This window comes from Blennius ocellaris (assembly GCF_963422515.1).
Source record: "Blennius ocellaris genome assembly, chromosome: 1".
Classification (NCBI taxonomy): domain Eukaryota; kingdom Metazoa; phylum Chordata; class Actinopteri; order Blenniiformes; family Blenniidae; genus Blennius; species Blennius ocellaris.
The window spans coordinates 17,467,449-17,755,806 of record NC_137650.1 but is presented as its reverse complement, the minus strand read 5'-3'; the positions used below and the strand labels follow the sequence as shown (position 1 = coordinate 17,755,806).

At 40.9% G+C, this 288,358-nt stretch overlaps 7 protein-coding genes across 14 annotated transcripts in view; 6 read left to right on the top strand and 1 right to left on the bottom strand.

The window, feature by feature from the left end:
- The window catches only part of nfatc3a (nuclear factor of activated T cells 3a), a gene marked incomplete at its 3' end in the record, with an annotated part of 45,576 nt that extends 6,941 nt beyond the window's left edge, over positions 1–38,635 (bottom strand). The window contains exons 1-6 of the mRNA XM_080520647.1: positions 38,102–38,635; positions 19,353–20,535; positions 15,271–15,433; positions 1,614–1,813; positions 890–1,062; positions 380–520 (exon numbers count right to left, since the gene is read on the bottom strand). Of these exons, the coding sequence (XP_080376773.1) occupies positions 380–520; positions 890–1,062; positions 1,614–1,813; positions 15,271–15,433; positions 19,353–20,535; positions 38,102–38,192 (1,951 nt within the window). The 5' untranslated portion in view covers positions 38,193–38,635. The remainder of the gene's footprint in view (positions 1–379; positions 521–889; positions 1,063–1,613; positions 1,814–15,270; positions 15,434–19,352; positions 20,536–38,101) is intronic.
- A 6,022-nt stretch (positions 38,636–44,657) lies between these two features.
- Positions 44,658–46,604, top strand: ddx28 (DEAD (Asp-Glu-Ala-Asp) box polypeptide 28). The gene has a single exon (XM_080501909.1). It carries the CDS (start codon positions 44,754–44,756, stop codon positions 46,455–46,457), a length of 1,704 nt encoding a protein of 567 aa, XP_080358035.1. The 5' UTR covers positions 44,658–44,753; the 3' UTR covers positions 46,458–46,604.
- A 3,227-nt stretch (positions 46,605–49,831) lies between these two features.
- Positions 49,832–146,376, top strand: tln2a (talin 2a). Of its 4 annotated transcripts, XM_080495223.1 has the most exons (59): positions 49,832–49,959; positions 76,106–76,153; positions 80,580–80,630; positions 95,750–95,921; positions 96,927–97,024; positions 97,899–98,028; positions 98,218–98,370; positions 99,872–100,014; positions 100,456–100,583; positions 100,848–100,911; positions 101,005–101,109; positions 104,880–105,035; positions 105,861–105,962; positions 106,902–106,978; positions 108,056–108,236; positions 108,400–108,513; positions 108,607–108,715; positions 109,307–109,515; positions 110,496–110,594; positions 111,306–111,473; positions 112,321–112,455; positions 112,634–112,793; positions 115,124–115,290; positions 117,413–117,541; positions 118,658–118,771; positions 118,967–119,080; positions 119,663–119,797; positions 120,226–120,354; positions 120,467–120,569; positions 121,214–121,422; positions 122,750–122,869; positions 123,364–123,561; positions 123,712–123,851; positions 124,443–124,536; positions 124,704–124,793; positions 124,897–125,019; positions 125,140–125,283; positions 125,678–125,839; positions 126,084–126,224; positions 126,374–126,555; positions 128,045–128,177; positions 128,662–128,763; positions 129,076–129,246; positions 129,401–129,547; positions 131,434–131,535; positions 131,737–131,856; positions 132,047–132,193; positions 134,040–134,206; positions 135,534–135,717; positions 136,303–136,428; positions 137,628–137,744; positions 137,984–138,169; positions 138,349–138,456; positions 138,989–139,094; positions 139,755–139,879; positions 142,284–142,472; positions 142,568–142,750; positions 142,943–143,068; positions 143,426–146,376. In XM_080495223.1, exons 4-59 carry the CDS (start codon positions 95,786–95,788, stop codon positions 143,552–143,554), a joined length of 7,629 nt encoding a protein of 2,542 aa, XP_080351349.1. In that variant the 5' UTR covers positions 49,832–49,959; positions 76,106–76,153; positions 80,580–80,630; positions 95,750–95,785; the 3' UTR covers positions 143,555–146,376. The 4 variants fall into 4 exon arrangements, with proteins under 4 accessions (XP_080351349.1, XP_080351348.1, XP_080351351.1 ...); XM_080495222.1 differs by lacking the exon at positions 80,580–80,630; XM_080495224.1 differs by lacking the exons at positions 49,832–49,959; positions 80,580–80,630 and adding an exon at positions 50,350–50,410.
- A 6,295-nt stretch (positions 146,377–152,671) lies between these two features.
- LOC308130943 (tropomyosin alpha-1 chain-like) lies at positions 152,672–162,298 on the top strand (the record flags this gene model as incomplete). Of its 4 annotated transcripts, XM_080497475.1 has the most annotated exons (10): positions 152,672–152,788; positions 153,184–153,309; positions 155,865–155,998; positions 157,176–157,293; positions 157,510–157,580; positions 157,777–157,852; positions 157,945–158,007; positions 158,207–158,276; positions 158,883–158,961; positions 159,330–159,369. In XM_080497475.1, exons 1-10 carry the CDS (start codon positions 152,675–152,677, stop codon positions 159,331–159,333), a joined length of 855 nt encoding a protein of 284 aa, XP_080353601.1. In that variant the 5' UTR covers positions 152,672–152,674. The 4 variants fall into 4 exon arrangements, with proteins under 4 accessions (XP_080353601.1, XP_080353602.1, XP_080353603.1 ...); XM_080497476.1 differs by lacking the exons at positions 158,883–158,961; positions 159,330–159,369 and adding an exon at positions 161,692–162,298; XM_080497477.1 differs by lacking the exons at positions 152,672–152,788; positions 153,184–153,309; positions 158,883–158,961; positions 159,330–159,369 and adding exons at positions 155,053–155,186; positions 161,692–162,298.
- A 2,691-nt stretch (positions 162,299–164,989) lies between these two features.
- Positions 164,990–172,583, top strand: fbxo22 (F-box protein 22). The gene is made up of 7 exons (XM_080494279.1): positions 164,990–165,161; positions 165,448–165,580; positions 166,309–166,396; positions 167,781–167,879; positions 169,467–169,619; positions 169,718–169,883; positions 170,849–172,583. The coding sequence occupies exons 1-7, from the start codon at positions 165,031–165,033 to the stop codon at positions 171,240–171,242; spliced, it is 1,164 nt and encodes a 387-aa protein (XP_080350405.1). The 5' UTR covers positions 164,990–165,030; the 3' UTR covers positions 171,243–172,583.
- Positions 172,584–174,214: 1,631 nt separating this feature from the next.
- On the top strand, positions 174,215–221,637 carry LOC308149014 (transmembrane protein 266-like; the record flags this gene model as incomplete). Its single annotated transcript, XM_080520637.1, has 10 exons — positions 174,215–174,420; positions 186,919–187,110; positions 209,926–210,080; positions 211,583–211,656; positions 212,927–212,983; positions 213,354–213,492; positions 216,449–216,564; positions 218,297–218,492; positions 220,729–220,791; positions 220,997–221,637. 10 exons carry the CDS (start codon positions 174,215–174,217, stop codon positions 221,635–221,637), a joined length of 1,839 nt encoding a protein of 612 aa, XP_080376763.1.
- Positions 221,638–235,027: 13,390 nt separating this feature from the next.
- Positions 235,028–239,006, top strand: LOC308129798 (insulin gene enhancer protein ISL-3; the record flags this gene model as incomplete). Of its 2 annotated transcripts, none has more annotated exons than XM_080495883.1 (6): positions 235,028–235,085; positions 235,443–235,632; positions 236,019–236,281; positions 237,199–237,482; positions 238,174–238,341; positions 238,890–239,006. In XM_080495883.1, the coding sequence occupies 6 exons, from the start codon at positions 235,028–235,030 to the stop codon at positions 239,004–239,006; spliced, it is 1,080 nt and encodes a 359-aa protein (XP_080352009.1). The 2 variants fall into 2 exon arrangements, with proteins under 2 accessions (XP_080352009.1, XP_080352008.1); XM_080495882.1 differs by having other exon boundaries at positions 237,196–237,482.
- Between the last annotated feature and the right edge of the window lie 49,352 nt (positions 239,007–288,358).

Sequence of the window (288,358 nt, the reverse complement as noted above, 5' to 3'; positions counted from 1 at the left end):
TTCAGTATCTCACTATATGCCCCGCAGGAAACAAAATACTTTTAATGGCTGGGAACGCTCAAGCACGCACACACGCGTGCATGCAAGTTTTGACAAGATTTTATTCTTGATATTTGTCTCTTCGACAGACAACAACGGTTACATTACACAATTGTGTACTACAATCTTTACGCAAGTAGCTTCACAGGTTGGTGCTTTTACACACGGATCATTTGCCGGAAGGGTTATTCCACAGTCGACAACTCGGAAAGTGCAGATGCAGCGGCATATTTACACTCGTTGGAATGTGATCAAATCTGTCACCCAAGCATTTTCCTGCCTGCGTAAGTGGCGGCGGCTGTGGCTCACGGCGAAGCCGCTGTGCGAACACGAGGCTTACCAGGGCCTTTCTCCAGGAAGATGACCTTGGACTCGGGAAAGAAGTTGGAGCCGGTGATGACCATCTCCTCTCCCCCACTGACCAAACAGCTGGTCAGGCCGGATTTCTCAACCTGAGGCAGCTCTTGAGCTGATCGTTGGGCTGGTGACGGGACACGGAGAGGGTTTGACGGGAAAAGAAGGTGATCAGTACGGTTGTTTGTAAACGCTTGTAAATCCAATGTCTTCTGAATTAGGTACAACATATTGTACTTGTCGGGGCATGTGTATGGGTAGGAGTGCAGCCTGTCAGGGCACCGACAGAACAGAGCACATTTCCATACCCCACCCCACCCCCCCCCCTCCACTATTTTATCAAATGCATTTATCAACAGTGACTTTCAGTGGGTACAAACAGATTAGATCCACATCCTAAATTGCAAGCTTGCTAATGAAGAAGTTTGTGTGTACTTGTATGCGTGTCTCTTGAATGAATACTTCGATGTGTCTGAGATAAGAAGTTGACACTCACAGCACTCCACAGGAATGGAGGCAGCCTGCAGCGACAGCACCTTCCCGTTGGGTTGAGGGATGTGCACTCTGAAGACCACGCGGACCCGTGTGTTCTTTCGACCTATATCCGTCTCCCCCTTGCGCAGCTCGATGTCTGAATTTCGTAGCTTAAGTATGCCGGCGCAGTCGATACTGCAAAGTAAAGGAAAAATAATTGGCCCCATGCAGCACTAATGGAATAGCAAGCATCTCAGACTAAGTAGTTAAGACTAGGGAGTGATAAAAAAAAAAAAAAAAAAAAAATCAACCACAAACCCAGCAGGACATTAGTACTGAGGGCAAGAGCTCTGGTGTCGACATTAAAATAAGAATCGCCTGGAAATGCGATGCATCAAAACTGCAAATGGGAAAATCCTAACCAAATCCTTTCACATGTCATCCAGGGTAAATGAAACCAGATCCTACATAAATATAATCGTTTATGTGTTACAGGACCATAAATATATTAACAGGGTTTGTTTCTATGCTCCATGGGAAACGCTCAGATTTTCCTAGTGGGTCTGACTCTCCTGTTGGTTCAAATTAAGAACATCTATTAAAAAAAAAAAAAAAGAAAATCCATTCGGAAGATATTACAACCATGCATAATCATAAATGAGCTGCTTTTTCATTGGACTGGGCTTTCTTCATGGTGGTCAGCTCATAACTGAGTAATTTAACCCTGAAGTGCTGCTGACACTTACCTGGCCGACATGTTGTTTTCAGGAAGGAGAGGAATTTCGAGAACTTTGGTGCTGGAAACCAGGATTTCTTGACTGGCGGTGGCCACGGTTTTCCCGGTGATCCGGTGCACCTGGTAGAAGGCGTGAGGCCTCAAGTAACGGTCATCTGCTGTTCCAATGAACATCTGCAGGTTGACAGGCTTCTCACTGTAGCCAATGAGCTGAAACACGACAGACAGAGATAGAAAAACAGAACAAAAACAGATGTGAGTCCTTGGGCTCCAGATGAGAGGTGTGAACAAAGGAATAGTCTTTTCATTTCCACTGCCTGGAGAGGGCCACCTTTTTTGGAGGGAATCTAAATGGCAGTTCGAGAGTGTTGTGATATTTCTGGAAGGGCCACTGGAGATTCATCTGGCGCTTTGGCTTCCTACCAGTCTGACACTGATGTTTTTCAACTGCTCTTCTAATTTTTTCCCTGCACCATTTTTTTTTTTCCAGGGAATCCTTTTTGAAAGAAAGCTTCGCCTATGAAATCATTTTAAGAAAAACTAAAGAGTATTAACAATCATGTGTAATTGTGTACATTTCAGAAGAAAATGAAGGAATATAAACAACTAAGTAGGATTGACCTCAATAATCAAAATGTTAGCATAGTCATCAATGGAAGTGTGACACCCATTCAAAAAAGAAAAAAAGATCCTCCACCAAGCATTATCTACATCCATAATCCTCAACTTTGTCAGATCTCATCGTGAAAACACGGCTGTTCAGCTTTTAGTTGACATGGCTGTGATTGGTTTTATCTTTATTCCGCCTGTACTATTTTATTGTTGTCCGTACTATTTTATAGTTTTTAAGCCTCTGTGAAGCACCTTGTGATTTTATCTTTGAAAGGTGCTATATAAATAAAGTTTCTTCTTCTTCTTCTTCTTCATTCATATACAACTTAATGATATTGAAATTTAACTGATGATGCTGTGGTTAAAAAAGAAAACACACACACACACACACACACACACACACACACACACACACACACACACACACACACACACACACACACACACACACACACACACACACACACACACACACACACACAATAATGTCACTATGTTTTCATGTCTGCTTGTTCCGGGATGTGACCGGCTTGGCACTGAGCTCCCTGCCTTGCCACTGTGGTGTCCGGTTGTCCCCGAGAGCCAGCAATCTATTTTCTACATCCAGGTTAGATGCCGAAAGAAAGAAAAATGCTCGCAAGTTAGGTAGCGACAAGGGGAAGACGGAAAAGAGAGCAGGACCTTTTCCTCCACTGAGTGACAGAACTAACACAGCCTAACACAATCCCACTACTGTTGTAATGTTTTACTTGGCAGACTCTGTGACGGCGGGATGGCACTCCCGCCCCTTCTCCAACACACATGCATGCACACTCCCGCCACGCCGCTCTTAAAAGGCCTGCACCTCTGGCTTCGACGGAGGGCGGCTTGTTGAGGGTTACAGAAAAGAACAAGGCCTTTCATTGCCATTTCACCCCAGGATCTGCCAAGCCTCAACCCCGCCACAGCTGGCTGCTGACCCTTTACTCCCTGCAGGTTTGCGTCACACGCCGCTGTGTCAATGTTTGGCGCATTGAAGGGCAGCGAGTGGGTGTGGGCTTTGGGAAATGTTGTGTGTTATTCCAAAAGCTGCAAAAATAAAATGAGTAAAATTGGTCACAATCAAGCCCTGAAAACACCACGGACCCAAGAAAAACCGGTGAGCATAGCCCAAGAAATGTGCGCTGCGTCAAAATACTGAGTTTTTCTTCCAAGTCTTTAAACTCGCCACGACTCACCAGCTTGTAGCATTTGGTAAAGGGTGGATTGGCGTCAGTGGTGGAATTTATGTTTGATAGAATCATCATCAGTGGAATTAGCCCGGGGTCTCGCTTTCTTTAATTTTCACTTGGTACTTCAGAGACAGTCCCCGTCATTCTTGGTATCGGAGTACCTTGGTTGAACCAAGCGATGGAAAAACTGAAAAGGTCTGTGTTTACAGCGGACTTTGTGAGGGGACGAGCCTCCAGAGGCAGATGCACGCAGGCAGGGCGAAGGAGCGTAAATCTTAATAATGGTTCACTGTTGTGAGGAGTTTGCATTGGGAGACGGTTGTGTGAACTCCAAAAAGAGCCGCGGCTTCCCAAAGGACAGACGGAATGAATTAGAACCAGTGGCAGTCTTTCTGGCGAGTAAACAAAAAATGGTTTTGTTTTCAAGTGAAACAGGTCGCCGGTCAGTCAAGGGGCAAAGAGAGAGATAGACGACCGCATACCAACACATACACACACGTACATACATCTCCTAGACAGCCGGTGTTTCACATTAATACGCATAAACGGCGAAGGTTAGGGTTAGGGTTAGAGGGTGCAGATGACTGTGAGAAAAGAGATACAGCTTGGAGGTGGTGTAGTGGTTCGCACTCTTGGCTCATATTGAAAAGTCATGGGTTCAAATCTATGCCGGGGCTTTTCTCTTTGGAGTCCAAATCAACCCAAGTTTTTTTTCCAGGTTAACTGAGGACATATTTTGGAATGTATGTGGAATTGTCTGATTCTCTGTGTTTGCACTGTGGTGGACTGAGTTCATCCGTAGTTAGCTGGGTTTGGCTCCAGCGACCCAGAACAGGATGAAGCTGTTCAGTCCGAAGATGGATGGATGGAACAGTGTTTTTCAAAACGCTCTTAGTACCACTTTGTGTGGTACGGGAGACCACACATTAGTATTTGTACACAGGGCAATAGAGAAAACTCAATGGAATATTTAAATATATAACAGGAAAGAAAAAAAGTTCTAAATATCTGAAACGTTATGCCCACAGCCTACTGCATGACACGCTATATGGACAAATGTTAAGTGTTATCATAAATGTTAAAGAGATGTACCTTCTCACAGGAGTTTATTGATACAGTTGTGTAAGAAAAGGCTTGTCGACTGATAACGAGTAGACGATTACATCGTAAATGGCTTTTAAAAGCAAGACTTTTTAAAGCAAAAACTCCCCGCCCCAAGGTATGTTGACACTCCTCCACCACATCCTCCAAATGTTTTTTTATAGCCTCTCGGTGCTGGATTAATTAGGGTGACTGACTAAACAGATCAGTAATTCACATTGCTTTTTGGGTAGGTGTCTGTTGGTTCTTGTAGTGCGGTGGCCTACAGATGGAATCAAATCCCACTAGCGCCATCCACAGGGGCGGCAACCCCTGAATGCCGCTTCTTCCTCAATCAAAAGTGTACGCAAACTCTGAGAGACAGAAATACATTTCCAAACATCTGACTTCTAAACCTGAAATGAAAGAGACAGAGTTGTGTGATTCACTGCTCACGTTCCCAGGGAGGCGTAGAGCCGAACACGGTGACGGTTCAATTCTACTGGATGCGGCACATGAAATGCACTCGGAAGGAAGTCACACCATGGAACACCATGAGGCCCCTATAATAACCAGTAATGGGCTCATCTTTAAAAACCACATTAGATCTTAAGGGCCACATGAAAGTGTAAATGTTGCGACTAACAAGCCAGCAGGTAATTATGCATCCCGGCCCCGATGGATCCATGGCCATAAATGACACAATTCTTCTGGATTCAAAGAAAAGCGGAGTCACAGGAATCAACAATCCTGTGGGCTGTGCTGCTTTGTTTTATGATCATGTCTGCACACTGTGGGAGCGAGTGCAGACATTGCTCACACATGTCTCAGGGTCTGCATATAAGCGTGCCTGCACTCCACATTGTGTGTGTCCGTACTTGTACAATTAACCCAATGAGAGCCAGTCCCAGTGCCCAACCATTAAAAGTGAGGACATTTCAAGAAAGTATAAGACATTTTAGCCATCTCTTACTCTCTCACAACCCTTCGAAGGGCCGAGGATTAACACCTGATTTCAGAATGAAGGTTAGAATGTTTAGGTAAATATTAGGGTAAAGGTCAGAATTAAGCACTCCGTTATGATGGTTAGGGTTAAGGTGAGAGGATAGACAGGCAATGTGTGTGTGTGTGTGTGTGTGTGTGTGTGTGTGTGTGTGTGTGTGTGTGTGTGTGTGTGTGTGTGTGTGTGTGTGTGTGTGTGTGTGTGTGTGTGTGTGTGTGTGTGTGTGTGTGTGTGTGTGTGTGTGTATAAATCAGGCCGTGTTTATTCGCAGCACCATGTGTGTTCCAGACAGGATAAAAAAGAGTTAACAGTGTCTGGAGGAATGTATCCCTGATCTCTGAAAGAGGACAGACATGCACAAAAAAAAAAAACATGAAATGCTTCACGGATGTAAATGAATACACCAAACCAGAAAACAGACCGTTCCTTCTTTTACAGCTGTGGTCATTAATACCAATGCCATTGTATCAGCATATTTAACATTGTGCCAAATTTATTTCCAGTTTGTCATTTTTACTCAACATTTCCACCTGCCACTATGAAATAAGAAGTTTCATTATTTCCCCCCTTACTTTTCCATTTAACTCCTTCATTTCCATTTCTCTCTCTCTCTCCCTCATTCTCCTTTTCTGTCCGATACAGATGATTGACTTGGTGTGAAGTGTTGACAAACATACACTTAGCAGGCGAGGACTTTCCAAATCAAATAATCGAGAAGGGAAATGTGATTAGAGAGCCAGAAAGAAAGAGCTCACATCAGCAGTTGTAGTGAATCAACACTCCAGACCAAACAGAAACATGCCACATCGCCAGGCGAATTCAGTCTCTCCGCAGAGTCACAACTCTTACTCGAAACATTATTGTTTCCCGTTTGGTGTTTGCATAGATCTGGCTCAGTTTGGATCCTTCAAATAATCAGAAAGATATTGAGTGGCTTCACTAAAGCAGATGGTAAATGGTGCTGAGACTCATGCACATGTTCAAGTCTTTCCACTGCGGCAATAAAGGCTCAGCACATGGGTCGGGTGTGAGAGCGGTGGAAGCTATGTAATGAATGAGTGCCACAACTTGGTAGTGTGCCTTTTCCTGATACTGCAGTAAAATCAGTTGTTTATTTTTATAGAGCTCCACTTATTCAATCAATACAGTTAGCCTCCAATACAAACATAATTGTGTACTTTATAAAAACTGATCGTAACCATATTGTAGCCTTTCATGTAGCTGTCAAACCACAGGGGGCCTATTTGCACCTTCGGTGCAGAAAATGGGCAGAGCACCACCTGCAAACAGCGGGACATGTAAACAAGTGCACATGGATTGTACCACGGTCCTGGCAGCGGAGACTTCTCCATAGTGAGTGCACACAGCACACACCCTTGACTTGGTTCACATTCCAGAGTCACCCCCTCCATCTCCCTCTCTATGGTGAAGTGTGAAATACCACAGGAGGGTGGTCTCTGCACTCTTAACGCCCCACCTTTTACCTATCCAGAGTGTGCACTGGGCCCAGCGGGTCAGTCAGCAAGCAACTCAGTCCTGATAGAAATCGTCTCTTATATTAAACCACAGTGACATTAAAACTCGTCACATGAACTAAGGCCTGTGTTCGCTGAAGCATCTAACTAACTTCTGACTTCTAGCTTCTGCCTGTGGATCGAGTTTAGAGTGAACGCTCTCCCCTAAAATAAAACCGCTGGATACAGTTACATACCCAGCTCCCACTAAATAAAGTCCCCACTTATTTTTGGCCATCATCTGTTCCACTGATTCAGTAATATGGCTTGCGAGCAGAGGGGAAAAACACCTCCCATCCCTGCATGCATACGTAAAATAACATACACAACCACATCAAGGACTTCATATTTCGCCATTTCAAAACACACAGAAAGCTCTTGTATGCTATTTAGACTTTTTCTGGCACCCAAGGCTATTTACAGGGACGTGGCAGAGGGGGATGCCTTGCTTTTCTTGGAGCAAAGTGCAGACGGTTTTATTTACAGAGCTTCGTCATGAACCTGCTTTTCTCACTCTGTGTTTTTGTTTGTATGCACACTTGTACCGATCCGTCTGCTTCACCGTTTCTCTTTCCAGCTCTGGCTTCCCTTCCTCTTCCTATTCGTTTCCCCCCTTGTCACTCTCCCCTCTTGTGTCCCTGTCCTCTCCTCTCATCTACCTCAGCTGCAGCCCTCTGCCGTAATTCGACACTTTCTCACAGCGAGCGCCTGACTCCGCTAAGTTGTTTCTCCGTGTTGCTCCACTGTTGCCATGGCGAGACTCGCTGTGTGTATGCAGGAGCGCGTGGAGCACCTACGCAGACTCGCACTGGTGTAAACTACAACCCTTAAGGTCATTTGGGGGGGGGGGGGGGGGGGGGATTAAGGCACACTAACCGTGGTCTTCACAAAGGCTTGTGGAGTTGGTTTGAAAAATACAAAGAGACCGTGTGTGCGTGTGTGTGTGTGTGTGTGTGTTTGCGTGCGCAACAGATGTAAAAGCAGGAGAAATGGTGGTCAAGGTCACGAGAGGGCCCATTTTATCTGACAGAGGTTTTCCTGATGTGGCACCACCACGACCAGGGATCTATGGACACACACAGACACAGGCTTGATGTTTGCCCAGCACACTAGGGAGGGCAGTGAGAGCCAGGGGGCCAGTTGACTGTTTGTTTAAACAAGGTCAATACGTGCACACGCGTGCGAGCAGACACACGCACACAATTATTCTACACTGTATGAGGGCTGTATATGGCCTTGCTGGACCGGCCCATGCTCAATTCTTCTTATTCCTCACTCTATCCTTCCCCACTTTCACTCTACTTCACACATACTCACCTCCCTGTCTTGCCCCCCCCCCCCCCCTCCCAGCGAGTGTTTTCTGGCTGTGCACTAAGCATGATTACAACAAATGAGAACCAAGCTTCCAACATGTTTACATCAAATAGAGCCCTGCGGCGAAGCAACCCTGTTCCAGCCAGTTCACACAATGCAAAGCGCACAGCTTTGCATTGTTGGTCTGTGTCTCCTCATTGCGGCAGCCAGTCCAGTGAGAAAGTCATGCAAGACCAAGTTAATGTGGGGTTGAGGCCTCACTTTTTTTTTTTTAGGAAGGTGAAAGGAACATAAGAGCAACAGGAGTGAGAAGGCCGAATGAAAAGTACAGAATAAGAGCAGGGAGGAGAGACACCGAAAATGTGACTGTGAATGACAGAGACAGAAACAGACAGTAATGGGGTCATGGCCGTGCATTTAAGCACTGGGATCAAAATCATTTAATGCATCCAAGCTGGTGGAAATTCAAGGCCGTCTTGGACAGCTTCTGTAGTATTCTCTTTCAAACCCCAGTCACCAGACACCACGGCTTCATTTAGATTTATTAAATGTGGCAACAGGTCTAAAGATGTAAAATGTTTTGGGGTTTTTTGTTTGGTTTTTTTTGCATACTTCTGTGGAAACACAGCAGAACCCGATGATGAGTTGTGTGCTGTGCAGCTGGACTGCTTCTTCAATCTATTTGACAACTGTTTTTATTTTCTTTGTTCATGTTGTGTTTTTATCTGTAGCACAGTTAATGATGCCAGAGGGGCTCCTTATATTTGTGTGGGTGCAGCAGCACTCAAATAAGCTGGATAAATACGCACAAGGATATCTCAGCCTGTAGCAGGCCAGAGAGGCTTTGGACTTAGATGTCTCCTAGCAACAGGTGCACTGATTAAGGTCTGTGGCTAGTCCCAGAGGAAGGGCTAAAAAAGCTAGTCACAGATGTAGCCATCCTTCAGTCTACCATTATAAATACAAGGTCTGATGGTCAACGTTCATGACAATAAAATATTTTGTAACAACAATGTCTGTATTGATGGTTGCAAAATGTATCATGCAAATACGGTAAATTTAAAGTTGGAATGCTTGCCAACCACAGGATAACAAAGATAAGCCCTCATATTACAGTTTGTCTATTGTGTTGCACTTTACACAAGGGAATCTGGTCGTTGTCTTAATGTATTAAAGCCCTACAGTGACAGCCGACAGCTCGCAAAGCTACAGTGTGGCCGCTATATCATTAGCCCCAGCTTTAGACTTTGCATAGAAATGCACAACATTCCTCGCAAAACCCAACACCGTGAATCATGTCTGTCAAAACATTTCAAAGTAAACACTGTCAGGCTTTGTAGTCTTTGTTGGTCTGGCTACCAGATATATAGACGGAGAAGGCGCTAACTGTACAGGCCACTGCCAGCAGAGGCTCAGTGACACTCTTGTCTCGCTTTAGATCAACAGCTGGTCAGCACTCCTGGGTTTTCCTTACTAGAATGCACAGGCCACATCAGAGTCATATGCTTCATTTGCCAGGCAAGACTGAAATGTATTTGTGAAGCCGGAGTACAAGTTACGGCGATACAGAACTGAAACGCAAGTCTTATAATTAATTATATCGTTATATCACACTGCATTGCTATCAAAGACACAGAATGATACGAGTGAACTCAGACAATAAAAGCTCACACAATACTGTTAAAAAAAAACCAGTGAAGACAAACCAAATCTGAATTCTCCTGACATAAATGAAACCATAGCATCCGCTCTTTCACTCCTCGTTTTTTTTTTCTGTTGCCACACTTTTAACTGTAGCTACATCCTGCATGTTAGAAATCACTGACCTGAAACCACCTCTGAGCCATTTATTCCTACCCAGATTAACCTACAACCTTAGATGCTTGAAAGAAGTAGGATACCGACTGAACAGAAAGAAGAGACGCTGAAATTCACCTCGCTTGGCCAAAGGGACACTGGCGAGTTCTCCATAGCTTGAAAAATACGTTATATATAATATATTAACACAGAAAACCCTTCGCAAGGGTCGTCAAACCTGTCGAAGACGTCACCTCTTGCCATAAATTTCAGAAATTCTATTGTGAATGTTTTACTGTTTTAGACAATGGATCGGTTAGTACAGGAAAGAATGTCACTATTTTGAGCCCAGGTTGAGCTGGGGAGGCCTTTTGTGCGTGTATGCCCTGTGACAGACTGGCAATCTGTCTAGACCCTCTTAAACCCTAAGATGGATAGAAGATAAATCGATTTTCGATTTAAAAAAGAAAAAAACCCAAATCTCGTTATGCTATGCGGCTGATAAGGAACTGAAAATGTAAGTCCAAGTTTGCATATTCATTGCAAACGTTAATATGTTTATTGTCTTTTATAGACAAATAAATCAATTAATAATTATTATTATCCAACTTTAGTTTGTAAGTTAGACATTTTTTTTTCAAGTCAAAATAAATAAAATGAAGAAAAATAATAAAGCAGTCCTCAGGATCACAGTTCGTGTTACAGCTGTTGGGACTCCCACCTGAAAGAGTCAATAACTGGGTGGACGCGCACAGAATGCGCACGCACGGACACACACGCACACACACACACACACACACACACACACACACACACACACACACACACACACACACACACACACACACACACACACACACACACACACACACACACACAAATCAAGCAGATCCATCAAATGTACAATCTCTGTCCAATCACAATTTCTTGCACTATTTCATAGCCAATGAAATATTTCCAAGCTGAAGTGAATGCGATATAGAGACGTTTTAACGACACCTTAACGGCACAAAGAGGGAGCTCCAGAAGAGCTCAACAAATGAGATCTTCTGAAATGGTGTAATTTCAAAAGGTGAAAGTTCCCACAAGTAATTAAACTGGTGAAAAGAGCCAGATGTTTTGTCTGTCAGAGCTATTTTAATAAATGTAAATAGCATTTACACCGCCCTAAAAACACAAGTATTCATCAAATGAATTAAAAACCTGTGATAAATTTACTTTTTTTCAGATGACCAATGGTAAATATTTTGCTCTCTTCCTTACAGATAAGATTATCATTATCATTATTTGTATTTTTGAGAGTGGAGACATACGTATTTCAAACATTTACATTCTTTAACCATTGCTATTGACAGGAACTTACATACTTTTTCAATGGTTTCAATACATGTAGGGAGACATATCCAGAGGATGATTGATTTTCCCTTTGATATGAGTTTTCCGAAGTTGACAATGCCTTCCTGTTTCTGAGACTTTTCATTGTTTTTATTAGATTGTCCCAAAATACACATTTCTAACACAACCAATCCTGCTGTGCTTACTTTGAAAAGGCAAAAGGAAGAAACTTGCAATACAGAGTCGAGTATCGGACCCTCTTCTTGACAAAACTATTGTTCAGCCCAGAAGAAAATATGGGAAATAAAAGTGTAGAATAACAAATATTTAGCTCAGATAATAAAAACAGGAGAAAGCCAATGGAAACCTTTTATTATGGTCGGTATACCAAGTCCACAGCTCAAACCGTCTCTTGTTTTGTTCGATTCTTTTTTTATGCTGACGCAGCAGCTGACCGATCTGGCCAGCAGTGCGATGGCAAAAAGGAAGTTATCACCATGTCCAGATGGCAGCTATGGCGTCATTTACTGATGTCACACCACCAGTCAAGGCTCGTGGTGAGCATGACATCCTGCAGAGAAACCGTAGCCGTGCAACATTATAGATTGGGCTACTGCATGGCTCTTCTGCTTCAAAAATGTTAAACCTTGGAAGTATAACTGACAATAGAGTCGGCGTAGAGAAGCGCAGAGCAAAAAAAAAACAGGACACAGACAACAACAGCTATGAAGTCACTGAGACAACTGATATTCTTACAATCATAACAAATCTGTTTTGAGGCCACCTTGTGTTTGTAAACCAAATGTTTCCATCAAGGGATGTGAGTTTCCCAATGTTCATTGCTTGCATTATGAATTTCAACGTGCAAAATGTCTGATCTGTGTGTTCAAGTTCTGTGACGGGAGTCGCTGCAATCACACATGCTGGCACCGGTGACACCGTCTACAGGGAATAGCTTTCTTCACACCAACAGTGCACCTGTGAAATATGATATATGCCAGCGAGTTAACGGTTTCAAGTAATCTGACCCTCTAATGTCCAATACTGGGTCAAAACAGTGGCTGAATGACTTTGACATTTCCTCCAGTAGGATTGAGAGTCTCCCGTTATTGCCGTTTATGCTCTTCAAACATTGTGATTAATATCGTTCGAACATTATATTCAGCTACAAATCACCTCTCTCACTAAGTTCTCCTCATAATCACAAACAATATTATGAAGAACAATGTGTGGATATGTTGGTGGCTTTGAGGCTAAATGGGTTTCATTAAAAACAAATGATTTTTATGGAGTGATTTCTAGCTCAGTGAATGAAAGAAAAGTTAATAAAGAGCGAGGAGTGCATGTTTAGTAAACAAAGCCCGTAAGACCTGCTGGACAGGTACGAGCTTTGCTCACGTAAGCCACCAACTATATATTGGTGGAGTTTTGCTGCACCTAGGAAGGTGTCAGCGTATCCTAAAATAACAATACTATCATTATTAATATTATTATTATTATTATTGGGGTGTATTATATTGAAAGGTGGCAGTAACATTCCGCTCCAGTCATGTGAAAGTGGAACCACACTTTTAAGTGTAAGACTTTTTAAAACTCTTAAAAAAAAAAAAAACACCAGTAAAGCAAACCTATTTCAGTTCCAGGCTAAACATTTTTGAAGTGAGAATATATGGTAGAGCCTGTATAGATGAGATTGTAGCATGAAGTACACAGTGAGTTCACAATTAAACCTGTAATTGAAAGTGATGACTTGCTTGCACTTGCCCACCCCGCTCACTCAACCCACACATTTTCGTCACGTGCACAAACCTCTGCAAAGCACTGTTGATGACAAACACGTTTTGATGCACTCGTCTTACACGCTCTTCATTCTGCGTGCAAGAAGACATTTGTGTTTGTGCATTGGATGACTGAAATATATTTCAGCTAAAATACTGTTCATTGCAACCAGCTGTGGCAGCATATTGCCGCTGACAGTACGCAGACAGGTCTTTCTGGAGGTTTTCTCTATCGTCAATTTTGAACCATGTGAACCTGTTTTTCCTGTTCACAGATTCCTTCTCTTTGGTTATTCCTGGAGCTGCATCTCGAACAGGTGGAAACTAACACGACATATCATATACTGCAATACACAGCAAAATCTCTGGAACTCCCTCGACTCGGAATGTTGCCTTCACATTAATGCACACAGGTAGTGCAAAACTCTTTCCAGCTGGGTTTCAAATCAACTTTGAAACTGCCGTGTGTGACCTATGATATGCATTTTCTACTCTCTTGCATGGGAACTGCTTTACCCAAACAAGTCCCTCTGGGGGTGAGAAATGAGGGCAAATGTGGCTGAAGACTTGGCTGAAGAAATTTGGTAGCTAAATTATGCATCGTCACATATGGTGAGAATGAATCTTGGTCTCACAGAGGTGGAAATGGTTAATGATTGGCCTGAAAGGAGCCTGCATGGCTGAATGTATGAGGACATAGGCTGTTTCTAAAGCAACAAATGGCAGTCGTCTGGACACCTGTAGTTTATTCAAGGAAATTTTGTGTCTACAGCTGTTGAAAGTATTGCCATTTATTTTAATTGTTATATCTTACCTGAAGTGTTAAAGCAGAGAGTTAATTGAGAGTCCGTACTAATCTAATTCCACTCACAAGGACACTTCAGGTGAGACGAGGAAGTAAACCCGAATCATGAAAAACAACTACTAAACGCTACCGCAAAATATGAGCACATATTTTGGTTTCAGGTGAAATAACTATTCAATTTTCCAAATGAAATAATAAAAGTGCAATCGCATAGCTGGTAGAAAAGATGCTGTGCTTTTACCGAGGTTAGTGGACTGTCGAGGACGAGAGATCATATTGGACAAATTGGACAGCTGACCAAGCCATTAGTTGGGAGTTCTCTCTTTGTTTGGACGCACACTAATGGTTATGGTCTGGCATCGGGTCCTGTCTTAATCACAAACACAAAGGCAGGTTGTCACTGGAGTAATGAAACATTAATGAAACTGAAATCTGCTGTGGCTCTCTCTCTCTTTCTCTCTTGCTCTCTGAGCGAGAGAAGCAACCATCGCCGTACGTAAGCTCACCTGGTCTCTCACAGGTGCTATCAAGTGACAGAGCAGCTGAATCGGCTCTCCTGCCTTCCTGCTTCAACAGGTCGACTGACAGTCTTGCAGCGGGGAGAGGATCAAAGTGACGATCCACACATGCAAATGTGTAAAGTGAGACCCTAAATTGAATGCTAATCTCCCAACAACCAGCGGGTGTTTTAACAACAAAGCAAAAAAAAACAACAACAAGTATTTATAGTCCAATAATGCACAGATTGTCTCCGAGGATTATGCGTGGATGCTGAGCTGATTAAAAAAAGATGAGTCAGACCATTCTAAGCATCAATGTGCAAAAGACACTGAGGATGTTTTTGTCACTTGCGTTAAAAAGCTTCAAAATGCTTCTTCTGACCATTCGGATTTGTTTAAGCTTGTTTCCCGACATCAAATATCTTATTTTACCATTGAAGGTCTTCAAAAGCTGCCATATTAGCTTTGCTGTTGGCTGAGAATTTGAGTTGCGCTTGGTTAGCATGGAGTCCAGACCTCAGAGGAAAATTGAATCCTCAGCAGATTAAAGACATATGGAATTCACTTCTTTTAATTTGTGTTCTGTGAAGGAAAGTTCGGTCGCGATTTATGCATAAGATGTAGTTTGCGCCACACGACTGAGGAGAGTTGTAACTCATGATGGCAACGAAGCCGAAGATGGCTCAACTCTGTTGGTGAAAACAAATAAATATATTACCTTGACGACTGGATGGCCACCCGACGCTGCTTTGACGGCTCCTCGGCTGCCCTCGGTTTCATAGTGTGCTCGGTGATGGGCCTTGGGTTGCACTTCTATCTTCAGTTCGTACTGGCCAAACTGGCTCGGCAGTGGCCAATCTAGAGGAGGCAGTGAGGAAGTCCTGCGGAAGGAAAACCACAAGCATATACGTACACACCCACCCACACACACACACACACACACACACACACACACACACAAAGAGAACATTAGAGATGCAGTTGGAGACTTCTTTCACATTGTAAAGGTTTCTAGTTGGATTAAAAAGTAAGTTTGAACAAACTGATTAGAAGCTTAGGATTAAGAGAGAGTGAAACCAAAATAGAGCTGCTGAAAGAGCTCGGTGATAGCCTTGACAGATGGGCTCTCCAATAAAATACGCTGGAGCAACACAATTGTTCATTTCACAGTTCGAAGTTAAAGTTTTCTTAATCACGAGCTTAAGCAGTAAACTCCACTAAGGCATTGCTTGTGAGGCAGAAGGTTCAAATTGTGGTATTTTCCCCCCAGTATGGTCCGACAACCTACAGCATGTTTTGCCCCATCAGACAGTGAATCATTAAAATAACCAAATGATTAAATGCGGCTCATTAACATAAGAGCTGCAATAGGTTATGTTAAGGCTCAGAGGGTGAATCACTCCATAAAAGGGACTTTTCTTTCAGACTCTTTCCCAGTATCGGCGTGTCTGAACGAATGAATGGCTACATGAGTGTGTGTGTCACACAATGGCTGAAATACTGAGTGTGTCCATTTGTGATCATATTGTACAGGTGGAGTTTTTGTTGGGGTTTTTTTAATAGTGCATCAACGAGACTTGGATTGTGTGTTTTTCCTCGCTGCCTCTTTTTTTGTTATCTGTGTAGGCCACAATCATATTTGAACAGCTGCACTCAAAAACAAAACACACAATGACCGTCTCCAAAGAGAAACTAGGTCTCTCCATTGGAGTGTGCTGGATCCCTTTATTCCAAAACATTTTGTAAACAGTTGCCTCAAACAAGAATGGTAAAAATTGTATCCACTTTTTAGTCAGTTATTATTCTGTCGGCTAGTTATTATTTATTTATTGTTAATGAATAAAAAGTGCAAAGTTGCAGCACCAACCAATATGTCTTTCCATACAACCACAGTAAATAAGGTTCAGTATGTTTTACATGGGCTAAAAGTTTACCATGAGAATGGCTTGCATTGTGTAGTTGATAGTACTTCATAATGGTCAAAAAATTATTCACAACCTATGAGGCTCTCACATGGGACAGTAAATACTATACAGCATTCCTTCACTGAGATCAGTGTTTTGATATAGCACTGCAATCATACGTTGAACTGTGAACTGTGTTTATGCTCACATGAAGACTCCTGCAAGCCTCGCATGTATCTAAATGTCGACGGTTGTGTATCTTGGGCCTGACTCAGTGTGCACTGTGGGCAGCTGCGGGCTGCGTTTGCCACTGTAGGCTCTTTGTGAACCCTGTCACTGTGGCATATGCTGCAATTTGGCTCGACCCAAGACGCTAGAGGCTTCTAAGCATGCAAACGTACTCTAATCTGCATGACTGCTCTTTGACTGTACAAATCATTTTTAAGAGAAGGCCTGTAAAGATTTAGCCAACATGGCTGACTTTCTCAAGTCTTCCTTTTCCAAAAGCCTGTCAAGTGCTAGCCACATGCAATGCAACCTAATCAGACAGAATTCAAGACATCAAGCCCACAACAAAGACAGTATTGCAAGTGTTCAATTCTCATGAAGCTAAATGAAGCTTTGTGGTTATAAATCTAAATGAGAAATGTGCTCAGGATTTAAGTTTAACTTGTTACACTGTAAAGCAGTCAGACTGTAGAAATCACATGCGATAACAGACCGAAAAATGTCTGGTCACTTCTCGTGATCAAAACAATGTTATTTTTGTTTTGGGCGCTGCAATGAATAGATAATCTGAAATAATCTGTGTGAAAATTCCAAATTAAGTGTTGAAATGAACACAGAGGGATTTCAGTTAGAGCAGGTGATTCCATCAAGAAAAAAAAAAAAATCTAAGTCGGTGTGGAAGGCATCGTGACTCCTACGATTCGACCCTGGGAGCCATGATGTAATCACCAAGGAAGTGTGGTTTGCATGGCTGCTACAGTAACAGGAGCAGAGCAGGACAGAGGAAAGATGAGCTTGTGACGATGCAGGGCAGCAGGAGTAGACTATGTCTTGACATAGCATAACCTTTCTCAGATGTCTGAGCCATAGTGTAGGTGCTCTCAGACCAATTACATTCCCACAATCTAATATTCTCTATAGTCTCCACTGTCTCAATGGCATGATTTCCAACCAGAGTTAGGTCATTTTATATACATTGCTTGAATGAGAGGGCCTGCCATGATGAAAGTCACAAAGCAATGACATCTTGTTAAGTAAACGTCTTAGCAGAAACTTTAGCCTTAACCTAATACATCTTCACTGGTTGATTTGTGGAAATGACAGGATACTAGCAAGACATTCAATTACAAAACAATACCACAATCAGTTCAAGACAGTGCATTAATGATACCCTCAAATGGAAATGAACTTTCATCCTAAAAGATCATACATATTATCCGTATTTATTTTTTTTGCTCTAAATACCAGATTTGATATAAAAGACAGTGATTTGTATTAAATAAAAGGTGACTGTCTCTAATATGTCACTGTGAACAGTCCAGTGAGAAAGCCACGGCCTTTGCCGTTTGTCAAAGCAAGCATTTGGCCACCCGACTCGATTTGCATTTTCACCTAACCAATCCCACCCATTCCACCTGAACCATCTGTTCAAAACACCTGCAACACTCATATGCATGCAGACGCGGGCCCCTCTGTACCATGTTGTTTCATAACAACATGGTACTCAAACAAGAGCTTACGCAACCGCTCTCCTCTTACTGCTGTAAAAACCAATTTAAAAACCAACTCACATGAGCATCTATTAGAATAAGTAGCAAAATAAGTCAGGGAAAATATGGATGAATACTTGTGAGGCACAATCAGCAGTAAGAGCAGATTTAAGAAATTGTCTGGAACAAAGCAGATACTGGAGTGACAGCGGTGGGGACAGTATTGTGTGACTTCATTCACGTTGGAAAACAGAAATCATCAAACGGGATCGAGGATTCAGAGATCCAATTGTGACTCATCATGGAGCTAACTGTTATTGTCTGGACAGTGTTAGGTCTATGTGAGCAAGCGCTAGTGTTATGTCTGTGACGGTGTCTGTGTGTGGCTGTGTGGTGGCCCCTTTGCCATATGTGCTCTGTTGCTGGATTACAGTGCTAGGGTGCTAGGGGCCAGTGCACACAAACAAGGTCATGTCTTCATCTGTTGAACACATTGGAGGAGAGACAGAAGGATCCTCCTCTATTCGTGTGTGTGTGTGTGTGTGTGTGTGTGCGTGTGTGTGTGTGTGTGTGTGTGTGTGTGTGTGTGTGTGTGTGTCTCCAGACATTAATAGATTGTATTCATCTATATTATGCGTAAGTGCAACAGATTTAAAACTGCTGATACAAAGATCAAAGTTCCCCTGATGTCCCCAGCTGCACCCAAAGTCCTCAGATGCTCGCATATACTAATTAACAGCTCTGCAACATTTATATCTCTGGTTAAATCTTAAATCTTTATGGCAGCTCGCTACTCCCGTAAAAAAACAAAACAAACATACAACTAAAGTTTGGCCCTGACCTACTATTTGCTTTTCAGATTGATGGCATGTTCTGACAAGCCCAGTGGTGATCAAGTTAATAATTCACAAGATTACTGACTCTTAGATTTTAAAATTCAGGCTGTCATCCACTGAATATGTATTGCTCTAATGATGCAGCGATGTCGGTTTCCTCGTCTTGCAAATTTGACAATCCAACAACAGTTGGAGACAGTTCAGAGCTGACATGTGAAAATATAAAGTTGTTAAATATCCCGAAAATCTAACTCCAACACTGAGATTTAACACTGAATCTCAGACACGGGGTGAAATTCACGCCGTTTTAGGTTATTCTCGTACGTCTTCCAAAGCATTTACCTGAATATAGGTGTATGGCCAGGTTTTGGCTTATTCCATGAGAAGTGGGAGGGCACAGAGAGGAACTGCTCCATTGGGCCATCCTTCTTCAGGCTGTGCAAGATGTCATCTGAAGGAGAATCTAAATTGGGAGACAAATTTCCTTGGTCGTCAAGCCCCAGGTCCCCTTTCCCAGTCTGCAGAGCTGTTCTGTCCTGTGAGGTCTTCCTGGTCTTGGATGGGATGTCTGCTTCAGATGGGCAACACTGAAAGGGCGACAGGCCTACGGAGGGACTGCCAATCCATGTGTCCTCTGTTACGCTGCCCCGAGGTGAAGGTCCCGGTGTGGCTGTGGGGGAGTGATGAGGAGACAATGAGCTGGGATAACAGATGTCGGCGCTCGAGTGGCGCCTCTTTCCACAGGGCGAGGTGGGACGGGAGGAAGGTCTGGAAGGTGGACGTGGGCTCAGCCAATTTTCATCTGTGACACTGGTGCGTGGCGAGTGGCAGGGGGACTGTCTCGGAGACAAACTGATGGAGTGGGAGTGCTGTGCAAATGCTGGGTGCTGGTGCTGCCAGTGCGGCTGCTCCTCCAGGACTGCGCCACCGGTTTGAGGGGACGTGCACCCTGGCGACGTAAGAGGGGAGCCCAGAGTAAACCGGGCAGCCGCTTCATTCAGCTCTGAGTCAACATCATCATACACGTGCGAGAATGATTCACAAGAAGAGGCATCAGAGAACCAGCTCCTAGACGAGAGGCTGCTGCACGGGCTGGGGCTGAGTGACGAGTCCCGGTATGAGTGGTCGAGCGGCAAATACAGGTGGTCTCTGGACAAAGGTCTGTCACCATGATAGTCCCCATCTGGGCCATTGGCCCTCAGATCTTCCTCATTGGCATCCATCTCCTGCTGGCAGCTCGGAGAGATGGAGGTGATCTGGATACTGGGGCACTCAAAGGCCTTTGGCGCCTCCAGGGGAACAGAGGGCAACAGAGGGGAGGTGCCATATTTGGAGTCTTGTATCTCGTAGCTTGTGAGCTCAGATCCTGGTTTGTGAGGCTGAAGGCGTGGCGAGGTGCTGATGACTTGAGAGTGAGACTGCATGCCATGACGTTGCAGGCCAATAGACTGGTGGTTACCGACCATGGACTGGGGCGGGCCCACATTCAGGATATAAAATGATGTGTTGTCATCAGGCTCCAGATCTGAGGACAGAACAAAGAATATGCTTCAGTAACAGGTTATTATTAGTACCGATTAGTCGTCTTCATATTCATTTTAACACCGAGTTGATGTGTCAGTAAAGTTCCTACAGTCAGTTATCCACTGATCAGCCTGTGAAGACAATACCTTCGTTGGATCAAAGCTTATAAGGCTGCATTTATAGGATCAGCAACTGTACCTATGAGCAGAGTTGTACATTTCATGTCTGTGATCATGCAGATCAGGCAAAAAGACCAGGGATTATAACACCAGTTATATCACAATTTTATATATCCCAATACTGTTCAAAAAGCTCAGTCACCAATACAGAAGACAACAAGATATTGCTTCTGATGCCCATATATTCAGCATAACAGATACAATAAATTACATTGATCACAAAGTTATAGTGATTTTATCAAATTCTTTCATGCTGAGGAACACTGTATCCGTGGCCGTTGTTAGACAAAGAAAGAAGGTAAAGGAAATCCTCCATTTCTCATCCTGCTTATAATACAATCTGTATTATTCATGTTCTTGTTTTGGGTTTTTTTCACACAACACTGCACTGTACCAGAAATGCACTTATGGCTGTTAAAGTGAGATAAAATTATTCCTGTGGTTGTGCACAGAGTTTGCACTTGAGCCCTGTTTCAGGAAATTAGAGGCCAGAGTGTTGCTGGGTAGCAGGCAGCCATACAGGCATTGTTCCAAAAGGGATAACCGATGAACAGCACTACTCAGGAAACAAATTCACACAACGACGCGTGCTGTCGGCTGTCATCACAGCGAGCGCCGGCAGGCTATTTTTACCAAAGGTCATCCGGCACTGGCAGCATGTACACAAACAAACACACCCACACACAAACAAACGGACATGAGTCCATTGTGTGTTCGGTGGCACTATTTGGTTAGAGTTTATTGATAAACTTTCATTGGTTATGCTCTGCTGCTCCTGATGGGATACGTCCACCCTTCACTTCTATCAGTGAATCACATATAAAATGTTGGACGGGCAATGAGACTGTTGCATGTCCTATAAAACATCTTTATTCACGCCACATGCAGTTTTTGACTTATTTTATGCATTATTCAGGCTGAGATATTAATGGGGCCATTTTAAAGCTCAATGTAAACTTTGTGAATTTACTTTGAGGATAAATAATGTCTAACTATCTATTGCAATCTAATATAATCTTTAGAAGAGCACCATATTATTTATATCATGAATTGTAAATGCTAACTTTGTATAGCTCGCTGTAAGAGAACGAGAAGAGAGAGAAACATAAAAATAAAAACTGCAAACATCATGAAACTATGATGAGTAAGCTACAAAGCTTACTCACGTCAAGATTTTGCTTAGTTTTGAAAGAAAACAAACTGAAAATGTAACTATAAGATGACTGGAGAATGACTTGGATAACACCATGATTGATTCATTGGGGACACATAAAACATCGTAGGTTAACGTCGCAAGGTCTTAATGGTAGGGATGCACCGATCCAGGATTTTTCACTTCCGATCCGATCCCAATAGCTGAATTTTGATATCTGCAGATACCAATATTATATGAGGCTGTAATAAACTCCCCTCAACAGTAAAGTATGAAATGTAGGAATGTATGCATGTATTCTCTCAAAACTTTGGACAATGTGGGGCTCTGCGTGACGTCACCATCTCATAATAAACGTGTTATATCTTTAAAACCTCAGAATCACTTTATTAATTCCTGGAGAATTTATTTATCAACGCAACACAAACTGCAATTTTTCCAGCTCTAACGCAGCACAAATGATTGGGACTATTTTCAAGGAGTTTAGCGTGGAGTAGGAGGTGTGAATCGCCTGCGGCCGTGGAGGAGCTGCTGTTCATTGTTTTGACGACTTTTAAAACGGTGACGTCTGGCTGCAGAGCGGTGCCTCGCTGTACAACGGTTTTGTACAAACATCCATGTCGATGCTTTGTGGTGTTTCGAGCATAAAATCCGTCCAAACAGCGACATGTTGTCATGAAAAGTCACATAGCACAATGCTACTTCCTCAGCACGCTCGCTATTGCAAACTGTGGAATGGATTTCCTGACTCATTACTCCGCGTCTCATTGAAATCCGCCTCAGTTCAGGAAATCTATTCCACATTTTGCAGCCAGCGAGCAGAGCAGCTGGCAGGGTAACACATGTGGACTCATTTCAGCAGAAGCACAGACGAGGCTTCATGGATCGGAAATCTCAGCAGGTTGGATCGGAAATTTCCGATCTGTGAACTACGTTCATATCGGAACCCGATACTGAAACTGGATTCGATCTGCCCCATCCCTACTTAATGGTATAAGGTTATCCAAGCTTCACACAATTCTTCACAGTTTTCTTGAATTTGATTAAATATGGCCAAAAACTCCAATATTTGTCAGGCACACATGAAATAGCTATAATGTCATAGTCTGGGCATTCATTCTCTCTTACTCTTAATGATAAACGGCTTTAGTGTGAAAATCAAACATAGCCTCAAAAAAGTTGATCAAACTCAAGTAAACTTTGGAGGGGAGCGTGTAAAAGCGGTGTTTGCTATCCTTGTCCAGCAGCCACAACAGTGGCAGCAGCAGCAGAAAGCTTTTTATTTATAGCTGCTCGCCTTCTCGCTGGCCCTGCTTGCCAGTCACAAGACCCAGCAGTGGATGCTCTGACGACAGCAACTTGCTGACTGACAGTGAGCGAGGGAAGGACAACAGAGAGAGAAAGAAGAAGGAAGCTGAAAAGTTTCACAAAAAAGAAGCGTTTGTCCTTTGATTCAATGAGTCTGAATGAGGAAATACCGTGAGGACACTATACAGAGGAGGAGAGAAAACATGACAAACAGATGGCTCAAGTAATGGAGTCAATACCAAAAGCATCACCCTTTTTCCATGAACTACAAATGCTCAACAAAAGCAGAAGCTCCGATTTGAGGAAAAAATAGTTTGAATGAGTGATATCTTCACAGAGTGAAATGGGAACGAGAAACATAATTAGCAGTGCATTATAACGGAGTCTGATGGCTGAAAACACTTCCTCTGTTGTTGTCACATCTCCCGCCTCCTTATCGAGACAATTTTCTAAATGGGTGAGATGAGGAAAGCATTAATCCACAGCAGGATTGGAGTTCATTAGCAAGAGATTTAACAAAAAAAAAAAAAAAAAAGAAGGAAGAAATGAGGAAGGAAGAGAGAGAGAGAACGGAGGACAAGAAGAGCCGAGACACAGTTCCTTCCTCTGCCCTTCTCCGAGGAGCTGCTGTTGCCTAACACCACACAACCCTGGGGAGGAGACATACACTATTTTGAAAGAGGAATATTCAGGTGACGTACATACAGCAGGCTTTAAAAATAAAAACATTAACTTAATAAAAGGTTTATCCATGTGTTTGTATTGTATCAGCAAAACAGAACAATAGTGCTGCACGGAACCAGGGCAAGGTACAAAACGAACTCAAGCGATATCTTCAGAGAAGCAGTCGTTACAACTTTAGTTTTTAGTTGTGATGTAATGCATGCACAATAAGTTGCAAGACCATAATCAATGTAAGAAGTGAGTCAGTTGCAGGGACTAAGGATAGTTTTCTCTTTCCAAGAAAAAAAAACCTCATCACCGCAAACATCAAATTTCCTACTTAGAGTGAGGCAAACAGTGTGTGTGAGAGTTTAGAAGTGATCATGTGAGTTTTACTCATTGGTGAATAGGGGTGTAACGGTACACAAAAATCACGGTTCGGTATGTACCTCGGTACCGAAGTCACAGTTCGGTACGGTTCGGTACTCAGTTAAGGGGAAAATGAAAAAAAAACAGATAACTTTTGACTTGCCCAGACAAATTTTGATTTGCCCGAAGTTTAATGGAAATTTATAAGCTTGGGTATGAATTTGACCAACATAACTTTTTACTTAAAAACACTTCTTTTATAATCAAGATATCTGAATGAAACTTTCAGGGAAGGTGTATCTCTTTATACTCTTCAATGTGAAGGAATAATAATCTATATTTTAAGTTTGTTCCTCACAGCAAAAAGCCCAGAGTTGGATTAACTCCGACAGTGCTTATTTGAGGCCGACCTCTGGGCTTTTCGCTGTGTTGTTCTTAAATAAATTTGATAGTATTAAGATTGGAGCTGTCACACCCTACTACTATACTACTACATACGGCCACGCCTTATTTATTGTATTAGTCACCTTTTATTCATATAATTTATTTAATAACATGGTAAATGTGTGTCATGCATTTTTATTATATTTAATTAAATCCTGTCCTTTTTCCTCCTCCTCTTCCTGCTCAGTCAACTTTTTTTTCCTGAACCATAAAAAGTTAAGAAACTTTGGGATTAGAGGGTCAACATAATCCAAAATACGTTGTTAAGTTATATATTGTATAGTTATGAGGATTTGCTTGTTCTATAATCAATGTTTAAGCAAATCTTATTTGGATCCATATGAAAAGGTTCATTGTTATATCTAGAGGAACGTTTTTCAATAAATATCAATGTTGGCTGGTGACTTTGTCCAACTTTTACATTTTGGCCAACTGTGTATTTAAGCTTGACATCCTTGACCTGGAAGATGTGGTTTTCTGAAGAAGCCCAACCAAAGCCATGTCATCTGCTGAATTGAACAACTTATATTGTGTGTTGCAATTCTTGTCAATTCTTCTGTAAAACAGGAGAATAGCACTAGATAGAGAACACCCTGATCTGGGTAGCAAGAGAGACGTTTCAGCTAACGAGAAGGACAGAGATGAGGGTCAGACCGAGGCTGACCATGTTACCTGGCGCTCAGCCCTCTCCTTGCTCTGAGATAAGATTAGCCTGCTACCTAAAACCCTCCAGTGTAAGAAAAGAGGTGGGAGGTGGGAAACCCCCTTGTTGAAGCCAAACAGCTCAGTCACCTTATGAGAGGAGGTCAAAATCGGGCGAGGGGAGGAGAGGAGAGGACAGGAGAGGTAGCTGTAGTAGTAGCAGCATTGTTTTATCAATGGCCTTGGCTGCAAAGCCCCTGCACTGTTCCTGAAAGCCCTGTGCGTCACATACTCTTCAAGTGTCCATACATCAGACAGCCAATCTGGTTAAATAAAGATCTCTAAGAGGCTTTGCTGTACCTAAGCTAATAATAGCTCTGTTTCACTGGGAGAGGTTTCAGTGATGCGTGGATTGGGAGATCTTTGTGAAATGCCACCGAGACCATTGTGTTTTTACCGTAACCACATAGAAAAGCCAGATTCACCACCGATGGTGACATTCACGTTGGCTCCTTGACACGAAGCTCAACAGGCCTCTGGCTGACCGTCGCGCTGCCTGGGGATTCTCACTCGAGGGATAATCCCCTAAGACTTTGTTCTTCCCTCCGCTCACTCTCGCTGCGCTCGAAATGTGTCAGGGTCCTGTGACCAGCAGTGACACACAGGCCCACATTAAGAGAAGGCCCAGTTTGCTCCACAACCAAGCAAGGACTTGTCTCTCCCAGAGAAGAGAAAGCTCACTGCTGTTCTACGTTGCTGCTGGTGTCACTGAGATGCTTCTCTTGTGTCTATGGGTGGAGAATTGTGGGTGGTGTATGAATGTGTGCTTGTTCCTGTGTGCCTGTGGTTGTGCCTCTCTGTTTTCCTGTGTCTCTTTGCACATACAGTATAGGGGTGTACCTTTGCCTGCGTTTGTGTGTATGCATGTGCATATGCCTCAACACACTTGACGGTCTTCGGTTACCAACTAGGCCCAACAGCATGTGGCGCTGGAGCGGGAGGGTAATCTAAGCCAGGGTTCCCTTTGTGGTGGGCAGGCAGGTTGATTAGAACCGTCTCTGCTTACATCCCCTGTACAAGAGGCTTTGTATTCAGCCTGGTCTCCCATTTCAGCTCTCCTCAGGAGCTGCTGATCAACAGACTACAGTGCAAAGTGTGCCAACGCACCATGTGCTGTTGGCATCATAGGATAAACAAAATACATCTCGCATAAATAATGAATCAAAACTGTACATTTTCAACTTTTCCATGAACACTCACCAAGGACAAAATGTAAACATTCAATCTGATAAAGACTTTCTTGGGTAGTTTGAGCTTCTTTCTGTGATTCTCACTGGAGAGAGGATCACGGCTAAAGCCTCTGCTGAGAATATCTGCCAGTTACTAATCTGATGGAAATCTCATTTTCCCCCAATACTGAAGCCTGTATATGTTACTGTGTGAAACTCATTAGGATGTATTTTTAATGCAAGCTGATAACATGGCAGGATTGGTGCCACACTAAAAGAAGAGACAGGGAACAATTGTTGCCCAATTTGTGAAAACAGATGCAAGAAAGCATACATTGGTCACGTATAGGCTTTGAAAAAAATATATGAAGAAGTGATTGATACATTTTCTGAAGGTAATATATATTTTTGCAAAGCTTTAAAAACGTTCTTTATCCCTGCTAAAATTAAATAAATCCCGCTGTGTTTGGTTTTTCCATACTCCTTCGTCAAACCACTTTGTAACCATTGCTTATCAAAGCCCAATAAAGCGACTGTTCATATTACAAGTATCAAACCAACAGCATAAATTGAAACTTGATTTCAAATATTTTTAACTTGCAATTTTCACATACTGGTGCGTGCCCGTATTTACTGTGATTACCTGCAGAAATCACCAGAGCAAACTAATTAATTCCCTCCCTCTGAGGTTTCTTAGAACTCCGCGGGTTGGCTGGTTTCTAAACACAGGCTGTGACGCACTTGAACGCACGTATTGTAAGGATTGGCCTATAACTGAGGCTCCAAAACCTCTTTTGACTGGCTCTGTGCCAAATCTACTGGTGAGCCCTGTATAGAGGTGCCTGACTGTGTATGCATAAAATTAATACGAGAAAAAAGTAAAAGACGATAACTGTGGACTGGAGTAACTGTCGGTTACTATAGGTGCCAAGCTACACCTCAGAATCTTGATATACGCGTGTTAGTTTAACCTGGCATCAGCAGATCCTTGTTATTGTCTTACCCTGTAACGTTACGTTAAGGTTCCATCAAAAAGCCTTCCTGTGCCGTCACAGAAGACTCTCCAGCCAGCAGAGGCTTAACAATGGCAGCCTAAGCCAATGTTAACATATGCCGGCTGCTAAATTAAGCTCCTAATTAACAATCTCATGCCGAGATAACATTATGGGATAAACACAGAGTGCCAAGTAACCACCTGAACTAAATACTCGCCAACACATAGTGATGCCTCTCAAACGCATCACCAACTCGTTATGGGGTGCATTGATTCAGTACTAAAATTAACTTGCATTAAAGTCTATACCTTATTACAACAATTCCAGAGTTTTAATATATGCAACGTTTAATTTGAAATACTTTCAATAAAGGGCTTTGCACACTTCTAATAGAAGAAGTGGTCGTAATAAAATGCATTTTGTCGTCTTATCAGGCTGTAAAACTGCAACAGCAGCTTCAGTTCTCAGTCATCAGATACACAAGATGTGTTGAGGCACAGCACAGCTGACCTGGTCACCTACACCTGCACAAATAGAGGTCTGAACAATGAGGTGGTAACACGTTCCTTACCGAAACCTTGCCTGAGTTTAGAAAATAATATGGGTTGGTTTGCTTTTTATATTTGGACAGCAGGGTGTGTTATGTGTGTGTGTGTTTCGGATACAAACACATTAAGAAATTAAATGATGTAGGTTTTCATCTGCTGCAAGTGCAAAATATATTTTAACAATGCTTCTGTGTTATACGATGCATATCGCACGCATGCTGCGAGTTCAGAAACCCGCCATTATGATGCTGCTTTCCAGTTGCCTCAGCGTTGTGAAATCCTAACTTACAATGATGTCACTTTCTCTGAAATACTGGGTTGTGGCTTTTCACTTTATCCCAAAGTTGCAAGATAGAAAACAGTATATAGACAAATCCAGTAAAGCCATTATTGCACCCTTTCTAAGTAAAAAAAAAGAAAAATAAAGCCAAGAGGTTACATTTCATTCTCAAGAACAGCTTAACTTTAAATGCACAAACAACACTGTAAGAGGGTTGCATTTACGAGGTACTGAAGTCCATTGTGTTACCTCAAGTTAGAAACACTTCCTTTGTGACATTTCAGCTTGGGTTTTAAAGAAAGGTTGAAAATCAAAAGAAATAAAAAAGACCAAAGGTGAAAATAACCTTGATTGTAATGCAGGCCACCATCTACAGCTCCAGCTACTCAACACTAGCTCAGCCTTTAGGTCAACAGCCGACCCGACCAATCACAATCAAATATTGATTGGTGATACAAGTAACTTCAAACGGAATGAAAAAATACGTTAAGAGGCGCAGTCATGGATAAAAGGTCAATCTCAAATATAGAAAGTTGTGATGCAAGACAGAAAATAGAAAGACCTGTGTTGACTGTTTCTGAAGTTCATCAAGAAAGAAATTGCTTACTGCACTGCAGCAACTTTCCAAGCAAAGATGTTGGCTCTATGACGGGTATAGTTGGACTTCTGAGTCGTCAATCGACCCCCAGTGCATCAAGTCATACTCACACTTTCCTCTTAATTTGGCATAAAAAGATTTTTTTTAATTTTGGCATGCGTGTAAACATAAAACATGTCAAAGAATACATGTTCATACTGGTGTTCAATGGAGCAGGAAATGCTCCAGTGCATTCGGAGACTGGGCTCCAGGGAGAACACAAGCAGCCTGATGGCCTGCAATAACCCAGGGCGAGATAACATCAGAGGCTACAGCAAGCAGAGGTGACATTTAAACAATCTGTCAGAGCTGACTGTGCATGTGCCTGAAACAGTTGGCCAGAGAACGAGAGAGAAAAAAAAAAAAAAGACAGCCAGAACAAGGCAATCTTATCACATTTACCACACCAATTTCACAACCGAACATGGTGGCTATCACAGATAATGTTTCTTGATAATCCAAACACATTCCTTAAGACAGTAATGGCCAATCGAACTCGTTTGCTTTGACCTGCTTTCACACAGGTTAATTAATAACTTCAGCATCGGCTGAAACCCCCCCCCCCCCCCCCCCCCCATTCTCTTGGTTTCCTTTGCACAGTAGACAATGAGGAGAATATGAGATGTTAATATGAAATGCCGCAACCGCAAACTGTCCAACTGTTCTGCTTTGAAGAGAGCCATGGTGCTCTCAAGAAAAGCGAGGGAGTTAAAAAAAAACAAAAAAAAACTTGCCGGAAATGATCAAGGGGAACACAGGAAGAAGGCAATTTCCCTTCCAAAAAAAAAAAAAAAATGGAAACAGTAAATCCACTATTTCAAGAGAACATGCAAGACGTTATCCTTCGGGTTGTTTTTACAGCTCAACAACATCAAACCTGTGTAAAATACACATCCCAAAAACCAAACGTAAGCGTTTCAGTCCTATCATCACAACCATCAGTAAATAAGTCAAACGTAGAAAATATCTGCAACAAAAAGTGAAATATTTCTTAATCGTGCGGCAAATCGTTGCCGAGGGTGCTATCTTTTGAGATCAAACACAACGTTGTAAAACTCGAATCTCTCCCCACAATTGGCGTGTTTTGGCCCGGCTGTCAAAGTCCACATGGAGACTGCATTCCACTTTTGACCCGTGTAGTAGGGTCCGCTCAGCCACATGGGGCCCGACTGGAATGTTTGCAATCACCCCCTTGAAAACGTCAGAGGTGCATTGCGAAGTTTAAAATGACTCCTGAAGTATTCCGAGCTTGTGAGCTCCAAAATCAATTTACCAATCTCATCAGCAACTTATTTAACGTTGTTTATTTTCAGTAAGTGAGCCCCTGAACCATCACAGTGTTATTTTCAAGGCATTTTTTTGGGGTCAATAAATGTGTCATCTGATCATTAGACACCGAACGGCAGAAGACAAGAAAAACTGTGTGAAGTCCACGTGTCAATACCAAGTGTGAGCCCGGACTAAAATATAGCTTAAAAGGACGGCCTAAAATAACGTAGGATTCAAACCTCGCTCATCCCCGTGTTACAGGCTGCCACTCACAGCAGAAGGGGACAAGAGAAAGAATGCAACAAAAAAAAAAAAGAAGAAGAAGAAGATAGATGCAGGAGTTCAACAGCTTTCTCTCTGGTGTAATGCAGCCTCTGACATGTTGATACAGCGCAGCCAGCGGTAGCTTCAGTTACACTAAATTTAAACTAGACAGATGCCACACATAGTTACTCATGCCTCGCCCCGGGGAAACAAGCGTCTCATTCATCACACTGGGTGCTGGGACCCCCTCTGTTGACCAGGGTTAGGGGGCATCCACACCGTGATCCAACTCCACATGGAGACCTCATGCATGACTGTCCGACCTTTGACCCGTCCGACTTTTATGTTTTTGCTGAAAGGCAGTACCTTGGATGTCAAAACGTTTAGTTTTTCACACACATAGCATTTCACTGTAAATTGGATCAACAAAGTTAATGTGTATTTGATTATCAGAGCATTACATATTTTATTGTATTCGCTCTCTCTCTCTTTTTTTTTTAATAACTTGTGCTTTGTTTGGGTCATTTCTAACATACCTGAGACTCACGACACTTTTTAAGAATAAAACATTGAAATTAATATTAATATCCAGACAAGGCAAAATGAAGGCATTTCACACCAACAGAAATATTTGTAAGAAAAGGCTGGAAATATGCTTAAGCCAATAACCTCAGTCTTAATTTAGCTGTAAAAAAAATATATATATATTTTGAGTGTGCCTTTGGGTATTATTGAAAGAAAGTGAAGTACGAGTCTGCCACACTTCACAATGCTTTGTATTGTAATAACAGCTGTTTGGCTGAGTGATGGCGCCCACCCCTCAGCCGAAAAGTCTAGACGGACACGTGCGCACACACCTGGCTCGGGCCCGGGAGGGGCCCGACAACACTCACCTGGTGAAGTGGCACACAGCATTCTTCCACTCCTCTCCTCGTTAAGATCGCAAAGAGCTCGGGCAGTAAAAAGCTGAGGGCTGCAGACGTGCTGGGACGAAAGGGATTCTCCTCCTCTAAGTACGGGCGAGTCACTAGAACCTGCCGCCTGCCCTCTGCCACTCTCTTTGGGAGCTGAAAATAGTCCACCATGAGAGCGATGTAATTTCAGTCTTTCAGTCTTTCCCACGACAAGGGCCGAGAGGATCGCGCTCTTGGTTCACGGAGGCAGAGCAATGACAACAACATGGACAAGGGCAAAGAGAGAGCCTCCTCCGCGAGGTTCCCTCAGTTTGACCTATTGGTTAGGGGTAGAATACGCTTTGACAAATCCTCATATCTGAGCACGACAAAGACAATCGTACAGGTAGAAGAAAGGTCACAGCCCCATTACCAGAGCAAACTCTTATATTGACTCGTCACTAAGTGGCTGTGGTGACTGCCGGCATCTGGAGATTTCATTAGCCCAGATCCGTCTCTCTGATGTCACTGGTGGTCTCTTTCATATCCTGAGACAGCAGGGAGAGGAAAGAAGCCCCCGGTCGTCCCGGTGGCGGATCTGAAGCTCACTGTGCCAGTACGGCAATAACTAACAAACCACCAAAAAAAAAAAAAAAAAAAACTCTTTTAATAGAGAAGGTAAAATAATCTCACAGAAAAAGGTTTACGCAAGGTGAGCTAAAATGCCGTTTGTGTTCCGCTCTCCAGCAGATAGAGAGTAATGGACCTCGTCTCCTTCTATTCCACCCTGCCATATGAACCCCACATGGCATGTCTGGGCTGAGAGCCAGACCCCTCCATACTGGATCCACTACTCCACCACCCATCGTGGGCACTTCTACCCCCCCCCCCCCCCCCCCCGCCTCATATCACCTCTCACACCCAATGAGGCCACTGTAAAATTGTGACCTGCATAACCCAGTGCTCACCAAGACCTATTCTGAAAACACTCAATCACTTCACAATAGACACTCTCCAATGGACAGGGCAAGTGGTGCTTTGAGAGGTAAGCCCAAATACATGTTGCAATGCAGTCAGAGAATAATTGTGTCATCACGATAAGTGAAAACATAAGAATCAAAAACAGACTGTTCAATAGCAAGTATGTAGATCCTGGGTTAGAGCGTGTAATACTGTACATAAAAGTTGTCTTGTAGACTGTTTGCCACAAGCAAAACCATCATAATTTCTACACATAGCATTCTTTATTGAATAATTACACTTAATTCAAATAACTGCTCGGTGGTCCAGCTAACTGCTTTCAGCTGATTGCTTTGAAACCTAGAATCTAAAAAGAATATATACATTAAATAACGCCAAAGGAAAAAGTGCTCTCGAAAGGGAGACCAACAGGAAATAGGGACCTCATTTTAATCAAAACATGCAACTGGTTTTCATCGAGAAACTGTGTTTGCAAACAGTGTGGTTCAGAAGTCTCAAGAGATTTGAACAAGCAAAGCCACTTCTTCAGTGTAACATAAAGGTACACATGGTTATTTACCTAAAAACTAAATTATACACACACAAAAAACTCTCAAATGAGATTTCATACGACGTAAATGTAATATTGCTTGATAAAAGTAGGTCATCTGGAGCCATTCTGCCATTAAAGAAGTTTTGTTTTTTTGTTTTTTTCATTTCATATTTCAAGGGAGGTTTCCCATTGCCCTGCCCGGGTCTGTTGTTTTCGTCTGCTGCTATTTTTAGTCTTTTGGTGGAAAAGAAGCTTCTTCTACGTCATGATTTATAAGCTATGTCTGTTTCCATTGGGCTGTTATTGATGTGCCAGCTTCTTTACTTAGGATGGATATAAAAACATTCTTTGAGTTTTGTTTTTCTAGTTTTTCAGTCCAGCCACATGAGGGTTTTAGGTTATAATTTTAAGATCTACGTACTAACTTCTTATCGGCAAAATTGACTGTTATATGAAACTCGGCCATTTTAGGATTTATTTTCTACTAGCTGATGTACATTTGTCTCAAAATTGCGGAAGGGAATTTGTGTTTTAATTCATCACAAATGTAATTTCATTAAATGCACACAAGTAAGATACTGAATCCAAATTTGCTCCTGGTATTGTCTGTTGCTTAACGGAGTCACATATGCAATATATTAAGGAGATTTTAGATGGAAGTCAATTTATGCAGACAAGGTTGTGGGTTGTGTATGACTATGTGGGTCGGTGGCAAATGTGGGCCACCGTATTGGCCCAATGAGTGACAGGAAGTTCTGCCACCTAGAGTTTGCATAGATCAATATATCACTGATACACAACTGAAAAAGACATGATTTTATTAAAAAAAAAAAAAAAATCTGCTTGTGCAAGCTGTTACACACTTGTCACGACCATAAACACAAGAAGAATCACCATTTCATTGGTTGTTTGCGCCAAGAAACAGGTGTGAAGATACACCAAATCAACACAAGATAAGACAGCAAATCTATCTGACTTGGTGTTCAGGTACACTGATAAAGGATTGGAAGGACAGAATCACCAAATGTTTCATCTTGCAAAATGTGTGCTATCTGCTTGATCCGTGAAATGAGTGATGCCTCTGGCAACAAGCTACATTTTTAACATTCCAAAAACAAAGGTAGGTATCAATCCAGGAAATGTTTATTGTTGCGAAACATATTAATAGTGTTGAGGATGAAGAATAAGTATACTGTGCAGAGCATTGTATGGATAGAAAACAGATTATAAACATAGGTCATAGGTTCCCTTTGTACATTGCTGTTATTCGTTTGTTTGTTTGATTCATGAGAATTTTATTGGATCATTTTTTGAGTTATACATTTGACTGTGATCAAAGAATAAAGAACGTCGAATGTCATAATCGGTTTATAAAACCAAAACCAAAACATTAGCCTACTTTGTAAAATGAAAACCAATAAGTAAACATAATGAGTGTGAGCACCCATTACCTGTCTGCTGTAAATGTTAGAGCCCTCATATATTCAATACATTTAGATAGAAAACCAGTTTTGATCTTTTTTTGCAACATAAAAAAAAAAGTGAAATTAAAAGATTTTAATGTGGAATTCACTAATTACAGATGAGCATCAGTTGTCTGATCATCAAATCAGCCAACCACAGCAAGGAAAACAATTCAATGAGTTAAATGTATCAGCAACTTTCCATCCCTAAGAAAACATTGATTTTTTTCTTCTTTTTTCATCCCTTCATTTTGACAGCACAGTGGAGACAGAGGAGGAAAAAAAAGTCCCTTTATTTGTTTCATGGACCAATAAAGTTGTTCAACAGTTTTGTCATGAATTCCGAATGACTTTGTCTCAATTTCTAAGCAATCTAATTCACGGAGGGACGTCTTCTCTTCTTCATAATCAGGGGAAAACCCTGAAGAGTGAGTTTGGCCAGTGCGTCTGAATAAAACAGTGGAATATTTCACGTGGAAGAGTGGACTGTTTCCCGAGCAACAAGAAAACAGAATGGGAGACAGAAAAGACAAGACATGCATACAAGTAGACAAATAGGAGTAGAACAAAAAAAAAGGTGTGTTATGGTGCACTTAGACACGATTTCTAATCACCTTCACAAGTTGAAAGACGGCCAAGTCACCCTCAGTTGAGCTGAGGGTGTAGGAGAAGACGGTATTCATTAGTCGCGGTTTCATTGTGAAGCATGTAGATTTGATCGGTCATTGACACGAGTTTCAACAGGGCCGAATGAAACGAAATCCAAAGTACTTTAAAAGATATTGCCTGAGCTGCAAGTGAGGGTACTGAAATGACAATGCAACATGTCGCAAGCGGACGTTCAGTGAAGTAGGAAGCTCGTTCACACTCGAGGTTCTCCAGGTTGCTACAAAAACAAGCCCCGACTTGAGCCTCGCCTTCAGAAAAGGGAGACCAACCTAGGAGAGTGCAGCTCCCTGTTACTCTGGCTAAGTCAACCTGTAGCACACGCCAGTTATTAAGCTGGACGCCCCCCCGCCCCCCCCTCCCCCCTTTTGGGCCAACTCATACACACCGGACCAGCTTAAAACCACTTGCACAGTGGTGCTTTTATTCCTACGTTTATTCCAAAATGCTGCTTTCCCACTTCATTCCATCTCCAAATCAAACTCCCTTTTTTTTTTTTTTTTAAGGCAAGGGAAAAATTGATTTAGGATTGCACAAGCCAAACCTTCACAGAGCCCTTACTTTGCCCATGAGTGGGACACAGCGGGAGAAATCGCTGGTTCCCGTGGTTCAGACCCAAACAACAGAAACAAATGAAGAGGCTGAAACTCGGCAGTGACGGACAGACCAAAGGAAACGCCATAAATTCTTCGACTTCTGGGGTTTGAACGTAATTCACCACTATAATCATGTTGCCAAACATGTCTACAATATGGCGTTCAAAATCGCTTGACACAAGCCGTTCCCGTTAATTTTTCATGGAATAAATCCTAACCCAAACCATAAAAACCCATTGCTTCTGTCACCACTCAAGTGCGCATTCATTTTGCAGATTTCTTTCCAAAGCCACTACAGCTATTCAAATAATCGTTTCAGTCCAATATCACGCAAATCCTGCAAACACACCAGGAAAATTCTACTTGTTTTTTGAGCGTTAATGCAGATGTGTGCCTGTCGTATGAGTATCTGTCCTTATTGATGAGTTAACGTTTGAACTTTTAGAAGTCTCTTCAATCATCCAGAAATCGATGAATTAGAAATTAGTTGTGAAAGACAATGACAAACAACCTTTTCTCCACCTTTGCTTTTCTGCTTAAAGCAAGTGAATCCTTTGTGCCATTCTGTGACCATTTCTATAAGTGCCAAAAAGTAAAAATGGTCATTTATGCTTCGACCAATAACATACTTCTCTCATTTGCAGCAGGGTGTCACTTGTGCTGGAAGAAAAATTACAACAAGGTATTAATCTATTAACTATAATCAATAGCTCGGCCATGTTTCAATTTTAAATCAAGGCTTGACTCATCTGATACAGTATTGAGCAGTTTTTACAAGACAACTATCTGTTTTTATCACACAAAAAAAGTGAAAGCAGTGTAGTTATGCAGGTACTAATTCCATTGTGTGGGTTATTTAACTCACATCCCCCCACTTTGAGTTTGGTCTTCCAAATTGCCTCATAAACATGCCACCCTTTAGGTCTTGAGAGCCCAGAATCATGACATATTAACATTTATTTATTTATTTACATTCGCACCCTGAAAGGTTTACCAAGTATAGTATCTAATAATACAAAAATCATTTCAACAGATTCTATTGATACTGTATAGTGCTATTTCAGTTCAGTTATTTTTAAACTATTGCTTAATTCTAAAATAAATCTGAAAATTAAATTAATATCGCATATCTTGATGTACCAAATAACTGTTTATCTAATCCTAAAAGTATACATGATAATTAAAAACAAAGTATGGCGGTCAAAGGCTATTTAAATATGTTTAAAGTATCTGTATATCTATTTATTCATGACATTAAATCTCTAAACATATTTTACAAAGCAGCCAAAGAACATAATCAATTGTCGTCTGTCACATAATTTCTCTGCTGCGAACACTGTTGTTTTAACATTGATAGATAATAATCTAATAATCATGTTACTTCTGCTGCTCTACTAGTAACAAAGTGGGCAAATTGGATGGACTCAAGTGTGCTTTTAGTTTAGGCAGTTAGAGTGCAATTCTAAATTCGAGATTTACAGAGAAAAACATAATTTTATATATATATATATATATATATATATATATATATATATATATATATACATATATATATATTTGACAATTGTCTGGTTCACTGTGGGGACACTGAGGCAAGTTTTCTTTTCATGTTATTATGGTGGAAACGCATTTTCTAAATTATAATACCACATCCAGCTTGAAATATTTAGTTCTGGTCTTTGTAAGCCAACTCTGGATAAGCTAAAGCAAAACATATGTAACAAACTGTGTATAAACACAAATAGGGTTTCCTGAAACCAAAATAAATGTTCAACCCAAGTTCAAAAATATATTTCTACGACAGTGAAACTTTCATGTATTTCCATATTTTTCCCCAAACGTGATTTTAAACATAAGTGGGATGGGGGGGGAATCTACAATGAAGACTGTGATAGACTCATCGTTGTATTTGAGCCATTACAGCAGCGTGTTTGTTATGAATTCATCTAGTAAACAAACAGTGTGTGACTAACTTTTGACAGCTTTGTGACAGCAGGTGCTGGTTCACTACAAAGCCTCACTTAACATGCACGCTGTCATCCACACTCTCATAACCGGTGCAAGCAGATCGGTTTAAATTAACCGCTGTCACGGTGGTCTCTTGTAAAAAAAATAATAACAATAATAATGAGTGGAGAAGTTTGTGAGCTGAGAGTGCTTGCTGTTCAACATAATGCTAAAGCTGCTCGGCTAGCATGTGGAGCTAATGACAGACGCTGATGTGTGCGGGGAGTCTGTTTTGTTTTGTTTTTTCCAACAATAAGTTAAATATGACTTCACATGGGTTTGCTATTTCTCTCCGATCGTGTGAATTTGCAGCGCCGTGTTGACGCCGCAGTGGCAGATGAGTTAACTCGACTTGAGCGCACAGCTTTTTTTTTTTCTTTTTTTTTCAGTTTTACTACCAGACACACGGAGCGGTGGCACCGGGCGGGCACCGGGAAACACACACCGACCTGAGGGGCCTAACGGCTGCTGCTGCCCGTCCTCCCCGAAGATCAGTCTGAAGTCCAGCTCCTCATTCCCGGGGCAGTTTGCAGTAGTCATCGGGTTTGACAGCTCGGGTTTTCTGTACCCCGCCACTCGACCGTTCGACCAGCTGGGGCAATTTTCACGCCGTCCTTACAATGTCACACCATTTACCAGAACTGCCCGCGACGACGGTGAACTTTTAACTTCGGCTGAATTCGTGCGAGCTTCCGGCCATATGCATACAAGGACCCGTGTTTTCCGCTCGTTTGTCAAATCCAAAAAAAGCACGCAGGTCTCAGCGGCTCCTCTTTTTCACTCCGAGCGAGTGCGCGCGGCTTCAACTTCACAGAGAGTCGCACGCTAAAAACTCCTGTGTCCTCTGCCGCTACCTGAGCCGCGGTTTATCCGCTGTCTCTGGAGAGGAAGGCGGCGGAGTGTCCGCGTAGCTGTCCCGTCCCCCTGAAGCTGTCTGTCTCTCTGCTCCCGTCTGTTGCTGCGTGTCTCTCTCTCTCGCTCTCTCTCGCTCGCTCTCTCTCTCTCTGCCCCGAGCTCCTATCCCAACTTTTACTAACCCCGCGTGACAGGGCAGTTCCATCAGTGACGTCAGCAGACACAACAGAACACAACACACTGCACGGCGCGTGCCCGTGCACACACACACGCACGCGCCATGTAGTTCATAAACAGGCTGTCAGCAGGGGCAGCGCCAAAAGAAACGCGCACATTTTTTTTATCGGTTTGTGTCATGTTTCGCAACAAGAGAAACGATTTAACTTTGGAAAATTTGTGCGGATCCAATAGACATTCTTTTTTTTTTTTTTTTTTTTTGCCTCATCTACGCTTACCTTCTGTTTTGCTCTTGGTGTGAAGATTATTTCAATAATTATCGAGAACTCATCCGTTTATCTACTATAACCTATGTGTGCAGTGATACAGTGTATCATAAGAATATATTTTGGGAAGAAACTTTTGAATTACTTACCAATTTATACACTGATAATGTATTTCTGTACTGTTTGCTACATGCATGCAGTATATAAACTATCTTATCTACTAACAGATTCTCTCATTCAAAAGCAACTCATTAAAATGTATACTTCAAGTCTCTGTAATTATAACCAGGTTATCAATTTTTATGCTTGAAAATTTAAATTTCCTCTATGAATGCCAACAGTCACTTGACAGTTACTTCCAACACTGACATTACATTTTTTTATATAAAAGTAACAAGTAATATATAATTGGATTGATTTATAACTTTTTTATGATCTTTTTCCACGAAACACCCATTATAAAAATGTCAACACTGTATTTGACATTGCACCAAGTAGATAGAGCCACTTTGCTCTATTTAATTGGTCGTTCCTTTCCCTTCCAACAACCCACCATTAGATTACATCCAATTACACGTGGCCCTCATTGCTGCCTTTTTGTGTGGTTTAATCCAAGCCAGGATTGGTAAGTATAATGACATGCTGCACTTTTTACCTTTAGATCCCTGGAGCCTGTTAGCACTGAGGCCCATTAATTTCTAATCAGGCAATTTAGCGTGGTGAATGGGCGATGCTGCCGGTTGGGAATAGAGCAAATGTCTTTATCATAGTCTTTGTGGTCATTTATGTAGTAGATGGTACACTAAATAGCATCTCTTGCTTGGAATCAGTGAAAAGGGGCTGTTTATGTTTTCAAGGCACAAGGTTTAGATCTGTTTTTATTTGCCTGTTTTATTCCTCCACCTACAGCATTTGGAAGAGTATTTCTCACTCAGATTGTGGTTTTACGCTATTCTTTTCACTTGATGGTGCTGGGTGGATTTCTTCTTACCAAAATGTAGCAATCAAGTTCTTACCAGTAGTTCAATAAGGATTAAAAGGAGAAGTTCAGTTCAAGGGCGGTGGAAGACAAATGAAGAGTTCTTACGCAAACGTTCCAAATATTGAATAGTTTTGAAAAATGCTTATTTAATTTGGAGATGGCATATCCAACTTTTAATTATTCTTGTTCGTCACTATGCCACTTAAATTCTGTGCATTTCTACCACAAATATAGTGAAAATAAAGCAATAGTAAATCCGTCTCTGCATGAGCTGGTACACTCCCTTTAACCTCTGTCTCTCAATCCACTTCGTCAATCTCCTCAGGTTAATCTTTATTGGGTAAGAAACAAGCACAGAGGTTGGTGTACTCTGAAGCTACAATGGTTGCAACTTTGGCTTCGATTTATATCAGCATTCCATTTTTTGTTTTTGTATATCTTTAGATAGCTCAGTTTAAACTGATAAACTTGCACAAAGGTTAACATATCACTATTAACATGCATTATTGGCAGCATGTACATCATATGTAAATTCTGATCAGGTGCCTCAACCTTGCAAACACTTAAATCCATATAAACTGAATGAGACAATGTGCTAAAGCAAGGTTTTAATGTTTCACCAAAGCCTTTTCCAGTACTGATAAGCATGGCTATAAAGCACTTTTATTAAGTGCATTACCACTCCTATTGTCCTTACCCACCACAGTGTGATGCAATCTCATGGTTTTATTACCAATTTGCAATAAGAGATGACAAATCTACACACACACACACACACACACACACACACACACACACACACACACACACACACACACACACACACACACACACACACACACACACACACACACACACACACACACACACACACACACACACACACATTTAGCTGACACAAACTCTTTATTTTCCTGACACGCCACATATACCTATTGTATGCTCGAAGTATGTGGGCGTACAGACAACCGCTCAGCTCACGAACACATCTGAAAACATCAATATCACATTTCCTGTGGTCTTTATCTCCAAACAAAACCGTAAAGGTGAATCTTTTTATTTATTTTTTTAAATACTTGACATTTTATGATGCAGCTCTTTTTTAACAAGGCATAGTTTTGTTGGGTTGGTTTGATTGCCTTCATAATCCTCTCAAGTTCTCAATACACGTTGATGAAAGTTTATTTTACAATCCTTTTGAATGTAGACACTTTATTATTTCTTTTATCTACATGTTTTACAGTTTAAAATGAAGGAGCATGCTTCTCCAAACACAACTTACATACTTTTTTCTGAAATGTGCAAACTTGTTAAAAGTAGTTCTAATTTTAAAACCATGCTATTTAATAAAAGAGTTATGCAGAATGTAATTTTAGTTACTGTCTGTCACGTTCATATAAATCCCAGTATATCTTGAAACTTGAATACAGTCACCCTGAATAGCAGTTGTTCTAGGATTTTCTTCATTAAATAAAATATAGGATTACTAATTGTTAATTTTTGTTATTTCAAATATGAAAAGATGAAAAAAACCCAAACCACTGAACGTATTATTAGTACAATCAAACTAATTAAGGATTGAACGAAATAAGACATGATAAATTGCAAAACAAAAACAAAAACAAACAAAAAAAAAAAATATATATATATATATATGGAAAAGGCTTTATAAAAAGTATTATGACACTTTACATCCTAAAATCTGATGAAAAAATAAAGTAACCACTCTAACTATAACATACTTGTCAGATACTGTAATATTTCCATATTAATGCTTTGTTTCTGAATACATTCAAATATGAAGTGATGAGATTCTAACATGACCTGAATGAACTTTCTCCACATGAGTCTAATTCAGCTTACCTGCATCTCTTATCTTCGCAGATGACCTTTGAAGAGAGACGATAAAGAAAACAAATCGTGTGGGTGGCTGTAGATGTGGTTTGTGATATTATGTTCTTGTTAAGACAGTTAAGAGAGAAAAAAGCATCTGCCCCCACACTGGTCCTGTTTCAGAGGTGTCATTCTTTCAAGGATCTGAGTTTTGCATACATTTGCAGAAATGCACCGCAGCACAATGTTGATGAAATGTCAAAGGATAACAAACAGCACGCTGTGTCTGCATCAGAAAGCCAAAAAAAATTGATGGGGAATTTAAAAATACTTCGCTTTTGAAAAATGAAGAAATAAAGATAAAAGAGGAAGTTTCACAATTCACGTCAAATGAACACTTGTAATCGTAAAAGTTTATATTTGTGTGATTCACTTCTTGATTAAAGATGACAGTGGATATGCAAAAGACGTTTAATTAACTATGATGGGTGTTGTTTTTCAAAGGACAATTAATGGAATAGAAAATGCTTAATTTACTTCACAGTGTTATTGTGATATTGTATTATTGTCTAAACACTGCTCTGGTTAAAATGACAAGTGACTTAAAATATTCTGTAATGTTTTAGGCTGCCCTCTTTTGGTCGTTCAGTGAAACTGAATATTGACTTTTTCAGATGACAGAGTTGAACTGTTCTCTTATCAAGGCTTCGAGCAGTCATGAAAAGAGCAGCTGATGTAAAAATATATCTATTTGAAATACTTACATTTTACTTATGATGTTTATCAAATAAAGTACAGTTCAATATGTATATTCGAACATATCCAGCTCAGTTTATAGGGATAATGGCTACCAGTGCAGTGGCACGGCCAACATGTGACAGTCTATTGCTGAAAGTGTGTGTGATGTTCTGAAGCTACAGAAAATCAATCAGTGAGCCGATTCATTCAGCACATGTAAAGGCTAACTGATGTGCAATCAATGCTAGATGTGACAGTAGCACTGATGCAGGCAGCTGGTTGTAGGGTTTTTATTTATCTATTTCTATTTCTCAGTATGCTGCACTCAATGTTGCTGTCATTTGCAAAGAATGTGCTAGGAAAGCATAAATGTAGGAATTAAAACTCGGGAATGAAACCACCTCAATCAGACAACTGGAGAGAGGCAGAGAAAGACTGCAGAGGCCTGAGTTCCCCTTTGGACCCTCCCTGAGTGCATGCCTGGAGAGATTAACCCCCCTTTTTATAAGCTTTACACCAGCAGCAACGCAACTTCACTGCAATAGCCTGCTATGAACTCCAGGAGAGACAGAGTAGGAACAGGACAGAGTTTGCATCTATTTTACCAACAGTAAAAAAAAAAAAAAGGGAAAAAAAGTGTTTGGTAGATTATTTCATTGTTGTAACACAATATCTTCATGGGAACAATACAGTTAGATAGCCTAATTGTCTTCCTTTTACATGGTGCCACATTTGTAAAGAGCATGCATTTGTGAGACAGGCAGAGAAAAGTGGTTTGGCATTGGAAGAGAAGAAAGTCTCCAAGCTCTGTTGCTCATCCGACAAGCGCATATTTCATACAAGAAAAATAATCAGGTTTAAATGTATGCTCTTTATTGCCAAGAAGTATTTTTTAGATATAAACCAAACAATAATTCTTTATTTTTTTGTATGTAATGTACATAAAATAACAAATAATCCACAAAATTCTGCAAATATATTCAAAAGGATGATGTGTTAGTTTGTAAAAAAAAAAAAAAAAAACAACAACAACACAACAATGACAACAAAAAACCTTTAGAGTGCACTGGGTTTAGTTTTTGCTGAAGAGGATTGACCAGCGTTGGTCACGTTGATGGTTATTGACAGTCAACACTGTTTCAATGACAGTGCTCTTGTCACCTTCGTCTGATCTATTACAGTAGCTCACATTACTGTACTGCTGTGCCTGTGCTGAATGACTATGTCAGGGATGAGCTGGTTGATTGACCAGTGAACCCATCACACAGTGTCATCAGCCTCAAAATCTCAACACAAAGGCCTTTTGAACATATAATCCTTTTTTTTCTTTACAAAAACTATGATAACAATTAAATTATTTACATGTTGAAGTGAGTTAACTCATCACAGCAACATCATAGCACCTTGCCACATTTTATAGGAATGTCAGGAATTGGCAAGATGAGGAAGAATTTATAACTGACCCATGACTGCCTCTTTATCTATTCTTTATGGTTGTTTTACCTTATCTGTGGGTAGATATGCATTAGCCTGGATATATATAACTCTGCCAGTTCCTGGATATAGCTGTCCAAAAATACTTTGCCAACAATTAGGACTGCTCTTCTGTCATTGAGAAGTACCCTGCCTTCATTTAACCAGTCAGTTGAGATTGGCTCCAGCGCCCTCAAGAGGAACAGAAGATAAATGAATGGATGGAAGGCGCTCAGGGTGCACTGTTGTTTTGTTGTTGTCAATCCGGTCACAATAAAAACGGCACTAAAAGGAGAGACAACAAATAAACAACTACCAATAGCATTGGTCAATGTTATTTCATTTGACCAGCAAATATAAAGATATTGAATTTAAACTAAATATAAACCAAGTGGCAGCATACATGTATTTATTTATGCACAGACTAGACCCCTTGTGGTTCAGTGTATCTCCCCTATCTCCTCTGCTTAGTTATTCTTGTTTTAATAGTTTTTATGTGTTGTACAAATGTTTGGTAGTCGTACTGTACACGCTCATGTAGATGCGTCGTTCCGCTTTATAGCCCCACCTACTCGTGACGTCATCAACACGCGCCGAGGGACGCATGGTAATATGACTGTGAAGTGCGAAGAGATGCTCAGAAATTCGTATATTTTGGATATTTGAAGACACCATTATCGATTCCGGGTGCATTTATCTGGGGCGATTATATCGCTCGATTATTTAATTAAATTTTCGGAACTGGCTTTTTTGCTCGCAAAGAGATCAAGCATCAGAATGTACTCGGTGAAGGTTGGATATTTGTCGTTGGTTGCGTCCAGAGCGCTCCAATCAAGCACACTTTCTCGCCCAGACCTCGTCAAAGTGTCGTCAGGCTGTGGAGTTCGTTTTTCCGTCTGTCAGACTCGCTTTTGTCGAACAGGATCGACGGAAGGAGAAACTGTGGTGATCCGTGTCCCTCGGTATTTGCAGCAGCGAGTTGAAAGCCTAAAGGAGATTCGAGGCGAAAGCAATATCAGAACGATCAAACCCGGCAAACTCCTCATCCAAAGCAAAAACCCTGTGCTGAATCAGTCTGTGGGTTACATCCTAGGGAAGTTCGAGCGACCAGCTCTCAGCTCGAAAGGATGGAAACACTACAAATCATTCGGGGACTACTTTACAATCAACAACGTCAAAGCTGTTGCACCTTACATTGCTGAAAACCGGAAGGAGCACGCTGATCAGAAACCTTCAGCAACATTTGACAAGTTTCACATTTCCAAAGAACTTGTAGAAACATTGGGCAGCATTGGCATCACACATCCCACCACTGTACAACTGCAGGCCATCCCGAAGGTCATGAAAGGTCATAATATTCTCTGTGCCGCAGAGACGGGCAGTGGGAAGACACTATGTTACCTCCTGCCTATTGTTCAGAGACTGCAGACTGACAAGCAATCGCAGATGAACGATGAGAGCTCAGAGAAGATCAGCTCTTTGATTCTCGTGCCTTCCAGAGAGCTTGCTGAACAAGTAGCAAGTGTGTCCAGAACTCTGTGTGCTCCGTTTGGCCTTGTTACACAGACGTTAGGCGGTGGGCGAGGTGTAGGACACATCAAGATGACTTTCCAAAGGGACCCTGCAGATATTTTGGTGTCTACACCGGGTGCTCTGATAAAGGCCTTACGCAGAAATTATCTGGATTTGAATGAGTTGAACTTCTTTGTGGTGGATGAGGCTGACACCATGTTCGACCCCAGCTTCTCCGACATGCTGGAGAAGATCCTGCAGCACACCAAGATCGCTTCTGGCCCTAAAGATACATGTGGCCTTGATTATAAAGCTCAGTTGCTAGTGGTGGGGGCAACCTTCCCAGGCGGGGTCGGGGAGTTGCTCAGCCAGGTGACCGATCTTGGCACGATTGCGGTAATTAAGAGTAAGATGCTGCACTATCTGATGCCTCATGTCAAACAGACTTTCTTGAAGGTGAAGGGGGTTGATAAAGTCCTGGAGCTCAACCAAGCCTTGAAGACGCTCCAACAAGAAAAACCTGGGGCCGCTGCTCTGGTGTTCTGCAACAAGTCTGCCACGGTCAACTGGCTGGGCTACTCGCTTGACGAGATGGGAGTTCAGCATGCTCGCCTGCAAGGGGAGATGCCCGCTGCTCAGCGCACAGGGATCTTTCAAAACTTCCAGAAAGGCACGGTGGACGTGCTGGTATGCACAGACATTGCCTCACGTGGTTTAGACACATCGAGAGTGCACTTGGTTGTGAATTATGATTTCCCAGAATCCCACACAGACTACATTCACCGGGCGGGGAGAGTCGGGAGAGCAGGAGGGGCCGAGGATGGGCTGGTGCTCAGTTTTGTCACTCATCCCTGGGATGTAGAGCTGGTGCAAACCATTGAGACCTCTGCAAGAAGGAGAAGTACTTTGCCTGGGATGGAATCAAAAATACATGAGCCAAAGCCCAAGATAGATGTTGCAGAAAAGTAGATGTTTTGTTTATCTGAAGGTGAATGTCATTTAAGTAATCATGTAAATCAGCAATAAAAGTAAGTCGATTTTTAGGATCACGAAATGTGCACGTTTGGTTAAACTTTGTGAGAATGGAATGTTGATTTTCGTTGTAAAATTGTGCAGATGGACATTCTCATTTTGGGTTATTTAACAGAATAAGAAATATTTTCATATTTACATAATTCAAATATTTAATACAGCATTCTTTTCAGCACTGTTAAAGGACAAATAAATAGGTTTAATATGTGAATATTTAACACCACGTTTTCGCTTCATTGTTAACCAGTGTTTTGCTGTAACTAAAAAGGAATTATGTTTTTTGTGTCCAAAATAATAAATGTTGTTCAGTTACAGCTGCTTATTAAATTCTGATTTGAAACCTCGACTGACTTTGTGTTGAAATGAGCTCCCTGCAAAGTGAAACATTTGTCTCTTTTAAACTACCTTATTCAAGTAGTAGGGATAAAATCATTCAAGATGTGTGTGATCTGAACAATTAAATGGCTTTTACTTGGAATATTTAAACAAAACACTATTTAAATTGCTTGTGTCTGTTGGGAAAACATTTTCAGGACCCAGAAGTGACTGTTCCAAGATGACAGGTTAATATATTCAGTGTTTAACTGAACAAAACATTAATAATGTGGTGGGTGTACAATAATTTTAGCTGATAAAATAATGGCACGTTTTGAGTGTCAGGACAGCAAAAGCTTTTGCCTTGATTACTGAATATATACCAACCGGGATATCAGGTGTGAATGTGGTTAACTGATTTCCATTCTCCTGTGAAACTAAGGTATGAATTTAGGGTAACTCACTACAGAGAATGGGAATGGAGACGGAATGTTTTAAGCGCTTATTGAAAGGATGTATATTGTTGTTGCGTCACTGCATGTGTTTTGACACAAGGTGGCAGCATAGGTCAGATTTTTGTTTCCCAACATGGTCAGAGGAATGGATCAGCGTAAACCGTAAATGTAGCCTATCAAGTGTTTAGCTCGCTGCTCAGAATAGTTTATATGGCATGCAGGCAAAGAGATAGTGGTCAAGATTTTTTAAATTCTGGATTACTGAATTTCATTTAAAAAAAAAAATAAATAAATAAATAAATATATATATATATATATATATATACTTCATCAAACCACCCCTGTGATCAAACTCCTCAAGTTGAATGGGCCAAGTTATGACAGCTCCTAAAGTGGTAGATCAGCAGTAATGATAATTTTCTTCATAACTTAAGTACCTTTGTGTGTTTGATAAAAGTAGCCCTTTATAATGAATATAGAAGATAATTAAAAATTTAAACTTTTTGAGATCTTGTGACAAAGGTAAATAATTTTTTCTGGTGTTATAAAGACGTTCAGCCAGTGACATTTCAAGCAACTGGCCAAAGTTGTTATGAATCATAAATGATGACAACAAATGGAGGAGCAAAACAGTGTGTGCTCTCATCAAGAGATGGTTGCTACATGCCCAGTGATTTATGCGGAACCATTTGTGGAAACACAGAGATTATAGGGCCAGACAGACCTCAGTGTGAGGCAGGCAGACCACCGGTGTTAATGGCTCTGACAGTAACAAGGGGCTTCCAACAGAATGTCTGGAATTTAGCTGTGGTTATCATGCCCCAGCTGGGGTCAACATCTTTAGGCTTCTTTGCCCCATGCCTCCTCCCCTTTAGATTCACATTACACCCAACTGTACCCTGACAACAAGAAACCAAGCTCCACTTATAGCATATGGAGCAACTGCCTCCAATCCCACAACTTATATTTCGGTCCTCATTCAACCCAACTGACCCCTGTTAAGTAAATATGTTTAATCAGATGCTCCAAAGTGGTCCCTCTTCCAAGTAGCTGCTGGGCCCCATTTCCCAAATACGTTGGGTTACTTTCAACCAACAAATCTGTTTAGAGATCAAGTCATTATGTTGATACCACAGCAGACAGGCTTCATCATATTGAAGTAGTTATGAAATGATCTATCTTGGTCTCAAATTGGTTATAGAAAAATTATTTAAAATGGGTTTGTGAAAAGTTCAGGAGTTATGTATATAGATATCTGAGATTTCCACATTTCTTTTAATTTATTTGAAATTAGGGAATGCATTATGATTAATTTGATACAAAAAATGTTTTCATTGAGTTCATTAAATGGTTCAATCAAGATGAACCATTTAAAGACATTCTCTACAACATTTTAACAATTTTCCATTTTCATTGAAGCCTTGTGGTCTAAATAAACAAATACCATGTCTACCATTAGTTCTGCATGTTTCTACATTCACCCCCACAATATGGCTGTGATGATTATTATAATCCAATACGATCAAATCTCAGTATTGTCTTATGTGTTTGTAAGCTATTCCACTATTCCCAGTTATATTCTTTTACTCTTGGTCCCGGGACCTTGTGTTTGACACCCACATCCTTTATGACTTTTCTCTACCCAGTCTACAGGAAAACAAACAGTCCCAAAACCGAGGGGTTTTTAAAGTGTGGGGAAATGATTCTCCCACTCACAGAGCTTGCACCAATTTACAATCTCCCAAATATATAGACATTTTGTTTCACATGTTTGGTTGATCATTAGAATTCCTTAAGTTAACATGGTACCAATAATTGTTGGAATGGCAATAACAAGTAAAATGCTTTCTGTATTCATTAGATACTTTTTTTTTTTTAGGAATACCTTATGGGTTTCATAGTCTGCGACTGTCAGAACTATTACACTTGTGCTATGCACTAAAACTCATGCTTTCATCTCATTTAAATTCATCTCAGTTACAATGACACTCTCGCACGTTATTGAAATAAATAATAGGTGTAGCTTCCACTTACTGTATTTCTTTGGATCACGTTTTTTTTTTTCTCAACAATTGAATTAAGAAATAAGAGAAAAGACCCTGAATGCAGAATGTTCCCTCTCTGGGGCTTTGCTCCATACATTGAGAGCCACTGGTCTGTTTTCTGAACGTGTTCTTTAAGCAATTACACATGTCCTCATAGGGTTGTTTTTGTTTTTATTTATTTATTGTATCCTTACATGCTTGTTCACTTGTGGTTGAAAATGACCGATGAACAAATCCTTCATAATTTAATGACACGCATAACATGGAATCAATTCGTAAAAAGCACACAAAATAAACGGAAAACAAGTCAAGGAGGACGCGTATTGATCCGATTTGTAGTCTCATGGGATTTTGTAGATAAGCAATTGGACTACAAAACCTTTCGGCCATTGATAATGACGCATTTCCTCTTTGCCACACTGGATAATCTCCCACCCTCCCCTTTTAGATCCACACACACTCATCCACAGAAATACGCACAGTGCCGCTGCGCGCACACTGTCCGGCCACTTGGAAATTTCGTCCGACGCGCAGGATATTTGGGTGCCGGGGAGCGGAACTGTCGGCTAATGTGCATCTTCTCTGCGCAGACCTGCCTGAAATGCCCCAGTAGAGGATCTGAAGGTAGGTTTACAACCCCCACATAATCGGCTTATTCCGGTGCCCATCTCCCCCGCAGCAGACGTTCTGATCCGTCTGACCTTCTCCCCGGACCAAGAGCTTTACAATCAAACCGCACGCTGCTCTCTCTCTCTCTCTCCTTCTCTCCCTCTCTCCCTCTCTCCCCCCCTCTCTCTCGCGCTCTCTCTCTCTCTGAGAGAGAGTGTGTCTGTGTGTGAAGGATAGAGGGAGCACAGCATGAGTCCCAGCCCTCTCTCCCTCTATGTGTAACTGCATTTCAGTGTGTCTTCGTTTTTTTTGTTTTTTTTATATATCCTCAATGGATCTCCGTTAAGTTGAGACGCTGCGATGCTCGTTTGAAAGCAGGAAACTTGCGGAGCCTTTATTATTATTATTTTTTAATATTCTCCTGGTTTATTTGATGTTTCCCAGAGCTTCTGCAGGGGGTCGCTTGGTGAGTTTGGGTCTTCCTTTTCTCTTGAGGAGGTTGAATGTTTCGTGCAGCATTCTGTGTGTGTGTGTGTGTGTGTGTGCGTGTGTGTGTGGGTGTGGGTGTGTTTGTTTGTGCGTGCGCGCGTTGTGTGTGGCTCCAAAAAGGCACAGAGAGTTCACCGAGCCGGCTGGAAGTTGCAGGGAAGAAAAACGGCCTCCGCCATGTTTCCATGTCAGTCAGGCTGCCACTAATGCCTCAGGCTATTGTTCCCCAAGTTTCTTTCCTCTTCTTCATCTATTTTATTTTTATTTTGACGTGATCCGTGCAGCATGAAGCATTGGAGGCGCCTGCAACCTGTGTGTGCAGCGCGTTGCCTTCACGGAACCGTAAAGCCTCGGACATCACAGAGCTGCCCGGGTTGAACCACCCCGTGGGCGTCCTTTCCAGCGTGCTTCCCACGCTTCACATGCATGCGTTTGCTTTTTCCTATACCTTCAGCATTTCACGTCACGATCGGGGGAATGAGGACGGTGTGAAATGCGACATGCGGAGTAACGTATGAGTCCGCCGCAGCAGCGGCAGCGTGCTTGTGGAGGATAAATAGTGAGGATGGCAGCCAGTGCCACACCCCTTCATAGAAAGACAAGGTTCAGATAATCATCCTTAAAAAGGAAACACGGATCACATGGTGTTATTGCTGCGGGGAATCTCGTGATGTCTTCACCCCCCCCCCCCCCCCCCCCCACACACACACACACACACAAAAAGTCCTCAAGGAGAGGCCGTATGATCACTTGTAAGTGCCAAGGTTTGTGCGCAGAGATCCATACACTCCCATGCAGACCGTGACAGTGAGTGTATCTATCAGCAGCCAATGGATTTGAGTGAGTCAGTGTCCTGGTGTGGAGAAGGTGAGCTGGTTAGGAGTCAGACGTGACAGGTCATATGAGATGGAGGAGAGGGCGGTGGAGCAAGAGATGCCAGCAATGTTTGATGTGCAAGTGAGTTTCCCTGGCAGCTTAATGGGCAAAAGTAAATCCTTCCCTGAAGCACCCTTATATACACACACACACACACACACACACACACACACACACACACACACACACACACACACACACACACACACACACACACACACACACACACACACACACACACACACCCACACCCACACACCAGCCTGACTCCTCTGGCTGCCTAGACCTTGGCTTGTCAGAAAAAGACACATGACCTTATAGGCAGTGGGCTCCTGTGTATAATGCCTTAGGAATGAACGCTCCCCTTTGCCTCTCTCTCTCTCGGTCTCTCTCTCTCTCTTTTGTTTCACATCGTCAAGGTATGTCTCGCATCAGTCTGTATCCAGTCTCCGTTTAGCAGAGTCAGGATGGCGCTCCCCGCGGAATCGCTCAAATATGTCTCCCACCTCAAAAAAAATCCATAGTTAATAAAGGTAGGAAGAAAATTGCAGCGGGAAAGAGAATGTCATCACACCTTCTCAAGTTGCACCCCCTGATATCTGTCCTTTCAAAATGGCAGCAGGCATCTAATGAGGCTCTGTTCCTCCCGCTCTGATCACTTATGCTTCTGCTACATCTCTGTGAAAATGTCATTTTCCTGGGCCTCATAGTTAACCGTCACTATCAGCAGCCGCCGCCGCCGCCGCCGCTGCTGCTTGGTATGCAGCTCCGCCACCAGCGACTGTGCCCGATCATTTATTAAACTGACCAAGCACTATCTGGCTTTCCTGACATAAAAGCCGCAATCAACAGTGTTTTCATCACACGAGCAACTGCACTGACCTTTTGGAGAATGTGTTGATGCATTCATTATTCGATAAGCATTTCTCAAAGCGACGACAAATACATTATTCACTGTGTAAGTGTTCGCTCATTTAGTGCTGAAATCAGGTGTGTTAAAGTTAAAGCAGCAGGTGAATCACTGAATATATTGACTGAAATGGCTGAATGGACATGCGACACAACATTAAGGCAAAGCATCCCACTCAAATGATTCTTCAACTTTCAGCAGAAACATTAACCTGCGTCTCTAATTTCAAACAACAAATGAAGTTATTGTCTTATTAACGGTGGCAGTCATTTGGCTGTTGAGCAGTCTTGGTTGACTGACTTCCGATGGCCATGTGCTCCCAGTTTCAAGGCGCTGTATTGGCTACTCATCAGGCACACATGGCCAACTAATTGATCTGTCTGTCTGATCTGCATGAAAACCAATTTCTGTTGCCATCAGTTACCACAGAGGAAGTACTGTACGAACCATAATTACACTTCAATCATAATGACAATGAAGTGGACCAGAGAAGGGGAGTATTTGCCATGTTTGGTCTGGGAGAACCATATTTAGGAAGTGTTGGTGTAATGGTGGTCATTCAGCTTTGCAATTTTGCAATCAGTTTGTTTAATTTACTTATCCTGTTACAGATGACAAGAGCAAATGGGAAATGCTGAGCCGATGATCCATGTGCTCCTTGTCTGCAAAAGCTGCTCTGTTAACGTTTTTTTTTGTCTTTGCAATTGGAGGGAGTAGAATAGAAGCTGCACAGTTAAAAAGTCATACAAATTACATTTGTCAAACCCGCTACAGTTTATTAGTTACATTTCTAACAAGCAAAATCCCTTGACATTTGTTCCACAGTGGTTCAGAAACATAATTTCCGTGCTTTTAATGTTGTAATGACCTTGCCAAAACCCTTTGTCTAAGCTGCTCTTTGCCGAGTGCAGCTCCCAGCTGGTCACCTGGAAATAATTGTGTGTTTTCATAGATCTGAGCTCCTGCAACAAATGTTTGGCAGAGGTGGCCAAGTCGGTAACTAAGCATCAGTGTTTGGCTTGTAAAATTGGCATTGCGAATTGTGCGTGTGTAATTGTTGGTCCTGATTGGATTTGTATTTATTGGCAAGTTCATAAAAAAAGTCAAATGTTAAACTTAAACAAGCAGCATCACATTTCGGTCACGTCACATTGGACTTAAAAATGGAAATCTTTTGTAGTGAGAACACATTCAGCATGGATAGGTTCATTTCCAGCAATTCTAATTGGACGCCTGATGTCCACCAGCCTTTCTTGGAGTATCGAAGGTTTTCCATCATGAATCATCAAACTATTAAACAATAGTATAGATTACCTTTATAACAAATGATCAATCATCATTTGGCCACTCTTTTCTAAATTCAAGCAAAGTCTAAAAATATGGGTTCCTTTCCAGCCATAACAACTGAGGTTGGATTGAGGTAGGTTTACTATACTCTGAAGAGATGGCTAATATGTAATTCACACAGAGGAAGTCGGCCATTTCTGGTCACTTATTCATTAATTCCTGTCCTGGCTGAAACAAAACGTACGGTGACATTCATGCTGAACTCGAGCCTTTTCTGAACTGCCTTGATGGGTGGGTTGTGAAATTAGAACTGACAGTACCAGTTGTGAGCCTTTCAAAAACAAATCGGCGTCGGCCTCGCCCTGATGGAACCTCAGTTTAAAAGGTGCTGCGGCCTGCAGGGTTGGTGTGTAAGATTTTTGTACGTCTCGTCAAATACGCACACAGAGTGCAGGAGTTTCTCTTGTTTTTTTCCCCTGTACATTGCTGACCCTGCTTGATTTCGGATAAAGTTACATTCAACCATTTCATAAAGGTACCATTTGATGAAATGGAACAATATTTTTTTGACAATATTTTAATTTAATTTAACGTTTTTAATGCATTTGTGTTGAAAGTCTGTTATTGCCTATTATTCCTCCCCTGAATTGAATCTGTCTACGCTTGCATACCTGCAGTGCGAGTCCCTCCGGCTGCTCTGTAAACAGATACATCTGATCTTGTGGGGCAGGCCCTCCCTGGGGGTGTGTGTGTGTGTGTGGAGGAGGAGGAGGAGGAGGAGGAGGAGTTCTTCTGGTCCGCAGCAGCAGGAAAACTTGGGGTCAGGGGAAAGCCTTTAAGGCTTTTCCCTTCAGGATTGTCTTTTTTTTGCCTTTGGGAGTATATCTAGTAAAAACACAAATGATGGAACTGTTCATCACTTAATCAAAACACACATTTTTATACCTGTGAATGAAGAGCTTAAAAATGATAGCACAGCATTTATTGTCAAATTATAAGTGCAGATAATATGTAAATATTTGTCAAGTACTTGACTGAAAAGCATCTAACATGTGGTACAAGCTCTGTGCCCCCCACAGATTCATCCCCTCACACTTTGAAAGCCCCTTTTTTAGTGCAATACTTGCAGAAAGTGTTGTATACATTATACCCTGGTGCTGTCCACTCAACTGGGATTGACAAGGTCAGGAGTCACACCATTGATGTTTCATACCACGGCTTTACATTTTTTTAACGAACTGCAGTTTATGTTGTCGGATCCCTTTCACATTGCCACTGTACATTTTACAAATGGTGTGTTGATGCCAGGCTCTGGATGGAGGCTGTGCAATGTCTAGCCCAGTTCAAGTTAACAATATCACAGAATTTCACAGGTCGTTGTGACCGAACCAGGAATGCGTAACCTTAAACACAAAAGTCAAATCACGGGATTCCAAGTATGTCGTCCTTTCACAAAGAGGTCCTCTGTGCTTACCTTTTCCTCATGTACAGTACTTGGGGTATTATTATCAGTGGGGAGAATCCATTGATTCCATTTCTGTGATCTCGCATATCAGAAGGTCAGAACCGGCATCAAACGACTGTCTCATGAAACATTAAAGTGTTCCAGGCTTTAGACAGAAATTCAGCTTTTTGAATGTCAAAGGTAACAAAAAAAAGCATACAATCCATCAAGTTGTGTTTCGAACATGTATTAATGCACACATTTGAAAATATGGCAGCCAATCAAACAGACAAAGTTGAAGCTGTGACATTTTGATGTGTTAGTTTTTGGATGCTGGTTCTGATTGGATTGATGCAGGGATGCTGCTTTGTTGGCACTGATCTCCGTTCTGTTTTTTTTTTGTTTTTTTTTCCCACCTCCCACTGAGCTCTCGTTTGCCTGCCTCCCACTCAGTCCACCATCCCATGTAGATTGCATCGCAAATAGAAACCAGTACAGTGGCGAGCTGCTGGTAACACTGGATGCTATTTCTACTCAAGTGGCCTTTTTCTAATTGATTGGCTGTACGCGGGGTGACTCAGGGATAATACAGGCTCACTGTGCGTGTGTGTGTTTTTTTCCCTGCCCATTGTTAAACATGTCTGTTTTTCGGCAGAGCAGTCTCTCTGACCTGCTGATATCCTGCAGCAGTCCATATGAAGCCATGTGTGTTGTGATGTTTGTCTGAGAACCCTCGTTCCCCTACGAAAATACTAAAATCTGGTCACGCTGAGCAGTTTGAACCAGCAATAGCCGGTATCGTTGTCATAGAGACGGAGGATGGAAACTCCAGCTGCTCGCTACTGACATTGGCATTTTGTATATAGCTGTTCATCTGCACATGCAATTATACAAAATGATTCATTAACTTTGATGTTTATGAATCACAATTATCAGAGAACGTCAGGCTGATTTGTCCGTATATATATTTTCGCATATTATGGGAACCTAATGTGCGTCATCACAAATATATGATTGTACCATTTGGTCTCATGGGAAATGAGTGCCGTTGTGTAGAGAAATAAATGTATGTATTTTTGCATTATTCATATTTCCATGTGCTAAGTAGCTCACATGGGCTTTTGAGAGTAAATGGTGCTGTTACTTGCTGACGGAGAGGCTGAGAATTTACTCTCTTGCCAAGCTGACTTGTCAGCTGTTCCACACTTGGACAAAAATGGAGATCCATCCTTGGAACGCAGATTTCCAGGGTTCTCCGTGTGGAATAGTTGTGAATTTCGTTATTTCTCTCGTTTTGTTGAAGGATTGAATAAAGAAAAGAGAAGACATGTGTGCATGTGTTTCAAATATGATTTTTTTTTTCCTGTTGCTTAATCTTGAAATATCGCACACATTAAAATGGCTGTTTTTAATGGTTTTTGAATACAATAGCCACCAACGGGGAGCGCACGATATTGTTAAACAGCACTAAGAGCACCTGAAGCCACACTGACTACCAAATCAGGAGCTCTATTTATAAACGCATCCTTATATATCCCATCCGATGGTATGTGTATATGCATACCGTGATTAAAGACGGCACATTAAAGTTGCCTAAACATCGTCCAGGCATGCAGAGAGGAACACACATTAATAGCTGTGTTTTTTGTGTATGTATGTGGAAACGATGGACAAAGAAGGGTGAGCAGATGCTTTATGAACTAAATCCGTTGACTATTTTAATTGCAGTTTGGGGCAGCAAAGTGCTGCAGTGGGTGGCATTGTGACCTCACGGCAGTAAGCTCCACCTTCAAGTCTGGCTGGAATATGATCTTTCTATTCCTCTGCTCCCTTGGGAAGGGCTGGCAACAGCAAGTCATTGACGGAGATAGTTCTTCACTGGATCGCCTTTGTGCTACTGAATATATTACACTCAATCATTTGCTTGTTCTCTTCGATTAAATGACCTACGTTTGCTTATTTTCCTCAGACTTTATCTTACGAATTGAGTGATGACCTTTTCAGGTTGTAGGAGCCAATATATATTTAATTATACTATATTCTAACTGTGTCTGATCTCACAAAGTTTCCTGATTTGATGGAGTAATTCAAAAGGCGTTTCGTAATGCACTTGTTCAAGTATTTGGCTGATTCCACAATGTCTTCATCTGGTCTTCTTTTGAATTTTGGCAAAAACTGTGAAAAGTGTTGTATTAATACAATTTCTTCTCTTTTGTTGTGCTCTCTCTCTCTCTCACCAGTCCTACTTCTTGCCCTATGTTGGCTTTAATAGGCTCCTGCTCCCCAAAATGCTGCTTTGATAAATTGGCTTTAGAATATCAATAAACAAAGAATCTGGAAAATGTCCAACTTTGAAATGAAAACACCAGTTTTTAGTGTATGCGTGAAAATACAACCAACCGTACTGGTGCAAAGATTTCCAGGGATGGTTCATCTTTTACTTTCTGTCTCATGGTGCAACAGACACAAAGAGACTGTTTTTTTTAAATCACATTCTCCACTTTAAAAAAAAATAAAAGCTTTGAAAAACTGTTGTGGTGAAATGTTTCGGTTTGGCAGTTTGAAATGAATACTGTCTATTTCTGATCTCCTTTATTAGCTGCTCTGAGATTCTTGTTCAGGGATCCGTTACAGCTTTTTGGCTTTAAATGTGTAAACCCATACTAAAATTAAACTACTTGTGATTTAAAAACAGCCCGTATTAATGCGCTTCTCCACTGTTATGTTAATTTTGCTCTGGTGAAGAAAAATCGTCTTTTCATATTTAATGATAGGTTGGTAAATGCTTAACTTGATATTAATAAAACAGTTGTTTTGTCTTTGACTGTTAAATTGCTGTAATATGTAGTTTTGCTTAGTTGCAGTTCAGGCTTATTATCAGCATACTGGTAATTAAACAGCAAAATCCTCCAGGAACTTAATCATCTTCTTTTAAGCAGCACCAAACATCTGTATGACAAATCCAACCTGCTTTTTTTTATTTTTCAAAATTCAGATTGACTTTAATGCCCCGGCTTGAAATTTCAGGGATTTTTGACCCAAGCCAGCCGTCATCTCAACCCTTGGCTGAAAGACTATCTGCCCTGAAATGTGTTTCAGGTTGCAGCTGAGCTCTTCAGCTATTACTGGACTGCATCTCTGGCAGAAATCCATGCTGCCATGGTTGCCACCTCGAAGCTCATGCCTCTTAGTCACCAGGGCAGAAATGTAACCTAATCAGGTGTCTGCTGCTCCCAGTACATAAGGCCAGTGCACTGCGAACACAGTGTAGATTGGTTGTTTGGTCGGAAACCGCATGTGTGCAGACAGCCTTGTCAACCATGTTACTATGCAGCGCTGTCATTCTAACATTTCTCCTGGATTCTTTATTAAATCTTAAATTGCTTTTGGCCGTAAAATCCATTCTCCCCCTATTAACTTCTTTCTGCTTGCTGCTTTTTGATCTCACCAAAAAGGAAATAAATTAGTTAGCTAAAGGTTAAAGGAGTCTGTCTGCTCCATGGAGATTGCTGGTTTTCAGTGATGCACTGAATCTCCGACTTGCCAATAGGAAGAGAACTCTGTGCTGTTTTCACGTGATGTCATGAATTATATTTTACTCTCTATATACCTCTTTACGTCTTGGGCATATGGTGAGAATGGCTAAAAGAGTGTCACTTCTATAGAACTGAATTAGACGATATAACCCTATTTACACAACGTTCATATGTCAATGCTGCTTGGAGTAACTGAAAATGGAACCTTTTGTCAATGTCTTCCCGGGTGCAACGTTTTCAAAATGCTCCAACCTTTCTGAACTGCTCAGTCCTCCACATTTAGCGAGACTACTGTCTCACTAAATAGTTTTTCTGAACATGCGTGATTACATGCACAATAACTGGAGGAAAACAGAGTGTTTGTGCTGCTCATTCTTTTCACTTCAACAGCACCTCTCCAATAAAGTACAGTTTTACTGCACTATGGTCTGGATCACACATTTTACACATACAACAGATACTGAGTTTTGCCAGTACGACAAAGAAGGACAGTTTAAAGGAGCTTAAATGTCTGCAACTTGCAGTCCTGTGTGCATGAGTGAGCGGTTGTACTACAGAAAGCCCAGCACCAACTAGTGGTCTGACACAGAAACTACAGTGTAATCTGTGTTACTGGAATGTTTGTGCAAGAAAATCATATTCAATATGTGGCTGTGTGAATTGGGAAACTTTTCCAAAACAAAAATGCAAAAATGATCCAATTTTCAGTTGATTTAGATGTTAAAAGAGTAGTAATATTCCTGTATCTCTTCATTGAAACATCCAGAGAAGATTGGCAATAAAATTTTTATGTGGAGAGTATCACATGTAGTAATCACAACCAATCTCACCCTGTCCGTGTGTTGAAGTGTCCTCAGGCAAGACAGTGAACCCCAAGTTTCTCCCAATCGTGTGCGAGCACTTTTCATGGCGGCAGTCACCATTTCAGGTGTCGACCAGTCATATACAGTACATTGACACTGTTCAAGTGTTGAAGATCTTTGCTATCCCCCCCCCCCCCCCCAAGTGTGCGTATCAGTGCAGTAAACACCGATACCAGTGTAAGAGGAGAAGACATTAAAAATATAGGCATTGACTAAGTCTCTGGCCAAAAAAACAAAAATGGCACATGAGCGCATTCAGATTTGATAATGCTACCGATGGAAGCCTCAGGCCGACTCTTCTATTTTAAAGACCAGGACGTCTAAGTTCCCTCTGTCGCTTTGAAGGTCCTTCAACAGTTGGTTGTAACCGTATCTATTCCCCCTGGCCACGAACAAATGTTCTCATTACTCAACATGTTTGTTGTTTGTTGACAAATTTCAGCATTTGTATCACCCGTCAAATTATTTCAGTCGCTGTGACGTTGTGGCTGGTGAAAGTAATCCCGCACTGGAATTCCCCAGGAAGTGAGTGTGGAGCAGCTTGAGGATCTCTGTTGAGCAGGGCAGGGTGAACATTCTGGGAGGACTGAAAATGTATCCCACCCCTTTGCTCCTCCTCGGCCCTCCTGCAGCCCCGGGCAGCTATTCTTGGTTTTCCCATAAGGATTCTTGATACAAATGTTTGGCTGCTAACTTGCATGGGGAGTAGTCGCTCTGTATAAGGCTGGGGCTGAAATTGCACCAGGTGTAAGAGCACTTTCATCATTTGGTTTTAAAGAGCCAGCGAGCACTCCAAGTCAGTTACTTCTTTTGCCATCTTAAAATTCATATCTGCACGCCCTGCACTTTGCCCTATATATGCCGGTTAAATCTTGAGAGGTTTTCCATGGAATGGTTCATAATTTGATCTGAAACGGCTTGAATGCGATGATATCATGTTTGTTGGCCGGTGGCCATGACAGTTGAAGTATGACCAAAGATCCACTATGCCTGTCGGGGTGCATTACCTGCTGAATGTTGTACTTCAAGCCTGCAGCATCTGTGTGTTCATCAGGTTTCCATTAAGGTATTCAAGCCAAGTATGACATCATTTTGATGACATCACTTTGGGTAGCTTGTCAAACTTTTTGCAAGACTGCACTAGATATTGTTGCGTAACAGCGAAACACCTTTCAGGAAATAGTATGTTTATCTGCACTGGCTTGGTTTTTGAGACCAAAATAACCTAAAACCATCCAAAAAGTCTGTACAAAGTGCATTGCTCTCTGAGGTCTTTTGAGCGAGATGGTTGAGTTTTTCTTAAAGTTAGGAATGATTTTGTCCCTTGTGTTGCCGTTGTTTTGCTCTCAGCGATGACCGCTGCCTTTTCTCTTTTGTCAGACAGAGAATCATGGTGCAAAGTGCATGTTGACAAATATGGCACCAGTGAACATATTGAATTTTGACCACAAGCAGGTGACGGTGTTTTAACGCACAATTGGCAGGTCAAAGCTCGCCTACTGAGGTGTTTTTTTTAATCAGAACAATTTTCCTCCTTTGACCCACTTAAGAAACCTTTTCACCATTTCCTTTGCCTTTTTTTTTTTTTTTTTTGAGGATGGCATTGTGTTGAATGTGCCTCGCTTTGCTGCTCTTTCAGCCTCATCAAACCTGACGCTGCAAAATTGTACAGATGGATGGCACCAGGAATAGCACTTTAAGTGGCTGTTTAATGTATGACTGTTACACAATCTTACTGTCGGTGCTCCTTGCCCTTGGCCGAAGCCTTTTTCCTTGGAACAGACTTGCTTGTGCTCTCCACCTCCCTGCGAGCCTGTGATGTTGCTGGTGGAGAGTTTGAATAGAGCTATATAAGGGAAACCATTCTTTGTTTATTAGTTAAGGGAGAGTACTTGGGAGTGCTGCCAGGCCCGTCAGAGGAGAAAATGGGGACAAAAAGAAGACGAAACACCACTCAAACAGAGTGTACTCTGTTAGGCAGAGCTGTAAACATTGCTCTCTCTTTGTTTTTTTCGTCTTTAAAGCAGTGATATGATTGTGGCAGCTGGCTTACATTACGTGTGGAAAGCTCAGTGTTAATCAAGTGGCTGAAAATAGCCTTTTATTTGCGCACTGAGCAATGGGTAGCTCGCTGTAACGTTGCCAGTGACGAGGCTATCGCCATTACATTACCTGCGACTCGATGACTTCTTGGTGTGGTGGTCGCTGGATAGAAGCCACCGGCCAGCAGAATGTGGCTCTTCTGTGACTGAAAGCTTTGGTGCATTTTTATCATTGAAGCTGCCAAGAGAGACATCTTACATCTTAGACTGTTTTTCCTGTTGGCTAATATTGATGCCATAAGCCAATTGATGGCAGCGGGGGGGGGGGGGGGGCGGGGGGGGGGGGGGCGTGGCTTCATGACAATGTAGCCGGCCTGGCCACGATTTATTAGGCGAGTCACCAGGAGATCAAGTTTTTACACTTTATTGTCATCCATGTGAAAACAAAGTCCAGTTTATCAGTATTTGTATTGCCTTGTGTCCGATATAGTTTTTGCCTCTGTTGCTGGTGTAGATGTTTTCAGTATATATCGAACAGATATATCAATTGATGCAGATCCCAGCCAGCTCCCCTCTCCTCCGGTGTCCCCCGGGGCTCTATCCCAGGCCCCATCCTCTTCACTACCTCCTTCCCCTTGGCCATATTTTTCATGAATATAATATTGAATTTCACTGTTATGTGGATGATACTCAGCTCTACCTTTCCACCAACAGTCAGTCTACTGAAATTGCCTGAATGTGTTTTATTGCAATTAATGTTTTTACTTTGTTTTTAAACTGTACTTCTTGTATATTTAAAGTGACATTGGGTGCCCTGACAGGCATTTATAAATAAAGAAAATATGATAAAAATGTCTATATTTTTAAATTGATCTTTTAATGTGTGATTAAGTCTGTATGATGTCTCCACATATAAATGTCTGTGGGAATTACAGTATATTATTGTAATTAATAAACAAAGCTCAAAGTGTACATTTACGATCAGTAGCCAAGGTGTTGCATGAAAGCCTGGTATAATCATTGCACCACAGTCTGGATGTGAAATAGACAGTTCATTGAGTGCACTCTACATGAACTGCATGCAGTTTCACAGGCCTTACCTTCAACTTGTTGGCGCTTTTCTTTGTGTGGGATTAATGGAAATCATGGGATTTGATGCTTCATAAGCACCCTGCGCTTTATTTTCCTGGCCGCTGTTTGCAAACAGGCTTAATCATTTCTACTCTTAGTTTGAATTTAATTGAAGTAATGCATTGGCAGTATTTTCTGCTTTGCCAATTTAAAATAAGATTGGTTTGTAGTAATCTTCTGAGCATAAAGTTGGAGTGCGACTTGTTTCATATCGACATGCTTGTGGGCAGCTTGTTCTACAGCTGGCAAACAGACACATGCTGCATTGTCAGAATTCTTTATGTGGATGGACTCAGGCATTTTGTCGTTTGGATTCGGGGTAGAATGCCAGCCTTGTTACTTATCTTCCCACGACAGAGTATGCCTCTAGGGAAATTGCTTTTGGTGGAGGGGTGGTTGTGGGGTTTCTAACTTTCTTGACAAGATTGAATGAAGACCTTCATTCTGAATGACTGACAGCCATGCTTAATTCAGGCATCCTTTCAATTACCTGCATTTGTGTTTGCAAGGCTGGTATGCAAACACCAGGAGGAGAGAGCAACAAATATCCCACCAGTTTAAATTTCTGGTCCTTGAACAGACAGTAAGTACTATGAGAATGGTGCTTTTAAACCACAGTTACAAGGTGCAGAGGGGAAATGGGATTTTTGTTTTCTATCTGTCGTCCCTGATGTCAAGTGCAGCCTGGTCCCTGATTGGAGTTTGCTTAAGTGTGTTGCTGAGCACTTCCTTGCCTTGCAGCTGTGGGGGCAGGTGAATAGTCCTATAACAACCTGGCACCCCTGTGTGTTTTGGACTGCCATGTATTCCACGGCTCTCTCTCACACTGCAGGGCTTTAATAAAGCAGGCTGTGTTTACCTGCAGCAGAGATGCATACACCAATTTTTATGAGAGGTTCTTGACTTGCAATGCTTGTGATGCTTTGGCAATAATATGTATTAAAAAAAAATGGAGTGGAATGACTTGACATAAACATACTCGTATGTCCAATAAAGTGTATGCAATGGATTAGAATAGATTATTGACTTTGTGCTGATATACAAGCCTGAGAATGTAACTGATTTTTAGTGTAATCCATGTTGTCTTCGCAGTGATGAGTGCTGATCTGTGCTTTCAGCTTTTTAGCACTGGAATATTTCAGGTGGACCCATCACGTCATTGAATACAACAATGATGTATTCAGCAACCCAGAAGCTCTACAAAGTTTGTAGTTAGAAATCGGTTAACTTGGCTGTTGGAGCCCCTGTTCATCTTTTTTACGTGCTGTTCGAACTCCTGCTCAGGATTTGGTGTGCAATTCTCGTGCATTGAAAGCAAAGCAAAGCAAGCAAAGTTGGAGAGACAGCCTTGTTCCTTCTCTGTCAGATCGTTCTGTTTCCATGCAGGACTAGTCGTCAGGCTAATGCAATAATTCAGTATTTCAGGTGTCATGGAACCTTAGTGACTTTGCATGTAGATTAGAACTGTAAAACTAATTCCAGCAGAATGTCCTGATTGCATCTTTAATATTTTGCTTCGGCTGCAATGACAAGCTGTTTTTGTTGCCACGGTCTCTTAATGAATTAAAAGTGTTTTTGCGCTTTTCATATTTACAATGACATGATGACCTGTTTTACTTCAGTGCCAAGGAATTGCACCTTCTTCTTTATCCTATTGTATATCCAGATGAATGAGTGAACTCGCTTCGATTATGTGTGACTGTGAAGTCACAGGCCTCTGCTCACAGCATTTTGAGGACACTCCACTGTTTGGGGAAAGCATAGTGAACTCTACAGAGATCTAATGCTGTCATTGACTAGCGATAACAAGATATTGTTTGCAATACAAGGCCCGGTTTACGCAAGAACGGTTGACTGAAAATGGCATTGTTTTTCTGTTTTCGTTTCAGAGAAGTTTTACAGTCGAATAATAACGATCGCCAAACACACTGCACGCAGAGCAGAGAACAGTATAGCGTAGGCATTTAAGTGCCTTTAAGCTGTCTCTCTTTGAGGTATAGACTCACTCAATATCTAGCGTATGTAAGAAATATCTACACTGATCCATATGATGGTCTCGTAAATCCGTCTTCAGTTGGAGAGAGGGCGCTAAATTGAAAAGAGTTAGCAGAACAAACAACACTCTGGGGTGATTATTGTTGTAGATGTGCTCGACAACAAAAATACCACTATTGACTATTGACTGTGTCCATGGTGTGCATGTATACTGTGCATTTTAGAAAAGTTTCCCCCTCTGAGATAGAGACGGAGTTTAAAAAGTGCAGTTTCCAAACTTGCAACCAAAAACATCTATCCATCCATCATTCCATCTTTTATCTGGTCTGAAGTGTCTAACCTGTTTGTTTGGTAAAGTAAATGTGTTGCTTGTTGACGTTAGAATAAAAAGAACCAACAGTGATTTGAAAAGTTGTCTTTGAAACATCATGAAATTGAAGCATTGTACTGACATGCTTATAATATACTTTTTGTATTGTTCAGTACAGAGACCCTTTTTTTTTTTTTTTAAACAATTACTTGTTATTGATGCTTTATCAATAGAATTATATTTGATAGTATTATTCTAGTGTCGTACCAGAAGTAGTATGTATTCACTTTATAATGCTCCCTCCCTCCTGCCTCTGTGTGGCATGGTTGTGGTATTCCTGCTGGAAGATAAGCTGTCCTGGAATCAGCCCCGGTCTGCTGAGGCAGCAGAAAACAGTGGCAGTACCCTCCTGTCCTCTCCCTCATCTCTGCACCCCCCTTCCTCCTCAAGCCCCTGCACTCACTCGCCCTCTTTTATCTCTCATTTTTGTTCCAGCCGCTCCGGATTCTACCCTTCTCTTCATTTCTCTCACCGCAATCTCTGTTTCGCCACTCCACCTATTCTGTCTTCAACGTCATGGCCCGCAGGCATGTCAACATCTCGGCTGCAACCCAGTCACAGATGAATGACACAGGTCGAGCCCTGACGGCTGTAAATCAGCACACACATCTGGTAGAAGGATGATTTGTGGTGGATAGACGAAGGGGAAATTCACACTGGCTGTGGAAAATTGAGGTTTTGCCATTGTATTTGTCTAAAGTCTAAAGAATCGATGCCTCTTTTATGATTTGTGTTGAGTGTAAACGGATCTGCAGTCCTACATTTAGTTGGATTACCTGGGTTTCCGACTCTACCGTGGAGGAGCACATTGCAATAAATCACTGCCTCCAAATCATCATTATTACACTGTTAGATTTATAGGCTTGGATGTAGGTCTTCACTTGATTTATACTTGCATGATTTCACTCAAGAAATACTGAAAATCTAACCCTAATTATACTATTCTAATGTCTGTATTTGCTTGGTTTACATATACCGTATTTTCCGCCCTATAAGGCGCACCTAAATACCTCAAATTTTCTTAAAAGCTGCCAGTGCGCCTTATAGCCCGGTGCGCCTTATATATGGACGATTGTTCTACTCCAGGCTGCTATTTGACAGCTGAACAACTAGAAGCTTTTATTTTGACAACTCTTACTTTGCAACCGGATCTTCAGTGCGGACCAGACTCCGCACAACACCTTAGTCACTCATGGTTGCACACCAACGTTCTAACAAACCAAAATAAACTAGATGAAATAATTACTCCCTAAACTGGGGAACAAAAACACAGCATAAACACAATCAACACCAAGCCCAACAACGAGCCACAATAACCTCCAACAACACAAAACATGAATTTGTCGCTGCAAGGCATGATGGGACATCATGCCTTGCAGCGACAAATTCAACCTGAGCTCCTCAGTGCAGCCGATAGAAACTCCCACAATTCATTGCAGCTGTTTGTGGTGTTTTAAATGCAATTATTGGGGGTTATATTTGGTTTGTGGTGTCGGTAATAATTGTGTTGTGTTGTGTTTTTGTTGCTTAGTTCATGTAGTTTAGTTTATTATTATTATTATTATTACCGGTAGTTGTAAGTTGTCAACCAGTAGTGAAGAAGGTTTTGTGTGTAGTGTGCTACTGGCATAGGCTGCAGGTAGGACTGTCAAAATAAAGCATGTGCACCTCTCTGGGTGTTAGAAGCAATGGAAAATGTAACTTAATGGCTTTGAGCTATAAATGTTGCTGACCACTGGTCTGTTCTATGCGCCTTATAGGGCGGTGCGCCTTATATATGAATGAAGTTGTAAATTATGTCAATCAATGTAGGTGCGCCTTATAACCCGGTGCGCCTTATAGGGCAGAAAATACGGTACATGTTTCTTGTCTTGATGTATTCTTTAAATTATAAAAATCTGATTTCAAGAAAGATTTTTCACACATGGAAAGTATATAGAGTTACAAGAAATAAAGAAATCTGTGAGAGCACATCTTTAGTTTAAATAGGAGTGGTTGCATTCATGCTTTTAGACCAAAGTTGAGTATAAACTAGATACATTGCATAGATGGGTATGAATGACAATTACATAGGTGCGTTTTGTAAACATAAGCATTACAGCTGCAGATATTTCAGTTTTATAAAAGCGGCAACAGACGGTGGTCTGTATTTTGTTGCTTTTTGAAATGATCAATTAAATCACTTTTATTGAATTTGGAAAAAGAAATGTGTGGAATGGTATCTGTTTCAGCTTCATTCAGAAGGGGAAAACTACAGCTCACCCAGGCATTTAAAGTGGAGTTTGACCAGTACTTTGCCATCTTAGATGAATAGTTCTGCGTCATCTGCAACGTCATGGAAGTGGACAGGCTCAATGATTACCTTAGCTATAGAGTCGTTGTTACGGCAAACAAAGAGGAATCTATCAATGAATAAGATTTCAAGTGCTTTTTTCCAGTGACACGTTTTAATCTCTGGAGTGAAGATGTCATTATCAATTGTATCAAATGGAACAACCGGCTCTTTGTTTGAGGACACGAGGAGTTTATTGTTATCTTTAACCATCTCTGTAAATGGTGGGTCGGAGATTTGCAGGTTCAAATCCCACTGTCGACAGGTTACCGCTGTGGGTCAGTGAGCAAGGCACTTTACCTCCAGCACCTCCTTGCCCACTGGTTTAATGAATGACTTACTTGCAACTATGGAAACATCTATTCTCTCGGCTTTTGCGAGACAGGATCTTAAATGAGGAGCGTGTGTGTGTGTGTGTGTGTGTGTGTGTGTGTGTGTGTGTGTGTGTGTGTGTGTGTGTGTGTGTGTGTGTGTGTGTGTGTGTGTGTGTGTGTGTGTGTGTGTGTGTGTGTGTGTGTGTGTGTGTGTGTGTGTGTGTGTGTGTGTGCGTGCGTGCGTGCGTGCGTGCGTGCGTGCGTGCGTGCGTGCGTGCGTGCGTGCGTGCGTGCGCGCGCGCGCGCCAAGCATCTTATGTGCCTTCGATTGCCATTTGACTCCCGAAACAATGCAGAGTATTTAATGTGTATGAAGAGAATTGGGAGTGGCCCGCGCCTTCTTCTAACAATAGAACTGACAATCAAAGGGGGTCATGCTTTCACTTTGCAGACCGCATGGAAAAACTGGGCTTGGAGTCGCGGGATTGTTCCACCACAATAGGCAGCTGCAGCCCTGCAAGGCAGTTTACCTCCCATGTCATGTTTCTCTTCTCCTTTAATGTCCCCGGGCCTCTCAACAGCCACTGGCTGCTTTTTAATTGGTTTTCCTGCCTGCTGGTAGATTTACCTGGCATGGATTGTTATCACATCAACTCGCCCTGGAATTGCAGTGGACATTAAAAAGAAAAAAAGAAAAAATACGAGGAGGGCTTTCAGAAAGTGTCACACCTAGAAACGCGCTCATCCATTTAGAAAGACCTGGGCTGCTATACACAGCTAATGGAAAAGATAAGGGGTGGCGGAGAAGTGCTCATACTAATTAAAATGTGTGGCAATCCATATTACTCTTGATTATGTTGGATTTTGAAGTCTAAAGCAGCAGGAGTTACAGTAGCAGTCCGTTTGCAGCTGTCCACCCAGTGAGTGGATTAAAGGGTTCCGTATCTGTTCATATCTGTTCAGCCGAGTTGCAAAAACAGATTAGATCAGCAGCTCATGAAGAGGGTTGGTCTATCCTAATCAGCTGGGCTGTCAGACTTAGACATGGCATTTCTAACTTGGTTTTGATGATTTATTGTGTCCTAAATAATGTATTTACCTCTGCAGGTTGGCTGTGTTTGTGGTTCTGTTTATTGATCATTTGTCAGATAAGGTTTATGAACAGGATGACTGGCTGCATGTGTCAACTTAATGGGATGTCAAAGCAATGCCGTCTTTAACGTTTTGGTTTTTCTTCCAAAGTGCGGCTGTGTTCCGCTACATTGAACACACTATTGCAACAACACTAGGACCGATGTATAGTAGATTTATAATGAGTTCCAGTTTTCCTCAAGACTTGGCCATCAAACTCTGAGGACTCTGGGTTGAGATTTTAATGTTTTTGAGCTTTTTCTTGAATGCAGTTTTCTCCGTTTAAAAAGAAATGGCTTTCACACACAGCGTAGCCATATTGGTGCTTGTATATTCTATCTATCTTCTGATTTACATTTGTATATATTGTGTGTCTTGTTATTTCAAATTTTTTGGGAACTGGTGCAAATCATGATTTATTGAATACATATAAATAGAATAATACAAATAAAATTGTTCAGACTGAATAATGTACAACAGCAGGTATAATGTTTTCTCCTATGACATTTTGCACCTGCAAAGCTGCATGTGGTGCTAAATGGTGTGGGATTTTGTGTAAGCGCATCAAAAGACTACAAAATGTGCAAAATGACAGGAATTCCTCAACTATACACCAACAAACATATGCTGCAATCAGTGTTTATGCTATTACACATTGTTTTCACTTGTTCATACTTGAATGAGGTCGCAGTTTGAATGGCAGAACACACAGAGCAATTGTATGTCACTTCCACTCTAACATGAAAATAGGTTTGCCCTTGGATCACCCCAGTAGTTATTAATTCCTCACCCTTCTCCCCAAAATACAGCAAATGCTGGTTATAATCTGGTCTTTTCTACACTACAGGTGTTTCCAGGGGCTCGCGTAAACATGGGTGGAACCAGAGCACGGTATCTATTTTACGCAGTTGAGTTGGAAAGTGGGATTTGGTTCAAGCTGCTCTGCTATGTCATGACTGCTTGGCAGCTGTTCTCCTCATGACCCGCACAATCCATTTGAAACATCGGATGTGGGCCTGAACTCAAACTGTGACCTCAGAAGGGTTTTTAGAAACTTGATCAAGAGTCATGTGTGAGCAGTATGGATTGAAACTTTACTTTTTTTTTTTTTTTTTTTTTACACATTTCATTACATTTAGATGTATTTCCTCAAACCTGTTTGACATCAACAAGTGTGCAGTTGAGTGTGATTTAAACCCTTTTCTGCCCAGACCGGCTTGTTGGATGGCGGGGGAGAAGGAGGGTCTTGTTGACCTGTCCTTCAGGGTCAAACAGTTTAAAGGAATTCACCGGGGTGGCCAGTTTTTTTTTTTTTCCAGGGATGGCTGGTGGTTGATGATTAACTGAAAGGAATCTAGCAAGTGAAAGCAACTGAAAGATTTGCTTGAAGAAAAAAAAGGCCAGCAAGGATGTCATGTTAAGTGCTGACTTGTTGGTTCTTTAATTAGTACTTTAGTTTGATTTTAGTTTATGATTGCTTAGAAATGAGGAAAAGTGGAAGGTTTTCCCTCGAGAGAACGGTGTGAACTGTGCAACACATTTTTGTAGCAATTATTTGTATTTTTTTTTAACTCAATTTGAATTCTATGGCTGTCTTGAATAAACTTAAGGAATGAACATAGATTGCCCAGAAAATGTTTTTCCTTCTGAATCGTTTCACTCATATTGTTTTTGGTCCTAACTGTGAACTTTTCTAGTAAAATAAAAAACAAAACAAAAAAACACCCCAATATAAACTTTTTTTTTTTTTACCCTTTTTACGTGCTTGGCGGAAAGCTTGTGCAAGTCCGACGTAATTTATCAGAGTTCAGCCAATGAGCGACAGGACACATGTACACTTCACCAGGGGCCTCTCACTAGCATTTGAAGAAAAAAAAAAAAAAAAAAAGAAGCAATGAGTGTAAACCACATGTAAATCACAAATGTAAACACTTTGTTGCGTCTCTGCTCTCAGGTCTGGCTGGAGGGGTTTGAGTCCATTCATGGAACTGGGAGTCGGCCTCGGCAGAGACGAGGGTCTGTGTAATTGAATTAGTGGCCGTGCCCCTCTCCTCCTCCACCTCCCTCTGGAACGGCAGGACTAATCATTGAGAATCTCTGCCCTCCCAGGAGAGAGTTGAATGGTTGCCTTGTATAGAAGAAATTTGAGAGGGGCTCTGTCTCTGTTGTGTGTGTCTGCGGGTGTGTGCACGCCTGTGTGCATGTCTGTGTGCATGTCTGTGCCTATTTTTGTATGTATATTTTGCCATGTGGGGTTTGATTTCCAGAGATTGTTCTATACGTAGAGCAGATTAGTGTGTGTGTGTGTGTGTGTGTGTGTGTGTGTGTGTGTGTGTGTGTGTGTGTGTGTGTGTGTGTGTGTGTGTGTGTGTGTGTGTGTGTGTGTGTGTGTGTGTGTGTGTGTGTGTGTGTGTGTGTGTGTGTGTGTGTGTGTGTGTGTGTGTGTGCTATAGAGCAGCAACAGCTGTTCTCCAGATGTCCTCAGTTCCCCGCTGACAAAGAAATGATAAAACAAAATCCATGCAAAGATATAAGTTAGGCTGAATGTTTATTTTGTTGCATTGTTTGATGAAATTGAATGTATGTTTAATTAAAAGTGTCATGCTCTGTATATGATTTTTACTCCGTTGAAAATGTATCTGATTTACTGCTTTCACAAAAGGCTTTATGAAGTGTTTGGACACCTGCATCATCAAAATGCAGCATTAATTGTGAAACAGGATGTATAGAAGATGTAATATATACATATTGCAATTTTTTCTAAACCAGTGGTTTTCAAACTGTGGGAAAGTGAGAACCACATTGTGATCTCCAGGCTCCCATCGACTCTCCCCCAACAAGGAACATGTTCAAACTCAATTCTTGTGAATGTTTAACGCATTATGACATATCATTGTTAATTTGTTAAGAACCCTCAGCAATACAAAACACAAGTTTTCCTGCTGACTTACCGGTACTACTTTTATTATTGATATCTGGTAAGTCTTTATACATTTTCGAACGCAGCTATTGGAGTTATGGTTTAGCATGAATAATAATTTGATAAAAACTGTGTTTTAATATGCGGTAATTGATCAGTTTACCATACTCTTTTAAACATAATTTATTCTGAAAAATTTAAAAAGAAAGAAAACATGCTGAAGAAACTCCAAACACAGAACAAAAATGGAATGAAAACGATCTTGAGAGATAAATTACAACAATTCTCTCTTCAGATTTGATTGTGAGAAACAAATGACAGGTTTCTTTTCCACATCATTGTTTGGCTCTCCAATCTAGAAGGGAGATTATTTGCTTAGTTTCCACCTGTGCTTTGCTTTAAAAAAAAATACTATTGATCCTGCAGGCACAGTCACAGCAAGTGCACACAATTTATGCTTATAAAGATGGAGATGTTATTGTTGTTTGTAACAGCATGCCGCCGTGTTCTGGTAAAAACCGATGTCATTAGCGTTGAAATCATTCAGTCTCTTCTTCCGTCTGTGACATTAGTGGAAATCTAGCTGGCATCTGTGCTGAAAGGTTACCTTATTTGTTTGACACAAGCAGCTGAAAAAATGAATATGTACTTATGTTGTTGGTTTGCTTGTTTTGTGATTATATTTAGCCGTTTTCCACGGTGTTATGCACAGTAATTGCGAGGGCTGCTGGGTTTTAACCAGCTCCTCTCTTGTTGGCGAATAAACTACATGGTGAGTGCCGTTCTAAACAGGTGGCTCTAAATGACAGGGTAGCGGGTAATAAGTCTCCCTTCCACTACATTCATCAAGCAAAGATCCTACTGACCCATTTAGCTAATTGCATATCAGGATCTACGACTCATCCCCAACAGCGCGGGAGTAAACCAGACAAATTCACTTGTGGGCGTCAGTCATTCTGCAATGCAGAACTGCGCTATGATGTTTATGATGAGTTTAGACTTTTAATCGCCATCAACACACAACTTGAGTCCAGAAACAACATACTCTGTTTGTGTCTCACACATCATTTTGTGCTCAAAGTGTATGAAGGCAGGAAATGAGGAGCTTAATTACTCATCCTTTCTTTTGATTTTTTTTTTTTTTTTTTTTAACGCCGCTCTGCCATTGCATTTCAGGATTTTTAGTTCATAGTGTTGGATCGTATTGGTGTCGTGTCATGAAGCTGATGGACAGGAATTTTGCAATTTTGCTACAGGAAATGATCGGATTGTCCTTGATGCTACTGTTTACAGCCCTAAAAGATGTGCTTGACACTGGCAGTTGTATCCGAGCTGAGCGAAGACATCGAGCCAGTTATCACTTATCAGACTAATACGTTATGGGGATGTTTGACTTTTTGGATGGATTTCAGTTGATAATAATAAGATTTAGCGTACTTGAAAGAGGAAAAAAAAAATGATTTTAATGATCTCTGTCCTGAGATCATGACATGAAGGAGTACTTTAGTTGTCGTGCTCCAGTCTGAACTTTACAAGACGGCTACAACTCAAAATTACCTTTGTTGTAATAATCGGGAGTGGTTAAGTTATAGAGTTAACTCGTGGACTCCAGCTGCATACTTAATGGGAAGATAAGACGGTGCTATTGCTCCTTTCATCTGTGGGCAAGACTGAGTACAAAGCATTTCCTAAATGTTGGAAGTACTTCCTTATGAGGAGAAAGTCAGTAGAAATGTTGTTTGTGCAGACCATTAAAGAGTTTGGAGGGAAAAATGTGGATGGCAGTGAGCTATGTTTCCCCTCAGTGAACAGCTGTCATTGATCTTTGTGGTGGCCTACAGCGAGGAACTTGGCACCCAACCCCCATTAGCTGGAGTGGAGCTTCTCAGCGGCGGCAACTGTGTGCAATAAATCAGGTTCATAGAATGAATTAAAATTTCTCCTGATGGCTGAAATGCGATGTTAATGTTTCACAGAGGCGCATTTCATTTTGCCGCTGCATGGCGTGAAGCGGCCACATCAGCCGTTGTGTTGGAGACTTCATAGTGAGCCGCTTTATTAAAGCTCCATTTTTGGGACCGGAGCAAGGTGTTTCCCAGGCACGTTATTGTCTGACCTGTCTCCACTCTGTCCTCCTCTGCTCCGTGTGAGTAATGAAACCTGCAGGACGAACCAAACAATGAAGTCCCAAGTGGCGTATTGTGCTTATGAAGATTACCAGCCGAGAATTGCCCCACCTCGGGGGGGGTGCCTGGTAGTTGTTCACGAGCCTTACTTCCTGTCCTTTTTTTTTTGCAATAAAGCACAAACATCCCCAGAGTTAAGTTTGTTATCTTTTAAAGCACAGTTACTCCTGGTATCTGCGGTGACCCCCGGGTTGCATTTCCCTAACTAAGCGTGGAGGATTTTGCTCAAAGCAATCCCCCCTCAGGCTCAGCGAGGAGAATCACAGGAATGCAAATGTATCCGAAGTTGTGCGAGATAAGGTTTATGTCTGCTTTTTTTTTTGTCTATAATTTGTAAGCTCACATTTATTTTCCTCAAAGCACTGCCATCTCTCTCACCAATTTTTTTTTTCTTCATGTTTAATGATGTTTGATCAGAAAGAAAGTCTCTCCAACATGGCTTACTATGAAGCTTGGGTAATTGGCACCTTAATAACCATGTATTACCCCAGTATATAAACATTGTAGACCTCAGTTTATGCATCGCACTATAATTTAAGGGCTAACACGCATCTTGTCAGTTTTAGCAATTTCATTTGCTAAAAACATCGGTTCCTGTTTTTGTTATGATTAAGTGGTATTTGTGCATCCTAGATTGTTTTCAAGTGTTAAGTGATATGGTTTGCGGTCAAGTTGCAGACTGGCTTCACTACATTTATGCCAGGGGGAATAATATTTTACAAAAAGCTGGCTAATATCCTAAAAACTAAATGAGGAAGAAGAGCTCCTTGAAACTGTTTATTATCTCTTTGTACATAATTAATTATTCTTTCAATGGTGTTTGTAACATTTTTTAGGGCCATGGTGGAGTTTCAGGACTGAATTAATTGTGTGAATCGCTTGCCAGTGAGCAAGAAACCCCTTTTCAACTGAATGCCAACGTCAGCAAGTCAATGGCACTCGAGGGAGGGTTGTTGCCGCTGGTCGCCTCAGCAGAGCTGGGGTTCACAGAGTCTGAAGGTTGAGCAGCGAATCAGAGTCATCAATAGTTGTGCTGGCAGCTGTTACCTTTCAGCAAAGTCGAGTTATTTGGACTCCATAACATTCCTGGTGTGATTCCTGATCAGGAGGTCTTTCTGTGAGGAATTGCATGTTCTCCCTGATGAATGGTGACTCTGGAATCCACCAATTGTTAGCCGAGAATCATCGTCGTAATGATATCCCGAGTCCCATCTCGCATGTGCTGCATGTAAAATCAGATCATTTCAGCGGTACATAAGTTTGCATGGCTGCTAAATCACCGTCTGCTCTTCTGGACTGTTTGCGAATGTGAGTGTTGGTGAAACTGCAGTGTGTGCAACGCCTCCCGAGAGAGAAGTGACGAGCTCGACAGCGAGAGCCTGCAGTGTGCCGCTTCTTTCTCCAATGAGCCTCCTTTGGAGTGTCTCTCACTTGTCCCTCATCAGTCCTCCATCCCGCCGGTGTCGCGGCTGCAGCTCATGTCATTAACCGTGGTTATGGGCATTATACTGTAGTGCCTGGACAGGTGTAATAATCTATGCTGCCTAATGTGAAATGTTCTGCTTGGCCTCACTAATGATGATGCCAGTCCCGGGTATTGGAAAATTATAGCCGCAGCAAACTGATGAATAAACTAAAATTGAGTGACATGCAGTTTCTCCTGTTGTAGAATGTGTGTCGTTATTTCTAATCCCTCGAGCTCTACCTTTGCTAGTAATGACAAGACTTTAAAGAATGTAATGCATCCAGAACGCATCAGGAGACATCAGTACCAAGTTATTTGTAAACTTGCATGCGTAAGTGTTTTTTAGCCGAAGAGAGTATTGATAGCTGAAATTACTAACCATAACAGAGGTCATGGTTTCAATAATAATAATGTGGAGGCTTTTACGCCCCAGTGACCTTGTCTTTTTACTCAAACACGTGAAAGGAGATTGAATTTAATAGATTTGCTGGAGATTCTGGTTCACCATCTTTTAACCCCCATAATGAACAAATCCTTACCTCCTAAATCAGATTGTCTCTTTCACGTGTTTCTTGACATTTAATTGGCTCGACTACTTTTGCTCCCTGAAGCTTGCTCCTTGGATATCATTCAAAAGAAGTGTTCCTGCTGTTTACTTGCCATCCTTCCCTCTACTTGTCATGACTCTGTGCGATTATGGACTAAGTGAAGTACCTCAATTTGTAAATTTGTCGTTGAAATGAAAATGTTTGAGCGTGAGCATTGTCCATGTTTTGTTCCTTTGATGTAGAGAAAAATGTTTTAATTATCTTTGCATGTAATGGCACACACATGCATTTGTTTGATTGATGCCCACCATTTGTTTTTCAGCTGTGAAGATCAGCGGTCAACCTCAGCTGTGTTTCCTTCAGCAATAAGGTAAGAGGCTTTTAACGGAGAGGCGAAGGCACACAGTGACAATCAGACCGTTGAGTCCTCTGTTTGGACTCTAGATGGAAATGTAATTACAGATGGTGTGTAAGTGCCACTTGCACATTATAGACTTGAAGCTGCAATGATCCGACTTCATAAAGTGGAATTAAAGTGAGAAGTTGCACATTTGATTAATAGTATGAGAAGCAGTCCTTTGTGCGGAGGGAGGGAGAAATTCACTCAATGTAAATACACTTGTTCACCTAATGTGTATGGTTTTTTTGTATTGAGCAGAATGTACTCTGAGAAAATAACCCATCATAACGAATAACCCATCTTAGCCGCTACCCCTGAGAGCAGCAGTAAAAAAAAAAAAAAAAAAAGATTACTAGTACAAGTGAAATACAAAGATCTAAATTTAGGGTGCAAATTAAAAATTTGTACCAAAACATTCTACTTCTGAGTGCACGGTTTAATTTCTTCCATTTCCATGGTAAATCATGTGCCAGTGTTATTGGCCGCTCAGTGGCTCACATCTTCATTAGATTGTGTGTAGTGTTCTGTCCTGTGCTCCATGTTTTTCCTGGCTCCATTGGTCAGGATCACAATTAATTTGTAGCTTCCAGGAAGCCGTACGGAAACGTACCGGAGGAGATTTCGAGTCTTCGTCCGGCAGGCTCTTCACTTCCCTCTGATGCTGCTAATTGCAGCAGCAGCTCATCTGTTTTCACACACTCGTGTATTTTTTTTTTCACTCCCTTCATGAGTCATTCTCCTCGCTTTACACAATCACAGGAATCCAGTGAAAACTGGGTGTTGGATATACGGCATATGCAGTTCATCTGTATACCTCCTCTAAAAGCATTACACATCATTAGTGCTGTTGGAGCCAATCGAGTTACTTGGGCTTCATTTGTGCTTAACTGTCCTGTGTGTGTGTGTGTGTGTGTGCTGGCATGTCAAACAAATCAGATTCAAAGCTGCAAAATACTCTAGGGAGACTGTGGCCTGGTTGTTAGACCAGGTTGTCTTTCACACCCTCTGGTTGGTGGTCCGGTACCTCATCTCATCCTGTCCGTGAGTCTGAAGTTCTTTGTGCGACACGCAGAACCCCAAAATCACATCCTGCATGACTGCTGTCACCATTGGTGTGTGTGTGCGTGCGTGTAGAAGGAGTGAACATGACTTAACAATGGAAAAGTAGTACAATGTTGTATAAACTGTGAATGAAGTCCCTTTATTTATCATTTGTTAGTAATTACTAGACCCAATAGATGGCATAACTGTTTCTGCGTGTGTGTGTACATGTGTTCGCTAATGCTTCTGACGGCACCTAATAATGTTCATTTTCAGGCTGACTCAATGCACCACATTGAGAGGGCAATTAACTTGCAGCATCTGGTGCCCAGCTTCTCTGTAGCCGTGTTGCACTCCACAAATGAGTTTACAGTCACTGTGTGTTTTACTTTTCCTGCAATTAATGAGCTCTGATGTTGATTTGTCTCGTGCCATGCTTCAATAAACAGCCAGATCACAACATAACAGCCTAATGTGCTTAGAGTGGAACACTGGAGCATAATAAGGCAACAGGTTACAAAGTGGCTTTTGAAACTAGTGAAATGCAAATTATTCACTGGTTTGTTTCTGCATTTGCTGGAAAATTAAAAATTTGCTGTTTTTTCCTCCCATTTGGTTTTGAGTTATTAGCATTGCAGTGACCTGCAGAGTTTATGAACCGAATGCTTAAAAAAATTTTTTTTATTTAATATTCGAGTATGGTGAGTCGGACACTCAATGCCACGCACTACTAACCAGGGCTATGTTACAACATCTGTCCCAACTCGGCCTTAAAATACAAAAGCTCAACACATAATACAGTCTACAAACTGTATTTGGCACCATAGAATATGAAGCATCCAATTTATTTATGATGAGACGACTGATTCCTCTTCAAAAATTTTAAACTTAAAGACATTATCCATTGAGATTTTGGGGGCCATCTACAGAAAATGAGAAGAAATGTGATTGCTTGAATGAGGATTTGCAGAGGAGCACTTTATTGCCACTAGATGCTCTACGGGTTATCGAGTCTAAAGCTCTAAGTGGAACCACAAGGTCACTGAATACTTGAGCAGTTCGATTATGTAGGCAATGATGGATGAATTCGAGGTTGTTAAGATCAATAAATATATCAAGACTTTTGCATTTTTGTGATTTTCTGCAACAAAATCTCAATTTTCCATGTTTGATGTTTGGGTTTGCAATATAATATTCTATGAAATATTCATTTGGCGTCTAGTTTTCTAAATGTTGCTGTTACTCTGCAAACAGGCAAGGATATGGAGCACAAATAAACACTATCTGTTTTCAACATTGCAAGCAAAGTGCAACATTGCCACTTGCTAAAGATTTTTCTATGAATTCATGAAGAAAAGATGAACATCCATAGCTTTGTGCAACCAGAAAAGCGAGATTTTATTTTACTTGCTATTGGAATACATGTTTAAGTATTGTATTGATGCATTATTCACATCACTGATTGGAATATTGCAAATTAATTACATTGTGCTCACATGATTAGCTGCTATTATTTCTGGAAGTCATCCTGAATAATTGTGAAATGCTCGTGTGGTCAGAATTTCAGCTGAAGAAGCATGATGGGGTGTCCTCGGAGCCACTTGCATGGAGTGTGATACTATTGCCAGTTCACTGCTTTTTGTTCCCCTTGCCCACCTCCGATACATACTGACCAAACACTTGTTAAGTTTGACAGTTTGAGATGCTCTAAGCCTTCACAATTAGGCCACTGCCAAACCCGATAAAAAATTCATGCTTGCCAATTTTTTATGCTTTTAACACAAATAACACAAAAACTGCCCACTTAATTTTTCTTGCCCCTAATACCCATTCAGGTGAATAACACTCAATCCAACTGCCTTGATATTATGACTGATTGGTGCACTTTCTTGGCCTTTATTTGTTGGCAACTGTGGGAGATCACTATAAGCTTGGAAATATCTGGATGTAAAGATAATTGCATTCCAGGTATGTTATATAATTGTCGTGCTGCGTTTGAGGTGTTATATAAATACCTTGCTGCAGTAGTTGACGCAGACATTATTCACCATGATGATGGTAAAGCAATGGTCACGTCTGACTATGACCAGATGTTGTGGAATTTCTTGAGTCAGAGCAGCAGCATGTTATTTGAGCGAGGGAGCATCGTCACACTCCGCAGAGTAACAGTCCGACCGATCCCCCGTTTGTCATCATGTTTTACTCAATGTATAGTTTCCTGATGACATTGTCTCAGAAGGCGTATTATATTTATGAGCATCATTGAATGTGATGTTTTTCACTGCAGCCCTTAATTAAAAGTGGATTATTATGAGAAGAAAGCCTCTGAGGCAATGTAACTACTTGTTCCATTTGTCAACAGGCAGATTGTGTTTTTTATGTTTTTTTTGGAGAAGTGGTCCCAGTGGTTCTGACTGGCCTGGGTGTTGGGAAATGGAGTGTCTTCTGACCACATCTTACCTCACCTCCTGTACGCTTTCTCACGGCATTCCTTCCACTGCCAGACATGTTGTCGGTAAAGCGGTGGGTCACGGCCCCTGCTGTTGAGTGACATCGAAATAGCAGCTGACCGGAACCGTTGCAGTGAATCACCTGTGGCGGCCGCCATGGGTTTTGTAATCACATCTGCATCACTGCTGTATAGAGCAGCTGAAAATGGGTGACATTGTTCGGCAAATTTAACCACTTTCACCCCCAAGAAATAAAATGGCTTCTGTATTGTTTATCTTAACCTTGAACCTGATTTTTGCTTGACCTGGAACGAGTCACGCATAATAGAGAACATTTCATTATACACAAATAGCTCTTCCATTTAGTGATATCGTCTTCGTAGAGAAAATTGCAGAAAAATGATGTCTCAATAGATGATTCACACAGACATTATTTCAATCAACAGTCTCAGTCTGCTCAAGGCTGTGGAATTATTAACGAGAATGAGGGGCTCAGACAGAATCTGGATATGACAGCCATAATTATGCCGTTTTTTTTTTTTTTTTTAACTAAAGCCAAAAGTCCCACAAGGACCACAATCAGCCCACACCAAAGTGCAGAGATTATGTGGACATTTAGTGCATGGCAGCAATTATTGATTCACAGTCTCCTCATTATTTTCCTGCAGAGTTTTTTGGGCTGGGGGGAGGGGGGGGGGGGGGGTTTGTGTGTCAGGATGAGTACTAATGACCCGAAGTGCCATCAGTCCTGAGCAGAGGGAAGCTCACTGAAGTCACTTTTCTCTTTGCATTTAAATAAAATATCAGCCTCAGTCTTGGAAATGTATAACATTTTGTTGTGAGTTCAAAGTGTACCTGTTGACTTAATCCATCCGTCTCCTTGACTTGCTTTCCATCAACGTGAGGTCGCACCTGGCTCCAGCCTGTCCCAGCTGATGACGGGGCTTCAAGGCCAGGTACGACCTGGACATGTTCCGAGTCCATTACAGGGATAATGCATAAGACTGCACACACAAGTGTGTTTCTATGTGTACTGTTCTTAATTCTAATCATATGTCCTGTTTGATTCACAATGACTGAAATTTACTGTCGTTGACTAACCTAACCCATTATTTTTTGCACTGAAAGTAGCAAGGTTAGCGAATCCCCATGCCCACACAGAACAAGCAAATTAAACACAAAAATGACTTGCATCAAAATGGGAAAGTCCTATTCATTGGATTTTGCTTTCATTTATTTTTGCCATATACAGATTAAAATACTTTGACAGCAAGTCTTTTTTTTTTAACTACCGGTAATCAAAAACTGTATGTAAAATCATGAAGTCCTCCAAATAGTATTTTTCTCTAACATAGTAGGAAGCAGAAAATGAAATCCTGCAAGCACAAGTACAGATGGATGGGATGAATCATAGGCCAAGCGAGCATTTACCACATCTCCCCTCAGTAATCGAGTGTTCACAACAAGCGCTAAAATCTTTTCAGTGCAGCTTCTTGGTTTCAAGTCGAGCCCAATGGAAGAGAAGAAGAAATTTTACGTAGGTTGTGCAAGTGATCAACTCTCTTTTTGCCCATCCGCGCAACCCACAATGCTGAAAGCACTGACACAAATGTGAAGTGACTCATGTTGACGGTGACGATCTGACTGGCAGGGTGGTCTGCGTCTGGTTTGGCGACTCTTGGCTTTCTGCGTTGCTGACTGACGGTGCTCAGCTTTCATACAGAGCGTTTTGAGAGCGCACCGGAATCAGACGTAGTGGTGATGTCTCCTGAGCGCTGTAGTAAACCATCTCTGAGAGAGGAGCTTTTAGGATGACTGATGCTCCTTTCATTTATATTTTCCTCTGTGTGATTTGTATTTTAAAGCTGACCTGCAGGAAAAACATCGATGGTCCTTGATTTACTTTGCTTACATATCTTTTTACAACACTTTTGCTGTGGCACAGTGGAGGAGGATCCAGAGGATTCATTTATTCAGGGTTTATTATGGTACAAGTGGAGATTTTAAATACTTTACACATAACACAATATCAGCAGGTCAGTAAATCATGTGCCTCTTCTGCGGAAACGGAACCACAGTGTGCTGCTTTCGCATGATGCCGCATTTTGAGGTTGTCGTTTCACTCGAGAAGCAACATCAGCATCGGAGGTGAAAGCCACGGCTCCGAGCGCTCGTTGACCGTGTCTTTTCAAGTTATCCTCGCTGCTGTAACAGGAAACAATAGCATGCGGGTGATTAAGCTCCAGGGGCTGATTGCAGGTTTGTACTTGGAAAGTGCATGAGCGTATTTCTGGTGCTCCACGCTTCACATTGCGTGGTGGCTGCAGTGTCTTCCCACACGGAGCAGGATGTTTTGAATCTCCATCGTGACCAGAGGCAGAACGGAACAGCCAGTTTAAAACCAAAGGAGGATGAGGTGATGCTTTCATTTGCCACATGTTGGGAAGAATCCACGTAAGAGATTTCAAGGACATTACCAGTATGTTTAGATTTTCTGCTCAATTGCTTTTGCTACAGGTTTGAATTAAATACTCATCAGTCAGTGCTTGGTATTCTGTCAGTTTCATTATTGTACAAGAGCTCGTCAGCCTCTTTTTGATGCCAACAAAGAAATTGAATCATTTAATCATATACGGATCATTTAATTGTACCATTCATTCAGATGGGTTAGCAGATGAGAGGAATCATTTTATGCACTGTTAGTATTTCATTGCTTCCTCACAATGGGCAATGAAACTTCTGGCTGCTTTGAAGAGATGCATATCCAAAGTCATTGTGGACGTTTTAGTGTCCCATCATGGGCTGAGACGGCCTCGGCTGCTTTCCTAAGGACGATCATCTCTGGCCAGCTTTCAGTAGTAGTTGCTGTTTGTATGGTCTTGTCACTAGATTTGTAAAAAATTTAAATATTGTCCCTTAATCGATGATGTATCAAGCAGCAAATGTCAGCCGAGTTCCAGTGTTTTTTCATTTCCCAGCCTTAAAAAAGAGATCTGATATTAGTCAGGATGCAACCGGCCTGTGTCACCATGGCAACGGTATTTCAACACATCCTCTGTTAACAATAGTGGAGTTTTAGGGTGAATCCATACTTCAGGTCGAAAATAAAAGCTGTTGCCTTTAAGCAAGGGTTGTAAAGCATGATTAACCAAGTGGAGGCTCATAATTGCTCCGTCTAACATATCTGCTCTTGTTTTCAAGCAGCCTTCAGAATTGATATCTGTATGACGGATTGTGGCGGTGACGGTGGTTTGGCTTCATATTTCAGATTGATTCCCTCCATCTGATTAAAAAGCAAAAATGATTCAGGCCTACTCCTCTCTGGACTTTCTCACTTTGGAAAATTGATCTTCGCTCTAACAGTTTTTTTTCCAACCATTTTTGTTCACTTTATAGGAATATAAAAACAACAAACAAGGTAATGACAATGAATTAGCGTGCTGTCCGACTGTCGATACTATAATAGGTCGAATAAGGCATTATTGGCTTACTTTCAATGAGATTTATTGTGTTGTGCTTTTCTTATCTTGTCTGCATGAAACCTGACACTTGCACTGGAGCTGCCATTGACTGACATGCTTCACCTGGTCATCTGCCAGTCGGTTTGTCTCCCTTTTGCTCTCTGTCATACATACAAACGTGCATACAAAGATGGACATGCAAAAACACGACTGGCAGCCTGTGTCAGTCGGGATGTTCTGCCACCAAACCCCTGCTTCAGATTGTTGTGTAGTTTTCAACAGACTTCTCACATGTAGCTTTTGTATTTCATATGTATATTTTTGTAATAAAGAGCAAAGTAAACTGTTATTTTTTGTAGTTTTTTTTTTTGTAGTTGCCCCCTGGCCTGTAAAAATAAGTACAAAGTCGGTCTGTTCCAACATTTGCTTTGCAGCCGAACAAATGACCATTAAAATGAGTTGCTTCTGGTTTTCATCATGCACATGAAATTTTTATCTGACCATTCACATTAACCACATGCTATTTCCAGAAGGAGAGAGATGAAGATAAAAAAAAACCAGCACGCATTTCACTTCATCCTCATCCCACTTCATCTGTCATACTCACTACCAACAATTATCAGTGAGAACTTTCCCCGAGATCAAAAATGTTTGAAACCGGAACTTCTCTTTAAAGTTGCAGCATGTTTTCTTTGATACAGACAGAAGGAAAACAACACAGGCCTTGTGGAGCTCAAGCATTAATATTCAATAACAAGTTTACCTTGAAACCTGATACGTTTGTGCCTGCACTTCCACATGGACTCCTTTTGGCTCTCTTCATAGTATGAAGAGGCAGATCTGAACCTCTGTTACTGTTATTAGTGGAGTCGAACTATTACTTGTCTTGGAGAAATTAAAAGTCTACGTCCAAGTCTTTGTTTTGTAGATTTTACTGAGTACACTACACTTTGCTCAGTGCCAGCTCAGATAGGCTCCAACTATAAGGGAGTGCAACTGGATAATAAGGCACTTATAAAAGATTTATACATTATAGGGTGAGGGGAAAAAAAACCCAACGACATTAAAAAAAACACTGTTAAAGGACAAAGGCTTAGACCAGGGGTCGGCAGACTTTAACCCCCCGTTATTGTTGGCATGACACTGTACCGCGGTCTTCCTGTGTCAAAGATAGAGGAAGCTCCCGGCTTCAGACGGTCATTGAGCTGTGGCTCTGGCTGCCGTGACCTGCAGCTTTCATGTTCTTCACGCCATTATTGTTGCATAATGACGTTACATTGCTGTTTCGTCCACAACCCAGCTACATTTTACCGCACTCTTTGTAGTGGCACCGCGCAACACAATTGGTCTGGGTGCTTTGCTTTAACGTACCGCAGTTAACTGCAGTAGGACCGAGGCTCAAGGAGCCGCAGCAGAGGGAACAAAGAGCCACATGTAGCTTCAGAGTTGTAGGTTGGAGACCCCCGGCTGAGACTCCTCTAAAAGTTTAAGGGCTTAAGCCGTTTCTTTGAATATTACTTGTGCCCCACCATTGTTACAAAACTTGGTAGTACACAACGGATTCTAACTACGCTGACTCTTCAAACTTTACTTCAACAATCTTAACCTATTGGCTCCTTTAACAACTACCTTGCCCTCTCCAAACTCCAATAATTGATTCCTGCAAAGCAGAGGCAGGCTGTAAGAAGATGACCAAGTGTTCCCTGGGAGCCATTTCCTCAGGTTTTAATGTGCTTAAGAATTGCCAGGCAGGAGGAACAGTTAAGGTCACGTTGAGGTCTGGAAGATCCACCAAACTTTGCAAGGAGCAGCGCTCAAAGGATTGCTGCAGGAGCAGATTCTCACCTCCCTTTGGCTGCAGGATGCGTTCAGGAAGACGGAGCAGACTGGAGAGTGGAGGAGGACTGTTCTCCTGGGCTGCTACACCTGCACACCTATGACCTTCATTTAAGAGTCATCCCAAGAAAAACATTTCTGAAAATGAACGAAGAAAATTTCAAATGTATTGTGGTAAATCAATTGTCTGTTAAATCACAAAGAGGATTGTAAACACAGCGAATAAAAGCATGTTTGAGGAAAGAAGGATTATTGATGTTCAGAACAGTACACATCTCTATCTGTTAGGAACTAAGGTGGAGGGATTATGTTTTTGGCCGTGAGCAGCATGGGGAACGGTTACAGTGAAAAGGAAGGAATAGATTCAAAGATTGAATACCAGAAAATTCTGGAATAAAGCAACAAAAAAAAATACAAATAGTGGTAGCAATAGCCACTGCATATAGCTATAAATTTCAACAATCTTTTGGCTTGCCTCAGAAGAGACCTTGTAGAACTCTCAAAGAGCTCAAAACCTTTTGTAAGAAGAAAAAGAGAAAAAAACAATCAAACTAGAATTTAAAAAAAAACTTTTAGTTGTTGTGAAAACATTTACAAGCTGCAATACTTGCCAAAGGGATCGTTATGAAGTACTGACCCTGCACGTTACCCAACATTTCGCTATGGGATCTTCCACTCTTAAGCTATTCTTAAACTGTGAAAAATAAAAATGAAAAGATTCTGTTGTTTCAGAGATGAAGAAAATACTTAATTTTTCCGCTTCATCGCTTTCAGCAGTGGCATTATCTATAACCCATAAACACAAACAACAACTTTGACCCACACTGCCTACCTCAGACTGTGGCCTCATTTCCAAGACTTCATTGATCAGTCTCACTTTGTCTGAATTGAAACTGTAAAAAAAAAAAAAAGAAGTTAATTATGTGTTTTTGTGTGAACTCTGAGCCGCTGAGCTGAGAACTGTTGTTTCAACTTTAATATGCTTTCAGAGAGCAGAATGGTATTTACTCGCCCTGCTTTTTCCACCGACCGTGAAGTTACAAGGGCGCTCTTTCGACCTCCTGTCCACCGCCGCCCCGTTCAGACTGCTGCGCGATGACGACGGCCTCATTCTGAACTGTGCCAGCTGGGCGTTGTATATGACTCAGACCTGTGTGTTTTAGATCCATTTCTTTTTTGCATGATGAGCAGTTGTATTGTTTATGTTGTGCTTTCATTGATATGAAACGCCGGCGTCTCATTGGCACCTGAGGATATTTAGAGGAAACGGTTGGCTTGTTCTAGACGCAGTGAACAAATTCATCATGGTAAATTATTCACAACTGTTTAATTCAACCTGTACGGGGGTGGATGTTTGATCATATCAGAAAACACTGAGTATATATGTTTAGAACATTTGACTGGGCGAAAGCAGGGAACATCCTGGACTGGCAAACACAGAAAACTGGGGAAATTCTTAAGTGAGAAGTGTGTTTGCAGACTGTCTGTGTTTTTATCTCTTAAAACATTAACGAAGCATAAAAGTGTCAGGCATGAATGGTGTTCTTTTGTGATGATGTATAACCTGCATGCATCGCTGGTTTACATTCAGCGTTAACCTGTGAAACTGTCACAGCGTCATGTGAGAAGACGAGGAAAGTTAAAGGAAACCCACTATGTCTCTGTCATTGAATTGAACTAGGTGCCAGAGGTAAAATGCTCAAACCCAGTGTTCAGCTCAGAAAAGCACAAAAGCCTTTTTGTCATGCAGAAATGTATCTCATTGCATACAAATATGCAAATAATGCATGAATTTAACCTCTCTGTCAAACGTCCAATGCCACACTCGTTACATTTTTCACCCTTAATACTTTTCTATACTGGCTCTCAGCAATCCAAGATTTGGCGTAAAGGTTGCTGATTTTTGTCTGACATGCAGCTTTACAGCCTGAGTGTTTAACAAATTGCTATGGACTCTCTTTCAATAACTGGAAAGCCACTCAGGATGTTAGCAGAAGCCTCACTAAAGGGTGCCGTACACAGTCCGATTAATATTCAGCAGCAGTGCATATAAAGTAGAAGGATCGTAATCTGCAACACGCTCCAGGAGCACTTTAGTCCTCCCGCAGAGACTCCAGACTTACATTGTTTTTTTTATTTTTTTTAAAGGTTTTTCTAACGGGCATGTCTAATTAAAGCTTTTCATCTCAGTGTCTGTTTTATCATGTTTTACAGTGTGTGAAATGCTGTTTCTCTGCAGTCGTATTCATTTAAAAGCGTCACAGCTTCGCAGATCTCGCTCTCACTCTCAACCGCCGCTGCATATGAAGTGAATGTCACTGTCACATGATGGTGTGACATTGTGCTGTATCTGCTGCTGTTTCACTTGATAAGGCCAATTTGCAATGATTTATGTGCTTACATGAAAATACTGCCCTTTGTATGAAAAAGAATGGCAATCAATTAAATGCAGATGGATGGACTAATTACAATGTTTGCCCAGTTTGGCTTCTATTTCAGAACTAGGTTAGCAACATGCTACAGCCAAATATTGAACAGACTCTCAGGTCCAGAACTCCTTTAGGATTGGCCTGTTTGACTTGTGGGCTGTTCTATTATTGGATTAGAGGCCATGTTACTGTAATAGGGCTCGGGCATTCCCAGCAGGCGCAGCAATGCCTCATTGATCTATTGAACAATAGCTACATGTTCCACTGCTCGGTCTCATTTTCCTTTTTATCTCACGAGCCTTTTGTCTGACTCTTAAGCTGCAAGTTTTCTCTAAATGAAATCGAATTCAGTGTGTGTGTGTGCACAGTGACAAAGTGGAACCTGCTTCTCTCTCGCCGGGCTGCGCGCTCCGAGCTGCTTCTCTTTCCTCCAGTGTGTCTGTGTCAAAGCCAACGTCTCTGAGTTACCGACTCAAACGGCACGGCGCTGAACACAAACTGTGCCGACAGCTCGAATTCTTCAGCTTCTGTCAACATTTGCTCTCTTGGATGTGCATTGCAGCCAGAGCACAAAGGGGCTGCAGCCTAATCATTGGTACTTAAAAAGGGAAGAGTCTTTGTGTGCAAGTCATCATATCTTTAGAGGCTATTTACTGTGTCCACACGGAGTCTTGAAAACCGACTAATTTATGGGCGGTCACTGTGTAAAGTTTGGTCGCTGCCCTCCTTTCAACAACCCTACCATCATTAGTTGACTTTCACTGGTGGTAAATGAAGTCTTGTTCAAATGTATGCTGGGACAAGTGGTTATGATACTGTGGCATCAGAGGAGCAATGTTTTATCAGCGTTTTATACAAAACAAAATGCACACATTTTTCTCCCATCGATTGGAGATGCAGTGGTGCACGTGTATCTTTACATCTTACGCTCGCCACTGGGCGTTAAGGATTACTATACTTAACTAAAAATAGACACAGATGCATATCTCTGCTCATGTCACAGATCAAGACTGCAATCATATTACAGCCTATCGTGTGATCTGCGGTGTGGACTGGAGACATTTGTTGCCTGACAACCCTTCGGTTTCATGTTTCACACAAATACAAACACCAAGCAAACACATCAGTGTGTCACATCAGCCCCTTTTAAACTTTGTCAACAATAAATAAAGCATACATGAATAATTTCTATGAGCTGTAAGGCAGCGATTCTCCGGTGTGTGTGTGTGTGTGTGTGTGTGTGTGTGTGTGTGTGTGTGTGTGTGTGTGTGTGTGTGTGTGTGTGTGTGTGTGTGTGTGTGTGTGTGTGTGTGTGTGTGTGTGTGTGTGTGTGTGTGTGTGTGTGTGTGGGGGGTTACAAGGCATTAAACGTTGCCATGAAACTGGCTCGGGGGACAGGTACCAAAACAAGTGGTGAGATACTGAAAGCAGCAACTCTGCAGTGTGAATACTTCCATCAGAGGTAAAAGATGTCTAATGAAATGTCAGCGAGACGTATTAACTGTATATTATAACTACCGTAGAATAATTCTCCTGTGAGTGCTGAAATAATGTAATCAATGAAATAAGTCTGCATTAAGCTACAGTGCTGTACAAAAGAAAGTTAAAATTGGGTTTGAATGGACCATCGGAGGGCTGATTATGACGCTTCCACGAGGATATGTTTAACGTCTTCCATTTTGAATCGCTTACAAGCACAGTATTACCTTCCTCAGTGGCCTCTCCAGCACAATGTCCCTGTCAGCTGGTGCTCATTTACATTAGTGTATGGTATATGATACAGGGCTGAAATACACCCTTGGGGCTAAGCTGCTTGAGTGCCTCTGACACCATTGTTATTAGCTGTGCTTTTCCCCCCTTTATTTATGGCCTCCTAACCTGGTGTCAGTCCGTGTGATATACGTGTTCAGTCACTTCCCATTCGATGTGACTTATCAGGTTTTTTTTTTTTTTTATATGCACAATACATTAAGGTTGGTCACCATGTGATTCCAAGAAATGCCGCATTTAATACTTACTCAATGACCAAGAGGGATGCATGGTTAAATTAACCCTGAGAGGGTCTGTGCTGTACATCACATGAAAACTGTTACTTGCAGTGGATTGCTATTTTTGAATATTCTTTGTGGGCCTGCAGTTGATCAAAGGAGTGTAGGTGTAACTACTGCAGTTGGGTTTAAAGTCAGGAGGGGGGATGGAAGCTCAGCGCTCGGTGTGGGAGTGTACAGTGTAGCAATTATTATGCATTTATATGCGACTTGTTTGCCTTGTGCTTTTTTTCTGTGGATTTGAGTTTCAAACGGTCTTCTGATGAGAGCAGTGGTTCATTATTCACTGCTCAAGGAGAGTGGTCCGCTTTGTTTTTAACAGTTTTGTACTACTTATTGCCCCCCCCCCCCCCCCCCCACACACACACACACACACACACACACACACACACAAAACCCCACCTACCTGATATCATAGCAGTTTAAAGAGCCAGGTATCATTATGCAGAAATTGGCATCGATTTTGATGGGAGAAGAGCAGAGACGAATAGACGGATCGAGCTGCAGACTAACAGACACGAGTGCAGCAGGTGGATGAGTTGTACAGGCACATAAAGCAGCCAGGCAAGTAAATAAAACATGCAGGGAAACAGACGGGCTGGCACACAGATGGATCCACTGGCGTGGAGAGACATGATGACAGGAATGATATAGCAGGCTGCTGGAGTCGTCACTGAAGATGCAGCACCTCCATCTTATCATGGGGAACTGGACATACAAATAAAGCAAGCCTGACACACCAGTCAGTGCACCGTCATAAAACCAAGCCGGCAAGTGACTTTGTGCGCCACTAATTTTATTAACTTACTCATGATAACACTTCACTTGGTTCACTGGCCCAAAATAATCTACTCGATATTAGATTAGTAGGTCAACTGCATTTTTCTGACATTTTCTATTATCTATCATGTTCTATTATTTTGTTAAGCGTTCTCATGGCACTGGGTAAAGATGCCTGCTCTATGTCTTGGTTTAACTTGAGACCCTCTGTGTCTGTGAGTCTGCATGTGTGTCTGTGTGGGTTCAGGGGATTAAATCTCATACCTGACAGGTTGTGGCGTCCCTGATAAAGACCCTTGACCCCCCCCCCCCCCCCCCCCCCCCCCCCCCCCCCGCCAGCTCCTCGGACACTGGGAACCCAGTGTTCAACACGTAGTTGAGGTTAATCATTAATTAGATGTTTTAAATGCAGACATTCCTCGCGAGAGAAGCAATAACATTTACTTTCTTCTTCTTTGCCTTTGCATTGGACACATGGCATTATTGAGGCAGTGAGATTTACACAGTTTAACATGCATATATCTGTTTTCTTGCACATGCAGAGCATAAATAAGCCCTAAGTTGTGGGTCTGTATTGTAAGGGGGTTGTCTACCTCTGTGTGTTAGAAATTTTATTCAGTTATTCAGAAGAATCCTGGTTGACTGAAACATCACGAAACATGGTCATGTCTGAATACTGTAACGAAGAGGATAAAAAGGAATTTTCTAAATATAATCTTGAAGAATCTAGTCATCGTCGAGATGAATTGTTATAGTGATTAGATGAACAAAATTGCAAGATTTGTAGTACATATCGGTGCGCATAGTGATAATCGACCCGAAATTAGTTTCCACAAACGTGTTATTTGTTAAAAAAAAATTATTGTAGGTTACAATGCGTTCACAAGGTAACAACAAGGTGGGGAATATTTCTCTTCCGAGTGGGAATATTGCATCTGAATGAGGCCAGAATGGGAGATTCCCATTGGGAATGTGTGGGTAGCTCCCAGAAGTCGATCCGACATGGATTTGCTTACAACCAAGATTCTAAATTACCAGACTATCTCGCACCATTTCTGTGAAGCAGACCTCGAACTATAACTTATCAAAGTATAGTTGTTGGATGTATTGATGGCAGAAAATGGCATTTCATTCCCCTCTTGGTTGTTGTATAATGAACATGTTTGTGAAGCAGCATTGGGAATGCTGTGAACCTCGAAGTGGGAGCCTACCAGCCGATAACAATCCCAGTTCCCAGCTGCTTCCAGTCCTCGTCAGTAGCAAGTGTTGCTAACTCGCTGCACTTGACGAAAGAACACAATGTATTATTATACATTATCACAGATGTTGTCACGGCTGCAGATATTTTCAGCTTATCTTATGCCTAATGCAGAGGGAGGACGTTCTGTGCAGTTCGAGGTTGTTTGCTTGTTTCAGAATGATACACTTTCTATTTTTTTTCCATTTTCATTTCCATGCCCACATTGCTTAGCAATGTTCTTGTTTTCATTTGTGTATCCATGAATGTGCTGCTCTTGAGATGAGATTAGTGTTACTATCACCATTGTCACAAAGTACTTGTTCTGCTGTCCAAAAGAAAAAAGCAGCTTATAAATTCAATAGCAGAGTGTTTTTGATAATTAAAGGGTGCATTGTAACCTGACCCTGTGTATTAACAATTGGCCCACAACACACTTCCTGCTTGTCAGACACAAGGCTCTTTGTAGGAATATTTCTTTCTTTCTTTTTTTTTTTTTATTGCTTGTATTTACATTGCTAACTTTATTGTTTGACTTTGACACACCCTCGTGCATCAGTGCACCTGGCGTTAGCTGGTGCTGTTTAGACAATTTATATTAAGCCCCTTGTTTTGGGAACAGATTTGGTTTTGGCTTTTTAGAGCTTGTTGGTATAGATCCACACATGAAATGCCTGGCTTCAGCAAGCTTCTTGTATTTCATTTGTTTTATCAGTCAAAGAATCCTGCGTTATGTTTGCTATTCTGCCACTGATGCTCGATAAGGAGCCAGCAATACCTCTGATAACATTATCTCTACAGATTTTCTTCAGCTGTGCTATATGAACAGTTATTTGTTGCAGTTTTCTTGCAGTTTTTGCACTTTTATCCACATTTAAATATCAAAGGGTCTTTTTGTTTTAAACAGAGATATTTAGCTTCAAATTAAGTTTCACATGACTACTGAGATTTATTAGTGCTGTCCGCTCACTGCAATTGTATTTGCCTAATGACAAAATTGTTTTGTGGGCAGTTACAATCACATCTGATCTCAGCAAATCTTTTCTCATTGCACTGGAAAAAAAACCCAAACTATGATGCTTGGGAGGTAATCCAGCTTTCATGGAGTCTCTGCTTTGTCTCGATGGAGGATGGAAGAGAGATTTAACTTTTTCTTTTTAAATGTGTTATTATTATCTTATTAGAGTGTCATGGCCACACCCGGGCTCATAATTCTGTTTTGTTCTATGTGATTTACATTTAATGAGGTAAAAAATATTGGTGTTTAATAAACAGAAGATGTTTTTTTTTTGGCATTATTTATTTTCAAAACAAATCTGTCTTTCTTGCAAATGTGTTTGTGTTTATTTGGCTGAAATGAATTCTAATTCACAGGGGGATTCACATCTTTCGGAGGCGCCAAAGGGTTTTAGGAAGGATAAATAAAGCACAGCATGTGACCAATTTCCATATTATTACCGAGTTTAAAAAGGATTTTTTGCGAGCTGATTTCCTTTGTGTGTTTGTCAGGACTGGCCTTCAGTTCACGCTCTTGAAATTTGATCTTGAACTCAAATAATTTACAGTGTTGAATGCTGTGTGTTATGCATCAGCAGTTTAACCACCTGTAGTGACAGTAGTGGTGTGTAGATAAAGCTGCTTGAGTAGCTTTATGCAACACATCAATAGGGCATTAACATTTTGACCATGCACCTAATATCTAATATTGTATGGATACTGCTTCTGCAGCACAAATGGATCAGAGTTGTTGAGGCAACGCCTCCGCTGATGGCTGTGATATTAAGAACATACATATTAAATAGTTATCCAACCCATGATGAGGCCATATTGTTGTGCTGTGTAAAGAATCATCCTCTTAATGTACTCGATGAGCAGGCTCATATTTGGTCCTATTTACATCTTTCAGTGCCTTGTCAGCCAACCACAGATGATTGAGTTTATTCAGCAAATCAATTCATATCTGCACAACAATATTTTTTCGTGTTCCCTAAAAAGAAAACCCCACAGCATAATGTTGTAGGCTGAAGCTAATCTGTGTTTCCATTGAATGGCGGTAAATAAGCTGTCTTTGTTCACTGCTAGCCCTGCTGGTTCTTGCACTGTTAACAATTGTGTTGCATTATTACTTTATCATACTCCGTCCTTATTGCTTTCCCGTATCTGTGCACGTCTTTTTACTGTCTACTCTGCATTGGACAATCAATTTCTCAGCCACATACAAGCTGATGCAGCACCTACTACAGTGTACACCAGAAATATTAGTTTTACTGCAATATTGCACACTTTGTTTACTTTTCAGACGGTAACAAGTATAAAGGCAAGGAAGAACGACGGATGGGAAGCAAATAGGTTCCTACAGGTACTTCATGATTTGGTTCTTACGAGCTGAACGAGCTGAACTGGCAGCATTTCAAAACCATCTCTGTATGTGCTTGTGAATCACCCTCAGTCACCCCTGACAGTGTTTCTACAAAATCACTTGTGTTGACTCAGTAAACTGAATTAGCTCGGAGAAAGAGGCTTTCTTTTGATTGGTGAGGACTCCTAAGAATAAGAAGGGTTATCTGTTTTTAGGATAGAGTTCACAGTCACTGGGAAGTGTTTGGCCCTGATCCAGACGCTATCAACTGGAGGTTTGAAGAGAAGTGCTTGACTGATTAAGACGAAGCACAATGCAATAAGTGAGAAATTTCCCTTCTTAAATAGGAGTCTGCCTTAAGTGCTTGTTTGCTTTGTGCCTATCGCAGTTTTTAAAGTGCTAAATGGGCAAGATGATGCTTCTTCCAATGTCTTTGAATGAAACAACGTTGTAACATCGCCTGGGTTAGATTTAAGATGTGTCCGCTGAGTGTCAACACGAATTGCCAGACAAACATCTTCTCTCCTGTATGTGAACAAATCTCACGTCGGGACCAGATTCTGAGGGTCTGAGTCAGGGTCAGAAGGCAGTGGAGAGGAGGAGAGGCTGCCTCTGTACTTCAGCCATGGCCCAGGATGACCCCTGACCTGTAACCCCTCTGCCGCCAAACAGCGGCTCTGTGTTCTCATTGGTCTCAAACAGGACGTGCTCTGTGTAGGAGTTCACAGGACTCTCCTTCTTTTTCTTCCTCCATGTAGGTGTGAAACGCGGCAGCATCATATCTGAAGCTGTTCAAACGTTCTTTTCTCGTTGTGTGTTCGAAATGAGATATTGAGAGCATTTTTCCGACCTTCTGTTGACATCACCACTGTCAGGATGCACATCGTCATCTTGTTGGTTTATTTTTTTTAACTTTCAATATCTGGCAAGTATTATATTATTGCTGTGTGTCCTTTAGTGCCAGGAAGCTCATGTTAGAACTTTGTGATACGCCAATGAATCTTCTCCTGGATTTGATGCTGTAATGACAATTATGTAGATATAATAGAAAGGGAATAAAAGAGCAACCAGTGCTGCAAGATTTAATCATCATTTAATCATTTAATCATCTATTTAAAACACCAGTGCATAGCTGAGTGAAGTTTATATCAAATACACTGAAATATCCAACATAATGATACACAATGACAGGAAACAGAAGACAAATTAGCAGAGAAATTCTCCCTTGGGTGTGTGAAAATATGAAGAGCAGTATTATTGTCACAATGTGGAACCCTGTGTGGACTTTCTCTCGGATAACAGGAGGGAAGCTGCTTCTTCTGTGTGTGTGTGTGAGGACTGTGATGGCTATTCAGTCATTTTCTGATGTTTTTGGCAACACAACAAAGATTCAAGCAGTGGTTTGTTTTCACACATCCGACACTGAAACTGATTGTTGAGAAGTGCCCGTCTACTCCCAGTTGCTGCGGACCACTTTACCTTTCAAGTCTTTAGCAACAGAGTGTCTGGAGACTTTCTTCTTTGTCACCAGCAGGGACCAGATGGGCTGTTTTGGAAAAGTGATCGATTTGCTGACAGCTTTTTGTTTTATGAAGCAAAGCAATATCCTCACTGTACACAAATTAACACTTTCTTCATGCTGATAGCCATGAGATGAAACAATTCTCAGGCGTTGATCAAACCAGGATGGCAATCGAAACAAAAGCACAAATGTGTGGAAATGAAATAAGTTTTAGGTTGGGTTTTTCTCCCAGTGAGAAAATAAGAGACATGTTTATTGTTTTTGTTTGTTTTTTTACAGTGAAGCCTTGCCTCTGGTTTACCTTTTTTTTTTTTTTAATTCACAAAGTGTTTTTGCCTTCTCTCAGCTTTTAAATCTCCTGGACTTGTGTCATGTGATAACCTGGGGCCCTCCTGTCTTGCAGGTGTAGCTGCAGCCCCTTTCCACACCGCCTGCCAAGATGGTGGTGCTGTCACTGAAAATCTGCGTGCGCCAATGCAATGTCGTGAAGACGATGCAGTTTGAGCCCTCCACAGCCGTCTATGATGCCTGCAGGATCATCAGAGAACGGGTCCCCGAGGCTCAAACTGGACAGGGTGAGGTTCAGAGCTGATGTCGGCACTTTACAGATTTATTTAAATTTGACTGTGTGTTCACCAATGACTGACAAGAAACCGAAGCAACAAAATGTCTGGAAAGAGTTTCTAGTGTCTTTTTAGAGAATAATGCTGTATGTCATTGCAAGTGTGTGTTTCTATTTTTAGTTGCAGCCGTTAAAAATTGCCCATTAATCAAGCTTTAATGCTGTAATGTGATTCACGACCCCATGTGACATCATTGGTTTTCATTGACGTTATTCATCCTGTGATGTAGCCACTGATCATTATATGTTAAAAAGGAAATAAAACTCAAAAGTTAAGATCTGTTTGAAAAGGAGGAGTAGAAACAGTTATTTTATTTAAAACATTTTTTTTCTAGCTTAAAAGACATATGTATTTGTTTTCAGAACATAAAAACCCAACAAAAAAATGTCACACTGTGTAAATTAACGGCACACCACTTAAGACATATCAGCATTTGGGATTCTGTTGAAAGTCTTACTGAAGATGCAACAGACAACAACGTAACCAAAGGGACATCAACATGCAACATGATATTAATGTTAACGGTGGAAAATGAAGCGGTCAGATGGACATTCTCTAAAACAATTTAATAAGAAAAAATAACTCCAGCCATCAAAACCTGCATGAAACAGTACAAATGTTTATCTCCTCTTAGTAGTCTAAATGTTAACGGGAGTGAAAGCTTTACTTTTAAAGCTTCATGTGCTGCTTCCCTCTGTGTTCCCCACAAAGTCCTCTGGATCCACTCCCGCAGAAGTAAAAGTATCTGATATTACAGGATTCAAGAAATGGTTGCTGTATTCCTGCTGCTCGGATCCTCCTCCGTCTCCCTAAAACCTCCATCACAGATCATAATGTACACACAGCACGACACTAAATGAGTGACTGCTGTGCTCGATGTTTAGTTTTGCTCCCACTTAGGAATTGTTTCCATCTTCGCCATGACTAAAGAGCTGATGTTTGTCTTCACGTCTCCAGCGTCGGACTACGGTCTGTTTCTGTCGGACGAAGACCCCAGAAAAGGCATCTGGTTGGAGTCTGGAAGGACGCTGGACTATTACATGCTCCGCAATGGGGTAAATACATCAAGCTGTCTAACCCACAAACACTCACTAAAACCAGGGACAGCTGTTTCTATGGCATGAGTGTTTACTCTGAGCTATGTGGCAGTGGAGAATAATATAAGACTACACACACGCACATTCACACACTGTTATCTTGGGAGCTGAGCGACTGTGTGAGACACAGAAGCCCCAGAGAGCGATGTGTGAAATAACATTTGACTGGGACAAATGCATCAACATTCCCTCATATCTTGCATGACATTGATAGTCGTTGTCATTGTGTTAACGTCCAAGTTTGATCAAAATTTTCAATTTGCAGATCTCGCTAGGATATCAGTGGACATTTAAACAAGGTTCTGAAATATAAACCAAGCACAACCGATATGAAAGAGTGCAAAAACTGCGGAGTCCAAGATGAAGCTTTGTGTGAAAGAAACAGCTTTTAAAAAGGAGCTTTTGAAGCGTCCAGCTGTACATGACTTGCCAGCTTGTTTTTGATCCCTGCTGCTAAAGCCGGACGGACTCTGGTTTCCTCAGGCGCTGCGGAGCGTTGCCTCTCACTTCACCGGCGGTTGTGGTTTTGTGGTTTTGTGGCTTTAAATGGCGTCTCCCTCAAATCCACCAAAGGCAACCCAGGTAGAAGGCTTGACTGTGACTGATTATTGTGAACCAAATCTCTCTTCATTGTTGCAATTGGAAGGGTGCAGCAGCCTGTGATAGGCAGCCGTTAAATGAGGTTTTCTGGCTTGTATTCTCTCGCCCTCTCCTGAATGCATTTGATCGTTTTTCTAAGCGGTTACATTCAGTCAGTTCATCCCCCCCCCCTCTCCTTTCCCCTCTTTTAATTTCTTTCTTCTCTTTTCCTTCACATTTTGTCTTTGAGCAGGATATCCTTGAATACAAGAAGAAGCAAAGACCCCAAAAAATCAAAATGTTGGATGGAGCCATTAAAACCATCATGGTGGACGACTCCAAAACAGTGGGAGAGCTGCTCGTGACTATATGCAGTAGAATAGGTACAATTGATATTTTGCAAAGGTCAATTATTCTTAAATTGAACCTAATGTGTGTATTTTTTGTTGTTGTGGAAATTCAAATATAACGCAAAAGCTTAATGCAAACGCCTGTGGAATCAATTCAAATGCACGCATCAAATAAAACATGTTGCTCCTCGATGCTGACGGGAATTCCCCTTTTCATCCCAGGCATCACAAACTATGAGGAATACTCTTTGATCCAAGAGACCGTAGAGGAGAAGAAAGAGGACGGGATGGGCACACTGAAGAAAGAAAGGACGCTGCTGCGAGACGAGCGCAAGATGGAGAAGCTGAAAGCCAAACTCCACACAGACGATGACTGTGAGTTGAGATGAGCGACATAAAATGATCTTGAAATGCAGCACAATTACTGACCAGAGCGTTTAAGGCGCTGTGGTCTTTTGTGAACTCGTAAAATTATGATCTACTGTTTGTATCCCCAGATGCAGTTGTTATTTTTCGATATGAGAATGTTTTATAAGAATGTTACATATACAGAGTGGTCATTTATGAGCACATTTTCACAGCTCTCTGTGATATCTGCCACCGTTCATTGGAATGTGGGCGGGATATACTGTATATGTTGGGCTCTGACCTTGGGTCAGATCAGTACTTTTCCTTCCCATTTTGCATTTGTTTCCAATATGGGTGTGGCAGAAATCATTTTTAAATGTGTGCAAATCAAACAGTGACGACAGAACAATTCTGGCTGCAGTTCAAATAACTATTTCTCTCTTGCTAATAAATTGTATACCTTTATAAAGTGTGTTTATTTATCTTCTCAATGATGCCAAATTTGTAAGGAACATGTATTTTTGGGATCAGCAGCAGGGCTGATTTTGCGGGTTACCGTCCCGGTTCTTCAACCAGCACTTGTCATAACTCGACAAACCTTTTTTTATTGGTCGCTTTGGCACAAACGGCAAGATCAAGCGGATCCCTACAATGTCCAACAGTTGTACATCTCCTCCCCCACAAACTCTGCAGTCTTTGAAAACTCCTGCTCAGTGTTATCTCTTAGAGGATAGAGTTTGGTCCAAGACTGTGGAGATGTGAAATTGTCACTTGGTGCGGAATTTCTTCTCAGTCTCTCTGCATTAAGATTAACTCTAACGATGACGAGCCTCATTTTGCCCGTGAGGAAAATCCGATCCGAGTTAGCCTCACGAGCATGATAGCCATTATCCAACCATTATAGATGCTAACTAGATAGGTGAGTAGCTACATCGCTGTGTGAAACACTGAGCAGGTAGCATCTCCATGACAACAGACGTTGATCCCCTTTGATCTCCTCCACGAGGTGCCTCTCCCATCCGCTTTGTATTGGAATTTTTTTCTCAGTTCTTTGGGAATTATTCGGAAACTGTAAGCCGTTAATGTTCCAAAATTGAATAGCTTGGTCATTGGATGCTGAAAAATAATCCCTGAATATTTCATACAATTTGGGTGTTGTAGTTTTTGCAAAAAAGTTGGTAAAATGCATGCATGCATTTTACTGCTGTTCTGATATTCAGTGCAACTCGCCCTCAGGTGTCGTGTAGGTGTACTTTTGTTACGTTTACCATTTACTGGTTAATGATCTTGATTTTTTTTGTGAATTTATGTTGGCAGCGACAAAATGACTCAGTCAGTGAAGTGGGTCATCACTGAATCTGGATGTTGCAGCTTCAATCTCTCATCTGTCCATATGATGAAGTGTCCCAGTCTTGTTATATTGAATGGGAAACGTTCTGATTGCTGACAATCAGATTCTACTTTTGAAACTACTGAGTAAATTAAAATGGGGTGCATGTGTGAAGATACATGTGTTGTGTGTTTGCAGTGAATTGGCTGGACCACAGCAGGACATTCAGAGAGCAGGGCGTGGACGAGAACGAGACCCTTCTGCTCAGACGCAAGTTCTTCTACTCGGACCAGAATGTGGACTCCAGAGACCCGGTTCAGCTCAACTTGCTTTATGTTCAGGTATGAATCTCACCTAAATATGTATTTTAACTCGGTATGGATGCTTATCCCTGTGGAAACTCTGTATTCTCTTCGTTGAAAAAGCCGCCACTGCATGTTGAAGCAGAAATTTGACAGTTAAAAAACAGAGACAACCAGCTGCAGTTTTTAATGCCTGATGTCAAATCAGATATATTTTAATGGAGTTGGCACCATGTCAGTACTCCAAACAGTTCAATCTCACATGGCCCACCCTCTTTCAGGAGAGGATGGAACTGGACAGCAAAAAAAAATAGACTCTACCATCAGTTTTTCCATTATCACCCGATAGTGACCGTTGATTTCTTAATTAGGAAATGTGAGCTACTGGTAAATAACTAGATTGCATTATGCAACAAAGCTCAACTATTTTTTGATCTCTGTTTCATATCTCTTGTGTTTTTATTAAAATATGTCTTTCAGGCTCGAGATGACATCCTAAACGGCTCCCACCCTGTGTCATTTGACAAGGCCTGTGAGTTCGGAGGCATTCAGGCTCAGATCCAGTTTGGTCCTCATGTAGAGCATAAACACAAGCCTGGATTCTTAGAGTAAGCATCTATTCTGCATGCTTTTTCAGTATGATGAAGGCTGGGGATTCAATCAGAATCATTCACCTTTAAAATAAGAACAAACTCCCGTTTTGCGTCCAGACTTTTTGTTCATATCAGATGTTTTCAATGTCAAATGAATTTTTTACTCAAGTGAATTTCAGTTTGTCATTAAAATAGTCATTATTTTATTCTTTTAGCAGAAAAAAAAAATTGAAAGTTTGCTTTAATTTGAGTTTCAATTCTGTTTGATTTCTTTCAAAGCTTGAAGGAGTTTCTACCCAAAGAATATATAAAGCAAAGAGGAGCAGAGAAGAAAGTCTTTCAGGTGTGGTGTGTCTGCCTGTCTTTGTGTTTTTGTTAACCTTAACAATTGCACTTCAATGCTCAGATGATCATCCTTGAAAAATCTCATCTGCAGGAACACAATAGCTGTGGAGAAATGACAGAGATTGAAGCAAAAGTGAAATATGTGAAATTGGCCCGATCTCTGCGGACATACGGTGTCTCCTTCTTCCTGGTCAAGGCAAGTAATAAAATCTTGAAATGATCTTTTTTTTTGCTTTTATCAAAAACGTTAATATTATGCCATTTTGTTCAAAGAAGAGATCTTCCTCACAAAAAGTGAAAAGTCTCGCCTCAAGCTCTTTCTGTCCTCTTTTAATTTTTTTTTAAATGGAGAAGCGGATTTTAGAATTAGTTGAACTTGAGTTGGAGCCTTTTATATCCACAGTGTGAAATCTGTCTTCTGGGCTTGGTGTTAAATGGAGAAAGTGGTTGATGGTGCTACACAGCAGGTGGTGAAAGTAAAGTGTCTGGGCACATTTGAACTTTTAAAGCTTCTTATATATCACCCAAAGCAAGAGGACCTGTAGGTGGAAATCTTTGTACATTTATATTCATGTATATTTTTTAGGCCTGTAACACTAAAGAACAAAGTCACTCAATGAGTCAAGACGCAACATGTATAGGTTTAGTATGAAGAGTTTCATCCGTCCATCTTTTGCAAGGTTTTGCCCAAATTAGGGTGTAGTGTGCTGGAATTGATCTCTGCTGATGATGGGAGACACCAAGGTACACTCTGGAAAAGTCACCAGTGCTTCATGGGATAAATGCAGGGAGACAGAAAATAACACACATTCGCACCTCGAGCAAATGTGGTGAGAAAAGTAATTTTACACCTATGCATATTTTTCTTCCTCTCCAGGGTCTTTCAATTGCAATCCATTCTCTCAAAAATTGTGATATAATTTGTGGGATTTGTATGTGTCTCTTTGCCAAACATTGAAGGAATTGACAGAAATTGCAAGATGGAGGAATTTATGTATTTATTTGTTTGTTTATTTAGTCATTGAAATGTAAACCTTGTTAAAAAACAAACAACTTTTTAACTGTTCACAAAGACTGAAAGTGCGTATTACTTTAACTACAAAGGTTTGTACAAAATTGATACCGGAGTTTATTTGAAAAACAAAAAGGCCCCTGAACCGGCTGAAACTGGGGGTAACAACAATCTCTATAAATAGTTGTTTAATATAAAGTTTCATTCATTTTGTTCTTGTCTGTCTGGCCTGTTCACCATCGCACACATAGAAACCAGCGTGCTCCAGGGTACCAAATGCATCTGTTCAGCCAAGTGTGGCACCATGATGATTTCAGAGCAGGAAGGAATGAGGTGGAGTTAATGGAAGATACAAGGAGACACTTACGCAAACCCAGGATGCTACGAGTCCACTGGTTGGTGCAACAGGGTGATTCTCAGCTGCATCATCAATCTATCTGCTGTGACAGGAGTGATGGATAGCTACTTTCTTCTAACCCCATATCATTTCTAGCCAAGAGTACATGGCATTAGATCAAACAAAATCTTGTCTCCGGTTTTCACTTCTGTGATCTGATTTAAGTGAAAGGTGACGTTTTGATGAAATTACTGGAAATGCTAAAGTGATTTTGGTATTTTCCAGGTTTTTTTTTAATTATTTTTTTTATTCTTCCCAAGTTGCTTTCATCACTCAACGGATACAGACAAAGATGAAGTGCATGTACGACCTGTTTGAATGTTAACTCCCACATAATACAGTTCACGCTGTCATTTATTGCTTCTCGAAGTCTTGAGCCGTGTTCCACCTCCTGATCTCACATCCTTGTTCCCCTTGATCAGTCTGACATTGTGCCTTCAAACCCCTGCCGTGTCTGTCATCCACGGGCGTAATCCAGTGGTGCAGAAACATCTTAAAAATAACCCTCGAAAAAACGCGTCCTATAGACTCCAACCTATAACCTCTAGAGGCTCCAGAGGGTTTACAGTCCCGCCAGGACTTTTTGCACAACTCATCTCTTTGCCCTCGCGTCACAGCCCATCAAGTTCTGTCCATCTGCTCCCCGACTGCAGCTCCTCTGCAAATGTTTGCTCTTTCCATGTGCGGGAGAAGGAAGAGAAGCTCAGGCAGCAGCTGGACTATGACGAGGTTTAAGTGAACAAACTGGGAGGTTGAGGGTCGCTGACAGACCAATAAAGGCGTGATTAAGACATAACATTTTAATTACTAAGTGGGAAAAGTTAGCTCTCTTTCTGCTCGGTAGACAGATGAATGCCCGTCTTGTCAGATCAGTGTGACAATAAAATTACTTTCTCGGCTGTGAGGATGAGGAATCAAATTGTTTTGTTGTTGCTGATCTGTTCTCTTCTCTAAATGCTGTTTGATGCCAGAAGAGTGAGAATCACTGGGGGGGAAAAATGCAGACCTTGTTTGTCTTCGACTTGAACAAAACTGACATTTATATAAGCTGGTTTAAATCATGAGGTTGGTGTAGCGCTGTTGATTGGATATTTCCATTTGTGTCCTTTGCTTTAATTTTGTACTCGGCCCAAATTGAAGTTAGTATTTTGCACAAGGAAAACAGCTGTTCAGTTGATGTTGAAATTGCATCCAGAGCCTTATCGAATAATTATATGGCTTATTAATGAGGATAATTTTATATTTGTATGATTAATGCATTGTTTCATCCTGTTTGTGGGAGTGCTTTCTGTCTGCTTGCACATCACATGAAATGTCAAATAATAATGATATTAATAATACATTTTTATTTCTCGTCACTCAAGGACATCAAAATAATGTCATTAAATTAATCAAACACAAAGTAATTAAAAAATGGATCTACTGTACATTTTCAGAACCTATGTTATTGATATCAGCCGTTTCCATTGACGTTTACACAATTTAAAGGAATGCAAAGCTCCAGTGTGTTTAAATTTCGAGTTTCACCATTTCAGGGCCTTGACTGTTTAAGGTCGGTCATCTTCAGCCCACTGGTGTAACCTCGGGGTCGTTTACCCCGATACTCATGGCCTCGGAGGCCACATGCCGCTAATACTGCCATTTATTTTTGACCAGGACCATTTGAGGCCTTAAGTGTGATCTATAAAATGTTGCAATTGACTCGATATTTCACAGGGAGCCTCTGTAAACAAAGAGGTAACATGATCGTGTCTTGTCGTTCCAATAATAAATCGGGCAGCTGCAGCTGCTCCGAGTGAAGTGGATGCAGTAACCTCAACAAGAATAATTAAGAGTGCATAACAACTTTCTTTGGAGCAGCAGATGATTGAAACAAGCTAATCTTAGCCTCTTATTAGAGATATATAAACAACAGGGTGGCTATTGAAACATGCTCAGCCTGAATATGAAGCTTAAAAGCTGCAATAAATATCAAATGATATGTTATTAGCCATTGTGGGTTTAATTTGCTTATAAGACTTAATGGTTGAACCAGCTACAGACACTTCAAACGCCTTGATTGTTGTAAAGAGGAGGGAATGCAGGCAGGCCGGACATGAACCCAGGTGAACTTTGCTGTCTTTTCACAGTCTCCCCACTCGTCCCCTGCAGTGTGGTTGGGTCATTAAACTCTTTCATTACCAACTCCCAGAATACAATGATGAAATGTTCTGCCGAAAAACGTAGCTGTTGCTCTGACATTGAAATAAGAGATTTTATTTGTCTCCATTATGCTTTATATATATATATATATATATATATATATATATATATATATATATATATATGATCTAGTTGCAATCGCATTGTTTTTCTACTGCAGACTGAAGCTTGTAGTTGGTATTTATTCAGGGAAAACCACAGAATTAATGTCAACTCAACACACAGACTATATTATATATTAGATTTGCACATTTTCCGCTGTGCTTCAGTTGTTGTCAGTGTTTGCTCGCATACCATACTCAGTATTTAGGTTCAGCTATGTTAAAAGTATATTTGGATCTGGGTTACCTTGCAGGAAAAGATGAAGAGCAAGAACAAGCTGGTGCCGAGACTCTTGGGAATCACCAAAGAGTCTGTGATGAGAGTGGAAGAGAGGACCAAAGATGTGGTTCAGGAGTGGCCACTTACCACCGTGAAGAGGTGGGCAGCGTCACCCAAGAGTTTCACCCTGGTAAGTTTCGCACACACAAAATACGCTGCAACATTTTGACCGTGGCTGAGTATTTCTGTCCTCAGTGTTTCGATGCCTCTTGCTTTGTCCCGGTGCCCCATTTCCTTAAATAATTTATTCTTTGTTTGCATCATATTCCTAATGCCGAACAAGAAGGACAGGATTGTGGCAAAGCCAGCAGTTACTGCAGTGGTTATAAAACAATCAGTTTAGTGCTCAGTCTGCCGGTTCTTTCATTCCCTCGTGCAATTCACTTATTGAACAGGCCCTTTTGTCATCCCTGTCGATATTCCTCCTTTGTGTCAGCGCCTGGAATCCATCAGCAACATGGGTTTAATTTTGCCTGCTTGTAAGGCACAGACTGTCTATTGAATTAACACAACTTCTATGCTGCTTTGAATGTGGCAGAGAACATTACAGGTCAGTTTTTATGATTTTGGAGGTAAAGCAGTAATATTTCCTTAGAGGATGGTGTGGTTGATTGATTTAGCCTTTTTAACTGTGTCAGAAACCTTTATATTTCACTCTTTCAGTATATATGTGTCCATTTCACTAGAAAATGTTGCAATGCATCCCGTTTTCCAGTATAGAATTGTCCCCGAGAGGGCTTCTGGGTTAATCTGACTCTATCTTTCACTTTTTTTGGTATCACCCTGCACAATGTGCAATACCCATGTGAGACCAGCTGTCTCCATGGATTCCCTCTAATCCTCCCAGTAAATCCTTGGCCTGTATACTGTAGATGCACTGCATTGGTTACTTTTCGTCCCAATCCAGCATGAAATGCCTGTATTGAAGGAACTTGCCGTGTCTGTCTGTGTGCAGGACTTCGGAGAGTACCAGGAGAGCTACTACTCAGTCCAGACCACTGAAGGCGAACAAATCTCCCAGCTCATTGCCGGTTACATTGACATCATCCTCAAAAAGGTGAGACTTTTATCTCCAGGGACACTGATGAATCCTAATGAATCAATATCCTCCGGTGGCAGATACATTCTCAGATCTGTTGACGCTTGATAGCCCCCGGCTGCACTGTCATTCCACTGCAGTTAAATGAAACCGAGGCAGAGGGAAGGAAGCAGGGTTTGTGTGGCACAGGTAAACCGCAAGCACTCGAGCGGTTCAGAACAGATGACCTTTTTACAATGAACCTAATTAAAGATCCTCTTCACAAGCAAAACAGCATGTTTAATCAAGAGTTAAATGCGACTGACGACTTCACTGAATGCAAGCCTCTTAGTGTGCAGTTTCTCTTTGTATGACTCATATTTTATTGTTCCTTTTCCCTGTTATGGATTAAAATATTGCTTAATAAAGTTTGATAATCATGACTTTGTTTAACTTTAGAGCTCCTGCCATAAAACACAAAGCTCATCATCACAACAATGGATCATCAAGCAAATATAGTACCATTGAGAAACAGTCTCAATACAACATTTAATCAAGACAAAATATTTTCGGTCTTAAAAAGCTTGTTTAAAAAGAGAATTGGGATGAAGAGAGTAATGTTCCCAAGGGCATGTCAGTCCAGGGCAATGAGAACAGGAAAATGCCCCGTCAGACTTTGGTTTTGAATTCCTGCCGCGGCGACGATTAACAGAAACCAACCAGAGGACCTTCAGCTGTTTGAGCTCATATGGAATCAAATACTAAGTAATTTACTAACTTTTAAATGTTTGCATACTCAGCTATTTACATATTTGTGAGGTGTCTTCCAACACACCTGAAACTTTTTTTGTTGTTGTTTTTCAATCCCTCTTGGTATGTCACTAACCTTTGAAGATTCAGGGCCAACTCTGCGGCGATCTGGGATAAATTTCCTGCTCCAAGTAACGAGAACAAACATTTTGTCTTTCCCTCCTGCAGAAACAAAGCAAGGACCGCTTTGGATTAGAAGGTGATGAAGAGTCAACTATGCTTGAGGAGTCTGTGTCCCCGAAAAAGTATGTAAATTAGCCTGACTAATGAAATGCGACTTCCTTCTTCGTGCCAGCAGCAAGGCTCAAAAGTTGGCAGCGCCTGCAGCTTAATTCAATGTTGTTGAAACAAGAGCTTATGAGTTATATGGTTAACAGGTTTTGTCTTTGTTATAGAAATACATGGAAACTAGTGTGAGCCATGTATTGAACCGTAAAACCACAAGAAAATATCTTATCATAACCTCTCTAAATCTGTCAACCAAATAGCAACAGATACAAAGTCATCTGATGTTATTGGAAGAGAGCACACATTTTATTTTTTATTTCCTACCTTGCACATCCATCTTCATCATTTCAGCACAGGAACACTTCCTCACCTGCATTTTCCTGAGAGATGATTGTTATGTCAGGTTTTTTTTTCTTCCCTGCAGTGGACACACAAGGGCTCTGTCTGAACATCCCCCTGATTCGATGTACTTGTATATTCGATCATTTACCTTTCCTGTCGGCCCTCAGACATTACTTTGCTGCTTTCATTAGGGAGAGCATTCACTCTACTTTCTCTTTTTTGTCAGGGCTTTCTCTTGAATATCTCCTAAATGCAAAAAAACAAACGAAAAACCTTGTATGTTGTTTTCAAAATGTCTTTTTTTTTTTTTTTGCCTTACAGAAACACAAATCCACTTGGCATGAAATTTGTCTCAAAAAAAAAACTCAGGCAGTTTTCTCATTTTCCCTTTTTTTCTTTGTATATATGTAAATGTGAATAGCATTACAGTCTTTCGTGTTTATTGTGAAATTTAAAGCTCTGACTAACACTCATTCTGGGCAAACTGATATCCTTGATATATATTGTTGGTAATGTTATATAAGCTTTAAGTATGCTGAGCAATCAAAGAATAGACGACAAAAAACAGAAGGTGATCTGAGTGGCACAAAGCAGCCTTCTCTCACAAACTGAAGCATTTGGTTTTGATTCCTTAAAACTAATTTTTAAGAGCTGCATTTTGCAATTTTGCACAATGTTTTAGAGGTGTGTCGCTAACAAATGCCAGTAGGTTCTGGATTATGCTACAAATTATTGTTTCCACACCCTTGCAGGTCGACCATCCTGCAGCAGCAGTTTAACCGCGTGGGCCGGGTGGAGCACGGCTCTGTGGCGCTGCCTGGGGTAATCCGCTCCGGCTCTATTGGCACCGAGTCGCTTAGCATGGGTACCATGCCATCTGCTCAGCAGCAGATCACGATGGGTCAAATGCACCGTGGACACATGCCACCGCTGGTAGGAACCGCATGAGCCAATAGAGTGATGAAATCCTGTTAAAGCCACTCACATAGCACATAGGTGTTGCGATCGTCTGCCGTGTCGCCCCGGAGAGCCAGTCTTCCTCCTCCAGGCTTCATTGTGCGAGACTGTCATTCTGTGTATTTTCCTTTATATTCAGAGCTCAGCACAGCAGGCTCTGATGGGAACCATCAACACCAGCATGCAAGCTGTACAGAAGGCCCAGATAGACCTGGGTGAGGTGGACGACCTGCCACCGCTGGGACAGGACATGGTACTGTACACAAGGATCATCACATACTCTGACATGTACCACAATGATCCCTTTCTACATAATGGCTGAAATTGTGTTGTGGTCTGTGTTTAGGCCTCGAAGGTGTGGATTCAAAACAAGATGGATGAATCGAAACATGAGATCCACTCTCAGGTCGATGCCATCACTGCAGGAACCGCCTCTGTCGTTAACCTCACAGCTGGTCAGTGGATTGGGCATGACTCGGCAAATTCACATCCGACCCCTCTCTGTTCTTTGTTAGGATATGAATCTGTTTCTTTATGAGCTGGGTGTGGATTTGTTCTGAATAGTATCTACTCTGGTGTAATCTATTCAGTGTTAGTAGCTATGTAAGATTAAATGTGGATGAAATGTAATGTATTTCATAGAAGTACAAAAAAAAAACACTGAAAGCATAAGAATGTGTTCAATCACTTTCATGTTTCAGCGGTTATATATATTTTTGGAGGCTACTGAAAGTATTTGGCCAATTAGAGAGTTTATAGTAAAACACCAATCTGGTGTTCATTACCACTCTTATGGAACATTTAGTTTTTTAAATCTCATCATTCCCCGGGTCCTGCTGTGGTTTGCAGAATGTGCAGGCTGGTGAAAGTGTCAATTGGCATTGCGCCACATTGCAATTTATACATCCACAGTTTATGCAGTTTTAGATTGAGCATACTTCCATTCTTTTCGTTCCCCCACAATTTCTCTTGGTTTATGTCACAAGTTTGTTGTTTCTGCTTTATGTCGAGAGCTTCCTCGTACTGACCTTTCCCCCTGCATGCAGGTGATCCCACTGACACTGACTACACGGCAGTGGGCTGCGCCATCACCACCATTTCCTCCAACCTGACCGAAATGTCAAAGGGCGTGAAGCTGTTGGCTGCGCTGATGGAGGATGATGTCGGTGGAGGTAATGACCTGATGAAGGCTGCCAGAACTCTGGCAGGGGCCGTGTCCGACCTGCTGAAGGCCGTGGAGCCGGCGTCTGGAGAGGTGAGTGAAGACCATACTAACATCCAAGCCAAACTCATTTGTGTCATCTGCATTTCACCCTATGTGTCTGTTTTGGGAGAATGCTAAGATCCAGCTTTGTATGGATTAGTGACTTGTACTGTATACAGTGGTTAAAGGGAAGAAGTGCCTTTGGCTTGTGTTGGTAAAAGTGGGTTGTGTAATTTTAAGTTTGAAACACGTAAACACAAAGGGAACATAAAGCCTGCGGAGGGAAGACCATATCTCCAAATTATCCAAACAAAACCCAGCAGGAGAGCAGAGTGCTGTGGTTTTAGAGGAAAGTTTGCAGGAGTCGAGAAAATGGAGTGATGTGTGAAAGTATTGCCTCACTCGTGAATTTCATTCCAAGCAAACTCTGCACCATTTGCGTGTGTTAAAACGCCAGGCCTTCTGTGTATTTGATTGTGCATACAATGTTTCGTTGTGTCGAAACTAACAACTTAAGAAGTTAATTAAGTTTTCTCACTGAGCAGATCTTTGGTGAGACAGTGCATCTTCTGTTGATAATGTCCCAAAGTTCACAAAATTACATTACAGTCGATCTAATCGTGCTTCATCTGAGCAAAGAACTCAGATTAAAGGTCAGTTTCTTACTCTGTGTGTTCAGTCATCGAAAAATATCTGGTGACTAATGCACTCATCCACTTATAATGGATTCTGCAACTTCTCAGACTTTATTACTACAACAAAGATTTGTGCCGTTATTTCACTTTGAAAGATTAATTCAGCAATGCAGTGAGGAGTGCTTTCTTCATGTCTTTGGGAAGTGCTGTAGGTTTGCAGTGTTTTATCCACAAGTATATGGTGAGTGCAGTGCAAGAGAACAATTAATGCTTGGCTGTAAATGATCCAACAGATTGGAGCAAAGAAAACTTATGTACAAGTTTAGTATGTCTCCAAAACACACCATGCTGTTCATCACGCTCATGGTTTTCCTGTGTGTACATGTGTGTCTACAGCCCAGACAGACTGTGCTGACAGCAGCAGGCAGCATCGGCCAAGCCAGCGGAGACCTCCTGCGCCAGATTGGAGAGAACGAGACGGACGAGAGGTTCCAGGTAACACAGCTTATCACCATGGCTCCATTCAGAGGAAACTGCAGCTGCTCAATCATTTAATCAGAAACATCGTGCAGAGGAAAATCAGTAGAGCACATTGCGAATTGAAGCCTTTTCTGTAATTATTGCGTCTGTTCATTTTGGTTATAATGATAAAAGATTGGTCAAGGTTACACAGCTATACTGAAATCAACAACACTGCAGCACGCACAGGAATGTATTCCGCTATTTTACTGCCATCCAGCACGGGTGAGTTGAGCAGATGTGCAGTGGCTTTATGGCTTTTTTAATTAGATTAGGCTGTTGATTTTGCAGCTTTGATAATAAACCAATTGGTAAATACTGTTGTGACACCTTATTGAAATACAATGGAGTTGAGTTACATTCCACAAAAACTATCTCTCATGATTATATTTCAAAAGATCACAAGCTTTTGCTTTCTTTTTTTTATCTTAACTGCTTAAAACATTTAGTTTATGTATCAGCATGCATCAGTGAGATTTAAAGTACTTTGTAATTTGTAGTGAGTGAAAACAAATTTACAATTCCATATTTCTTTCTGGTCATTTAGTGCAATGGCATGAACTGCAGAATATAGTTGTTTAACATTCATGCGTTCATATATTATACAAATCAATGGCGTGAGACACTGTTCCTGAGATGGCCTGTCTTTTATTTCCCTCTGCTTTTCATGTGTTCTTGTTGTTGTAGGACGTCCTGATGAATCTGGCCAAGGCGGTTGCCAACGCAGCGGCCATGTTGGTGCTGAAGGCCAAGAACGTGGCTCAGGTCGCAGAGGACACCGTCCTCCAGAACCGGGTCATTGCGGCCGCTACACAGTGCGCTCTGTCCACCTCCCAGCTGGTGGCATGTGCCAAGGTACAGTGACATCAATAAATCCAACGGCACGAGATGTGACTCGCCTCCATGGCATCTTATCAGATTTTCCAACAAGCTGCATTAGATTCAGTGGAAAATAAATTCCGTAGATAATATTGCGTTGAATACTTGGAAACGATGAGCTGTAGATGAAATATTTTGAGCTCTGATTTTGTGTTAGAATAAAACACTTTCAGGATATTAAAGTAGATTTTGTGGTGAATCCAATATTTAACAATTTATTTCTTCACATTGAAGTTGTTTTTTTTCCGACTGCAGTGAAAATGTGTGTGTGTTTGTTTTTTTTTGTAGAGTAAATAAATCAGGAGGCGCTGAGGTATTATTAAGTACCCTCTGTGCTCATCATATTTGTGAATCCTTAGCTGTACAACCCACATGCCTCTAATTAGTTTAAATGCCCTCCTGGCTCCCAGTCTGAATAGTCGCATTTGCAAAACAAATCCTCACCTTTCTACAAAGTGAAGAGAACATCTGCTGAAGCCTGCACACGTCTGATTTTCTCTCTTCCTGTTCCCTCCTTTCTCTGTGTACACATCTTGTGATTTAATGACGAAATACTGTTATAGAACTGTTTCTGCAATAAAGGGGAATAACTGGCCTGTCTCGATCTGCTTCACATTACACAAACAATATTTCCATTTATAATTAAAATAGAAATTAGAAGTCTTCATATATTACATATATGCCGTCTTATTAGATTAGATTTCTTTTCTACTGCAATGTTGGATTGGATTTTTTATTTATTTTTATTCCCATCTCCTTTATTCCCTTTGTTCCTCACTCACTGATGATTTATTTACACTTTCTCCTCCTGCCTTTGTTGTAGGTTGTGAGTCCGACCATCAGTTCCCCAGTTTGCCAGGAGCAGCTAATTGAAGCTGGGAAGCTGGTGGACCGCTCCGTGGAGAGCTGCGTGCAGGCCTGTCTCTCAGCCACAGAAGATGGCGAGCTCCTCAAACAGGTCTGTTTCACATATAGATCCAGATTTCCTGGCTTGATGACAAGAGACGGCTCTCTAACACAAGTCTAAATCAGACTTGTTGAACAAAGCAAAACTTTAGCCTGTGTGCACAAAGTATTTGTGAGTAATGTTGCTCATGAAATGTCAGTGACGATGACATGCAGCTCGTGTATTTAAGGTGAGTGCGGCTGCCAGCGTGGTCAGTCAGGCTCTGGGAGATCTCCTGCAGCACGTACGTCAGTACACATCCAGAGGGGAGCCGATCGGACGCTATGACCAGGCCACAGACACCATCATGACGGTCACTGAGAGCATCTTCAGCTCAATGGGAGACGCAGGTGAGTCCATATAGTGACAATATTACAGTTTCTAAATTATTTAGAAAATACCCTTAATTTGTTGCTGTAATTAAGTCGATTTTTCATGCTTGTTTTCTTTAGCTTGACTATTAAAAAAAAAAAAAAAAAAAAGTGTTTTGCATAAAGGAAATACTCCTTTCAACCAGGCTGAAACCTCTGCAGAACCAGGTTCAGTTACTGCTGCATGAGTTGGGGTTGGTAGTATAGACTGAATAGACCGAGAGCAACAAACAATTTAACATCCAACTGCAAACTAATCCAGACTTGGGCACTAGGCCCAGATCACAAGCTTCCAGACGCAGGGCAGGATTACTATTACACATCATCAGTAGAGTAAAACTAACCTGTCTCACGACGGTCTAAACCCAGCTCACGTTCCCTATTATTGTTTAAATAAGCATCATTGGTGCAAGGCTGAAATATCTAACAAACTGTATGGATTTAAATGTAATCTTTTTGCAAGCTTCTCTTTTCCTTTGGCGTTCAAGTCGATGTGTTCTGTTGATTCTCACAGTGGATGATTGGAATACCTAAAGGATGGCTTGTCATGAAGTTTGGCTTCCATTTTTCGCCGTTATTTCTCTATCACTAATTGCAATATCTCTTTAAGCGTACTTTGCAGAGTCTTGTTAAAAATAAACAGCGCACTCTTGTTCAGTGTAGGTTTCGTGCCCATCAGAACAAAGTGGTCATTCTTACATGCTGAATTGAGTTGAATATTTATTTATTTATTTTTTATTTATTTATGGACTGAGACCCAAAAGGCCTAACCTGAATTTATTGCCTCCCCCTTTGAGAACGTGAAACCCAACCTCAGGACAGACTGACCCAAGCGTATTTGCAGTTATTGTGAAACCGGCTGTATATTTAACCAATAAAAACTGTTACATTTCTGTGTAAATGACTTGACTGTCTGTGAACGTCTCGTGCCTCCTCCTCCTCCTCCTCCTTTTCCTCCTCTGAGACTCTGACGTGGGTTTGAATAAACTGCTGTCAGGACGGCTGAGACCTCAGAGAAAAGCTGACAGTGATGTTAACAAGTCTGACAGTCGGGAGGGGAGAGGAGGGGAGGGGGGGTGGGGGTGGGAAGGCAGAAAGAAATGGAGAGAACTGCGGGGACCAAAGGTCAACTCAGACGAATTGATTGACCTGATAGACCAGTCGACTCGCTGTTTGTTCAGCTGAGGCCTAAATAAATGCAGCCGGTTGGAAGATACTGCTTTTGAACTCTTGTCAGACATGTCAGGTTATTTCACACCTGGCACACAAAAAAAAGAGAATAAAAAAAAAAAAAAGCTTATCCTTCAGTAATGGACTGTTGGCACGTCAGCTGATACACTCACATGAATTATAGACGTTTACTGCCAGGGTAGCTGCCAAGTCTGCTTTGACACACAGACTATAGATGCTGTTTCTCCCTTATCCTTGTTGTCATTCTTCATTTGTCTGATCTACGAAAATATCAGAGGAAAACCAGGGCTTGTTGGACAATTACAACAAATAGTTTTGGTTTTTTTTTGCCTATTGATGGATGGATGAACTGAAATTTGTCGAGGAGGAATGAAGCTTGCGTCTCAATTTGACAATTTCTCATTGGTAAGGAATGACCAATACCAGAAACAATAGTACAACCACGAGCACAACATTACACATGTCTAGAAAAATGTCCAACTTTCTCTCACTATTACAACAAATGTTACCTAATAGAAATATGTTTCATTGCTGTTTTACTTCATTAAAGTCTACTAGCATCATTCCACCAACAGTCATTAGGCGCAGGGTTTTTTTTCAGTTTGTGCAGAAAATGCGGATTACATCTGTAGTATTCTCCAGGTTTCCATTAAATTCATCACAAGATGCATTTCTCGTCACACAAAACAGAAGCTGGTTTATATGTGTTTTAAAGTTATACAATATCTTGTGGCGATAGGTGGAGCAGGTTCAATATCAAAGGTGGAGGTTAAGTCCCCCACCTCACCATGTCTATGTATATAAACTGTCCTTGGCAATATTGCATCCAATGTCGGTCAAGAATGTTGCACTGCAGCCATTCAGGTGTTATAAGAATGGGTAAATGTGGTTAACAGTTTAAAACACTTTGAGACTACTAGAAACGTGAATATTTTATCACAAAGTGAAGTTATTTCAATACACGTTTGCACAATTTAATTTGGTTTTGCTCGTACAAAAACAGTCCTATGGGGAAGGTTGAAGGAATATATTTTTAACCTGACTCTGCTCCTTTCGCTATCCTTCCACTTATGTGTCCACCTGATCTGTCCCCTCCAACCCTCTGTGTCGCCCCTCAGGTGAGATGGTCCGCCAGGCTCGAGTCTTGGCTCAGGCCACCTCAGACCTGGTGAATGCCATGAGGTCTGATGCCGAGATCGAGGTGGACGTGGACAACTCCAAGAAGCTCCTCGCGGCGGCTAAACTGCTGGCTGACGCCACTGCGAGGATGGTGGAGGCGGCAAAGGTGAGCAGCGCAAAGTACAGAATAATTAATCAGCCCGTTGTTCTCATTTTCTTCAACTGAACTGGAGAGTGAGGTTTGTCTTGAGTCACAGTGGTGGGACTTTTTAAGAGCAGATAAACCTCTCTGAGGTTGAGCTTTACTTTGGTACATGCAGGGTGACCTTTTCAGTGACAGCAGAAGCGAAAGAAGGCAGACATCCGAAGAGTGGTGGGTGTGTGTGTCAAATAGGGAAAAGACCGAGAATGGCACTTCTGGAGGAGATTCTGCTTGATGGAGTGGGTAGGGTGTTAATTCCTTAATAAAAGATGACCTTTAAAACTTTTTCTTTTTCATAAAAAGTCACATAGAAATCCAAATCCTCAGGTGGATTCATCTAAAAGGGTAGTCAGCTAAATATGCTTCTGATAGTGATATCAAGTTTATGCAGTTATTTCATGTGTGTGTACTTGAAACCTTGCTTCCAAGCGGATCTAAATGCTTCTCTGACAGTCTTTACTTTCAGCTCTGTGTTTGTATTGCTGCACATCGCTTCCATGGTTGATATTATGGTCTCCTTGGAGTCCTCTCAAATGATTTACTATCTGCTTAATTTAAAATATACATAAACATGGATAACTTTTCAACCAGACAAATATACATAAAGGAAAAGCTCCACTCACACTTTGCTTCATGATGAAAATCCATTGTAAACAATGTGTACAAGATTAACTTAAAGTTGTGTTTTCTGTTTTGATAACTTATTAAATAATTTATACGGCATCGTTTGTACATTTTTAACTGTGACATGCTGGGGAATCTTGTCTTTTATTGGATTGGTGTTTGTCCTGGTGGATCACATTGTATACGGTTTCAGAGCTCTATTCATCTTCTTTCTCATAGTTGGGATGTAGGAGTTATGGTTATGAGAAGTAAACCTACCAAGAGCTTTGAGTGGTTACAAGACAGAATTATTATGGTTAATAGAAAGTGCATTTGCACAGATTGTCTCTATGTAAGGGCAATATGCAGAACTAATGAGCTCTTAGAGAACTATTCTAATGATTCACTGTTATCATATTTACATTGAATCTCAACCTTTCCACCCAGCATGCCTTGAAAGTGAATGGAGATCAAACCGCATCCCTGCAGACAGCCGGGGGGCAGGTCTAACCTTAATGTTCATCTCTCCTCCCTCCACCAAACTATTTATCTGCTATCTTGCTCCATCGGTCTCATTATCTGTCTCCAGAATCATTCACTGATATTAATAACTCTCTTCACTTCCACCATGAAAATGAAACGATACCCTCCAGCTGTTTGGTCGAGTTTTTATGCCAAACTTATCACCGTCACAGCTGGGTATTTGTTGGTGTCAATGGAGGCCAAGACCTTAGCCAGCTGTTGCCTCGGTAACGAATTCATTGATTTTGTGTGATATTTTTTTTTCTGTATTTAACAAATCCGCTACGATGGACCTAATTTTTCAAAGCTCCTGTGGTGATACATGTACTGTGTTTTTGTTAAACAGACTTTATATTCGAAGGCTGCTTCTCATTGATTATTTCATGCATGTAATACAAGTCTTGCCCTTTTTGGAAAGCTGGAGTTTTTTTTTTTTTTTATAATTATACAAATTGTCTGTTCTATTTAAATAATTCACAGCAGTTGCCAAAGAGTAGATGACGGCTGCATAATCTACTGACATGAAACCGTTTACTAATTTCACTGTGATTAATGGTTCGGTTAGTCACACATACAATGTTTCAAAAGACACATTGTTCTTTTTTCCGGTTGTACCCTGTGGTATCTCCGTTAGTAGAAGCCTCTCCCTGCAGCAGCTCTGAGGTTTAAATATTATTTGTCTGTCATGGGTTGCTGTGCATGCTTTCCTCTCCATGTAGCTGCCGGTGACGCTCCCAATTAATTAGCTAAATGGCGGCTGGCTTTGCTATCTCTCTGGTTGCAGGAGCTGGGAAGGAGTGACTTAATGGCCTCCATCAAAATCTAGTGAAAGGAACCACAACAAGCTTCCTGTTGATATAAACTAAACAGTGTCTCTTGATGTGATATTCCACGATGTTTATGGCGTTTCGATCTCTCATCTTTCGTGTGTGTGTCTGTGTGTGTGTGTGTGTGTTCTCAGGGTGCAGCAGCTTATCCGGAGAACGAAGACCAGCAGCAGAGACTGCGGGAGGCAGCCGAGGGGCTGCGCGTGGCCACAAACGCTGCTGCTCAGAATGCCATCAAGAAGAAACTCATCAACAGGCTGGAGGTCAGCAGAGATACAAAGACTGTAACAATCTCAGCCATAGAATGGAGTTACATCAGAGAAATACCACTTCCTCCAGAAGTCTGGTTGGAGAGCATTAAGCACGGCAAAGATCTAAACGCAAGAAAACACGACATCCGACAGTGCGCACAAATTCTAAATGTCACCATCTCCAAATATTTTGAGACGCTCTATCGGCATTTACAAAGTAGCAGTGATGGCACCAAACCTCGGTAAATATGAGCTGTTGATTTGAGATGTTTTGAGTTTTTTTTTTACCATTTAAATGTCAGGCTTTTTAGGCTGTCAACTTTGGGCTTTTACTGCTTCATGACTCCCATTTGGACTCAGTTTGATACCATTTTGAACCAAAATATCAAACTTACTTGAAGGATTGTGCAATTTCTACATGTTTGAAAAACACTTTCACTGTTGAACCGACTGTTTTCTTACCTGGTGCCTTTCATGTTTTTACTCGATATAAAAAGATATTTTTATATTCTTATGTTTTCACTTGCAGCCTACAACACAATGGGTGTTCACATAAATAGGGACAAAAAAAAATGTGATTCATAGTTTTGGACTTGGATTCGCTGGAGTGATTTTACCTCTGGCTTGGTCTGGGAGTGGCTCGGGGTCCCCCCCAGAAGAGCTGGAGAAAGTTGCAGGGTACAGAGATTCCTGGGGTTCTTTGTGCTCTGTGCTGCCACCGCTAAACCATACGCATTAAGCAGTTAAGAAATGGATGGGTGGATAGTTTGGGGCAAATAGAGTAAATAGGGAAAATGTTTCCCCTTGTTACCCAAATAATAAAGGACCAGTAAAAGAATATGTGAATCATAAAATTCTACCTGCATACAACAAGTCCATTTTAACAGCTAAACTGTATTTGGTGACATTTATTCATCCAATTTGTATTACCAGAAGGTGTCATCTTTTTCATTAATGTTAAGGAGATGTTAAGAAGCCCAGACCCAGGTAAAAAGCCATTAGTCATGTCCTTTAATTACTTCATTAGCATGCTCTTCACTCCAGAATCCAAATGCTGAAAGGGAATCACAGTGATTCAAAGAACTGATGTATTCTGCATGGATGTTTATGTCTTTTTTCATGCCTCAGAATGCTGCCAAGCAAGCTGCGGCTGCAGCCACACAGACCATCGCCGCTGCTCAAAACGCTGCCGCCTCCAACAAGAACACAGCTGCTCACCAACAGCTGGTGCAGAGCTGCAAGGTGAGGATCAGTGCTGACGGCGGGGAGGGGGGCTGGGATCCAATTTGCTCTCTGATGTTCTTCATTTTTACTTGGACCGCTTTACTTTTGACCCTTAAACGTGCCATTGTAGCGACATATATCCTCATGAAGCCTCTTTCATGTCGGCTGTTAATAACATTGTGTTTTTTTTAATGTGTGTGTTTGTGTGTATAGGCAGTGGCAGACCACATCCCACAGCTGGTTCAGGGAGTACGCGGCAGCCAGGCCAAACCAGAGGACCTCAGTGCGCAGCTCGCCCTCATCATCGCCAGTCAGAACTTCCTACAGGTGCTGCACGTCCTGGCCTTACCGGTTTTTCCCTCTTGCCACAAAAGGATTATTAAATGGGCCTATATTCACACTGAGCTACTTTATGTCTACACTGGGAACTGGGATGGAAGTATAAATAGTGTTGCGGCCATGTGGGGACCCATTAAAAATAGGCTTGTAACCTCTTTTTGGTGTTAAAAGGCAGTTTGTGTGTGTGTGTGTGTGTGTGTGTGTGTGTGTGTGTGTGTGTGTGTGTGTGTGTGTGTGTGTGTGTGTGTGTGTGTGTGTGTGTGTGTGTGTGTGTGTGTGTGTGTGCGTGTGCGTGTGCGTGCGCGTGCGCGTGCGCGTGCGCGTGCGTGTGCGTGTGTGTGTGTGTGTGTGCGTGCGCGTGTGCGTGTGTGTCATATGTCAGTGTTACCTTTAGAGCTCCACAGTGACATAAAAATAAAAGCCTATTCAACAGAGAAACACTTGCTCGTTATTAAAAAAAAAAAAGTTATGCTATATATATATATATATATATATATATATATATATAAAGCATAACTGGCTATTTTTCTTCATGGTGAACGTTTTTCCTCTGCTTGGTTTTCACTGCAGCCCGGCAGTAAGATGGTGACCTCGGCCAAGTCGTCTGTTCCCACAGTGACGGATCAGGCTGCAGCCATGCAACTGGGTCAGTGTGCCAAGAACTTGGCCACCTGCCTGGCTGAGCTGAGGACGTCTGCACAGAAGGTAGAACACGGACACACGGGAGAAGCCGCGCATGTTGTGTCTTCATGAATCCACTGCATTGACGATCTGAATTACATGCAGTCCAGTAACCAAGATGAGGTTAATTCACTTTGCTCATTCCACTTGCACTTTAGCGTACGTGCGAAATGTCAACATTGACAAAAAGAAATCCACCCAGATGTGGCAGTTTTAGTGTTTTTGTTGCCACTCAATCATATCAAATGCATCGCTCTTTACTAATTTTTTTTTTCTCACTGCAATTACACTACAATTTTAACACTGGACTTATGACATTCGTTTGATGCAGTTCCCAGATACATGTTTTAGAATTGGCAACAAAATGTATTTTTTAAAGGGTCGCTACCCACAGATAAAAAACATACATCAAATCATTCAAATGCAAAGAGAATATTTCCTGTGCTTTCCAGGCTCATGAAGCTTGCGGTCCCATGGAGATCGACTCTGCATTGACTGCTATCCAGACTCTGAGAAGCGAACTGCAGGACGCCAAGCTGGCGGCTGCAAATGCTCAGCTGAAACCATTACCTGGCGAATCGGTGAGAAGCACCGTGACCCCGTGAGACTGTTGCACCACCACGTGAGCCCAGGATACACCGTTACTATTAAATTGCTTTGAATGTGAGAGGTTTTTGCTCTCATCTCCTTTAGTTGGAGAAATGCGCTCAGGACCTCGGCAGCACGTCAAAGTCTGTGGGCTCGTCGATGGCCCAGCTGCTCACATGTGCTGCGCAAGGAAACGAACACTACACAGGTTAGTGCTGCTCACTCTCCGAAAGAATTAAGATGATTAAATCACCGTCGTTCATCTGTGACAGATGCTGGAAACTGTCAATACTGAAGTTTGCAGGCATTTAAAAATGGGACAACCATTCTGCAATGACACTTTCTTTGAAATATGTTTGGACCCTTTTATCAAACATCAACCTGACAGCCGCCTTGAGCGCTGGTTTCATTTCCTTTTCTTTTCTTCCATCTCCCTTCGGCGTTAATCTTAAAGAAAAAAAATGGAGCTCATCTTTTGTCCCAAAGTACTCGAGGAGAAATGCTCCCGCCGTCTGGAGCCTATTTTCTGTGAAGTAATCTAGTTAAATGTAGAATGATATGGCGTCTTCCGATTTGCTTTCCCCCCATCCAGCTGATGTATTGTAGAGGAGGTGTCACATTTCTTATAAGTCTCTTGGCTCTGAGACAAACGCTGTCCTTGCCTGTGTCTCTGTTTTGCTTCTTGCAGCACATTTGTCACAACAAATAAATCACATTGTTCACATTAAGCAAACCTGCTGTCAGTTTTTATGATTTCAAAATGAACACAAATGCCTCCGCAGTTGTCCATTTTTAAATGTTGATCTGTCTGCCTCTAATTGTTCTCTACTTAAATCTTATCCTTGTGTGCAGGGATAGCGGCCAGAGAGACGGCTCAGGCCCTGAAAACTCTCGCCCAGGCAGCTCGCGGCGTCGCTGCATCCACCAGCGACCCCAAGGCTGCAGCTGCCATGCTGGATTCGGCCCGAGACGTTATGGAGGGCTCGGCGCTGCTCATTCACGAGGCCAAAGAGGCGCTGATTTCTCCTGGAGACGCCGAGAGCCAGCAGAGGCTGGCGCAGGTGAGATGTTTCATGAGTGCTTGAGGATGTGGAGTCTAATTATTTTCAGTATCACTGGTGACTCCCTGAAGCAGGAAGGTTCAATCCAACTGTCATCGTTCTGTCAGACTGCAGCACCTGTGCTACAGTAATTCCGTCAAACGTTAATGCAAAAGCAATTTTGGATTATGACAAAGATAATACACTTTCAAATTCTGCTCAAGGGGATTTGCAAGTTCTGAATAACTTACAGCGATTGTAGCCACATAATCTCCGACCTTCAGTAACTCCTTGTGACCTTGGTTCATTCAGTTTTCAGTCATATATTCCTTCCCTAGTTTGATTTGAGTCCGTACTCATTTCTCTTAGTGTTGAAACTGATTTAATCATCTATCCATCTTCTATACTGCTTCATTGAGGGTAATGGACCCAACCCCAGTTCTCTGCGAGTGAAGGCAGGTTTCACCCTGGACAGGTCACCACTTCATCAGCACTTCATCAACACTCACATTCACGTCTACAGAGAATTTAGAGTCACCAATTAGCTTTATGTGCATGTTTTTGGACTGTGGGAACAAACAGGAATACTTGGAGAAACTCCATGCATGCACATGTGGATTTTAGTTTAATATTATTAAACACATATTTTCATTTGAAATTAAAAGTTAAGTCTGACTTACAGAATGGTGAATTTATTAATATTTCTATCTCAGACTTTGATTCTGCTGGAGTTTATACAAAGGTGATGTGACTAAGCTGTAAGTCTTAATATGCAAGGAGATACATTAACAGCCAAATAATGTTCCAGTTTTGAACAACAGCCTTTTTTCGCTTTGCTCGCTATACTTCATTCTGTATTCAGCTTAATGTTTTCTGAAGTATACACAGCTGGTTAGAAATAAAAGTACAGAAAAAACACAACCAAATTATTAAGGAGCGTCACATTAAACATAATCGCACATTTATAAGAGAAATACCTTAACAACTTGTGCCTTCTGGTCTTGAATAAGTTTGACATTAACAATGCTTAGAAATTAATAAAAGAACTCCAAAACACCAGTAAGACCGCTACTATTTCTCTTTTCAAAGTGATTCATGATGAGAAATGTGCTTAATAAGCTTCACTGTGTTGTATCCCAATTGGTTTTGATAAGGTCTCGATTGACACATACAACCTCGACCAGTGTGAGTGAGGGTTAAACATGTTGGTTGATATTTGTCAACAATGTATATTTCACTTCAGCTTGTCAGGTTTTCTTCATGAGCATTTGTAGTTGGTTCTTTCCACTCATCCTGGCTGTCTGCACTCATACATGTGCACCGACTGACCTGTTCTGCTCTGTTCCAGGTGGCCAAGGCCGTCTCTCATTCCCTCAATAACTGCGTCAACTGTCTGCCCGGCCAGAAGGACGTTGACATGGCTCTCAAAAGCATCGGGGAAGCCAGCAAAAAGCTGCTCATAGAAACTGTGAGTTTGACAAGTGACTCATCAAAGCATTTTCTTTAACTTCCACAGCTAAAATACAAAAGAATTAACCAATAAACAACACATTTTTAGCAAAATGTTACTGATAGCGCATTTGTATTACCTTTTTTATGCAAGTTTCAATAAGTTTTAGTTTCATATTTGTGCTAAAATGAATACATTATATGTTTCCATAAATCACACATTATTATGATATTCCTTCAACACATTATCTGTTTGAAGGCACATTATCTCCTCCTGTCCCAGGACAAAAATGCTGTGATATACTGTTATACGACTACTATAAGTGACTAATTGAACCACAAGTGGGGCAACTTGGAATTAAACATCATCCAGAAGAATTCTCACCTTGCGAACAACCATAACGGAGTTATGATTGAATTTGATCAGTTAAATTATTATTACATCACCAGCTTCGTATAGTCACTGTTTAAGGTACCTACATTTTAAACCTCTCTCCTTTGTGTGCTGTTCAGATCCCTCCAGCCTACAAGTCTTTCCAGGAGGCCCAGAGTGGGCTGAACCAAACAGCGGCAGACTTGAACCAGTCAGCGGGTGAGGTGGTGCACGCATCCAGAGGCTCCAGCGGCCAGCTGGCCGTGGCCTCTGGAAAGTTCAGCCAAGACTTTGATGAGTTCCTGGATGCCGGTATTGAAATGGCCGGGCACACTCAGGTTGGTCTGTCAGTTTATTGTCAATGGCAGTAGTTGTAATGAGACCTTTTTTGCTCATTTGAAACATTATTTGCTGTAATTACCATGTGAACAGATTAAGATTTCACACATGCTGATATGTGTTTCATGTGTCCTTCTGTGCCATTTCAGAAAAAGGATGACCAGGTCCAGGTAATTGGGAACTTGAAGAACATCTCCATGGCCTCCAGCAAGCTGCTGCTGGCTGCTAAGAGTCTGTCTGTGGACCCAGCAGCCGCAAATGCCAAGAACCTGCTCGCTGCTGCTGCAAGGTACCACAGCCAGCACAGCGTACACACCGACTCATAGCTTTATTTATATAGCTTATGAAGCACAATTGATTAGAAGTCCTTATTACTCTCAATAAAGTTCTTAAGAGATGGTTTTCCAATAAGGTTGACACCATATAATTAATGGCAAACGACAGTCAAAACCTCGACTACTTTGATCCACATAATATAAAATCACAAGCTATAAATGTGCTTTGCTGACACAGAGCATCAATATGTTGTGATGCTTTGGGGCTAATATGGCTCCAGTTGTTTGAAATTACAGCTTGAGTTTGAACAACTACGACATTGAACATTGCAAATAATTATAATCAAAGTGAGGTTTGTTGTGATATTGACATTGTCAGCCAAACACATTTAGACATCTGCTCACAATGAAAACATTTTTTTTTTTATTGAAGGCTTTAATGCGACTGATTACAGCTGCCAGCCACAGCGATATTTTGAAAAAGTACAAATAAAGAAGCATAAATGTTAGGGTCCTCCCACAACCAAATGTACTCGCTCAACACTGGCTTTCCAACTTTAAGGATCGTGTGATATGAAAATTAATTGATAATTGCTTTGTTTCAGAGCGGTGACTGACAGCATCAACCAGCTGATCACACTGTGCACACAACAGGCTCCCGGCCAGAAGGAATGTGACAACGCCCTGCGAGAGCTGGAGGTAAACACACACAGCTTCAGCAGTGTGTGATTGAACAGGAACAGTTGCATTTAGATTTGTGCCACAAGACTTAAAGTTGCGAATCAAGAACCGTCACTCCTGGTCTCACCTCCGAGAAAGTTTTGTCAAACAAACTTCAAAGCTCTCGCTGCTTCTTCGTCTCACAGGCAGTCAGGGGAATGCTGGACAATCCCAACGAACCAGTCAGTGACCTCTCCTACTTTGACTGCATCGAGAGTGTGATGGAGAACTCCAAAGTAAGAGTTACAGATGAAGACACACACACACACACACAAACGCTCTTTATCATCCTAAGCATTCCCTCTTTGCCTCTCTTGGTTCTGCTGATGCCCCGTTCAGGTCCTTGGAGAGTCCATGGCTGGTATTTCTCAGAACTGTAAGACTGGAGATGTGCCTGCCTTTGGGGACTGTGTGGGGTCGGCCTCTAAAGCACTGTGTGGCCTCACTGAGGCTGCAGGACAGGTGGGGCACGCAGAGACTTTATCATGGCTGTATAGTACTTTTTCTAGCTCTTTCTTTTTTAATGAATTTTTTGTTGGTCGGTCTCACCCAGATGAATTTAGTTTGCTTGTTTGTCCACAGGCTTCCTATTTGGTGGGTGTGTCTGATCCCAACAGTCAGGCAGGACACCAGGGGTTGGTCGATCCAATCCAATTCGCAAAAGCTAATCAGGCCATCCAGATGGCCTGTCAAAATCTTGTAGACCCGGAAAGCAGCCCCTCCCAGGTGCATGCACACACTATTCTGACATTTTACATTTGTGGTCCCCATAAAAAACTGTTTAAAAAAAGGCAATTTAGTTAATGACTTCTCACTTCCACAGTCATAGAGCTGCATGAAATCTATTGATTTGTATATTACTTCTATGAATGTATAACATTATGAAGGTTAATCCCATTAATACAATTTTAATAGAAACCTTTGATATAGTAGATGAGTTTCCTTTTACTTGTACAGTATGTGTAAATGCTGTTAAAAAAAAAATCACAGTTCACTATTTTATGCAAGCTTAAGGCACATGTGAGGGGTATTTCCTCACTGCAGCGTATCCTGTGAAAACAACATTTTCAGACAGAATATCCCTCGCTCATTTCCCATTTGGTTGCGTGTCATTGGACAGGTGCTCTCAGCAGCCACCATTGTTGCTAAGCACACCTCAGCATTGTGCAACGCCTGCCGTCTGGCTTCCTCCAAGACGACCAACCCGGTTGCCAAGAGGCACTTTGTCCAGTCTGCCAAGGAGGTGGCCAACAGCACAGCCAACTTGGTCAAAACCATCAAGGTTAGGATTTCAGGCCTGGCCAATGACTCAGTCCTTTGTTTTGACACATCATAATGTCATATTAAATTTAACATCAAGACTGAAGGCCTCAGCTATTCAAACTGCATAATATAAGATTATGTACATGTTCTCCTCAGCATGCTATGTCTGCCAGTGTATTTTTAGTCTTGATTCTTGGGTTTGACAAACTGAATAAGCCCTTTCTAATTATTTTTGGGATGCATGTTGATATCCTGACTTGCAGGCTTTGGACGGAGATTTCTCAGAGGAGAACAGGAACAGGTGTCGAGTCGCCACGGCTCCACTAATAGAGGCAGTTGAGAACTTGACAATATTTGCTTCGAACCCAGAGTTTGCCAGCGTCCCAGCTCAAATCAGCAATGAGGTATGACTCCATCACCATCACTTTGGTATTGTTTACTAAGAATCTAATCCTGAATTGTTATATCATCTGCAAAAAAAAAAAAAAAAAGTTGTTGAAAGCAAATCTGTGTACAGCTTGTTTGAACTTGAGCTTGGTTTTTTTTTCCGCAGGGCTCTGCGGCGCAGGAGCCCATCCTCCAATCGGCTCGCTCCATGCTGGACAGCTCGACACATCTTCTCAAAACTGCTCGCTCATTGGTGATTAACCCCAAGGACCCGCCCACATGGTCCGGTCTGGCTGGTCACTCTCGCACCGTCTCGGACTCCATCAAGAGTCTCATCACAGCCATTCGGTTAGTGAACTAAGTCTTCAAGGATTTTTACAAATGGGTTTTAAACGAGAATAAATATATATATCCATTAGAAATGCATGGAGATTTTGTTGGATATGTGCAGATTACTGCCATTCAATCTAGTGTTGCATTAAGAAAGGATGACAAAGGTGTATTGAAGTTGCAGTGACTACATACAGTCTGTTGTGTCTCTTACAGCTTTGTCTTGGCCTTCAACGGTTTCTGCTGCCAAATACTCTAAAATGTTTCTTTCACAATTACCACACCTCGCATAACACTTTCAGTGTAAATATTCGGAGTAACCTTGTTTGTGAAAAGAGCCATTTTAATCATTTGTCACATTAATTTGTACTTTGTGTCCACAAACCTAGATTATTTCTTCCTATTCCTTCAGCGATTTCAATAATATCCAAATATGGTGTTTATTTACCGTAGTTTGGCTTTGTAATAGTAATACTCCAGTCTAAAAGTTAAATATGAAGTTACCAGCAACTGGCTCACTCCATTTAGGTACTAAACACAGAAACACTATGCCTTTCTCTTTTATATAGTATAATCCATGACATCACTTTTTATACAGTTTTCTTATGCCACTGGCTACTTTTGCTATGTATTGATGCAGTTGTCAAGATTAAGGAAGGGGAACTTTCAGAGCTGAGGTTGCAAAGTTGACAACTAGTACTGCGATACAGCTCTTACTCTCTTTTATCTGTTTACATTTCAAAGGGTGCTCAAATCTGCACCCTGGGGTGACCTGCACTTGTCTGTAGACATCAACGGTTTACAGGTTTAATCTCCTTCACTTTACTTGTTACCCGACCTTGCTTGGAACACAATTGATGCCTATGAGGGACTAATACCAGAGTCAAATACACTGAATGCAACTTTTCCCCAGTGTTTCAGAACATTTGCATTCACTGCCTGTCAGCTGAGCATCTATTTCACATCTGATGTCCATTTTAGACTGCAAATATAGTGCTGGGAGTGTGGCTTGGACCATGAATAGAATTCAGTGATATACCACAGTGCCAAAGAATACAAATGGTCGTGATCTCCATCTTGCAGAACCTCGTAGCTTTGTTAGTCTCATTACACACACAGATGAGGTTTACATTGAGTGTGCCAATTTGCATGGAAATGGGTGTTTTAACTAGTTTACACTGCCCTCGAGGCAGGATTCGCAGATGAGTCAGAGGGATCAAGTTAATTTGGTTGCCCAGCTTGATGTCCCTGTGCAGTGACCAGAGCCTACAGGCCACATTGCAGCAGATGTAACCTCAGCAGCAATAAACTGAGCAATTCACCAGCAGAGATGTTAAAACGACATCCTGAAATCTGTCTGTGTTTTAATAACGCTCCCACATGTTAGTATTTGCTCCTCTTTGCTCTCTTCCTGTATGTAGTGTTTCCTCTGGTCATCACTCATTTTTATATCCAACTTTTATAGCTTTCTGTTTCCTATGTTTTCCTGCTCTCGTTTTATTCTCAGGGACAAGGCCCCCGGCCAGCGGGAGTGTGACTCGTCAATTGATAACATCAACAAATGTATCCGGGACATTGAGCAGGCCTCTCTGGCAGCCGTCAGCCAGAACTTAGCCAGCAGGGATGATATCTCACTGGAGGTAAGCAACCATTGAAGATGGCTCAATGTTTTCCTCATATAATGCAGCCATCTCTGGGTTGTTGTTTTTTTGCCCTTACAAGGTTGTCCTTGTCAGCCTTAGTTCTCCTTGTCTTCATATATTTGTTAGGTTAAGTGTTGTTTCTAGTAGTGTTTTAGTTCTACATGTATTGTTTATTGTGGCTCAATTGTTAGCAATTTCAAATAGTTTCAGGTCCTGTGAGGCTGCACACATTAAACTGACACAATGAATTACATTTATAAACAAAAACCTCTTGCAATGCAACCATTGTTTTAAATGAATGTCTCTTTTAGAAGTAACCCTACGGTACAGTTTGGATCCTTATGTTATCCGTATGTGTCTATATTTGATCAATTTTGACCCTTGTGAATTGCTTTTTAACACATCTCGAGTGATTTGTAATTATGCACCGCTGTCTTCAGCGTAATCGAAAGATGAATTTGATTTTATTTGTTTTCTTCAGGCTCTGCAGGAGCAACTCACATCCACCGTGCAGGAAATTGGCCACTTAATTGACCCGGTTTCCACTGCTGCCAGGGGCGAAGCTTCCCAACTAGGACACAAGGTATATAGGACATGGAGTTCATTACAGTTATAGCGTAGCTGCAGCGTAGCACCTTTTATAGCATTATTACTCAGTGACGGCTGTAATGAATGGTGGCTTTTTATTGAATTCAGTACTGTAACATTCATCAATAATTACATAAATGCTGAGTAAAAGATGTGTTGTTCAATCAGCTTCCTCTGTTCAGTTTTCTCACATTAGTATCAGTCTTAACAGCTGAAATGAAATAAGCATTAAATCATTAAAAAAATCTTTTGCTTTCTATTTTTTTTTTTTTATAATTGTCATTAAAACTTTGACATTTTGCCTCAGGTGACTCAATTGGCTGGTTACTTTGAACCACTCATCATGGCCTCAGTGGGGGTGGCCTCAAAGCTGAAGGACCACCAGCAGCAGATGACTTTCCTGGACCAAACCAAGACCCTGGCTGAGTCCGCCCTGCAGATGCTCTATGCTGCCAAAGAAGGGGGAGGAAACCCGAAGGCAAGACCATTTTTCTGCTGCACTGTCATTCTTCGTGGGCTTCGTTTGAACTGGTCCAAATGCTCCCACACTCGCATAGATTATGTCTCGGTGAATCATCTGTGTGCATATTCATTATTCGTAATGTGGGCATCTGCTGTGTCACACTCCACAGGCGTCCCATACCCATGATGCCATTGCAGAGGCAGCTCAGCTGATGAAGGAGGCCGTCGACGACATCATGGTGACTCTGAATGAGGCGGCCAGTGAGGTGGGGATGGTGGGAGGAATGGTGGAGTCCATCGCAGACGCCATGGCCAAGGTGGGTGTAAACAACGAGGGCGACAACCCACCGCAGAGAATCGGCATATTTTGATAATGGTTAAAAACATTTTTAATATTTGGCTCGTGCATAGGGAGTAACCAAAGTGTCTGCCTCTCAGACATTTAGATACATTTTCACTGCATTAGCAGTAGCTGAGTGCAGTCCTGTAGACATCCTTTCCCCGGTGAAGTACTTAATTTTGTCTGGGGATTCTTCAGTTCCCAGGACAGCGACTCTCCTCTGAGGTGAGCAGCCAGAAAGACTTTCAAAGGGAAACTGTCCAGGAGGTATTTTGACCCCGTGACCACTTCCAGCTGTTGTACTCTCAGGTGACTGTGAGTTCGACCAGCTTCCTATCCAGATGTGCCCATTTTACTCTTGGTTAATATTAAGACACATTTGGTTTTTCACCACCATCTGCCCCGGCTCAACAGCAGCTGGTTACTGTTTGGTAGAACTAATCCATTTGTGTTTAGAGACAATATGGCTGCTCGTCTGATAATAGGATCATGGGAGTTTATCCTCAGATGATCAGGACCCCCTATTGAGTGAAGGGGTCATTGCGTCTATCCCCATTTCTGCAATGCATACTGCCAAAGTCCACTTAATTGAAAGAGTAACTGGTATAATTGTAGTGTGCAACATGCTTTGCGAGGACATGAGAAAATGTACTTTCTTTCAAGTTCCAGAGACAAAGAAACAACAGATTCAAATCTGTCTTTTAGTTATTTTCACACAAGGTTTTGTCGTTTAACTTTGAATTTAGTTTTTACTTTCTTTTTCTCAATGTAGCCTGCTGCCATGAATATAACATCTTGATTACCTGCAGTGTATGCTGAGTGTCACAAAAAGTCAAAGATTAACACATTAATCCAAATAAAAAGCCACTGACGAGGAAGGAACTCGACTGTAGATGCAATTAAACTTTCCTGGCACCGAGTCAGAATGGTTGTCTTTTCAATTAACAGTCAGAATATTGGGGAACAAAAGTGAAACCAAGCAAGAATTTTTTTTTTTTTTGGGGGGGGTTTGTTTTTTTATCTCAAGCACACACAGACACTAGCGTTGGTTAATTATTTTGCACCTCACCTGCCGGCTTGAGAAAAACAGCGAAGGTGAAAAGTACCTGACACAAGTTGGTTTATCAGAGGAGAGCAGCGTCTCTGCGTCAACTTTGCGCAGCACGTCATGAATACTTCATGAAAGTGGTCACATGTTGACCGTGCAGGTGTGCGCCTTGGGTGCGCGTCACTCAGTGCACTTGATTAAATGGGGATAATCCTCTCCCGTAATCCGTCGGCATAATGCTGGCTCTCGACTGTGGTTTGATTGGAGGTGATTTCAAAGGCTCCTCTGAGGAACTTGGTGAGGGTTGCAGATTCAGACGTGTTCCGTCTCTCGGCGGGAGGACTGAACATCATGTACTTGTGATATTGGGGATTCATTTCAGGAGCGGCATGCTTTTCCCACATGGTGTCATCGCTGCCGTCTCTGCCTTCCCTTCCACATGTGTTGAACACTAATTCAGGAGAAATTCTGAAAATATGTTTCACAGCAAGCTGCTGTTTTTTTTTTTTTCCCTTTCTCATTGATGATATTTAAAAGCTGTAATTACAGAGTAGATCTGGTGGATAATTTATAATTAGGGTTTATCATTCGTACGGCTTTTATTGAATATCAAATTGCTTCAGTACTAATGTACAGATGCCTGCACACCTACTGGAATTGGTATAATTGAAAGATGCATTAGATTTCACATGTCATTGTCGCTAAATGATCAATTCTTTTCACATCTGAAGATGTACCTGCTGTGAAGGACAGACCAATCTCACCTAAACTGAAGATTGCAGGGACATTTACATGGTTTGCGTGTGTTTCTGTAGCTGGATGAAGGAACGCCGCCGGCACCCGAAGGCTCTTTTGTGGATTACCAGACCAATATGGTGAAGCACTCCAAGGCTATTGCTGTCACTGCTCAGGAAATGGTAAGTCTTTGAATGAATTTGGAATTGGACTGCAACTATTTGTACTCATTTGTGGCTGTGGATTCTACTTTGGTAATCCAAACTAATTCATTTCAAAAATGATCTTGATCTACAAGGGCAGCTCATGGGAGGACAAATCTGAATATTTTGCCCTTTGAGAACAATTACCGGACTGACATCGGGTATGTGTTTATCCCTCAGATGACCAAATCGGTGACGTGTCCGGATGACTTGGGATGCCTGGCCTCTCAGGTCACTGTAGACTACAGCCAGCTGGCCGTTCAGGGCCGACTGGCTGCCCACACAGCAGAGCCAGAAGAGGTGAGGAAGCCACCCAGAGACAGGCAGACATTACTCATTTAACTGTACTGCTACATCAAGTCTGGCTCATTATTTTATTCCCGATATTGCTCGGGAGTAGCACTGCCGACCTCGCTTCAATTTCTAAGCTGAACTTGAGTTTCTTTTCACTCTAACTTTTTATTGTGTTTGGCATGTTTATTTTCTCCAGATTGGTTTTCAGATTAAGACCCGTGTACAGGAGCTGGGTCATGGCTGTATCTTCCTGGTCCAGAAGGCTGGAGCCCTGCAGATCACCCCGTCCGACAGTTTCACCAAGCGTGAGCTCATTGACTGCGCACGTGCAGTCACAGAGAAGGTAACATCCTCTAATCAAAACATTCTGATTATCATGGCGTTCCAAGTAATATTTGGCATCATTTGGGAAATTGTGGGTTGTAGCAAGTGATTTTGTTTTAATGACTAAGGCTATATTCACACAACAAGTATATATGCTCAATTTATATTTTGAGATCCAAGTTTTTGTTGTTTACATTGTAATTTAAATGCAACTGTCATCAGACTTCACATGCGGTCTACTGAAGTACCATAAATATGGATGTGACACATGTCACTGTGTTTGTATCAATTTTGAAATTACTGTGCCATCAAAGCTGACACAATGATGATCGGATGATAAAGGAAAGGTGAAAATGTAGAGCAAAAATTCTAATGATGGTTTTAATGGGAACAATGGCTGCTACACTGTGTACTGGATATATACATGAATGCAGAGCATGTCCATTGTTTGAATTTGGTCCTGCCTCCTCTGGAGCAGAATTGTGACGCCGATCTCAATTCAACAACAAGAAAGTTAGATGAAATGTACTGCATCCGGTTTAGGACTGTAGTATACGTATATGAAAATGACCTGGATCTAATTTGTGTTGGCTGTCATAAAAGAATTGGATATGAGTCGCATATTGTCAAAAAGAAGTCTGGTTTGGGAAACTTTTGCCTGGAATGCAAACATTGCCTCAGTGTCATAATGTTGACTCTGCTGCAGGTGGATATATGAATTGCCCTCTTATCACTGTTTCAATCTCCTCCTCCTCATATTCACATATCAGTCTTCTCTCTGGGCAAGACACTGAAGCACAAGTGGCTGCTGGCATGCCCCTTGTAGGAAAGATTCATCTCATTTATGTTTGTAAGAAAGGCTACAGGCGCATCTCAAAGACATTAAAAAGCATAGTGAAATATTCCCATGATTACCAAACGTCATGTATGGTGTTGAATCAGATGAATTACACATAAATTGAAATATTTCAAACCTCATGAGTCTTATTTGTTATCATTTTAGTTTCTAAGTCATGAAATCAAAATGATAGAATCTCAAATTATTTGAGATGCTGTGATTTTTGTAACCCGAGGCTATGCAATTAAACTTAAAAAAAAACACTTGAATGTTTTCAGCTGACTAACGATTAATGTCTAATTATGCAATTTATTTTAAATGTTCTGTTAATGTGTGATGATATTTCAGAACATAAAGAGGGATCTTCACTGTATAAGTGAACATGATTTATAATTTGTATATATTTGAATATATCAGTTCCTATACTCGTCCATGCAATATATCATGTTTGATAGCATCAGTTTTCACGGATATTCAAAGTTTTCACTGTATTAATTTCCAACAAGTCAAGTGTTTGTACCTGATTTGTTTTCACAAGAGCAGGTAAATATCACTGCAACATGTTTAGCTGCTGCTCAAGAATTTGGGAAGAAAGATATTAGTCCTAAGCAGTTTGGCATGTGCTCATTTCACCAAGTCAGTGTTGTAATGTTTGTTGTTTTATTTCGACTTGATATTTGATGTCAAACCTAATTTTTAAATAGGCTATTAGTTTGGGGTTTTTTTGCTTCTGTGGAAAGACAAATATCATGCACGGACAATATTCTAATCAAACTCGCTCTGAGTCGGTTGCTTTCATCTCCTTTTTACACTATTCATGCACCTCTACTTAAAGGCACCGCAATTAAATAAAACTACTATGACCTGTCAGACGTGGACGTGGTTGTTAAGTCACAAACCAGAGTTGAGGATTATTTAAGTGTCGCCACTTTGAGGCTCACAAATGGTGTGTAAAAACCCCTGCTGGGTGTTTCTGCACAGCCTGACCTGTGTGATTATGGGGTGTGGTGTTTGTCTCTGCCCGCAGGTGTCTTTGGTGCTCTCAGCCCTGCAGGCAGGAAACAAAGGCACTCAGGCATGCATCACTGCAGCCAGCGCCGTGTCTGGCATTATCGCCGATCTGGACACCACCATCATGTTTGCCTCTGCCGGCACGCTCAACGCGGAGAATGACGAGTCCTTCGCTGACCACAGGTTAGGAGCTGGAAATGTAAAGATGTGGGTTTACATGCGAGTCTGAAGTCTGAAAACTGCCCTCTGACAGTCTTTCATCCTAACTGACAGAATGACCTTTTAGTGGAACGGAGAGGAAATGTCTGAAGTCAGCAACTACAAATTAGTGTCTCAAGCATACAGGAAGTGTAATTTTCTTTTAGTGTTACAGCAAGATCAGTAAAATAATTAAACTTGCATGCTCAGAAAGTATAAATAATATTTTACTTGTCTGACCTGTTTATTTCTCAATGACAGTTTGATGCATGTCAACTAATCCAATTTGTCAAATTACATTCCATGATACTGAAACATGTTTTTACATTGTACCTACTGATGAATCATTGTCCTTCTGATGATTGAGGAATCTGAATTTGATTTTTAGAATCCTCGAAAATATGCCGTGACTGAAAGCTTTCATTGAAAAAGACGAACATAAATATCTGTGAGCCTCATAGGGTGTGTACATGTACAAAGGGTTAGATACTCCGTTGTCGTAACTTTCTTATGACTACAGTGCCTTTATTTATTTAGATTATATGACAATGTCAAAACTTTGCAAAATTAGTTCTTCAGCCTCTTTTTTTTTTCAAAATAACATCAACTTTTAGTTTGTGGCAGTTGTTTAATATGCTTATATGTTATTTTATATGTGTTTTTGACTGTGCTGAAAAGCTCATGTGTGACGTGTTGCTGAATCCTACTGTGAAAGTCCTGGGCTCACTGTTATTGCCAGTATATTCACACAAAACTATATTGGTCTCCTTTTTGGTAGTTTTTGAATCTCTCAAATGTCATAAATGGTCTATGAAGATCACATGCCAGCCGCCGCAGGACAGTAATTTGAAGGTTGAAGCACAAACGTAGAGCGGTGGTATGAAACAGAACAGAATCACGTCGTCTCAAATGATGTCAAATGGCTTCTCAAAAATGAACCTTTACAGCAGCTACTGATAATCTCTTTCATCAGCTTGGAAAATATAACTGAGTTGACTTGTTACATAACCTTACCTGTCTTCCCTTGTGTTTGGACTTTGATGAAGAAATGGATTTGGTAAGAATAAAGATGTGCAACGGTGTGCATTATATTTAATGGCTGTCATTCCCATATATTCTAATTTGAACTGTAGTAAGACAAAAGTTTGTCGAAGACAAAGTGCATTACTTTTGTCTTCAGACAGTTCAATGGCATTTAAAGCCCAGGTGATGGATTTGTAATTGATTTTTTCTTTCTTTTTTTTTTCTTTCACCAACTGTCTAACTTCTTTTTTTTCTTTTTCTTTTCCATCTCTCCATTTCTCACTGTTAGGGAAAACATTTTGAAGACGGCCAAAGCTCTGGTTGAAGACACGAAGATGCTGGTGTCCGGTGCAGCTTCCGGTCAGGACCGGTTGGCTCAGGCCGCCCAGTCTTCGGCCAAAACCATCACCCAGCTCACAGACGTGGTCAAACTGGGAGCCGCCAGCATCGGGTCCGACGATCCGGAGACACAGGTCAGTTGGTGTCAGTTTATGTAGCCTCAGAGTTGTTTTTGTGAGGCTACCTGTGCCTCTCACCAAGAGAAGTGGTGTGGCGGCAGTCCTGTTGATGAAACACTCTGCCCGATGCAGGAGAAAATACTGTTTTTGAACAAATAAGAGACACACAAAAGTCAAGATATGCAATCCATCTTCTATACTGCTTTGTATAACCCAGGACAGCGGCGTGCTGGAGCTGATCCCAGCTGATTATCAGTGAAGGCAGGTTGCCATTTAAACGTACATACACACACAGCTTTGTTCTGTGGATTAAAACCAAAGGAACCAGGGAGAAAATTAACATGCACAAGGAGAACCTACAAACTCCACTCATACATGTGCCGCATACTCTTTGCAAGGCAAGACGATAGGATTATTAAGACATAATGGAACAATGCCTTAATGCCAGTAATACATTACTGTAACACACCAGAGACAGGCCATACGTAGGTGCAGTTAAACAGACCCCAATAGCTCTTACAAATGCATTTTGATTACATAACTTCTTCTTTTATCTTGATTTTGGACTAATTATTGGGTGTTTTCATGTCCGCTCACTAGGTGGTTCTGATAAATGCTGTCAAAGATGTGGCCAAAGCGCTGGCTGAGCTCATCAGTGCCACCAAGTGTGCTGCTGGCAAGGCAGCAGATGATCCATCCATGTATCAGCTGAAGAGTGCAGCCAAGGTAAGAGGTTTCAACCAGCAAAAACTGACTGCATATTTGCATGCAAGAATCCTTTTGGATTTTTTTGCCCAAATATGGAAATGTATTTTCTTCGGATATTTTTTTTCCTGGATACATGTGCAAATTGTTAAACATTATTTCCATATTCAGCACGTTGTATGCAGGTATAGCAAACATCCTCTGCTCCTGAGGCCAGACCAGTAAATTGTTGCAGCACGCCTCCTGCCATCATGCAAATTAGTGCACTGACGACAACTGGGCCTCACTCATGTAAATGTACAGGATGTTCAGGATAGCAGGAAGCTGCGATATTTCTAAGCTGAGATAAATCAGCTGAATCCTCTGCTCCAACACATAAGGAGTGTAAACTTTCAAGTGCACAGTTCACATTTCAGCGACGACACTGCTGACTGCTCATTATCACTTGGAGGTGTTCAGCTGAAAGAAAAGTTTCTTGACAGTCAGCCGCAGGACATTCATAGTCATTTGGTCTCTTAGATGAAAACCACATGCCGGTTTTGGACTGGAGGTGGAAATAAAATCTTGTGAACCTTTTTAGGAAGCTTCAAGTCTTTAAGACAGCAGGTTTCATTGCCTGTGGGTGCAGGGCGCCTCCTGTTGTTCAGTGTTGTGTATTACACCCTCCAATGCATGTGACATACTTGGTTTTAAAGTTTAACGTTGCCTCAATGTTGCAAAATATCTATAGTACAATATTTTTTTAAAGTAACGTTTCAAAGGGAAAGCATAGATGAATATATTTAGATTTCTTTTTTAAATTGTGATTATGTACTTTGATATGAATGCTTGGACACACCTCATTGTATGTTTTAGTTTTGTACGTTATAGGTTCTCACTGAAGGCATCAAAACTATAATTGAACACTTCTGGAATTATATAGTAAGCTTAAATTATATAGTTGTGAAACCTTCAGTGAGAATCTACAATGTAAATAGTCAAGAAAATTGCGGAAAAAACAATGAAAGTAAAGGTGTGTCTAAACTTTTGAATGGTAGTGTATAGCAATTTATTTAATATCGTGATATTGAGAATTTTTGAAATATTAATAAATCCTATTGATGCCCCTGCAAAGTCAGTCGATGAGGGTCTATTTGTCTAGTTAATCATTGTGATTTTAACAACCCAGCTTGTGGCTGTTTTTCACAAGACTTATAGCAGGAGCACTTTCCTCTGCATAGGTGATGGTGACTAACGTGACGTCGCTGCTGAAGACAGTCAAGGCCGTGGAGGATGAAGCTACCCGGGGCACCAGAGCCCTGGAGGCCACGATCGAGTGTATAAAACAGGAAATGGCGGTGAGGATGCGCGGACAGGAGAGTGCATGCAGTTGTACAGCTGCTATTTGTCACCATGAGTATCGCAAGACTTACACATGCCTCGTTACTGGATAATGATGAGTAATATTTTGCAAATGAATAAAAATGTTCCTGAGCTCGCACGGTAATCACTTGCGAATACATTTGTCACTGGGGAGACCGTTTTTAATCAGTGCCTGAATCAAATTTGTGCTCTGCTGCTCCTTTGTCATCCATAGCTGTTTCAGTCCAAGGATGCTCCCAACAAGGCAACCACACCTGAGGAGTTCATTCGTATGACTAAGGGCATCACCATAGCAACTGCTAAAGCAGTGGCTGCTGGGAACTCGGCCCGCCAGGAGGACATCATCCATACAGCCAACCTTAGCCGCAAAGCCATTTCAGACATGCTCACCACGTGCAAGGTGACAACTTGTGCACGTTTGCTCTATTTGTTTTCTTGCATTCCGTGGAAGCACGATTGGATATTGCTTTTAAAATGGTGAAACCAGGAGTCGATTGGTTTCAAACATACAGACTTTCCTCCTGCCCTCATACCCACATTGATTTATTTACACCCTTGTTCTGTGTTTGTGTCTTTCAGCAAGCTGCCTACCATCCGGACGTGAGTCACGAGGTGAAGAACAGAGCTCTGATGTTTGGATCAGAGTGTACAACCGGATACATCGAGCTACTAGAACAAGTGTTACTGGTAGGTTGGGCATTCTGTCATTATGTGTAGAAAGGTTTTACAAATGTTAGCACTTGGTTGAATGTTGACTTTTTTTTTTTTTTACGTATTAAATAGAGGGAAAGTTGTTTATAGCTTTGGAAGCGGATGTTTTTTGTTTTTTGTTGGATTCCCGATATTTCTATTTCTCAAAGCAAGGGAAGATTAGACTAATGGTTAAAAAATAAATATATATTTTTTTATTATTCTGATGCATTCCAATTACAGTTGCAACAAATTGGGTTTAAAAAAAAAAGTTCTATTTCTTCCTCATTATTAAATACAAAATAAAATATCTGACGATGATGATGATAACAGTAGAAATAAATACATTACTAAATATATGATATAATGTTATAATAATATGTATAATTATCTATGTCTAGTTTGCCTTGTTGCTTATGATCGCTCTCTCTTGAGATATGCTGTCCAAGCATGGAAAATGATTGTGTGTATGTGTGTGTCCGTGTGTGTGTGTGTGCGTGTGTGTGTGTGTGTGTGTGCGCGCGTGTAGGTCTTGCAGAAACCCACTGCAGAGCAGAAGCAGTATCTCGCAGCTTGTTCCAAACGAGTGGCAGGAGCCGTCACAGAGCTCATCCAGACTGCTGAAGCCATGAAAGGTAATGACTCACTCATACACTTTTACCGTGTTCTATAATGACCAATTCACACAAGTGCCGTACGTTATGTTGAAGCGTCCAACTAAACCCAATCATTCCCTCCAGGGGGAAATTGCCTTCATAAGAGAACACTGTTATCATGCTTCATGTAACAAAGAATTAGAGACCTTCATTTAATCAATCTTTTGGTAATGATCCCTGTCCTCCTTCTTTTGCCACAGACGGAGGTAAGTTAACGTTGTTTTCTGTACTGCCACTTCATTTCACCAGTTTGGAGCTGTTCGACACCTTCTCTCCTCACAGCGAATGTCGATGTTTTTAATCTCACCACATCCAGCTGCTCTTTGACTTCTCCAGTACACAGCCAATCCATCATGCTTTATTTTTTGTTCCATCTCATTTCAAGTAATTCACTCCATCTTCATTGCAGTGAATGGCAGTTTGTGGCCTCCATCCGCTATGCATGGGATGTGAAGACTTGACACTTTATTTGTTTTTACTTCTTTTTTGTGTTGATGCACTGCTGCTGATTTCTTTGTATTCACAGTGTGAAGCATGTTTTTTGTTTTTTTTTCTGTTGGCACAGTGCTTTTTGAAGTGAAACTAAAATAAGTTTTTCCATTCGGAAATTTTAATTATGTGTTTGTACACGTGCCACAGGTTCAGAGTGGGTGGACCCTGAGGATCCGACTGTGATCGCAGAGACTGAGCTGCTTGGAGCGGCGGCATCCATCGAAGCAGCGGCGAAGAAGCTGGAGCAGCTCAAACCCCGAGCCAAGCCGAAGGTGGGTGACTGCATGATGGATAATTCAGCAAAGAGGTGAAAGACACAATGATGTATCAGCAGTATTGTTGCCAATGGGGCAGTGGAGTTGAATGATATGGCTTTCATAGATCAAATGTTTCAAAGGGAGAATTGTTGATTAATTAATACAGTGTTTAAGAAAGTTGAGATTAAAAAGAAAGACTTTCTTTCAAGTAGTTAAAGTGATTGTAAAGGAGCAAAATCTCAATTTTAATGTTGTTCTCCAATAATGACATGCTTTAACTACAAGCCGTGTGAGTGCAGAGCAGTGCTTTGGCATTGGACATATGTTCGTTCATGCATTGGGCTGATTTGTTATTGTTTGTTGGTTTGTTGGACTGTTTCTAGTGATGAACTCTGACTCTTTACCAAAGTAATGATACACATGTTAGAATAGAATTACAACGCGAGTCTTGCTGTTAACACGATTTAAAATGTGTGTTATTGTTGCATCAGTCAGTGAGAAAAAAAACTAAATGGGTTAGTTTGATTTTTTTTTTACATGTCCAGTTTTGCTGTAAAGATCTACACCACTTATTTGGATAAACAACAATTGATTTAGTGAATGCCACCATTTGAAGCTCAAGCAGGATTCTGCTTTTTATTTCTTTTTGAAGTTACCTTTTTATTAATCTAACCACACCTGCAATTAGATCTGATGTAGTTTCCCTTGACTAGTATACATGAAAAACCCACAAATACAGTATCTCAACCAATAAATAGTGTCTAATCTTCCCAGTATTATATTTCATTATATCAAATGGCTTTTCTTATTTGTTTATACTGAGGCAATTATCTTTTTTTTTTTTTATTCCTTGAAACCTTTTTTATTTCAGAAATAGATAACAAAACCACGAACACGTCAATTATATTCCAGTTTTTTAAGCTGTATCTGCAGATATAAAGTAAATTAACAATTATACAATTATTTCTCGTGAAATGAAAATGTTCTACCTCCAGAGTTTTGTTGCCCTTGATCAGAAATATATATATATATAGTGAGTTTTTTCCCCCAATTATTGTGGTTGATGAATTGATGATTTAGTAACCTTTCACATTAACAAAATGACACATCTTGTTTTATGACTTTCCCAGAAAAGGTGCTCCGCCTCTTTTAAAAATGACTCCCAAACTCCCTTCATATGAACTCCTTTAATAACCTAAGTTGTTTATTTTTTGTCACATTTGTGTACAACTCCTGTCCATTGAAGTTATGTCGTTGAGTTTCATCTCTTGTCACTGTCTTTGTGGCTCCCATGAAAAACTCACCGCAAGTCAACTGCCATGACTTAGAATCCTCGGGTCATATATCACTGTTCCAAACACTTTCATGTTCACCATTAATTCTCCTCCTCCTTATTTTTTTTCCTCCAACAACCATCTGTTCATGTGTGCTTCTTGTAGCTTATGCCTGTCCCAGTCTATGTCCTCTAGCTCCCAGTTAAACCGCCCGCCCTCCCTTCTCCTCCCCTGCCTGCCCCCACCATCGGAGGCCTTCTCTGCAGGGCTCTGTCTGATATGTTTGATATATTAGGTTGTTATACAGTCCCAACTATATATCAAACATATTCCTACAGTGTCCCGCTCTGTCTACAGACATGTGGTGTGAATGCCTTTATGTGTGAAGAGTGTTTGTGTGAACAGGCGGAGAGCAGTGTGGCTGGATGTCTCAATACAGTCGTGTTTCTTCTGTGATTGTGTGCAACTCCTGATCGACCGTTGTGGTTTAAAAAAAAAAAAAAAAAGATGCTTTGTGAAGCGTGTGGAAGTCACACTTTGCTCTTAGGGTTTGTGTTTGTTTCTCACAAAGTGTGTCTGTATCGGCTGGATGATGATTTCTGCTTTTCAGTCACATTAGAAGTAAAATATGTAGATTTACAATGTTGGGTCAAGTTTTGTTGTACAAAGGTGATTATTACATTTCTCACTCCCTCCTGGTGAATGCAGTCTTGGAATCAATATAATTGTTGCCAAGAAAACTGCAGTATCTGTGGAAGCTTGTGCTTCTCTTATAAACAACAAGATACAGTTGATGCATGAGTTCTATTATTAAGAACTGAGTACATCAATATTACAACACTTCATCCCATTTTAGTCATAGTTTAGTATGCATAGGAGAAATACAAATTAACTGTCTTGGAGCAAAAACAGCTGCTGTTCAGAAAGCTTTTTTTTTTTTTACTTTAACATGAAGCTTTCCATAAAATATCCAAACTGACGTCTCTTCAAAAAGCACTAGATCTCGGACGGACTGATCTATAGTTTCACTCACTAAATTGATCAGAATAATTTTTGACTTTGCTTCTTCCCTTAAGTCATATTGATATATTATCTGAGTGGAAGGCTTTATCTTGAGTTAATCGACTGCTCTTTTCACCCCTCAGCAAGCAGACGAGACGCTGAACTTCGAGGAGCAGATCCTCGAGGCAGCCAAGTCCATCGCAGCGGCCACCAGCGCTTTGGTCAAATCGGCCTCGGCCGCCCAGAGAGAGCTGGTGGCTCAGGGGAAAGTGGGCTTGATTCCAGCCAATGCTGTAGATGATGGACAGTGGTCCCAGGGACTCATCTCCGCTGTGAGTTTTGCGGTGCAGCCGTATGTCACTCTTCACAGTCTCTGAGGCGCTGCATTCATTTATTAATCCACAAATCCTGTCTTTGTTGGTCTCAGGCACGTATGGTAGCAGCAGCGACCAGCAACCTGTGTGAGGCGGCCAACGCCTCAGTGCAAGGCCACGCCAGTGAGGAGAAACTCATCTCTTCAGCCAAACAAGTGGCGGCCTCCACCGCCCAGCTGCTGGTGGCCTGTAAAGTGAAGGCTGATCAGGACTCGGAGGCCATGAGGAGACTACAGGTACACACACCAGTTTCTTCAACAAGAGCAGTGCTAATACTGCTTGGTCATTAGTCCTATGTATTGGCAACATAGTACTGAAATCCAGGACTGGAATCCAACCGCCAAACTTTGGGTTTTGAGCTGGAAACCCATCTGCTCTTCCAACTGAGCCCCAGCTGCCTGAGTTAAATGCATCTTTTCATTCTGTAGATTGCTGGCAATGCTGTGAAGAAGGCGTCGGACAATCTGGTGCGGGCAGCACAGAAGGCAGCGTTTGACAAAGCAGATGAAGACAACGTGGTGGTCAAGACTAAGTTTGTGGGAGGAATAGCCCAGGTAATCCTTTAAAGCAACATTTAATATTACACAAATATTAATATTAATATTAATATTAACGGTTTCTTTAGGTTAAATGTGGAACCTTTTGGTTCTTATATAAAGCCACAAGTTCAGTGGGACAAGAATCGGTTGCCTATTTATTTTGCACAACCTCAAAGTAGTCATGACTTTCAAAACGTTTTTAAATAGTCAGAAACACAAAAACAAGTAAACAGCATATTTGATGTGGCAAGTAGGACATGTTTTTTTTGGGGGTTTTTTTTATAATACATTTTAAAGAGTGTTAATTTGCTTTGTGTGGCCTCAAATGTTGTTTCGAATATCAAGTCACAGATTCCCTTTCCGTCTGTCAAGATCATTGCAGCCCAGGAAGAGATGCTGAGGAAGGAGCGGGAGCTGGAAGAAGCCAGAAAGAAGCTGGCCCAGATCAGGCAGCAGCAGTACAAGTTCCTACCCAGTGAACTACGAGAGGACGACAACTAATGAGTCAGTTTCGCCATCACTGCTGCATATGCCTAAGGTGATGTGATGAGCACATCTGTGTTTGTGTCCATACGTGTGCCGTCCTCATGGCGCGCCTGGACAGGCATGTGCCCCACAGTGGCTTGACAAATGTATGTGACTGATTGAAAAGAGCAGGTCTGCAGTGAACGAACAACGTGCATCTGATATTGGGAAGATCGGCGACGAGCAAGTTTGAGATACTACTGTGTGGAACTGACTACTTCCTGTGGTGATTGGACTGAAGAACGTTCTCGCGTCGTCATAAAACGACTTCGATTCAAAACCAGAATGTGACGAGCTTGGGACAAATAGCACACCTCTTATGCTCTCGCATTTGTCCATAAGCAGTGCTTCTTTCTTTTGTTTACCAATTTGCAGCTCCAGTGCATAAAAATGAAGAATTGATTGTATTGCTGTTCATGTCACAAAGCCATTTAACTGCAGTGTCACTCTATTGGCAAAAAAAAGTTCAGCTCGGTACGATGACATTTTATGAATGTTGGCCTTTATTCTTTAATTCGGCACCTTAATGTCTGTCTGACTCATGTAAATCACCGTGACATGTCTTGATTTTAATTCAAAGTCCATTAACACGAAACCAGATTTTGCATATTGGTGTTTCTTGGACCATAATGTAAATTTCGTTAAAAGAAATGTGTTTTGGGGGAATCTTCATTGAATGTAGAGAGCTAACAAAGCATCTTATTTTTGACATATATTTCAGTGCTGATATCTGGTGGCTCTACAAATATAATGTCTCTGTTACATGCAGCAAGCTTTATTTAAAGCCCTTCATGACTGGTGTCATTGTGTACGGTCGCTGCCACTCAAACACAATATTTTACATTTCATTACCATGTGAATGTTTACTGATTTGCAACTGCATATAAACATAGAAGGAATATTTATTAGTTCTGGGTATTTTTTATAGCAAGGGGTCAGAAATAGTCTCACTTTAATCGTTACCACTAAGAAAAATGTGAGTTGTGTATTTTTTTGCTTCATTTCATTTGTATAGACTTGACACAATTTCATCATGATGCAATAAGCTGGATGGTGCTTAAGGGGGCAGTGTTGGTTGTCTTTACACTATTCAATTAAAACCGTAATAGTCCAGGAGAGGATACAATTGAGTACTTGTTTTACTCTGTGAGTCTATAATCTCCAACAAAACACGAGTTAAAATTAACTGGAAAAAAAACAACTAATTCTTTGGACTGCTCCAGTTTACCACAGTGCTGTGACACCTCTTATGCACGTACATTGTCTGATGTTACTGCATTGCATATTCTTTAAAAAAAATTTAAATCAAAAAATATATTCACTCAGCCCACTTATGGGATTTTTGCAGCAACACTTAATCACTGCCTGGAACTGATTTGTGTCTGTTTACCTCCAATTATGTAACATCAAGAAGCATCAAAATTCACAATCTGAGACCACGATGGCAATAAGCTAATTTCAACAAATAGTAACAGTATGAGTAAACTGAAGGTGAAGTGACAGCAGCACTAATCGCTGCGGTTGACCTTTTCCTTTTCTGGGTGCTCGGTGCAACTTTATTACATACACTACTCCCTGCAATAGGAAGAACCTTTTGTTTACCGAGTTGGATTGTAATGTGTTCCCTTCCCTTGTCTTACTCTGCAGGCTGTGTTTCAATATTAATCTACAGTATATTGTAAGGTTATAGGTCCTGCTGTGAAAATGCATGGCTTTGTGCTTTCAGACCTCCAGTTATGAACAGTATACCACAGCAAATAGACAGTCGTTCACTATTGAGTTTATGATCGACAGTTGGGTGTGAATTCAGAAGTATTTTACTGGTGTTGTATTTTTTGGTGTAAACACGGGGAAGAGGGTACAGAGATGGGGGTGGGGGGAGGATCCAATGCTTATCAGTCAAGTCTGTAGTGTTTATATTAGTGCCTTAGTCCGTAGCCCATACAATGTCCTGTCTGCTTGAGTGACAGCTCCACCTCATCGGCCCGTCAAAGAAGAAGAAGGAGGTACTGGACAAGCTGTTTTTAGAAAATAGGTTCATGTCTGTGGCTTATTTAAGCGTTTGTCATCTTACTTGCTACAGTACTGTTTCTCTACGCGAGTGTACTCCAGTCTCTGTGCTGAAGGGCCATTTCCCCGCTCGTTTTTGAAGTTTCCCTACTGCAGCACACCTGATTGTAACACTTGGCTTGACGTCTGGCTTTTTGTTGAGCTCTGTGATTCATTTCAGGTGTTTAGCTCCAAGGAGGCATCTAAAACACGGGGGGGGGGGGGGGGTCCGTGACCCTCCAGGACCAGGATCGGATGGCACTGCTTTAAGTGCTGGAACAAACCGCTCCCCCTTTACCTTTCTCTCTGCCACATGCAAGGCCTTTCGGGGATGACAGAGAAACAGTCCGCCAGTCAAAAAGATGTGTTGCTTTTTAAAATGTACTATCAGTATATATACTGTATATGTATATTACATATATGAACACATTTTTGTACTGCATTCCACGGGCATGTACCACAGTGCTTCTAAACTTCAACAGAATGGAGATTTGTGTTACAAATTCATTGAAATGTTACATATGGGCTTTTTTTTCCTCCCCGCCTTGTGCTTTTAGAGTATTGAAGATAACTTGATAACATTTAGAAAATATCTGTCACCAAAAAAATGTTGTGGCACATTTCAATGCTGTGGAGTAATTGAAGTGTTCTGTATGTTTTTTTTTTTTCTTTGCCTCCACTGAAATGGAATGGAAAAAGTCACAACAGTAAAGATAAGTGATACCTTACATTTAAAAGATATTTATCTGGCCTCGATAAAACTATTTTTTGTATTCACTGAAAATAAAGCATTTCAATGTAATGGCATTTCTTTCTTGTGATTATTACTGATCGTGTCTGATTTCTTCTTAATTTGGCCAAACATGTTTTTTTTTAGCCCTCACAGGCATCATACATACAGGTTTTGTCACCAGTTTTCCCTCATTCAAGATTGATTTGAATATTTTTTGCAATCAAAGGTCAAGGTCTCTGTGAACTAATTTTGCCCATTTTTTTTTTTATGCAATCCCATCAAAAAGCCATCAAAATGCTTCCCCTCTTCTGTACTCAGATATTATTTGTTACCAATCAGCCCTTTTTGCAGGCAAGTGAGAGAAAATAATAGAGAGAACACAACACAAAGCCTTCCCAGATAACAAAAATTAAAGTCCCTTCTGGCTTTGCTGGTTTGCAGAAACATGGAATGATAGTTGTAGTTTTTAACCCTTTCATCAGTCCAAGTCTTTCTAAATCTGAATGTGTGAATTGATTTTTAACTTTTTCCATTAATAAGCAAACTTTGTTAATATATTGGACTGTAAAAGCATGCATAAAGATAAACCATTTTAAGTCATTACAGAATAAATTATAATTTTGGATGGAACTGGTATTTTGTAAGATCTTATTTGTTTCAAGTTGAAAAAGCTCATTGCGCATTTGTGTGCAGCATACAGTACAAATGCTTTTACTGAAATGCAAGTTCTTCGAAATTCCACTGAATTGCAAGGGTTAAGTAATAATTACTCTCAACCACTTGCTCCATCTATCCATCCATTCAGCTTCTATCCATCTCCAACCAAGTATTGTGGAGTGAGCAGGGAGTACCCCCGACATGGTCACCAATCATGCAGGGCAAACACAGAGAGACAGACTATTTCACACCTATGGGCAATTTAGGGTATACTATTACCTCCAACATATGTCTTTGAACTGTGGGAAGAAACCGGAGAGCACAGGATGAATGTGCAAACTCTAGGTAGAAATGTCCCAATGCCAGGACTCGAACCCTCTCACTGTCTGTCAAGGAAGCTAACCAGCAACAAGATACCACCACCACCACGTCAATTAAACTGAAAGTTTTAGATCCTCAAGAGCATTTAGTGTACATTTGGAATTACATTGTTCATGAAAAATATTAAAGTTAAACAAGCTAAACTGACCGCATGAATGATGAACAAAATCCTTCATCAACTCAAAAAGCTATTTAGAACCACATGTTGAGCTAAACTGCCACAGAGGAAATCAGGTCTTATCCTTTACATCAGTGTTTTTCAACCACTGTACCGTGGCACACTGGTGTTCCGCGAGAAATTATCAGGTGTGCCGTGGGAAATTATCCAATTTCACATTTTTTCTATAAAAAAAACATTTACTCTCACAGCCGCTGTCAGCTGTGAGAGCAGTGTGCAGAGTAATCGTGTATGAATACTGTGGTGAGCATCGCGGAAGAATTGCTCTGAGTCGAAATTGTTGACAGTTGAACTACAGAGCTTCGAAACATTCAGAGCCACGTGCGAGAATCGAACAGACGTACTATGTTGCGCTAGCAATGGAAGGTTTAATCAAAAACCCGACTTCTTCTGGACTAGTTTGAGTAAAAATTGTGTTTTACACCTTCGTCATTACGCAAGAACGTGATGCGAAAGCAGGTTAAAGCGTTAAAAAAAAAAGTGAATTTCTCTATTTTGGGCAAAAAACTGTGTGGCCCGTAACGGGGATCAAACCCACGACCTTGGCCTTATTAGCACAACGCTCTAACCAACTGAGCTAAAGATTCATTTTTCAGGTGTGGAAAAAAAAAAAAAAGTTTTTATTTTCTTTTGTCTTCGGTTAAAATTTTCGGTTGGTGGTGTGCCTTGAGATTTTTCCAAAGAAAAAAGTGTGCCTTGGCTCAAAAAAGGTTGAAAAACACTGCTTTACATTGTGTGTGACATACACCAAGCCGGTATGAAATCAATTTATTTGCTAAACTTCCCAATGTCACTGATGTTTATTTCAACAGATATGTTGACTTCTAATTGTTCATGTTGTTGCTAAAGACATCTACTGTGTTTACGCAATGATAGAAGAAAGAGCAACTTGTGATAACTCGAGATAACGTCTGAACAGTTTGCTAAATAAATAAATAAATGTTAAAACACTTCATTGTCTATGTGAGTCAGTCACATCCCTGATGTCTGCGGAGCAGCACTGACAGGGTGGAGTATCACGGCCTGCTCTCTGCTCCCACTGAACAATAAGAGAGATGGGTTCTGGCTGCTAAATGTCTGTCAGTTTACTGTTTGGACAAGATGGTATTTCTGAGTCAGCACTAAACCTGACGCTATATTGAGTCGAAGCTATGAACTGAGGTCTGTGCTAAATCTGTTTGACACTAAAATTTGAGGAGGCAATGTCAATTACTGTGGCACAGCTGCTCGCGGCGCTGCTTTTTAAGCCCGAAATCCTTTTTCTCATATTTCCTCATCAATTTGGCTTTTATTGATTCAACTGCACTCTCTTATCCAAGCAACAAAAATGTGAATCTCAGAAAGTGTTTTTTTTTTTTTTTTTTGTCTATAGTGGACTTGACGTGTAATGAGAAACTTGTTTCGACAGATTTGGCTGAGGAGAAGACTGCATCAACCCTGGCTAAAAGGACGGGGGCATTGAATTTAATGTGAACAAACAGCTGATAGAAGACAGCTCATCCATTATTTTTATGTCCTCTATCTAATTATAATAAAAGTCAGAAAGCAGCTTAAGTTACTGGTGAGGGCAACATGATAAATAACAAGGCTACAGGTTTCATTCATTAAAGACAGTCATAATCAATATAGAGTTACCCCTACTGACTTTGTGGCGCCACAGCCACAAACAGTGTCCTGATTCTTTGGGGGGTTTTTTTTGCATCATTTACATTTCCACTTTTCACTTTCTTTTTAACAACAATGCCATCGGTTCTTACGTAACTCCAAAGATGGAAAATGACACACCAATGTCGTACCCACCTCTGCACAGCAGCTCTATGCACTCATCAAATTCATATATTTGCATGACCTCACATACAAACCATGAGTTTGAGAGTGAGAGATATAAGATTGCAAGGAAGGAATCACATAATTATTCCTCCTAAATACTTTCATTCGCTAAGTAGGAAGTGGAAAAATTCCAGCCAAGACATTAACAATGAAATCATCACTGTGCTCCCATTTTTGTCTGCGATCTCCGCACTCAGCTGTCCCAACACATCGAGGATGAACTGTTGAAACAGTGGCACCTGGCATTAATGTTCTGAACTGACTGCACTGTAGAAACAAACTTGATCAAAGAGGACGTCACAAACTATGATGAACTGCATCGTGCCAGAATAACCAAGACTGTGGTAATTTATGAGATCCGCCAAAACAGTAAATCACTGATATATACACAGTCATCAACAAAGAATGAAACTGACTTTCGGAGGTCTTTCTCCTTCACATGTGTCCATGATATAATTGTTACTTGGGCACATTCTTCCCTTGATGATGGCAACAGAATATTCAGAGGGTTAATTGGATATTTTCTTGTTTGTCTTCAGTTTATCACTCCTGATGGAACGTAATATGCAGTGTCAAGTACATTGTTTTCTTCTCCAAACATAAAGACATACTTTCCACAATTACACATTATAGATTATAAAAGAAATTGTCAATTCATTGTGGTTAATGATCAAGAACGATGTTATGCACTAAGAGGGAAGACAGAATTACAAATATTTGATTCAGCCACATGAATACATAAATATTATCAAAAGGGTTTTACCTGTGACATTTAAATCAAGAATATAAAAATAATTAACACCATTGTGTGACATTGATTTCTAAATATACAAGCTATATAGACAAAAGTTGCAAACTGACAAAAAAGTTTTTGAATTTTAATTTTTTTTGTCTAAATGTGATATATTTCTCACTGGATTTTGATCAAATATTCTTGACACATTTAACATACTATTTAGAACTACTCCTTCAATATGTTTGTCATTTGCAATTTAGGTTGCTAAACATGTTCTTATTTTGTCTAATGTCACTTGGTCTGTGGGCGTTCTGATTAAATATGGTGCCATACTTCTTCATACATGGTGACTGGGAGCAAGAGGGGTTTTTTTCTCCAAGGCAATGGGGCAAAATAGAACCGTGTGACAATTTATGAGAAGTTTAAAGCAGAGGCGTCATGATTTATTAAGACACAGATCCAAATAATCCTACACAAGCAGCACATGTGGCCGTCTGCCCTATTTATAATTAAAAAATGTATGTCGTTTTATTTTGCATTATTACCGGTACATTAAAATGGACACAAATTATGAATCTAATGTTATTACCTGGATATAGAAAAAAAAATCATAATCCAGAATCAAATGTATACTCTCAATCAAGAAAGCCATTCATTGTTAAACAGGTACAAAGTGGTGATGTATGCCACGCTGTCTGCACGGGGTGCGAGGGTGACATGGATTGCGCCACGAGCCTTCTGATCCCTGTATATGACAGGCATGCCTGGCTGGCTGCTGAACCATCCACACAACACATGGCAGGATGACAACACAGTGACAGCTGACTGCACTTAAAAAAAAAAAGTTCACAGGAAGGATGTCAGGCTCGACCACCAAAAAATAACACACAGGGGAGAGAAATAACTACACGTTTATTGCGAGGAGCCACTTTATGAAACCTAATCCTGGCAAAGTCTTACCACCAGCACTTTGAATATTTTGTAGGGCACGAAATCATCAAGCTTTACATTTATCAAGCACAACTGTTCATCCAGGCTTATTTTAATGCTTACTCATTTTGGTTATTCAGTCTAAGAATTCATCTTACAATGGAAGGAATGGCAGGTCACCTTAATGGAAACAAGGCACGTGGCCAAGTCAGAAGCCGGGGCCATTGATCAAATCCAGCAGGTGCTGTTTTATTGCAGTGAGATCCTGAAACATGCGCAGAAGAAACCTCAAGGAAAGCTTGGTGGACTACGAAAAAGAATGAACCTTTCTTCAGAGAGGAAGACAAAAAAAATATGTGCATTGTCAGACAGTGTGTTGTAACAGCCCACTTATAGAGTTTGAGTCGAAAGCTGCACAGTATGTTTACTTACTATACTGTATACTTTACTTCAACCAATAGCCTTCACTTAATTGAGTGATTTGTGGTTGATTCTGATATATTACACAAGAATGGATTACTGTGGTCAACAGTAAGGTATTATTACCCAACCAGGACCCATTCTTGACTACATGTTGTGTGTGACAGCTGCAACTGAGCCAGCGGCCTTGTGAACTGCCACAGAGGAGCCGTGAGGGGGCTGTTGAAATGCCAAAGCTTCTGTATCTTGCAAAGCTCACACCACTGAGCCCACTGTCGCCCATTTGAGATACAACACTCTGGCATGTATTAGCTGAGAGAAGAGTTGGACAAGCTTGATGATATAACTCTACAGAGAGCAAAGCCTATCTGATTGCTGCTCGGATGTAAAACTATGCCGTGAGCGGGCTGCTGAAATGATCCCTGGAAGGCAAACAAGCCATGGTGGCTAATGTGACACCCCTCACAGGGAAAAAAAAACTTTCACACTGGCTCATCCTCTCACATATATATATTATGTGTGAATAGCTTTAGTGCATAAAATGGCGTCATGATTATTAATTGCCAAGTGTGTCAATAAAGGTCTTAATTAAGATGAGAAGAACAATTGTATAAACTGAAATTCTTTTTTATGGAATTGAAAAATGTGAACAAAACAGTCCTGCTATTGTTTTGAGTTCAGCTGATGCCTTACAGCCATTGAGAGACTTTTAGCCTTATTGTATGGATTATCTTATAAGTGATAATTGGGCCATTACTACCAATATGTTTGTCCCAAATACCCCCCTCAAAGAGCTACTACCACTGAGTCTTGACACTTTACGTCCTCTTGGAGGGTGTTAGAAATAGGAGTGGACCACATTATGTGAGGAGGGAGTGTCCTCATGACGCCCATATCCCATGTAGAGTCATAGAAATAGTCAAATGTCCTGGAGCAACGAATCAGTGACGAGACTCATAAAAAAGTGAGGTCCCACGTTGGCAAGCAGCTGCATTTGTTTCCAAAAAAAGTATCTGGTATCCAGTAACTGCTAAGCCAAAATACATATTTGACTCACAACACACTGAGTGAGCTCGCACTCCAGCTTGGCGTCCCGTGTGGTTCAGACGCTCCGGTCCTTTCATTCAGTTTCTTTTGTTTTTGCTTTGTGTGGAGAGCCCCACCACCCATCACTAAGCAGACATGGATGCCATCAAGAAGAAGATGCAGATGCTTAAGCTCGACAAGGAGAACGCCTTGGACAGAGCTGAGCAAGCCGAGTCCGACAAGAAAGCAGCAGAGGACAGAAGCAAACAGGTCGGCTTTTACCGGGAGACCGGCTCGGGCACTGTTACGCACAGGTGCCGCTGAGCACAATGCGCACGGAGTGCGTGACTCCTCAATTATCCTTCCACTGAGGATCAATATACGGGATATAATACGGTTAAAATAAACGTCGATGTGCATATTTTATTCATACATAGACTGCATGGAGTGGTTTTGATTGATTTGATGTTTACATTAAAATAACGCACTGTGCCAACCAGCCAAATCATTACTTAAGAATAATATTGCATTGGGAGAAAAGTGGCACTACAAAGTGTGAATTCCCCTACTTTTGACCTGATATAACGAGATTTCAATTGATGCTTATGAGTCACTGATAATTATCTGCATGCCAATGACTTTCTTCTTATTGGTCTGTGCGCCAGCTTGAGGATGACCTGGTAGCACTGCAGAAGAAGCTGAAGTCAACTGAGGATGAGTTGGACAAGTACTCTGAAGCCCTGAAGGATGCCCAGGAGAAACTGGAGCTCGCCGAGAAGAAAGCCACAGATGTGAGTTGGAGGCGGAGCTCGCTGAAGTCAAGCGCTCACTGTCCTTATGATTTGACCTTGAAATACACCTTTGCCCTCCAGGAAACTGAGACCTTGGCAGGCCTCATGGGTTTACTTTTATGCTCAAGTTATGGAACAAAACAAAATAGGCTGCAAAAAATAAATATATCGATAAGTTAATAATAGCGCATGTGCTGTTCATGGTTCTGTCACTGCTAACTGGCTTACCAGTACATTCCAATGTCATTTGGACAAATCTTCAGGACAAGTGTCTGATTTCACTGGGACATTTTACAAGCATATCTTGGCCTGTACAATCATTGACAGATTTGCAGTCAGGCTGGTTTCAGTTGGCACTTTGTGGTTGTGCCCAACTCGGATGAAATAACCAGTTTATTGATATAGTTTCAAGTTACAGCAATTAGGAGTAAATGATTGCGTCACGATGAGGAACAACGACTTAAGCAGTGTCAACAAGTACCTGATTAACAGCAACAAAAAATTTTGTTTGTGATAAAGAACGGTTTTTTTCCCCCTCTATTTTTTAAAGGTACAGCTGCAGGCGTAAAATTCAATAAAAACACATTAAAAACCTAACTTCACGGTACCAATTCAGCTATTGTGTATTGATAAGTAATACTCAATTTGTGTTTAAATGTAAGCTTTTAGACACACAATAATATGTTTATGCTCCTTTGTGAACATCCTTGTTTCTATTACTGGACTTGACTATTATTGAAAATGTTTGATTGTCTGAATTGATTGTACATTGGAGAATTGTTTGAGGCAATAGTTGTATAGAATACTAAGACATCTATTGTCTATCATAACTGCTCTCAATTACAAATAAACAAGCATCTTTGTTAAAAAACAAAACAAAATACTGAAATAACAGCACAATATACACTTCCCCAAGATTACTCATTTATTTGTATTCTTAAGAGCAGATATTATATCCAATGCACAATGTATAAAATGCACATATCTTACAGCAATATTACAGTAAATACCTGAGGCAAACAATAAAGCAACTAGAAATAAAAAATTATTTGACGTTATGAACAATAAAGCTGCTCGTCACAAAAACGTAGTTTGAATACGATTTTATGTGTCTTCTCTAGTAATTTATGTTTTCTATAATTAAGATTATCTGGTGGTGGTGGTGGTGGTGGTGTGGGTGGGTTCTGAAAAAAAATCCCACAAGTACCCAAAATATACTACTTAATTACAGTAATGTGGATATTTGCAATTATTTTCCTCAAAGTGAAAACAAATGCATTTGCATCAATCACGTGTGTAGGCTGCTTTCGTAACACACATCCACGATAATGTGTAAATAAAGTATGTTGACATAGATGCTATTGTGGATGAATGAATAATGTTTGGAGAGGTGATTTTGACAGGGTTGGCTCAAATTAACTGAAGGGGATGCGCCTCAAATATCTCAAACGTGATTTAGCGATACGGTGGCCAGAAAGTCCAAACAGTGGACGTGAACACATTTTCAAATAGCGTTATCAATTATCTTGATTCATATAATTTATTTAGTGGATACATTTGAGGCTAATCGCGCGAAATGAGCTACTTCCGGGGTTGGTGGCACATCCCAATCCTCATCAGGCTTGATTAAAGGCGGAGGGGGGCAGGGATCAAACGAGCCGCATCCTCCAGAGTGTGAGTCCGCGCGGAGGTGTACTGCACGGGACCGGGACGAAACTCGCTCAGCTCAGGCAAACGGGACAACAATGGCCGGTGGGAGCTCTTTAGAAGCCGTCAAAAAGAAAATCAGGTCCCTGCAGGAGCAGGCCGACGCGGCGGAGGACCGGGCAGCGTTACTACAGCGGGAACTGAACCAGGAGAGGAGCGCGAGGGAAACAGTAAGCCGCTAATGACTTAAGGCAATTAGTGCCAAGGCTGCCGACGGCATTAGGCGTAAATCTGGTCAAAAAGCGTGGCCGCTAGGCCCAGACAGCGCCGCTTCATGCTCATGTACAGTCGCCCACCGGGCTGGAATGAGCCCGCTGTGGGGCATGAGGGGGGGGGGGAAGATGGGTCGATAAACAAGCACCACCCGGCGCGTCCTGGATAAAGTGCAGGCTCAAATATTACAGCAAACACCACAGGTCCTCTCTGAGGAAACCCGCACCTCCAAAAAAAAGAAGCTAAAACTGTAGTGTAGCACATTTCAGGGCTAATTCAGTGTGTGTGGGGGGGCAGAACTTCTTCACATTGAGGTAGAAATGTCCAGTTTTAAGTTTGGAAACGAAGGCTGTCCACGCTGCTTGCAAAATGCATTAACATGTTTTCAAGTATAACAAAGGTGTCAAACGAAGAGAAAACGACACACACACACACACACACACACACACACACACACACTGCATTATGCACTTCCCCTCCCAGACTGGCTCCTGACCCAGCCCAAGCTCTCCCCTGAGAGCACGAGCTGGCCGGAGAGCTGCATGCAGCAGCAGCAGCACACCTTCTTTTTTGTCCTCTTGAGGACCTCGATTTGACTCCATGTTGTGTTGTTCCCCCCCCCCCCCCCCCCCCAGGCTGAGGGTGATGTCGCCTCCCTGAACAGACGCATCCAGCTGGTTGAGGAGGAGTTGGACCGAGCTCAGGAGCGTCTGGCCACAGCTCTGACCAAGCTGGAGGAGGCCGAGAAGGCTGCTGATGAGAGTGAGAGGTGGGCAAAGTTCAAAAAAAGTGCTCGGATCGGATCCTTTGGTTTCCCACATGTCGGATCCAATAACATCACATTGTTCAGGCGAATGGATTTAATGACTTTTAGGGGTTCCATCTCCCTCTTGCTAAAGTGTTAATTGCCCAGATTTGTTGATTAGATTTACATGATACAAGCAGGCGGTCAACGACTGTCATCTTTTTGCTCAGTGCTGCCCACAGTGGTTGGAGGTTTTATTTTTTTCCACGTTACAGTAGAGCACTGCATTTGTTGTCAAAAAGCAGAGGAGACTGATATGTGTTCCATGGAACTGTTAATTCTGGCATTTCTTATGTTTAGGAGGTGACGTGTGACGACTTGTATGGACCACACATTTGTAGCTTTTTGCAAAATGGCTTAATAAAACCCTCCAGGGGAAAATCACACAAAAAACAACAACCCCACAATGAAATCACATGCATAATCACAATGTAAAAACCAAACCTGATCTGAGCAGTTCAAAAAAAAAAAAAGATTATATGGAACACCTTTAACCTCACTATTTCTCTTTGGATATTTTCCCATGTCATCAAGGTTATTTCTGAGAATTTCTACCTGAAGGTCTGCAAAACAATGATTGAGACAGACAATTTCTGCATATGTGACAAGCTCAAGTAACCGTAACACTTTCAATGTTGTGATGCATTAAGCACACGATCACTCTGGTAGCTGAATATGTCTCGATACTTCCTAGCAGCAGGATCAGATGGAATTGGGGCCATTTGCTTTTTTTCCAGGCTGCTAAGGCAAGCGTGTGAAGTTACAACAAAGCCTCTCTATGATCTTATTTAATGGTGAAAACGTTCCAAGTGTCTTATTTTGATCAATTATGAGTTTTGGGGCGCGTTATTGATGCCGGAAGAGAAATTGTGCCAGTATAACTTCATCTTGATTGGAACAGCTCATTCCTAATTGACATCACAACATGGCGGACCTGCGTTTGAAATTGAAGGACAGCAATGACTGGTTAGTTTACAAAACATCGCAATCGGCATGAAGCATCTGTAGGAAGTGCGAACGTTGTCAGGTGATCTTTTAATACGGGTGAAATTTCCTGAGTGACACGCTGCGGAGGTCTTTGTCAGTCATTCCGGCGGGAATCTCTCAAACTTGCCTGTTGCACCGTTTTTTCCTTCCCCAGAGGCATGAAGGTCATCGAGAACAGGGCGATGAAGGATGAGGAGAAGATGGAGCTGCAGGAGATCCAGTTGAAGGAGGCCAAACACATTGCAGAGGAGGCTGACCGCAAATACGAGGAGGTGAGTTTCTCAGCTGTTCTCTGAACTTTGAGCTGAGCATTTTTCACATTCTTTCACTTGAACGCGACAGCTGGCATCTCCGGCTCTTTCCCGGGTGACGTATATTCTCGTACCGAGTCGTAAATTGTCACTTCAATTGCTGTAGGTGCGTGAACGAGCGTCGATGCGGAGTCTGAACGGTTATGGCCCTACTAAACTTCTGCCTTGTGACTCCAGGTGGCCCGTAAGCTGGTGATCATTGAGAGTGACTTGGAACGTACAGAGGAGCGTGCCGAGCTGTCTGAGAGGTGAGAACTCTTACTGTTTATTGTAAGTTGTACATTGTTTAATAAAAAGACCCTTGAAAGAAAGAGGTGAGACCTCTTTTGCTTGCAGATTTTTCACCTTGATGGCACTTTATTTCCTTCCAATTAACTCTTGTTTTCTTAATTTTGTTTACACGTTTCTTCCATGTGCGGTCCAACCTTTAAAATAACCCCACAGCAAATGCTCTGAGCTTGAGGAGGAGCTGAAGACTGTCCAGAACAACCTGAAGTCTCTGGAGGCTCAGGCAGAGAAGGTAGGATGGCTGGCTGCACCGGCTACAAGCTCTCACATGCTAGCCTCTGTCCTGCCTTGAGTCTAACTGTGGCCCCTTGAATGTGACCACAGTACTCGCAGAAGGAGGACAAGTACGAGGAGGAGATCAAGGTCCTGACAGACAAGCTGAAGGAGGTGAGTCGGCTCGACCGGGGAGCCTGTATTGAATTTTTATTACGCGTTTTTGTAAAGCGTCTCTTAAAGCTCAACTCATTAGTCGTCGATGCGCTGACTTTGTTTTCACGGCGTAGTCTTTAGTTTCCTGCTGTGCTGCAGTTGGCATCTAAACCTCTTAATGGCATTTGCTAATGTGTGATCATGTCTGCCCTCCCAGGCTGAGACCCGTGCCGAGTTCGCCGAGAGATCAGTCGCCAAGCTTGAGAAGACAATTGACGATCTTGAGGGTATGAATCTTGTTGATTTTCCGCAAAATAGAAGGGTTTTTTTGTCATTCATCAATTCAATCTGAAGTGTCTTATCAGAATATCCCAAGTCGTCTTCGAAATGCCAAATTTTCCAACTGGTGCGATCAGAAAGGAGGAAGGAATTACTGCAGTGTAACCATGAGTGCAGCCATTTAAATGGTCAGCAGGTTGTTAAAAGTGCTCAGGCCAAATATTTGGCCTGTCGTTCGTCTACCAGGGAGATAAAAAAACAAAGCAGCAAAGTACAAGTGGGCTGGTGGGATATTATTCATGTTGGCAGTAACGTTTCTCGCCACGGTGCAAGTCTGGCATTCTGCTGCGCTGACTGTTCAAGGCCAGCGAGTCGCGAGCAGCGCCCTCACAATGTCACGCCACGTGTGAAGCAGTTTCTCTGTGACTCCTCAGGAATCTGACACAATATCAGCAGCTGTTGGCGCACCTCCCTCCCTATTTCTGTCCTGCCTTTTATACTTCATCTCTTTGTGTTTATTCATCGTGACTTTTCTTCCCCTGACGTTTCCCCCCACCCCCCCCTTTTTTTCTCGTTTTTAAATCCTTCACTTGGTGATAATTCACACGCAATAGATGAGCTGTATGCCCAGAAACTGAAGTACAAGGCCATCAGCGAGGAGCTGGACCACGCCCTCAACGACATGACTTCCATGTAATTGACCACAGGCTTGTCTTTGCTGTGTGCATTTAGAGCTCAGACCTCCTTTCACAAGACATGGCTCCCTCTGGTGGCATGTTTGAGTGCTGTGACTAACTTTTCTAGATTTCTAGAGTTCAAACGTTAACCGCTTGACTAATCTAGATTTAGCTGTAGTTGTTTTGTTTTTTGTTTTTTTGACTCGCTGAAAGCTAAATTCAAATCTTCCCGGATTGATAACAAAAGTGGTAGTTTTAGTTTCTCCCTTTCCCCCTCTCACCGTTTCCGCCTCCGCATCCCTCTGCTTCTGCACGTCGCTCATCTTTCATTCCTTCATTTGTTTCTTCCTTCCGACACCCTTCTTCTTCTTCTTTCGTTCACAGCTAAATCTGTACACCTTTCACTCCAGAAGCCGGTTGAGCGCCATCATTTCTCTCCTGTGCAGCACGGCCCAACTTTGTTTCCTTCCGTTTCTGCGTTTTCTTTACCGCCCCGCCTCCACTGCACCCCGGGCCACTGCTGCCGGCACCCACATGTTCATCTCTCACACAGATCTGAGCCATATTGCTTTGTGTAAAATAAACATTCTTCCATCTGTGTCAGCCCCTTCCCTCCTTTCTGTTGCAATGTTCCTTTATGTCCATTGTCCTCATCTTTTTTCTTTTTTCTTTTCTTGGTATTTTTGTCTTTGTTTTAATTTATTGTTGAGTAGCTTTTGAATAAACGCTAAAGCTCCTCTAACATTTACTGTTCTTTTTCTGTTTGAGAGGACTTGTATTTATAAGTTATAATTCATAGGTAGTCCTCTCGGGTTTCTTCTTGATTGTGACTTAAGGCAGGTGATTACATCTTGATTATGTTCTAGTTAAAACGCTGTCGCCATATCTAGTTTATAAAGTGTCACCGAACTAACGAGTGAATTAATTTAAGGTGCAAACAAACTTGATATGGAGATGCACATAGCACAGTAATTTAATCCACAACTCCTCCACTAGTGGCTTGTTTAAAAAGTTAGGTTGTTACAGAAGTGCAGTGAAAAGTTTGACTGATTTGAGAACATGAATTTCACGTTTTTATGTCTTTTAAGGGACATATTGGTAAGAGGTTTCTTTGTTTTAGTTATTTGTGTCAACAGGTTTTGGACTTTTAATAAGTAAATCTTAGATTATCAAATACAGGCACAACTTTTATAATCTAAAGGCTTTGAATAATTTGTCGGCGACAAAAAGGTAAAGACGGTTTGACATTTTGGAAATGTGACGTCAATGGTTTTTCCCCTCTACAACGCATACCAACTCCTGTTGAATTCAAAGTGTCACTAACTCTTATCTTCTGTACTAACCTGCCTTCTGTCTCTTTTCTCTCTCCTTTTGTGCCTGACCTGCTTTCTGATTGTCAAGATCATCTATACAAGCAGCTTGAGAAAAACAGGCTTCTGACCAATGAGCTGAGAGTAGCCTTAAACGAGGCCTAAACTGCAATGACTTCTTGTACGCTTTAATTTCCCTGAAAGTCAAATGTAAAGAAATATTGTTTGGCAAAGGGTGACTGTCTGCAATAGCTGCGCAGGACGGCAGTGCTTTTAACAGAAAGGCAAAACAAATATTAATGTTATGCATGCTTTGACAAAGTGTTAAAGATGGGCGCTCAGACAAACTCAGGTTAGTTGAAGGATGGATTTTGGTATTTTCCGTTATTTTCAGGGCTGTAGCACATGAATCCAGCTGCAGTCGTCATTGTGCTGCTGCTCGTGAAGTGGGTGTGATTCTTGAAGCCCTCGGTTTAAGAGAAGAGGCCATGTCTACATTTAGTTTGCAATCCCTGAGCTTTCATTTAAAAGTACTTTTTCAAAAATGGAGGAGAACTCTTACAAATGTGTGGTGTTGAGCTGAGCTGGACCGGGAACCAAACAAGCAGCAGTGCAGATTGGAAACCTGGTTAGTTTCCACCTGTAGCGTTTTGTAGCATGTCGTCAGCGTTGTGCAGCACTGAAGTTTGATTTGTTTAATCCGTGTTACAATCTCCACCTCTTTAACCCCCACTGATCCAGAAAGCCTTGGATGCAGAACACTGTAATCACTTGAGTCGTACCAGTAGCACAGGAGGAAAATCTTATCGTTTGCGGCCTTGCAGCAGGGACGTGGTGCCGAGCATTGGAGCTAAAGTAACGTGTGTCTATTGACGGACACGTTGGCTGAAACCTGTCTGTTTTGCATGTGTCAAAATGGAATGATAACAGAAGGTTTTAGCATTTTGTAGGCCAAATAATATAGGGTGTAATTGTGGAGGGAGGTGATTGCAGTGAAATCACTCATTCTTATGCATATATACATGCCAACCTCTACTTTTTTGCTTTTATCAGACGGTGCTGGAATTTGATACTGGAAGCTGTGTGCTTCATTCAAATTGATGGCAAATACTTTGAGCCTATTTTTTTGCTCCTCGACTCATGCGGTGCAGACTACAGCCCTGTTTATAGCTTGAGTGTAACATTGACAATGTACTCTCACAAATGTGGATCCTAATGGCTTTGGGTTAAGGGGAATTGGGTCGATATGAAATGCTATAATTTGGGGATGTTTAAGCCTGTTTACTAATGGAACGTCTTTAACTTGTGTTTTGTTTTTTTTAACATTCAGCACTTGTTTCACTGTTCTTTACTAAAGCTTTGTTTATTTATATTCTGTACACTTCAGCACTGTTTGTTTGTTTTGGCTTCTAACCGATGCAATGCTGTGTTAACAGATAAACTCACGCGTGCTAAAGAGGAGAACCTGAGCATAAAGCAGGTGTTGGATCAAACTCTAATGGAGATGGTTAACATTTGATCCACTTCTGCTCCCATTCCTCAACCCACTCTCCTACACGGCTGCACCAGATAACACGGTGGCGTCCGCTTGCCTCCTTGTTATCTTGAAGATGTGGGCGCCACTTAAGACGGCCTTGGTGAGCCACAGTTCAACTGCACTGTTCATGTCCAATGGTTACTGTACGTCTTCAATAGTTCACGTTTTGGGAATTTGCACATTATGGGGTAAAATTACTGCACATGTTCATCATGAAGCCATAATTTAAGCCAAGGTTATATATATATATAAGGGACTTTTATCATGTGTACTTTTGTAAAGTTGCTTGTGTCAATTTTCTCTGTATTGTAAGCCTTTATCCAGTGTCGGTGTTCATTCTCTTCCAGTTGAGCAAGGAAGGGATTCTTAGCACTGCTGCGAATGTACTTTGAACCGAGAAATGCTTCCGTGCTTGTACTCGTGTTTCCGACCTCCGTGTAAACGTTTCTTTCCTAAAACTTTTTTTTTTTTTTTTTCTCGTCTCCCATTTTATCTTGGAACTGTTAAAAATGGAAAATAAATAGTTGAATCAAACTGATTGTTGTTAAATGTTTTTCAAGTGTTGTGTGCAGTGAGGGAGGAATGCGGGGAGGTATTTAGTAAAGACTGAAGAATCTGTACCATCATGCCAAAGTAACGACTTTGCTGCTTGTTACAGATTCTTTGGAACAAGTGGAGATATAAATGCCATTCTTCCAAACAGTGGACTCTTTAGAGATTTAACACTTTGACAGAACTTCACATTCTTTCTCTGCTTTGGAGCTATTAAAGTGTAGAAAATGCTGAAGTTACATTGAGTATAAAAGTGATCACCATAGCATTGAGCTATTTATATGCGATGACTTCTGTTTAACTCGTCATATGGATCCATGCCAAGAGTTCCTTCAATTTCTGTTTTTTGCATGCTAAACATTCAGCATTATTGATTGACTGACTGCAGTTTCATTCCTCACATCTTGGCCCTAAACATGTATCATCTTGGCAAGTGCCACTTTTTAAGGCGGTGACATTGAATTGTCCATAACTTCTGGTCTTAATAAGCTGCAGCTGAAGTCGGAGCATAGCTTTTTGAAGTTCCAACAATGGTGAGCTGGAAATGTTGCAGTGAAAAGTAAAGGTGGTCTTTCTTTTGCAATTTGCTGTCATCCAACTTTTGGAGCAACCTTTGCAAAATGACAAATATATTATTGATTATCAGTGTTGAGACTAACGCCGTTAGAATAAACGCGATTACGTAACGCCGTTACATTCCTCTGTAATTTGTAATCTAATTAATTACTTTATCCAGCGTTACTAACGCCGTTTCCGTTACTAACATGACTTGTGTTGCCGTTACTAAAATCGGGGCCCCAGCGCGATCATGGTAAAAAAAAAAAAAAAGCCTGCAGCCAGCATGAGTTCTAGGCTATTGTTTTTTCTTTTCTTCCTTTCCTCCTCACTTCATAAGCGGGCTGCAGAGTAGAGAGCACACTAGTACAACACGGTTTCGATAAATACCAAGGATAAGACAGGTCATGTTTTGCGGAGATGGAACAAGGAAGTAACTGACTTGACGAAGTATAGCTGCGTGACATCATTGACGAATCCTTGTAGGAGTTTATTTTACACACAAACCGACGTAGCTTCTGTGCGGCGCACACACACAACTTTCGACCGGTAAAACCAAAGTGATAGAGAAGAAATGGCGAGTACAGAAGAGGAGGATAAAGTGGGAAAGTCGGCGTTTAGCAAGTGGAAATATAAACACTACTTCACCATCGTTGAGAGAAAGGGGAAGAACTTGTATTTGAAGTGCACGTTATGCCCGGGAGGAAAGCGTTTGTCCACATCGGCCGCGAGCAACTCAAATCTAATGAAGCATCTGACCACAACACATGCAGCAACAAAACTAGTGGCAAAAAACACAGACGACAGCAATAATACATCAGTAGCTAGCTCCAGCAAAGAAGGGCATGACGGGGCCACGGCGGCTAAGCAGCAAAGTATATTTGTTTAAGGTTAATTATCTCTCTATGCTGTTCTACTCTATGAAACTGGCGTGTGAAACATGCTTCTAAAAAGCCAAATTCTTTGACATATTACTTTGTTTTAGTAACGCAAAAATTACTTTTCCTAGTAATTAGTTACTTTTATAATAGAGTAATTGAGTTACTAACTCAATTACTTTTTAAAGAAGTAATTTGTAATTGTAGTTAGTTACTTTTTCAAAGTAATTTGCCCATCACTGTTGATTATACATCTCTTTCTTGGCTGCAACAATCAGGGCTCACTACATCAAACAATTGGTCTCCATCTCACCCTGCCTCCTCCACTGTTATACCAAACCGTCCCCAAGAGTCATATCTGACCACATTTATTTTAATTGAAAATGTGTCATCACTAATTAAAATAAGGTGTTTGTCCATCTAAATAAAAGTATAGCTGCTACTACTCTATATTTAAGAGGCAGTTCTGATGGTTTCGACATCCGTTTGAGACATCTCCAGAGGTCTGCCCCTCTCTTCCAACCAGGAGATATCTTGCATCTCTCTTTGGATTTGTTTATTGTTACTAGAACCATGACCCTATGTGGACTTGGTGGTAGTAATGTGCACATCAACAGCAAAGTATCAATACTTCTCATACGATGTACATCTGGTTTTGAATGAATTCTTAATATATTGCTAATTTTAAATAAACCAGTCAATACATTAAGGTTATAAGCCACAATGCAATGTTGATTCCACTACCTACTTGTTGGTATAGTTACACGTGTGATTATTGGCGTTAATATGGCGGTAACCATGCACACACATTGGCACTTCTGAGTCATCAGAGTTTGAGATGTGCTCAGATGATGGCTGCTCAGTCATTGGAGATGAGATAAAGAATAAGGACATTCTTTGCACTTGTCTTTTTAATGGCTGTAAATTGGAGAGAATAATGCCAACTTTTTTTTCTCTCACTCCAAAAGCACAAGGTTATTGTCGCACAAGGTTATTGTCACACATTTACACTTTGTACAAAGCAATCGTATGTCACTTGTCAGCGTAAAAAATATATCTGTTCCATAGCTGCAGACACTTGAGATTATATTTGTGTGACTGCCTGTGTGTGTCAAAGGATCGACTTCAAAATTCTACTTCTTTGCGGTTCCCCTCCTCGCCGCAGGGGGGCAGTGTCGGGCCACGCCTCCACTGACAGAGGTGAAGGTTCGTGAGTGCAGCGGTGTTGGAGTCCCGCATACGGAGAGAGAAACATGAGTGAAAATCAAGATATTCTAGATTTTGTTCAGGACAGCAAAGCGGCATACGTCCTTAGCAATGTCGCGGAAGTGGTTGAGAGGATTTTGACCTTCATACCGACCAAGTCACTTCTCCGGATCGCGAGGTAAGCAAAAGTCTGTGTGTGTATGTGTGAAGTTGGCTAACATTCATGGCCGCTGTCCAGTGGAAGTGAAACTCTTTAAGATATATTTCTTTCTGGTTACAGAACGGCTAGGGAGCTGCAAAAATATGAAAAAAAACACCCATTTAACCAAATGCCCACTTTCCTACAGATCCAGGATGTGTTGCTTTCTGGTGTTCGGATTTCAGATAGACGTCAACCCGGAGAAGCTAATTGGTGGTCAGATTTTACCGTGTGTGTGTGTGTGTGTGTGTGTGTGTGTCTGCAGTGTGTGCAGACTGTGGAGGAACTGCGCGCGCAGGGTGCTCCGGACCCAGCAGCAGTTGACCTGGGTCTCAGCCACGGGCCCGTCCGGGACAAATGCCCATGTCCTCTGCGATGTCCTGGTGGAGGAGGTGGAGGTAAAACTAGCAACCATCGTCATCATCTTCCATACATTAATAGGAAACACAGACTCATCTGGGAATATTTTGTCTTATAAGTGCAGTCTTGGGCAAAACACCTCCACATCTTTACACATGTCAGCCTCATTCTTAATTCTTCATGGTCAATTTGGTCCAGAGATGCACAGAATAAATAAATCTAAAGTTTAAATGTAGTTAATATTTCCTTCGATCATTATTTTTGTAAATTATCTTGCCTGAACAAAATGCCTGGCACTAACATGTCCTTAGTCCCCTTAATAACCTGTTGTTGTATTTGAATTGTTGCACTGATCATCACTATAAGGTTTCGTTCCTGCTATAAACTGTGCAATACTGTATATAGCGCAGTATTTAATCCATTCCATTCAATTCAATTTGTCTTTTCATTCATTTTATTTTGCTATATACTGTGACCTGGGAAACTGTGCTTCCTTCTTATCACTTCACGTGGTTTCATTGACAATAAAATGAGTCTGAGTCTGGCTCATGTGCTCCACTGGGCTCTCTTTGCCCGTGATTGACCTCGATTAACCAACAAAACACAACTCACCTGCCGCCTGGGGAATAATTCCAAAGTTTAAGAAAATATCCAAGGACGACACTGTATTGTTGAGAATGTCTTGTTTTTACTCCCTGATTGCAACTCTGCACTATGCTTGTGTTACTGTTTTAACATGTTCACTCTGTCTCTTGATTCATTACAGAAAGTGTTTCTCCTGCCGAAAACAGTTTTGGCAATGGTAGACAGTGAGTCCTTTAATGGACAAACTTTTCGCTACTTACAGAACAAAGGTTGGTATTACTCAGAACTGCACTTCCACACTTGATCCTGTTGGGATTTTTTTTAAATTTATTTTTTTACTGTGCATATGAAAATGTACAGCCGAGAACTGGTCTGTCTTGGAGCCAAATATACAAGTTATTGTGATTTCATGACCAGTATGAGGAAAATAGTTAAAGGAACCAAACAATAAGAATTATTGAACTACATTTATTTATTGGGGGATTAGTTGAGCCCGTGGAATCACTGCTGTACAGGCAAATCTGGTGGTTACTCTGCTTGCATATCTTGTCATCTAAAATGATGTAAACAAACACCCACAAATGAAATATTTATATATTGTTTGGATTGGTCCAATGCCTTTTTTAATTGCTGCTTAAATATTGTTGTTTTAACTTTTATATTACTGAAAGTAAATCAACTCAATGGTTTCATGATTTTAAGTCTTTTCTAGCGTCACAAGCAGCAAAATGGTTTCACACTCTAATTTATATTTTATTGAAATGTGTATTTTGGTGTTTTTTCTTTTAAGTGGAAGCCATTACTTGTGTTACCTGCATGTCAGTAGCATTAAAGCAGAAGCCTTGTGTTGCAGTATGCAGTAATGGAATCAATGTTTTATTGGCATGAGAATATCTGGGATAGGGTTAGCAAATAATTATTTGATTGAAATTGCGGTTTAAAGTCTGATTGAAAAGTTTCTTTTAGTTGGGGTTAATGGGTAACGCTGTATGACCTCCATGTTGCCATGGTTACTTAAATCTGATGTGGAGCAGATGTTAATCGTTTCACTACAATGGCCTGTTGATCTCAAATAACCAAAAAAAAAAAAAAAAAAAGATAAATAATTTGACTTTTATACAGGAAGACCACGGGGACTAAAGTAAATACTTCACATATTAGAACGATAGACTTGGATTGAACTTTGGTAGAGTATTGGATCCTTCTTATTTTTATTAATAGCTGTCCTATAACTGGCTATTTCCAGTCTGTTAATTAAAGAATAAAATGTACAGTATTGACTGACTGTCAAGTTGATATCCATCCATTATATTTGTGCCCAGATGGTTTAGCTATGTAACCTGGAGGCGGTTCCTGGTTTTACTGCAGGTTCGAGTCAGTGTCGCCGTTTTCTGCTGCGTCATGATGCGCCAGATTGAATCCAAGATCACGAGTCTGTCATTCATATATAGTGTTTTGTTATTTCTTCTTTTTGCTGCCAAAAAATACTCGTCTCACAACTGTCCTTTTAATTTCTCAAAATCGTTTTGACAGTGGGTCTGTGAATGATCTTTGTTTGGAAAAGGTGAAAGCTATACACCGTCATAGACTTAAGTGACCTTTTCCAATGACGTGTTCTTTCTTTTTCTTTTTTTTCTCCGAACCACACTGAAGCAAAAAGGAACCGTCACAGTTTGGACTCGGCTGAAAGTCTGAACCACCTTTTCCCCAAAGGCTGTGACCTCATGGGCATTGCTACCCCCGGCATAGTCTGTGAGTGCTTCTTTTTGTGTTCATAGTTATTATTTCATATTGACGACAAACATGTTTTCTCATCAACCCAAATGAAGCTTAAAAAAAAAAAAAAAAAAGACGCTATGCAAATCTGTGTAAGATAGAGGTTTTTCTCAAATATTCTGTCAAGACACATTGGCACCAAAGTTGTCATGTTGACGTGCTGCAGTGTTTTTGAAAGTTGAAACTGCGAGAGAAAAAGCTCACCTTTCAGCAGACGGAGTCATGCGTTAGTCCTTGCTGCCGATTCCTAGTTGGAAAGCACCGCTGGTGGCGGGCATCTCTCTGCCTCTCCTCTGATAGATTGCCTCGTCAGCCTGCTGCTGTGCTCCCAATTTCTCCATATAATCACAGCCCACAGGAGCAGTGACTCTCCATCAGCCATGTTCTCTTTTCTCAAGATGATGACTTATCAGGCCCCCATCGTCTGTCAGGTTTAATGGCAGCCTCGGCTGTTTGTGATAACACTCACAATTTGTGATATTGCAGATGAAGGTCACCGCGAGGTCATCATACACATCTAATCCAGCTAAATTAAATCTTTAATAGGATGGGGTAGAGGCGATGGTTATAGATTGTAATAGATTTTCTAAATAGCCTGGAGGGCCACTAATCATTTAGGTACGTTGACAGGGGGGGGGGCTGTAATTACATCATAAAGTTATTTTTTTCTCGATGCTCTTTTATGAATATCATCTATAACGCGCTGATGGATAGCAATGAACGACGTCATATTTTTCATGTTTCATGTACAATAAACAGCTTTTCCCTGGTGTGCAACGTTCTTTATAGCTTCTAATGTTTCATGCATATTAAACATTGGTGTGTTTTATACCTTTTATTTAAGCATATTCTTGTTTAACGGCTGTGCAGCTCGATTTACCCAGTGTCATGTCCACCAGGGTAAAACACCTCTGATGTTGATTCATTGTCCCTTTTTTTGTGTTGAGTATTCTTTAATTGCATCTCATTGTTCATTTACTAATAAATGTATTGCATAGTTAAAAAAAAACCCCAAAAAACCATTTTCAGTGCAGCATAATTTTTGTGGTGAGCCGTAGAGCAAACATCTTCACTCGCCACTAGAGGGCGACTCCTCCAAAGTCTGTCTTGTCATCCATCTTCCGTTCTCACTTGATTAGACTCGCGGTTGTAGTTTTGCTGGGGTGCATAACGGCTGACTCTGGGTGAAAGGCAAGATGCACCCTGGGCAGGTTTCCTCCACAAACATTGAGGAACAGATAATTTGCACCCTCATGGACAATTTGAAGTTGACCTAACAGATGTGCACCCTCCATAGAAAGACCTCCAAACTGGCTAATTCTTATTTAAAGTGCTACATTAAAACGTAATTGCTCGGATATGGTCTTCCTTGTTTCTTGAAGAAATGAAGACGCTTGAAGCGCTGCCCTGTGTTGCGTTTGTTTCGGTGACAGCTTGACTTTAATGTATAGTCTAGGGTTGTTTTCATATAAAAAAAAACCTGCTGTATTATTTCTGTTTTCCATTATAACGTGTAGTTTTTAAACAGGGTGACATGATTGTTGTTGGGTTTTTTTTACACAGTGACTCCCAGCGGCTCCTGTTCCAACCTTCCTCAGGAGATCCAGGAGGGTGAAGCTGGCTTTGCAGTCATGTTCCCGAACACGGAGGGCATCCACATCAAGCCCTTTCACTTCTGTAAGAAGACCATCTCTCCCTCGGCACTGAAAGAAGCAGGTCAGCAAGGCTCTCTGGATGTTCTCGAAACTCATTCTTCAAGTGTTTTTAGGTTGTTGTTTTTTTTTTTTCTTCTATTTGATGTACTTCCATGACAGGACTGGTGGACAACCCAGAGCTGCGTGTGGTACTTCTGTTTTTCTACGAGGCTTATAAATCTGGAGGAGCAAGCTTCCTCACGCAGGTACTCGAACCGCTGGCCAAGAGCAAAGCGCTGATCGCCGGAGGGTTGGTGGAAAGCGTCTTCCCTCCTCTCAGACACTGGTAAGAGTTCCCATCCTGCAGGAGAACAAAGATTGATTGTTGGCAAACTTTGGATGAAATGAAGTCCCCATGCAACAAATATTTATCAGTCTCTGAGAAATAAACAAACCAAACAAAAAAACTCACTTCAAAATGAAATAGCAAAGCAGGTTTGTTTCAGATACAAACTATAATTTTATTATTCAACCACACTATGCTTCACACACTCCTACAAGTTGGGAAAGGCACTTGAAAAGTCAACCGCACATCTTTATTTGATTACAAAAGTGTTCAATGATTTTCCTTGAATACATAGTGGGTCTTTGGATATTTTGACATAATTTTACACAAGGTAGTCTGATATAAATCAGATTAGCGCGCCGATGAAGATCTCCTTGAGCAATGAAGCCATTATCACGAGATCAAAAATTGGGAAATATGTTTCACTGTCATTCCCACCAAGTTAACCCTGACATGTTTGGCTTGCACGCTCATAACGACAACTGTTTATATTTCCAAATGTCAGTGGGCTCAGTTCTTACAGCATATAATTCTCCAATCACAGACCAGATTCACCAGTTTGTCACACAAATATTACATGACCGTCTCAGTATTGTCAAAACACTTAATATTGAACTAACAGATATTTCAGTTTTCTTGGATAAAGAGTGAAAAACAAACTCAATCACTGCATGTTTTCTGACAATTATAAAGTTGAAGGAAATCGAGGCGTTCGAGTCTCGACGGGTTGAGATGCAGCAAAAAAAAAAAAAGTGTTTTCAAAGTGATTGCTTCCAATATTCCCACCATGACCACATGTGAACGAAGAAGGGGGAAATAGATGGCTGCATCTCCAGACGATATACTCTGTTATTTCTCAGCCAACTTTGTTTCCCTGCTTTGAGCCTCAGTTTCAGAGCTAAATTGTCACTACAAACCAACAGTTTGAAATGCTCTCACCTTCTCCATCGTGTCACACTGTCCAGCTGTAGCCCCGGTGCGTATGGTGTGTGTGGCCTTGCCCTGAGCGGTCCTAAAGTGCAGGGGGCATCCGTGCTCTTGGACCAAGACGTCAGCAATGCAAAGGCAGCCGAAGGCGCCATCAGACGGCTGAAGGCCGCCAAGATCCCTGAGAGAAACACCCTGGGCTTCATGTTCGCCTGCGTGGGGAGAGGCCTGAACTACTACAACAACCAGCCCAACGTGGAGGCCGACGCCTTCCACAAGGTGTTCCCCAACACGCCGCTGTTTGGCCTGTTCGGCAACGGCGAGATCGGCTGCGACCGGATCATCAAGGACGACTACACGCTGTGCGACACTGACACAGACAGCCTGCAGCACGAGTATACTACCGTCATGACCCTGGTCCATTTCGGCTGACTCTCCTGCAGCGACCAACAAACGGGAGAACGGGCGCTCCACCGCGCCCTGCTTTACAGCCGCAGTCGGGACCAACAAACGCCGTGAGACTTACTCACATTACAGCTCAGAATATTGCGACTTAGCAGCCTCTCTGCCTTCGACGCGGGAAACGGGTCCATTCAGCCATCAGTGGAATGGCATATATTTTGTGAAGTGATATCGTTTGGAGGCCACGCGTGACCACAGCTCCATACTAAACACAATGAGGTTTGATGAACTTCCCTTGTAACATAAGTCTGTATATATCTTTACCAACTGTGACAAACGTTTGCGACATATCTTTCCCTGTGACGCCAACCTCATGGGTGAGTAAATGTTGGCTATTGTTACAGTTGATCCAGTAAAGGCACTTTGTTCCATTTAAGTCAAAGGAGGGTTTTTCTTCCACAGAATCATCCTGATTTTGAATGCTCTTCCTTCTTTTGCAGATTTTACTCTTGTACATATTTGTCTTGTAATCGGAAAAAAATTGAACAATGTTTATTTCTGCAAATTAAGGCCTATGAGAAGTGTTCAGTGTGAGCATCATATTACGTATATTTCTTTGTATTCTTGGCTCTGTAACACTGTCATATTGACTACCTATTTCCAACTCTTGATGGTTCATCTCCTCTTACAACGAAACGGACCGGGTGGCTGCCTTGTCGCTTGCTGGTGATCGGAGAATTTCCTTTTCTTTAATTAGTGCCTCCTGCTTTTCCAACTTTAGGAGGCAAATTTGGTTCGAAATATTTGAAAAGGCATCTAAGATATAAAAAAAAATGTCATTCAACTTTGAAGTTTGTACTATTATTTGTTATAGAAGCTATAGAATATTTGAAAATGTTGTACCTAGTTGCCCATTTGAAAGACCTTTTAGAAGTTTAGCTTCTGAAATGTCAATTAATGCAACACATTTCCCATTGAGACATTTTATCTCAAGCTCCCTGGCCTTTGCTATCCTGCTATCTGGATATCCTGATGACACAATGGTGCAATTTCTGCTAAATGATATATGTTTATGTTCAGGTAGTTGCAATTATATGTTGAAGAATGCTGACATTCTCTTCAGCTTTTCTGTAACAAGATTTGTAGCAAGAATGGATGTTTTTACGAATGCTTAAACAAATCGAGATCTCCTGCCAATAGTATTTCCTTCTTTGTATTGTAATACAAATATTTGCTCTGAATGGGTTTCAGAAGAAAAAAATCCACTATTTTAAATTAGTTGAGGTTTCTTTCTGAACAAATTTATTTTGGTGTTGATGCACTTTTCTACATGTGCCAAATCATATCTGTTCTGCTCATCATCTAAATAAATTACAAGCATTCAATATTCATGTCTGGAGTTTTAATTTGACATTGATATCCTTTCCTTATCCTCCCTGGATCATGGCCTTGTTGTGGTGGAAGGGCTTGCATGGTGGTGTGATTTCCAGAGCTATTCGCTCCTGGCACAAGTGTGTACAGTGAAAGTTGGACCACGATGGAAATGTCAAAAATGTGTTATGGGAAGAGATTTCAAAGTGAATTTGGGAAGTAATTAGAATATTATTCTATAATATGTTAGCCTAATATATGTATGAATATTGTTCAAATGTACTGTGAAGGGTACTGGGAAATTGTAACTGACTACATTGCTTCAGTTGTACTCGATTACAAATAAAAGGACTGTTGGGAGAAAATGCTCAAGTAAAAGAACAATCTACTCTTCTAAAACTCTGCTCAAAGCATTAACGTGTACTTTTCCACTGGTTGATATTTCACTGTTCATCAGTGGTCCATATTCGTCCCGATTTATCAACATAATTTCTACATTTGAAGCAAATTTCTTACAGAAACAATGGTGTATCTAAATTTAGGCTTTGGCAAGTGTTTTTGGAAGTATTTTTGATAAAATAATACAATTATTCTACCTGGTTTAAATGTGCTCACAATGACCACCGTCTTATACTGTACTGTTGCTTATAAAGCCAAAAGTTGAATTATTGGAAAGCTGTTGGTCGGCGACAATGTATGGGGATGGGGGAGGCCATTGTGGGTCACCATATCTGATCTATTTATCATAACACTACATAGTACCTTCATATATGATATATCATATACAGTATATCAGAATTACTACACTAAAGTGTACATCAAGAAAAACATCAGGCCCTGTGAAATTAACTGGAACTCGTCCCATACATTCTTGTGATAGGATAGATGCACTCATCACAATAGGGCCCTCAGAGAGTGAAGGAGAAATGCTCAAAGTTGTTTAAATGTGATTATCATTAATGGCACTGACCCCATATTGTCTGAACACGTCATTTCACGCAGCTTCTGTTTGGAAATGGACTGTGACACACCGTAGTGCTCAGCATAAACGCGCGCCATGAAACACTGACGGTGTTATTTTTCCAGGTGGGAGCAATGTCCCGACCACAGTACTTGTAGTTATTAGCGCACACCCTAAAATCCGCGCTTCAGCCTATAACATCCCCAGCAGCCCACGTACAGGCGTGTTTGAATAAAGGAAGACGCGTATCACATTGATTGATGTGCGCTTTCACCATCGACGGGCGAAATCCTGATGAATGACAATCGGTTAAGCCAATTGCTGTGGAGGCGATTTATATTCCCTTAGAATCTTTATTTTGGGGAACCATAAAGAACGCTCGTAATACAGAGAGGGACGACCAACCAGGCGTCAAGCCCATGAAATAATCTGTGGCGATAATCCACTCTCAAATTGGCCTCAATCTGGAGCTGGGGAATTTTACGCACGGGCTGTCTCTCCCTCTTTCTTCGGTTCTCACGCACTCGCGCACACTCACACGCACACACGCCCGCGCGCACGCGCGCGCATCCCACTGAGCCAACATTTTTAGACTGCTATGTCGTGACCGGAGCGATGCAAATGTCACACGATCCATTGGCTCCTGTCAGTCTCCGGTGCAGAGACGTCAATGTTTTGGTTGCCTTTGGATGAAATTGGCGTTGTGTTGTCCAGCTGCCGCTTCGCACGCGGGCCGGTCGGGACCCTCGCGGCCGGAGGCTTCGTGTCGGTCGCGTTCAGCACCTGGACAGCTCCGCTCGCAGGGTTCCCCGCTGCGCTCGCCGGGGGAAACCCTCAGCCGGAAAGCGCGACCTGGATCCGGATCGGCCCTGCACGGTCTGATCCAGGAGGGAAGAGAGAGAGAGAGCGCGAGAGAGAGAGAGAGAGAGAGAGAGAGAGAGAGAGAGAGAGAGAGAGAGAGCGAGAGAGAGAGAGAGAGAGAGAGAGGAACAACGCACTCGAAGGGCCGTTATTTCATCGTTCCGACAAGACTTGAAAGCTAACATGATCTTGCCGGCTGACGATGCTTCTTGCATTTGAGCTCCAGCCCCTCATTTGGTTTTGTACTGAAATCCAAAGAGCGCAAGTGGGAGCAGCAGCAGCAGCAGCGGCGGCAGCAGCAGCGGCAGCAGCAGCGGCAGCAGCGGCAGCAGCGGTAGTAGTGGTGGTGGTGGTGGTGGTGGTGGTGGTGCTTATCCAATGTAAAAGTGCTAAGGATAGCTGCAGCCTACACACACGCACTGCGAGCCCGCTGCTGCTTCACTCACTCTGATCACCACCAAGGGAGACATCACTATCAGCGCAGGGGCAGCGGGACGCACAATTACCCGTCAACAATGTAAATCTCGCACAGGTAGGTCCTCCGCTGCAGATAAATAATTCATTAATGCACAGGGGCTCTCTGTATCGTTGTGCACTCAACTCGGATTCACTTCCAACTAAATCAGTGCGGTTTTTTTTTTTTTTTTCATCATCGCAGGTGCTATTATTACTCTCGCGGCAGCAGCGTGGGAAGTCTGACATGCACTCAGCTCGGCGGAGTCTCAAACGAAGGCAGATACATCCTTTAAGACTAAATGAGAAGTTCTAGATATGACAAAGTTGTTCCATTTGATCGTTGCAACAGTCTTTTGGAGCATATATTTTCGAATTTTCAGCAATCTGTGAAGTTTTAAGGATGTCCGTAAGGTTGATAGGTTGTCCAGCAGTAAAATTGTATTCACACTTAAATCAAATTGTCAAAGGCTCGATCAATTCTAATGCCGTTTATAAGGAATTGCAATTCTTTCTTCACTTGTGGTGGGAAGTAGATTGAACAGAGCATTGTCAGAAGCTTGAATTAACACATTTCTTAAACAATATTTATATGCAGTTAATAATTTATGCGAATGTAACATTGGGGCTACTTTCTAAGTAATGCACTGTGTTGTTGACAGGTTAGGCATGAACGTAGTTTCTCTCAGGTGGGAAGGTGAACTGCAGCACGAAAACAGGCAGAAGTGAGTGGAAACCTTGTGACTACCACGTCTCTTCCCTCTCCATCACCCAGAACCATGGCTAATGCTGAGTAAGTACAGAGTACACACTATCTTTAACACGGATACCATTTTATTCCTCAACTCTACTTGTACCACACATTAAAAAAAAACCTGAATATGTGTTTGTTTTTAAAAAAAAAAGTGCAAAAGCTATATATATCTCTGGAATTTCCTCATCTTCTTTTAGGAGTCAACACATTTTTCCTGCTCTTTTTCCTCATCTGATCTTTTTCATCTATTAACCCAGTCCATCCTCTTTTGCTGCTTGCCAGATTTCCATGTTGCCATTTCCACAATAATGAGCTTTATTCCCTGAGACACTGCTCCCGTTGAGGTGTCTCTGACCCTCCTTGCTCAGAATGCACAGGCACATGCAGAGATGCGGATTTGTGGAAACACACCTGCACAATGCTGACTATAGAGGGTTTGTTGTACTGTGCAAACACACAGATCACTATGTTCATCACCCCCCCACCCAACAAATTAAATTTATTGATTATTGTTTCCAATGAACATTCATATTCAGAGCTTTTTTTTTTTTTTTAAACAAAACCATCTCCACCTCCAGTTTTCTCCCAGCTTTCCTTTTTAATCATCACTCTCCAATCTGTGTTCTCAGTGTGTTCTGTGGGAGCATGCTGCAGCCTGGGTGTGTATGTTTGTGAGCGTGTGCGATAACAACTTACGAGGTAAAGAGGAACATTGAAAATCTGTCAGCTCAGGATTATGCTTGTGTCGAATGACTCTGTGATTTGTTTCGGCTAAGGTAGCTGCTTATATTTTGTTGCCTCGGTGAATTGCTCAAAGTCAATGCTCCATTTGTGCTTTCATGGTCTCATTAAACCAAGCTTTCTATAAGGTGAAAAAAGTTGTGAATGCTGATATATATATATAGTTAGTTTTTGTCATTCACAACTGTTATGTTGTGTGATTAAATTTGTCACATCAGTGTGCCAACTGCATGCCACTGTTTAAGGTGCAGCTAACTTAACAACATTTTGGTAGTTTAAGTCAGTTGTTATTCATGATTATTATTGACAGACGATGAAACAAGCAATGGCTTTTATTTAGAACGTTTGGTCGTCTTTGCTTGACATTCTATCTGAATGTTATTCTTTCATTAAAGGGTCCAAAATGATTGAAATTGATTCTGTCATAATAAGTATTGCATCAATTCTGAAAAGCAGCTGGGGAAAAAAAAAAAAAAAAAAAAAAAAAAATATATATATATATATATATATATATGTGTGTGTGTGTGTGTGTGTGTGTGTGTGTGTGTGTGTGTGTGTGTGTGTGTAACTGCCAAACAGATGCAATTAAAACAGCATCAAAAATACAAATATTAAAGAGTTGTCATCAAATAAATGGTATGTTATGAAAAGCTATACTGTCCTAAAAAATGTATTCATTCAGTGTGAATCTTTCTTCATAGTAAAGGGCGACTGTCAGACTGACATACTACAACACACTCGGATCGATTTCACTCATGTATTGGACCCCACTGTGTTATTTAACATTTTTACAACATGTCAAGTTTTATCCCCTGATATTTTTTGGCTTATAAAATGTGCTCATGTTAAAAAATGAAAGCTATAAAGTTTAACTTCTTAAAAAAAAGTATTGAAATTCAAAATGTTTTGGGTTGTTGAGTCTCACATTATATTACATATAAAGTATCTTGCCAATGAACAATATTCATTGCTACTAAGCTACTAATTATCAAACCTTTTATCATAATTGGCCTACGAGTTACTTCTACGACTGACTTATTACTGAAAATAAAATGTTTTATAACATGGAAAAATAACTTGCAACCTACATTAAATTAGTTGTCATAAATTACCTATACTAACGTGTCTCAATAATTTGCATGTAGCTGTGTTATCTGAATGATACTGAGCTTCCAGCACTGTGTGGGTCAGTCCGGTGACTGATTCACTCATTAGGTTCACCTGAAGGTTATTTGAAGTTGAATTCTTATGTTGGTCTGTTTCAGTTGATCAGTCAGTATTAAAGTCTGGGAATACACTCTTCAGCAGTCAAGCCAAAAACTTAGCATGGAACCTATTATTGAAAAAACAACTGTGCACTAATGACGACAAGAATAAATAAATGGCCAATCAGCTGAGATGAACTACAAACATGTAGGCACTTTTTAATGAGCAAAGCTAATGCTAATAAGGAGAAAGACAATGGAAGATTGTAGCTCCACGTCAGCGTCATAATAATAATCAGTTAGTGCTGTGTCAGTTTATAAAATAGTGGTGTTACTATAAAGCACCACTTTTAGGATTCGTTATTCCCAACACAATAAACAAGTATGACTTATAATCTCTGTTGGGATAAATGAGATTTCTAAGGCATTTGCCTGAGTATTCAGTTACATCATTCTGTCAGGATGTCAAATAAACAATTCATTACCTGAGGCAATGCTAAGAATGAGTTAGAAGGTTCTAACAAGTCTGTATCCTTTGTTATCTGATGCCAACCAAAAACTACATAAATTTGATCGTTCTCGCTGAAATAAAATTTTTATATTCCTAAGAAACACTGCTACATGCAAAAGAACTAAAAAAACAACCCCTCACGAGTTGTTTTTCATCGATTCAGAGGAAACTAGATAAAACTGTTAAAAGTCAACTTACCGAGACTTCAGAAATCTTTATGTTATGTTAATTATGTCTCCCAGCACCCATTCTCCCTTAAGTGTCTGCACAAATTAAAATAATCTATTATTGGACTACTGACACCATGTGGAAATGTCCATGCACCTCTCCATTATGGAGACGACGTCAGCTGTCTTCATCCCGCCCCGCAAGAGTTTCTGTGTCTCCTGTGTCGTTTGCTCCTTGTATCTGTAAAGGTCAGATAAAAGACTGGTCACACCAGGGCCGGAACAGTCCATTGTGCAGACTGCCAATTCATCATAGGTTAATCTGCATTTCTATTAATGAGCTAATATGTCTGGCAGACTTAATTAATATCCACCGGCTTGAAAATATGCAAGTTGCTCCAAAAGTTGAACTGAGTTTTCCAGAAAATTGCACGAGACAGCTTCTGGGTTGAGTCAGAGATGACACATCATCATCTTTGCTTTGCTAACAATGCTTCTTTCCCACAATCCAACCAGTTAATTGTGTAGCTGTTTCAACCTGGTTACTGATAACCCCCCCCCCCCCCCCCCCCCTATGGTGAACTGACAGGTTTCACATTATTTCATGAAAGAGTCATCAACTGGAACAGGCATCTGTTCGGACAGTCTCACTTCTCAAGGGTCAAGTCAGACATCAAATGACCTCATGTGAATTGTGTGTTGTCCTCTTGGCCCATTTCTTACACGTAGTTATCACACTCTGAATCGAGCGTTACATAATACTAGAAGGGAAGAGAAGTTTTGAACTAGTTTACTGTTCCTCACTCCGATAGGAGGATGGATCTTAAACACTAACGCACAGTGATGTCCAGCTTGTCCAAAGTTCCCTGCGTCAGCTGGAGGGAGCAGCAAACATCTGCTTTGTCTTCAGTTTTCTGGCCAAGTTCGGGTGTGGTTTTGATCCTCAGGCTCAGACAACTCTCTCTCCATGCGTTGATCTCATTGTCTCAAAGAGAGTGAGGTACAGTCCTGGATAAGATGTGGATGGATGCAAATAATTGTTTAGAAAGTGCCTTTACAAAGCTGCTAGTCAGCTTCTATCGCTGTGATCCAGTGTAACGCCTATGTACGACGTGATGTTTGTGTTTACTGCTGTTTTATTTTCTAAACATTATTTATTTTCTATGATCAACACTGATTTCTGCAGATTTCTTGGGGGGAGCACTTATATTGAATATAGTCTCCTTTAATTTTCTAGCTGTAATACATTATTGCTGAATTCCAGTTGTTCTTGAAATCAGAATTCTGAGTTGTTATTTGAGGGAAAATTGTAAAATATCCTTTAAAGGTCAGAATGAACTTTGTGTGAACTGCAGGCGGGGCGGCATGCCGATGTAAACAGTGTTTTATTGTCGTTTTAAGGCACCTCTGTTTTTTGCAACATTACAATGACTCATACATTTAGCCCTACTATGTTATTGCTTGTGATTTTGTGAATAACATACAAAGCAAGCAGCTTAGGAAGAGATAACTCAAAGTCCTTTCAACTGGAATACAACAACTGTTTTGTACCAAGTGTGTGCATTTATAACTAATTTCTCAAACCAAAAAATAACTTCTATTGAAATAAATGTAGAGTAAACAAATGAAGATATAAATCAGGGACAAATAAATTCATTGGTTAGAAGCATGCAGATCAAAGGATTTCATTATTGGTTGAAGTTGTGTGCTTCTCTAGCCATACTTAGATCGTTTACATTCTTCCTGAGTTGAAGTAACCCCAAAATACTATATATAGAGCAATCACTGAATTACAGTGATCTGAGTAACTGAAACATCCATATCTGCAAACATTATATATCAACTCTAAAACCTAATTGAGCAAAACACTGGATCAGAGCTGTCATAATAGGTTCAATCATATCAAACACTGAGTACATCAATGAAAGCAGAATATAGTGGCAATTTATCATTTGTGAACCGTGTGGGATAAAACTTTAAAACAGGTGTTTTCAAAGTGATTCAAAAAGAAATGAGAAGGTCATGGAGGGGGGGCTTGGAGGGCGGGAGGAAGTGTGTGTATGTGTGTGTGTGAAGGAGGTGGGGGGATGGAGGTTACTGGGCTTCTTTACTTAACATACTGTTCCTGCTACCCCGCATAGATTGAGAGGGAAAGAAGATGGATGGATGGATGGATGGATGGATGGATGCATGGATGGATGGATGGATCCTTTGAGCTAAACTGTGACACCTGCATTCATGCTCACAGTGATACCAATATGGCACTAACATGTGCATTAACATACCAACCGTGTAACAAACAAGCACAAATGACTTAAAGTTTCTCTCTGTACCAGGTCAGGAGGGTCTTATGTGAAACAATCTTGTCAGGAAAAAAAAAAACCACTCCTCAGCGCCACTGGCCTGCAGTTACTTAACATGACCTTCCGTTTTGGTCAGAAAACATCCCTTGAGCAACTTTTGTCACATAATGACCTTTCCTACCATGCCCCGCAACACTACAGTCCACTATTTAATTTTATCTGCCACCCTCGGGGAAACCTGCTCTGCTGAATATCACTTCTTTTCTGCCGGTGCTCTTCTGCAGTCATAGTCTAGTTAGTATTTCCACAAAATAAGGTTTTCAGAGTTGTGCAAGTGCCACTTTTTGTCAGGTAGGAATATCATAGTTGTTCGGAAAAGGCTGTTCACGTAATGTCTTGTACGTACTTGGGTAAAAACAGAATTATCTTTTGAATTGTATCTCTAAATAAACAATGCCAGGATGTTGAATCACAAAGATATGTAGTATTAAACTGTTATAGTAAAGCTTATGAAATGAATTAATACAAGGAAAACATAATTTTTAAGTACTTAAAAAAAAAAAAAAGTCTTTTACAAGTTTTTGGAGGTTGTACTGACTGCTTTCTACACTTCAATGCACAATTAGGCAATTAATGTGTGCATGCATATACACTCATACACATTGATTGATTGATTAATTGATTGATCGATCGATTGATCGATTGATTGAACTGAATATTTCAACATGCACAAAGAACCCCTTGAGAAAACTGGTGCGCAGCGTGTAATTCCGCAGTCTGGGTCAGCACCTTTTCCCTGATATCTTGACGGCCGGCCAGCCAGAGCACCAGGCACATCATGGCACGCTGTGGGCCAGTGGGCCCTGGACAGCTTGAGCCTGTCATGAGTGGTTATGTGTTTGGTCCTGATTGTTTGGGAACAGAGCCAAACCCACTGCTGTGCTGTGGATGAGAGGTGGTATGGATGAGATGGTGGTTTGTAGGAGAAGTGTGAAGAAAACAGCGTCTATCAGGCCTACACATTCTGGCATAATGCTGCATTTCCTCGGAGTGGGGAACAATTTTTTTTTTCCCCCCAAGTGGAATAAGTCTGCATGCACTTGTTATAGCCACACGCTGACGAGCTACAGCACAACAGCGTGCCCCCCTCCATCCTGAGACACTTTCATTGTAGTGGGAGATGTTGTAACACACAGCATATTCAGTGTACTGGTTGCTGTAATAAATCAGTAACAGTAATCCCTGTCTTTTTTTTATTCAACATTATGTCATCAGGAAAGAAATCCCCTTGGCCTCACCTTTGATTGTTCTGAGGTTTTCCAGATGAGATTGACACTTTTTGAAGGAAAGCAGAGGAAGATTCCTTGTAGGATCCAGAGCAAACTTTGGATTTTTTAAGAAAGGGTGTTTCACTGAAATGTTTTGTTAAATTGAACATTGGAAAGGGGCTCTCCAGGCTTTCTGATAGGAAAATCTAACTGACTGTTAACTTTTTTCAGTTCACAGACTACCATCGCACCATCGGACCATGTCAATCTTTTATTCTGTCCTATGTTATATTTGTACAAATGGTTGTATTATACATCGTTTCTTATTGAACTCATAACATTTTCCAATTGACAAGAGGAGAGTTTTTATAAATCTAATCCCCACGTTCTTCAGTCAATATACAGCATATTGCATTATTGTATGTGAGTCAACAGCTTCTCTGCCTTTGTTGACTTCCCTTTTGACTCTGTAGAATATATCAAGGGAAATAATACCATCATATTTGAATGAAGGCAGCAGCCCTTGAGGGCACTGCAATAAAAATAGAAAGCAAAAGGTTTGGTTTTTTTAAATTAATGAAAAAAATTTTATGTTTTACCTTCCGACAGAGGAGATCACTGCTATAAATGGAGCGTGGGCTTATTCATCATGTCTGTTTACGAATAAAAGAACAAGTCTGTGATATGTATTGTCACCTAATTTTGTAAATGATTGTTGCTTATAATTTACATCTCATTTAAGTAACTTTCCAGCCACTGTAACTGTACTTTTTCATTTGATTCCCCCTTGGCCTGGAAATAACACACACACTTGTATTAATATGTGGTTTATGGTTTGAAGTGACTGTGTGAAGAAAATTTACATTTTGTGGTCTTAAACAACTTGTCCCGGTGCTCCATCGCATATCTTACTTGTCGAGAAAGATACGAAGTGCTTTCTTAAAAATGTCAGGTATTTTGTGTTTGATATGTTTGTCTATGATGGTAATTTTCGGAATCGTTGTATAATATTTTTATTTTTATTTTTTATTTTTTTTAAGGAATTTACCAGTGGTTATGATAATACAGTGAAACGGTTTGATCTATATTGTCCTAGGCTGATTTCTATTAAATATTTGTACAAATCTGAAACAACTCTGCAATCCCAGAATATGGAAGATGTGCTTCTAGTTCCAGCTTGACAGATTCCAACAGATGTCAATACAAACAACCAGACAAACAAAATTCTCAGGGAGCTCACTACTTTTTAACTTAATGTCAGTGTTATCAAATCAGTCAGATTTATTGGAGCTTTACATTAGCTTTTTGACAGCTTATTTAAGACAGAGAATCCTTTAAGTGATGCACGTTTTAAATTTTGTTCAACTAATTTCAGATACACTCATGCCAACAACTTATAACCATTCATATAATTGAAAAAAACTATGTTACAAATATGCATCAAGTCATGAACTGATCTGCTCTTGTTCACAGTCATTCTTATTCTTATTCGTATTCGTATTCTTATTCTTATTCTTATTCTTATTATTATAGACTTGTGGATTATGCACAACTTTTCATGCATGAAATCAGTGAAACTTCAGTAACCACTGTACCTGTAATGTATTAGCCAACTAAATCAATCTTACCGTCCTGGGATACTAGCTTTAGTCTGAATGTTGGTAGCTTATCTCAGCTGTTTTATAGTTGCATCCTTCTTGTATATATCATATATCATTTTTAGTATACAGCATCATCCTTTATGTAATCTATCTTCGCTGATATGAACAGCTGAACTGCTTGGACATTCAACTGGATGTGCCTAATGAAATCAAATGACTAAAATTGTCACGTTTTTGTAACAGTAACTAACTTACTATTCAATCCTATAGGAGCACTTGTATTGAACTACTAATGCAAACTTCTTCAAATTGAAAAGAGTGAAAATCCCTGTTTGTTTTGTAATGTTTTATATATGCTTTCACTGCGAATTCCTGTTTAATACCCCTCCAACACACGCACGCACACACGCACGCACACACGCACGCACATCCCGTGTGATGAGGATGACCTCCAACAACTCAGGTCGGGTCACAAGATTGCATCAAAGGTTTTTCAGCATCGCCATTATCACGATATATTTTAGTAAACCAAGGTTGTGCGCTGCGAGGTCATAGCGTGTGTGTGTGGCGTTATCTGTAATCTCCCTGCATGACTGTGTGTGTCCTGTTTACCTGCCTGTCCTTTCCTTAAGGTAGACTTGTGCCTGTCTGTCAGATTGTGTGTCTGTCCTTGTTTTTGTTTCACTCTGTGCCGTCTGTCATGACGGTTTGAAGATGACTGTAGTGAAAAAAGGATCTCTATATAGCAAATGGCTGCTGGGAATACCCTTGGTTTTCTCCCTCCCACCCGTCATTACGATAATCACTTTGGTTTCTTTGGTACCTCAACCACTGATAGTGAACAGACAAACTCTTAAAATATTAGTTAGGGTTCCATCAACATGTTCTGTTTTATTATTTGGCCAAAAAGTAAACAAAGGATCTCTCTACTTTTTTTTTTTATGATTAACTCTTTATTAAATTTTTCTTTTAATCCTGTCAATTATTACTCCCCGTTTTTCCTTTATTCCCCACTCTTTTTTTCCTTGTACTTTTCTTCATATACAATTTTCTGCTTTTTGTTTACACATCAGCTCTGCTTTCCATTTTTAGTTCTTTTGTGTCTTTGTGCAGTTCATATCCTCATCCTTTTTTCCCCTCCTTGGACTTCTTTTCTCATGTAAGCCCTCCCTCTCTGTCCATCTTGTATAACCCCTGACATCTGTGTCCCCCCCCCCCCCCCCCCCCCACACACACACACACACACACACACTTCCTCCCACCCTCCAAGTCCACCGTCCCCCAGCTTCCCTTGACGTTTTGAGGGAGAGTGGGGATCCACTCAGCTGACAAAGGGAAAGGCAATGACGTCACAGCAGACGTGATACACCAGCATCTGCTCTGGTCTAAAAATACACACCACAGGGCACACACAGTCAGTCTGCAACTGCACTCAGCATTTGTTTCCACCTCCGTGCTCGACTGAGATGGCCCTGCTTTTACACAACTGGGGCTTGTGGGCACGCTGGGCTCCATGCTGCTGGAATACAACTGAGTGTACATGATGTGTTTGGATGATGCAGATTAAGACTCTCAGGGGTGAGGAAGAGGGCTTTCCGAAGCAAACACAATCTGAATTAAAGCTTTTTTAAATAGTAAGACATATATTTTCTCTCTTCATATGGCTACTATTGTGCGTAATCTCCTATTGAGATTATTTATGTATTTATTTCCTTGAGATATTTTGTAAATTTTTCTATAAATGGGTCAAATTCAAATTCATATTTACATTGCTCTAATACCTGTCTCACAGAACATGTACACCTCTTTTAGAGGTTTCTGAGGCTATTTACAATAAATATATTATACTTTGAAACAACAGCAATGATCACAGTCCATCACAGGGCCAAAAGAGAAACAGACACATTTGCAACTAACAAAAATGTACAGTCACAAAATAAAAATGAATGGCATGTTTTTAGGAGAAACCTGTCACAATTGAGTCACAGGTAAAACATGCAAATTCAAATGTGAGCTGGGGAGTTTCTTTGCTATGAGACAAGAGGGATGACGCCACTCTGGTCCAAGAACAAATATACAGAATAATAATAGTATATGCATTGCCTTCCAAAGGGGCACTATTAAAGTAATAAAAGTAATAAAGTAATGCATTACTGAGCAATAAATTGCCAACAACAGTAGTTTAATAGCCTTTTAGGCTTATATCCAAAGCCTGATCAATTGGAGTAATGCTTTATTGTTAGATAATGGCAGGTTTAAACAGGTGATAGCATTTTTTTTTTTTTAAATCAACAATGCATGATGATTATGTTTATTGTGTGTCAGTGAAAAATATGTCATGCCATTGAGCTATCCTCAGTAATGAACTGAGATTCATATAGGAATAATACGTGTTTGTGGGCCTTGTTCATCAAAACCTTGTGCATCAAGACACAGGACGTTAACAATTATAAGCTTGAATTTGAAAAACACCAATATATACAATTAATTCACATATCTTTTATGAGTGAGGTATAATTGCATTCATTGCTAAATGTTTCACGCTGTAATGAAAAGTAAAACTTCCTTTTATTTTACTAGTGTCACTTGCTGTGTGGCAGTTTGGAGGTTTAGTTCTTAGCAGACCCCGATTTTGTTTATTTTTACACCAGGGCATTTTCTGTGTTGGCATGTTATCCCTGTGGGGTAATTATCAATAATCCAAAGACATTCTTGATAAGTCTGGTGGCTGTGATTTGCACATAGAGGTGTTTATGAATGGCTGACTGTGTCTGTCTTGTGATGGAGCCGTTTTCCGACTCTCAGAAAATATGTGAACCATTCACACCACTGACAAAGTGCTTTTGAGCAAGGCACCGTGTCTGCAAACTCTTCTGGTCCTCAGCAGCAGATGATTGTGTGAGTGCTCGGTCGCTCCCTAGTGCTGAGTAGGCGTTTGTGTGGAAGCCTCTCTGACCCCGTGTTTACTCCCTGAGGCCTTCACTGTAAATAAGAATGTGTCCTTAGTGAAGTTGCTGGGCTGAATAATTAAAGTGCTTTTTTGTTGTTGTCTTTTTTTTTTTTAATCTGTACTGCCTTTGTGCTACATGCTGTTTAACCAAACCTCTGTTCTTCTCTTCTGCATAGTCCTGACACTACCCACTGCTTTTATGTGATTGATTTTTGTCTAATTGTCTCATTAAAGGGTGTAGTCTATTGCCAAACTATCGTAAAAAAATTTGGACGGCTTCCTGTATAACAGCGGACTTAGATATTACAAGCTAAACACAAACCAGCACATTTTTTGTGGAGTAATATAATTGTAATTACTTTTATGCCAGATGATTTGTGACAACATCATTGATGGGGTGAGGGTTGGGAGCCCCACTTAACATTTCATTCTTTTCCCCCTTTAAATATACATTTTATTTGTACCACATATTACTGACATTTTACACATTAATAAACGTCTCCTCTGCGTGCTTGTTTATGTGTTTTGTCTCTCTGTTGCTGGTGTTGGCGTTTCACCAGGGAAGTGGAGCCGGCGGGTCTGTCAGACTTGGAGATCATCTCCCAGCCGGTGGACGATGAGAACCAGTGCTTGGCTCCTCCGGTCCAACTGGTGAGTTTTGGCTACAGGGATCTGCCCCTCGCAGCTCTGGACCTCTCGCTGGCCGGATCACAGCTGCTCTCCAACGCCGATGAAGATGAAAACAGAGAAGGGTGAGCAGAACTGTGGAGCAGTTACTTCTGAGTGACGTGTCGTATTTGTTTTCTCTTTCTGGTATGTGTGTCTGTGGCGAAGTGTGAGCGACACGTCACACATGTCATTTATGCATCGCTTTGGAACAGATTTGGCTTTCGATGAGTTCAGGAGGAGGTTTGTTGCTCTAATTAGTTTGGCAACAAGATGCTTGGGTGACATGATGGTGATGTTCTTTTTTCTTGACAACTATTTTGAAATGACAATCCTCCCCCCAAAAAAGTGGCACAAACACACAGTGACAGAGTGGTGCTAGCACAGACACCAAAACAACAAAACATGGCACTTTACTGAAATCTTGGATTGAGACTGAATTTTTGTTCTTGTGCTGATAAATGCAGAAACATTCTTATATCCAAAATAGAAGAGAATAAAATATATGCATGGAAAGAATTTGTCTTCTCAGCTCATCATTCTTCTTGGACCAAAATATTAGACTTAACTTAATTTGCCTTTCTGTGGAGATACCCATAATATCCAAATTTTAAACTCTGATAATCTCTACCAAGACAGGAAGCATCAAATGACAAATACTTCATTACTATACTTAAGTGCATTTTTTTTTAACATATCTGTACTTTAAAACACTATCGAATTTCCTTTTACATTTACTGCCTACATTTGAATGCCAATATCTGTACTTTATATTGTCAAATGTAATAAACTAGCTTGTTACTTGTTGTATGCTCTCCAGATGATGATTTCAAACAAGAGAAGTGACAGAACAGAGAGAGGGATTCCACAGTAGAGAGAATGAATTCAGTTAAAAGAGCATATACAGTTTGTTACATAGATAAAAACCTAAGTAGTGGCATGGATGAACTTCCTGTGTTTAAACTCGGTTTAAATCTTGAAGCGTTCATGTCAGCTTCATCATCATGGAGCTATGTCTTTGTGCAGCACATATTTACTGTAAATGAATATGTTTCTCTTGTGCATATTAAAATGGATGTTTATTTGTTCTTGGCATGAATGATATCTTAAATATTGAGAGGTGCTTAAATGACACTGTAGAGCCTGAAACTGCCGTCGGCTTTTACAGCAGCTGTCGACATGTATTTTCACAGTATATATGAAACAGTTTGATGAGTACCAACATGTATACATATACACGGCTCATCAGGTTTGTAGAAATGGCCCATAGTACGCAAGATTATCATCCATCACGCATTAAGTCTACCTCCCAAAGTCCTTGATGTGCCGTCCCTGTTGCTCAGTATTACATCCATTTATCATTAACTGACAACCTCTGTGCTGTCCGGCGTCCATAAGTTAACTGAGATCAATTCATCATTTCAAACTAAATATCCACCCTTATTCTCTCAGCCCACTGACAATGGGAAACCTTACTGTAAGTGACACAGTTCACTGCAGGAGCCAAAATGAAAACCAATTATATTACACCCTTAATAATATTTTGTCTTTGTGGCTTCTATACATGCTGTTATAATAAAGTATGGCTACATTTCCATTTCCATGCACGTTGTTTTGTTTAGGTTTTTGTAAAACCACCAAACTGTGCCATTCACTGGATTGCTTCTTTTCAATCTTGTGATTGTATAATAATTGTATAATAATTTACGCACATTTAAAAAAAAAAAAAAAAAAGTTAAAAAGAAGACTATTACAGTGACAGTTTCCGCACCATCGTTTAATTCCAACTCACAAACTATATTGAGGAACTGCTGATCACAGCTCTTGTTTTCTTCCACCTTAACATGATTGTGTGAAATGCTGTGGCGGCATATGGGTATGAGGTCACACCACAGCTGTGCTTTTGATTAGTCACAACTTAATGTTTTTTTTTTTTCTTTTTCATAAACCTGTTCACTGTCCAGTCCTTTTCAATTCTGTCCAACTGTGAGTCAAACCTGGCTCTCCATGTGAGCTCTCACTGGGACGCACATAAACACCATAAGTTGTAGTGCGGCATCCAACACACACGCACAAACACACACGAACACACGCCAAACCCGTCGCCATACACATATTATGTCCAAGTACTCCATTTGACACCAAATCAGCTCTCACTCCATTGGCTCCCTCCAGTTAGCCCGATATGGGCAGAAACAGATGGATTTCAAAGACTCATAGTCAACAGTCGGTAGAGCCAATCTTTGCACTCTGCCTGTACAAGAACTGGTGAAACCCTTGTGTGCCCTCTTTCATATAGGTGTGAGTCGTTGCAAGTACTGTGTTTCTAACCCTATGCATAATGAATAGACGGGTTGGTGTTTGCTGTAAAAGTGCTCTCATGCCATGTGCTCATGGTTTGCTGTTATTGGGAAACACGCTCGTATACGGTGATGAATTATAAATGTAATGTTTCCTGTTGTAGTCGATCCTGAAATACCTGTGAAGGGTTTCCTAAAATAACAGTTAGTAATAACTGGGTCACAACCCTGCTGTTGTTGAGTAATCACAAAGTGAGACCACCAATTTGGACAAATGAGTTTAGGTCCGAGGGCAGCAGACTCAATACCTCCTTGCAGTGCAGAGCCGAAATGACTGAGAACCCCTGCTGAAAGGGGCTGTAGCAACAGATTTAGTAGACGCTGTGGAGAAGGTTATCTTACCACGGAGCCTAATTTACGCAAAGTCTGCTGAGTGTGATGGGGTCACTACTTCATACTCAAGTCATTAGTGCAAAATGTCTGCATGTAAAAATGCTGCCAGTGGGTGCTGTAAAACTAATCATTCTTTCTTTTAGGTTTAATGAAATTCAATTTGAATCCACCAGGCATGTGCTCCAGTAATGTGCATGCTACATCTTTACTTTACCTGAATGCAACAGTAATCCCCAACATTAATCACCATTACCTTATTAAGACCTTATGTCTGGCTGTGCAAAGGGATGCTGCTGCAGAATAGAATTGAATAGAATAGAATAGCTGTATTTATCTTGATTGCAGTTTTATTTTAGAGTGTGAACATTGGTGTGTCAGTAGTTGTTATGGGTTAGGTTTATGAGTATGAGATTTGTTTGCAAGTCCTTTGCTAACTGAACATAGTTGCTGTTTGTATGTCTCATATCCGGTGTTATACAGAAATTATACAGCAATGTGAGGCAATTATAGCCACCACTGGAGGGGAAAAAAAAAAGAAAACTAAAAAAACAAAAACAAAACAACAGCCTTTCTCTGACCACACCATTAGAGTCTGGGAGATATTGCGTGTCTTGTGAATGTGTCACTCAGCGTCCCAACCTCCCAGACACAATTCTGTGTTATTCTGTGAATTTCAGCACCATTGGCCTTTTGGTGATTACACCTGTGCTTCTGTCTCCTCATTAATGTATCGATCTACCTCTCAAACAGACAGCCGCCATTAGCCTCCTTAAATGACACTCACAGATACCGCTCCCGTGCACCATCATCATGTTTTATGATGGTCTCCTCCAAGCAGTCAGCGTCATTCTTGAAATCAGCGCTTACACATCACCTGTAAGTTGACTTTGTTGGGTCGTAACTGTGCATAAGCACCATCGGGCCTATATATGGGAATCCAAATGCAAATGGGAGTAGCTGCAGTGTGTCTAGCGGAGTGACCGATCGCCAAACTCACCTTTAGGGAAATGGGGCAGAGGAAATGAACCTTTTTTATGGGTGCGTGGAATGATGAAGTGAAGTCGAGAGGAGGCAAGACAGCAGCAGTGGGACGGCAATCCACAGCCATCAAAATGAAAACGTACACGGTGGAGAAATCTGTTGGCTGCTCCGCTGACTCTACCTGAAAAAGTAGATTGCCCCACCACTTCTGACAGCCCCCACACCTCTCCCCTCCCCGGCTCATCACTCTCCTCCCGGGCAGCGTTAGCTGGCTCATTGGCTTTCTGAGATAGCGAAGGAGCGTCATGAAGGAAAGCTGTGCATGGGAAATGTTTAGGCACGCTCTGCAGTGTTGTTTGGCAAAAAAGGGAGAGCGTGCGCTTCTGAAAGTGAGAATGTCACAACCATAGCAAAGGTGTTTCATCAACATGGTGTTGGTTCATTGGATGAGGGGATTGGACGAGGGGTGAAAGTTATTTTCAATGGGAGTTGAGTGGGATGTCTTCCTGTCAACAAAACTTCTCTCATTGACTCTTTTATTTAAAAAAAAGCCTGGTTTATGTCCAGGTTAATGCAAGAACTTGATTGCACTAATCAGTTGTGTTAATGACACAACATATATTTAAATTATATGTATAGATGACGGATTACAGGCTGTTTGTTTCCCACCAGATTTGCAAGTCCATTGCTAAGTGAATTCTTTTTTTTTTTCAATAATTTTCCTGAACTGCAAAGTTGCAGCGTGTTTCATAGCAGGAGGCAAGCAGAGGGGATTAATCAAGAGAAAAGGCTCCTGTGTCAAGCTGCCACCATGTGATGAAGCACCGACTGTCAGGCATGTTCGCATATCATAGCCTGTAGCATTGTGAAGGTGGAGCTGACCTTACTGCTATCTCTCATACAGTGGGGCTGCCCTCACTTCACATAATGGCAAAGAAGTCACTCACACGCCACCCCTCAGTCTTCCGCTGACTCTGCATACATCACGTTCACATCACATATATATATTTGCATGCCTGAACACAAGCGCAGTACATAAATGGTTTAATACATGGAAGAGGGGAAAGGCAGAGAGGAAACAAGGCCAGGCCCGAAAAGCATTCTCACTGCACTGCGTAGTGGCTGTTATCTAATCCTCTGTAATCATGGTTCACTTCATATTCCAGTTTATACTGGGCTGTCACACCTCATTAGGAACAATAGTGCTCCTTCATTGATGCTTCTGCACATTTAGATAGCCTATTATTTTCTCTTCTTTCACCATCTTTCTACACATTCCTCTATTTCCATTGATTTTTTTTCTATGTATCCTTCCCTCTCCTTCCATTCCAGTTTCACACTTGCTCTTTCTCTTGCTCACTGTCTCCTCATTGTCTACCTTCTTCTGCCCTCAGTTTCACAAAAAGTCTTCTGCCTTCTCTAACCGAATAGCGACCTGCATTGCAACTAAACACCAAACAGCAACATGTGTTCTCACAATTCTCTACCTCAGGTTGATCAAAAAGCTGCCAGCGGGGCCTCCACTGGTCTTTGGTAGCCACCAAGTTTGTGGTTTGTGAAGAAAGGTTGGTCAGGTTGGAGATTTCCAGCACCCGTTTACTCTATTGTTGCCTAACAGAATGTTCCTATCAGGAGAGAAGTGGGCGACATTGTGGGAGGTGGTTGTTCTCGCTAGCATCAGGGGGCAGTTGCAGTGTTAGCAGTTTTGGCGCCATGGTAAGTGGAGTGTAGTTATTATTAGAGTTGGGCCCATCCATCTTCCTGTCTAGGAAAAACGCTGGGAGGACCAAGGTGGCGTGGGCTTGTGTTCAGCACTTTCATGGCTGCCCACTCACCCCCAGTCATCAGGCTGCTGTTTGTTTGCTCACTTCTTTTTTTTTTTTTTTTATAGGTTGAAGGGTTCTTTTGGTGCATTTCAGCTGGTATTTTTGTAGGTTGCTGCTGGTGCGGGAGATTTTTTTTGGGGGGGGAAAAGAGACATCAAAAAGGAGAAGGTTCTAGAAAACAGAAATTAATCTACAACTCACACTCATGGGTTAAAGTGTACTAGTCATCACTGATTACTTAAATTACTATATATATATATATATATAAATATATATATATCACCTATACACCTTTTTTTCTACTAAAACTCTTTGTATAGCTAACATGGAATCAAACACACAATATTGGGTCGAGGGCAACGGAGAGAAGAAACAAAAAGAAACATTTCAAATTCAGCATATACATTCATCTACATTCATGTTTCAGTAATAAATTAGTCCAGATTTAAGAATAAAGGACAGAAAATTATGATTACTATATATTTCAATGATTACAAAAAATATGAAAACCAATAGAATAAAATGGAGGCATGCAAATTCTCTATGAATGATAAGTTTATATATATAATACACATATCAAATTGCATATAAACCACTGTCAAGGAGCCTGTTGTAAGATTTACTTTTTGAAAGTATCTGTTTATCACTTTAAAGATCGGAGTGCTGGTTAGGGTCTCTGTGAAAATGAAACAAACATTTTAAACCATTACATACTGGAATGAACCAATCGGGCTCAGAAGTTAGACAAGCTCTTTGTTTACCAGCTGCTTCTCAAATCACTCAACCTCAGTGCCGACTCCAGCTCCACTCTGATGAACCTCACTTGTTGATGTGACAACATACTGGAAAAATTGAGGTTTTAATTGAAATACCACTGAAGGGTCTTGAAATGCTGGAAATTGCCAAAGCTTTAAGTTCTAAAGTTCACATGAAAAGAGTCTGATAAGGAACACAGTAAAATAAATGTTGCCATAATCCCCCTCCTCCCATAAAAAAACTGGAAAAAAAACCCATTACGATTCAATTCCCCAGATTAACCCTTCAGACCACTTCAGCCCCTGACTACAATTATAAGTGTCCATCTGAGCAGTGGGATGAAGTCACCTCCCATCCCAGTGATGGGCGTGCGGTTGCCAGGCGCTGAGACAGAAGCATATGTTGCTGATATGGCTGGTCCAAATGTGCAAGGAGTCCACGGTTGGTACCAACACCAGATGGTTCATCTAAATCTGTAGCGGGCAAGAGGGGAAAGGAGGAAAAAAACAAGCACTCTTACCCTTTGCCACCCACCAGCTTTAGGCCAAGAGTCCAAATGTGCTATTTTGGAAGAAACTTGTGGTCCATTTACAAGTTTTAGAAAGTGCTTGATGAAGCAAAATAAACAACGCTCTCTTTATACAATCATAAACAATCCTGTGAAGAATATTACGGTTGGAAATGGTCAAATTAGACTTTTTTTTTTTAACTTGAAATTGCACTAAAATGTCATTTACAAATATCCATTTAAAATTCACAACATTGTCCACAACTCAAATTCATAGACAAGAAAGTATCAAGTGTAGTAGATGTTAAGCTTTTTTTGACTGAGTGACTGCAATTAAATTCTACTGCAATTTTGACTTAACATATTCTAACTTGGAGTAGGAAAAAAAAAAAGACAAATGTTAAAGTTTTGCTTTTTGGAACAATGCATTTTCTGAAGGCTTTCTAATCACTTTGACCTGATTTAATTAACAGGCAGGGGAAAGGACTCCCGACCAGGGAGGGACTGGTGTTTCTGTTATCTACCAGGTTCGCCGATTTCTTCACCACAGGGACGGCTGCAGGCTCATGAAGTGTGGCTCTAAATGTTAGGTGGTTCTGAACTGCATCGAGGACAAATGAACATGATGAACCTTGGTGTCTGAGGCTCCGGATTATATAAAATAATTAGTTTGCATATGATCATATAGTAAGTTCTGAAGTTTATCCTCAAAATACTTCTCCAGTGTCCCCAAAATATGATTTCAAGCTTTAAAAAAAAAAGTTATATCTATAATTCCACACATAGGCTCCAAATCAAATGGCACCAGAAAAAAATTCAATAATTGAAAATAGATTTAAAAATAAGACAGTGGCTCACATGTCCTTGTTCACTACCCTTTCCAGGTCATCTATTTTGTATTTAGCCTGTCACATTAGCTTTACCAGCGTGTTTTTTCCCCCCATTCTCCATATGCTACACAGCTACATTATTGATACACTAATGGTCACAAACAAACACGTGGGCTGTCCATGTGTGGCATGTAACATATATGCACACAGTCCACATACAGCATTACCCCTAGAGAGAAATAGCGCAGCGGTAAATAATCACAGATTATTGCAGATTTCTTTTGTCTTCTTTTCTTCTCGCTCTCACAGAGAACAGATTATTAGTTTTGAGAACGTTATTCGTTTTTAGAAAATATAAACCAGATCTGTACTGTGATATATTATAGTATAACACTTCATAATCTAAATTGGCCAAATACATACACGTTCATTTAGCCTTTTCAACTCATTGGGTCTTGTTTGAAAGTACTATGCACAATCCCATCAGTCCTTCATATCTATGAAGGTAAAGGCAGGTCTTCAGTACGAATTATAGAGGTTCTGGGTCTATAACCATCTGCAGTGTGTTGTAACACTATACTGATCAAGGCTTGCTCTGATTGGCTGTATTCATTCGGGAGACATGAACAGAATACAGAACACATCCAAAGCGCGCGCGCGCGCGCGCACACACGCACGCACGCACACACACACACACACACACACACACACACACACACACACACACACACACACACACACACACACACACACACACACACACACACACACACACACACACACACACACACACACACACACACAGACCTTCTTGTCTCCTTGTAACGTACATGAGTCTTTCCCCAGTGCTCCCATAGGACACGAGGGGAAGCTGAACACCAGTTGCCCTTGTTTGTAGCGCTCACAAGGAGCCGCTCATAGGAAACTTAACATCAAGCTGAAATTCAATCATATGATTCCATTTCTTGCTTTCAGGTCCCTCCCTTCTTAATGACTATGAGAACTGTGGTATTATTTGATACAGTAATGGTATCTGACAGAATGCATAGTAGTGATTAACAGCTGTGCCTTTACAGAATATCACAGGTTTGAGTCCAGGCTTTTCTGTTGGAAGGTTCTGTGTTTCCCCTTATGAAGAAACAGATCATAGACAATAACCATCTTTCAAGTTACTGTAATTGGTGTCTCTAAATTTTTTGTCAGTTTGTGATGTTCTGTCTCTTTGTGTTTCCCCCGAGATGTACAGTGTGTACTGGTGTCTAGCGCGTTACTATTTCCAAACCAGTAATCAGATTAAAAGGGGCATTAAAAGGTCGCAGGTAGTGCAAATAACTAAATAGGTAAATAGAGCAACGACAGACTACAGTTACATCGCCGGGTAAATAAATATCAGTAATAGTAAAAATCTGACGATAAAACCATGAATCGTATATAAATACAACAAAGAATGAGGGTCAAAGGTTAAATATGTATCAGCAGGAGGCCAGGCAGTGATCAGAACGGAGTTTTTGGTAAAACCAGGTGTCAATTTTATGTTGCGATTGAGGGGGATGTTGTCGGCAGCTGCTGAAAATTACTTAAAAAGTTACTTGTAATCAAACTTAGTTACTTTTAAAAAGAAGTAATCAGTAAAATAACAAAGATACTTTTTAAAGGAGCAACTAGTAATCTGTAATCTGATTACTTTTTCAAGGTAACTGCGGCAACACTGGTGGTAAATGGATGTCACTTCAGGTTTTTCTAATATAAATACCTCAATTGGTTATGAAATAATACCTCAGAACCAAGTCGCCATGTATTTTTGTGTCTTTTTCTTCTCATTTAGTGTTTTTGAGGCTTTGGTTCTGTCATGTTGTCTTATTAGCTTTTCTGAAAGGATCTGAACAGTACACTGACACAGAAGTGCTGATGCCACTCCTCGCACCCAGTCGCACCCTTTTAAATGAATGAGAGTAGCAGTGTTGAAGATCCAACTTGAATCTGGCTCGATGTTTGCCGTCAGCGATACTTGCACCCTCTCGTCCATTGCTCCCATCATTATTGGATCCAAAGTGTTAAGAGCCTGTCGAGTTTACATTTTACTTTATTGAAATGCTGTGATCATCTACTTGTAATCAGCTGGACAGTAGGCTAATGTTCATTTCTGCAAACATAACTCGGCAATACAAATAATACTTAGCTGGGAGAAGAGTCGATATATGTTGGTAAACAGCAAAAACAACAACAGCAAAAACAGCATTGGTCACATTTATTTTCAGCTATTGCCAGCTATTGCCAAGAGATCCTAAAATGAATAAAAGCAACTTCAGCTGTGTGCAGAGGCCAGTCATCTCCCTTTGACGTCTGTGTTTTTGACTCCAGGGTCACTCATTTATTCCTCTGTTTTCTGTAGAAGTGCTGCAGGAGCTTTGGGGCTTACCACTTTCTCGCTGATGTGTTGTGATCACTGGTGCAGAGGCATTGGTAATGGGGAACCTTTCAAATGTAAAATTAATTACCTGCAATCTGACAGCATCAGAGAAACTCAGCATGTATTTTATGCTTAGTTGGTAGTCCCCCTTCTCCACGCTTGCTTAGCGTCAAGCATTGTGTGTGTGTGTGTGTGTGTGTGTGTGTGTGTGTGTGTGTGTGTGTGTGTGTGTGTGTGTGTGTGTGTGTGTGTGTGTGTGTGTGTGTGTGTGTGTGTGTGTGGTAGTTGGTAAAATATAAAGCCTGCTGTAGACACACTGGAGAGGATTGGATGCTGCTTCATTGCTTTTCCGTATCAGGTGAGACAGAATTTACCATCAACAGACAGCGGCTGTTCTTAAAGGGACATTCAATCCTTCTCTAAGGTTGAAAGTTTATTTCCTGTTGAGGTCATAATCCAGACAAGCCAAACAGCATCTTGGTAGAACATAGTTATACCAAAGTTTAGTGCGTTGTTGCTCAGCCCATTGCTGTCTCTAAACAGGTGCAAACATAAACAAATGTAAAAGATCTGTGTTATTTCCAGACTAAAATATAAAACCTCCTGAATCTTTTATAGCTGACTGTTGACTTTCTTGATTATCTTCTGACCCTGGCTCAGAAATATGTCATTTTCTTCTGACCTGCAGTAAGTGATATACATTGCTTTTAACATGTTTAATTACCTAAAGAGCTGTTTGCTCCAACTGGATGGATACAAGCTGGTCATGTTGTCTTCAGTAAGCTTTAGCCAGAGAGGTTACGGCTGCAGGAGAGAACTTTTCAGTCTAGGACTTTCAAACACAGTGTACTTTGCCTATGGTGGAGGAAATTATAGAACACAGCACTTGAGCTCTCACAATCACTTCATTTGTACATTAATACGATTTCTCAAACAAAGCACAAGTTAAATAATATTTCACTTGTGTTTATAAATTGAAAGCCTATTCCATTTTAAGCAAATTGTTGATATACAACATTAACATCACATTTACAGAGATGCATATTGCACTGTTTTCTGACTTCTGATTTTTATTACGGGCATGCACATTATTAAGCCTGTCTACAGCAACGTAACTAATATTACTGAGGATTTTCTTTTTCTGTGCACATTTACATAAAAGTCTCTGAGTGCTGCTTCGTAGCTAACAAACTCTTGGGTTGAGAAGCTTCTCTCTCAGGCAACCAGTGATTAAAATTGTAAAAAGTATTCCAGCCCAATTACGAGGTAAGCAGTGGTGAGCAGGTTATACTGTGAGTGGATGAGATGAACTGACAAGAACAGGTTCTACTATTTTGACACATTTGGCAGCGTCCTCCCCCGGTGTCTTCCTTGGCTTCTCTACTTCTCCTGGTTTCCTTCTTCATGGGTTTCCCCTTTATGGTGTATTCGGACCAAACCAACGCCTAAAAATGTGGGAGTTTTGAGGAAGCTTATAGAAACAAACCATTTGATCAACCGCTGTGCATGTAGATTTCTGAAGTGTGTCAAACACAGCAGGATGCAGAATGTGGACTACAGGAGAATACAAACCCGTGAATCAACTTTCATATTTGTTCATTCAAGTCCCACACATGCTGTAACCAACCTGAGTGGCTGTGTACTAATTCTTGTGAATATAATAATATACAGTATGTCATAGAGAGTAACTTGTGAGTTCTTGTCAACAGTTGCACAGGGCAACTTTATTTGTCTAATGCTAACTGTGATCGTGATTCAGGGCTGCGGAACTCTCATACTATCAGTTGACACCCATGTAACTGATTCTAAATTCATGTACTTGATAGAAGTTCTCTTTATGAAGGGTAAACCAGGATTCTTTACAGACACAGTTGAATGTGATCAGGTTGTGTTGCACTGTGTGAACACATAGCATGTATGTGCAGATTCACGCTGTATGTGTTTATACATACATTCCCCCTAACCGCTGCACTAATCTTCTGACTTTAATGAACCTGTAAAACTAATAATCATCGGCTCAGTGTTTAGTGCTAAATAGTGAAATACTGGATTCTTGCTCTTCGCCTTTCTCTCAGTCTCTCGGTGTGAGTGTAAAAAATGCTTCATCCACTGGGGTCACATTTCTGGCACAAAGGCGCAACAGAGAAAAAAAAAAGTGTTGAGATGATCTCACTCAACTACAACGTTCACACAGTCGCACTTCTCATCCAGGAATAGTTGCCATCACCAGATTCAAAGCAGCTCAGGTGATTAGCCAATAATAGAACTCAAGTGAAAGAAAGAAAAAAAAGTTGTGAATAAAAATAAAAATGAAGACAGGTGCTGTCACAAAAAATTACCTCAAATAAAAGTGATGATCATGAATCAGAGCAGTTGTATTTTGTTGAATGAATTTATTTTCTATTGCAGAAACATCATGCAAAGATCAAGTCAAGTTGCAAAATGCAGCAAAATGTCTGAAAAACCTGTCTAATAATTGACAGTTATTTTATCTTTGAGAATAAATGTGCAACAAATATCTTTGTTTGGCTCACCATGTTTTTCTTCACCGAAACTCCCTGATCCTGTTATTCAATTAGAAGCAGTAGTTACTTTTAGTGAAAAATTCTAATTAATCTTACTTATCATACCTTTCAAGGTCATATTTGGAATCTCTCTCTGTACATTGTGAAATACCAGTCCTTCAATATGAGCAATTATTTAATGTGAACTCATTTCAACACCTCAGCCTAACAAATCTCCATAAAGAGGGTTTGATGTTTATTTCTTTGAAATTCTTCCATCTAGTTCATTTAAATCCTGCATCAGTTGACCACCATCTGACCTTTCCTCTGCTCAATAAAACTCCTGACATAAATTACATCGTGTCATAAATCTCTGCAAAGTGCATCTTTTTAAAGTGACACACAGCTTCCCGTAATGTATCAGCATGTAAGCAGAGAGTTTGGGGGAAGGAGGAACAGTGAGGAGAAGAAATAAAGGGCTCATTGTGTGACAGTGTATATTGGACTGAAGAGTGAATGAATGTTGAGTGTCTTCGCTGCAGAGGAGTGCTTTATCTGATTTATCTGAGACCATCAGGTGCTGTGAGTCTTGACAGTCCCGGTGTTTGGTGGCCCGCTCGACATGCTGGTATTGATCACTTTGCCCGACTTAATCTCCCTCCTCTGTTTCCCTGTCCAGCTCTGCTCAGTCTCATCGGCAGTGGGAATTGCTGACAGCTAAATCAAGCGGCGAAACACAAACCAGCATCAGAATGTGGAAAAATAATTAGAAAGGATGCAAGAAACAGGGAGATTATGGCATATCTGTTGGTAGAAGTAAAAGCATGAACCTTTAATATTTGTGTTCTTAAGTCCCACCATGCAAGTTTATTGAAATGACTCTCGCACTGAGACTGTATGGTTAAAATTTAGAAAGCCAAATCGAGTTTGAAAACAACCAGTTTGAGGGGTGACCTTGTCCACTGAATGCGCTTGTCTACCAGCGACTGGAGCCAGGTGGTTCTGTCAGACTGTCAGGGCGGACTAGGTCAGGGAAACGGAATTTTCTACTGTTCTGGTGCTTTAATAAGACTCATTAATATACTGCATGTGTCACTAGCAGTGTCTGACTGTGTCCCTTCTGGGCCGGGGTAGTTTTGGCATGACATGAAGTAAGGACACACACACACACACACACACACACACACACACACACACTCACTCACACACACACACACACACACACACACACTCACTCACACACACACACACACACACACACACACACACACACACACACACACACACACACACACACACACACACACACTCACACACACACACACACACACACACACACACACACACACACACACACACACACACACACACACACACACACACACACACACACACACGGGCTGAATGAAGAAGCTTTGATAGGTAAGATAAATGGGCAGGCGCTTGTGTGTGTGTGTGTGTGTGTGTGTGTGTGTGTGTGTGTGTGTGTGTGTGTGTGTGTGTGTGTGTGTGTGTGTGTGTGTGTGTGTGTGTGTGTGTGTGTGTGTGTGTGTGTGCCTGTAAAAAAAATAAGTTATTGCAGGGATTGTAACTCAGGTTTATTGCCTTGTTGGCTTGTTTTACTACATTAAGATGACAGATTTGATCTTGAATATAATGAGTTTTGATGCTGACCAACAGATCACGAGTTACTTGATTTTGTGCATTGAGCTCCAAGTTTTGTGGCAGTATTATATTATTTACTAAGTCATGAACCCATTTTCCTACTGTAAGCAGACTTTCGATATGCCTTGGGGGAGTTTATTGGATGGGAAGGTGGTGTAGTCGTTAGCACTCTTGCTTAAAAATGAGAATATCTCTGGTTTGAGTGTAGGTTGGACTTTTTGTGTGGTAGACTGTGTATTTTTTCTCCGTGCATGCACAGGTTGATCTGGGTACTTCAGTTTCTTCCCGCAGTTCAAAAATATGTTTGTGACTAATTGGTGATTCTACATAGGTATGCATGTCTGCTTGTCTGGCTCTGTGTTTGATAAACTGGTGAACCATCCAGGATATATTCTAATTTTCACACACAGTCAGCTTGGATCAGCTCCTATGACTCTAAGTTGGATAAAGCCTGTGTTGATGGATTAATCTCCATACTGTAAGGAATCAAGCACATCAGGCTTCCTTTAGAAGATAGTGTGTGAAACGTCGTGAATTGCATGATCATACAAATAGATACATTTTCATTTTGCGAATAATCAAATCAGATTAATACAGTCAGTGATATCGTATGTAATGAGGAGTATTGAAATGAGGCCTTAGCTTATTGCTTGAGGTTGTTATTGAAGAATTGGATAGAGCACTGGATGGATTGGATGGAAATTGAAATGTGATAAAGTGGAGTTAGACATGTCAATTTAGTGTTATGAATTAGTGATTTCATCCAAATTAGCACGGCAGTGAAAGGCTTTCCTCCAATATTCAGTATGCAGTCTGGTATGGATCACAACCATGACTCTACAATGAATACTCTCCCTTTCCAAAAACATCCTCTGCCCCTCCTGCCCCCCCAGGACAGCGTCTCACCCTCCAGCCCTCCTCACTGTGGAGGGCAGACTGGCCCAACACTACATCACTACAATCACGCAGGAGCAGGCATCGCCAGGGAGCGAAACACCTGTTACCTGCGCACACTGTCGCTGGCTACTGCTGCAGCGCCTCCTACCAAGCGTTCGGTGGAAATGGCCTCACTGAAACTTGGCAGAGGTTTTCTGAATATATTGCTTTAAATGAACTGTGCCCCTCAGGCTGCAGCTACATCAGCACACCGAGGCGCTCAGGCCACGGTGGAGGTCTTGTTGTGATTTTTTAAAAAGTCATTTTGACTGCTGGCCAGTCAGCTCAGAGACGTTTCCCTCCTTTGAACTCACTGTAACCAAAGTTGGCCATGTTCATCCTTTTTTTTTTTTTTCAAAAAAAAGTTTTTATTAATTTTTATAACATAACACACAACAAAACACACACACACACACACACACACAAAAAAACACATCACACTGCCCGTTTAGAAAGAATTAACAAAGGTAAAGTAAACCATCACACTATTACTCATGCTCAAAGGTCTTTGACATACAACATGAAAGGCCCCCAGACACTCTCAAAAACATTTTGTCTGCCCTTCAAAACATAGGTGATCTTCTCCAATGGGAGTGTTGACAACATCTGCTGCCTCCACTGTTCCACAGAAGGTCCATGACTCTTTTCCAAAATAGTGATATACATCTCTTAGCATTCAACAGGCTTATATTTATAAACATTTTTTCACTCCTTGTATATGTACATTCCTCTGGGTATAAACCAAATATGAATAGCTTTCGGTCCAATATAAATTTCCTAGAAATAATTTTTTCAATGACACCTCTTATTTGTTCCCAAAACATTATAATCTTCCTACAATACCACATACAATGAGCCAGTGTTCCCCTACAGTTGGTGCATTTTGGACATAGATCAGGAATGTTACCATTATATCTATGAAGATCTACCGGTGTTACATATACTCGCATTAACCATTTAAACTGTATCAATCTGAGGCGTACGTTAATAGATGTGGTATGTGCCAAGTTACATGTAGCCCTCCACTCCTCCACAGTTAAATCCAATGACAAATCCTCGTTCCAAGCTTTGAGTCTGCCATATGAATCTTCAGGATCTCTTCCCATCATAAAATTATATATATGTGATATTATGCCTTTCTTTTGACTATCCTTTGTCATAATTTCCTCTAAGTCTGAGTGTGTAGGTTTCGTTAGTATATTGTTCTGGGTTTTGTGTATGTAACTTCGCAATTGAAGATATTTAAAGAAATGTTTTTTATCTATATGAAATTTATCTTGTAACTCCTTAAAGCTCATTAATGTATCACAGTTAGGTAGGTAAACATCTCGAATCCTTCCCAATCCTTTGACTCTCCATGTATGAAAAACTGCATCAGCTCTCCCAGGTACAAACAAAAAATTGCCCCATATTGGACTAAATTGGGATAAACCATTTGATTCTTTTAAGTATTTTTTCACATCTCTCCATATTCTGATCATATTTTTAAGTATTGGATTTTTCGTCTGTTTTAATAATTTTGTAACTGTGTTGGAATACATGTACAAAGGGAGTTCCAAATGTAACCCTTGACTTTCCATATCCACCCAATGTGGAGAGTGATTTGTATAATAAAACATCATAGACCTCAACTGTGTAGCCCAATAATACAGTTGGAGATTTGGGCATTTTAGACCTCCTCGTTCATACGGAAGGTAAAGCAAAGACAGGCGGAGTCGTGACCTTCTATTATTCCATATAAATGTGATAAAAAGCTTCTTAATTTGGAGAAAAAAGTCTGGAGGAGGCAGCAAGGGGATGTTTTGAAACAAATAGAGTAATTTTGGTAACACATTCATTTTCAATATATTGACTCTCCCTATCATAGATATTGGTAGAGGCATCCATTATGTTCATCCTTTTTACTGTATTTTAATCAACCGACCTCCTGGGCCTTTCCTGTCTTATTTTACTGAGATCTTATCTTCACTTATTATGTTTGAAAAGGTTTTAATTATTGGGGATTTTAATTTTCACGTTGATGATGCTACCTTTAAGGTTGCTGCTGCCTTTCTGAATTTCACCGAGTCTTTTAACTTTCGACAACATGTTTCTGGGCCCACACACAAAGCTGGACATACTTAGGACTTGGTTTTTACTCAAGGACTAACTATGGAAAACATTCGTGTTGAGGATTTACTGGTTACTGATCATAAATGCGTCCTTTTTGGCATTTCCTGTATTCTGGATATGCAACCACGTAACGCCACGTCTCAATCCAGGCACATCGTAAATGAGCAAACTGCTGAAAAATGTACTGCTTTATATGATGAACATGGCCTGTCAGACTGTGATGATGTGCAAACCACGGTGAAGCTTTTTCACAGCAAGTGCTCCTCCATTCTAGACACGGTGGCTCCCCCCACATGTAAAACACTTTCTTCACTAAAATCCTCACCTTAGATTAATGAGTCAATTTGCTGTCTCAAGCAGTGTAGGAGGACAGAGCATTTATGGAAGTCCATAGAACTACAAGTCCACCGGCTGCGTCATAAAGAATTATTACTAAGTTGCAAGAACAGCATATTTCGCCAGCCTATTTTCTGCAAACAAAAGAAATTAAAAAGTTCTCTTTAATACTATAAATGCGATAGTCTCTCCTACCACTCCACAAGTTTCCTCTCACACTGAGTGCAATCATTTCTTAAAATATGATGTCCATAAAGTTCATGAAATCAGAGCCAAGCTCCCCCCGTCATATCACCAGCTTTCTGCAGGGGCTCCCAACACCTCAATTTTACACTCCTTTTCCCCTGTCTCCTTGGAGTAAGTTATGGTTCTGATGAGCAAAATGAAGCCTTTGTATGGCCCCTTTGATTTTCTCCCCCCCATCCTTGTTTTTTTAATGTTTGTAAATCAATTTGTCCCACAATTGCTGATGTAATAAATCTCTCCCTATCAGCAGGCTCTGTTCTCACACTTTTTAAGCATGTTATAATCCAGCCTCTGCTGAAAAAACCCCCAAACTGAACCCCACCATTCATATGAACTATAGGCCTATTTCCAAACTACCCTTTGTCTCAAAAATACTTGAAAATGTTGTTGCCACTCAGCTTACATCTGATCTCGAGGCACATGGTATGTACGACCTGTTCCAATCTGGCTTCCGTGAACTTCACTCCACAGAATCTGCTCTGACTAAAGTCACTAATGACCTTTTGATAGCAGCAGATGATGGGAAATTCTCTGTACTGGTACTTCTGGACCTCAGCTCTGCTTTTGACACTGTGAATCACAGTATCCTGCTTTTATTGTATTTGTTGCCTGTGGGTCAGATAATTAACCATTTTAGAGGGATTTCTTACCATCTGTATGCGGATGACATTCAGTTATATTTTTCTTTTAAACCCAAAGAGAGCAATACACTTTTCATTTTAAATGACTGTTTGCAGGCCATTAAAATGTGGATGATTGACAATTGCATTCAGCTTAACACAAGCAAAACAGATACTCTTATACTTGCCCCCCAACAATGGATTCCACCAATGAGACAGCACATTGGGCCATTAAATTATTATATTAAATCCTGCCTCTGTAACCTGGGTGTATCTTTTGACCAGTCTCTGTGACTAGACAGCCATGTCGGCCTGTCGACACGTTCCTGCTTTTTCCAGCTGCGTCACACAGCCAAACTAAAAGGAATGGTATCCATTGTGGAGCTGGAGATGCCTGCTTTCATCTCTTCTCATTAAGACTACTGTAATGCCTTTTTTACCTGTTTTAATCCACCATCTTTAAACCGCCTTCAAACCGTCCAAAATGCAGCTGCTCATCTTTTAACAGGAACAACCTGGAGAGCCAACATTACCCCTGTCCTCTCCTTTCTTCACTGGCTCCTGATCACTTTCTGTGTTCGTTTTAAAATACTAAGTGCTAACTTTTAAAGCATTACATGGCCAAACTCTATTTTATATTTCCAACCTCCTTCACCCATATGCCCCAAATAGAGCGCTCAGGTCTGGCCAACAAATGCTGCTTGTCATCCTACAGACCAAGCTCAAAACCCATGGTGATTGTGCATTTGAAGTTCTCGCACCAAAGCTGTGGAATGCTCTTCCTCTTCAGCTGTGATGTATTGACTCCTGTGGTACCTTTATGAAGCCATTAGTCAATCACACTCTCAATAAGTAGATTGACATTTGAAATATACCTTCTGACTTTCTTTCTGAGATTTGGATGAGTTGATTGATGTATTTTTCACTTCCATCACAACCTATGAGGCAGAATCCTTGGTCCGTGTGAAGATTACATGCTCTGTGTGTGTGTGTGTGTGTGTGTGTGTGTGTGTGGTACTTTTTTCTTTGGGATTCTGACTTTTTTCAACAATAAAATGCTGAAATGGACCTGCAACCCATAGTGACGTGTTTGATCATTCTCAGCTGAATTCAGCTCCAGTTTCCCCGCCAGCTTCACTTTGATATATACGGTCTCAATATGGAGCTACAGTCAAAGTCCTTTTATTTTAACTTAGGACAAAGACTGGACGGAGGAGGAAACATGTTGCGTGAGGATTAACAGGTCTGCCAATAATCCCACCGCCAACACCCTCCCCCACCTTTCCACATGCACGCACGCACACAAAATGTCGTGAACCACCATATTATAATAATAGTATTGTTTGTTGAAGCTATTTACTTTAAGTCTGAGCTACTCAGAAGACGTACATTTACTCCAAAAAGTAGACCAACTCTTTCTGCGTGATGTTTACTGCAATCAGTAGACCAGCTTCACTGTCACTCAACTTTGGGATTCCTTCAAAGCCCAAAACAGGGTGAATAATCATTGTGTTTTACTTTCAACACATATTCAAACTGAAAGCTTTATTGCTGTGATATTTTTAATGCTTTTCCAAGCAGTTGAATGAAATTTGAAATTAAACACAAGTGATTTTGATGGATAAGATAATCATCTGGTGCAGGTTTGCTGAACTATAATCTATAATTTTGAGGTTGCTTGAACCCATTTGAATAATTCAAATGCTTAAAAGGTTCCAAAACAATCTGTTTACTTACATTATCTGACATTTCAAGAAACATATAACATGCATTCATCTAAAAACTGTGCTTTCCTGTTAAATTGTTCCACAATTTCATGCGTGAAACTTTTCTATGTTGGAATTCACCTGCACAGTAGTTTGACTCAGATGTTTGGAGGATTTCAGTGAGCCCAGGGTCATCTCCATCGCCTCAAAGGTGCTCACGCCAGCTGCAAAAGCATAAATAAAACAAATTCGACCATATTTTAAGTAGCCCATGTATTGCCTCTGACATATGAGATGTCCAGGTGTTCTGGCAAAGTGAGCCTGTAAACGTAATGGCACGATAGCTGGCACCCACAGAGTCTCACCGAGACTCTGGTGTAGCAGATTCAGCACCATCTGGAGCCCACACACTCATGGCACCCCACCCAAAGCCAAGAAGATGATTGCTATCAGCATGATTACGCCTTTATCTGATTAGTCGGGCATTGTTTACAGACTTGTGGCTCTACCATGCCAGGCCTGAGCGAGTGCTTCTTTCAGACAAACCAGTAGGAGGGTGGAGTGACCATCTCAACAGATGCTAAAAGCATTTCCCTTATTGCTACCTAAATGTGCTTTATGTGGGAGTAAATCATAAAGCGAACGCCTCTGAAAAAAGTTTTCAGTTGAGTAGTAGTTTTGCTGCTTGTGTGAATTTTCAACGTTTTTACAGGCTCAAATAACAAAAAAACGCCTCATATACAGTGAAACAAACAAGCTAAAGAGAGAGACACACGTGTGGCCTCTTCCAGTGGCTGAGCAGGAATAATGTGGATTAAATGACACGTAAAAAAAAAAAAAAAAAAAGGTTCTTCTCTCGGGATCTTTGTGTCACAGCGTCCATTCAGCTGCAGAAAATGCCCCAACATCAGTGGTCATTTGCTTTTCCTGATAAATGATTATCTTGGCTCTTGTGACTGTATAAATCCCATAATGGTATGCAGTAGGGAAGAGATAAAGACAGGACTTTATTGGTGTCATCACATTCAAATCCCGTTTTCATAAAATAATTTTAAGGATAAGGACTTGCATTAGACATCCGGTTAAAAACTGGTCACTATATTATGTATTAGAGTGTCTTTGGACACACACCCCAAAGTCACTCCCCCTGGTGTCTGAGCTCCTCATTGGGTTGTCACTGGTGTGTGACGGTGTATGTAAAGCATACCATGTAAAGCATATTGAAACTGCTGAAGCAGTTAAACATTAGTTACAAGACCAAAGTTAGTTTACTATTTATAAAAATAACCAAAAAAAAAACTTTGAGACTACTCCATGGCAAGCATAGTAAGTTTGTTTAGAAGCCACTGTGAAAATGGAGCCATTTTGCTACCGTTGCAGCTCATATTAGTGCCACGCCAAGGAATGAAGATATGATCAGAGGAAGGACATGCTCTGCCAATGTCTGTCTCTCTCATGCCAGAGCATGGGGAGAAGGGGAAGGTAGCTTGGTGAGCCAACTTTCCATTCCAGCTGGAGAGCAAGTGAGAGGCATTGTTTCTTCGCAGCTCCGACTGTCCTTCCTTGTAGCTGCTGATCTATATGACTATCCTACTATTTGAAAACAGCACTGGGCCAGGCTGCCAGACTCTTAAATGGCCTGGATGTTGGACTCCAGAGAGCCATCAACAATAGAGTCTCACAATTTTTAAGAATGATATTCTGTCTAATTTTTTCAAAATCTTAATATTGTGACTGCTGTACTGAACGGGGTTGCCAATTCTTAATTTTCCCGAAAAATCCATCTCAGGTCACTACTTTCCAAACATGGAAATTCCTTCCTCTCAATCAGCAGCAGCCTCTACAGTGACTCCCTTCATTGCAACACAAAAAGGAGTCCATTTGTATTCCAGGCACACTGCTGATGGCCCAGTCACTAGTTCACAGAGCTTCACTGTCCCTCTCTTTGTCAATGCTGTCTCTGACTCCAGCTGTTATCGCCAAACTTTGCCCAGATTTCAACACACATCACCTTTCATAAGTGTAAACTCACACCCCCTGTTGGTCGTGTCAGGGAGTTCACAACAGACTTATACTGTTCAATCATTAAAAAATCTACAGCCCGCTGTGTCACTTTTAAAAACACTGTAGGGCTTAAATCACATTTTATTAATTCATTGTGCCTTACTTAACTTAACTTTCATTTCATATATTTCATTTCATACAGTATATTTCATTAGAGCATGAGGTTGGTTAAATCAGGTCTGCAAAATTCTAATATATATATATATATATATAACAGCAAACAAAAATACATGTAAGAGTGCAAGTAGTAACAATGAAAGAAATAGAACAAAATATATGAACTACATAACAGAATAAACTATTCATGATCATGTAACTGATTGCTCAAGAAAAATTGTTTCAGTTTGAGTTTGAAAGAATCTTAATCCGGACAAAGACAGATTTGTGCAGAGATATGAATCCATGTTTTGATTCTCGGGAGAGAAAAAAAAAAAGTGTTTGACCAAAGAAGGATTGAACAATCGCACCTTACAACTCCTTTTGGATGCTCCAGGCGTTGCAGAGCCTGAAGTTGTAAATGAAATCACACGCTAGCTGAGTGCCTGATGAAGTACATATTATAGGCATTGATGGAGTTTTCAGGAATGATTCATTTATCCTAAACAATCATTTTCAGATCAGTTTGTGACTATCTTCCTTCCTTCAATTGATCAAATAAAAGCCAAATGAATATAACAACTAATTGATACTTATGTTCTTGTTTTTCAGGTCCAACTGGTTGAAGCCGTGCTGCGGGCGGCGGGTGGCGCTGTGGCAGGTCTGTCTGCTCAGCGCTGGATTCAACTGTATCCTTGTGGCCTGCGTCATCCTGGTGGTGCTTTTTCTGTCCCTGGAGCTGCTCATAGACACCAAACTCTTGCAGTGTAAGTCGCGCACATTTACTTTTCCTGTATGAACCTGTACTTTTATTAAGAAGAAGCTTGCTGAGCACACATATTCTTCTCCATTATTACACTGTGTGACATTCATGAAACACCTGGGAGGCGCATAGTGCGGCACACAGCAGCAGATCCACAGAGCGGGAGGGGCTAAACTACTTTGTGTCCTTGAATATAAACCAGACTCTTTATTAACTCCTCTGATGTTGGTCTTACACCGAGCTTCACTTGCTGGCAGAATGCATTAAGAAATTTAACATTCTGAGATTAAAAATATGTATCATTCTTCCTGTTATTTTTCAATTCCCTGTCTTTCATGCTCTTCTCCTTTTGTAATTGACATTGCATCATACATATTTAAATTATATCTATTGCTTGGGTCCCAGAAATGACAAAAAGGACTTACATGCCTAGGCATCACTGGCAATATGTATGTGCATTCACTTAAATTGAGTTTTGTATACAATACTTTTGTTTATCATTTTTTTTCCTACTTTATTCCACAAAACATTTTGTTGTTTCACGATGTGTTTCAATTTGCTTTTATGGTACGAAGTCCTTTACCGCGGCACAGCACAAGTGGATGTTGATAACTCCATTGTTGCTACGTGTGTGTGTGTGTGTGTGTGTGTGTGTGTGTGTGTGTGTGACATTGACTGGACTTTTGTCCTTTGGTATCATCATTGAAGTACTAATAAAGAAAGATGATGCGTGGGTGTAAGTGGAAATCATATTATTTATTTTAAGCCAAACCGTGTTAGGATGTTGCCATGCCTGAGATGATGCCATGTGTTTGCACAGCTGCTTCGTGTGTGTGTTGCTTTGCCGGTCACAGAGGAGCTGCTGGAGCTGGATGATAAATGGTTGTGATGGAGAGTGATGGAGAGAGGTGATAATGAACCAAGTCTCTTGTCAGCGGCAGCAGGCACACATCCCCATCGATTACTGGCCTGCATCCAGCTCTGATGATGCCCCAGTCTCACTGCGGGGACGACAGAACTTGAGTCACTTTAGATCTATTGTAATCTAGTTCTTCACACTGACAGTCGCCCTGTGAGATAAATAGAGGAGTGGGCAATCAGGCAGGGATCGGGCCGCAGATTGGTGGTGCAGGATGTGGGAATATACAAGTTGTATGTTGATGGATGAGCTTGTGATTTTATTGAAACTATTATAAAATGTTTTAGTTTGCATGGTGTTGAAGTGGTTAGCAGGTTTGCCTCAGATGGTCCTAAATACGAATCTGAGCAGTCCCAATGTGGGGGAGGGTTTCCTCCCACTGTTTAAAAACATGCATTCGAGGTTAACTGGTGATTTTAAATTGCAGGTCTGTGTATGTGTGTGTGTGTGAGACTGTCTAACCCTTTATGTTTACCCTGTGATGGACTGACAACCTGCCTTTGCCCTTATAGTCAACTAACGCCCCCCCCCCCAACATTTAATTGTTTTCCCCATTATATTACTTAATTTGATTCGTCTTTCAACAGTTTCCAATGCGTTCCAATTCGCCAGCATTATCCACTGGATCAGCCTTATCATCCTGTCACTCTTCTTTTCAGAGGTATGTTTCTCCTGATATAGCATCACATCATTAATAAAACCTCTTCTTATGTATTTCTCATTCCGCTATATTTTCACTTTGGTGCTCTTGGATGGTCTCAGGAAACATTTCAAGGCCATACTGGCACTCACACGTCTCCTTTCAGTTTAATTCATGAATTAATTAAAATATAACATTTTTCTTCAGCTGCATATTCTGTCTTTCCTACAGCATTGCAATTCAGGTAAAAGCCTTGCGGCACCATAGGAGGTGGTTGTTGCTGTTTAATTTCCATAAATGTCTGGTCAGGTTAAAACTTAAGGTCCAGAAATGTCAATCATTTCATGCAAAATTGTATTTAGGCGTAATATAATTCAGGCCCATCGTTTGATAAAATTTGTGCCTTATCACCACTCTGGAATTGTGCAAAACCAAATGGAAAGGGGAGAATTTGGCCCACGGGCCTTCACTCCAGTGCAAACCAATTATCTTGACAGCCTCGGCCCCAATGCCCTACACCAAACATTAATTACCAGTGAGCCAACTGGAGCCATAATTAAAGCGGAGCCTAATGAGCAGTGGGGATGGGGTTACTGCGATGTGATCCATCCAAACACCTCACCCACCGACATCACGGAAGCAGAGTAAGCGGGAGTGGTGTTGGATGTGTGTGACATTTCTCCTTCTGGTTCCTCTGCACCAATCAGAAAGCAGCATTCTTGAATACGTGGGTGAAGCACCTGTGCGTCTCACCTGACACCTGCATTGTTGTCCAACATGTGCTCAACAGGATAGATTAGGTGAAGCGTTCGCCCGCAGCATGTCGCCTTAATTAGAGTGTAAATCAATGACTTTGATCAACAACGTGGCCCTCAGTCAACTTCTTACTGTATGTGATCAGACTGTGTGCAATGTGCTTATTTCCAACATCAGCATCAAATAACAAATCTACAACAGATGGAGCTAAAAGAAGATAATAATATAGAAATGAATTTGGAAAATATTGAGATAAAAGGGTTGTTTAATGTTTCACATTTAGCTTCTTATGCTGAGAATGGTATCAGATATAACATCATGCAGTTATTCCACAGGATTAAGAAACAAAGGAGCTTAAAAATCAACCAAAAAACCCCCCCAAAAAACGGACTTCTGTTAAAAAGATGAATGTTTTTTTGGATGTGATTGGAACTCAAAAAACTGAGAATATCACAAGAGCTTTTGACATGTATCAACACATTCCCTCAGATATCTATTTAAGGTTTTCATTAATGTCTCTCTCTATCTGCCTCAGACTGTTTTCAGAATTGTAGTGCTCGGGATCTGGGACTACATAGAAAACAAAGTTGAGGTTAGTACTGCTTTACATACAGATATTTTGTCACACACAGCTTCCTAAATCGGCTTCCGATTGAGATATGATCTTTCTGTATTGAGGTTTTCAGTGTTTGCACTTAAGTGGGTCAGCATTTTGATTAAAATCTAATGTGCCTCCTTGTGAAGAATTGATAAAATTACCTCACATTTATAAGATAAATAGAAATTGGAAGTTTGTATTTGAATAATGTACTGAGATCAATGTTTCATGAATGGACAATCTTTAGATATCTAGATTACCTTTGAAACTAGTAGAGTACAAATGCAATATGGGCTTATTGTTCTAAGCAACAGCTGCACATGTTTGAATATTGTGTGTTCTTGTGTGTGTGGGACCTCCTCAGGTGTTTGATGGCGCTGTAATCGTGCTGTCCCTGGCCCCCATGGTGGCCTCCACGGTAGCCAATGGGCCCAGCAGCCCCTGGGATGCCATCAGCCTCATCATCACCCTACGTATTTGGAGGGTCAAGAGGATAATTGACGGTAAGACACTCCAATCAACCAACCAACTCTCTCGTTCAGTCCAGATGTGAGTCGAATTTATTTTATTGTTAAGCTGGCCTTGAAAACACCCAATCTCTCTTAACATAGAAAGTTCACGTCGAAGCATAACAATCAGCTGGCCTTGAACCAGCTAAATGACCCCATTCTTTCCTTGATTATACAAATAATTAGTGATTCAGAGCAATATACGTATTGATCACCCCTCACAGTAAATTGCTGCCATGCCGCCACTCTAACTTGTATTGATTTTAAGTGTCTGGTTAAGTAGATTCAGAGAAGCCATAATGAATATAGTGGTTGTTCTCCTCTATGCTAATGCAGACTGGTTCGATAGCTGCTCAGAGGTCACCCCCGCATGACGGGTCCCTGACTGCATACAGGATAAACGACACACAAAAGCAAAAGCTCAGTTTAGAGTTCATTTCATGTGTTTTGGTTTTCATTTCTCCTTTAAACCTGCTGTTAATAGTAACTCACATTACTTGACATTCAAATATCTCAGAGTAAATGTGGACGCTTTTAATCAATGGGTGGTGCTGAACCTTTTTTTTTTTACCTTGGAGCAAACTCAAAGCAATGGGCAGTTAAAATGACAAAACATACCACACACTAAGTTGTGAAAGACAATGAAACTAATCTCATCAACATGACAAATAATAATGCTTTACTACACATTTTCACCCTCTGAAAATAACTTGAGACACTTTCAGCAGGGGTAGCTTTTGTGTGCTTCTTAATAATTCTGCTGGCGCTGTTGTCTCCGGGGAACAAACTCTTGATTATTCTGCTGCACATCGTGACCTGTTGGGTTTGATATTCGTGAGTGATTGAGTTTCCTTGTTAGGCACACCTCAGAGTAAAAAAAGAAAAAGAAGACAAGTGAATGAAATCTAACCAGTAAATGAACAACAGAGCGACTGGCTCAGTTATCAACAAGGATTGACTCGGTTTCTCGCTGAATAGGCTTCTGAATAGGCTTCTCTTGGCGTATAAAGTGGTGAAGTATGCATCACTGTGATTGAGGCGGAAATTACAGAAGAGTTGCACAATCTATAAAAAAATATTAAAAAATCAAATAGAATTTATTGGCATATAATGTATCCTGCAGGAAGCATCAACATTGCATATGTTCTGAATTGTAAATGTCTAGAATGGGATAAGAAGAAACAGGATTTTGTGGGTGATGAGCTCATGTCACGTGTTTGTGAGAGCAGTGAAACTCTTCACTCGGTGTGTGGACGGAGAACAGCGGGGCATCGCGTTAGCCTCTGAGACATTGTGGGATCATTTGTGGTGAGAATTACACTGTTGTGTGTGTGCTGCCAAACACTGTCAGCGTGCACACACACACACACACACACACACACACACACACACACACACACACACACACACACACACACACACACACACACACACACACACACACACACACACACACACACACACACACACACACACACACAGTGTGGCTGAATAATGAACTACTGATTGAGCTTTTCATGCTTGTTTGGATTGTGACTAGAGTGACCCCATCTGATGACTTTTGCGATGAGTGTGTGCCAGCAGGATTATAAATAGGTACAAGGATTATGTGGCGATGGCTGTGCGCTTTGCTCTACCGGTCTCTGGAACGACAAGCTTCGTTCTGGTCTCCTTGTAGTTCAAGTCCACAATCACAACACGTAAGAGAACAGATGAATAGGGTAATTAAACGTCACAAATTTGCGTTGCTTATTGGGACGCTCCCGGTCAGCGTTACCAGGTGTGATATCGTGTGGCTGACTTACAAATGTGACGACAGGGAGGTGTAAAATACTGATGATCTGCCAACTGTGATGACAACAGGTATCCAAATTTATTCTCTTGATTCTTTTTTTAGGCACACCTTCCCATCCTGCTCCGGAAAGTATGTCATGTATAAATAAAATGCACTGTCAGATTGGTGTTACTGATTTACTAAGATGGGACTTAAGCGTTTGGTGCATCAAATCCAGCATCGCTGCTCTTCTGATATTTTTGAATGACGTATTTTCAGTTTTATTTCCCTCAAGTTATAGCAGATAGATTAAAATAAAGAAATAAGCAATCATAGAGGACAGAAAAGGCAAGGCGGCAGAAAAAAGCCTGTTGATAAGACTCAAGTCGGGAGCATTTCATTACACTGTTGGCAACGTCACATTCGAGCCTCGAATCAGTGTCGAGATAAAGGATAAATACAATAATGATTTATTTCAACTCTTTAACAGGCAAATGCCCATATTTGATAATTGCATAACACCCCTGCACTTTAGAGAGAAAGTCACTGAGATGGATAATAAAACACTTGATTTTGATCCATTTCAATAGTTTCCAACAAATTTTAGAACACTGTCGAAAAGCGTTTATTATTCAAAGTGACTGTGAAAGTTTCTAAGAGGAGAATAGTAAAAAAAATAAAATAAATGGTTTGAAATATCCACACACCACACTGTGATCAAGAAATGTTATATTTTCAAATACATCGATGACGGTCCCATAGAGGGTTAGGAATTCATCAACTGATCTCTACATTGAGGTACAAATGTCTAGAGACTAAAATGTGAGATATGTGGATGAGAATGTGAGCTGAGAATACACTATTTTGACATATTAAAGAGTTTATGAACCTTCTCAGCACCCTGACCAGTTCTCTCGGTACATGTATAGTGTTACCAGTTAGCAGTACTTAATGAGGGTTGACAGAAACCTCTGGGGTAAGAAACTCACTGTGTACCAAAGTTGCCCTCTGACCTTGACGTGCTTCAAGTATTTTACCATTCGCCAATGTGTCTTTACTTCTTTCACTAAATTTGTTTTAAATCCCACAGTCCTTTTGACACTCTTTACAACAATATAGTTTATTGCCTTTTGTGTTTAACTGAGTGTCTTTTCTTTTCCATCTCTTGTGTTTTAGCATATGTGCTTCAAGTTAAAGTGGAGATGGAATTGGAGATCCAGCAGTGTGAGAAAACAAAGGCAGTGAGGGAGGAGCAGCTGGAACGCCTCACTCAGATCTGTCAGGAACAGGCTGTGAGTACCACGACTTTACAAATCCACAATGCATTTCCAATACGTGTTCCCAAGCACTGCTAAAAAGATTAGAAAGTTACAAAACACTAACAATTATATGAGACAAAACTGTTATTGAACCACGATAGGAGGGGCACATTCATGGGAATCATACTTTTCTATAAAAGGATGTTTTATTATAGTGTATATAAACTGAATGAAGTTCAAAAAAGTTATCTAACAATGCATCACGTTAAAGTCTTCACTTCAGTTGCATGGCTTTATTAGTTTCTCTTTTGCAAAATACTATCATATGACTGCTTATCATTTCTAAGAGGTAAATGCTTAACTGCACGAATGGTGTGTTTAAATTGACTGAATGCTTTCTGTATTTGGTTACATCAGAAAGTGTCAGTAATCCGATTACCAGCAGAGGGCAGCAGTACCTCAAAAAACAAGCACATTTCGTGACCATCTCTGTGAACACAGACAGCGCCACATTGGAAAATGTAGATCAGGGGTGCACAACACAGTTATCTATGTAAAAAAAAAATTGGTCATTACCTGAGTTTACTCTTGATGACTTGCACCGAATGGAATCAGCCAGGGATGCAGAGTCCGGACAGTAGCTGGTGACGGCCATCCTCAATCACACTTCCAAATGATCATCAGTCATGGTGGAACCATACTTTGACTTTATGATCTTTATGTGGGAAAAGGCTGACTCACATAAATAAGTGGATCTGAATAATGTGGTCAAGGAGGCACATTTCCTCATGTTGGGGTACTTTTCCTCTGTGAGTAAATTCCACAGAACTGTCCATGAGCTCTGGACTTCAGCTCAATGTCGGCTTGTCGTGTCAAAATCTCTTCTTCCACTCCAGAAGAGTTCAGGTGAAACAGTTTTGCAATTTGTGATGCGGGTGAATCAACCTCAGCATCTTCCCGAAAAGGAAAGCACATGAAGGCAGCGACTGGCTCCAGCAAAGAAAAGTCTTGAAAACGTTTGTCAAACTGTGACAGACAGTTGTCAATCTGCTCTGTGTAGCGTGCACGGTCAAGTTGCACACAGGCCTTCTCTTGCATCTTCAGCTCTGGAAGTTTGCCAAATCAGGGCGCTGTAACTTTGACGAGATATGTTGCATCTTTCGTTTGAAAGCATTAACTGAGCTGATCATATTGATCACCGTTTTGTCTTTTCCTTGCAGCAAGTGACGGGATGGATGATAGGCTGACGTCTATTTTCTTAATGCCATGTGATCTACCCACACAACCTTTGCGATCGACTGGTAGCTCGCGATCGACGTAATGAGCACCCCTGATGTAGATTATTGTAAATATTGAGAGACTCACTGAACTGACCGAGATTCAGGGTAGAGACAAAACTTTCATTATGATTTAAACAATAATTTTGAATAAAATGGCTAAACTTTGACATAAATATAGGTTTCTCAATTACTGTCCAATGTGACGTAAAACTATTTATTGTGTATGTTATCTTTAAAATTCCCATCGAAAGCTCAATGCTTGGGCATGGATGCTGGCTATTTTGGATCCCACCTCCCATTTCCTTATTTTGTGACTCACCCATTCACCTCCTTTATTTTTCACACAATCCTTCCTTATATGCTCCATTGCCTCCCTGTTGTATTTATGTGAATCATCCACCAAATACCTTTTGCCTTTCCACAATTATTCACACTTCTCAACTTCTTTTTCTTCAATGTCTGTGTGCACAAACAATCGTCTTCAGTTTGAGATCCGGCAGCTGAGGGCACATCTGGCCCAGCAGGACCTGGACCTCGCAGCAGAGCGAGAGGCGGCCATGCAGATCCATCACGTATGGGGCAAACAGGGCAGGAGTTTTCAGGTCGTGGAGGGTTTGACTCCTGGGGAGTCTGATGATGAAGGCGGTCAGAGGAACCCCAGGGAGCCACACACCACCACAGGTATAGTATGAGGTCCAGAAGCCGTGACAGATATAAATGTATTGTGCAATCTAAAAGAACAAAGAGTAATATTGGAAGAAAATGTTAATTTTGAACCGATACCATCCAAGATGTATTTGTTTGCTTGAGAAAGCAGCAAGACAAACGCAGAGAGAAGTGCCACATAAAGTATGTACATAATTCTGTGGAACAAAAAGTCTGTAACTTGGTAACATCAGGTGAACTGGATGCCGGAGCAGTGTACAGTTAATCTGGAGCAGTAGCCCTGGAGCATCTTTTAGGCCAAGCTCTTAGCCCCTCCATACTCACACACAACACCCATGTGACCGTAGGCGCTCTGGGATCAATGCGGGGGCAAAAAAGCTTTTAGGATCTGGTGAATCCTGGAGAAAACATGCGTGATCTCTGACACCACCTCAAGGCTGCATAAGGCTCCTGTCATACCCCAACTAGCTCTCTTACTGCCCCCCTTCTTGTGGCCAGGCCAGCTGAGCCAGTCCCGGCCACTCGGGCTATTTAAGGTACAGAGTGCTCTGTGCTTTGAGCCTTGTTCGGAGAGAGTGGGCTTCTGTCAACATCTGTTCCCCTTCACCTGCAAACCACAATAGGGGAGTGGGAGGCTCCACAGTGGCCACAATATTACCCCGAGGGCATACTGGGAAATCTGGCAAACAGAAACAAGTGGGGCTTTTTACAGCAACATGGTCACTGGGATAAGCACTTAGGCCACAGGGCTCGAGTGAAATCAGGTGAACTCGGGTCAGGGTTGTGTTGTCCAGTATTGTGTACAAGGCTTCGGGTAGGTTTTCTGCCTCACCTGCAGGCTCCTCTCTGCCAGTAACTTATAAACGGGGCAGAGCTCTTCATAAGAAGGGCTGTATCATCAGGTTTTGGCACCTCAGAGTACCAACCCATGTAGATTTAGAGGATGTCCAAATAGCTTTAAGATTATCCATCAGGTGCAAGAATGAATGAGAAAAATGAACATTTAAAGCGACAGTAAAAGCAACAGTATACAGTGTATGCATATAGTGTATAATATGGTTTGCTAACATGATTTTTTTTTTTTTATTAAGGTGGGTGGACACTGGATCTCTTACATGATATCACTAATGTCACCATAACCATAAAGCTACTGTTTGATTCTATTGGAAAGTTTGCTGAGTTTCCCTTGGTTTGCTCTGCTACTTTACCTGTGAAAGAGAACTGACGATTTACCCATGAAAATCTAAGGTTAGATTTGAACTAAGAGGACCTGTACATGTCAGCTCTCCTTTTCCACAGACAGATGACAGCCCAGTAAGTTGACAGTCACAGAATGAAGAGAAGAGCATTTTATGTATGCTGGACAGCCCATTCTTTTTTCTTTTTTTTTTCCCCTCCTTCTTAAAACTCATGTGTTATTAATTGTGGGGTGATTGTCTCGGTCTTGTTTTAGTGAGTGCAATGCTTCCTCTCCAGGGGTGGCTCAGGGATTAATATTTTAGACTGAAAAATAAATGAAATTACCCATCAGAGTCTGCGGCATGTCCCACGGGACAGGGGCTAGCACTCAGGGTACTCTGGGTTCGCACTCAGCCAGCGGACAGTAAGCTCAAGACCAATCAAGCGAACACAAGCGCACGGCGGATCGCAGCCATTCACCGTACACGCCGAAGCCTCCGAGACTGGAGGGATCCCAGCCTGAACAAAGAGCTCCCAGTCTCTCTCGCTCTCCCCCATTTCTCTCAACCCTGACACCAACCCCACCCCGTCCCTGTCCCAGTTTATTCCTGGTACAGCGAAGGTGCAGTAAATGCACAGGATAGCAGCGTGTGATCCAGACCACTTGCCTTACAAAGCACCTGTGGCCTGGGGCAAAGGTCATCTCCGCCAATACGAGGTTGTGAACAGTAGGGATAATATCCATTTGCACCAGTTTTAGCCGCAAAGATCGCATTGAGACAAAAAGGTGCCAAATCAAATAATAATGTTAAAGCCTGCTGTGAATCATTTCAAACATCTGTTCATTTTAATGCTTGATTAGTGTATTCCAATAACCACCAAAATGGATGTTGGTTGACACTAAACAGAATAAAATGATGGAAAGGCTACAATATAGGCAACATTTGTAATATTTGGAGATAAAGCAACAAAAGAACAGATGGACACACTGCTCTGTTTTTAATCATCCTCATTTGAATATCCATCAATATATAATTATTTTGTATTTGTACATCTATATATTTGACCTCAGATCCAGTGGTGCGGGATGACATGAACAATTACATCAGCCAATATTACAGTGAAGCAAGCAGTGGTAAGTAATCTATGTAACCTATAGATATAAAACGCAACTATAGACCACTTCATTAGAATGCAAAGAAATGTATTTGGTTTGTGACCCAGTTTTGATTTGTGACGTTACAAAACCCATCTCTGATAAATGCTGTTCAGTTGTCTTTGATCCAAACGTAAAATACATTTTCCTGTTGTCTGATTAATTCTTATCTACATTTGTAAAGATGCTGGAGCTTCTGGCTTAGGCCCCCGGGTCATCACCACAGCGGCCATTGATGTTCACCTCCCCACCAGTCCAAACCCCATCCAGTCGAATCCCATGCTCGCAATGGAGCGTGTGGGCAGCGCTGTAAGTGACGCCTCTACCAGCATATCGCGTTCCAGCGGCAGCCTGACGGCCCGCCCCCTCAGCCTGAGTAGCCACACCCCGGGATCCTCCATGACAGACTGCAGCAGCAGTGCAGCTCAGGACCTCAGTCTGAGCTACAGCTCCCATCGTTGCTGCCCCCCTTCTTACTCAGGACAGGAGCCCTGTAGGGACCCCAGCATGGTGGTGCAGGAGCTGCTCTCCTCCCTCTCTGAGGACTCCTGCCTTGCTCAAAAGGGTCTGTCGGTGGACCCCGTTAACCTTAAGCTTCCAAGTCCTACTGGTTCAGAAAATGCCAGCCCTGAGCTGGACAACAAAATAAACATCTTTAACCGCAGGAACCAGGAGGAGCGGCGAAGCCGGGGAAGGGGCTGCGTGCTGCTGCAGACCAAACCCCTGATCCACCTGCAGGGAGGCACAACGGGGCCGTCTCTGGAGGAGAAGTACCGGCTCCTAGGACCGTCTGATTCACCGCTGGGTCATATGTCTGACACATAAGCGACATTTACAGAGAAACAGCAGCTTTTAATCGCTGTCTCTGTTTGGCATTTTCTGAACTCTTGTGACAAGTCGACCCTTGTAAGAGGAAGCAAATAGGATGAAAAGTTGGATTTTTTTTCTTTGTTGTTGTTTTTTTTGCTGTGTGAATCCAATCTTAGCCAATTCAGAGTGAGCCTGAGTCTTAGCTTCCAGCGAACATTTATGCTTCGTCACTCGATGAGTCAGTATCTGAAATGTCAGTGAGGATTTTTAGGCCCTCGTCACATTTGTTCAACCTCCCCTGTTGTCCCAGACTGGATTTTAGGGATCAGAAATGCCCGGATATAGCACAACAAAGACAATACCGTCCCAGTAAGGATGCGTCTACAATGTGTTCTTGGACACATTCTCTATCAGGAATTTTCACTTTGAATGGGTCCTAAATGCACTGAACTTTACATGAATTAAAACCAGCAATGGACCATTCAAGCCTATACTGAACAAACACAAATGTTGAACAGTGCTGCAATCCTACACACTGTTCTCGCCAATGTCAAGCAGTTTAAGGAGTGTTTTCTATTGCATTTTGATGTTATTTTCTTTGTTTTCATTTGTATTTTCAATTTTAAACCTTAACCATGCTGTTCTTTGTTCAGACAGCCACAGGGTATATAAGACTGGCTTAACTATTACGACAGCCAATTTTTTTACCTTTGCCTTTTTGTCACCAATTTGATTTGAATCCGTCATCGAAATTGATTAAATAGCATTTTTGTTTTCAGAATTGTATTAGTAGGGTATATTTGTGTGGTTTAAACAAAAAGGCAATTGACTGGACTCTTCACGTGAAACTAGACTGGAGTGCTTGTAGCATGAACCTTTAAAAGAAATGTGCCATGAATGGCAAGCAAATTCTTTGCACTTTAATGTTTACAGACACTTTTGTAAACTTGATATTGGAGGAAGTTATTGCCAAATGCAGGTGTTGTCATATGAATGAAAATAGCAAAAATAAAAGTTAGTATTTCCTTAACTGCTTTTAGATGACTGACTCTTGTTCATGTGTCCTTTTAAATGACTGAAAGCTGTAACAAAGTCATGTCTGCATTTTTTTTTGTCCATCGGACTGGACTTTTATCAAAAGTACAAATTCAATGTAACACGTTATTTCCTCAGATACATCTCATTATTTGCATGTGATGGTTAAAAAGCCTAAATTATTTAAGGTTATTAACATTGGACCTGTCACAACAGCAGCTAATTGGTGGAGTCACTGTAAGCTCACCGTGAGAAGAAGCACCCCCCCCCCCTCCCCTAATTACCAGCTCATATCATTAATTCAAAAGATAAACTGCTGTACCATTTTGCTGCTTGTCAAATGTTTACAAGTATCCAGAGAATGTTTTAATTGTTAATAACTATTACAGTTACAATTAAGATATCAATGTTAATATCTTTAAATAGCAAAACAGGCTTTGACGATTGTTTATAATCATTTGTGAATGGCTGCACATATGGAGGACTGTAGGAATTAATATAACTGATATCAGGAGTAATTGAACACTGCAGCTCTGTTTAGGGACAGCAATAAATAATCAGGTGACATACATTTTTTTAAGTTCTGACACTGACCCTCAAAATTCACTTTTTAATAATAGTGTAGATTAAAAGCCCTTCACTATGGTGTGACTGTGTTTGGTTTTTTATTTTCTATAAAGCACAAAATGTATGTTCATTCAGATAATCCAGCAGCCTTTTTGCATATTCATGGGTATGGGAAGAAGAAATGTGTCCGTCTGAAGTCAAATTAGTCTTTACACAATGTGAATGGATTCAAAGTTTCATATAAACTGGTTCCAGAAAAAGTTTATTTCATGAAGCAGTGAAATAAGCTGCATTTCCAAGTAGAGGGGCTCATTTTAAGAAAGAAAGAAAGAAAGAACGAAAGACAGAAAGAAAGAAGCCAGTCATGCTGCATGTTTTTTGCATGTAAGTTGATAATCGTGAATCTGCAGGGTATTACAAGACACTTCACATCAATCTAGTTTACAAAAACAACAATGTCTATTTCATGCCGTGGAACATGTAAATAAATAATGATCTGTTTGGCTCTTAACACACAAAGGAATCCTGTTGAATATGAATGTCAAATCCAGGCTTGGCTTCTCTCTGTCACAGCTGCTTTGGCATTAATATCTCAAGTGGAGGTGCTGTGCCTCTAATGTAAATCCCTGCCAGCACGACCAGCCATGTAAAAGAGGACAATCTCAGACGGTTCAATTTCCAGCTTCACCCTGAGCAGCAGTGCTTAGTGAGGGAGCCAAAATATCCGGACAGGAATCTGTGAGGATCTAACTTTTTTTTTAATGTGAAAAAGGAAAGGAAAGGTGTGTCTCAGTGATTCATGTGAACCCAGCTTGCCAATACGTATCACAGGCGGTTAAGCGTTGAATTTTGACAGGCAGGGACGTGGACCAGACCTTTAGGAGACATGCTAAGAAGTAAATTGCTTTTGGGACCTCTCTGATGCAACCAGAGGAACAGTCACTGTCACACTCACAGGAAGCTGAGTGAATTAACAGTGACCATTAGACACTTAATAATTGAAATGTCTTAATAATGCCACAAAGGCAGTCACTTTAACTACATTAACATTACATGATCATTGTTTTCATTCTCAATAACACAGAGAACGACTTGCAAGATAGGATTAAATGGATTCTGAATAATAAATTAGCACTATAGTACCAGATATAACATAATAAGCCAGTAGTGTCATGCAAGAAGCAAGAAAAAGTGAAAATAGTTCAATGTATTTGCATCTCTATTGTATGTAACTGTGTACCTACTCCACCTACTGGAATCACAGGATATTTAAGGTGATGACTATTTCTGACCTGAGCGTTATTCAGATGTAGAAGCTGATACATAAAGGAGGAGACAGACCCTGTACAGGTCTTATGTTAGAGGGCAGGATGGGATCCCCGTGAGGAGTTTAAACCAGAAACACTGTGTGAACCGGAAAATATTCAGCATCTTATTTTTTTAAGTTATGAACATAGATTACAGAAATTAGGAAAGTAATTAATATAGACAAATGAAACAAAACTCTGTAAACCTATAACAAGTATAAAGCTTACTATACTTTCAAGGAGAGTGCAGATATTTACAATGTCAGTGCTGATTTTATCTTTTACAATTATGGGATCATATGATTGTCTATACCAATACTTCCAAAAACCGGTTGCTATTTTTGGCATGCTGTTTTAATTACTCACTTTATATGTTCAGTATGCATATTTACTATACACGACGAATAGTTTGAAATGACTGTCAACCTTCTTAGATTTTTACTGAAGTCAACAAAAGCTTTGATCCCAGTTCATCACATCACCCTGAACCAAAAGATGGTGTGATGAGTCACACAGTCACATCTGCCCTCGATAAAACAAGAAACACAGAAGTAAAGAGTTTTGTTGAGGTGTTTCTCCGTCAAGTCAAGTTGACAAGTCAAAGTCAGACAGCATACAATGAACTGGTTGAGAATTTGTCATACAGCTTTTACAATAAGTTGTGTGAGACATTCTGTTTTTGTCTGCCAAAATTAGTCCCATGCCCAAATCAAGTTACTGCTAAATAATAATGCAGCCAACAATAGATCGCAAATAGAACATTAAACTGGGAACCAAAAAAAAACTGCATATCAGTGGAAGCAACTCTGTTTAACGTCCGTCTGCTCACTGGCTCGGATAAGAAGAGAGAGCAACAGGTCATTCATCAAAGTCAGATGTGGGAGTGAAGATAACGGAGAGGAAGTGCCCCTGTGTCTTTGTGGCGGTCACACACAGCTGATGGGTGGATTATTCACTGAGACACTCCATGAACACACAGATATAAATGTGTATTGTGCATGTCGCACTTTGACTCTTATAAGTAGACCCTTACACATCATATTATTCAATATGTAGGCTCTATTAGTACATGTCCAAGACAGAATTTTACAGAGAATGTGGTGTCAATGTATAAATTCATTTCTATACTTCATCACAGAGAAATAAAAGACATCCACACACACATTTACAATCCAATTAATTTGCTCTTTGCACTGAGGGAGGAAACCAGAGGGGACCCACAAACAGGGAGAACATGCAAACTCCACACAGAAAGGCTCCAAAACCAGAGTCCAACTGGTAACAAGAAGAAAAGAAGGAAATCGGAAGAAGATGTGAAAAAAACTGTTGACGAGGAAAGGACATCCACAACAAAATGAGAAAAAGACAAGAAAGATTTCATCAAAACATGGAAAAGGACACCACAGCAAAGAAATTGGCATATGAAGTGATGAACAAAGGGGATGACAGTACATAAAAATTAGAAAGAAAAACAAGGTGACAGAGAGCTGAGGGGGGAAAAAAAGACATGAAGGACTGAAACTACACTGACAAAAAGAGTTGAAGAAAAGGAAAATATAAATACCATACCCTACTGTAAAGGTGCAGTTAAAAAAAAATGCTTTGGCACAATGAGAATGATTATGACTTTCAGTAGTTTTAAAAGTAGCAAGCAGACTTTCAGAGCTGGAGAACAGGGTGAGATGTTTTGAGGTGCCATTTGCTGAGTCATGTTCGCAACACAAAGGAGGTCGTGCTCGTAACTGTGATTTCTTTTTGTGTGCATGGAGGAAAAGTGGAGCATCACCCCGTGACACTGAGCATCTGGCCATATGTTGGGGAGGCTAAATCTCATTGAGAACAAATAGATGTGGAGGGAATACGGCTGCATTACTGCCGCCGTCTGACAGATTCAGAGCGCGTCTCGCACAGGAGGCCGCCGAGCAGGAGAAAAATACAAATAAATTATACATCGTTCTTTAAAAAGCTTCTCAGGTTCTCTTTTTGAAACATACTTCTTAAGTGCACACAATCCGGAGGCTCGCGTGGTGGAAGAAACCCACTCAGGAGACTGTTGTCATGGCTACAAAGGAGTTTTGGAACATTTACATACAGTTTTCTTCTGGAATAAAAATTGGGTCAACAAGAGGGGGGAAAAAAGACAAGAGGTAAAAACAAGACCTACTGAATGACCAAACTCAATCACTTCAATCCTCTAGAGGCGCTTAATAAATTATTAAATTTATTTAATATAAACCGTTCACATAAATTAACATTAGTGAAGTTTGTTGCCTTAAATTACAAGCACATGGACATTTTTGCAGAAAACTTAATTTATGTGACTCAAACAGTGAAAGCAATGAAACTAATGGCCAAAGTCACATGTTCAGGTGCATTAATAACAATATTTAACAAAATCAGATGCCTTTTATAGTTTCTTTTTCCCAAAGATTGTGACAAATAAGCTTTGAAATAGCTTGGATTGTTTTACTTTAAATGTTACAAGTGTAGAGACAACTGACAAACCAATTACTGACAAACTTGTAATATCAAGATGTTATTCATATTTTCGATACACCTTTATGTTGCATTTTCCATGCCTTTATTGTAAGCGGCAGAAGCAAATATGGGCTCTTCTGTCATGTGTAAAATAATGAGGACACATCTGATTTGGCTCACTGGGACATAGATAACATGCTGTGCTGAGTTACAAGCAACTGAACAAAATAATCAGAAATTAATTCAGTGATTCAATATGTAGGTCTGTAGCTATGCATGACCGGATACATGGAGGGTTAATGAGCAAACATTTATGACTAGTAAGTACTCCTCTTCTGGGAAATGGGCACAACAGAAAAAATATTTTTTTTTTCCAAGCCGTGTTCATATCAAGTGTGCTCCCTCTGCAACAAGAACACAACAGTCGGAGCAAACATTTACAAACATGGGGTGGAAGCGCTTCCTCATTACAAATGAACAGTCGCTGATGATCTCTCAGCTGCTGCACAGCAGGAGTTGTTTAGGTACGTGTATTAAATTGCCCAAACAAAACCCTCAAGAACAACTCATATTTATTTTAATCTTTTACAGAAGTTTCATAGAAATTCTAATTATTATTGGGGATTCCCTAAACATGTTATAGGTGGAGTATTAAAATTTGACGACTGTAAAGTAACACATTCCAATGTGTCAAGCTCAAACTATTACAAAGTAGCATTAATCTCTAACAGCTTCCTGAGGCTGATATTGTTCTTATCTTATCTTTAATGTTTGTTGCCTCTTCAGTAAAACCACAGCTGAACTGGAACTGGATTTGTATGACAACTGTAACAATTTGTATGGTTTAGTGAAGCAGTGTATGTCATCGTAATCTGATGTATTTAGACTGAACGTTCACATGATCATTTCAGTTTCTGTCCTCATGTCATTGTTGTTAACTGATGAGGAACAGTTTTGTTTATATGTGTACAAATACAAGTACAAATTACAAAAAATTACTTAATTGCCATTGTGTGGTGCACTTATGTGGTGATATGACAATAAAACACCTTGAACACCTTGAACCACTTGACAGGAAATGTAACAGTTTTTTCGTGCTCTTTTCATCGGTCTGAAAACCCAAAATATGTCTAACGTTGTCAGCTTGCGTGTTGCCTACCAGATAGGTTGCAGTACTGTATCTCTGACCACCGGGGCACACGCCGACTTCCTGAAGTCTTCGACTGAGTCTGCTGCAGTAACCTCGGCTAAATCACAACCACTGTCCGGGCCGGAGCTCGGGGTGTCTGCCAGCACGTGCTGGGGCCCTGCAACATTTCCATGTGGCCTCTGGAGAGTCGCACATCAATTGCTCTCAGCTAAATGCACTCACATATGAATATTTCAGTACAATTTAATGTTTCAGCTACAGCCCCAAAGGAGCAGAGCATCAATTTGTGAACACAGTTCTCCTGGAGTTAAAAGCCAGGCCGGATAATACAGTATGAAAGGCTCCGTCAATCTGGTGGGCCTTTTTTCAGTGGAGAGGAAGAAAAAAAACACAAAGAAAAAAAAAGAAAGAAAGAAAAAAGCACGCCTCTTTGCGTTCAGCATGAAGCTGCACACAAACAGCTTTTTATAGTTTCCCGTGGCTGGAAAGCGGCAGCAGGCAGGATTTTTGGTTCACCAGAGTCGCCAGTCGATTTGGCAAGCTCGGTCAGTTTTCCCAGAGCTCTGGGCGGCCTGCCATTTGGTCTCAACATGCTCTCACACGCTCACCAAACACACACACACACACACACACACACACACACACACACACACACACACACACACACACACACACACACACACACACACACACACACACACACACACACACACACACACACACACACACACACACACACACACACACAGCTGGTGGAGGCAGCGGGTCAGAGAGTTGTGCACCTGCTGTCCTGTTAATAAAATACCCCAAAGTGATGCTGAAACCTCTTCCTTCACACAAAAAAGCTTCCCTCAGGTGTGAGAACATGAGTGCTTTACAAAAAACAGGCAGATTGTGACACAGCTAAGTTCATCAGCTGTTCTGTAAGCAGAGTACTACCGAGGAAACAAAAGGCCAAATGCCTACAGAACCTTGCACATTGTGCTCAACTAGCCAGCCAGCACATTCAAAGATATCTTCAGGTTACGTCCTTCAGGTCACAAAACTCCCATCTTGTTAAAGATAAGATTTAGATCATAATCGCTTACTACAAGTCCTCATTATTCTATAGTGTTTGATAAATAAGAATCACAAAATCAATTACGTTCTGTCAACTTGGTCAAAGCGAGGGTGTGCACCACGCTTCTTTGTGAATGACACTGCCAATAAATTCATGATCGAAAACACTGATTAATCTCCGGTTATAAATAAGACGTGTTCACCTGATTCAATTGATTAAGAAAATATAAGAATGGTCAACAACATAAAAAATTAGATCACATAATTAGCAATTGTCATCTAGATGTACTCGATAGCAATGATTTCAGTGTGTGCTGGGTAAGCCTCCTTTGGGGGCTCAAGAAAGATGAAGAAGACCAGAAACTGGAACAAATGTGCGTGTCAATTTTTCAAAGCACAATATTCTCTTTGTAGTTTTAGAAACAAATCACGATGGAAAAAAGTCATTTCAAAAAGGATCTTGGGTTATAAAGTCTATGGATCCAAACAACTGCTAACAATAATATTGTAAATTGGGAAGTTGGAAATTAAAATTTTCCGCTGAGATTAATAAAATATTTCTATTCTATTCTATTCATCCAGAAATAATTCCTTATTGTGGGACAAACATGTGCAGCTTGAGAACTGGAGACCAATTATATTGAACGGCTCAATAAAAACTTTTGAAAAACCTGTCAATGTATTAGAAATATAAAATAATATTTTGGTGATTGAAGATTTTACAAATAAGTGCTGCATTTTACACTATATCCAAACTTACCACACAACAATACAAAATAAAGAATTTTACGGGGATAAATTCTATTCTAAGAATAAGAATAAGAATAAGAATAAGAATAAGAATAAGAATAAGAATAAGAATAAGAATAAGAATAAGAATAAGAATAAGAAAAAGAAAAAGAAAAAGAAAAAGAAAAAGAAAAAGAATAAGAATAAGAATAAGAATAAGAATAAGAATAAGAATAAGAATAAGAATAAGAATAGGAATAAGAATAAGAATAAGAATAAGAATAAGAATAAGAATAAGAATAAGAATAAGAATAAGAATAAGAATAAGAATAGTAAAAACTCTTCATACGTTGGCATGTATACAATACTGTAGCATGTTTTTTTTACAGCATGTTATTTCAGGTTGCTGAGGCATCACACATTAAGTGATAGCATTGTTTTGACTGGCACAAAAAAGAGCTGCCTTTTCCCTCGTTTAAGTGACACAGCCTCTTGTTGAAGGTCCTGATAAGCAACAAGACTGCCGCTTTGTGCTGATGAACGCAGCGGATAATAAAATACAAGATGTGCATTTGTAAAATAAAACAGGCGGCTGACAGTTACACTAATAAGGTAATAATGGCACAGGTTCTTCAGCCCAACAATGCAGGGCTACCCTGAGGCACCAATCAAAAATTAATACTAATTATCATGTGAATACTGCATTAACTCTGAAGAATTATGAATTATAAATCTGCAACATGGTTCCCCTCTCAGAACGGCCTCGCTTGCATGCAGATGTGATCTTTTTTCTTTTCTTTTTTTCTTTTTAGCACAAGCATTTCATAAGGATTTGTCACAAAATAAATAACTGTGCAGTCAGACATAACATCACTGCTGGGACACCAAAAATATTAACTGTGAGATAGAATTTTTGCAAGTATTTCACTAAATGATTTGTAAATTGCTACACAATTTTTTTTAACGTCTTATAACTTAAGTGCTTGTATTAATTTCACTTTGGGCTGACTCTGGACACAAGAGTGGCCTGGAAGCACTTAAATACAACTTGCTATTGGTTCTATTAAATCATTCAGAGTCTCTAAACTAACCATTAACTACATTTCAGGAAGCCTAAATGTTGCTAGAACATGTCAAGGAGTAAACAGGTACATTTAAGTGGACTAATTTGAACATGATGGAATTAGAAGTGCTAAAAAATGCAGCACTGCAGACACTTTTGTCTATTCAACCTCTCTTATATGATGTTCCCAAATGAAATGCATTTGATATCTTCAGAGCACAACAGCAGCCTTCAATGCAAATGTTATTTTCAATAATAAAACTCACATCCAATGCTGTTTCAGTTTTATTCTCAGTGCTGAATGAGATGGTACAACATAAGTAAAGAGTTTTGTTGAAGTGTCCTTGAGAAATCCTGAGACTGACTGCCCGATGATCTGAGAGCAACTAGAATTATTGAATATTTAAATGAAAGTGTAAAACATGCCTCCTAACAATGGATTTCATTTGAAAGAAAATACTATTTTCTTCTCATTTATCTTTCTCTGTTTTATTATGCCATGATTTCTCTTGAACCTCCTAACATGTCTTTCTTTAACAACAACTTTACAATACTTTTTATTTGTTTAGTCCCATCTTCTGAAAAGATATTTTAGATCCAGTTTTCTTTTCCTCAATTGCAATAGTGTCTCTTGTTTGTGCTCATGACCCCGGTGTCATTGTTCAGTGAAGCGTTTTGAATTTCACAAACCTCTATGAAAAAAGCTACATATAAAAGTTTTAACATAATTCAAAATAATTGATGATGTCATGATATATTATTTTAAAGCAACCTTAGAAACAAATGTACGTACCAAACATCTGCTATTTAAACTTGACAAGAGATGGGTCTCAAAAACATCAATGACCAGTTCTAAAATGTCCATTATTGTGTAGTTCATCCAAAATGTAGCATTCTTTAAATGATTTAATATATTTACAGTAATAAAATAGTCTTTTTGAAAGAATATCGAGACGCTTCAATAGATATACACAAACTGGCACAGCTTCAACTGGATCCAGCTGAGGGAGTTGGAAGCGATGGCCATAGTAAATTACTCATAGGCCTGACAATAGAGGCATCGCGCCATATAGCCCCGAAGAGTCCCGGAGAAAACTAGTCACTGTGAAAACTTCAGTTATGTGGCCCGGGAAGGCCCCCATGAATTCCAAACAAGAACATTTGGCTGTTGCCAAAGTTTAAGTGGATGAGTTCAGTCACACATATATATTTCATGAGGTTAATGGGCCCCATCAAACTGTGATTAGAGATTCTTCTGGGAGGCTTTTATGCCAGAGTGACAACTGGGATGGCTGCCCCAGATCTAGCAGTCATTAACAGGTCACAAACAATGATGCCGTATGTGATAGCTCCTGTCTCCTTGCTGTGGATGTATAAATGAAAGACTCATAAACTTAACCCCTGACCTGCAGCATCAGCCAGACAGTGAGTGTACGAACTCACTTCACATTGTGAATTACACAGTATATGAAACATTGTGCATTAATAAACCACAGCGCCATGACCAAAACTTTGCTAAAATACAGAAAGATTAATTGCAGGGTACACAATACATCTCTGCACAAGGTGAATACGGCTCTATTTACATTTCATTATTATGATTCATTTACGCTTATCTTGGTTTTCATTATATTTTTGTCTAAACATCAGTCAGAAGTTTTTCTACAGTTGACCTAGTTTTTCCACATATGCAACATGTCAAGCTTTAGATTTGTAAAAGTACATTTTTCACTGGTCCATTTTGGAGAAAGTTGAGTTTTGAGTTACTTTTTTTTAAGTTACACTCTTTGAATTTGTGCTTGTTTTGGTTGGGTTTTAAAATCACAGCATCATGAGGGAGGGAGGATGTAAATACAAGAGAAGCCAAATTGCTGCAAAGAAAGCATTAAAGGTTACGTCAAACTGGCACCACGTTTCCTATGAGTTCACTATTGTTTATGATACTCATGACACACGACTCACCAGAGTAAGGAGCGCTGACAAAAGTGTCTCAGGCATCGACCTCAGTGACGTCTGGTGAGCTCTGTGGGGAGAAACACAACCGTTTCAGTTGTTCTTGTAGGACCACAAAGTGCTGACTCAGTGGGAAAAAAAAATTGTGACAGTTTGCATGTTCTCCCTGTGTTCAACAAGTTTCAATTTGATTCCGGTCTCTACTAAATAATGAACAAAGGAGGTTTAAATAAGAGGCTGCTCTCTCTGGAGCACATCATATCTATAGTGCAATTTAAAGTGACTGACGCTGGTGAGCCAGTCAGATCAAATTAATCACATACGACACCTTGTGTCTACTACTAAACAGGGCAAAGTGGAGCCCAGGAATAAGAATCAATATAGGGGGTATTAAAATATCTAAGATTAAGTTTGATGCAACCTAATCCAATTGAAATGCCATTAGATCTGAGAGATGCAGTTCTATTGAACAATCTCCGATTACACTCATTAAAAGGAAGGAAAAGACCTTTTAGAGGCTTGACAACAATGAGATGCTTAAAATAATCTGAATATTTGATTTTGTACAGTGATGTAAGTGTGTCAGAATTATGAAAGGCTTTTATATTAAAAATTCATAAAACAAAAATGAATGGGCTCTTTTTCTATCTAAAAGTCAATATAAGTATAAACAAATATAATGAGACCCAAAAGTTATTTTGAGTGTGATTGCTCAGAACATTTAACCCACTTACATCACTATTGATGCTCCAGTAGCTATGAATAACTCAACTATGAAAAAAAAACAAAAAACTATTCCAAATCACAAAACAAAGTTAATCAAATAGTCCCTACAGCAGGCCCCTGTAAAGGTTTTATGTACACACTTGTAACGCAAGGGAAATACTTTGCACAAGGAGCGCACAAACACAACCATGACTGAATAATATTTTTTTAATAATATTTTTCTACAAGGTTTTCTGAAAACTTCCTTTTAAACCATATTGTGTGTGTGGTCACTTGACAAACCAAGTGCAGTTAAAAAAAAAAAGAAAACAAAGATTGATTTGAATATAGCGACTTCGGAGAAAATAATCTCAGTAGTCATGTTTGATTTCGTGAAATTGATAGCTAAGGAGCGAATAAAAGACTCAAAATACGACATGAATAGCAGTAGATTAACAATACAAGGAACAACCACTTCACCGTCTCTCTCCAAAAGGTACGGTTCTTACTGACTGCCGGTAGATGGCGTTGTTTTCGAAAAGATGAGGAGGAGTGAAGCGTGTCACACTCACTGTGTAGGATTTATTAAACAATTATAAATATGCATCGTTTTGGTTTGAACACACATTTTGGAAAATAAATAAGTCTAGTTTGATGTGTTTTTCTCCATATAGATCCACATCACTAGACCTGTTCTTCTATCATTTCCCTCGTTTAGTTTCAAAACTAAAAATCAGCTGGTATACAAGTTCGACTAAAGAGGATCAAAATGAAAACAAATCCACTTGATCCGAGACTAAAATGCAGTATCAGTGGAAGATTCCTCTTTCCTGTTGAACTGTGAGCAAATGATGCACAGTAGACGTGTTGACATGACTGTGACCCATACGATTGTCTATTGTAAATTGTTTCTTTACTAAAACAAAATATTAGTTCATTCTGAGAGAAAAACCTCAAGGAATAACGCTACAAGTGGCATTATAAAAACGCCATTAACCATTATCGCCATTAAAACAGTTTACTTTGCCTGAGTTTTTATGTTAAGATAATTCCAATATTTTCGCACATTTGTCATGCACATTTCTAAGACATAAATTCATAAATTCGTGGGATGTTTTTTTTTTTTTTTTTTTTTAGATTGGGGGGGGGGGGGGGGGGGGGAGGAGGGGGAGGTGCGGCAGGACGATTGGAGAGTCCGGCGACGACGTGATGACGTCACTGGCCCGGCGTGTGGGACCCCGCAGCCTCTCCGGCCCCCTCCAGTCCGGAGAGACACAAGTTATCAGGGCGGCAGCCGAAGGGCCAGTCGTCTCCTCACATCTTTTCTGCGCCTACCACACGCCCCTCTATCCGTCCTGTATGGTGGATATTATTTTCAGCTCTTCTTTCTTGGGTGATATGGGGGATCATTCCAAAAGTAAGTAATCCCGGCTGGTCGCCGCAGTTTGAAGGGGGCAGATTTTGGATTTCGTCGCAGTGGATCTTCAGGACACACTCAGCTGCGCACCGATTCACTAGACTACGTTTATTTATCATGGGATATTGGATAGAATTCATCTTTGCTGTTTTGCATTAGAAAATAGCTTTTTGTTTTTACTTTTTTTTTTTTTTTTTTTAAAGAAACGAAACAAATGACGCGTGTTGCTTTTAGGAAAATGCTGCGGTTGTTACATGAGTCTGCAAAAAAATTCCTAAAAACATTAGAAAAAGCTGCAGCTGTTAAATCTCTCCACTGCGTTTGTGGTTAATAGACTGTGGGTTCGGTTGTTTGCAGAGAAGCCAGGATTCGCGATGTGTGTAGGATGTGGAAGTCAGATCCATGACCAGTACATACTGAGAGTCTCTCCCGACCTGGAGTGGCATGCAGCCTGCCTCAAGTGTGCAGAGTGCCGGGAGTACCTGGATGAGACCTGCACTTGTTTCGTCCGGGACGGAAAAACCTACTGCAAAAGAGATTATGTAAGGTAGGAATTTGAAAATATCTACTATACTAACAGCACTGTTTTTTTTGTTTTGTCAAAGATATATATATATATATTTTTTATTTTTTATTTTTTTATTTTAATGTATTCTTAGGAAGATAATTTAGCAATTTTGGCACCACCTAAATTCTAGTAACTTAATTTAAAAAGATGCAAAAAAAGCAGATTAATACATTTCTAACATAGAAATATCATAATCGACTCAAAAAGAAAATGATATCCATTTTTTCTTGTTAATAATTCTACAACAACAAATTACAATGAATAACGTCACTTATATTTTACACTGTTCTTTTCAGTGTCTTTATTTTTTTTCTCCTTATAATTTAATATAGGCCTATTTCCTCAATAACTTTCATTCTCAACAGGCTGTTTGGAATAAAATGCGCAAAATGCAACCTGGGCTTCAGCAGCAGCGATCTTGTGATGAGAGCCCGGGATAACGTGTACCACATCGAGTGCTTTCGGTGCTCGGTGTGCAGCAGACAGCTTCTGCCGGGAGACGAGTTCTCCCTGCGGGAAGAGGAGCTTCTGTGCCGGGCGGACCACAGCCTGCTGCTGGAGAGGAGCTCCGCAGGAAGTCCCATCAGCCCCGGACACATCCACTCCAACAGACCGCTGCACCTGGCAGGTCAGTTCCTCTTCCTCCTCCTCCTCCTCATTATTATTATTATTATTATTATTATTATTATTATTATTATTATTATTATTATTATTATTATTATTATTATTATTATTATTATTATATTGGCATTAAATATAAATATAAATAAAGGGCAAAATATATCCTGTGCTTGACAAAAACAGCCGACAATATTAAAAGTTTCTTCGGAAAAATAAACAAACAAAAAAACAACAACAACAACGCTGCAACTTTGAAGCCTGGACACCTCTTCTTTGCCCGGCCTTATAATCCAGTTCTGTGTGTGAGTCTCCACCTGTCTAAGGTCTGATTTTATAATTGATCTTATTAGCGGCAACCTGCTCTGCAGCCATTATCTGAATAATCTGGTATTTGGCAGCGGCGGAGCGCGTGTGCGCACGGAGCAGCTGACTGCCAGCAGAAAGACAGCAGGGAAAAAGAAAGTGGCAGGAGAAACCAATTCAACCAACTTTAAACTTATAATGGAAACAATAGTGAAACAGGCCTTTACAAGAAGGGTTTACATTCAGACGACATTGTTAAAACGTGCGTCAAAAAGATAGAACCTACCTTTAAAATCATTATGAGTTCATGTACGCATTGATTACATTTTTACTTCTTAATGTTTCTCTTTGAATTCCAAGTATTATGTTTGAAAGAGCACGTGAGAATTTAGGTGAACTCAAAACAACTTTCCTCTCTTTTCTTCCTCCTAAATTTCTTGGGCTGAAATATCGCTGAGACTTCCTAATGGAACAGTGCAGTCTGAAGTGAATGAGTGTTGAGTTTTAGAGTATTTATTTTTTATTTTTTCGAGACTTGGAGGCTTTTTTTTTTTTTTTTCTTTGTGGGCCTTTTCGTTGCCGTGTCACACCGGGACTTACCGGCCCTGTGCGCCCCAGCAGACCCGGTGACGGTGCGGCAGGCCCCGCATCGAAACCACGTTCACAAGCCGACCGAGAAGACGACGCGGGTGCGGACGGTGCTGAACGAGAAGCAGCTGCACACGCTGCGGACCTGCTACAACGCCAACCCACGGCCGGACGCTCTGATGAAGGAGCAGCTGGTGGAGATGACCGGCCTGAGCCCCCGGGTAATCCGGGTGTGGTTCCAGAACAAGCGCTGCAAAGACAAGAAGAAGTCCATCCTCATGAAGCAGCTCCAGCAGCAGCAGCACAGTGATAAGACTGTAAGCATCTTTGTAAGTTTGGCCGCTTGATTACTCTCTACAATTCCTACAAAACACAATGTCAACTCAACTATATGTGTGTGAAACTGGATGCATATTGTTTTTTGTTGTTTAAAAAAAATATATAACGATAGCCTGAAAAACAAAAACAAAAAATACACTGTATTGTAATTTTTCAAAACTAAAATATCTGGATTTTTTTTTTATATGGGAAAAGTGTACAAGACTGTAAGGTATAATATTTTGTTGACCAGCAGTGATTAATCCTATGATTTTGTCATTTTGTAATCTTATCTTTTACTGACTTCACTTGGACTGAGACAGGGTGCAGCTCTCCTGTTAGATGCAGTGCTATGCTGTATTTAAACTTTAAGTCAATGAATAATGAATCAACTGCTTTGGCTTCACTTGCTTGACCTAAAAGATGTAAACATCCTTTGCAAACATGCTCGATCTGCATTATGACTTTATTCTATAGAAGCTTTAGCTGATCTTGGCTTTAACCAAAGGAAACGTTTGAATGAAAAACAGCTGTTCTGTGATTTCAGAATTGATATTAACAAGCATAAAACAAACATGCATACAGAGCACTTTCTCAACCTTCTTTCAATACTATCCCTTTAAAGACAACTGTTTTATTACAGACTACACAGGTATGTCTCATGCGTTGTGATTTTGTAAATAATTCCAGAACCTGCAGGGCCTCACGGGGACGCCTCTTGTGGCTGGAAGTCCAATCCGGCACGAGAGCACTGTGCAGGGAAACCCAGTGGAGGTTCAGACCTACCAGCCTCCATGGAAAGCTCTGAGTGAATTCGCCCTGCAGAGCGACCTGGACCAGCCAGCCTTCCAACAACTGGTGTGTGTGTGTGTGTGTGCGCGCGCTGAGCAAAAACAATAAGATTTATTAAGAGAGTACAGTCCATGACATAAATTACTGAACAAAGTGCTTCACATAAAAAAACACACACTTGAAGACAAATCTGTTACTCTATATATATCGCTAAGATCTTTGGTAATTCATGCAGCGTGGGGCAGCTATGGCTGTTGGTATTTGGATGGCTCCATTACATTGTCTTCTCTTGTCCATTTATTGAAGTGTCCTTGAGCAAGATGCCCCCAAAATGCTCCTATTGTACGATTTGAGCATGGCTGTGTGTGTGAATATGGTGAAAAATTGCAAAGCACTTTCAGGACTGCTGAGTCAGTGAGAAAGTGCTATATAAGTAAAAATCCATTTGATACATGCATTTTGCAGAAAAAACGGCATTTTTATAGTTTATTGCATAGGACAATGCAGTGCATGCATGCACATGCAGGGGAATTTATGTGATTTGACGCCATGCTCAAGGTGCGACCCGCAGTAAGAGTAGATATATTTTAACACCTTGTCTCCCGGTTCTTCAGGTGTCTTTCTCTGAATCGGGCTCTCTCGGGAACTCCTCGGGCAGCGACGTGACTTCTTTGTCCTCTCAGTTACCAGACACCCCGAACAGTATGGTACCCAGCCCGGTGGAGACGTGAAACGGGGCCCCTCCAGGACCTCACGCCCCCCCATCTCCACCCCCCATCCCCTCCTGCAAGGACAGTTGCAGCATGATCCCGGCCTCCTCCCCCCCTGCATGTGACCAGCTCATCACATCGCCCAAACTACAGGGAAACGTTATTTTCTGACCTGGATGACATGGGGGAAAAAAAAAACAACTCCACCGACCGACTCCGATTTTTTTCCCTGTTTTTTTTTTTTTTTTTTTTGAGAATTCATCGACAAAAAGCTAAGCAGAACAATTGTTGCATGACTTGATCCGGAGAAAGAAGCTGTACAGAAGAGACCTCCCGTTGGATATACAACAAACATCCCCTCAGAAATCCAGTGGAAACGTTCCCATGTCCATGCAGACGGACACTGCAGTTTCATTGTGATCATATTGTGTCTTGTTTCTTCAACATGAGAATTTTTTTGATACATTTATTGCGTTGTATAGAGTCCAGTTGACTCCTTTGTCTTAAAGATCAGAGCATGATAATCTGCAAAGTATTCGTGTTGTAAAAAAACAAAAAAAACAAAACTTTATCTTAAGGGCAGGATACAGGCTGTTTGAGCTTCTCGAACAAAAAGTAAATTATTGTTATATTATTTATTGTTAGGAAAGCGATTCGTTAAGGGATTATTAACTGATAAAAATAAAAAAAATACATACATTGCCTGACGAATCTTTCTGCTTGCACAGCATTCAAATTATTAAACGTGCATTTGCTTTTGCAAGCCAATACAATTTTATTTATTAAAAAAAACAAACATCCATTGCCATTAGCAACCGTTTTTAGGGTTTTGATGCAAAAATAACACGGATTAAATGCATTAATTCGTCATTATTCCTGTGGCAGTGCGTAATTTCTGATTTGTGAAGGGTGGAAAAAAACACACACACAAAGCTCACTTTTGCTTGGTGTTTGAGGAACACAGCTTGGGAAAAAAGGCTGCTTTCGTTTGAATGACACTGAAAATGCTGTTTGTCTCGTCCAACGTAAATGAAGTTGGCCTGAAGCTTGAAGGCTCTGTGCGCTTATCGCCCCTCTCTATCAAGCGGTGTTTCCCTCTGGGTTATGCAGCTAAAAAAAAAAAAAAAAAAAAAAAAAGACCAGTGGTCATTTACTATCTCGGGGGCAAAAATCTGCTGTAAATTGTCCTCAGTCAGTCCAGTTCCTCTGGTTGAGTCAGAAGCTGGTCTAGACAGGGCGCAGGGATCGGCGACCTCTTATCTAGTCCTGGCATCACCTGCAAGCGATACACTGACTGAAGCCACAACAAACTAAACACCCCCCACCTAACACACACACACACACACACACACACACACACACACACACACACACACACACACACACACACACACACACACACACACACACACACACACACACACACACACACACACACACACACACACACCCTCAGCAAAGCCCCTCGTAACCAAAAGAGGAGCAGCTCGTAAAGGGTCACTTCTCTTCCTCGGTTTATTTTCCTTCTCCGAATTGCGTTATTGCGCACAGGTCAACTGAGACGACAGCTCGGGCTAAATGCGCTGACCTCTTTTACACTGCCCTGCAGGATTAAACACAACTATGGGGAAAGGAGAAAGCTCCTTACTAGTTCTAGTCTTAGTCCTGGTTTAGGCATTTATTGCAAAGAAGATAAGCGAGTGAGTCTTGCTCTCCTCACGAGACGCATTTATTAATCTGATTTTTGATGCACAATTGCAATTGAAAAACTTTTTTTTTTTTTAACGCATGATGATTTAATTATTGCTTTACACGATTTTAACTAGTCCAGTTACTCAGCACTTTATTTTTTCATGTTTAGGTCACATCGTTGTAATTGTGATTTTGTGGATAATTTCAGTGCAATCTCAGCGTGTAAATATTTTGACTGACAAAAGAGCGATTTCTTTTTGTAATTGAGCCTTTTCAAATGCGACGGGTAAACAATGACAGGAAGATTAAGATAACACAGATAAGAGAAAAATAACAATGGCGTTTACAGAGAAGAATGTAATGCTTATTAACCTTCCTGCAGCAGAAAATCATTATGAGGTCGTATATGTTTTCAAAGCAGCGTATTTGCAGCATCAATATATAATATCTTCTTCTAACTAATGGTAGATCCAAAAGAAAATCATGAAAATATTTTTGTCATTCAAATATGACTACGAGATACACGCTTTTTTTTAAAAAGGCTATGGATTATTTTGTATCAGAAATGGTTATTAATTTATGATTTAAAAAAAGCCTGTAATCATAACACATCATTCTTAGTTGTTTCTATTAAAGGAGATCACCAATATAAAATTTAATCTCTGAACAGGTCTGAATGCACCAAAACCGCCTGCCTATCTCAAAAGAGAACTTTATTGAACTTCATAGACTTTTCGGCTCACTAACGTTATATAAAATTATTCTTTTGTTGCCTCCACGCTCTCATTGTGATCTTTAATATAGTACAACAATGGGGCGTTTCCTTGAGAAGTAAAATACACATCAGTGATCCATGGCCACACACACACACACACACACACACACACACACACACACACACACACACACACACACACACACACACACACACACACACACACACACACACACACACACACACACACACACACACACACACACACACACACACTGGGGTCACTCCTCAATAGGATCTAATTGAACCAATTAGAACCAGGGCAAATTGCTTTTATTGTAACGACCATAACAGCCATACTGACCTCTGATAAGTGTATTTCTTTCCCCTCCTTGGAGACAATAAACTCTTCGCCACATTATGTGTGAGCTGCGCTGAAAACGAGTCTGCGCGTTTCATGTTGCCACGGTGCAACAGGACGCTGTCAGATGCAATGACACCGTATCATTAATGATTAAAAGGACGAGTCCATTTAAAGGTGTGATGTAATTCTCTAATTGGTAGAAGGGTGGGCGTAATTAGATCGCCCTGCTTGATGGGGAGCAGCGCCGCCCACCCTGGACTGGTAGACGCAGCTGAACAGCGTCTTTACGCACACATTTGTTGTCGGGTTTGTATTTTTTTGAAAGACATCTTCGTATATTTATTTCCTGTACAACAAATAACGGCAATCAAACGAGTAGACGTGGGTGCGATACCTGGGCCTCTGGTACACTGCTTCATGCATTTAACACATTTCCAGGTGAGATATTCCACCATTTTAAGAGTACAGACAATTTAGATTTCATCTCCTTTTAGTGTTAATCAAAAACATTATAGCGTTAGAGCTGAGTGTTGCTGTGAAGCTGTTTCATTTTCTTGATAATATTGTTTGCATTTTTTCCTTAAAAGGTCCACATTTTCAAATTGCAGGCCTGATAGAGGCCTCCAGGCTTAAAATCATCTGGAAAAGAAAACGAATTCAAGTGCTGCCAATTAGAAATTAAATGGTTGTGCTTCAGTACAACCAGCAGCTTTAAAATGTGCTGATTTATCGTTTGAACACTGTAAAATACTCTACTTATTAGTCTTCATAATATTTTGCTCTTGACATTAAAAAGATGAGTTTGACTAAATATTCTAATCTGTCAATCCAACCCAGTCAAAAATGCGTTCAGCATCAGTCAGAAATAATGTTTGATGATTTCTAATGCAGTACACAATCACCTTTTTCTTATTGCATCCTCTCTTTTTACACAATGGTGTCTGATGAAATAAGATATCATCCAGGCAATCAACCTTTAAACATAGATATATGCATAGAAAAAGAAAACTGAGGCTTGATCTTTCTTGAATTTTCAATGAACATTGAACGTTGTCTGTTTTAAAGCAGAAGGAAGATAATGTGATTATTTTCTTGTCAATTTTGGAGAAACATGACTGAAATTAATTCTACAATTCAGGCAGATGCACTAGTGGATTTATGCCTAAACATTGATATACACACTACCTCTCACAATACTATAGAATAAAAATATAACATGTTTAGATTATTATTATTATTATTATTATTATTATTATTATTGGCAGTGAAAATCATGTTTGGGTCTTAATGTAGGATATTGCACAGCATAGGTTTTCACAGAATTGATTTTCCTCAGACTCAAGAGCATACAAAGTTGAAAAGCAAAACAAAAATACAGAATGACGACAAATTGTTAAATCATTTTCTTTTTCTCTCAGAAGAAATTGTCCTGAGACTAGCCCCACAAGATTCCCAATGAAACAAAGGAAAACAGATATTGTGTAAAAAAAAAAAGGAAAAAAAAGAAAGGGAGCCCTGCGGAGGCTCTGTGAAAGTTTCGACACTGCTCCGCTGTGACCTTGCTCCTTCAGAGGGGGCCACCAGCAGAGGAACAGCCAGCACCGGCTTCAAGTGCGAAACTCTCAAGGGAGGCATTCTGACAAGCTGACTTAATGCAGAGACTGAGCTGGGAGCTTTTTTCTTTCCAAAACATGAACAAAAAAAAAAAAGAAAGAAAGGGGGTTTCAGTGAAATGGGGTGGGAGGAGAGAAAGTATTGTGAAACAATGAATTGTCCAAGCCACCTCATTAGTTTGTGCAAAATTTGATTATTCACTATGACAGCAATGTGTAAATGTTACAAGTTTGGGACTTTGCGCGTTCCTGCATGCAAGACTCCTGCATATCTAAGGATGTGATAAATTAATGTCTCAGCTATAAAATGATGAAGTCATGAAAAATTAGAAGCTACTAAAATAAGACAACAATGACCTGTTTTTTTTTTTTTCCATTTCGTCTCATTTGGTCCACACAACACACAGCTTCATCTCCGATGTGCTTTATATACTGCAGATAAGCTGTGTTTTCTTCACCTCTTGTCAGGTGTTCTTAACAGAAAATTTAAAGGCCAATTTATCTTGGGTGGGTAATAGCCAATTTAACATCTGGTGACAAGAATTTAATCATCTCTACTCCTAGGTGACACTGATAATGAAAGGGCAATGTCAACATCTGTGTGTACCGCCTTGCTACTTGTGCATTATCGATCCCCGGGAACAAATGCTGCTTTTTATGGGACACTGACACAATGAGTAAATATCCACACTCTGCTTAAAACTTTTAAAAGCACCAAAGCCAACAGAAGAGATTTTTTTTTCCTCCCTAAAAAAAGATGCATTAAGAAAACTAATCTGGATTTCAATGTCATATTTTCAATATCACGTTGCGTTTTTGAAAGACGCAGTTTCCCCCTGGTTCGAACACACACCTGCAGGACAGCAAACACATGTCCTCATTTCCTACTGTACTTTGGGTGAACCTGAGGGAGGAAATTGCAACAGTAGCAGCTCGCCTGCAAGTGTTGCACAATAAAAACAGTATGCGTGTGCGTGAATTCTAGTACATGTGTGTTCCCATCCGTGCACGCGGAGGGCTTCTGAGTACCGACAGTGAGCAGACCTCGAGCTCACCTGGAACACACACAGAGAGCCACAATCAGCCTCTCCGGTCCTGCTGCTGAGACAGTGTCAGAGCTCTGTAAATCACGGTGCCCCACCCACGCATAAATCTGCTGCAAAAACAACACACCAACGCCCATTAGGAGGAGAGAAGAAGGTTGGAGCCGCCCTGCTTTACAATGACTTGCTATAAAACACAACGAGGGTTCACCTGTACGAGCTGCCCCCCTCCTCGTTTCCCCGCTTTTGACAAACTGTCATTAGCCGAACAAGTCAGACAAACACGTGTCACTGGAAGCAAACAATGAGGCAGCGAGTATGAGTCACTTAAGATGAGGAACGGCATCAAAAGGACTCGGAGAGACTCTCTGGCGTTCATCAGGGTCACATCAGTGTCAGTTCAGGAGTTCAAGAATGTTTTCAGGAAGTCTTTGTGTTTAAGATTTACTACTAAAGTTCAATTAACCTCCTGATTCATGAGTTTGGTTGGAACAGAGACAAACAGTAATTATAGCGTACAGAGCCGAAAATGAAACGTAAATGTCACTGAAATACAGTTTCTGGCAGGTGAATTCAGTGTGTCATCCTTTGTCACGGTCTGGGAAACAAAGCTCCAACATGTGTGACGCAGACATTCACACAGAATACATCTCATTATATGTGACACATTACATTTGTTCAAAATATGAAATGTCTTGAGACAAATCAATGTCAAGGTTGTATTGAAGTTGAAACACATTCACAGTGGATACACCATAGCTCCAGTCAAACACACACACACACACACACACACACACACACACACACACACACACACACACACACACACACACACACACACACACACACACACACACACACACACACACACACACACACACACACACACACACACACACACACACAGTGACACAAATGGTCCGAGTCAGTGAGAGATAAAAAGAGTAAAATAGAATAAAGAATAGTGGATGAGGGTAAAAAAAAAGGGAGGGGAGGGCTGTGTCTGCCAACTGCAGTGATCCCCTCATCCCCAGGCAGTCCTGCCACTTTAAGAAATGAAGCAATATCATTAATGGAGGCCTCCAAGGGCTGACATCTTGCTCCAATTCACCAGTCCCCCGTCCATCACACCATTACGGTGGGCCCAGCAGTATTAAAATCCAATCACTCCTCTGGCTAGTTTGATTAAGGAGGGCAACTGCACATGAAGGGGCTCTGACCCATTGTTGCCTCTGCCAGGGAGTCCCCAGAGGCTGGAGCAGGATTTTGGCCCCAGACAGGGCCTGGTCACAAGCTTTACAGTGATGCCGTTATACTTTTTCTACTTTTCTCTGACAGTTGCTACAAAAGCAACACGTTTATGTCCAGCAGTGCTCGTAGATAATCTGTAGAACCTGTCTCATGATGGCTGATGCCAACTTGTCTCGTTTTTACTGTGATGCCATTTATAAATTGAGAGAAATGTTTGTCAATGGACTGAACACAGCGCACATTTCCATGGAATCTGTGTTACACATCAGAAACTGCAATCAACATTTCCTAGGTACAGTCAAGGTCTCCTGAGGATAAACTTTGCAGACTTTAGTGAAATCCTTTTCAGAAATATGAGATGGATTTGTAATAAATTTGTTATTCATAGTACCGTACTCTGGACACATCTAACTCTGAGACATTCCCTATTAAATATAATGTTGACAAAAATGGTTACATTAACTTTTCTATTGATTTTCAATACAACAAAGAGAGAAATGCATGTTATTCTTTAACTTTAAAGGAAGGTTTAGAGAATTAAAATGCATACATATCTATTGTCAAATGTTACATTGAAAGTTAAATCACTTTTTTTCTAATCCCATGATAGAAACAGGGGTCACCTGAAGACGTGTTATTGGTGGTATTTTTGTGCAAACCACAGGAAGATATTAGGGAAACTAGAAAAAAGACTACTTCAGTTATATTGTGGACAGTATGAAAATTTCTTCTTTTTTGAAATTTCAAAGCAAGCTTTCTTGAATTTAAATCAGAGGCCGCTGCTGTCTCCCCTCAGGGGGTCACATCGGTCAGATAGTGTCTGGGAAAAAGTCAGCATCACAGGTACAGACACCGGAGCCTAAACCAAATTGAAACCAGAAGGCCAGGGTGAGCCTCCTCGACCACAGTGACATAAATTACCGGGATTTACAAGAATTTTAAAACACTTTTAACAATACTCCCCTTTTAATGTGCTCTCTGTTTAATAATGCACTTTGGGTTTTAAGAGCATGATAAACAAACCAATAATTCACTTTTTTTATCATCTGAGGGTGAAGCCCTTCAGAACTGGGTTCTACAGCAGCGTTCAAAGGGCTCTCAGACAGATGAAATGAAACGCTGTCGCAAGATGTTTTGGACAACAGTTGAGATGTAACTGGTGATCTCTTTGCTTTGTTGGGGATTGAGGCACGCTGGCGTCCAACTTCCCGAGAAATGGGCAACATTTAAAAGGGACACAGATATTCAAATGAATAAACACAAGGTTTTGTAACAGAGGTTATTGGCCTGTGTCATGGGATGGGACAAAAAGCCTCGGTTTGTGCGTGTGGTACACAGGCTCTCCAAGCAGTAAATGATGCGGCAATAAGCTGTCGTTATAAAATCAGTTTGAATGGAAAATGCATGGCTAAAACATTGCAGTTGGAAATACGAAACATAATTGCCACGCTGCTTTCTGCTAAAAATGAATTTGTTCCCTTTGCTGGTGTTATTGCAGTCAGAAAAGCTCCAGTGCACCGCACACTCATTTGTATGTGTGTCAGCAAGCATGTGAAATCTGGGAAAGCTCACGGTAGCATTTGGCTGGGGTCTTCAGAGTGTGAAGCTTCACAGGATAAGTCAATGATTCTCCTGGCTGCCAAGACATATAAAGAGGACTCGGCGAGGCTTTCATAAATCTTGAAACAATGAAATTCAAAGATTAGTAATCTTTCAGCAGGCAAAGAATGTTATAGGACAAAGATGGAACAAATGTCTTCCAGCAGGAACTGAGGCTCTATTGTCATAAATGTAGGAGCTCAAAGAGGGAACCTTACAAGACAAGTAGCGTCTGTGTTAGAGCGAGGACCTGGAACTGAACGCGTGCACACACACACACACACACACACACACACACACACACACACACACACGCATGCGCACATACACACTCACACAATCTGTCTTCATTACCTCCAGGGGACAGTGGCTTAACGAACAATCACTTTCTGAAAATTTAACCTCAGTCATAAAAATATATATGATAATAATCTTAAAATAAAAATAACCATTCAAACATCAAAGCAGGCTTTTCACATAAGTACACACACATTATGTTTCTATGTCAAAGAGGATGAAACATTGACTTACATTAATTGTGTGCGGATTTACTTTAAACAATCAATCTGAACCCAAACTTTATATTCACCCGAAAACATTTCTATACCTCAAGGTGTTTTGATCTCCCAATTAAAATCCTCAATTTTTGTATCCATGGTGACATTAGGCCCTATGGGTTAGTGGGAAATCAAGTACGCACACACACACACACACACACACACACACACACACACACACACACACACACACACACACACACACACACACACACACACACACACACACACACACACACACACACACACACACACACACACACACACACACACACACACACACACACACACATACACGAAACCATAGCCAGCCGCCACAAATCACCGGGCCATCTCATATAATCCTCCGCTAGTCAGTGCCACAGCATTAAACATCTAAACAAATTGTCCTTCGTCAAGTGCTCGCGGCAGGAAAACACATAAAGCAAAAGCAGATAGCTGGGCAGGGCCAAGAGGTTGGATCTGCTGGATGTGGAGCTGCAGCAGACTCACTGCAGCCCCAAGGAAAAGGAAGATAAAGTCTCGGTGGCTCTCAGCCTGTCAGCCTCCATCAAACCCCTGCTTGCAACTTTTTTTGTGAAAGAGATGTCAGGGATAGCAGAGGCTCCGAAGAGCCACTCGATAAGACAAATGGGCATCTTTGGTTTCTTCTGTGTGTTTTCTGCTCTCATCTTATTTCTACATTAGGTTATTGGAGATGAATGAAGTAAACTCAAGAAGTTGTTTAGAGTCGGCACAAAAACAATTCTGGTTTGGGTAGATAGATGATAAAGTAGCCATGTATGACATTTGCCAACGTTTGCATTGATCTTCAGGACTCTGGGAATGAGAGTGTTGCTAGAGGATGAACGACCATGACTGAAGAACACATAGCCATGGTTCATATGGAAAACAATCTTTATTACGATGGTGACATTTATTACATGAAACCTGAGGCAACATGTGCAAGAATAATCTATGCTTATTACTTTAAGAGTTCAATGTAATTAGATTTCACTTTTTCCTGCAATTCACAATGAGAAAACAACGTATGTGTTGCTCAAGGTGCTAATGGACTAATCCGATTGCTGCACTGACACATAATACTGTATGTAGGAGACATGGCTGGGTTTTAGCGAATTCTTGCTCTTGGATAGCCATAGCGGTATCCACATGCAACATCTGTAACTGTCAGCTGCATCATCAGAAAAACATGGTGATCCGTGCAAAACTTGATTTGCTTTAAAAAATTCCAAATATGTGTGATGAAAAACAAATTATACACAAACGATGGATTTCATCAGTTTTGATTAATTTTGCAGTAGAAAAAGGTGGATAATGTCTGGAAATTCTGTAAGCGTGGTGACCATGAAGACAACAAGGTTGAATATGAATTTAGACTTTGACTGATGATACATTATTCAGATTTTTTTCCCCAGACTTATTTCTTAAAATGTATTTCAAATCAAATTAAATCTATTAATCTACTTTTACTCTTCCGATAAATGTCTTCCTGTTTTCAGAATTCAAAATTCTACTCGATTTCTGGTAATCTGACAAGTTTTTCCAAATGAAAGTTAGGAAGTGACATGAGCTTGAATGAAGGCGCTTCAGGTGCTTGTGTAGACACCATGAACATCTTCTCCTCTGAGATTTGAGATGTGTATCGCCCAAAGAGGAGCTGGAAGTGGGCATGCTCAGGTTTTAAGAGTGAAGGCCAATCTGTATCTGGGAGATCTGAGAGATGCCGAAGGCTCTCGTGAAAAGGAAGCCAGGCTTAAGCTGCGGCAGAGACTTATCTTTACAGTTTCCTATACCACCTACTGACAGATCCCAAGACTGTGTAAATTCCTCTGCCCCCTGAAATGACTGTGACCAGACAATGTGACGACGCTTTGTGTACTGATGTGCGCTATAACACAGAGAACAGAGGAGATTTTACAAGGTATGTGGGAGACGAAGACAAACACAAGTTACATGTGTTGCAAATTGTGTTTGAAAATGGGCGATCCTTGAAGTAAACCAATGGAGCGTGCTTTATTTGCCCTCACTGTTTGAGCCGACTCCGTGATTCAGCACAAAAAGGTCTACATCCATGTATCATTTATTTTGTGACAGGTTCACTCTGATTTTATCTAACATGATTGGTTACACGTGATAGATTTTCCTTGAAAACTTTACAAATAAACAGTGAGAGAGTTTGTGTCCAAAATCATGCTTGACAAAAGTCTCAGAAGATGATTCAGTATGTGAAGTACACCAGGGGTGGAAACATGGCCCAGTGTTATTGTAGAAATGACTGTGTATAAGTCACTCCTGAGATGGCTTTTGTACTATTGGGAAGAGTTATTTACATCCATGGAGCAGGAGGCATTTATCATCCGGGGATAGTGGTTCCCCTTCAAAGTTCTCCTTTTTATGACGCGCATTATTTCCCGTGCACACACATAAACAAAGCCGGGGCTGCCGGCACTGAATCAGCAGACTGTGTCACCGTGTGGCCCCTGGGTCAGGCCCGCTTTCTTGTGCCGCCAGTGCTTACATTAGCATGTGAAAGGCTAAAGCTGTTCCAAATATTCCCTCTAAACATTTATCCTGCCTGAAGCAGCCATGGAAAAATTCCAGGGAATGGGATGGATTGAGGAAACAACTGCTAATAACAATGTTGTCACAACGGATCAATTAACAAGGTGATGAAATACACATTCAACCAACAGGCCGAGAGAATGAACTCTCAACACTTAACATGAATTCAAAAATGAAACGGGAATCTTTCAGGATCAGTGCAGCTGAACAAAACAGGTGTGTATTACTTATTTTTCATCGTTTTTCTCTCTGTAAGGCTTTAAATCATGCTCACGTCTTTGGCCTGGACCTCCTTCATCAGCACAGCCCAGCCTGTCCATAACATGGCAGGCAGGCACCAGGAGTCTGTGTTTACATTGGAAGCGCCTGGAAATGAATTTCCCCACACTAGTCTCATTTGTCTTATCAGTCTGTAAATGTGCTGCCTCAATGATGGAGGGACACATTTAAAACATTCAAAGGAGAAAAGAAAAAGAAGTTTTTCTCATGTGTCCATCTCTCTCTGTGATAGCCAGCGAGGTGGACAAATAGCATCCTGCGATCCGGATGCATCCAAGTTTAGCGGCTGCACATTTTTTTAAATTAGCAGAGTGCGTCTGCTGGGGGAGGACCTAGGTACAACGTATAAATATTCAAAAGGTGCACGTCGTATTCCCAGTCTGCTCATTCTGTTAACTTTTCCACACTGCCAGCTGAATCATCTGTCATTCACCCTAATTTAATCATCAGCCACTCTCATTCAATTATCCAATATAATATGCAAATGAGGTGAACAATGGGCCGCTCATGCTAATTATGTACATCAGAATAATTAAATTGGACAGAAGTGGTGGAGGGGAACTGAACTATCATAAAATGGGGAGCAGATTCTTTAATTAAGGCTGCAAAAATTTTATTAGAATCTGTAATCTGCCCGTAAATTGTTGAATGGTGACCATGCACAGGGGGGACATTACTCTTATTGGAAAGCGCTCCCAGAAGACTTGTTCAGAGAATCACAGAGGGATGGGGCTCATATCAAGGGCAAAACCATCCAGAAACAGGATTCCCATTTATTATAGCAATGATCTTGGAATGTGAACATGAAAAACTCTCCTCAAGAAGCAGCCAACCATAAAACTGTTTGTATACTTACTAAAAATACTGAGGGAAGCCTGTTTTTCTTCTGTATATCTGCTGGAAGTAAGACTGAAAAAAAGTAAATTAAATGTCAATAAACAGACGGGCAAATGTTACTTTTTTTTGTCAGCAAATGCAATGAAGAATCTGAACTCTATTTAAACTGGATTTTCAGCTCGGCAGTAAGCAGAACTAAATGATGTAAATCGTGGTTGCGGTGCCAAGGCGGCAGAGCATGCCTGGCAGGCTGTTAGACACAGAGAAACATCAACCCTAATCCTCTGCTCTGCTACTGCATGCATGCAGGCACCACTGCCTCCCCACAACAGAACAGCCATGTCCAGCAGCACGACACAAAACAGTCTGCCATGGCACACACAATGAGTCACTCTGAGGACCAGCAGACAGCGAGCAGCAGGACCCGGGACGAGGTGCTGAAGCCACTGAAATATTTACAGAGGCGTGTTTTGTTGCTTTTGTGCCGAGTGATTGAAGGGTGCTGTTCAGTCTATCTGGCACTGCTGCAGAAAAGGAGGACAGGAAATGTCTGTGCAAATAAATCACGTTCTATCTTTTGAAAATAACCGTTTCCATTGTTTAAAGGAAGTTTCTTGAGGAGATGAAATGTCTTTGGGTGGGGGGTGTTTGAAGAAGTTTGAAGAAGGTTGAATCCTTTGTAATCCATCACAATCGGTGTAGACAGACAACAACACCTCTGTGTATCCCGCCGGGGCCAGACAGTATTTGTTAAACATGTCAGGGTGACAGAACAGCAGCGGGTCAGGAGCACACCAGATTAAAGGGGGAGGGCGTTTGACTGAAGATGTAGAGACATGTAAACGGACGTGTGACACAATACACAGCAGCGATAGCCTGTCCACTATCTCTTCCTGTTCTAATACATCTACAGTAAATGTGTGCACAGGAGAAAGCCTGCTGTTTACTCTGCACGCCCACTTTGCAGTGCATTATCTGTAGATAATCTGCATGTGGAGATCCACTGAAGACAAAATAAACACATTGAAGGCTGATGCATGTATTTAATTTATCCCTGCAAATTATCTTTCTCCACGTGTTGGGGGTAATTTGTTTTGTCTCGCATGGAAGACTGTGTGTAAACAGGTACACAAACACCAAATAATATCTTTTTAGTGAATGACACAAATTATGGCCCTATAATTAGTCAAAAAAAACCCCAAAAGGTTTTACTGTACACCACTCATATATAGGCACATATAGTTCAGTTTTAAAAGGTGAAAGCCCAACCTGAAAGTTACACGTGTGTCAATAATGTGAAAGCGGTACAGTTTAAGCTTCAGAGCAAGTATCTGAGCCTATAGTTTTGAATATTTTGCCTTATCACCTCATAGAAAATGTTCACTGCTGTTCTCAAATAAAAATCACTCCATTCACTGTCAGGTTCACCATGCGTATTTTGTCATTATGATGAATTATGTAGTCATCATCATCATTGAGATTTTGTTGTAAGTTGACTAATCCAATTCACGTATGAATCCAACCTGAATCATAATTATGCATGTTTGTGTCACCTCTTAGTCTAGATTTGCACTCTTCATAAGAAAGAATGCGTTCAAGTTTGTGAGAGGAAATCAATGATGAACTCAAATCGCAGGCATATGAGCTTCTTCTCTGCTTATGTTCTCCCTCTTTGTTTGCATATGGTTAGGTGCAAATGTTTCAAAACCAAAAAGTTTGTGGATTATCTTAAAAAGGGGAAATTTATGATGTTAGTGTCTCCCTGAAGCAGAATACACAAATGCACACTTTAACCTCTCACATTACTTCGATTGATGCTTGAAAAACCACAGGTTTGCTGAGCTGGGCCAATGCTCTAACAGCACTATCTCTTGGTTGTGTCTTATCTGTCCCTGTGATGGATGTGCTGTGGTTAAAGGTCACACTCGTTCATTCCCGCAGAGGAAACATCTTTTCCTAATGACAGTTAAGAAGTAAACAATGCCTTTCTAGATATTCTGCACATAAAGTCTGACTTATGGCAAACGGACCTCATGCTGTGTCATCTATGGAACCTGTAAGAAACAGTGGCATGTGCAGCACATGTAAAATCCATTCAAAATCTGCAATCATTATATTTTCTTAGACTCATAGAATCATGTTCTGAAATCATTTCAGTCGAGCCCAATTTAACCTTGAGAGGGTGGAGCGAGTTAAACTGCAGCATATTAACCTTCACAGACAAATATTTTTCCAACTCATATTATTTTTCCTTTGCTGTTATTAATATCTACGAATGTCTTTTATAAAATAAATGTTCTTTTAAAAAACTGTGACAAGTGTTAACATTTTCCATGTTTCCCACATCTTCCATTTTGCAGCATTCAACATGCCTGTTTATGCAAATCCACTCGAACTGACTGGATTTGATTCTAATGTTACTTCTTCAATAAGAGAGAGACTTCTGGACTCCATCATTGACATATCTAGAGTCTCTGTATTGTCTTGCTGAAACACTGCATTCCACGTAAAATAAATTAGAAACAGCAGTTACATTTGTTGAATGATTACTTTGAAACAAATTTGATCATAGATTATGAACAATACAACTTCTCTTACTCAGCGGTTCTCATCCTGGGGTAGTTACTCCAATTTATATTTTGCTCATGTCAAAGAGAAAACAAGACTCTTCAGCAGACCAAAGAAACTGCTCCTTTGCTGTCACTTTGAAGGTTTTGGCCTTTGTTTGTTTGTGAGATTGGTTGTCTGTAATATAATCCTGAATCAGAGATGAAAGATGGGCGTACGAAGATGTTCTTATCTGCAGTCTTGAGGGTCTCCAGTAAAAAAAACAAAAAACAAAAAAACAAAAGGATGGGGACTCCAGCTGTAAGTGACTGCCTTCATAAAACGTTGTAAAAGTAAACGACCGCTGCCAAAATGACTGTCAGCTTGTCAGTCAGGACGTCGATGATGAACGTTGAGTTCAAGCTGTCAGTTCACGGCCTGAAGAGAAGTCTTTGTGCTCTGATCAAAGGATGGAAGTAACATGGTGGAAAAGTGGTGATTTGCTTTAGCCAAATTATCTGCAATAAACGAATTATGTAATTATCCTCCAAGTTCGACCTAATAAATGTTTGACTTGTTCACAGCAGGTACACAAACATACCCAAACATGTCTGATCTGGCAGAGTGCGGCAATTTAAACCCCTTTGCAGGATTCATAATGAGTCAGCAAACATTTTCATTGCACATTTGCACCACTTTCCGCCCTAAATTAGAGAGCCGCACTTCCTCCCATAAATACCATAAGCACATATCTCTTACTCAGTGGCATGCTTAGCACAGGATGGAGCCCTGTATGCCAATACCTCCACAGTGTGAGGGCCTGATTGTGTGTGGGGTTGCCTGGTCACACTTAATGCTGCACCGAGACATCTGAGCATGGAGCATGTCTATTGTGCATCGGCCAACGCTGCTCAATGGCACTCCAAGCAGCGGTGGAAAGAAAAGGTTAGGAGGAAGGCTCGTTTCCACCTCCTTCCGCTAAAATCAATGCATCTCTTGGACACCGGCAGGTCAGCGCTGTCATATGGCACTAAAGAGACACCATTAGGTTTTCTTGAGGCCACAGGGTACTGCTTGATGGACTCCTCTGAGACAGTACTGAAGACAAGTGTGCCTCTGTGCAAAAAGATAACGTTTTAAGGATGGATACAGAAAAGGGCAAGGAGACTAAATCTTCAGCGAATGCACAGTAAAGTGTGGACTCTCTTCTCCTTCATCATTGTTTGAGCGATGGCAGCTAAACAATTCCCAGACAAGAAAGTCACTCATATTATCCGCCACTATGGGTTACATTTACAAGCTACTGTGCAAACTGCGGTTATAGTGCAACTGTGGTATGACGGGCTGGAAATGAGCGGCAGGTTTCTCACACATATTCAGTGACAAGCGTGCAGGCGATCAAACAGCTGGCTGTCATTAGAGCACGGCAGCTGGGGTTGACATGTTAGCTGGCAGCAGCATGTTGACACTGACAGAAACAAGAATCACTCGGAACAAATGAAGTTGCTGATATTATTTTACTGGAGTGAAAGATCGTGTGTTATTATTCACAATGTTATTAGTAAAATTAAGTTATTTGTGCTATTCATGAGCTTGAGAGAGAAAGAGCGAGTATAGTGGGTCAGCCGATTAACGCTCACCTATATAGTTACATATTTTATTATGTGAACAGGTGCACGATTTTTTCTCATTTCTCTGAAAACAAGGATATTAGTAATTCTGTGAGGTATTTGCACTGGATTAAGTAGCAAATCGTTAGATAGTGTTACTGCAAATGTTTTTCTTCTCCATCTGAAATATTGTCATGTTGACTGTCACCTGTTCTAATAGATCCTTTCAAAATGGTACAATTTTATAACTCATTTATTAAGCATATGATCAACAGTACCTATTTCACAAGGATGAACTTTTATTCCAAGAATATTTTTTCGAAAACTGAAAAACATAAACTGATCAAGTGATTGCATCAAATTGACTTGGAGTAAAATGACTAACTCTCTAAGTTAGTTCAACAGTCTGCAGTCATAGGCACATTTGGTCCATACGTATAATAATTACAGCATGTCGTAGTGGACTCATATTGCAAGATCAAGGACCGATTCGTGCCCTCAGATCATTTGACAAATTCCGAGCACCCCAGTGTGTTGAAGTTAAACACCAAAAAGATCCCATCAGAAAAAAAAGCACTCAAACATTTGAATATCACTCTTCCTTTAATGTATTTAACAAAGCCATATTGACTTGCTGAAATGTTGAGGATCAAAGGCTAAAAAAAACACATTTGTCTTTTGACGAAGAGGCTTAGCCATTTTCTGTTTAATACACATGCAAGGTAGGTGAATCCTTTACACCTGAAATACTGCCGATAAAAACTCTCTGAGTGAAGTATTTGTGGCTTGCTCCTTAATCTGAACAAATTAAACAAAATATTAAGTGACTGACTGAGAATGACGAAGGAGAACTTGATAGTCCAAGATTACGTTTAGGGAGTGTGTAACTGTGTAGGAGAGAGCACACACGGCGGAAAAGTGAACATGCCTGGGATGGATTTGTTAGGATTATGGTTAGATGACATTATTCTTTTTCATTAAGATGTTATTAGATGAGCCATTTTACAAAAGCTCCACATAGAGCAGGGGTCTCAAACTCAGTGATGGCAGCATCATGAGATTCCGGTGTGTTGAAGAAGGGAGACATGGAGAACAGGCAGGGCTCGGTCCTCCAGGATCTGAGTTTGACACCCATGACCATAGAGAATCAAAAGGTTTTCTCTATAATCCAACAATAGTAAACTTGTTGAAATGTGATACTCTGGGCTTTAAAGATGTCCATGCATAACAACGTAGACAATGCATTATTGTGATGTCACAAATTTGTCTGGCAGTGACAGGACCCACAGGACATTCCCTCTGCCCAATGCATTACAAATCACTGGTAATTGGCCCATTACTCTGTCGCCGGATCGGCTTCGAGCCCCATGACGAGTCAATGTAGGCATCGTCTCACCTTGTCAGAGTGGCTCAGGTATGCCTGCCCCTGAGGGACAGCAGTCCACTTCTCTTAAAGGGATACCCTGCAGAGAAAGCTGTCCATCAGCAGACCTCCCAGCGTGTCAGAGTCTTCCAGCTCAGTGCTGAGGGCTGAGCGGCGCTCGATCACTGCCGCTAAGAGCATTTGAAATGGCCTTTTTCTTGAGCTTTCCCTCTTCTGCAGGACAATCCTACTCTTTTGAGTCTTTGTTGAAGCTGTCAGTCACTGTGGACTTTACATACACCGGTAATTACAATTTTCAGACTGCTCACAGCCGCCCTACTCAGTGTGTCACATGTCACTAGTACCTAAGCTTGTTGTTATGACATTCTTCCCTTAAATGGCTTCGCTAAGGCATCTATTGTCACTTTGTCAGTCCCTGAGCTTAACAGGCCACAGTGCATTTACCTGCAGTTACACTAAACTCAAAGTACAAGACGGAAAAACAGAAATCTTTCAAGGAACAGATCACAAGAGGTTCTTGGCTGTGTCAACAGGTTGTGATTTTCAAAATCGAGGGGTATCTTCAGTGTGTTAAAAGATCATTATTTTAATTGGCCACCACTTCTATTTAGTTATGAAAAAAAAGAAACAGAACAGAAACAGAAAAGAATTATTGCAAATTGAGAGTCTAATTCATTTGATGAAAATAATGTGATTTTCTTTAATCATAGAGGAAAACAAATTTAGTGAGCCCTTTGCTGTTGACTTCAGCAATTTGCTGTGGCTCCTATATTATTATTATAAATATGGAGAAAAAGGAAAAAGTTAAACATTTGAAAGCAGGAAAAGTAATTTCTAAACAGACGTTGACATGATTTGAATGAACACAGGCTGAAGTGTTTCATGGCTACTTTACTGAGTCCACAATGGTTCACACCAGCTATGAATGTAGATCGATGGCATTTAGTTTTTTGTGTATTGCTTAAATAGCATGAATGATCAACACCAAGTTTTCTTGGTGCATTAATCTGGACAGATTTTATCTATCTGTTAATTATATCAACATGTAAGGAACAATAGTTTTTTCTTTATTTCACCCGTGACATGCTGTGTTCATTTATACCACACGATACACCCAGAAGTCCCTGTCTCTGCTAACACCCGGTGAAAAGTGGGCTCAATTAAAAGCCTTTCATAAATATTAAACACTATCTATCAGCAAGTTATTCGTATAAATGATGTATCCACTTGTAAGCATAGGCTATCAACATGAAAATGTCCCATGTAAATACAGCTCAGTCATTGAATCCTCCGCTCTGATTCTTCTCAGCCCGTGGTGAGCGGGCACGGTGCCAGCGCAGCACTCCGCCATGCTCGCTAACACTGGGACGACAGCACTGCTTGGCTCATGCTCGTATGGTAAGTGATCAGCTTCGTGAAAGCAGGGGAGAACCCCGCACACGGCTGATTCATCCGTCACCGCAGGGAAGGAGGGCCGCTGACAGATGCGTACAGCTCGGAGGGAAAAATAAGATGGGTGAATTTATTCATAGAAGTATGGACATATTTGATCGTTCAAAACCAAAGTTGGTAATGATTCCATGATCATGTCATGAAGAAGCGTTTCTAAAATACTTAGTCAGAACATGACAGATGATGTGTAAAACGTTGACAGACAGAACTTTATAGGTGAGTTTCTGGAGTGTCACAAAAATCTATTTACAGAATTCACTGAAAAACGTGTTTTTAAATTTAAGTTAGCCTCAGATAAAGATATGCACACATTTTAATGAAATTAAAATTCAACAGTGTTTTATACCTCCCCTAAGCTGATTAGTCTCGAAAAGAAGCCCACAGCGTTGTCCTATGAATAACAGCACGTCTCTATATAATTAATCAGCTCGAGGCTAAAGTTGGTCACTACAAGTCACAGTGACAGGTGGTTTCTGGCCGGGTGCCAAATGCTGGCAAGTGAGAAGTCTCGGAAGTGTTTGCAGCAGGGTGTAAAGGAGCCCTGCAGGTCACGTTAGCCCTGTTCAGATAACCACGGCTAAACAGCCGGGCTAACCAGGGAAGCTTTTCAAACATGAAACCACCACATCTCAGAATTAACCCCTGAGTGACGACATTCCAGGCTGTGAGAAGAGGATATAGGTGAGAAGGAAAGCCAAACACACACAGAAGCTGATTGATATAGTGACAACTATGGATCATAATCTGTGGCTTGTTTTCCAAAATAACTTCAGCTGCTTCACTGCACTGTTGTCTCATCACACTGCCAGTGGGAGTAAAAAAAACCCACCTACAACACAGCCAACTCCATCGTACTGATGCAACTGTAAAATGACACATAAATTGTGCTCAACTGCTCTCGTAGAACGACTCGATTTGCCATCAGAGTTTGATTGATCGGGTCAGACAACATTTGGAAAGTCAAAAGAGCTGCTTGATTGGTCACTTTAATAGTTGGCAGAGTGGGCAGGCAGAAGTCTCTCATGAAGCCAGAGCTGGAACTTAAACTAAATAAATAAATAAAAAAAGAGAAGTAGATTTTATGTTGCTTAAGCTTTTTAAAAAAATGTGCATGAAGACCCTTTCAATAGCTTCAAACTAGTTTGTTAAAGTGAGGTTTGCCAATATCCTTTTACAAACTACATGTCTTAAGCTCTGATAAAGTTGTGCATTTACTTCACAACAACAACCACAACAATAACAGTAACAGTGGTGGTAGAAAAGTAATAAAGTAGCTCTACATAACACTTATCCAAACCATTCACAAAGTCATGTAAAACAACATTTAAAACTGTTCACTCCAGAAACACCATCGTCGAGTTTGCTGATGACTCCATCTTCACAGGACTGATTAGAGACAACGATGAATCAGCCGACAGCGAGGCGGTCCAGCATGTGGTGTTGGTGTCCCAACAAAAACCTGAATCTCAACTCTGGAAACACCAAAGAGATGATCATGGTCTTCAGAAGGTCAAAGTGAGCTTCAGGTTCCTCTGGGTCCAGAGCACTGCGGACCTGACATGGTCCACCCACATCTCACAGCAGGTCGGGGGGGGGGGTCCAACAGAGACTGTACTTCCTCAGGCAGTGGCGTCAGGCTCGTGACTGATCTACTGCTGTGCAGCGTGGTTCAGCTGCCGTACTGTGGAGGGCAGGGAGAACCTGCAACAGGTGGTGAGAGACGCAGAGCGGGTGATTGAGACAACACTACCTCCCCTCAGAGACGTATACACTGGCAGACTTCAGAAGAAAGCCAGGGGACTCACCAGAAGCCCTAATCCCAATGCACAGAATGTGATGGGACGGTTCGGTAAAGCAAAGCGTACTCAGACACAAATCTGTCGCGCAGTTCGTCATTACGCAACAGTATGAGGGACATTTTTGTCACGGGCAATTTCAAAGCAGTGCATGAAAAAAGCCATGCACCCTGCAAATCAGTGTGCATGTTAAAGGGGTGTGCAGCTGATGAGGGGTTTAAAGGTGGCGGGATTGTCGAGAGTGACGTAAATCACTGACCAATCAGCAGACGGCTGCCTTTTGCCCCTCAAAAGGGGAACCGTTCTCTAGTGCTGGGTACCCCAATGGAAGGGTGACGAAAAATCATAACCCTTGGGTTCACTGTTCTCTCGGTACCGTCCGCAATGAAAATCAGAAATCCGTCCTGCCCATCACATTCTGTGCAGTGGCATCGAGGCTTTCAAGCCAGAACCAACAGACTTCAAAACTATTTTTATCCTCAATCCTGTCAAATTCCCCGAACGATAATGCCTCACGCTATCAGTGCAATATTCATGGCCAAGTTCAATATTTATGCTTAATTGCAATATTTATTAATGTTCATATCCACATTTACTCTTCTGTATATATTTTGGTTGTATATATATATATATATATATATATATATATATATATATATATATATATATATATACTGTATATATATGTTTTTTTCAAATCCATGTTTAATATTGCTTTATATAATTCACTATTTAAATCAACCAGAGTGTCAAACTGATTTCCATAGTTTTTTTGTAACATTGACAATAAAAAAACCATTTCAGTTTTAAAAGTCAAAGAGGAATACTAATAACCTGAAGTATAAAAACAATGTACAATATAAAATAGTTATACATTTGTAATTCAGAGAGACTTTCTTCACTTCTCCGCTCTTCATTACTGTGCATTCATATGTCTCCATCATTGTGTCTCTCTCTTTTAGTCTATGGTCTCTCCTCTCTGTCCTCTCTCGATCTTTCTGTTCCTGCAGGAGCGTGAAACTGGGAGTTTCTGATCGGTGCTTCCTGCCCTCATCATTTCTGTGGTTTCGCGTGCTGTCCGACGTCAAATCGTTCGCCTGTTGGCCTCTGTACTTTCTTTTTCTCTTTTACTATCCTCCAGCGACCACCGGTGGAGCAGCGACCCAACACATTTGAGTTGTTTCCTGAAGATCTCTTCTCTGTCAGAGACTTTTCCCTCTCTGCTCTCACGTATGTTAGTTCTTTTTTTCCATCAGTATTTTATTTAAATGTAAAGAAAAATGTCATGGCTGCATTGTTATTGGAGTTTTAAAAGGACATTTCTGCTTGTCTCACTGTCTGGAGCTAAGAAAAGTATTAGACAAAAAGAAAGAGATCTATTTAAAATATATAGAAGCAAGAACAGAATGAATATATTTAAATGATAAAATTTTTTGTAAAAGATGAAAATGCGCAGTGCTTTTCTAAATACAAAAAGGCCACAATAAATTTGTCAGCATCATGTTCTGTGAAATGTGTGTCATTGTATGGCATTTGTAGATGTTACAATCGGCCTGCTGTGAGAGTCCTGACTCAATGGCTGCACGAGCTGGAATGTAACAGTCCGAGCCGTCCGATTTGGGTTTTTCCTAATAAGAACCACATGTGTTGCCTGCTTGTGAATGATCCTGACAAGTCTACATTGTTTAGTCTGCTTGGTTCCGTTTACATGAAAATGTGACAAATTCAACATCGCCGCTGTCTTTCGATCGGGAGATATGCTCTAAAAATAACACATTATTGCAACGTGCAAGAAATTAAATTATCATAGAAAACAGAAAATGTCTTAAGTTACCATTAACATGTGTTTTTTTTAAAAAAAAGGTATGCAGGAGAAAGCTCCCATTTTCAGGTAGTAATGAGTGTTTTTACCAGAGAAAATGTGCAAATAAACATATGATGGTGTTGTTACAACCTCCATTCATGTAGAAAATTCTGGTCAGACCAGGAAATTTTCTTATGAAACTTCAAAAAGCAATAGCTAAGTTTAAGAAATCACTGAGAAAAAGAGAAAATGGTGTTCATCATGCGCTTGTAGGACTCTGAAGGATTCATTTGTGCCTCCAAATGCTGTGCTAATTCCAGAGACCCTGCATTCAATTATTCATGCCAGCTACATAACTTTTCAATTAACTAATTGCCAGGGTCTGGAGATTTCTACAAACGGGTTGCCCTCCGGCAGGTCACCAGCAGCCACACGGGGAACTCTTCACCTGTGTCCTTAATACACAGTGACTTAGACAGAAAATAATTGAATGAATATTTAAGAGAACAAAATGAGCTTTTAAAGCTACACACTTGGAGACTGAAGTACACTTTGGTCACACACCAATTTGCTACTTTGAAAACACATAAGATACTAATCTGAATAGGAATACGATAAAAGACAAAAGTAAAAGACTGATACTAAAAGTAGTTAAAACTGAAAATAACACGCAAATATAAAGAAGTTGGGAGAAAATTCCTGCATTGAAATCCTACCATCCAGAGCTTCAATACGTTTTTTTTCTCATAAAACATAGGGGGAAAAAAAGCTGTGAAAGTGAACTGAGTTTTACACAAGCAGGCAGATTTGAATGAGTTCGAGGAGGACATGATGCGTGTCAGCATACTGTGGCATCATTTATTGAAGATAAAACATGAAGATAAAACGAGAAGATAAAACGCTTTCCAAACTGCTCTGCAAACACATCCCTGATAGACAAAATGAAATATATTAAAGTCTCCATTATTGAAGTCAAGACATTAACAACAGAACTGTATGAAAATACATTATTTCAAAGGTAACATTAAAACACAAGCACCAAATGTCAAGATTGGGTAGTGGAAGTGGTAGGACCTTTTCAGGCATGAGAAAACACAGTGAGAAACCAAACCACTTTTCTTTGTTTGGTTTTGTTAGTTTTTTTCCTTTTGTCCCCCACTCCATTTATGAGCTTGTGTTTTGTGATGTTAAAAGAACAAATTTAAAGAAATGTATAAATTAATTAAAAAAAGTAATTCAATAAAATGCAATGCAATCAAAATCAAGCAGGAGCCATAAAATCCCATTGTTCGTTTGTTTTTAAATCAGGGAGATGCTTCTCTTGAATAAGCTGATAAGAAAGAAGATAAAACATGTACAACACATAAAAACCAGATTAACCAGTTATCAGGCCACAAATACGAAAAAAATCCAAATGAAAAAAGTTAAGAGAAAAAAAGACAATCCCGGCAATGAAACCCTGTGATCATCATGACTCGAAGCTTTAAAACGAGCCCAGTGAGACGGTGCTGCGATCGGCAAGGAAGCAGGAGACAGCTTTAAGAAACCTGTTTCACTCACTTGCCAAACTCTGCCATGTTACTGACAATCTAATCTGTTTGACCCGATGACCTGTCTGCAGAGATAAGGTGGCAGGACAAATGGGAGTTCCCATGACCAGCGAGCACGTCCGTCCACAATGACCTGACGATGCACAACATTCATCGGTAGGTCACTGATTTATAGTGACAGATGATACATGTAATATTGAAATTAATACTCATCATTATTAAAAAAAAAAAAAAAGAAAAAAAGAAAATTGCAATAAACCATGGTGTAAGCACCACTCATATTTTCAAACTTTAAAAGGAATAAGTATTCTACGACTAATGTGTTTTCATGGCAACGTGCACATGCTGGATTTGAAGACTTTTCAATGAACTGTATAAAACCATTTTCATCTGTTTTTGTGTAACCATCTCAAGCTCCAAGATCCTAAAAGAAAACGTCACTGAGAGCAAAACGTGCGCAACTTTTCAACAAGAAATTGAATTCCATGGGATAGGCTCAGATCTGTGATATTTCTAAAGCGAGCCCCTGTTTATTCCTTGTCATAAACATCTCAACATCCATGATAACTTTCTCCATCTGGTCCTCGTTCTCAAACCAATCCTCACTGGAATAACAGTAGACATTACAAACCGCACAGCGTATCGGCCCAGAGAAGCTACGCATGGAGCTGTGGTCGCTCCAGATCGAGCAGATCTGAATATGGTTAAGTACGGCTGCTTCCTCCTTCAGGCAGGTAAACAATGTAATAGGAAACTGTCACAACTGATTTGAGGGGCACGCAGCCAATGCCAGGAGACGATATGACATGTCTCCTCAGATCACAGCCTACTGATGGCAATCTGTCGTACTGGAGAGTGTGTAAGGAGTAGCAGAGCATGAGAGGAGACCTGGAGAATATAGCCGGGAGCAGGAAAAAAAGACGACCGTTGATGGTTGAGTCAGTGAACATGACTGAGATGATGGAGGGAGAAAGATCAGGAGGAGGCAGGAAATAAAAAAAAGAAAAAGAAAAAGGAGGTGAGAGGGTGAGTGCTGGACAGTGATGATACTGGCTCCTTTCAGCCTGTGTACAGGAGTAAGGTGAGACTCCCTCCAAACTGTGTTTTCTGGGCAATGGCCCAAGCCCGGGGCTGCCTGATTGATTTGCCCAGTAAAAGGCTCACTTGTGCAGCTGTGCCAAAGCTGATTTCTCCCAACCAGCACGACGCAGCTCCCAGCACGGAGAAACCACAGCAACCAACATGCAGAAACCCCCACCGAGAGCAAAAGAGGGTGACAGCAACCTTCCTGTATAGGTAATCTATGCGTTAGGTTTTGTATATATAAGTGTAGACTTCAACACAAAAGATTGTCCTTGTTTTGTATGAAATATTCCATATCAGCATTTCAATAACAAATGAGAAGTTAATAACAAAAACAAATCATTTGATCACTTGCAACAATTTAATTGTTTAACTTGTTTTTTTCATGTAAAACTCAATGCTATAGGGTGTGAAATTCTGCCGTTCAATCTTCTGTCTCATGCACTAAGTGGCCTTTCATATTAGTGACAGAGGCTGAAGAGAACATCAGGTGAGGCCATATCAGGTCAAGAGTCAGAAGCTGTCAGGACTTTCACCTGAGAAACAGCTGGGTCCGTGTTTAAGTGACCACGAGACACAGTTTAATAAGATAAATATCTTCTTTAAGTAACTTACCTAAGCGATGTCGCCACAAGTGTTCGTGGCCTGATCCACTTTCACTGAAACACCAGCAGATTGTATCAAACAGCATTACTCTGGCGTTTAAAAAAAAAAAAAAAAAACAAGTCGGCATATCTGCCACAATTGTTTTCGATCAGCTGCAGATAGATTATAAAAGACTGCAGGAACACTTCCGTGACGGATGAAGGGTGGGCTGCTTTGGTCTGTCCACCGCAGCATTGCTGCTCATGTGAGCCCACCAACTGTACTTGAATGCTTATTTTCTAGCTCAGCGTAGCTGCTTTAGGTCGTTACTGGAATAAGAGCTGACTGCACGAATGAGGGAAATGAAAAATCTAACAGTTTTATCATTGCAGACATAATTTCAAAGATTAACTAAAGAAAGGAATAGTTAGGTCATTTGTTAGATTATTTTGGTATTATTAATGGTTTCAATATGTCCCATTTTGTGAAGTAATATTTTTGAAAGAACAAAATAAGTCTCCCAACAACATATTTGCATATAAAAGTGTCTAAAATGTCCACTGTCCACAAGACATTGGTTTATTGTGACTGGGAAATCATCCATTTATCAGCTTGCGGAGGCACAAGTTCTCTGTGCTGCGCTCATCCCTGTGTGAATCAAACCTGCTCTGATTAGCCATTCAGAGTAGATGGGATAAGGCAGGCCCCAGGTGGCCCCCTCTGTTAAATGGCAGATTAAAGAGTGCACAACTAATTTCTTTAGCCTAATCTTATTAAAAGAAAAACAGCTGTCAACTGTCACCATGTGAATACAAACGGTCTGCGACGAGTGCACAAGTGCCACGTTGGTGGGATACACAGTGACACCGCCTGCACACGCTACTTCATACATATTCAAAGCCTGTGCATTTAAATATTACACGTCAGGAATTCACACAGGAAAAACACAGGGCATTGGGAAGATGGCTGAAGACCTTCAACGGAAGGTAATTCTTTTGTTGTTTTCCTGTTTTATTTAGCCCCGTGATGGGAGGTGGAATTGTGACATTCATGACAAAGAAATACTGTAGATGCAGTGTATGTTTGCTGGAAGAGCAGAAGTGGATTAAAGGTGGCTCTTCGTAAAGAACCAAACATCATAAGTCCTTGATTTAAAACATACTCTGTATAGGTTATGCACCCGTTTCCAGTGGTTTCTGCCATTTTCAGTATATTCCCAAAATGCACTGTGAGCAAATAAATACTTTTATGATAGAAAATTTACACTTTTCACATCCATCTGCAGCTTTTCACTGTCGCCATTCACTCACTCACATTCACAGCTTCACTTGGAATTTTTGGCCGTGTGCCCTCTGACATGACCAGGTGCTCAGGACCCCGGGGTATTTAGGGGACCCCTCCAGTTAAAGCCTCATCACCTCCGTATCCCCACCCATGTAATCCAAGCGCCCTCACACACACGCACGCACGCCCACACGCACGCCCACACACACGCACGCCCACACACACACACACACACACACACACACACACACACACACACACACACACACACACACACACACACACACACACACACACACACACACACACACACACACACACACACACACACACACACACACACACACACACACACACACACACACACACACACACGAGCAGTGGGTCTTCAATTGATTCATCTTTTTAAGCACCTAATTCCAACTTTAAGCAGGGCTGGTCTTCTACAATTGAAACTCTCTTTTTCAGCATTTTAGGAATGTCTAGCTTGAGCTGCAGCGGCTTATGACACCCGGTTACCGCAGCCCACACACTTCAGTGCAGCACCATCACGGCCTTTTGATTGCTCCTCCTCTTTGTAATTGCCAGTGATTAACCCTGGCTTGAGACTGGGCCAGAAAGGGTCCCTCTCCCTTCTTTGCTGACAGTTCTTGTCAGTGGGTTTGAGGAGCAATTTGGCTGCTGACATGCCTTCCCGAGTCTCTTGTTACTGGGGAACTATGCTGCGCTTGACCCAGAGATAGAGCTGGACCCCTACACTATCGGCTGAATTCCTTCCCTTGCCCTCTTTTGCTTCTTCTCACCATTTCCCCTTCTACCCCCTTCGGTTGTCCACATCTCCTCTCTCATTGTGTCTCCTCTGCTGAGGTCTTCTTCCTTTTATTTTACCATTCATTTTCCACAGAGCTCTTTCATTCTGCCGAAGTTCACGTCGGACAACCCGACTCCCTGCCTTCAGTACCTGGACTCCCTGTGTCTGCCTCCTCGCAAGACTGCACGGGGGCAACCAACAATGGGCATATTGTTAATCTGTCCGTAAGAAAGCCTTATCTTGTTGTAGACATGGTATTAAATTTCAGAGCGGCCCCATGTGGCCCGCCTGAGGGGGGAGAGACAGAGAGACAGAGACAGAGAGAGAGAGAGAGAGAGAGAGAGAGAGAGAGAGAGAGAGAGAGAGAGAGAGAGAGAGAGAGAGAGAGAGAGAGAGAGAGAGAGAGAGAGAGAGAGAGAGAGAGAGAGAGAGAGAGAGAGAGAGAGAGAGAGAGATGTGGATAATAAGCTGTGTAATCTCTTCACCTACTCTAAACAGCTTAACCTTGTCAGTGGCTGCTAGCCCAGTGGCACCCTGGCAGGGGATAACTAGAGGTTAATATTTACTGTACACAGCCAAGGCTCAATAAGTCAGACTGTAGCAGGTTCTTCATGTACAATGTACATATGAAAATGTTGGTAAAGCTTAGACTAAATGTTGTAGCTGAAAGTCGCTGTATTTCTCTCGAAATGCAATGCAAACATACACGACCGGTCACTTTTCTAATGTGAAAAAAACAACAACAACAACAAAACAATACACACAGGTTTTTATTGGATATAATACTGTAAATGATCTTAAGATTCTGGGAAATTGTGTACTTAGTTGATCTTACTTAAATCCGTATGAGGTCCAAACTGAATTACTGAACAGATGGTTTATCTCTGTGAAGGAAAAGAGGATTAGAGGAACTACAGAAGACATTTTTTGGGGGGCTTTATGGTGTCTTTACTTCCCTGAAAAGTCTTGAGGCATAAGCTGACATCTCAAATCGTTACAGTTAATGTGAAAACTGACTTTCAGGCTTGTATGTGATAGTTGAAAACAAAAGTCAAATTCAAGTAAAAAGGCAAAAGATCTAACACGTGGCGAGGGATCGCTGAGCATCAGCTTGCACAGTTCGAAGCAGATACCCGGTGATAACAGGAAGTTGGAAGGTGAATCATGAAATCAAAAGTTCTCAGATAATGATATTATCTTAAAAAACATCTTAAATTGTTCTTATTTGTTTTTATTGGACTTGTCTTTTTTCTGTAGTTTGGCAGGGTAGCTGAACTATCATCATATCAACAATCATTTCGAGTTGAACTGCTCTGCTTGAGCAGAACTACAGTACTGTATTTGGTACTCCAGGCCAGTTTAATTGCATTTTGCAAATACTGTTTAGGTGTGAAGTGGCACTTACTGCTCCTGTGGCTTTTTTTTTTTTCTGTCAGTGCTTCCCTGGAGTCCCCTGGTGAGTCGTGGTCTTGTCTGCTGACAGGAGGTTGGTGGTGAGCCCAGATTGTGGGGGGACACACCGACACACACTGACTCAACTCTATTGCTCTCCAGCAGCACCTACTGGAGTCTGTGTGCCCCTACAGACAACACACAGTGTTTGCGTAAAGACAGACAATAAACCAATCACGGTTTGTGTTGCAGCATAGGTTGTTGCTCTTTCTCTCCAAGTACAAAAACACCTGAACAAATTATTTCCACTTTGACTGATAGGACGTGGGTTTCAAATTTTGAATGATCAAAGAAAGAGGAGTGAGTTGAGGAGTGTGAAACCTTGGAGAGAAGATGGGATGAGACAGGAAGAGAAAGACGATTGAATGGTTGAATGGATGTGGATTATTGTAAAGAGTGGATACTTGAGCTGTATAAACTCTGCTTCAGCATGTTTTAACATTGACATGACTGATCGCCACAGAGCCCACAATAAGGCTTCGATAGACAACAGAACAAACCACCAACCCAAGTAAGTGCAATTCCATTTCTAAATTAAAACAAAACATTTGTTGTTTTTAAAAAAAAAAATGCCTTGAATAGGTTTAACAGCAATGAAACATTGAAAGGTTGTTGTTGCAGTTTGAAGGCATGTCCTCATTAATAAGAGTGTCTCAAATTTTCCATCAGTCAAATGCATGTATATTCATTGTATAAATATGGGATTTATTCAGTCTCTCCCTCCCACACCACATGATTTACAGCAATCCTTAAAAGTCCACTCTGCTGGGTCAGTTCAAGGAAAACCTGTGGGGGAACAACATTACCAAAACAAAAATCAATCATTATCCATTTGAGGGTTATGGACAGTCAGGAAGAGAAAATATCATGCATATGTGTGTACAGAGAGTGCAAGAGGTAAGCGAGGATGAATGGGGGCATCCTCAGAGATGGCAAATGCTACTAATGTGTTGTGTGTAAGCTTGTCTTTATTTATTAGGGACGTTTCGGGTCAACGTCTTGGAGACTGTCCATGCACATTACATGCATATTCTGGCTGTGCGCTGGGGAGCTGGGGAGTTATTTATGTTGACGAGAAAAGCTGCTTCTCCCTTTGAGGACTGCAGCCATCACTCTGTGCGGAGAGGGAGAGAGATGTGCTTCGTTTGCAGAGTTGGTCATAAAATTGAAAAGACTGAGTGGCACGGTGTCCACTGCAAAGAAGTAGCGGGGTATATTGTCTGAAGACAACATATGTTCAGAGAGACATATAAATTATAGAGATAGACTGTTCTTCAAAATAGGCTCACGGATCCCCCACATGACATGCAATAATCTTTTCTGTATGGTTTTTGTTTGAATTATTTATATTTCTTGATTTTCACAATATATAAAATCACCATGCAGTCATAGAAAGTTTAGACTTCTTTTAGGAGCATTATATGGTAATTTAAGATGAGACAGCTTTTATTGTCATTGTACAGATAAATACACATTTAAATTGGTTACGATGCATCTGAAGGTCCATTAGCATCCAGAAAATAAAGAAAATAATAATATTTACTTAAATTCATCTACGCTGTGCAAAGGTAAAAAAAGGTTTTAAAAATATTGTAAAATAAATTAAAAAAGCAGTTGAATTATAGCTGTGCTCTGTTGCTATTATACCTGGACTGATATATAGTAGTTGTTGAACTTGTAAATGTGTATTTAGTCCTATGGCCTTTGTGTTATGAGCAATGGGACATTAACATTTAAGTTTCAAAATACATTTAAGAGCCACAAACAATGTTGAAGAAACTTGTGAAGTTATAATTGTGTTTTATCCTGCAGGGATAGTAGCTAACAATTAATGAGAAGCTTAAATCAGGAAACAACAGAGGAGCGGCAGTGAAAGTGGAGTTTTCCCATCATCATATGAGAATAGAAGGCTTGACGGGTGTATCTACAATAACACGATTGTCGGACAACTCGTCACCGGGGGATGGAGTTTAGTGAACAGTCAATTATGTGCGTCATTCTACCATCAGCCCCTCATTAATGAAAAATCCTCAAGGTTGCATCTTCAGAGAATAAGCGGATTAGGATGCCCCAGAGATTCCTTGAAAGGCGGTTGTTCTCCTCCAGGTATCTTTTTTTGCCTTCGCAGTCTTTTCGGTTAATGACTTCACTTACTTAAGCGTTGCTAATCAATATGATCCGGAGGTAAACTTGCTGAAGTTACTGTCTTGACTGATATCAGCACACCTCACACCAGCAGGAAAGGGTCTTAGGACTGGTCGGAGTGGACGGGGGATGATCCATATTCATCACATGTAATAAAGAAGGTGACCTCTGTGGTGTAGGACAAGTTATGCAGACTTTAATTTCAGGTGGTGTGTTTAGGAAAACATATGGCCATTTCAAAACAGAGGAAAAAGTGAGTTGAAGAAGAAGGCAAGGAAAAATTCAGAGGAAACATGGAGGATGTAAAAAAAAAAAAACCCACATAAAAACAAGATTAGGTAAGAGTAATTTCAAAAAAATAAGAAAGAAAATCTTGATAAATAAGACAGAGAAATTCACACAATTAACTAACACTGCACATCAAGTGGTAGATTTAGGTTAAAGTCCACATCTTCTGTGTTTCTAAAGTAATAGATGTTGTCGATGGTTCATCAATAGGCATTAAAAGGCATTTGTTAAAACGTGCTCGGTCGAAGCTTTAAAGCTATCATAGGTTTCTACAACGGATGCACATGAATCATTTATTTGCTTTGTGTTTTAATACATTTCAGGTTTTTTTTAATTTTTTTAAAACTCCTCCACTGCTGTTTGATCGGATGCCTGCCACCCCACCTCTGCAGACAAAGGATCTCACAAAACAATATTTTGTGTCAGGAAACGTGTGCGAATGTTGTGTCTGTTGTGTCCTTCCTTTGGTCTGTTACAGTGAAGACACAGGCCCTGTATGAGGAAAGACCACCATGCCTGTGGTGGGTTTTCACAGCTTCCTGGTTTTTCTCAATATGTGCATGTATGCATTCTAATACTTGTTAATACTCATGTAAACTGGTATAAAATGCACAAAGCATGCATTTACTGACAAATAGCACACACCCTGCGTGTGCTGGTTGGCAGCTTTAACTGGAAGTTTGTATGAACGATCTCCAGGCTACAGGCGTACAGTCCTCCCTGCAGCCTCACACTTCTCAACACCAGCGATAACACAAGAGGCTGAATCTCTCACACACTATACAAGCACACACAAACACTTTCACACGCATGGGAAGCAAAGGTGCTGGAGAAGCCCCCTTCAGATGAAAACAGTGCCCACTCACTTATCTTCTGCATACTCTTCACAAGCGATTGCTCTGCAGAGATCCCCAAAGCAAGTTAGTTTGTGCTCACATTTCCTCGATGTGTCGACCAACATGCATTCATTCATTTAATCTTGTTTGAAGTGATTTAAAAAAAAAATTCTTCTCAGACTTTGGGGCAGACTGAACTCTTTATATTGGAATAAAGAAATCATTAAAAGAAGTGAGTTTTGCTCTGAAGTTTCACAATTCAATAGGGAAAAGTTTTGGAGTCAATAATATTTCTTTCCATTGCCCAAACAGAATGTTTGTACTGCTCTACCTATTGCATTATGATTCACATATCCCCTCTAAACAGCAACCGCACCCCGGCCAAAGTGTTTTCTTGTTTTGCAACTCAAACCAATACTTTCTCCCTAATGCGCACAAAAAAAACCTTACTTCATATTCCACAATCGTGTAGATTATGATATTGATCGTCCCGCTCTGTAAAAGCATTATAAATATAAAGAGCGTTTCTCCATTAACGGAGAGTAGGAAGCTGGCTAATGCTAATGAGCCTCAGAGTGGCCATTCCAGTCCATTAAGGGCTCTTAGCGCTGGGAAATGATTGTGTTTTTGCAGAGAGAAAAACTAACACAGCCACACGGGCTCACAACTTACACACAGGGAGGTTAATGATAAATGGTACTAATGGACCCGCTGTACATTTGCAGGGTAGAAAAAAATAGGAGATTGGAAAATGGTAAAATGTATTTGTTGCTGTAAACGTGAAAGACTCAATTCATTTGAAGACCTAATTTCATTTCAAATGCACGGCATGAAAGGAAAGGAGTTTTATGAAGCGCAGGAAAGTTATGCTCATGTTACGTCATGCATTTAAAAAAAGTTGTAGTGAGATTCGATTTATACAAGTACACCGCATGCCTTTGTGCCATGAGAGGTTTTGTATTGATATTGCACTTATGTTGTCAAACAAAAGCAAGAACTCTTCGAGTGAAGTCAGCTACACATGACTGACAGTGCAGTTACAGTTTACGTGAATCAAACTCACTGAAGTGAAAATTTAATTCCAGTGTTTGAATAGAAAAATTAAGCCAGTGGTCCTCTGGTGGGTGTTTATTAACATAGAAGAGTAAAACTATGAGAGACAGGGTTGTTTCAGTCCTGGGATAGTTGATCTGGAATTATCTGCCAGCAATCTTTTGAAACACGCTTTCTATCATAAACTTTCTCATATTTTGATTCTATTGTGTTGCTTTACACTGCATTTTATGTGTTTTAATCATGGACCAGCCAATATTTGAAGTGGAACCACTTTTCAACGTTGCTTTAAAAAGTGCTACGAAAATCTATTTCATCCATTCATTTATCTAATTCACCAACCTGACAATGGCCGGGTTGCAGTCAGGATTATCTATCATTTGTGGATTAAATCTAAACCCCCCAAACATGAATTGTACAATGAAGATTGTTCTCATGACTAGGTCTGAAAAAGGTCCGTTTGTCAAATGAAGGAACAGAGAGGAGTTGTGTGTTTTTTTGGTGCTCACACTCAATAGTGAAGCCCTGCAGAGAGGTCTGTGAAAAAAAAAAAAAAGAAGGGGAGAGATAGTGGAGGGGTTGGTGGAGGAGGAGGTGGGCTCAGGGCAAACTACCTGTCTACTGAATCAACAGGAGGACTGAAGGGGGTGAGAAAGGGCGAGGAACACAATGGGTACGGAGGGAAAGAATGGCAAGAGAGGGGTGAGAGCAAGCATGTGGGATAAAGAGATGGAGCCAGTGTGTGTGTGTGTGTGTGTGTGTGTGTGTGTGTGTGTGTGTGTGTGTGTGTGTGTGTGTGTGTGTGTGAGACAGAAAGCGAGAGAGAGAGAGAGAGAGAGAGAGAGAGAGAGAGGGAAAATGAGAAATAAATGGGGGATGCGAGGAGGACAAGGAGGAGGGAGGGATTGTGACTACCTGTCTGGAGAATCAGTGTTCCCCTCCGACCTGTAACGTTACTCCGACTGCATTGTTCAGTGACGGACAGAACAAGACACAGTCAAGAACAGGCAGCCAACCCGGGGGATCAAATTATTCTCAGGGAGGAAAGATTTACCCTGAACACACCCCCTGCCCCATCCCGCCACACTCACCCTCATCCTCCCTCATTCTCCTCCCTTCGTTTCCCTTCCCAGTCTCTCTCTCTCTCTCTCTCTCTCTCTCTTTTTTTTCAATCCCCCTTTCTTCCTCTGTGAAACACAGTGATCCCCAAGCCATTCCTGCTTAATCTCAAAAGCCAACGCATGCTCCTCGCCCCCACCAACACACATCTACAGGCTCACGGCGTCTCCACACACACACAACATTACCCAACGCATGCATGTACACGCAAACGTGTTCGCACACAACAGTGCGTCTGTGCGCAGACGCAGGCACACAAAGGGGTGAGAACTGAGACTGAGAAGTTGAGAAGAAGCAGGTCTGTGTGTGAGCGGCAGCAGGGAGGTCTGCTCTAATCCAGGGTGTCCAGAGGGAGGAGGAGGAGGAGGGAGGAGGAGGAGGAAGGCTAACCTCCAAAAAAAGAGGACATTAGTCAGCCACCTACATGACAAGAATTTCGGTAGGTAATTTTTGCAAATACAATGTGGAACAGAAAATGAATGAATAAAGTGTTATTATAAACTGACGCGTACGATTCTGCATTTACCAGCAGTTGTATCTGTTCTGCTGATCGTTTTATGTGCTTCCTTATTTCTGAGTGTTGTATTCATTTTGCACTTCTAAAATAAACTACAGTAATTACTGCTGACTGTGAGTTATATAGCACATCATATATCATATTACATTATGTTAATTTTCGAGAAATTCTTGCATCTGACACCTGATTTAATCTCATTTCAACAAACTGAAATGATTTCCCTCTGGACAACACAACAAATCTAATACCTACAATATCTATAACGTTCTGTGGTGCCTTTCCAATACTTTCTTCTGCATATGGCATACTATTTGTTATGGATATGTTATTCAAGATTATCTGTTACATTTATTATTATTTCATGAAGAACTTAAGTAATGATTAACACCGACATATGATGAATTTTCTGCTTCTTTGGAAAAGTCTAAAATGATAATGTTTCCGATGGCTTAATAATGACAATAACTTTATTTATATGGACTTTTACAAACAAAGATTACAAAGTGAATTAGAATAAAAAGTATATATTTTGAAAGAGCATGAACATTAAAATAAACAAACAGATATAAAACTAAAATAGCAATAAAGCCCTCAATCAGTAGCCAAATTCAATCTTTGGAATATATCATGATAGATTCCTGACACAGCGGGAAAAAAAAGAAGTGAAAAACTATCCTGACAAGGATTTATCCTGCAGTCTTTTCAGATGACCTAAGTAATCTTGGGAATTATTGGACTGCCAGAACTGGCAAACAGACCTGAATGTGTGATGTGTGAATTAAGCACCCACTACTTTAAAGAGCAAAGAGGCAGTTGGTAAGCCCACATGATGTGTTTGCATAGCTGACATATTTACCTGCTTAATGGGTATTTTACCATGAAAAGTTTGTTTCGCTGCTTGGAAAGCAGGTGCTCAGGATCAATCACTCATACTTGAATTGATTAATTGAAATTGTAATGAATTGCATACATTTTTAATAGTTCAAAAACCTTTACAGCTACGTAAATTAAAATAAGTCAAGGTACAAACGTTTTAGGCTTTTAATTTATTTACTTTTTACTTTATCATACTTTATTAATCCACCTTGGGGAAAAATTCTTTTACTGAATTGACCCATCAGTGAGCAGTCACAGCCTGGCGCTCTGGGGACCTGGTGAGGGTCTTGCTCAGGGACCAAGCTGCATGTTTTTTGGACTGTGGGAGGAAAAACCATGCACACATGGGGAGAACATGCAAACTGCACACAGAAGGGCCCTGAGCCGTTTCTGAAAGCAGACTTTCTCGCTGTGAGGCGAGAGCCCTCACCACTGTCCCCAGGTTGGTGTGAAAACAACACAATGATGCATACCAACACAACCTCTGTAAGCACATCACATATAATGAAACATGACATGAAGGGAAATTCCAAAACCAGCTACCAAGTACCTCATTTTCATTTTGGCCAAACATCATGCTACAACTACAAACTACTCATGATGTAGATCTATATCTTGTTATAGTAAAGTCTCATAGAAAGCGGTTTCCAATGTGCTGTGGAACATGGCTCCATAAAAAGCACAAAACTCAGATTATATCAAAGTGTGCGATGTACTTGATAAAGCAGTATTTGAAAATGAATAAAATGACACATTCCCATTGGTCAATGAGTTGCACTTCGTGTGTCCCAGGTGGTCATGATCAGCAGGAATAGAAACATGAGCTTTAACAGTTAGCTCAGCAGTTGAACCAGTTAAATTTAAACTTTGGTCAACATCAAATGCACAACCTAATTCTCCCTAACACATGTAAACAAAACTGATAGTGACAAAACTAACACTTATGACGGATTTATCACTCTCACATAAAAACCCAAGTCTGACACTTCAGCTCAAGTTTTAGTGGTTTGCCTCGCAACAGCTGGGCTCCAGGGGTGCTGGTGGTGATGAACAAGCTTGATCTAAAATGGATCTGAAACTTCAAAGATATGCACAATAATTTAAGGCTGCCTGACTTCAGAGTATGACTTACGGTGTGGGTGATTTGTTCCAACATCCTGCAAGTCTCAACACATTTCGGATGGCAACATGGCAAACTTTCCCCTCAATTGCATCCAAGCAGCTTCCTGTCCATCACTTCAGCTGCGATGAGGTTTCATCATGTTGCAGTAGCCGGAGGAATGACATGTTGGCATGCGGCAAAGCACTTGGGTTTCAACTGGCTGGATTCCACCTTCAGAATCGACTACTGATTGAACTTTGAGCCTGTGTCTTCCTGACCAGACATGTCTCTTTGTGTATGAGACTGATACTCCTCAATAGGAAATCAGTCCTAGGACTGGTAAGACTGTTCACCATTGTCAGGTCCCAGTGATAAATTGGTACCATTAAAAAAGGGATTTTTCTGTGACCAGCAAACAAAGCTCATCATAGTGAACTCAGGATGGATCTGTGAGTGCTGGTCAGCTCCACACTAGTTCAAAAAAAATCAAAAATACTAGAATGGTATACCCTATAAAACATTTATTAATATTGAAATACTTATTCAAGTAAGTTCTAAAACTTTATTTTGTTTATAAAGAATATTAATGTTCATAAATCACATGTAAATAGCATTGATATGAATTACAAGAATGATCTGACAGGAAATAAAATAATTGTATAAAGTACAGACTGATTGGAGACGTTTCCTGATGGTCTATTTGGTTTTTGTTTTATTTTTTTAACTATGAGACCTACCTGCATGTGTTTCAAGACTACCTGGAGGACAACCCTGGGATGATGTATATAGAAAAAAAATTTGGGCACACTTATTTTGCGAATGAGGGCCAAACAAAACTGGAAACTATTGATTCTGTATGCTCGACTACAAAAGATAGGCAAAGTAATTTGCGACCCTGCAGATGAAGACATATAATCAGGGGAAACGTGAAGGAATAGAATATCTCTTTCAGTGCCCGACAAAGGACAGAAACGGGGAAAGACTGCTTGCTTCACCGACCATTGATGAGATTAGAGGCTCAGTTCTTGAGCAGTAGACCAAAGATAAACAAGGGAGAGGTGGACAGGGCGGGACGGGAAGGGCGCTGTCCCAAAGGTGAGTGACATAGCTCAGACCGTTGTACCCTATAATTAGCCTTGTGTGTCCAGCGTTCTTGGCCGTAATCAAAAGACCACGGCTGGGCTAATAGTTAGGAATGATACCTCACAACAGGGTGTAGCGGGGTCAGTGGGTGGGCCAGACAGGCTTTTTTTTTTTTCCACCCTCACTAATTAGTTGACAATGAAGGTGTAGTAAGCAAAGACAGGCTGAGGGCCGAGAACTACGTGGGATAAAGAAAAGGGAGGACAGAGGATGCGAGGAGCAGGCGATCATCCTAAAAGAACTCGGGGAAACAGAAAGAAAACAACCAGAAGGTGCACTGACAAGACAGGTGTGGGAGTGGTTAGGATACGCAGCCAGGTTACTGTTACAGCACATTTGACACAGGAAATCCGTTTGATGGAAACTGACACGCTGTCACACGCATTTCAACATCACTAAAGAAATGTCAGGCCGCGAGAAACGCCGTCAGGCGTTTCCATTCAGCGGCACATACATCCCGCAGTTGAGTTCACAATATCTCGAATTATAAATGTTCCTGCAGTGAAAGAAACGAACTCAAAATATTCACACCGATAGTTCAGTACTGAGGGAGGTTACTGAAGCCAATGACAATGAATAGGATACAAAACTGATATGGAAATCTTGTATTGTTTAATAAAGAGTGATATGTAATTTTGCAGCCTGATTTTCAAGGATGACCTGTGTCAGCACTTTTGAAACTTCTGTGTTTTTTGTAACCTTCAGAGTCCACAGTGCAGGAAGCACGTGGATCTTTCTCATATTAAGTCAGCCTTTAAGAAGTTGTCCGACTTCATAGTTAGACAAAATCCTGGACAATCAAAGGTTTTACTGTGACATTGTCTCTTCTTGCAAGAATAAAGTAATAAAATTGTCCTTTTAATGATAAATCTTTTAATCACTCTGAGTCTGATTCCTGCGTTTTCTGTCTCCCTGAAGTTTTCCTGAGGAAATTCTCCTGATAAAAGCAATAATAATTTCTCACTAAAGAGAAATTATTCAAAACTGAAGTTTAGAAATTAGGAAAAAATATGTTGGTATAAAACTAATGCTGGTCTGACTTACAATGCATGCATTTAAAGTATTATTCATTATCATTTTTATTTATTCTTTTATTATTCTTAATTTGAATTTCTACTGTTTTTGATTTGTTCATGTGTACAGTCACCTTGGGAGTCTTGAAAAGCAGTGACAAAACATATTTCTCTTCTTCTTCTTCTTCTTCTTCTTCTTATTATTATTATGGAGTAATCCTATGGTTAAAATATTAATAGGATAGTTGAATTTGTAACCATCAATGAAAATATGCAAAGCGTTGATGTGAGGACATTACATGACCAAAATAAAAACAATGTGTTGTCTTTAAGCGGCTGCTCATGTAAATTGAACTCCACACTCAAACCTGAGCTGCCACTGGCTATATAGGGCTTTAAATTTTGTTCCATTTCACTTTCACAATTTCATGCATCTTCCGTCAATCTATCCAACTCAGGGACTTGGACTTGAGCCAAATCTTGCTGACTGTGTGAAGGCAGATTACACCTGGATCAGTCTAACACAGAGAGACAGACACGCTCAGACTCATATCTACAGGAAGTTTTACAGTCACCAATCACCTTCAGATGCAGGTTGTCGGACTTTTAATGTGAATGAATGAAAGCCACGCAAGTACAGGGACAACATGCAAACTCTGCGCAGAAAATCCCCAAAGCCCAATAAGGACGTGAACCACAGACAATTTGCTAAGAAGTGCTAGAAACTGAGATTCATCATTTCTGCAGTGTAATTTCATGATATACTGAGAAAAATATTTAGACAACAAACACAAGCTGCAAGTATTTTATTTCCTACATGCCTGATGAGAGGAACCACAGTGCTGTCGAGGACAAAGCAAAATGCCATTGTCAACTAACGCACAGTTTAAAACACAAACAAGGTACACGCCACATTGACCATGAATTGTCAGGGGGGCCAGAGGGGGTGACTCGGTAACCATTGAGTTAGCCTCCCAAACATCACCTCAGTGGAAACCGCTGCCAGCCGCAGCCCCCCAGCAGCTCACAGCATCCTGTAAACACTGTCCATCTTGGCTACCTTTTATTTGAAAGGTGTGACAAACAATGGCAGCCATGCATTGTAAACATGTGAGCTCATGACTGGTTTGAATCCCTCAACTGCTGATTTTTGTCCCACAAAATTTGAGCTGAGTGGAAACAAAATGCACTCTGACAGAAAATAAACCATTACTGGTCACTGAGGGAGCTGCAACAGGAGGTCATGGGGCTTTTCCAAACTCAGACGGGCAGAAGGAGGGGAGGGTCACAGACTTGATGGGCAAGAGGGATTAGAGAAGGAGGAATACTGGCTGCACTCTCTCGCCCCTTCTGTCTCAGTAGAAATGAAGTACAAGATCAGATAATCCAGAAAAAATAAACTTGAAGGTAAGGTAACTCCAGGACATGAGAGATGGTCCTTTGGGCAAAGAAAAAAAAAATGGATGGTCGTTTGTTGATTTGACAGAAGCTGTGTTAGCACAGCAGGGGTGTGTGACTTTCAGCTTTAATGAGGGGAGGATCAACTTCCCATCCACTACATCACCTCGAGCATGCCAAGAAAAATGGCAACTCTGACAGCAGATTAGCATTCACACACAAATACATCCTTTTCTGCTTTGTCAGGATTAGAACACAAAGTGCTGTTCACTGGCTCTCACTGAGCCTGTGCCTGTTTGGACTCAAGCAATGAACACAAATGGCCTGAAAATATGTACGCTTGACATCAGGTACATTTTTACCCTTGATGATGGGTTTTTTTTTTAGGAGTGAAATTTTATCTGAATACATTTCTATATTAAAGCAAAACCAGTTGCATAATTCAAGCTCATCAAAGTCAATGTTAAGGAATTCTGAGATTTGAATCAAAATTGACCAAAAATTACAACAACAAAAAAAAACAAGATTTAGTTCTAAATCATGTGCAAAGCTTGAAGGGCTGGTTCAAATCAAACCGACATCATCATTAGATTTCCTCAAATTTGCAAGTTAAGAAACCTGGTACAGTTTGTTACAGTAAACCTGTTTCTACCACTCTGCATTTTCCTCTTTTAAAGGGCTCATATTATGCAAAATCCCCTTACTATTGGTTTTCCAACAGTGACATGTGTCCCCATACCTGGAATGACGCCCCAGAAGTGAAGACAAACTGCCATCTCACTCCGAAATCAAACCCTATATGGTGTCATCAGAGGTTTGGCCAATCCCAATCAAGGTCGGCCCTCCATTTGACCCTCCTACAATTAGGCAGCTCTGCTCTGGCACATGGCACCACCAGAGGAAGTACTTCCTCTTCTTCCCAACATGCTCATGTGTGGACGGAGCCAGTCCAGCTCACACAGACACCGCAGATTCGGAATGCAGTTCATACGATCCAATATTCAAATGGATAAAAATCCAAGAAAAGCTGGATTTGGGGCAATGAACTTTGAATACAATGTTTATGGACCAACAAAACCCATGTGAAAGTGTTGAAAAACTGTATAATGTCAGCCTGTCACCATTGAATACGAATTTATTAGCTGAACAAGTCGAGGTTATCTCGGGGTTCATTTGTGGGGTTTTTTGGTCAATTTCTCTGAGAAACTGCAACACCAAAGAAACATTCTCCTTCTTTAGATTGCCATCTGTAAGCAACACTTAGTTTGAGAGCAGTGTTGTTCCCTGCATAGACTGGTTGCTACAGCAGTTTTCCCCAAAAGACCAGGCATGAAGTTTCAGGTGACGGAATTACATAACAGACGGGCGCAAAAGATGTGATGATGGGAAGCAATTTCACAAGGTTTATACCTCTTCTGCTATTTGATTGTAAATTCAATTGGATATGGACAATCCCATCAAATAGAGGTGATTATCTGACATGATTTTAATTATATCAGTGCTTAATCAGATTAGGTTTGGTCAATGTAACTGCAGCTATTGACAAATGTGATACAGTTGAATATGACATGATTGAATCTCCTTCCTCAGCCTTCAACTTCCCTTCCTGTGGACATGCAACACTATCATGTTGATATTGTCAATTCTCATAAGTAGGGGTTGTGGTATATTATGGCATATTCATAGGTGCACTGTATTATAACTAAAGTTCATACCTTAGTTTGCTATGTTATTTCTGTAGATGGTGGGTGTTACAATGTGAGATGCTACATTATAAGTTCTAGTTTTAATGTCATTGGTGGACACGCCCCCACAAACTTGGCACAGAGAGGGGATACATTTGGGAATTTGAGACCTAATTTTTCACAACTGTAAACAGTGTGAATCATTTAATTTCAGCCGGATGCTCAAAGATAATACATTTTCTGGAGTTGAAAATATTGTTTCTGAGATTTTAAGCTAATACAAAAAAAAAACTTCGAGAATAATGATGAGATGAGTAAACAAGAGCAATCAGCGATTTCTGACATCCAGCAAAGGTTAACATAGACTCAGAAAACGAAAGATATTTCTGGATCGCCTCCAAAATGTAATGGACTCTTCCACGGCCTAATATCTGTCTGTGGTGAAAATTTCTACATAATCACTGCAGTAGTTTTGATGTAATCTTTCTAACACACATACATATAGACAGACAGACACACAAATATATGCTGATGATTTTATTACGTCCTTGGCGGATGTAATAAAGATGAAATGTTCAGACCTAAAATGTTATCAAGAGAAACTTACTGTTCCTACACACATTTTAATCTACAATAGAATATTTTTGAAGGCTCCTGGAGGGAAAAGTGAAACTGGAGGGGCAGACATACTGTAAATCACTGCTATGTCATCTCAGAGTTAAGTCTATTGAAAAGAAACACTATTGTTGGTGTCTGTAACAGTGACAGCAGCCGGTTTATTGACTGGAGTTGATATGTGATCCGAGCCTTCTGCAGGCGGAGGCTTTGACCTCTGACCTTGCAGCCCTCAGGCATGGCCCGAGTGCCCGATGGCAGATGTGACTTACTGGAGCAGACTTTCCTGCAGTGTGACAGCTTGTTAGCCCCCCCCCCCCCCCACACACACACACACACGCCACTCTCTGCCACCCCTTGCGCACACGCGTTCAGTTCTGAACACACAGTGTCTCCAAAACCTGCACTGCTCCTGTTGCAGGTCCTCGTCCTGCTCCTCCCCCCAATCCCCACGATCTCCATCCCCAGGGAGATTCATTTAAAGGCCCTGGCTCCTCCGCCCCAGCTAATGATTGGCACCATCAACTACCCATCCAATCCACCTCTTGACACAGATAAGGGGCCTGAATCTTTCTTAGCCAACATAATCCAAACAGCTGGGGCCAAGGCGCAGAGAGAGGGATTGTTTGTTCTTACACAATAGTTTTCCATATTGTCTGACTTTACTGAGTGCGTAAAGGATAGGCACAGGACGTGTAAATACCTTCACATCGTGTAACTGTTCACAGACACACTGGTGCTTTAATCTCTTATTTCATTTCCTGACATGCGACGGGTTTTTCATCACAATCACTTTCTCATACTCTAATTTTGCACCAGCTGGTAAGGATGATCTTCTTACAACACATACAGTATATGAGAGATTCAGTATATAAATGTAAGGAAACACATTTTGGCCACTGGAGTGTATTTGTGTTTTTACAATCGTGAGATTCAAATCATGTTTATTGCTCCACATTACAAGCTTGTTTTCAGCGGGCATACTTCGGCCTCTCGCTCACAAAGGGCACATCTCTTCTGCAAGCTAAGTGGAAGGGAAACAGTCAGGGAGGTGTCACTTGTTCTCAGTATTAGCAATGGTGTAGATAAGAAAACAGATGGGACAGGGGAGGTCAGAGGGCCATGCTACGGCTGACAGGTTTGTTTATTTGGCCTGTCTCTGATATCCTGCTTTCCCCCCTCGCCATGCCCCGTGCTCTCTCTGCCTACAGCCTGACCTGGAAGTGACCACGCAGAGATGGATCAAGGCCACTTTTCACCAAAAGAGTCAACACTAACCGCCCCACTCACCACTCAGGACAACTCAAAACACATGGGGCAAGTGTGGGCTTATTACCCTTTCTCTGACAAGAATAACAATTGACTAATTTGTACTTGCATAGCTGGACTGAGTTTAGATACTGTAGGGGGAATTCCAGCCAAAACAAATATAGCTATAGTAAATATACAAATCACATTAATGTGACATAAAATGGCAGTTACAATCTTACTTGTTGTATAATTTAGGTTATTTAATTGTTATTGGTATGGAGCCTTCTCTGTGGGATAACAGGCCAAATTCCCACATCTCCTCTTTCCACAAGTCTGTGTGAGGTCTGAAGTCCTTATGCCTGAGGAAGGCCAGAACAGATAACCCCGCCTGGGCACCAGCAGATAAGACCATTCACTGAGATCCCACTAACACCAAGCTAAAGAGGCTCTGTAGGCAAAAGGAAGATTAACTGGACCCAACAAATTCCAGAAGATTATTTCAGTCAATGCAACTTATTTCAGAGACTGACAGGTGGCAGAGAATTTTTTTTAAGTCTCTCAGTCCACGTTTACACATACTCAAGTATTTACAAAAACTGTGATATTTCTCTGCGTTTGGGCCCTTGCATTTACACATAAACGCAGCTACGAGTCACAACAAAAGTTGACATCTGAAAACTGTAGCCATGTTTAGACGTACCCAGGGTTTTACAAAAACTGATATCTCCCTGTCTACCTTTACAAAAAAAAAATCTTAATTGACACGGACCCCCGTTTGTGTGAAAATGCAATTTTAGGCTCAAGGACACTTTGACGGATGGGCAGGGGGAGACGAGGGATTGAACTTGGAACTTTCCAGCAGAGACGATCAATTGAGTCACAGCCATCCCATGGTTGTGCAAACCCAACATTTACTATAGAACAGAAGTATTTAATTTGGTAGTCAATTCATGTTATTTAAATATTTTGTGGACTCAAGAAACAAATGGGATTCACTGCATCAATCATGTTTTATTAAAAGTATAAAGCAGGAGAGCTTAGGTAAAAGCAAATGCCTGCCCGTGCAATGGAAAATGTATCATGACCTGAAAATATACAGGAAAAACATTAAACCAAGCAAAGCCAGTAACATGTATGTAGAGTCAGGATAAGCCAGCAAATTGTTAAACTTTGGCTTTACTCAGGGATGGCCTTCCTGAGTGAATCAAAACACAACAAATTGTACCTCTTTCCTTCATTCCAAATAAGCAACCAAAGGCAGACGATACCAAAGCTTTTCCTTTTCATTTGAGTTGAGCACTAAATCTGTTTTCAAAAGGTTCAGAGATAAGACCAATGGCTCAGACAGTTTTACAGGATGGACACCACAGAGAGACTTAACTAGCACTTCTTCAAATGTCCCATAGTAGATGGGATATAATCCCCTCAGTTCTAAACAAAAGAGGAGAAATCAAAAACAAAGCAGCGATAAAAACAGCCAAAACATCTGTAGTGCAGCCACTCCGAGACAGAGGGGATATCAAGCACACCCAGATCCAGCCAAGCAGATGGTTTGTCTCCGCCATCACTCTCACACACACATCCTGCTCGGACACACACATCAAGGCAGCAGTGAGAAGCAGAGCCTGGGAGTGTCACGCTGCAGATCAGCCTACCGCCCAGGATGAGGGGTTGGGGGGGGGGGGGGGGGGGGGGGGGGTGGGTGGGTGGGATTAAGAGTGTGCGTACTGGTACCACACAAAACATTACTTGTTTCACATTTATCATGGCGTGTGTAGTTGGTAATGCCTAATGTCAACTCATTGTGCAAAGTAGCACAAAATGTTTAGCAGTCATGTATGAAATAAACCTGTGGCCACAGACACTCCGTTCAAATGTAAACTTGAGATCTTCAAAAAGATTTCTGCACATCTACAGCAAAGTGTCCTAAAGTCAACGGAACCAATGTGCCAGGAACAAGAGGACATTTATAGCTTCCACCTGCTAACAAGTAGCAGTGTGTGTGAGTGTGAGTGTGCGCATGTACATATTGAGAACCTGGATAAATTATCAAATGTTGAAAAGGATAGTTTAAGTTGAAGGTTAATCATTAAGAGAAATGATGCAAGTCAACACGTGTGTGTGTGTGTGTGTGTGTGTGTGTGTGTGTGTGTGTGTGTGTGTGTGTGTGTGTGTGTGTGTGTGTGTGTGTGTGTGTGTGTGTGTGGTAGGGGAGATTTCATTGAAAGATGGGAGGGGTGGGGATTGTGGGTAGGGAGAAGGTCCTGCGTGTGGGCATGGAATGAATGTATGGATTTCTTCTGGGCTCGCCCTCCTCGGGACGTGCTCCTTGTGAAGCAGACCTGTTCAGACAGCGAGGGCTGACTCCTGTTTAGACTGGTCCGGCGCCAGCCGTCCCCTCACTTCGCCTCAGCAGCGACAGGTGAGAGCCTTCAGCTGACTATCATCATACTCACCCCTGACAAGACCACAACACACCACAGTCAATCCATCAGCCCTGTCATCCAGAAAACTTGCATTTCCAATGTGGTGTTAAGGAATTAAGAAGGGTTAGTTTGCTGGAGTTTTTCTATACCTTGTTTTCTGGGGGGGGGGGGGGGGTTCTCTTGTTTTTGAGATTATAAGGGGTGTATGATAATGAACTGAAGATTACACAACCTTAAAATAAAAAAGAAATACCATACAGGAAATGTTCAAACAAAAAATTAAGACAGAGCTTATTTGTATTTTCAAAAGAAATACCTTTTTAAGAAATTGCTGGTGTTTTAGATTGCTTTTTTTTAAATTTCAGATCTAAAAAGTCTAAAATATTTTTTTTTTTAAAGAAAAAAGAAAGAGCTTAAGCTAGATCTGATAGTTGAAACAATGCAGTTAGTTGTGATAGACTAAGTCAGTCAGTGGCCTGTGCATGGAGTTAGCGGTGTCCAGTAATGTCTCATTGGCACTGCATGTGTATTTATGTGTATTCATAATCTTAATCTACACATTGGTACAAGACAGTATGTGTGCTCAAGTGCCTTTACTGTGTGACTATACGAATGATCTCCTCTGAAGCCTAACTCCATCACAAATAGCACAGATACTGTAGCGTTTATGTCATTGGCCATTTCATTGTTTTCAAGTTTTTTGTAGCAGTCAAAGAATATATTTAACAAAAAATGACTCACATGTGTCCTGTGTTAAAATGAAAACTGGCAACAAAGGTTGCCATTTCTTTTTGATCTCAGTTTTTGCTTGGAAAGACAATGACTGAATAATGAGATTCAAGGAGAATCAATGAGCTGTAGTTTTTTTTTTTTTTTTTTTTGTTTTTTTAGCAGAAGGCTGCCTATTCGGCCTCTCAAAACATTAAACAGTGAACTAAAGTTTCAGGTTTTAGTCACCCTGTCTGAAATAAAGTTTGCCCTTTTCTAAAGGTGAATATTACACTATTACTCCGTGACAGCTTTACAGTCCTCAAGGTTAAATGAGGAGCAATTGTGAAGCCATATGTTATAGCCACATCTGACTCGGTTAAATGGCTGATGGTTATAAATATTAGTAATCAGCTGGGGGGAAAATTCAAGACTTCAAAGCTGCGGTAATAATCAATTCATCAAAACTGTCCCTGCTCTCACCCCTTTGTGGGATTGATGCAGACAACCCTCGCCATTAAAACTGATCACTGAGGAATTTGGTTTTTAGGGCTGCTTACCAGGCACAGTCAGTCGACATATATCTATTTCAAAGGCACTGTGGATATATGCATTCAATGCATGACATTTGCCGTGACGTATAATGGTCCACAGAATTTATTTTTTTCAAGATACAGAATGTAAGATTTTGTTTGAATGTAAAAATAATGTTAAAATTTTGAAAAATGTACTACATGGACATCATTGATTATTGCTTACTTGCATTCTGGTGACAACTTCTAATTCATTAATTTTCTTAATGTTGGAAATAAAGAAAATGTCCAAAATATTGTCTTTCGAGATATTAGCGGTAATGTCACAACAGACTGGATGTAACAAAGCAATCACAGCGATTCTAGATCATCACATCCTTTTAAATTGGCACATCAACAGAGATGATTTTCAAGTAAACAAGATAGCATTGTAAACAAAGCTTGTCTCGCCTCTGTCTTAGTGCAAGAGGGGAAAAGATATGAGACAATGCAGATCAGTGAAAATTGTGAAACAACAGGTTTGTGAACACACACAGAGCTCACTGTAATTTTTAACTGTGCTGTAATAGCACACACACGTTTAGTTGTTTCTCCGTGTCTTTAGTGTGTCTTAGGTTGAACTGCTATTATTGTCTACAGATGTAGCCTCATGGTGTTTTATGTATATGGAGGCAACATCCTCAGAACAGATGAAAGTCCGGCTAACATCAATAATATGTCGACCACACACACACACACACACACACACACACACACACACACACACACACACACACACACACACACACACAC

Coding starts and splice junctions, on each gene's coding strand:
- ddx28 (XM_080501909.1), top strand. CDS start 44,754: ATGTACTCGGTGAAGGTTGGATATTTGTCGTTGGTTGCGTCCAGAGCG.
- tln2a (XM_080495222.1), top strand. CDS start 95,786: ATGGTGGTGCTGTCACTGAAAATCTGCGTGCGCCAATGCAATGTCGTG. Junction 135,718..136,302: donor CCGACGATCCGGAGACACAG/GTCAGTTGGTGT, acceptor TCCGCTCACTAG/GTGGTTCTGATAAATGCTGT. Junction 142,473..142,567: donor CCCAGGGACTCATCTCCGCT/GTGAGTTTTGCG, acceptor TGTTGGTCTCAG/GCACGTATGGTAGCAGCAGC.
- fbxo22 (XM_080494279.1), top strand. CDS start 165,031: ATGAGTGAAAATCAAGATATTCTAGATTTTGTTCAGGACAGCAAAGCG. Junction 165,581..166,308: donor TCCTGGTGGAGGAGGTGGAG/GTAAAACTAGCA, acceptor GATTCATTACAG/AAAGTGTTTCTCCTGCCGAA. Junction 169,620..169,717: donor CTCGGCACTGAAAGAAGCAG/GTCAGCAAGGCT, acceptor CTTCCATGACAG/GACTGGTGGACAACCCAGAG.